Source organism: Ctenopharyngodon idella, chromosome 17 (genome assembly GCF_019924925.1).
Source record: "Ctenopharyngodon idella isolate HZGC_01 chromosome 17, HZGC01, whole genome shotgun sequence".
In the NCBI taxonomy this organism is placed as follows: domain Eukaryota; kingdom Metazoa; phylum Chordata; class Actinopteri; order Cypriniformes; family Xenocyprididae; genus Ctenopharyngodon; species Ctenopharyngodon idella.
The window spans coordinates 12,933,708-13,222,065 of record NC_067236.1 but is presented as its reverse complement, the minus strand read 5'-3'; the positions used below and the strand labels follow the sequence as shown (position 1 = coordinate 13,222,065).

General features: G+C 36.3%; 2 protein-coding genes and 1 long non-coding RNA gene across 4 annotated transcripts; 1 reads left to right on the top strand and 2 right to left on the bottom strand.

Moving 5' to 3' along the window:
- Window positions 1-8,267: 8,267 nt before the first annotated feature.
- Window positions 8,268-14,090, bottom strand: LOC127498126 (uncharacterized). The gene is made up of 6 exons (XM_051867112.1): window positions 14,030-14,090; window positions 11,608-11,928; window positions 11,187-11,504; window positions 10,548-10,661; window positions 9,101-9,181; window positions 8,268-8,994 (listed from the first exon to the last, which is right to left on the bottom strand). The coding sequence occupies exons 1-6, from the start codon at window positions 14,088-14,090 to the stop codon at window positions 8,924-8,926; spliced, it is 966 nt and encodes a 321-aa protein (XP_051723072.1). The 3' UTR covers window positions 8,268-8,923.
- A 48,069-nt stretch (window positions 14,091-62,159) lies between these two features.
- LOC127499141 (leucine-rich repeat and fibronectin type-III domain-containing protein 2) lies at window positions 62,160-183,411 on the bottom strand. Its single transcript, XM_051869300.1, has 5 exons — window positions 182,643-183,411; window positions 135,963-136,100; window positions 95,994-96,095; window positions 69,842-71,237; window positions 62,160-65,773 (listed from the first exon to the last, which is right to left on the bottom strand). The coding sequence occupies exons 4-5, from the start codon at window positions 71,215-71,217 to the stop codon at window positions 64,807-64,809; spliced, it is 2,343 nt and encodes a 780-aa protein (XP_051725260.1). The 5' UTR covers window positions 71,218-71,237; window positions 95,994-96,095; window positions 135,963-136,100; window positions 182,643-183,411; the 3' UTR covers window positions 62,160-64,806.
- Window positions 183,412-198,310: 14,899 nt separating this feature from the next.
- Window positions 198,311-238,725, top strand: LOC127499161 (uncharacterized). Of its 2 annotated transcripts, XR_007926059.1 has the most exons (3): window positions 198,311-198,475; window positions 231,679-232,013; window positions 237,964-238,725. It is a non-coding gene; the product is annotated as an uncharacterized LOC127499161 (long non-coding RNA). The 2 variants fall into 2 exon arrangements; XR_007926058.1 differs by lacking the exon at window positions 237,964-238,725 and having other exon boundaries at window positions 231,679-232,147.
- The last annotated feature ends 49,633 nt before the right edge of the window (window positions 238,726-288,358 follow it).

The following is a 288,358-nucleotide window of genomic DNA, read 5'->3' as shown; positions in this document are numbered from 1 at the left end:
TGCTCAAAGGCACCTCAGTCATTTCCTGCCAGTATTGAGAATCAAGCCCACAACCTTCAGGTTACCAGTCTGACTCTCTAACCATTAGGCCATGACTGCCCCTAAAGGACTAGGGGAATCAAACCCCAGTCTTCCGTGTGACAGGTGGAGATACTGTCCACTATACTACTGAGGGGGCATTGTGAGGGGGGAAAAATAAACGGACATTCTAGGACACTTCCTTTAACTTTAAAATGCATCACAATGCAAACATGCAATGCATAATTCAAAATAGTAAAAGTAGAGAAGTTAGTAAAACACCTATGAAAAATCAATACAGAAAATTCCTTCATTAACATTGGGCCCTATTTTTAGAGACTTTTCTTAGATTGTACTTTGGGATCAAGCTTATAACAATATGAAGCAACTGAGTTTGAGCAATTGAGTACCATTCTACACTCTAAAAAATGCTGGGTTAAAAACAACCCAAGTTGGGTTGAAAATGGACAAACCCAGCGATTGGGTTGTTTTAACCCAGCTGTTGGGTTAAATGTTTGGCCAACGTGCTGGGCAGTTTTATTTAACCCAACTACTGTTCAAAAATTACTATATGGCTGGCTTAAAATGAACCCAAAATAGGTTGGAAATTAAAAAAAAAAAAAAAATCAGACAATTACCAGAGACAATAATAATCAAAAGCTGATTTATTATTATAAATTAAGCAATTTAATAAATGTTTATTTCTTAATTATTATTAATTAAACTTATTAATAAATGTTAATTTATTAACCCAGCATTTTTTAGAGTGTACAGCATCTGTAGTAGGTTACTGAGTACTGTAAGTCCCCTTAAAATATGAAAACCCAACATGTGTGTTTGTGTGTTATTTGGGCTAATTCACAGTGCAAACACAATTCAAATATACTATATCATATGGTTTATATGTAAAATTCATTGATTGTTATGGGCATATATGTAACAGAAAAACAGCAAAAATAAAAATAATAAAAATAATTATTTGCAGGCCAATAAGTAGTCTATAATTGGTTCAGTTGTAAATAAATTATGATGCCATTTTTATGTTTATACTTAGATCCCATAATACATTTTCTGGCATGGGGGATATTGGGCAAACTGTAGTTTACTGCAAAATAACCCTTTAAAAGATCGAAAAATGCTTTCCTACATAGACACATCAAAGAGGCGTATCTGTTTTTTTACTCAACTTATTTATCTCATGGTAATGAAATCATGATGATTTGTTTTGCTTTGAAATAGAATGAATACGCATTAAGAAGGTATGTGAAAACGTGGGAAAGCATTTTAAGAGAAGAGAAAAATCATAACATAGCAGTGGTGATTGCTTTAAGTCTGCACAGAAAGCCTGCATCAAAATTAATTCATAAATACTATAATTATTAAAATTATAAATAATCTATAGGCTATATTACTCTTGGTGTAATTCAATATTTTAGTGAATAAAAAGCACAAATAATGTCACACAGCACTACTTCATTATGTGCTCTAATCTATACTATCTATTCTACCCTACAGAAACCATGCAAGTTTATAGTAAGTACCTGTAATATAAGACTGTAATTTACAAAATAAAGTTGTCTGCTTATTGAACATGTTTGTCTTTTTTTTTTTTTTTTTTTTTACATACTGACCAAATATTGCATTTTGATTTGCATATAGGATGTCAAATCCAGTTAACTGATATATATTAAAAGGTAATCGTATTGTACAGGTGGAATCTCCAGAGACTGACATGTGATTAAATTTTTGGTGACTGTGAAATTAACCTCTATTTGCTGAGTGGATGAGATTAAATTCATTGATCGGCTGCCATTCAAACACCTACATTACATTTTGTCTCATGACAGTTAGAACTCTCAAATGCCACCTCACGCATGGGTTTTGATAAAAGGAAGTTTTAAAGGGATAGTTCACCCAAAAATGAAAATTATCCTTATGATTTACTCACCCTCAAGCCATCCTAGGTGTATATGACTATCTTCTTAAAGACAAACACAATTGGAGATATATTTAAAAATATCCTTAGTCCTCCAATGTTTATAATGGTTGTGAATGGGGCACCACATTTTGAAGACAAAAATAATGCATCCATCCATAAAAAAGTAATCCATACGACTCCAGGGAGTTAATAAAGGTCTTTTGAAGCGAAGCGATGCATTTTTTGTAAGAAAAAATATCCATATTTAAAATGATCATTTTTCAAGAGAAATGTCGAAGGATTTCGATATAAGAGAAGAGGAGCTTAAATTTGTTGCACAGCCCTATTTGTTTGAACCGAGAGAGGCGTCTAAGCTTACAATACTCCCATATCCTGTGTCATACATTGCGTCAGAGGATTACTCATGTGGCGCAAGTCCGCCGAAAGCTAGTTATTTGAATTTATAAAGTTGTAAATATAGATATATGGATGGATGCATTATTTTTGTCTTCAAAACGTGGCCCCCCATTCACAACCATTATAAACCTTGGAGGACTAAGGACATTTTAAATTTTTCTCTGATTGTGTTTCATCTGAAAGAGTCATATACACCTAGGATGGCTTGAGGGTGAGTAAATCATGGGATAATTATCATTTTTAGGTGAACTATCCCTTTAACATTTATTTATGTAAGAGGAAGTGTGTATTCCTGTCAAAATGATTTTTCTGTACACTGGTCCACATTTACTTTTTTCTGTATCTTTTCTTTTTCTGTACTTTTTTCTGTCCAGTTTTTGGAAATTACTCAATCATGTCTGTCTTATCAGTCATTTTTTTAGATTCTAATATAGCACTTTTTGAATAAATTTTACATCAAAATGTTACCTACGAATACAAACTGAATTGATAAATAGTTCAATCTAATTAAACATTACAAGGTATTGCTTATTAGAATATTGTGCCATTAGCTTAGCAACATGCTGGATTAAAGTCTAAAGTCTGTAGGAATCAAGTCTTTCATGCACTTCACATAACGAGCACTATAGTTTTAACTGAATATTTGTTGCATATGCAAAGGTCACATATGAGGTTTCATCTGTGTGTGCATGTTTAGCTGTTCTTGTGGGGTCTATCATATGTCTAAACAAAAATAGCAAAACCTGATGAAATCACCTTGTCAGGGAGAAAAATAGATTTGTACCTGTAGGGACAGAGAAGTAGAGAAAGAGAGAGAAAACAAATTCCTTGATTTCCCCCTGTGGTTTAAAAATGGGTCGTGGAACAGTCCCCAGTTGCTGATACCACTGCTGCGTCCGAAATAACATACTTTCAAAGAATGTACTGATTGCAAAGAAGAATGTCTTTCTCAACTATAAATAAAATGTTTAAGTATGTATGTGAGTAGAATGAATACAATAAGGACATTCTATTTTCACCATGTCAGCATATTCTGTGACCTACAGTACAAAATCAGCCATGATGCTGTTCCCATAGATTAATGTATATGATGACTCCTCTCCCATGACTGTATGGGATGATAAAGTGTCCATTTGATGGGAAATTCAGAATCTGGGCAAAAGCAGTATATGTACGTCATTTGGGTGTTCATCACCTAATGTTTTAAGAAACATTTGTTATCTGACTTGCTGCATATCCGAAGGTAGAAAATATTCAGATAGTGTCGCCTCAAAGTCACACCACTTGTTGGGCCAGCTGGGCCGATAAAACAAACAGAGAAATGTTTCTACGTTTTGCGCCACAGACATCAACCTATGAATGGTTTACTTGTAGTTAATTTTGCATATTAAAAGGGACCTATTATGCCCCATTTTACAAGATATAAAATAAGTCTCTGATGTCCCCAGAGTGTGTATGTGAAGTTTTAGCTCAAAATACCCCACAGATAATTTTTTATAGCATGTTAAAGTTGCCATTTTTGGGGTTGAGCAAAAACACCCCATTTCTTGTTTTTATCCACTATATTAGTACAAGCCTGTTGTACCGGACCCCGTTCGACTTTACAGATGAGTTTATTGTACTTCACACAAAATTTGAAGTGTCCGTTTTCACTCTAGAAAATAGAAAATATTGTAATTCACACAGAGCAAGTGTGCATTAAAATATTATCCATAAACTTTCTCTCTCTCTCCCTTGCATTATCATCAACATACATAGCAAATTACACAGAAACACTCATTACAACTAACAGTAAACAAATATATAAAGACCTTATGCCTTTTCAGGTGGTGCTTAATAAACTGGTAAACTTTATATCCGTAAATCAACTCTGATGAACTGTAATAAAGTGCTCTCACCTTCATTACTGCCGTATCCAGTATCACTCTGGAGACTGTAAGCTGGATCACGAACAGTTTGTACTGATCTATCCTTGAGTAGCAACTTTTTAGCACAACCTCTGTTTTGTATCGTCTCTTTGTATTGACATTCGTTCACAAAGCAGTCTGCTGTGAAATGATTCGCACAGACATAAACGAATTTCGGTGGAGTTGAGGGAGCATTTTCTTCGAAAACAAAATTAATCCACCTCGTCTTCAGCGGCTCAGATTTAGGGAGTAAATGGAGAGAGCTATGTGGATTAATACATCCAGCTACAGAGCACCGAAAACGCTTGGGAGACATTCTCGTCAGTGCAGCAATGGCGGACTGTGTACAACTCGCTGTGAACTCACTCAGGACGGTTCTATGTTAAAACGGCAGTGTCTGTCAACATTCGTGGGCAGGGCCTGTGGCTAATGTGACGTCACATTGCCAGTTATCTGGAAACGGCTTGTTCTGAGACATTGCTTATGATTTATGGGGATTAAAAAAAAAAGGAGTGGCAACTGATGCTGGTTGCTGGTTTGCTGCATGGGAAGAGAGAGTGCTGGTGGACCAGCTCGGTTGAGAACAACGTGACTATCCGACTATTTTAGTCAACCATGACTATGTCGGAATTCATGCTGGTTTATGTTGGATATTTCAGCAGGGTTACTTCTGAAAATATTAATACACATCATCTTCAAGTCCTCTATAACAGGATGTGCAGAAATACATGAGAGGGCTAGGGATTCAATTAGTCACCCAAGTCATGTGAGGCATCGTAATAGGGATTCAATATACAAGTTTTATGAACTCACCCCACCACCGCACACCAAAGCTCATTTGAGTTAGTGAGACCAATTATACTTCCCTCCTACCACCACTTGTGTTATCCTCTTAGCTCAAAAACCCAGGGTTGATGGGAGCGTCTCCAGCCTTTTTGAAAACGGCTCTAAAGATTATTCAAATGAGTGTATTAAATCTATTCTATATTAAGCCTCTATCCCTATGTGTCCTGTTTACTTCAAGATTTTGGACTCCATCAGTAATCTACTATCTGGGCCCAGTCTTGGTCAAGTAGTGTTTATTTATTGATTACAGTTCTCTTTGTGGGACTGGCAGTTGGAGCTTAGATGCAATCAAGTCAGATTTAATGAGTCCATGCATACAAATAGACTTTCCCCATGCCCTGTTTTGACCAGTATCGATTAACTCTCCTGAGATATCAGGCCTATCTGCAAAAGGGATCAGTCATTTTGTTCACATCATGACACTTTTCTGATGCTTGGGATTGTGATTGACTGTCCTTTGCCAGAGGATCTTGCAGAATATAGAGAACTGCTGTTGGACCAGTGAATAATCAAAATACTATTAATAATGCCAATCAATAAAATCTGAAGCAGTCTATGTGGTGATCATTGAAAGTGTGTCACCTGTGTCCACTTAGGAAAGGATGAAGTCCTTCTGCTTGGATCAGCGGTCAGTTGAACAGGTCGGGCTGCTGTTTGAGTGTTTCCCTCCTCATCCGATTCTTTTGCTCTGTCAGTCTGATGGCGTTCAAGAATCTGGTGTCATGGTGTGACAGTGGTTTGACTCTGGATGATGTTGTCTCTCTGCCTCTCCACAGTATGACTTTTGATCAAGCCACGGAAGAGGCAGTTTTTGCATGATGACAGCATGTTTTCTTGGTCATTTCTGCATTGACTCAGTCTTTGTCCATACCAGCCCCTCAGAAGTTTTCAACTTCCTTTTTCAAGGGCGATGAAGGCCCATCAACCAATGCCTCTTCTTCTCTCTGCAGACGTCCTTCACTTTTTGCACAATCCAGTTTCTGTCGTTTATGTTGAGGTAGTTGTCCCAGAAGTCATCTGTTGTCATGTTGAAATTAAACACTCAGAGATCCATATTAATCAAATTGATCCTTTATATACTGAAACCATCTCTTTTAATTGTCCTTTAATTTCAGAAATCTCATCTGGTTGACAACAGCAGTTTTTCCAAGCTATTTTAGTAAAGCAAGTTCTTCTTTGCAGAAAAGAGCAAGCTTCTTTCTTCTTTGCAGAATGCAGAAAATAGCAGCCTTTCAGTCTGTCTGGGTTGCCTGTTTTTAGTCACATATATACCGTGGTGTTTTTATCACTCGTTATATTGAACCCTACTCTCTCAAACTTTTTAGGATTAAATCAGTGAGCCTAGCATGATCACATCTAGCATGTCTCTCTATATATGTTTTTGTTTCTATATATCAGATATTTCTATAATCCTTTTTGTCAATTATTTGGATTTCCTCGGGGAACTGCACAAAACACTTATACTAAGGAGAAACTCCAGTGATTTTGGTGGCCACCAGTTCTGTATGTTTTCGGGAATTTTACAATGGCTTCGAATGCGGCTCAACCAATCAGAATCAAGGGCCGGAACTATCCATTTTATAATGTGTGTTTTTAGTGGAACATTTGTGAAGGCCTTCTAACATCCTGATGTTCGTTGATCCATGGATTTATGATTTAGTTATTGTTTTATATTAATTGTTTTATATTATGTGGATGTGTTATCATTTTATTTCTGTTTTGAGATCTAAGTTTGATCAGTTTGCATCGGGCCGTTTTTGGTAGCTTGTCCTTTTATATACACGATATTTACATTACTGTGTAATCTTGGGTTTAATGCCAGAGTGAGGTAGGACGCTGTACTCCATTATTAACTGATGTTGTCATTTATTGTATATATATATATATATATATAAAGTTTCTTTTGTTACATTGGACAACACGTCTCTGTCTTTTCATTGTACCACCAAACCTGTGTCCCTTTTACTGTGTTTCCTTGGGTGCAAATCCCAGGGTGGTGTAGTCATTATCATCTGAATCTAACCAGAAAATACTGCTCTGGTCACATTAGCAATGCTAAACGTGTGTGGTTGATTCAGATGCTAGTGTGTCTGACTTTAAGTCACTTAAAAGAACCATCAATACAGTTAATACCTAGCGTCATGTTTGTTTATAATCTGGTGACGTCCAAGCATAAGCTGGATTGTTATGCAGTTTTGTCTGTGCAGCAGCAAATGGTCTATTTGTATTTCTGTGAGTATGCTGTCTAAGCATGGATGAGAAGATAAAGTAAATAAGCATTCACATACATGTTTACATGTTCATCTGCATAAAATGACATCAGTTATTCAAGGGTTATGTTTTCTTAGCTATGCTAACATGTTGATGCAGCTCAGTCATTCATTATCGCTCCTAATGGTTTTAATTATCAAAGCAAAGGGTTACGTTATTATCAAATGACTAATTGATGATACTTGCTCAGGTGGTTGCTGGGTTCCCATCTCTATCAGCTTGCAAACGTTATATCTTTGCTCACGAGAACACACAGCATGCATTTCTAGTCTTAAGCTGGTCGGCAAGATAGCCAAGGCACACATAGATAGTAAAACATGCGGTCCCATTAAAAAAAATAAAAATAAATAAAAATTGCAGTACATACAGTATGTCTTGGTGCTAGATCTGCTGTTTTGTGGGGTGTTTGTTCTATCCCTTCCTGTCTGTCATCATTGTGCAGATTTATGCATATCTGTCAATGTAGCAGCTTGTTTCTCACTCAAAAGCACATGTATAGTACTTGTATTGTCTAAATCTCCCATTACCTGGGTAGGGTAAAAGTGCTTTACAATGTATAGCAATAGTCTTCTTCAGCTGTTGCACCACAGCTTTATTGGCATTACTGTACACCTTGTTCAGGTAACGACAGAAATCCTCAGGTAAGAGAGGATCTCAATCTCAATTACCATACCAATATCCCGAGAGTTGTCAGGACAGAACTAAAATAATGAAATAAGTATAGCAGTTGTGGTGTTTTCAGATCTGTGATCTCACTGTTGAGGTTTAGAAACATGTTCCTGTTGAGTGTGAGAACTCAGTTAGTTTAACCACAAAGAGCAGTGATCATCTCTGACCCAGTTAAGTCTGGTGATTTCTGGTGGTGAATTCTGAATCATACTGATGTGACTTCATTTTCTTTAAGTGCTGCTGCATTCGACTCTCTTTTCAGTTAACAAGCCTAAACCTAAACTGTGCTCTTGTAACCCAACTGTGAGAGAAGGTGAAGTGTGTTAAAGTCATTAGTTTATCAAAGTGGATTTCTGAACTAACCAGAATAAAGTTGATATAATGAATAATGAATGTTTCATTTCATTATTAGTTTAATTACAAACTCATGAATCACCATATTTGTAACAAACATCTCAGGAAAGGAGACATATTAAACAATTACAGAGGTTATATTAAGAAAATTAGTAGCAATCATTCAAAATGAAAAAAAAAAAAAAGATGCTAAAAACAGGAATGAAAAGACAAGATATGAGAATCACCAAATCAGCTTCATCACAGAACAGAGAGAGGAATTTACAAACAGTCTGTCCATTGCTATATTTAATATTAGTGTATATTTAAAGCAGTTTATATATGAAGCACAAGAAAATGACATTCAACACTGTAGGCAAATATCCATAAAACCCATAAAATGAAAATAAATCTGGCCTTTTATTTGTCTAAACTTGGTGTCACTATTTCTTCAGGGTGGTCAGAGTTTTTTTCTGTTTTCTGAGAAGAAGAAAATAAAACAATGAACAATCCTCTATAAGTTTTTGCTGTTTTAAATATTGTTTCATATTTGCTCCAAACTCAGCAGTATTGTAGGCATCTCTATTTCCTCTGGGTGCTGCGAGTCCTTCCTCCCTGCAAAATAAAACCATTCACTGACCTCTCGTATGTGTTTTTACCATGATTGCAGATTGTTCCAGATCAGATGTGTATCATCAGATTGTGTGAAGCTCAAACTCACCAGCTCTTCTTGCACAGATGATCTGAAGAAGAATCACAGTAGGAGCAGCAAACACTGCGATCTCAACAATAACCACAATCACTGCAGGAAACGTGTGGAAGAAGAGAAACTTCAAATGACTGAAGTCAAGGGTATTAAACTATGAACAGTTATTGATGAAGCATTTACAGACTGACTGATAGTTTAATGGTGTAAAGCTGTCAGTATAAATGAACGGGTCGTACCTCTGAATAATGTTTCAGCAGTCACACTGACTTCAATTTCTGATGCTGTGTCAGCTGGATCTGTGGATCACGTCTGTTAGTTCAGTTCAACACATAATGACACATAAACAACATCATCACATCATAATATATGAAGGAGTATATTTACTCTAGTATAGGTACTCTTTACATTAGCTTTTAATCTGATTTCCTGTTTGTGTGGGGAAGTGAATGATTGAGGTCTACAAATTTGAAAAAGCTCTTTCTCAGTAAATGGCACACTGTAAACCCAAATAAGTTGGCAAAACGAAAAAATTGAGGAAATCAGTTGCCTCAATTTTTAAGTTAAGAAGTTTAAGTAAGCAGAACTGGCAGATTTTTATTTTGTACTACTCATACATTTTAATTGTTCTAAACCTGAAATGTTTGAGTACACTCACACATTTAACTTAAAATTATCATGTAACCCCAATGTAAACATTTTTATTAGTGTAAAAATAGCTAGCTATAACAAGCTAATTTGTTAACATGTTAACAATAGCATGGTATAGCACTTGCTGAATGAGTATAGCAATATAAGGCATTTAATATGCTTGCTCTCAAACCAAGCCGCATTCACTGCTTGTCACCATGATGGCAACTCTCCAAAAACCAACATTAACAGAAACTCTTCTGAATTAGCATAACAAAACATTAATCATTACTAAATCTCCCACTTAACACTAATCTTGCACAAAAAACATTAACATATAACATGCAATTTTAGCATTTACTCTCCCTTGCGAGTGCCATGGGCAAAGCATGCTGGGAAATAGAAATCCCTGCCCAGTTTCAGTTAAACTTAAGTTCATCTAAATTAAAAGAAATAAGTTCGTAAAACTCAAAACAATGAAACACTTCAGTTTACTTAAAATATATCGGTTCTGTGAACTTGAGAAAAAGAAAGTTCTAAATACTCATAAAAGTTAATTTGACTGAACTAATTTGTTTAATTTAAGTTTGTCTTACTCAAACCAATTAATTATTTTGAGCATTAGTGTTTACATTGCACTGTAAACCACTGAAATAAGAAAGAAAGAAATACCTTGTTGTTCAGTAAATATAGGTGTTTGCGCAGCTGCTGTCCTCTCAGAGTTTGGAGTATTTAATGACTTCTGATTCTCTGTACAAATTAAAGGATGGATTAATTAAAGCCAGTGCAAACCACTGCAGTGAGAGACTGATGTGTGACAGTGATCATGAACCTTGTGTAGGAGCTGCTGCTGTAGTTTGGCTTGATTTCTTCTCAGAGTTTGAGCTTCTGACTGGAATCAGTGTTGTTGAATCGACTGCAGAAGATGAATGTTCAGATGCATCATCTGTAAGACATTAACATTTTACAGTATAAGCTGCGTTTCCACCGCAGGAACTTTCCCCAGGAACTAGGAACTTTGGGGTGGTACTCGGGGTGTTTCGACTGCAGGAACCAGGGTCTAAATGAAGTTTCGATTAAAAAAATTCCCCCTGCTGAACATGCTGAATGGTTGAATTCATGCAGCATTTTGATTGGTTGAATCCACGCAGCATTTTATTTCAACCATCGTTTTTTAAAGTCTGTTGAGGTGCATGCAGTAAGAGTTGTTTACTATTCAAATCAACAATGGAGTTTAAAAAATAAGACAATGGACCGACGATGAGGGTCAGGCTTTATTAAGCTTATATGCGGAGGACAAAATCCAGCGGGAACTGGAAAGTCGCACGCAGTCCTACGTCACCGGACTATCTTCACGGTATTTAAGACCGCTATGGAAACACAGCTAGGAATAGGTCTGGGGGAAAAAAAGTTCCTGGGACAAATTGTTCTGGGTAATTTTGATGGAAACACGGCTATAGTTGTTTCTCACCTGAATACTTGACAGTGTATCTGACCGAGGTCTTGAGTTGATTTCTGTGAGTAAGCTGACATCTCCACTCTCTGTTGTCATCTTCATTCAGGAGTGTTGTAGTCAGAGTGATGATACAGTGATCTGATGAGAATAATATCTGATATCTGGAGTCTGTCATCAGATCAACACCAGCCTGATCCACCCACAACAGCTGAAGTCTCTCAAAACGGATCCAACGATCACAGGATAACCTAGAATACAACTGACAGGAGAGAGTCACAGAGCGGCCTGGATTGATCTCAGTCTGTGAGGATGATGATAATGATGATGGAGACACTGAAACTGAACACAAAACACAAATCACAGACTCATAAATAATCATCTGAGTTTAAAGGGAGAATGTGCGCTTTTTAAATTGACCACATAATCGTAAACTTACCATGAAGATCATGCAGATATACATAAGCATTAGTTCCTTGTTGTTTGTCATTCACATATTGTTGGCAGGTGTATAATCCATTATCTTCTTTTGTGACGTTCTTGATGTTCAGAGAGCAGTCAGACCCCAGACTCAGTCTCTCACGTCTCTCTGTGTCTTTCTTCTTTATCCCTAAACCAATCAGTTCATCTCCTGTTGAATTTCTGAAACTGTAATAGATCCATGTAGTTGATTTGCAGTCAGAAAGAGCATTATTACAGTGCAGACGGACATTTTCACCAGAACCGATGAACACATGAGCATAATCCCCTCCACTGGTACCTGAAACACAGTACATTTGAGTGATCATTATGTTATATATTTATAAATGAAGACAAGAAACATATCAGCATAAACAAATTCAAATCATGCAGTCTTTTTTCCTCAATAATTCAAACATCACACTCTCCAGAATAAACTATTTTTCTTTATCAGTGTAAGGCTTGATTTTCCTGCTAAGACAAAAACTGAGATCAAACACCCTGCAATAAAACAATAAAACTCATCTGGAGAGAAGGTCTCAAAGAAATAGCATAGGACAGAACCTTGCCCAAACTCTCTTCAGTCATCTATGCAACCTTTCCCCCCCGACTCAAGTCACTGAAAGTTCTCTAAGAATGGATATCTTGCGAATCTATTGTTTTTTCACTTTCTTGTTTTTTCACTTTCTTGTCTTTTCACTTTCTTGTCTTTTCACTTTCTAGTATCACTTTAAATGTCTCAGTGCGATTGGTAAAATGGTCTCAATTTCACAGCAGTCACTTGTAATATGAGAAAGATTGAAAACTTATGAGAATTCTGTTCTGCTTTTTGGGTGGTGTCTCTTCAAGATATCTGATAACCCTCTCCTCTCCCCCAAAACCAGGTGTCTGGGTATTTAAGGGAAGGTGGCAGAGCAGCCATTTGGGAACTTCTGTAACCAGAAACCCCCATGCAGTGAAGGGTGCGTGTCTTAAAAACACTCACACACCACTGTGTGTATGCATTTCTTACTCTTAAGGTGGGTGCACACTGTTCGATTTTGGCCACGATTTGGTCGTCTGAGATCAATTTTGAGAATCCTAAAAGATTCCTATAATCCTAGGCTAAAATCTGTAGTCTTTGATCGCTAGTTTGACATGTTCACAGACAGCCGATTAATGACCGTTGCGATCAAATTTTACCTCAGATGGAATTCTGGCAGTGTCAGAAGATTTGGCGCACAGTCCTGCAGTGTGACTTCTCCTACGACAAATGTCAAATTGACTTGTTTTTCAAGACAAGCCATGATCAAAATTAACGCTAGAGATTTCTTTGTTAGCCACCATTTCAGTCCTGCGTGTAATGCAGCTCACAGTCACCGAACGTGTATGGGTTGATGATGTAAAACTCCGTTTTCATGCATGTGTCCTTTTTTAACGCGTCCTGACTGTTGTACAGTCTGACATAAATGACAGCTGAGATCCCACAGTGTGACATGAGGATCATATTCATACAGTCTGACAACCAACAATCGCAAAGGACTATTATAAATCGCATAGTGTGCACCCATCTTTGAGCAATTGATGTTATGTATTTATTATTTCTGAATTGGCTTCTAATTGTCTAACTATGTAATTGGCATGATACATTCTTACCTGACAAATAAAATGTTATATTTGATTTACTCTGGATATTTCTGAGTCTGGTATTTCCGCAAATCTGCGTCAGGATAGGTCAAACTAAAGGCTCAATGAAAGGAGCATGTTACACATCATGTGGGACCTTTTGATTTCTGTCTATCACTGAGTTAGCAAGTTGCAGTATCGTGACTAAGGAAACTGTGTTTTTGTATGAACAAGCATGGAGCGGTTCGACTCAAATGCATTTAGTAAACTCTGCACCCTCTGACTAAGAATCAGAACTGGCGAATTTGTGTCCATGAGATCCGCGCATACCCGGGGCAAGTGACTCTATGCGATATCAGGTCCCTAACGAATGAATAATTGAGTATATGGGATACCCAGAATAACCTAATATCTAATGTAATACATGACCAATGATTAATTCCTAATTAGAAACACAATCTAAGAGTTATAATCATTTGAAATTGGAGTCAGATTAAGCGCACAGCTAAAGTAAAATTGAAACTAAATTCTAAAAACTACACAGGAGTGCTGAAAAGACATACACGCATTATGCCTTCGCCCAGACCGTCGGAATCCACCGTTGGGCCGGCGGGTGGTCCTTACATCAGAGAGCTGTTCAAATCACTCTCTAAATTATTTTTCTTCATCAGATGAGTGTGACTACAGTATGATCTGTATGAGACATGATACGACAAGAATAAACTGACCATGTTCAAATGAACTCTTTCCAGACTAATTCCACTAAATGTCTTTAGAGAAAATACAGATTTCTTTACCTGTGAGAAGTGAAGAGATAATGATCAGTCCCAGCAGACACAGATCACACTTATCAGCCATTTTCTGTGTCTGTCAGTCTTTCTCTTCATTATATAGTTACAGCTCTTCCTTTAATCATCATCATCTCCTCCTGTGGTTGTGAACTTCCTCTGATCTGAACTGAGTGTTTTAATCCAGCTAGAGTTTATATATAGTGACACAGACTCAGAGTTACATTTTACTCTCTGTAGATTGGGCTCATATAGACATATTTTTTTCCACTCATGTTACACAAGCTCTTCCACTTCTCTCTGTCCAGTCCACCTTAATCACTTTCACCTTCCTTATCCAGTCTAAAGAACTTCATTTCAGTATGTTCAACAAAATCACTACCCACTTACAAAATTATGAAACATCATGAAACAGCAATGAGCATAAATACTTCACAGAAGTATTTATGCATACATGTGATTATGTGTGTGTGTATGTAACAGCATGGTTAAAGGAAAATTCTTCACAACTAAATGCATCCAAAACAGTTTGTATGTTTTTTTCTAAGTCAAACAGTATCAGTAATGAGTCAGATGTTTTTGTGTCAGGGGTGAGGCTGCAGGTAGTTTCTCAATATAAATACCTTGGAGTATTGATTGATTCTAAACTTACATTCCAAGCTCAGCTAAGAAGTTTATGCAATCTATGGTAATTTCTCCCATTATCTGTTGTTTAACAACCTGGTTTAAAACCATTAGAGTCTTTATACAAACGTACACTTAAAGTTCTTGATAAGTAACAGGTACATTTTCATCATTGTTCAATATTTAAAAAATATAATCTGCTGAATTGGGAAAATATGATTAAGTATGCAAATGTATGCCTGATGTATAAGGTTATCTATGGTTTAACTTCTCCCCCTCTTAGTCAGTTGGTTACTATCAGAACAACTGCGTATCGCTCCTGGGCAAAACTTAGAAGGCACAGCAAATACACTTCAGCATAATGTCATAGAGTGTAATAAACATTAAGGAAGAGGAAGAACAATCCAAGACCACACCTGAATTCATACGAAGGGTTTCTTCTGTTTCATTATTCAGTCACCACTAAGCAAGTTCCCACCGATATGTATGCTGTAAACGATCATATTACTTTACATCAGTAACTTTTAAGTTAAATTCCTGTTTCCAATTACATTTATTGATCATCTTGTTACTGTGACTGGAAATGTTAATCAGTTTCTTTTTTTTTTTTCATACCTCTTGCATGCAGCTTCTCAGAATTATTTTATGAATGGATCAATATTATGTTATTATCGATCGCTGTTACCAAGAGGAGAGAGAAAATCATAACTCTGACACTAATATCAGTAGAAGAAAGAAGATCACATTGCAGTTAGCTCTAAAAGTTCATTTTGTAATTATAATTTTCAATTAATCTATTGTTCCACACCACAGGTCCTAAGTAGTGAATATAGGTAGGGAAACGCCTTGGACAGATGGCCAGTTCAACAACAGATTAACACACATACACAGTCAGTCATTAATACACCTATGTTGCATGTCTTTGGATTGTGAAGGAAACCGAAGGAAATCCGTGCAAACAAGCAAACTCCACACAGAGAGACCAACTGGTAAAGCCGGGACTTGAACTGAGAACCTTCTTGCTTTAGCCATTAAGGCTACAGTGCTACCCACCAAGCCACAATGCTTAACTAGTAGAGCTTGATATAGTGATATAGTAAAATGTGTGTTCACCTAGTGGAAAAGAAAAAAGGTCAAAAACAATCTAACAGACTTAAACCAGAGGCTGGCAACCTTGCAACCAGGCATGCCATTGCCAAGCATGTCATCACTGGTCAAGAAAAGGGATAATCATGGGCTCATAAGTCATATGAACAATATTGTATAATCCAGTCTCTTAATATTAAATTGCCTTTTTTATGTAGAGGTGTTAACAGGCATTTCTATAGCTCAAACAGCAGAGTGTGGCACAATAATACAAATTAAAAATGCAAATGCCTGTTGGAGGGATCCAAAATGTATCTAGGGAGCAGAATATAAATAAACTTGGTGTTTATTGAACTTGGTGTTTATTGAAAAGATGGATTTTCTTTCACTTGAACCAGTAAACAACCACCTAACAACCACCCAGTACACCCTAGCAACTACATGACAAACACTGAGAACATCTTAGGTACTGTAACATGCCTTGGAAACAACAATGTGTCAACAACATTGCATCCTACTAGAAACTGAAAATAACTAATTCCCGCTAAATGTTTACTCTTTGAATTCTTGCACCCGAGAACAGTACAAGATGACACCATTATGACTAAAAGTTTCCTAAGAAGTATTTCCTACTAAAGCAAGGCAGTATTTGACTCTCAAACGTATCCATGGCAGACTTGTGGGTGTGGCCTTTGACGGCAACATGTCCAGTGCATTATGGGTGTTGAAGTTTTCCTACCTATTTGACAAAAGGGAAGACAACAGATTTTGATTGATTTTGTTTCTTCCAAGTTTATGACTGCCTCAGTTGAGAGACCAACTAACATTAAAAGCAGATACAACCATTATGTGTTGACGCTTTGGAAACCAAACCAAAAGTTCAAAAACCAAAGTATAAAAGTGCGGCGAGCAAAGCTATGAGCAGGGTTTTGCATGAAAAATTGGTCATGTGAAATCTGTCATCTGGACTCGGGAGAGCACCACAGTACCAAACTATAGAGACTATAGGTACAACCAAACTCAGACCACCACTTACAGATTTACCTGTAGATAGTTTGGTTGTAATGGAACTGTGGTGCGATTTTTGTAAATGTGAAAGCACCTCAAACTCGGGTCTGTATTTCTTCATGAAGTAAAGTAACATGTGTATGTATTTTAGCCGAGGACAACGTTTTCTCAAAAACAAACAAACAAACAAAACAAATGAATGGCTCGCAATCATCTCCCTCTAGGACAAATGAAACAGTAATTGACAATTCAAAATATAGTTCCTGTTGAGATTCTGTCATCATTGTGCTTTTAAAGGTGCAACAGGACATTTTCGGAGAGGCTAGCAATAGCGAACTACCTTTCAAATCATAACACCCCACCCTCCCTTCAGAGCATTCTCCAAAGCCTCCAAAACACATGAAGACACACACACACACAGCCGCTCTCACGAGGGTATGTAAAAACATTATTTCTTTTGGACCGAATATATCACTTTTGTTCTGACCAACTGAGAAAACAAAAAAGCATTACAATTGCGCTGCCAATGGTGATTAAACCTAATAATCGCTTACCTTGTATCACGTCAAACCATGCAAATTATTATTATTGTTATACTTTGTTCTCAAATTGTTAATGTTAACAACATCAACATTGCGTGACTAGGTGTATTTAGTGTGTATTAGCGTTACCTGTAGATTTCAATTTCTGTAGCCACTCCGCAGTCCGAAGTCTTTTGTTTTTGACTACAGGTGAATCTCCAGTTGTCACTGATGATTGGACCTTTCTGGATTACAATCCGCCATCAAACTGATAAATTTAATTATTCCAGCTGCTGTGAGAAAAGGCTATAAATGATCCGCCACCAGCTGCATCCTCACATGTAGACTACTAGCTGGGACTCCTTCTTTATGTAAATAGACGTGACGTAATGACGCAAAGACAAACGGCTGCATGCTTGAATTTCTTGCTGAAACTGATTTCATTATAAATCGTTATTACAAGCTTACTGTTGTGAATCGGGCTAAGGTAAGGAGAGAGTTTTGAACACTGGCTGGTTATGTACTTGCTTAAAAATTGATTTTGGATAATTTTTAACCAAAAAAAGTTACGGACTGCAGCTTTAAATATAGGCAGAGTATAATAATGCCTATATGAACATACAGTACCCCTCTCTCTCTCTCCCTCTCCTGATTTTTGAAGAAAAATAAAACAATATAAAAAGAGACAGCAGTCTTGTTTGGTTTTCTCCTCTTTTCTGATTCCATGCTGTTCCAATAGCTCTGGGCAATTCACAGGTCCCTCAGTGAAAAGTAAAAATACTTTAGAACACATTCTTCACTGAGTTTGCAACAATCTTTGATGTCTGATTTTTGAAGAATAATTTAGCTCTGTCAGTTTCACAATAAAACTCTTGGCAAAAACAGCTAAAAGTGTGCTCAAACGTCTGTCAGTAACTGCCCACATTTAAAGGCCAAATGCATGACTCAATACTGGGAAAACTGCATTTAAACCCGGTAATTGTAGTAGAATACAAATAGTAAATAATAGGTTAACCTGTAACTTTCAAATGTAAAATTTTAATCCACATGTCATACTAACAAGACACACTGTGGTTTCTAACCACAGTTCAAGAACTATAGTTCCCCCGAGCAAGTTTGTAACGCTGTTTACGAATGTTTGTTGGAACTATGGTTTAAAAAAATGCAGAATCATTGATTTATGAAGGTCATGACAGAATAGTAATAGTTGGATTACAGTGCTTATAGGAAACTCACTCCTGAGCAGGACACTTTTAGTTTAGAGGGTAACATTTGCAAAAATTATTCTAATTTCTATTTTGAAGCAGGTCTTTGAAACCAGCAGTCAGGTACACAAAACACACTTCTTACTGAGATAAACAGGTGAGCTGTTATGGCATTTATAATGGGATCTGTTTAAACTTGAGATAATTGTACCGTTTTTGTGAAAAATATAAAGTGTATAGTATATTCTTTTAAAAGCTGAATAATATTGAATGCTTGGACAAACTTAGTTAATGTTTTATTAGTCGTCAAATAGTCAATACTCAACATTCATTTTAAAGGGACAATTTAGGAAGTTCTGAGAATGTCTTTCTTATCTTTGATTACATTTTAGGGCTTTATATTCAACCCCTAGGACAGTAACCTACCCACAATCCTCAACAAATCCCCTGATTCCATGTGAAAATGAGAGCTGTGACCAAAATAACGTGCTTTAGGACCTGCCCTAAATGCTTATCCAATGGAAAGTGTGGGAGTGGGATTGTGTGCAATATGCTTGATAACTGAGGATTATGTGTTGTATTTTAAAGATGAAATCAATAGTGAAAACTAGACAGCTGTTGTTTCTGATGATCAAGCACTTGATTCCACTTCAAGCATTTCTAGAGTCAATGAATAGTATTGAGAACATACTAATTATTGAGACTAACTTAATAACTAACTACTGAACTGTAACTCAACAACAGGATTCAATTGCCTATAATATCTCAGCTGTTCAAAACCATGTAGCTTTTCCAACAACAAGCTATTTCTCCAACAAGTAGCAGTGTAGCGTGACAAAATGTTACATCACTCAGTAGTGTTTCCATGTCCCTGTGAGGCAATTCAGGCTTTTGTAGAAAATTTGTTAAATTTGTAATCATTTCTATACAGTTACATATGAATTAAAATGCATTTTAGTTTATGATACAACTATACTGTACTGTAGTAAAGAGAAAACAGAGAGAACATGGCCCCTCTTTATCTCTTTATCTTTACTGCTTATTTGCACAGTCCTTAGAGTCAATTTAAAAGATAATGTTTTTACATTCTGCATTTTATTTTTCCAGCTGTTGCTTGCATTCTCATCGTACAGTCAGAAAAACTCTATCATTCAGAGGGACAAATGGAGACAAAATTGTCCAAAACACAGAACAGCAGGATAAGACAGCATAATGATTTCCCCACAAAGAAATGCTTTTATGTGACCAACAGAAATCAATCATGAACGAAGCACAATTTTATCAAAATTGGCCCAAGTGTTTTCAGGGCCCATCAGTTACCTGCTAGAAAAGAGCTAGAACATACAGAACCAGCTGTTATCTCTGCTGGGGTCGAGAATACGTGTTCACCCGTGATGGAATCAATTACAAGAAGTCGGCCCACTCACTTAGAAGACGTCACAAAGATCCACCAAGTGTCAGGCTCAATTAATTCCCATCAGCCTCTGCCTCATGTAAAATGCATTCCTAACCTGCACAACAATTTCTTTTGGTAATTTAGAGCTGCAAGACAAAGGTGGAAGATAGATGGGGTCGCTTGGATCACATTTACTTATAATAACAAAAGTTATTATAGCACCAGGATCACAAAGGCTACGGAGAACACCCCCCCATTCATTCATGTAACTGGAGTCAATCGATAATGAGGACAATGTATGATAATTATATTAAGAATTAAATTAATTGAGTAGTCAGAAGAGATTTGGTCGTCGGGTAAACCTGCAAAGCTAATTAAGTTCCTGAAGCAAACTTTCCAATCAGCACAATAATCCACAAGCTTTCTGTCTATTATAGGAAAGATTAATTGGTTTGCTGTTATCCCGGAGGCTTTCACTTCAAATAGAAGCCCTGGATCGGGGGAGTGAATAGCAGACTACAGCGGGTGAGTCAGTGAAGCTGGAGAGATATACAAATCCATGTGCTGCTTCACTAACGTTGCTCTGGTTTGCAGCAAAGGTCTTTTCGGGATAATAATAAGCAACTAATGTACAGTACAAATGAGAATAGTGTAAATATGGCTACAATATGCTGACTGACAGAAAAATCAATCCATAAGGAATTTAGAGATTTTTTTCTTTAACAGTGCTATTAATAATTCATTATGGAATAATAGGTTCTTCTTTGCATAACTGGACCTATGAACACAAACATACCAATTTGGATATAATGAAAGTAATCAGTAAAGGCTAGAATATACTACATGACTTTGCCCAGATTTTTGCCCTGCTGAGTTTGGTTTAGATTTTAAATTCAACATGTTTACTTCCATCTTCATTCACGCTTCATTTACTTAAAAGATTTGATTTAGAGAATGATACATTCATGAGTGAAACACCACATTTGTGTTCAGCCTGCTTGAGACGCAGAAACAAGTTATCAATTATCTCACACAGAAGCTGTAAAACATTAACATAGGCATTTCAGTGAAAAACATGTAGCCTATGTGACAACGTGCAATGCAGCTTGTGCGAGTAAAGCAGTTGTTTTCAAGAAATTTTGTTTTATTAGGCTGTCACTAACAATTATTCTACATATGGTATTTTGCCGGTTACTTGACATGGGTAAATTGCAATGGAGGATTTTTAAAATAGAGTACTCGAATGTAATCGAGGAATAATGAGAGCCCTAGACATGACCCATATATACAATCACCACTAGGGCTGTCACGATTCCAAAAAATATTCAATTGACCCTTCGCCGGGAGTTTGATTGACAAGCGATCTAACCAATCATAACGCCGAATCCGCCATTTTGTCCGACAAAGCAGTCAGGAGTTAGAAGATTAACCTCGGTGGACTTGAACTTGAAAAATGGTGTGTACTGACGTCTTTCTGTATTTGAAACAACATTCTTTCTCATGTTCATTCATGTTTAGTTGATGCTATAAATTGACTAGTAAGAAGAGTTGATCGGTTCACGAGCTGCTTGAGCTGAGGCACTACAGCAATCTGTCACGACACATTAAAGAGCCACAAAACGGTTTTTATGGTCTGAATTTCTTAAAAAATTACACAATTTGAAAGCTGGGACTTTGTTTCATATCATAAGTAACCTGCTCTGTCTTGTCTGTTGACGTCTTGTCAGTGTCCTTTGCTCCGCGATGTATTTTTCACTCTGTGCGGCGTGACAGTGCCATGGCTCGTCAAGTCAAGTCAAGTCAAGTCACCTTTATTTATATAGCGCTTTTTACAATGTAGATTGTGTCAAAGCAGCTTTACATTGATAACTGGTACATTATTTGGCTGCACAGCAGCTCTTAAAAGAATAGTGTCAATGCAGGCAGATCAAAGCACTGTTGAATATCAAATGTCAAGTCAAATGTCAAGTGTCCCCAACTAAGCAAGCCAAAGGCGACAGCGGCAAGGAACCCAAACTCCATCAGGTGACATCAGGTGGCAGACAAGTGGCAAATAGGTGTTTAAATGGAGAAAAAAACCTTGGGAGAAACCAGGCTTAGTCGGGGGGGCCAGTTCTCCTCTGGCCAACAGTGCTTTGTTACGATTCAGGTAGCTATCATAAGTCCGACAGGATCGCAACATTCAAAGTATTTATTCCAGTTCCATCCAATTGAGGATCGTATTCATCACGGCTGTTGAGGAACTGTGTCGTGGCTGTCGTGTCGATGAGGCCCTCAGAGTCGATGATCTAGTTGACTCAATCTCTGCTGATACTTCAGGGCTGCGTTGTGGTCGTGTCAAGGCGCAGGTCCTTGGTCTCACCTGGATACGGCCTGGATCCGGTTGACTACGGTGAACCTCGGGATAACCAGAAAGACTAATATTAGCGTAGATGCCATTCTTCTTCTGATGTAACGAGTACATCAGGTGTTATAGGAAGTGTTCCCGGTTCCGGCTGACCTAATTTATGCAGCCTAATAATCCTTTAACAGATTTGAAAATATAAATTGATAATGTGTTATGTGTATGCCAGGTTAAAGAAATGCGTTTTTAGATTTAAACTGACAGAGTGTGTCTGCTTCCCGAACAATGCTAGGAAGATTGTTCCAGAGTTTAGGTGCCAAATAGGAGAAGGATCTACCGCCTGCGGTTGATTTTGATATTCTAGGTATTATCAGCTGGCCTGAATTCTGAGATCGCAATAGACGTGAAGGACTATAATGAATTAGGAGCTCGCTCAGGTACTGGGGAGCTAAACCATTTAGTGCTTTGTAAGTAATTAGCAAGATTTTAAAATCTATACGATGTTTAACAGGAAGCCAATGCAGTGTTGACAGAACTGGGCTAATATGGTCATACTTCCTAGTTCTAGTAAGAACTCTAGCTGCTGCATTTTGTACGAGCTGTAGTTTATTTATCAGGCGAGCAGAACAACCACCCAGTAGAGCGTTACAGTAATCTAGCCTTGAGGTCATGAACACATGAACTAACTGTTCTGCATTTTTCATTGAGAGCATATGTCGTAGTTTAGATATATTTTTAAGATAGAAGAATGCGGTTTTACAGATGCTAGTAACATGGCCTTCAAATGAAAGTTTGGTATCAAAGAGCACACCCAGGTTCCTAAGAGACGACGAAGACTTAACAGAGCAGCCATCAAGTGTTAAACAGTATTCTAGGTTATTACGTGAAGAAGTTTTTGGTCCAAAAATTAGAATCTCTGTTTTTTCTGAATTTAGTAGTAGGAAATTACTGGTCATCCAATTTTTTATATCAGCTATGCGTTCTGTTAATTTTGTGAATTGGTAAGTTTCGTCAGGGCGCGAAGAAATATAGAGCTGAGTATCATCAGCGTAACAGTGAAAACTAACGCCATGCTTCCTAATGATATCTCCCAAGGGTAGCATGTACAGAGTGAACAGCAACGGTCCTAGTACTGAGCCTTGCGGTACTCCATATTGAACTTGTGATCGATATGACATCTCTTCGTTTACTACTACAGACTGATAACGGTCAGATAAGTATGATTTGAACCATGACAATACAATTCCACTAATGCCAACATAATTTTCGAGTCTATTTAAAAGAATATTGTGATCAATAGTGTCAAATGCAGCACTAAGATCCAGTAACACTAATAGAGAGATACAACCACGATCTGATGATAAGAGCAAATCATTAGTAACTCTAATGAGAGCAGTCTCAGTACTATAGTACAGTCTAAATCCTGACTGGAAATCCTCACAGATACTATTTCTTTCTAAAAAGGAACATAGTTGTGATGATACTACCTTTTCTAGTATTTTTGACAGAAAAGTGAGATTTGAGATCGGCCTGTAATTGACCTAATTCTCTAGGATCAAGTTGTGGTTTTTTAATAAGAGGTTTAATAATAGCCAGCTTAAAAGTTTTCGGTACGTATCCTAGTGATAAAGATGAATTGACGATATTAAGAAGAGGATCTATAACCTCTGGAAGCATTTCTTTCAATAGCTTAGTCGATATAGGGTCTAACATACATGTTGTTGATTTTGATGATTTAACAAGTTTAGACAATTCTTCCTCTCCTAAAGCAGTAAATGAACTGAATTTTTCCTCAGAGACACTACAATGCACTATCTGACGCGATACTGTAATAGACGGTTGCATGGTTATAATTTTTTCTCTAATATTATCAATCTTGCAAGTAAAGAAGTTCATAAAGTCATTACTGCTGTGCTCTTTGGAAACATCAGAAGTTGAAGCTTTATTTCTTGTTAATTTTGCCACTGTATCAAATAAATACCTAGGGTTGTGTTTATTTTCTTCTAAAAGTTTTGAAAAATAAGCAGATCTAGCAGATTTTAAGGCCTTTCTTGTACTCAATCATTCTCTCTCTCCACGAAATGCGAAATACTTCTAGTTTTGTTTTCTTCCAGCTGCGCTCCATTTTTCTGGCTGCTAACTTTAGGGCCAGAGTGTGCTCATTGTACCATGGCATTGGATTAATTTCCTTAATCTTTTTTAAGCGCAAAGGAGCAACTGAGTCTAATGTGCTGGAAAAGACAGAGGCAATAGTTTCTGTTACAACATCGAGGTCTTCTAAGCTTTCTGGTATGCTAAGGTGATGAAACTGATCAGGAAGATTATTTATAAAGTGATCTTTAGTCAAACAAAGCAACAGTAACTAAGGGGGGCGGGTCTTTGCGAAGGGTCAATTGCAATTTACCCGTGTTGATTAACTGGAAAAATACCGGAAGTTGCGTATTTCATGGGCAAGAATTCATGAACCGCATTATTAGACTGTTTTCTAAAGCTGCACGATATATTAAAATCATTTAAAAATCAGTACTATTGTGAATTCACAAAAACTGTGATTCAGTTAAATAAATATATGTGCTGTGGATATAAAGCAACACTGTGTAATTTCTCGACCTTAAAATAATGTGTCTAAAATTATTTCAGTGGTAGAACAACTCTTAACCAGACAAATTCTACTGCCGCTGCTACCTGAGCAGCCTCCTAGCGGCTACAACCACACTCTGCAAGTTTCCTGTTCGGGTCTGAACACACAGCCCCTGCCCATCCCCTGCCAGTGGAAGAGTGCGACCTGCTTTACGGCAAAGTCACATTTTTTATTCGTAGCCGGGGTGGAGTTAGCCAACAGCTAAAAATGTTGTCCGCATGGTTTAAAGACGTGCATATTAGATCGATCTAATGAGCAAGTCTTTAAACCATGCGGACAACATTTTATTCTATTATACAAATTACACCCTTTGCAAACAATGCTACATACGAACTATGCGAGCAAAAAAACTAGGCTAAAATACCACCGTTCTTTTTGTCATTGTACTTTTCAATTTTGGAGTAACAAAAAATAAAACTATGTAATGATATTTGTAGAACATAGTGTAACATGGGCTACTTTACCTGGTCGGTGGATATGGTTTCCAAACACGGTTTCTGCATTCGCCGGTTCCGTCAGCTTAGTCAACAAATTCACGTGTATTGCGCTGCCCACGGGGAAGCTTATACAGCGACAGTATTTACGACACTGGCAACAGACAATTGCGCGTATCAACCACATGGGGGAACCGTGAGGAAATGTTCCATGGTGTTACTTTAATATGCGCTTAATTTATTTGCATGCTGAAAGCGTGAAGGTGACTTACGTCAAAGCGGCTCCATTTAGCTACAATAATGCTGCTCCATATGCGTGGAGTGTATCTTAAATTCCATCTTTGTATATTCTATGAGTTTGGTTGGCTTATAACTTTCATCTGGGAATGCAATATGCGCCATTTCATCAGATTTGTAAGGTAAATCGTTTATAAACCTATGCCAACACAGCAGAATACACCAATATGTTTCTAAATATGCTAACTGTTCATCGCAATTTCAAAATAAAAGTTTAAACCCCTGCTCTAAATTTACATGATTTGATGTCCACATATTCTTGTTCAAGAAATTACAGTGGCTGAAGCATCACAAAGAAGTGGCCAAATATTAAAGATTAAGTGGACATTTTAATTAAATGTTTGGCCAATATTAAGCAAGGACTTGAGCAGTAAAATGTGAAAAAAAAAATGCATTTGTTATAATAAATAATGTACATAAATTGATTATTATTTTTTAGTATATTACATATTGTACTTCAACAGTGTTGTTCAATAAAACAATATGATTACTTGCTTTTGATACTTTATTTGAACTAATTATTATTGCCATTTATGTCAACGTGTCGTTCCAGCCCTACTTACAATTATTTTGGTAATCGAGTAATCAGTCGATTATTTTGGCGATTAATTGAGTAATCGGATCATATTTTTTATGGTAATAAAACTGACTTAAAATACATATATGATATGAATGAGGCAATATTTAGATCAAATAAAGTATCAAAAGCAAGTAATCATGGTTTTATTGAACAATGATTAAAATAACAATGTAATATACATAATTAAAAACATAATCATTATGTATGCCTGCAGAGGGCACCAATGGCCTGGTGATTGCTGTTGTTGTCAGGTGTGCCCAATCCTGTTCCCGGAGATCTACCTTCTTGCAAAGATCAGCTTGAACCCTGATCAAACAGAACTGAACCAGCTAATTAAGATCTTCAGGAACACTTGATTGCAATCGAGGATTTTTTTTTTTTAAACCGAGGACTCAAGTTTAATCGAAAAATCATGACAGCCTTTTCATCCTTTAATTTGTACACTCAGCTGACCACCCTACCCTTTGACAGCCATATCACATCTGTATGAAAGAGAAAATGTGTGTCCTCGGCTCCAATTTCAGTACACAGAGCCTCGAAAAGTCAGCTATTAAGAGCACTATACCTTTTAATGTAGTTCACAGCTTTAACAATGTCTCTTATCACCACTTCAAGCTCAAGTGGGACTCCTTTTTGATGTCAAAGCTTCACAAAAAAACAAAAAACAAAAAAATGATTCCAAACAATGTTCTGTTTTGCTGCATTCTTTATTCTTCTGACAGCTCTGCTATTGATGTAGCCACGCTGTCGCTGGTGATGCCTTTGCAATTGACCCAAGTCAGACGACATTTTTGTCATGAAAGCATTCAACTCTATAATATGTGAACCTGATGTTCTAGAAGGCAATGTTAGGCAGCACAGAAGATCTTCAACAAATTCATCTAGCCAAATGTGCCTAGTAGTGCTTGATGCAAAGTCAGTGGTCTCATCCAGCTGAAGAGTAAAATCCTTTGCTGACTTCATTCTTGCTATGAGTTGTTCTTCTGGACAATATCCCCTGAATTCGACCTGACACTCTATTGTCACCAAGATGAATTATTTTTAGCTTTTTATATGACTTTTCATCCAGAATTGTAATAACTATGTCCGGTGAAGCAGGCAATATTAATCTCTCTGCAATTGTGTGGGGCGCTTTTTTGCAACACAATATGAAACTTTATAAAGTGCCAAGTGCAATTTGTGATTGTAGATTATGCTTCTGCTGAGTACCTGAGCTGATGACTGAATTTCCAGAGCCTTCCTTTTGGAAAAAAACAAACAAAGGTAATGGTTAGTCCACCAGATTGGCATGATGTGTACAGTTGAAAAAAACGCGTCTTGACACACTGCACCCTTTTCTGTTTTGTTAAAATTTTTAAAAGCACAACCGCATTCCTTCCTTTAGCTCACATTCCTTCCTAAAGCCCTCATTATCTGTTCCGGCCAGTAGGAGGGACTGTCCATAGACATAACAAATACAGATATGTATGTCCTTATAGGATTGTCAGTCTGCAGGTTTCAATAAATTGTTATTGATTCAAAGCGCTGATAAAGTAATAACAAAGATGTTCAGAGAAATTTATAAGGTGCTTAATAACTGTTCAGTTTATAATGTGACCTTTAAAATGTATAGTTTTAAGGTAAAATGAAAAATAATAATGAAATGCAATACATTGATGCACAAAAAAATTCTTAGCACCCCCTCTGAACTGTTAAGTCAGCGCTCTTTGCACCCCCAAGTAAAAAAATCCTGGAGCCGCCACTTCTAATGAGGTCATTGCAGTGGGAAAAAAGAAAATGGCTGCGTAAAAGAGCTGACTGATTGCATGGGTCAGGTTGTTATTATTATTAAGATTGAATTCATTTTTATTTATTTTTTTTTAATTAATTAATTCATTTTGAATTTATAATTATTTTTAACACTTTCCTTAAATCATCCGGGCATCCCATTTTTTAAATCTTGCAAACCCACCTTAGGGTTTGCAGGGTTGCACCAGTTGCACCACACTAATGGTCCTGGTTATATTGGTTACACAGACACCATTGCCCTGTACTACAAGTATTTTGACGTAGAAGTTAAAACGGTATATAATTAATTTTTCTAAAATGTCCAACAGCAACACTAGCTTTTAAGGTTTCAGTTGGAGGTGCCATCTCACTTGCCTCTCCTGAGCCCAGTTTTAATAGACCCCTAATGTGTGTGGGGTAATCGAGTGCTTCAGGGATGACCAATTTAGAAGTTACCCAGATGGCCCAGTAGTTAGAATCACCCTGGTGCCCTCAACAAAAAGCAAATAGGATTTTTAATTGGCTTTTGGATTACTGCAGAAATGAAGCTGTGACCAAAAAAAAAGTTTATAATTCTTGCACATTTTGTTCATCAAAATAATTCTCACAAATATACACCGCTTTCGTGAATTTTGAAGCCTAAACACAACCCAGACAGCAACATAGTGTGGCATAGATCCGGCCCACATCTGGTACATGTGGATTACACGTGGACCAGATGTTGGCTGAATCCGGGCCGACACTGTGTAGCTGTCAGGGAATTGCCAGAAGTAAAAAGTTAGTTACTAAATTAGTCTCTGAACAAACTACACCATGGTCGCATGAGTTCAAAGTCGCCACCACTAAGCTTCTAACAACTTTAAATCTTTATTTATTTTATATAATAATAATAATAAAAACTTGTTCCCTTATAAGGATCCACTATGCTCTTTTTGTGATATTGTGGGTGAATTTGCCTCCTGCCTTTTTTGGGAATGTGTCCATGTTTCTTTATTTTGGATGAAATTTTGTTTGTGAATACATGGATCCATGCATCTATTGAATAGTTTTATGTTTTATTTGATTCTACAGTTTAAAGAATATGTTTTTATTTGATTGATTGATTGACTGACTGACTGACTGACTGACTGACTGATTGATTGATTGATGGATGGATGGATGGATGGATGGATGGATGGATGGATGGATGGATGGATGGATTGATTGATTGATTGATGTGCTCTTTGGAACTTTCTCAAATCATGCTGAACAACAAATATCATTGGTTTTGCACATGCTTGTGGAGTACATAGCAGTTTGAGCACTTTCAAAAAGCAAAAAGGAGACAAAAATACTAAGACATTCTGAAATTTGTTTACATTTTTCAACTCTTCTTTGAACTTTTTGTGCATGAAATATTTTGTAATTTTGTATTAAATAAAAAAAATCAAAACACACCTAATTGTGTGTTCTCAATATGATGTAATCATGTATTGAATTAATTAACAGAATTGTTTATGTCTAACCTTTTGTGGAATGAATTATGGAGATTTGATAAGCAACCTAATGAAATATTAAATCTGGATCAAAAGAGATTATGACAAATCTTTCCTGCATCATGTGGACACCGATATGTTAAAATGGTAATGATGGATACTGTAATGACAGCCTTAACCAAAGTTAGTCAACCTCAGCGGCCTTTTTATATTGCTCCAGAGCTTTAATCATGAGTGTCTGGGCATTTACTGATGGGGTGTCCAATCAAATTTCCTGATGAATTATTGTCTGCAGTGTCCCCTATAGAGGTCATTCAACAGGTACAAATGAAAAATGAGTATCAGTATTGCACACCTGGCAGCAGGAAGACCTGCCAAGTTCTTCATGGTCCATTGTTGGAAAGGTTACCACATCATTGGAGTGATTCATTTGAGAAAGACACTAAAATAACAAGTCATAAAGATATATGAATCACATTTCCACTAGGATTTATATAAACAAAACGATAAGGAAAGCTTAGGAAAGTACATCTGATTAGTAATAGGCTAAAAGTATTTCACTCGCTACTAAATATAGCATAAATACCAATATGTTGCTCTGCAAATCATTAAGTAAATATGAAACTGACTAATTGGATGCTTGTTTTAATTGTAATTTATGCATTGCTGGGTTGAAGCCAATCTAGAACACATTTGCAGTCAAACACATCTTAGAATATTGTAGTCTTCATGAAAGCAAGGCTCTGTCACATTTCTGCCTCCGCCTCATTGACGTCCCTCAACTCGCTTGGGTTTTCTTACTTCTAGAAGTCATTCCAACACTAAAAAATGCTGGGTTGTTTCAACCTATGTTTGTGTCAAATATGGACAAACCCAACCATGGATTAAATTTTTGAATTCATTTTTTGAACCCAACAATTGGGATAGTCCATATTTGAACTAAACATGGGTTGAAACAACCCAGCATTTTTTAGAGTGAAGACAGCTTTTAAAAGTTACAATGCAATTCAATAAAAGGAAGGCACATACCTCACACAAAACAAGTGAGCAAGAAAACAGTCAAGAATAAAAGTGTCTATTGAAAAAGCTGTCATAAAAAATAACAATGATGGTGTTATAGGCCTCCTGTTGTGTTGCAAGGAGGCATACTGTTGCGCTAAACAAAGAAACCTTGAAAGTCACACTGTATGAAAATATCAAGTTTGAGAATGAACATGCTGGTGGCAATCTTTTCAACGTGAAATTCAATCTCGTCAGATGGTGTCTGCTGAAGCATTTCGGCAAATACAAATTTCACATACAGTAGCACAACAAATATTTACTGATATCTAACCACATGCTAATTCACACTTTCTCATGATAAACCCCCAAAAAACTGCAATTATTTGTGATTAAATGGATTTAAATGTGATTCAAGTCTTGACTATTTCTGTAATTCTGCAAAATTCCTGGAAACTGGAAATTTTCAACACCTGGACTTTCATTGTGACACAATTTCCTGTAGTCCAGGCCTGCTGCCGACATTTAGAAAGCATGCCATCCATTACACACAAATGGGAAACAATTAACACATCTGGACGCTGTAGTGGGATTAGAACAGACAGATCTAAATTAACAGGGCCTTTAACAGATAGGGAATCAATCAGTGTGTCACAACACCACATCACACAGTTTGAATATCAATTAGTGGTGTTTTTAATTGTTTTGAACAAATCTTTTAAGTGAACAAAGTGCACTGCCTCATGTGTAGTAAAGAGTGTACTAAGAACAAAACAGAGACTAAGCAAATAGCCCTATATCGTGGGCTGTGACAGAGCATATCATTGAACAAATACGCACTTGCACAGAACGAAATGGTGTTTTGAGTCTGAATGAATGAGTGGAGTGGCACTGAGCAAGACATGTAATTTGTGAACAAACTGGACGGATGTGGCATGTTGATTCTAAATGAACTGAAGAAACTGGAGCATTTCTTTCATAAACGAACTGAGATTTGGTTCAGCGATGAATGACTCTGATTTGTTGAGTCTAGAGAAAGCTATCCGTTAGCATTTCCATTTATCTCAATGACAGTCGCTTGGCTGACACAGGAAGAATGCAATTTACAATCTGCCATCTTTACTCCTGGCACAGACACAGTTTTCCAGTTACCTGAATCTTTCACAACTAACTATCACAAGTGACATTAAAGTTTATAAGAATTATTAATTTTAGGAGTCCTCCAAAAATTATTTTGATAACACATGTAATATAAAAAAAATAACATACAGTACATGTGATTTATTTTATGTCAGAATTCACACAGATATTTTCAGTGGTGGACAGTTACTTTGTTACTGTAGTAAACATTTTTCAAGTAGGCCTTTTATCAGAGCGTTTTTATTTTAGGGAATTTTTACTTCACTACATTCCAAATCGTAATATCATACTTTTTACTACACTGCATTTAATAAAAAAACATATAGTTCCTTGTTATACTTAAAATCAAAATAAAGCAAATGAATGCCCATGTGTCTTCTATGCTGCTGTTTCAATGTTTCAGATGATATAAAATTAGAGTTCTGTTTATGCATTTTGCCATATATGAGATTTCCTTTTCCGTTCCTCTTTGCTACTGGTCACCACGTTATTGTTTTGTTATATATTCACTTGTTTGCACACTTGGATTAACTGCTATTTTCATATACTGATGTTTAATGTTTTTATAGTGCTTTTTATAGTATTTTTCTTGCTTATTTGCAGATCAATACATATTAAATGTCTCCACTAATCTTCCTTACTGACTAGTGCTGGCTAGAATAAGTAATAAGCATGCTTCATTGATCAGTACGTTTTAATTTTTATACATAAGTACATTAAAAAACCAAGTACTTTTGTACTTTTACTCAAGCAAAATTGTTTTAACGACAAGCTTTTCAGAATGTTTACAAGAGTGGTGTGAGTTGATTTGTTTTAACTTGCTTTTCTAGTCTCAATATACTGATTGAAATATGGAGTTACAGCAACTTTCGCTTTCTGATAAAATGCTAAAGTGACAGAAATGCTACAGGTCTCAAAATAGTTGGGACGGGAACATGTTTACCATGGTGTAGCATCTCATCTTCTTTTTAAAACAGTTTGAAGACGTCTGGGCATCGAGGTTATGAGTTTCGGTGCTGGAATTTGGTCCCATTTTTGCCTGATATAGGTTTCCAGCTGCTGAAGAGTTCGTGGTTGTCTTTGACATATTTTTTATTTAATGTTGCTCTAAAACCTTTATATAGCTTTCAGCATTCATAGTGCCTTCCAAAACATGCAAGCTGCCTATACTGTATGCATTTATGCACCCCCATACCATCAGAGATGCTGGCTTTTGAACTAAACGCTGATGACACAGTGGAAGGTCTCCCTCCTCTTTAGCCCGGAGGGCACGGCATCCGTGATTTCCAACAAGAATGTCAAATTTGGACTCGTCTGACCATAGAACACTTTTCCACTTTGAAACAGTCCATTTTAAATGAGCCTTGGCCCACAGGACACGACGGCGCTTCTGGACCGTGTTTACATATGGCTTCCTTTTTTGCATGATAGAGCTTTAGTTGGCATCTGCAGATGGCACGGCGGATTGTGTTTACCGACAGTGGTTTCTGGAAGTATTCCTGGGCCCATTTAGTGATGTCATTGACACAATCATGCCGATGAGTGATGCAGTGTTGTCTGAGGGCCCAAAGACCACGGGCATCCAATAAAGGTCTTCGGCCTTGTCCCTTACGCACAGAGATTTCTCCAGTTTCTCTGAATCTTTTGATGATGTTATGCACTGTAGATGATGAGATTTGCAAAGCCTTTGAAATTTGACGTTGAGGAACATTGTTTTTAAAGTGTTCCACAATCTTTTTACGCATTCTTTCACAGCTCTGCCCATTTTACCTCTGAGAGACTCTGCCTCTCTAAGACATCCCTTTTATAGCTAATCATGTTACAGACCTGATATCAATTAACTTAATTAGTTGCTAGATGTTCTCCCAGCTAAATCATTTCAAAATGTCTTGCTTTTTCAGCCATTTGTTGCCCCTGTGCCAACTTTTTTGAGACCTGTAGCAGGTATCAAATTTGAAATGAGCTCATTTTGTGCATAAAATTGTAAAATTTCTCTGTTTAAACATTTGTTATCTTATCTATGTTCTATTGTGAATAAAATATTGGCTCATCTGATTTGAAAGTCTTTTAGTTTTCATTTTATTCAAATTTAAAAAAACGTCCCAACTTTTCCGGAATTTGGGTTGTATATACATAGAAGATTTTGGAGAACATACAGTAGTAGAAGTATAAACCAAATTTATACACATCATTACATTATGAATATTTCAATTTGTGACAAATGTGAGTGCTGTTTTAAAGAATAAAAAAAGATATATACCACTACAGTTTAAGCTTGAACAATGTTTTCACAGTATGAACAGTAACATGATGATTTCTGGCATTTTTCTTTGGCCTTTTGCCCAGCAGTTCTTGTTTGGCTTGTTTCCCATCAGCTCAGTATATATGTATGGAAGAGACCTCTATTCATACAAAAGAAAACCTCAGGTGTCAACAAATAAAGAACATGCTTCTGAGTCCATTACTCCCTGCAGGATGTTGTTCTCTTATCAGACTCAAACAGAAGGTTTTCATATTGAAATACTGCTCATTGGTTATTCATTCAAAACCCTACATAAATCATCACATCCAGACACCTTTGGGAGCATCATGTGTTTGATTTTAAGATCAAGTAATGAAATCCAGAGATGCTCATATTAATTAAAAGAAGCTGTCTTTAGGGGATGTAAAGCAAACATGGTGAATTTGATGTGGCTGAGTAGTCACTACAAAATTTTCCTTCAGATGGTCTCTTACCAAAGCAATAAAGGCAATGCATCACATTAGCAAATAACAAGACTGACAGTTACTTGATGATAATACACATAAATCCTGTTGAAACAGTTGGCAGAAAGAGTTGGAACAGGACATATCAAAGTGATTTTCTTTCAATAAATAAATAAATGACTATAACAGACAATGGTGTTTAGTTCACATCACAACTGAAGGATTGTACAATACTTGGAGAGAAGCTTTATTGTAGGAAGATGGGTTTCACCTGTGCATGAAGAATGGAATGGATCAATTATTCATGTAATAATATACTATGTGGCTATGCATTTAAAATATATTACGTTATCCAGTCAAATGGAAGCTTAACAACATTTAGACACTGGCAACAAAACCACTTATGTGATGTGTAGAGAAACATATGTAAATTAATAAGAATGAATATCACAATGACCTGAATTGTGTTAAAATGGGTATACATGTTTATAGTGTCAGTGAACAATAATTCAAGTTTTTTTTTTTTTTTTGCTATTTTTCCCAATAATAGTTATAATAAAAGGATTGTCACTCCAGTCGGAACTGGGGTCCAAAATTGATCACACCTATATACACACACATGTACTCTCCAATCCTGTTGTGTAGCTCCTGAGATAAGACTTGAAATGCAGTGGGTGGAGGTTCAATTTAACAGAGACTGCTGGAATACCTCAGGAGAGAACACAAAGTGACAGAAACTCCCATGTGGCTCTTTATGGAGCCTTCCTGAAAACAAAGTCAATATGAACTGTGTTTCTGAGCCATTGTATTGACTAGCTGTCTAAGACCGTAAGATCTAGAAGGGATGTGGAGATAGAAAGAATTCCCCAGCAGGTAGGTATGGAAGATAGGATTTCGCAAAGGTAACTCTACTACCCATGATACTTCTGCTCCTAGACACAGCTGGCCTGGCAGAGATTTTTCTCTGAATCTGGCAGTGGAAGTCCCTTCCAGCTTACACTTCATTATACAGAAGTCTGTGGAATTTATTTCTATACTATGTGTTCCAAAGACAACTGTGTGGATCATTGTGATCACTTCACTTTCTAGAGCAGTGGAGTTCATATGCATGGAAGTGTCAGACTGCATGAAGACTCACATACAGAGAAGATGCTAGGTGACCATGATTTTACCGTGAGGATGTTCCTGGATCATCATCTATTTTTGCTTATAGGGTAATAATGTCATTTAAGTCTTCACTCTTAGAAATTACTGCAAAATTTACAGTACTTTACTGGCAACTGCCAGACTGTCGACAAACAAAAGAGTACTCTATTTTTTATACAATTGTAGGCCTAAACTGTTAAAAAGTTTCTGTTTATACTGTGAGTTTGGAGGAAAAAACAAAAACAAAAACAAAAAAAAACAAGAATTGCATGTCACATTTGTTGAGTTTTGTAAGTATTGATGTCTATGCATCTCTAAATAAGGGAAAACAATCTTGTGTTGCAAGATGATATCACAGTTTTCAAAGATGTAGCATATTATGCATCTCAGTAGCTCTTTCACTATTGTGAAAGCTCCATCAGCAAACAATTAGAAATTTTATTTATTTATTTTTGTAAAAGAAACATTTTCCCAAAAGGAACACTGATCACCATAATGGAGATCTAATTATTTTACAATTTAATAATAATAATATAAAAAAAAATAAAAAAAAAAACCTGCAATGTGTTACAGTGTAGGCCTTTACCGCTGTCATTTTACATCATGTAAAATGATAATGGTCATACACTGTAGTGTCACATAGTCCTTTAAATTGCAAAAGCTCTGGTCCATATTGCAGCTTAGTCTGGCCAAAAACACTTTAGACAGGAAGAGATTGTATGACTTACATCTAAAGAGATCAATAACCACTTGATTTATGGTGTTTCCGAGATAGATTACACCACAATAATAGACTTACATGGGTGGAAAAATCATTTAAATAATGTGATACAGTCTCTGGGAATGACTGTTCATTCTATCCCTATATATAAAATAGCTATAATGTTAATATTCAACTCCTGTTTTTGCCCTTGTATACTGTAATCTAACCTAGGACAAGTAAAGAAGAACTTCTAAAAATGGACACATGATTACTTGAATTGCATTCAGATTGCATCTGAATTCAACAGTGACTCAGTCATGTTTTTAATGAACACTTCATCTTACATCACCCTCAAATCCAAAACATTATCTCTTTCAGAGCACTAATACAGAGCCGGAGTAGACTGGCAGCTAATCCAGGATCAACGGCAGACACTTGCGTCCCAGCCGGAAGAGTTAACCTGGACTACTTCAGCAGGATAGATCAAAAGACGGGGTGATGGTACGGGCAAGTTCAAATGTAGAGGTGTCAGAGGTCGAGAGTAAAGAGACACAATTACTGAGAGTCTTTCTTTTTCTCTCTCATATAGACATATAGAATGGCAGAGATGTGACTTTAGAGGTGTGAAATGAGTTTTGGCAGAGAGATCAAAGAAGTAAAGCTGACAGTGATGAGGGCGGGAAAGCCTATGAGTTAACGAATCAATCTCTAGAACACTTATCCCACTCACTCCAGCATGACCCCCTTGCATTCCCCCTTCCTCTTACTTTAAATCTCTCTTTATTTCTTTTTTCTTTCTTTCTGGGGTAGCCTAATTTAACTTCACAAATGACAGTTAGGTGACCTTGTGTACGTTCTTCAGGCTGTCGCATGCAATATTGCAAATTCAGGTCCTTGAGTAGGGTAATTTACATGATATTTACAAATAAACCATTGCCTAGTCTTTCCAAGACCACCATCTATTTGTGAGCAAGCATGTCTGTCTGTCTGTCTGTCTGTCTGTCTATCTATCTAAAAAAAAACTTTTAGTGCTTGTTGCTTCACTGTTTTAGGATGCAGTGTCATGGTGTCAAACTAGAGTTGCATCAGAGAACACTGAAAATCTATTGATTTTCAATATTATGGTGCATCACAAGGATGTACTTGAAAAATGTGTTCTCTAACAGTGTACCACTGCTCAGGTATTTCATACTTTTTTCTACCCCTAAGCAAAAAATGAAAAATAACATTAGCATGAGTATATCAGGACTTTAACACTTTAAAACTATTCTGATGAAGGCATCCTTTAATCAATACAAATCAGATAGGTGGGTCCAGATGCTAATTTAAAAAATAAAAATAAAAAAAATAAAAAAAAAATAAAAGTATTTTCATTTGATTTCAAATTTAACTGGACTTAAGGGTGCTCCGATCAGAATTTTTGGGGCCTATCACAGATCACTGAAAGCAGTATCAGCTGATACTGATCACCGAAATAAATAATACTACATGACAAATAGAAGGCTACAAATAGACCTATGGGGTTATTAAAGAAATAAGCCCTGTGAAGTCGTGGTTTACAGTGACTTTAGAACAGCTAAGGGGCACTGTTAGGCACAACGCGGTTCAACCAATCAGAATCTAGGACCGGAACTATCCGTTTAATAGCTATTCTTAACAACAATGTATGTTAAATGTATGTAAAATTAAGAGAAAATTGTAACAGTTCGTATGATGGGGGAAGGAGGAGGCGGGAACCGGCGAACATTCAAACAATAAACTTTAATAAAATAAACAAAGAACAAAACGAAAGTAATGCCGGCAGACCCTCGCGGACGTCTGCCGGCCACACAAACATAATAAAACAAAATAAAGTCCAGGCCTGGTCCTCTCTCGTCCTTCACTGTCGTCGCTCCTCCTTTTATGCTTCCGGAGCTCCTCCGTGAGAGACTCAAGGCCGGTGCGCCTCACAGGTGGAGCTCGTTAACCCTCGCGTCACCGGCCTCGCGCCGTTCCCTCACGGCTCTCGCCCGCCCTGCTCGTCACATACCCCCATCGCCCCTCGCAGGCCGGGGGGTACTCCCGAGACTGCGCTCTACTCCCCCCCGGGGCCTGTCTCGGCGGCCGCAGCACCTGGGGGTATGGACAGACGAGACGAGAGAAAGGAGACGGAAGCAAGGGGAGCGACAGAACGAGAGAGGGAAGAGAGGGAAAAAAAAAAAAAAAAAAAAAATCTTGATCCGGTTCCCTGACACACTGCCGCTCGGTCCTCAGCCCGCCGAGAGGCTCTTCCTCGCGGTGCCATGCGATGGCACTGGACGCTCGGTGGACGGCTCACAGGTGGAGCTCGTTAACCCTCGCGTCACCGGCCTCGCGCCGTTCCCTCACGGCTCTCGCCCGCCCTGCTCGTCACAAAAATAAATTATCATGGATTGACAACAATTTATTTATTGGCAAGCAACAACGTGATCTCATGAGAAAACCACACGTACATTTACTTACGTTTTCATACACACAAAAACGTACAACATTGACGTATTTATAGCACTAAAACGTAAAAATACTTACGTATTAACAGCAAAAAAAAAAAAAAAAACGTAAATCATGTAACGTAAAGTGTGAATGTATATGAATTCCCATGTATTAATATTAAATATCATGGCTTTAATGATTTAACGATGTTTTTAGTCGAATTTATTGAAAGCAGTTTACTCATCTACTTAATATGAAATAACATTTCTGTTCGTGACTTGTGCTGCTCGTTTCGGAGGATTACATAATGTTAAACAAGACTACAATTTGAAACCTTATGAATAAAATTTCTGTAATTCTTTAACCATTTTATAATATTTAGTTTGTTTGCTGTGAGACACGGAAGGCGTTTTCTCCTATGCAGCGACTGACAATACAACCATAAGATACACCAAAGCACAACATAAATTCATAAATCACATCCATTTTATTTGTTTGCTGTACTCCAAATCTTTAGAATCCATATGTTTGTAAGGAACAGATCCAAATTCAGCCCTTTATTCATCGATCTTCATTTTCATTCTCAGCAACAGCGACAATCACCGTCAAAGCTCGCGCTCGTTATGATTCAAATTTGAAAGTAGCGCCACTTTCGAGAAGCGTTACGACATGGTTTACGGCACTGATATCGAACGCTCATTGGTTCTCACCTGCTTCGTCACAGATTGCGACATGCCGTGTTTCAGTAGATTGACATTTGAAATGAGTGCGCGCCTTCACGGAGAGTAGCCGGATTTATCATATTTTCATGGGTTAATAAATTAAATTCTGCTCTGTACCCTACTGCCAGAGAGGACTGTGACTGGAACTCATCATCACACAACTACTTTTGGTACCACTTTTGACATTTTCGCAAAAAATAAATTATTGTGATTACGCTTGTTTGTCTGTCATTCTTTTATTTACAACAGTAGGTAGTTTAAAGAAATGGTTATGAGTAGGTTTAGGGGTAGGTGTAGGATTAGTGGCTCAAAATATCGTTTTAATGTTATATTTTCACTAAGATTGTCATTTTCCTACACATTTCTGTTCTTTATGTTTTATTCTCTTAACATTCTGTATAACATGGGTAGGTTTAAATTTCGGGATGGGGATTGGGGATCTTACATTTATCTACAAAACGATAAAATGGAAATTATACATATATCTTTATGACATGAAAGATTCGTAAATATTTTACGTTTTTTCGCTGTAAAAACGTATTTTTACGTTTTAGTGCCATAATTACGTCAATATTGTACGTTTTAGCACCTTTCTAAACGTACAAAAATGTACGTTTTGTGTCTTTGAAAGTTACGTATTAATACCTACGTATTAACAATGAGACCACGCTGCAAGCAACATGTGCAACATATACCATTCCCTATCATAGAGGTGATTAGGAACAGTTAAAGTCCATGTAAAATCAATTCTGAGAATTGTTTCTAAACACATTATATATGTTACAAATGCATTGCTGAAACATACGGAGCCCTGGACATGACATGCAGAAAAAAAATAGGCTAAATCGTGTGCACGATTTACTAATTAGTTCCCTCGATTTACTAATTAGTTCCCTCGATTTACTAAATAGTGCACACGATTTACTATTTCGTTCCCTTACTATTTTGTTTACTATTTTTTTTTTCTTTTTCTTGCATGTCTTGTGCGGGGCTCCGTAGAAACACATTACAAAGACTGTGAACTATGTAGTACTGAATTGTTTAGTTAGACCATTAAATAGTTTTTCACCAATTCTGTGTTCAGGATTTTTTGTGCGGGGCCATAACCCTGCCCGCCCCTAACACTACAGCAAGCGCATTAGCATCAGCGGCTCGCCCACTCAATCGCGAGTCACTGTCATTACCGTTAGTTACTACAGCCTACATTTTGCTAGCTAGCTATGCCTTCGTCACACAAATGCATATTACTTGGTTGCAAAAATATACAAAACAGCTTGGTCTCCTTATTTAAATTTCCTAAAAACGATGATATGAAGAAGAGGTGGATTAATTTTGTGAAGAGCCATCTTGATGGAGAGCTGACACTGACCATCAACACCCGCCTCTGCAGTGAACATTTTACACCGGATAATTTTACTTTTATCGGAGACAAGTGGGACTCACTGATTATCAGCTGTTACTGGTGAATGGGGCTGAACCGACTATCTCCCACATTGGCCTTCATCCTCCCATCCCGCCGACAACCGATGATATGGGGCCGGACCGACTATCTCCTGTCCCGGCCTTCAACCTCCCGTCTCGCGGCGCCGACATCTGATGCCACAGTCGGCAGTATGTGCCACCAGTGTAAGTTGAGTGTAAGTTGTCCAGGTTCCACTCCATCCCCGAGCACGTGCACAGAAAGCTGCGTGGAGAACAGTATCTCGAGCTTAATGCAGTTTTAATAACTCTTTTTATAATCGAGCACATCCTGCAGTTTAGAAACAGTAGACTGCATTTTCTGATAATCACTGATGGAATATCAAAGGCAGCAAAGGATACATCTATGCTGCCTTCAAAAATCGATCAGATGAAAGTAGGCCTATCTCAGGACAGAGGAAGTGAAGCTAACAATGGATTCACACATGCCTTGATGCCTTCCTACCATCCAATGTATACTCCGAAGGCAGCATTTTTAAGATTTCAGATGCAGCCTACATTTGGGCTTTTAGGGATGAGTGAAAGCCCATCACTATTAAGGAAAGAAATGCACTAAAATCACACAGCCCTAGTTTCTTACTGTAGGGTTGCTGTCTTTGCAATATCTCCGCAAAGACGTTGCAAATTTATTGTCTTTTTCAGACACCTGGTAGAACTGCCAGACAATACCAGTGAATGTAACGAAGCAATTTTATCTGCCCATAGAAAAATTGTCTCATGAGTTTTGCATCATTTGATTGATTTGATTTTTTCTGATTGGCCTTCAGAGACCACTGATCAAATTATATAAAATGATATGAATCTTGAAATGAATCTTACACATTCCTATCCACCAAAAGCTTTCAGTAGTATGCAGGCTCCCTCAAGAATTTCAGAGTAGTCCATTTCCATCACTTTAAAGTTACTGAATCCCCATTGCAGCATAATAGGAAACAAACAAATTTTCACTGCACTGCATGGGTAAGGTAAGTAGGGCTCAAGGTCAGATTCCATTTGCCCAGCACGGAGGAACAGCACATAAATATTGCACGACACATCAAAGTGGGTCCACACCAACAGAGTTCCTGGAGCTCACTCTCATTCTGTCCAATCTATATTGTGTAGATGTAACCTCTATCCTTGGAGGGATGGAAAAGAGTGCATGTCATTCTTTCCTCTCAGGAGGCAAATGATATGGGTGACTATGGAGTCTGCATTGTGTTGTTGGAGCACTCTGTCCGTCATGGCACACGAGCTAGCAGTTATTAGCACATGCAGCATGAGGTCAGAGAAATTTTCACGCTAGCAGGCACCCAGTCACAGGGGGATTTATATTCCACATTCAGCTCTTCAGGCATGCACGCATGTATAATGCTACAGAATCACCCAGAATCATTTCAGAAATACAATGCAGAATTCATGTGGTTTGTGAGGAATGTACTGTATATATATGATGGCGGGATGGGGGAGAGCTCCAAGAAAAGGGAAGGCTAGCTTAACTGTTTTCACTGTTGTCAGGCAGGTTTTAGGCCAGTAATATACTTGTAATATTTTCTTATTTAATATAGACTACGTCAGTACTGTAATGTTTACCTTTTAAAATAATTGCATAAGATTGTCCATTTATGCCTGGTATCACAGACAATTTTTAAGCCTAACATAATAATTTTTTTTTTTTCTGTTGATGTCAACTTTGTTATCATAAACATGTTGCAATCTAAAGTACTAAAAGGATATCACTCATCTCAGTTCATTGAGATCTCTCAAAGTTCCTTTATAATCAATGAAGCTGTCTACATTGCACAACAAATCTCTTATTTACATTGTGTCTACAATTCGTTTTCCATAATGAGATGATTCGTGAACGTGCAGAACCAGTGTTGGGGAAAGTTACTTTTAAAAGTAATGCATTACAATATTGCGTTACTCCCTAAAAAAGTAACTAATTGCGTTACTTTTTATGGAAAGTAATGCGTTACATTACTTTTGCGTTACTTTTTTCTCACCTGGGCTGGGCTTGCTTTTTTTAATAACAACAAAACATTTACACTTTTTACCTTTACATTTGCCAAAAATAGAACTTATTTTTGGCAAATGTAAAGGCCCTTTCACACCAAAAGTGAAATGAATAAGCTTCGGGCTTATCACAAATGTGATGTTTATCTAAAGTCATTTTTGCTTAGTATGGTTGAATTGGATCATCAAAGGTCAGCAGCAAAGACATTGGTTAATAAAGTGAGATTAAATGCATGAAATATATTTGTTTAATTTAATATATTAAATTATTGCAGGTTTGTGCAATATTCTGAGATTGTATTCCAGTGTTTTATTCATTTTGAGGAATACTGACTCTATTTTTGTGCAAGTGACATGAGTAAATGCTCAGATTTAGTCTAGAACTACAATAACCGTCATGTTTACACACAACGCCTCTGCACTTACTCTTAATTTCTCTTAACATGGCGACAGGAGAGCTGTCAGTCAATACATGGAAAAACAGTAACTTGCGTTACTTATTTGAAAAAGTAACTCAGATATATTGTTGTAAATTTAAAAGTAATGCGTTACTTTACTAGTTACTTGAAAAAAGTTATGTGATTACGTAACTCAAGTTACTTGTAATGCTTTACCCCCAACACTGTGCAGAACTGAACAGCACTACAGCTTCCACAAAGGCTGTATCCGAAATCGGATTCTTCTCTACTATATAGTAGGCGAAAAACAGTATGTGGCAAAAAAAGTGTGGCCAAATTCAAAGTACTCATAAAAGACTAGGCAAAAAGTACCTTCTACTTCTGGCGAGATTCTGAAGTGTGCATATGATGGACACTTTACTATCCCATGAGGCCACAGAGAGGATTTATAAATGGCAGTAAAGAGACGCAACTGACGCTGGTAAGTCACATAACAATGACAACAAGGTGAATGTAGTACGTCCGGATTACATTAATACTACATACACACATTCATAATAGATAGAACATATTTTTTTAGCAGTTGTGAAGTAATTACTTATTCAAAATAAGTACCTACTCAAGAGATTATGCGATTTCAGACACTGCCGTTTTGAGCGGTGAGTTGGTTCTAACTTAAACACCTCTGATTGGCCACTGTGTTCAAGAGATCAACAGACATATCTGTGATTTGCTTCATTGCTCAACGCTGCAATTGCTCTGACGCTCTCCAGAGCGCAAACATCAAAACACACTGGAGTGTTTGTCAAATTAGTTTCGTCAATATGATATTACAGTATCAACTGAGGGTGCTCTAGCTTTCGTTTGAGGGTGCTTAGCACCCCTGCAGAATCGGGCCTGCCTCTCGTGCGGCGTCGCCCTATCATTTTGCACCCCGTTTTGTCACCTATGCCGGCCCTGCCAATAACTAAAATTCCTAACAGCACAAAAATATTTCTTGTTTGAAGGCCAGGTTCATCCAAACTCTCTGAATGTCTGTATTCTCTGTGTGCATTTATGAAAGTATATTTATGTGAGGGGAGTGTGATTCTCAGGTCTTATTTTTCCTCTTCCAGCTCCTGCTCATTAGTAGCATGAGATCCCGTTTATTCCCCACCGGCATGGCAAAATCAATTGGCAAGATGTAGAGATGCTGCTGAATGTTAATTTGACATGGATTTTTTTTTTTTTTTTTTTTTCTGGGGCCCTGAAATAGAAACAAACGCATCCTGGAATAATATGAGTGTACTTCAATCTTGACAGGCCTCGCACTTTAGTAGGAATCCAGTGTGGAAGCAATCACTCTTTCAGTTTGATTGCTCTGGTTGAGAGAGGTGAACAGTATTGCTCTTCAAAAGACCCTCCAAAGCTGCAGACTATTCCCATTCATCAAACCAACTGACATATGGAGATAAAGCTAAATTAATATTCAATATTTTCCATTTTACAATGGAATACTGCTCTGGCAATGGTTTCATGTACATTTTTCTAGCAATTTTTTCCTGTGTAACACCAAAACATCTCTCAGATTAAATATACAATTAATGCTCCATATTCATGTCTAAGAATGCTCTATAAATATTTTCCAATGCAACCCCAAAACATCTTTCAGTGGCCATTGCGAAGGATTCTGTAGGCCTCAGTTCCAGCATTTTAAATGATACACATTAAGCGACCTATTAGGCCCAAAAAATTTACCTCCCCTAGTGTTTCATTGAAACCAAAATACTAGAAACTTAAAACTAGATATTATTGCACTGACACAATGCAATATTATTAGTTATTTGTGGCAGTTTTATATATAATACAAATTCATTTTTTATTTTAGATTAAGATTTCACCATTCTTGCGTATGACTAGACGAGTCACTCAAAATAAGGGAATTTTCATAGTACCATAGAGGCACACTTTGTGTCTGAATATAACTGCTATAATAGTGTAGTATGCAAAAAGCAACATGTTAAAAGGAGTAATATTGCTGAATTCTAAGTAATCATTCAACTGTAGGCGAAAGGTATCCAAGTATACAACTTCCGGTCAAATTCTATAAGCTTCCGTGGCAGCAGCAGTGTTTTTTTCTCACTGTGTAATATGTATACATTTTCTGTATATTTTATAATGATCTCTTGATATATAGAGTAGAAGTGAATCATACTGACTCTTTGCTGTAAACATTACGCTTTCATGTGCTCACGCTCTTAAATTTATCATAAACCATAAAGATCAACCCAATCTAAACAGAGTTGAGTTTGTTTCTTCTCAGAACCAACTCTTTAAAGACCCCCCTGTGGTGAAAAGTTTTTAATGTTGTTTATATGTCTATGTGGTGTTTTTAATATGCTTTAAGACAAACCATGTGCAAATTCATCACACCTTTGCTGAGTATTTTCTTCTTAAAACTGCAGTTTACCAAAGCTTTTACACAAGGATGTACTAAAAACGTTAAAGTTTTTTCTTTGTGCAGATGACAACGTTATCAAAACTATGTCCGTTCACACGGATCCACGAAAATGACTAAAGACGCTGTATTACACATGCCAGACAAGCAGTTAGCGATGCCACTTTGTAAAGAAAGACTATGCGCCTACGCATTCTTTTACAGAGCACTCCTGCCCAATGTGCATGCCTATCCACCTTATTTTTACAGTTTTCTGCACTTTGATATTCTTATTATTATTTCCATATAGTGTCTAATAAATTGGAAGTCTCGCACATTCACAGAAAACACCTTACTTCCACATTGAAAAATAAGGTGGATAGACTAAAAACGTAATACACATGCCGTCACCGTTTTCACAGATCCACGGTTATGCAGTTTACACGGAGATGACAATGGTATCGTTTTTAAAAACTTGCACTTTGAAACCCGTTTTCAAATGATAGCGTTTTCAGACCCCCCAAAACGCCGTTGTTGTGTAAATGACTGGGCAAAACACATAAAGGGCCAGTTTCACAGATTAAGCCTTATTTCAATTAGGGTATTTAAGTAGCTTTTATAAATTTACCCTAGAAAAAAACATTACTGGTGTGCATCTTGAGACAAAACAATGACAGTGACATTTTAAGATATGTCAGTGCAAGTTGTTTTCCATTAAAACAGGTCAAACATACATTTTAGTCTAGGACTAGCTTAAGCCTTGTCTGTGAAACTGGGGGAAAAAGTTTTTTGTTTTTAGTTGAAAACAGTGTCGTGTAAACAGCACCTTAAAAACGTGGTTTGAAATCGCCCTTGTTCTCTATGTCACAAACATGTTGTAACCAATCACATCCAACATGCGGGGCGGGCTTTAGTGTATCATTAAAGGGCAGTTCACCCAAAAATGAAAATGATCCCATAATTTACTCACCCTCAAGCCATCATGTGTATATGACTTCCTTCTTTCAGTCAAACACGATCTGAGTTATATTTAAAAATATTTGGGCTCTTCCAAGCTTTATAATGGGAGGTTTTGAAGCCCAAAAAAGCACATCCATCCATCATAAAAGTAATCCATACAGCTCCAGGTGGTTAATAAAAGCCTTCTGAAGCAAAGCGATGCATTTTTTGTAAGAAAAATATCCATATTTATAATTTTATAAACTACTATCAGAGTGGATCAGGGATTCTGAGCTGGTGTGACTGAGTGAAGGCGAGGACTAATATGCATTCATGGACATTTTAAAACAATTTGTTAAGACCGTCAGTGCAACCATTGATTCTAATGTTAAATGTGGGTTTTTTTTTTTTTTTTTTTTTTTTCAAACAGCTTCTATAAAAAAACAACTTAGTTTGCGATGAGTGGTGGTTGCACTGTCCATTCATAATTTATAGAGTAAAACGCTAAAGAAAGTTGAAGGCAGCACCCTAGACTTGTGCACTTTTCAGAAAGAGAGAGAATTTTGTCTTTCATGGATAAAATAGAGTGTTTGGTAACGTGTTGTGGTTTATCATTTATGTTTTAAACACATAAATGCTAAATCTAACGAGTATAATGTTGATCTGCAAGCCATTTACACAAAATACGGTGTAAAAGTGTTTTTTGTTTGTTTGTTTTATGAACAAAAGTTAATTTCTAATTCCTTATGGTATGTTCCTTGTGGATATTTTTACAATTCTGTTTACACACCAGAGCATGAGACTTATTACCGCAAGGTACACTGTACGGGAAGCAGGGTTTAGCTTTCCACATCACATGGGACCTGTCTGCAACTGCAAAGGAAAGAACCTAGATCAACATACCATCAGTCTCAGTAATTAATAATTTAATAACTTCTCATGCTCAGTTTATTTATTTTTTTAATCCAATTAATCATGCAGTGGATATCAGATTTAAAGATTATAACAGCAGAGGATTTTACTGTAGGATCTGTTATTATTTGACAATAGTTTGCATGTTCTGACTTCATATATTGATTTTCTGCAGGTATTTTTTATTTTTTTTTATCCACATATTTGATGTCTAACCCTTGAAACCACCATCTGTTAAACCAGTGTTACTTCCAGCATAACACATGCTCAAAATACCATCTGTTTCCTGTTTTTCCTTAAAATATGAACCTCTCAGAGAAAAGGTTTTTGCTTCCTTCTATCCTCATATGGTATGAATAATTAATCAATATTTTCAAAACCTACTATCGACAGCCCCTTCTTGCACTTTCCAATTAGCAAATATCACACTATTCAGTCGATTCTTGATGGATAAAATCAAGTCCCAGTCTACAATATCCCATTTCACTCAGGATTATGTCATTTTGTGGGAAAAAAATGGGTTGTCATTTGATGTTGACTTAAACTGTGTGAGAAACTAAAAGAGTACGTTTATGTATTTGCATAAATGTCACCCACATATTTTATGGCAAGGATTTTCTCAATCAAGGGTAAAATTATCCTGAATTTCCTCTGCAGACGGACCGCTGTGATTTCCCAGCTCCTGATCCAATCCAATCAAAGCCAATCAGAACTGTAATTTAATACTGAATAGTGTTGGAGAAAATAAATATTTTTCATATTTCCTTTTCCATGAGCTCACCCTTAAAAAAAAAAAAAAGAAAAAAAAAAGAAGGAAATAACCTATAGGGAAGACTAGGATGATTGTTTCCCTTTTTCTTTAACATCTGCACCAATTATTATAATATAATATAATATAATATAATAAAGTTATTTACTCACCTCTGCAAAATATTCATACTGCTACCGAGTATTCTCATTATGATTTTAATTAATTTTACTTTCAAAGCAAATAAAATGAATGAGGTTTTTTTTTTTTTTTTTTTTTTTTTATGTTAGAATATGCTTTTTTTAAAGTATTCAGTCTGCATATTTGTCTTTATATCCATTTGTATATAGTGCCTTGCCACTTTTCATATCAGTGACAACTTGAGGAGACATTTATTCTAGACATACTATGAAAGCCACACACAGACACAGCTGTGTTTCATTAATTCATTTGGCTCACTCAGGCTGCTCATCCGCAGCTGATATAGATGCGTTTGCTGGCAGTCTTTTCCTCAGCCTAGGTTTTTCTCTCCCTCATGAAGGCACTGGAAATTGACGATTCCCAAAGACAACCTCTCACCTGGCAGACAGAGCCAGGAAAAAGTGATTCACCTTAACACAACTGTAGGATGAAACCCATTTCCTCGCCTATTTGCGCATGGAAAATGTGCCATAAAATATTCTTGATTGCTATCAGTGGGGCAACATCGCTCACCTTAGTTACAGGAGCAGTCTTTATTGCGTCGGATTTCACACTAAGTTTGCTAGGGAATGCCACATCGGCTGATAGAAAAATCCGCTCGGTGTCTGAGTCAATTCATCAGGCGAAACAACGAAGGTGAAAGAAAATGCACTGCCAAGAGAGCCAAGAGAGAGCTACAATTATTCAAAACCAAACAAAAAAGATAGAAGCTTTCGCTAATGCATGTTTGGCGCCTCACCAACGGTTCACTCTCCCTGCCTGCTAAAGGATAGCTGCAGTGACATGTACTCTCCCACCAAGCATTTGTCTTTGTGAGTACGAATCACTTTTGGGAATATCGCTGTGTAATTCAAGAGAAATGGCAGGTTTATTAGGGGAGGATAAATTACTGTTGCCAAAGTCGAGGCTCTGAACACCATTACGCGGAGAGATGAGGTAAATCAATAAAAATGGATATGATTGCACCATTATGAATACAAAACATCCATCTATAAGTGATTCCTCAGCACAATCATGTACTGTATGACTGAGAAATTATTTTAGCAGCATCTTTATGAGAAAATCTCCCAGCTATATTTGCAAAAAATGTACTGATATAATGTTTGAGTTAGGATTTCCAGTACAATATTCAAAATCTGTGACGTCAGATGTTGTCCAAATGGGAAAATTACAAATTCACTAAATTTGGTTGTTTAAACCTTGAGCACAAAAGATGTTATTTTATACATAAACAAGTGGTGGACAGTGGTTGACACTGAACTGAACAGTGCTTTATCTTTTATGCCACACATTAATTTGTGTCCTTCCTTAGAAAACTCAATACTAAGGACACAATTTAACTTGTGTCCTTCCTTAGTAAACTCAATACTAATATGTCTTCTTTGTAAGTAAATTACTGAGTTCTGGTCTCTTGGCTATAGGACTGCAGCTGGTGCCCCAAAAATATGTGCATAACACAACTCTTGTTAATATTCATAGGCAGTTGATAATGAAAAAAATAACAATACTAAAACAAATAAACTATAAAAATAACATACTATGTTTGTATAGACACTGGTACTTAGACCATATCAACATAGACAGCTTTTACACATGTGCAACTTTGGAGATCTGAAAATCTTTTTAAATCCTGTCATCATTCTAAAAACTGAACCTGCAATTGTAGGAACTTTTGCAAGAATTTGCCACAGGTAACTCAGACACAGTCCCGTAGTTTAATTCAGTAGTTGTTTATCAGTAAATGGAGAATTTTTAATGAAACCCAGATGGGACTTTTAATAAAAGTAAAGTCTTTGAAGTTTTTTTATATGATGGAGTTTAATTATCATCAAAGCTCAACATGTATAAAATAGTGAAAGTGAAAACAGCATTGATTTGTGTGTGTGCTCTCGCAAAGGTTGATTACTCTAACTGTCTGTAGAAGAATACAAAACAAAACTGAACTGTTGTGTATTTTGTTAACTCTGTTTATTTAACTACATTTCCCATAATGCACGTTGTTACATGTGTTTCCGGAAATGTTCCGGGGTTACCTGTCTGACACATGTGAGTTAAGTGTGTGTGTGTGTGTCATCCTTGCCTGCATGCGCCGTTATAATCTCCTAAAAAGATACAATAAAGTGGCGACGAGGATCTCGTTATTCCGCGTGTGTTGTGAAGATGCGGAAATGAAGCGGCTTGACGGCGAGATCGCTGAAAAACGCGAAATAATACGAGTCTGCTGCTAATCCACGTCTGGGCTGGAAAAAGGGGGAGGAAAGACAACGATTCAGATAAGTGACTGAATTGATTGTTAAACGACAGAGAACGGCAAAAATGGCATCAGTTTTTGGAAATATGGGTCTTTTTGATGAAAGTAGTGAGCAGTGGAGCTCTTACACAGAAAGATTTGAGTACTTTGTAGCAGCGAATGCTATTACTGAAGAGAAAGTTGTACCCACATTTTTAAGTGTGATTGGTCCAAAGACATATACACTACTGCGTAATCTCCTGCAACTAAAAAAACCTGGAGAGAAAAACTTATGATCAAATAGTGAGCACTCTTAAAGCGCATTTCTCCCCAAAAGCCCTTAGTAATTGCAGAGCGATTTTGGTTCCACAGACGAAATCAGCTAGAAGGGGAAACTGTGACAGTGTTTGTAGCAGTGCTAAAAAAATTAGCTGAACACTGTGAATTCGGTGTGTGCTCAACGATACACTTCGGGACAGAATGGTATGCGGACTCCGCTGCGAGGGCATACAAAAAAGGCTGTTAACCGAGAGCAACCTGACACTACAAAGAGCAATTGAGCTGAGTGTGTCTATGGAATTGGCTGCTAAGGAAGCCCAGCAATTGAGCTCAAACAGTAAAGTGTACAAGATGGAGACTGAAAAACAAACTGAAAATAAAGGCCCATGTTTCCGTTGTGGTAAGACTGGACACTCACCTGTTTCATGCTGGTTTAAGGATATTGAGTGCCGCAGCTGTAAGAAAAAGGGACACATTGAGCGTGCATGTAGAAATAAAACAGAAAAGAAAAAAATGCAGCAGAAACCAGTATTCAGAAGGAAACAAAAGAAACGCATATTTGCAGTCGGGCAGGAAAACAAAGAGGGTATGGACACATCTGATGAGGAATTTCTCTTGCATGTGCTCACTGTCGCAGGTGGAACCAAGGCTTATAAGGTCACAGCGCTGCTGGAAGGACAACCAGTGAAAATGGAGATCGACACTGGTGCAGCTGTGCCGCTGGTGTCGGATGCGATATACAGCGAAATACTGAGCCACCTGCCACTCAAACCACCTGATGTGGTCCTTAAAACTTATACTGGGGAATCAGTGACCATGAAAGGGCTTACCCAAGTAACAGTTGAACTGAATGGACAAACAAAAAAACTGCCATTGTATGTGGTCGTGGGTGATTACCCCTCGTTGATGGGATGTTCCTGGCTGGAGCAACTCAAGGTGGAATGGCCGGCCATACATATGATGACACCTAAAACATTGGACCTTGAAGGTGTTCTTCAAAAACACACTGAAGTTTTCAAACAGGAGTTAGGCAGCATGGAAGGAATCAAAGTGAAATTGACTGTGGAGCCGGGAAGCCAGCCAAAGTTCTTAAAGTCCCGGCCCCTGCCATATGCACTCAAACCTAAAGTAGAGGCGAGCTTAGCTGAACTTGTGAAGAATGGTGTGCTGGAACCAGTCAGTGTGAGTAAGTGGACAACACCTATTGTTCCAGTTATAAAGAAGGATGGAGGCATAAGGATCTGCGGCGATTTTAAAGTCACTGTAAATCCAGTGTTGTCAGCAGAACAATACCCCTTGCCTCACATTAATGACCTTTTTGCTGGGCTGACAGGAGGACAAAAATTCAGCAAAATCGATCTCAACCAAGCATACCTACAGATGCATGTGGAGGAACAGTCCAGAGAACTTCTCACCATCAATACTCACAAAGGCCTATTTCGTTACAAACGCTTACCGTTCGGAATTACTTCGGCTCCATCCATTTTTCAGCGAGCGATGGATCAGATTCTTGCAGGGCTTCCAGGAGTCGTGTGTTATCTAGATGACATTCTAGTGACTGGCACGGATGAAGAGTCGCACTTACAGCACCTGGATGCTACCCTCGAGAGACTGAAAGAATACGGATTGAGAGTGCGCAAGGATAAATGTGAATTTTTCCAGTTTTCAGTCGAGTACCTAGGCCATGTTATTGATGCCTCTGGTCTGCATACATCCCCATCCAAAGTTAAGGCCATCGTAGATGCTCCAGTGCCCAAAAATGTCAGCCAGTTGCGGTCTTTCCTCGGCTTACTTAATTATTATGTGCGTTTCATCCCAAATATCGCTACGCTGCTGAAACCTCTGCACAAATTGTTGTGTCATGAGAATAATTGGAAGTGGACCTCTGAATGCCAGGAGTCATTCATAAGAGCAAAGGAGACACTTTTAAGGTCAAATGCCCTCACTCATTTTGACCCTGCTCTTCCTATCCAGCTGGCCTGCGATGCTTCCCCATTTGGTGTGGGAGCTGTCTTGTCCCACATCATGCCTAATGGTCAAGAGAGGCCAATCGCGTTTGCTTCCAGGAGTCTGAGCAAAGCAGAAGCAAACTATGCTCAGATTGAGCGAGAAGCATTGAGCATTGTGTTTGGAGTGCGTAAGTTCTATCAGTATATTTTCGGAAGGAAGTTCACGTTGCTGACCGATCATCGCCCACTCACTTCAATTTTTGGCCCACACCATGGCATTCCATCTCTTGCTGCTAGTAGGATGCAAAGGTGGGCTTTGTTGTTATCTGCTCATACCTATGACATCAAGTACCGGAAGTCGGAATTGCATGGGAATGCGGACGGTCTGTCCAGATTGCCTCTCACAGACAGGGTAAAGGAGACACAGGTGGCTGAAATTTTTTACTTCAGCCAGGTGGAAAGGGCCCCAGTAACAGCTGCGCAAGTACGCAAGGGCACACGAAATGACCCTGTCCTGTCAAAAGTCATGGATATGGTCATGACAGGCAAAGGGAAGAGCGATGACCTGGAGCTACTTCTGGTGGCCAGGAGTGGATGGCCAAATTGAGGAAAAAGCAAGGACGTGTACCTCATGCCAGCGCATACGTAATGTACCACAACTTGCACCGCTGCACCCGTAGGGAGTATCCTGAAAAACCATGGCATCGCATTCATGTTGATTTTGCAGGCCCAGTCGAGGACAAAATGCTGTTGGTGGTCATGGATGCACACAGTAAGTGGCCTGAGGTGGCCATTATGAAATCTACCTCAGCTGAGAAGACAGTTGAGAAACTGGGAGAAATTTTCAGTAGATTTGGATCACCAGTGCAGCTTGTCTCAGATAATGGCCCCCAATTTACATCCCACGAGATGGCCACATTTCTACTAGCAAATGATGTACAACATATCACGTCATCACCCTACCATCCTGCAACAAATGGGTTAGCAGAAAGGTTTGTCCAAACCATGAAACATGCCTTGAAAGCTTCTCTCGGGCAGGGCACATCAACGCCTTCATAGCTTCTTGCTGTGCTATCGCAGTACTCCGCACGCGACTACCAAAGTGTCGCCAGCGTATTTGTTGTTCAACAGAGAGCTCAGAACAAGCTTTGAGCTGCTTAAACCAGCAACACTCAAAGAAACTGTCTTGCGGCAACAAAAGAGTCAGGTACAGCGAAGGAACCTGAGAGCCAAGGACAGAACCTTTTCAATAGGCTCACCAGTGCTGGCCCGGAACTATGGCAGTGGTCTGAAATGGGTTCCGGCTACTGTGGAGGCCCAGACGGGCCCAGTGTCGTATAAGGTCAAGACTGCTGGCAATCTTTCCTGGAGGAGACACACTGATCAGTTGCTGGGTGGAGCCAGCACAGTCACAGATCTTCCTGAATTTACTGATGTCACCGAGCAAATAGATGACAGTTCGCCAACTTCAGTAGTACCCACCACTGAGCCTATCATGACTTCAAATTGTCCATTTGTTAAGGAATCATCGTCACCAGTTGTTCCGACAGAAAATGGAAACTCAATAGGTCGCCGGTATCCAGTAAGGGAGCGGCGTCCACCTCAGCGTTTATTGGATTACACTTAGTTAGGGGCTACCCTTATTGCTTCGGGGCAGAATAATCCCCTAAGGGTAAGCTAGGGTCTGAGGTAGTCTACCCTCATTCCCAGGGAAATAGTTGTTATTTTATTTAAAAAAATTCAACATGAAAGACTCAATGTTCTGAGTTAAAAGAAAAAAAAAAAGAGAGATGTCTATGTTTATAGATATGTTGAAAAGGGAAATTGAATTTTATAAATTCATGACTTCAGTTGGCACAGTTTAATTTGTAATCTTTGTGTTATACCTCAAAGAGTAAGAGGGGAGGAAATGTTGTGTATTTTGTTAACTCTGTTTATTTAACTACATTTCCCATAATGCACGTTGTTACATGTGTTTCCGTAAATGTTCCGGGGTTACCTGTCTGACACATGTGAGTAAACGGAACAGTCACGTTAAGTGTGTGTGTGTGTCATCCTTGCCTGCATGCGCCGTTATAATCTCCTAAAAAGATACAATATGAACCAATAATGTCACAAAGTTCCAATCTCATGAAGGACAAAAAAAGTGACAGAGATGTGAAGGGACCCGGGGCAACTCTGGCTTCAACCCTGAACAAACACAACTGAAAAATCTAACCATAAGGTACGTTCACGCCATGTATTAATTACCATAATTACAAGATTTCAAGCTTGTATTTACAACTTGTAAGCTGGGAATTTTCGAAGAGCTCCTACTTGTACCACCTGACCACTGCAGATTCATTTAGGCGTTGGTAGTGGTGCCACCGAAATGCATAATTCCCAGTCCAAGGACGTAAACAGCGTCGAGTAGAACATCACATGTTGTCATCTTGAAATTACGGTAATTAAGACATGGCGTGAATGCAGCAAAAGTCTTCAGGATTATTTAAAAATTACAGGCAGGTGTGTTTGATTAGGGTTGAAACTAAACTCTCTGGACCTCGAGGGATAGAGTTGCCCACCCCTGGTTTACCATAGAGCAGAGAGATCATAAAGCTTCTGTTTTTCGTTGAATTATTAATGATTTATTAACAATTCTCATTACAAATTTGGGATGTTTGGCGCGCCGGTACGGTTTGTGTTAAGTCATTCTTTAGGTTGTTTGATGAGAAAGAGATCAAATGTAGTTGCAATAAATGCGTTAAGAATCAGTACAACTATAGCAGCGGAGGACTATTATTCTGTTGCGTGGAAACTGAGGAACAACTGATGGCGGCACAGTTTGATCTTTGGTTGATCAATCAGCGGAAAGGGGTGTTTCATTCCTACCAACATGTAGAGATCAAATATTCAAGCTGTTTATTCATTTTCTACCCCTGAACTTAAATTTTTCTAATTTTTCTAATTTCAATATTAGCTAAAAAAAAAGCGTATGATCGGAAGATACCCTGATTAAAGTACTCTGTGTGACATGGAAGCTTTGGAAAAATTAAAAAGTAATTGCGACTTTTTTTCTCACTGTTGCGAGTTTATATCACACTTCTGACTTTGTAACACACAGTTGTGAGTTTATATCACACAATTCTGACTTTATTACAGGCAATTGCAAGTTTATATCACACAATTCTGACTTTATAACACGCAATTGTGAGTTTATATCACACAATTCTGATTTTATTATACACGCAATTGCAAGTTTATATCACAATTCTGACTTTATAACACGCAGTTGTGAGTTTATATCACAATTCTGACTTTATTACACGCAATTGCGAGTTTATATCACAACTTTACTGACTGCAGAAATTATCATGCATTTTATTATTAGGGCCTGAGCACCGATGGTGTGAGGACCCAATTGGAATTGCTCGGTCAATTATTCTTCTTCTCCAAAATGAATTGCATTTTTGAGGGCCTAAACATGCTCGAAAACTCGTGAAACTTTGCACACGCGTCAGAAGTGGTGAAAATTTACATCTGATACGGGTTTCAGAATTAGGTGTGGCAAAATGGCTCGATAGCGCCACCTACAAAATTTCAATTAAGCGCCCTTCGCTCTATGTTTCATGGACAAGTATGAAATTCGGTAGACACGTGTAACAGCTCAATACCTACAAAAAATTCCCTTGGTGCAAAATCTGAAAACCCAACAGGAAGTGAGATAGGCCTATTTAGAATTTTCTCTGTAAATTTTTTGCAGTTTTTGCCATTTCCACACGTTGTACTTTAACCAACTCGTCCTAGAGCTTTAATCAGATCAAGGGCTAATCTAAAGGCCTTTGCGATGTTAAATTGTGAAGATCTAGAGTTTTCACTGCAGGGCGTGTCCATGGTGGCCTGACAAAGTTTGATGTTTCACCATGAAACAGGAAGTTGTAACTCGGGCATGCAGTGTCCGATCTGCCCCGAACTTCACATGTTTTATTAGAGTCCTGGCCTGAAGACATCTACATGGCAATATTCAGTTACAGTCATAGCGCCACCTGCGGGCAACAGGAAATGACTTGTTTTACACCGTGATTAACTCCTCCTAGAGATTTAACCAGATCAACATCATATGTTGTCAGTCTAATCTTAAGACCTTAGCGATGATAAATATCAAAGATCTTGAGTTTTCGTTGAAGGGCGTGTCCGTGGCAACTGAAAAAGTCTGATGTTTCGCCATGAAAGAGGAAGCTGCTGTAACTCAGGCATAAAATGTCTGATCTGCCTCAAACTTCACATGTGTGATAAGAGTCCTGGCTTAAAGACATCTATATGCCAATATTCAGTCAGTCATAGCACCACCTGCTGGCAACAGGAAATGGCATGCTTTGCACTGTAATTCACTCCCAGAAACACATTTCAATATGCCACAAAGTACCAAACATACTACAAACACGTTAAATCATGAAACACTTGGCTAAGTGCTAATGTTTGTGATTAATGCCACAAAACAGGAAGTTGTTGTAACTCTGGCATACAATGTCCGATCTGCTCCAAACTTCACATGTTTGATAACAGTCCTGGCCTGAATACATCTGTATGGCAATATTCAGTTACAGTCAAAGTGCCATCTGTTGGCAGCAGGAAGTGTGGCACTTTGAAATGACTTTGCCATAATTCTCCAGTATTTACTCGCTTACATGCATGTCGCCCACTGTTCACTGTTTTCCTAAGGCCACCTTTCATCGCTGCTTGCAGCTTTAATTGTTGTGTTTTTAAAGATATAACAATAAACATGTTTTTTTCTTAATTGCCTTTATTTATATTAAGTACATTAAATTCATTTAGTTCTTAATCAAAAACACTGTTAATGTTTTTGTCTTTGAGAAAAATAAATATTTTGTACTTATTGTGTTCATGTTGCATTGCGAAAACACTTTTGCTGCTATTGAGGTAGGATACGGGTAAAGTTAGGGTCAGGTTTGGTGGTATGTGTAGGTTTAAGGGATGGGTCAACAGTGTAATTATGCATGTAATTACAGAGATTAATTACAGATGTAATTACATGCAGGTATTTTTTTTTTTTTTTTTTTTTTTTTTAATATAAGTACAATGTAAAAACATGTATCAAATGATTCATTTAAATGTAAGTACATAGTAGTTAAAGACACATAATAAAGTGGGACCAATATTTCTATTAATATTAACTCCAAATTTAGGGTTGAACCAAACCATTCATATAATTTGAGAAAAATTATACATTTGGCTGTAACAAAGTATTGGTGTGTTCACACACACGTGAGTAGCTTCACACACAGCACTAACACATGTTAGTGTAAGCTGAGGTCATGTTGACATTTCTCTTGCAGCCTTTTTAAAGAAGTGCTGACCTCCTAAGATCTGACGTGGGGCTTAATCTGTTACAGCAGTATATGTGTACTGCAGACAATTAGCAATTAGTTAGAACATAACTATACAATTGATGACTAACATACTAGCTTATAAGAAGAAGAAGATAAAGAAGATGTTTTTCACGGGTCATTTAGTTTCCTTTCCCCTCTAACATGACACACTAGTGTTCCGAGCGTAATCCAGTCAGTAGTACAAGCCTCTTCTTGGCTTGCTCCTAAATTACCTCATTCTTACATCTGGAACAATCTCTTGTTTACTGTTTTGACCTTACTCAACCTGTTAGCAGTGCTCGGGAACAACATAACTTTCGAAGGACTCCTAAAACATTGTATCTACAGAGACCCAACAGTCTAGGGTAAATGCCACAATTCTGCTAAATGTGATGCGACTTTGCAAAGGTCAGCACAACAAAACCTTCAAGAACAACAGGAGAACACTGGAGAATATTACAAGTAAACTGAAATTTCTAGGTACCATGTTGATGTCACATCTGATCTGTTTGTGTTTGCTTGAGCTGGTTTTCACTAGATCATTTTCCTTTGTCTGTGTTCATTACTTAGCATGGTTTTTGATTTATCCTCATGTGTTTTATTATTTTTCTTGTTTCGTCCCTAGTGTTTATTCATGTAGCCCCCATTTTCAGTTAGTCTTTGTCTGATCTTGTCTAATATACATGGTTGTTCTGTTCACTGTGTTTATTATCTGTAGTTATTTTGAGTTTGTTTTAATAAAGAAAACTGCTTGCGCTTAGATCCAACTCTTTATTTTCCTCGTTTTGCAACCCCTGACAGTTGCCAAGTACAATAAAGAGACTTTCGCTGCATCTGAAATCACATACCTTCGTTTGAAACTTACTTCGCTACAGTTAAAAAAAGCATGCTCTATATAGTATGAATGTGTGTAGTATTAATATATTTGGATGTACTACATACATCATGTCATTGTCATGTGACCTAGTGTGGAGCTTCACTTCCATTCAGAACTCCTCTCTCGTGGCCTCATGGGATAGTAAGTGTCCATTGAATACACAAAATCTTGCCGGAAGTAGTAGGTCATCTGAGTACTTTTCACCTACCAATGAATTCGGACATACTACTCGGCTCACATACTGTTGTTCGCCTACTATATAGTATGGAAGTAGGCATATTATGAAGCAGCGATGGAATGCTGAGAAACATCCATGTTTGCTACAACTGGAATTTGGACTTGATGTACTGCACAACCCAGATGATCTAACCGAATGCTGTTTGTGAAGATTATAACCGTGTGAAGTAGTGTTAATCTTATTATCCTACAGATTACATGTGTTAAAGTCTTATTCTATGGCCTGGCCTGCAAGAGTCTCCTTCCTCGTAAGAAGGGCAGTGCTGACGTGAGGACCCTGATTAAGCATTGAGAAGAGACCTTGTTCTAATCAGGGGAGAATCTCTGGTGTTCGTGCATATCCAAGACCTCTTTCCTAATCTCTCCAGCTGCCAAACAAATGCTGAAAAAGTATATAGACTTTTTATTTCTACCTTCTTTTGCTCTGTTATAATTACCCTAAAATTTACCATATAAAGCCTACTGTATAACATTTGATACACAAAGTTCTAAGGCCTCGCCTCTAAATTATCAATATGATTAAAAGTTTGCTGTAACACTTGTTGTACACAATCTAATACCTGCCTTCTGTTATCTAATTGATATTTAGACTTTTTTAACAATTAAAAGGCATTTTAGTATATTTCTAAAAAAACATCCTCCTTCAGGTCGAGGTTCACGTGTCTTTTTGCTGTGAAATATTTAATGATTTTTACAAACTAAACATAAGAATAATTTTAATATTGTTGGTAATATTTCAAGATTACTGGATTGAAGCAACTTCGATTTTCTGACTATTATTTAATTTGTCAGGCTTTGCAGGGTTAAAGCTTTCTCTGCCAATATTATTATGTTAAACACCCTCTTTGCATGTGAAATAATGATTTGCTGCTGGTTTGCAAGTTTACTGTCAGGTTCAATTCTTCAATAACAGCTTCTTTTTACACCTTTATTATATAGTATCAGGCTCACAAAACAATCTGCTCTGAAATGTGCCTCAGAAACTGTTAAAATCAGATCGAAATCATCTAGGATCTTCTTAAAAGTAAACTTAACGTACTCTTTTGAAGTGCTGGGTTCACAGCATGGAGTTTGGCAGACTTAAAGGGTTAGTTCACCCAAAAATGAAAATAATGTCATTTATTACTCACCCTCATGCCGTTCCACACCCGTAAGACCTTCGTTAATCTTCGGATATATTATATATTATATAGTGATGGCCGATTTCAAAACACTGCTTCATGAAGCTTCGGAGCGTTATGAATCTTTTGTGTCGAATCAGCGGTTCGGAACGCCAAAGTCGCGTGATTTCAGCAGTTTGGCGGTTTGACATGCGATCCGAATCATGGCTATGCAGGCTTTACTGAGCCATCGGATTTCAACAAAAATATCTTAATTTGTTTTTCCGAAGATGAATGAAGGTCTTACAGGTGTGGAATAGCATGAGGGTGAGTAATAAATGACATTATTTTCATTTTGGGGTGAACTAATCTACTTTTTGTTCTTTTTGTTAATTGTTCTATTGTTTAGGAATAATTGCATCAATCCAATATTCCCTTTATCATCTTACTGCAACGGGTCAGTCTAAGGTTCACTAAATACAGGATGTCTTATGTTAAAGGTAGGGTAGGCAATTGCAGAGAGGCTAGCAATAGCAAGCTAGCTTTGAAAGCATAAGATCCCACCCTCCATTCAGAGCGTCTTCAAAGCCATGCCTCCTCCAAAACACATAAACGCGCACAGCCAGAGCAGAGTCGGCAAAGCGTCATGAGACAGCGTAAAATTACCTCATGACTCAAAGCACATAACATTACAATGATGAAATGTAAACAACTTAAAACATTCTTACTTGTACCACCTTACTGATTAATTTCGCCATTGATAGTGTTGACATAGAAACGCAAAAATCGAACCTCCAGGTATGAACCTGGCATGAACGCAGCATAAGCTTGCTGTTTTGGTTCAGGGTGTTCTGGTTCAGAACCTTTGTTTGTTTACAGCGCTTGGTGACTGTCTGTCTACAACTCTGCATAGCCTTATGGAACGCGCTGATGATGTGTGATGTCTGCGTGAGCAGGGTACGCAGAGATATGGAAATACGTATGTTGACAGGCAGGAAGGACATTTTTTTGTCCCGAGACTTCCACAGAAGATATATGTACATGTTTTAATATTTAGACCACTTTTATTATCGATTGCTATCAGTATGTGACTAGAGTTTCAAACTGTATAACAAAAAGCATTTATAAAAAATTACCTACTCTACCTTTAATGTTTTCATCTCACAGGTATCCAAGAATTTACAGGAACAAAATAAAATTATTTCAAAATAAAAGGGCATTTTAGGAAGGTTCCTATATGAAAGTTACAGTATGCTTTCATAAACAATGAGCTTTTTTATTTTCAAAAGATGGAGAATTTGATTGCTCATGGCTAGATGCCTTTAAATAAACCATGACAACATGCTAAATAAAATGTGTAAAGCATAAATTAAACTCTGTGGGAGGTATCTGAGGCAGCAGGGATAATGCATGACAAGTACGTTTGATATGAGATTACACGTCATGGCAAGTGTGTGCATCTCAGTGGGCAGTGTGTCATATTTTAATGTTTTATGACTACTACAGTCTATTAAGTTTTCTTGTGCACCCCATGAGTGGCTTCATGTAATTTTTGAAGATATCCCCTCAGAGGAAATTCATTAAAAATTGTGTCTGGCTAAAATTATGTGAGAATGAAATCCCCAATTGCAGTGACTTGAATGAATAAGACAACGAATAAGATAAATCATTCTGTCTGAGAACACCTTAAGGCAGAAAAGCAGAGACAATAAGCAAAAACACACTAATAAAAAAATAAAATCTGGGAGTAGACATATAAACTCAGGCAAGTAGACAAAAAACAGACAATTTTAAATCTTATGAATTCTGTGTGTTTATCTTGTTGTAGCAAAATCTTTTGAACACAGAAATGGTTTAGAATGAATAAGTCTTTTTTTTCTACAACTCCAAGTGAAAAACGCGACTATGCTGCTTCACATTTACGCATATGTCATAACGATACGTTAAAGCACCTTCTCATTTTTTTCTGACCAGGAAAATAAGAGGATCACTGTACAGATTACCATCATACATTCTTATATAATTTTTATACAAAAAAGTCATAGAAAGAATCATATACCAAGAGCAGTAACAAATTATAAACAATGGATGTTGCAAATCTATAATGTGGCTTACATTGGTTTGGTTAAAAGAAAAAGAATACTACTAATAATAATGAATAAAATAAAAATGTTTTGTTTACTTATCCATGTCTTTTCTGTATAGATCTGTAACAGTAAAACAATCTAAACCATATACAGTGGCATTGTATCAGACAAAAAAGGCAATAAAACTGTTAGCTTTTCACAAAATAGAAAAATAAAGATTTTTCAAAATAAGAAAAATAGACATTGTATGTTATGATCCTTTGGGTGAAACTTTCTAGGAACATCGGATCTATAGTACACACTTAACTAAATTAAATAGGCATTATGATGTCTGCAATGTAATTTAACAGTGAATTGACTGGAGATTTTTACAGATAATACATCTAGATAATTTATTTTATAAACCATTACAACAAAACAATGCATCATATGTAACGTAATTCAGGGAGAAGATAAAGGTAAGGTCACAGAAACGTGACCCTATACAAAATCCAGTCCCAATTTAATCCTGCGCAAAGACAGTAGCAATATTTTGTCATAAAACCTCACTCTCGTAATAACATTCACAACTACTTTAAAATGTAAGCGTAATGCAGTATAGATGTGTTCATAGGAAGTATCACCACATTTTGAACTGGTAAAATTTGACATAATGACTATACGTGATTTATTGAGGTCTTAAACATCATGTAACCAACACTTTTCATCCGAAGCAACTTACACTATGCTAATAGCAGGATAGTCCCCGTGGAGCAACCTGAGGTTAAGTGCCTTCACTCAAGGGCACAACGACGATAGAGAAGCTCTGTTTCTCTCCAGATCATAATTCACCTCTGTGTGAAATCAAGCTTGCCACCGTCATTTGGCACTAATAAAGGTTTCTACACAAAACTGTGATCCAGATCCTGTCCTAAATATCTCTTTCACAACATATTGTCTGGTGTAACACTCTGACCTACATTTCAGAATTAAGTCTTGAGGGGCTTGTTGTGAAGAATAGGAAATAGGGAATAGATGTATAGTTATAGTGTTATTACCATGTAATTACCATCATTAAATATTAGAGAATGCTAAAACTTTATCTTACCCATAGATTATGCGATACCATGTTACAGTGATTGTGTAAGGTGGTAAATGGTAATACCATGTACTCAATGATTCTCATATTCACATAGTATTTACTCCAAGGTACCTGAAGAATATAGTGGTATTACAACCATCTTGGTATTTACCATTTTCATACGTTTTCATTCTTTATTTAGGGTAGACCAAAGGAACATCGAACAGAGCCTCTCTTTGGTTTGGTATGCAATGCATTAGTTGGGTATGAAATATATTTTGTAAATATCTATTTGCATAAATAATATGTAGCTCTGACTAGTACTGTTCTGTACCAGTACTAAACGAAAATTGCAGCGATTTGATCAAACGACAGCCAGCTTTCAAACTCGACAAACAACAAATGTGATAGATGCACTGAAAGAAAAAAAAGAAGAAGAAAACAGGCACATAATGTCATGAAACATCACTGAAAATAAGCAGATTAAGTTTGCAGATATGATTATGACAAAGAAATCTTCTTGAATTACAGATTTGTGTAAAATACGTTTGAGAGATTGTATTGTGTTCTTCAGTTGTTCAGGAAAAATATTGTTTCTGAATCTGACTTACTGTATAGAAAATGTAATTAAACAAATTAATGGTGTAACACTGGGGTACAACACTAGAATTAACTTAAAAAGTAGAAATGACAAAAAAAGAAAATAAGAACCTACAAAATTTCATTACATTTGCATTTCTTTTTTTCATTTCATCCGCTAAATTATGTAGTCCTGTCTCATGGGAACACTTGGTCCATTGTGATGCACATCCACTTAGCTGAAGAAAATCCTCTTGGCAAACTGCAGTGCACAGTCGGATAAATTCTCTCTTTTATTCCCCCTGCTTTTCTGAGATACCCCACATCCCTTGTTCTTGGGTATTTATTCATATCTGCTTAAATGCTTGAAGGCAACTGGAGATATCCTTCATCCAGGTCTCAATAAACAGGACCAGCCCTGGCCTCGGCTGCTTGCCTAACTCAGACACAAACCTTTGAACTTCTTTGTGATCAAATGAACAGAAGGACAATATTGACATGGAAAATCATGCATTACACAGTCATGGCCACTGCTGAGGTGTCTTTTCATTACAGCCATTTGAGTCCTTCTTGTCGTCATATGATGCAGCAAGTTCATGTCCTTTTCACCTGACGGGTTCCAAGAATACATTATTTTTTTGTTTGTTTGTTTGTTTGTTTTTGGCAGAGAAAATCTGATGTCTCTGTCAGACTGTACTCTCCATAACCCACTCAGAGCTATCAAATGTTGCTTTCTCACCTTCCCCCTCGCTCTCGTCACACTGCAGGAGCATGCCGTTGACCGAGAGACTCCTCTTAGTCCAAATGTTGCTAATGCGTCGTGGGTAGCTAAGGCACTGTGAAGCACCAAAGTCGCCCATGTCGAATGAGTGGCTGCGCTTGGGCTTGTTCTCTGATGGCAACATTACAAGCTTTCCAAGCTTGGAATCTCCTCTGCCTAGAAGAGGCTCCTTGTCAGTGGGGGGTCTCATGGCCATCGCCATGGTTCCTGAGGAAGATGGTCCTCCCGGATCTCTTGCGGGAACCCTCAGGTCCAGCGAGGCAAATGCCCCAAGTAGGTTATCCAGGTTTGGTCGTGCCTTGGTTGACGACTGCTTCCATCGGTTGGGCAAGGTGTTAGAATCCCCATGTCGGTTAAAGGACTCGACTTTCTCGCTTCCAAGAGAGTCAGCCGAGGAGGATGAAGAGGATGAGATGCTACTCTGCAAGGACCCACACTTAAACTCCACCACTTCATCTCGCATCACCACTACAGTCTTTGGAGTCTGTGGTGTAGGAGCGCCGTTGTTAAGCCGCTGTGTGGCCTGCGTTCTCCCATTGGTCTGGGAGTAAGTGTTGCTCACTGTCACTAACTTTGCAACCTGCAAACCACTGTTCACTTTATAGCGGACCATAAGAATGACGATAAAGACCAGCAAAGTGGCCACGATTACTCCGCCAATCACCAAAATCATGGTTCCTCCTAGAAACTGACTGTGCAGCGACTGGCAGCGGGGGTACTCATCACGTGTCTCAAATTGCACACAGCCAACTATGTTAGTCGCGGTGAGTGTGGTGGCGGTGTCTTCCCAGATGGCCAACACGCACAGGTCATACTGCATCCCTGGCATCAGGTTGTTGACCAAGAAGGATTTGCTGATCGCTGGAATCATCCTGTGAACAAAAAGACACTGATGTTAATACCGACTCTCTATATTCGTGAAGCAGGAGATTGGAGCCACAGGTATATGATACTGAAGGTTGTTATTAAAATGCACATACTGATTGCTCATTGCTTTATTGTGGATGCACATGATGCTCTGTGCATTGGCAGAAAACAATAATTAATCCTTGTATTATGGTGAAAACTTAATTACTTGGAAAGCACTGATCATATCAACCTTGGAAGTTCATTTAGATGAAATGATTTTGAAATGAGGTCTATTGTGTAGTCAATAGAGCCAGAAATAAAAAGCAGTTGTTTTTGACTGACAGAAAGCAATGTGGGGATTACGTAAATTTCGCTATTTGAAAATAAACTTAACACTTCAATTTGACGTTCTTGTCAACCCTGAATCATTTCAGGATTAAAAAAAATCATGAATCAGGATATATATGTGTGTGTTCCTTGATTTGTTAGAAGAAAGATCTGGCTTACACTCCACTCAACCTCTAAAAATCACCTTGAGTACAGAGGGCATGTAATCACAAATGATCTTTTTCTGACTGCATTAACTCATCATTATCTAGAACATTCGTTGCAGATACCTGGCAGTGGATGTAGACTGAGAATACTAATTAGAGTGCAATCATTTACCCAACTACCCTGCTCTGTGAAGGTTAAGTAATTGAATAGAAGTGTCCAAGGTTTTTTTTTTTTTTTTTCAGATTCTGGACAAATGCAAAAGAAAGTGTACAATTTCATGTATTTGGAGATTATTGGTAAAACTTTATAATAATTATACAGTATTTACAAATCTTTTGCAAACTAGTAGTTTATAGTTAATGGTAACACTTTATTTTAAGGTGACGTAGTTACGTTACTACATGTACTTACTATAACAATAACAGTAAATGATGCATAATAACAAGTAACCAACCCTAAACCAAACCCTAACCGTAACTCTATAGTAAGTACATGTAGTTAATTTATATTACTCAGTACTTATTTGAGTATGTACAATGTAACTATGTCACCTTAAAATAAAGTGTAACCTAGTTATTAAATAATAATTTATAAACTGTAGTTAAAGGGTTAGTTCACCCCAAAATGAAAATAATGTCATTTATTACTCACCCTCATGCCGTTCCACACCCGTAAGACCTTCGTTAATCTTCGGAACGCAAATTAAGATATTTTTGTTGAAATCCGATGGCTCAGTGAGGCCTGCATAGCCAGCAATGACATTTCCTCTGTCAAGATCCATTAATGTACTAAAAACATATTTAAATCAGTTCATGTGAGTACAGTGGTTCAATATTAATATTATAAAGCGACGAGAATATTTTTGGTGCAGCAAAAAAAAACAAAATAACGACTTATATAGTGATGGCCGATTTCAAAACACTGCTTCATGAAGCTTCGGAGCGTTATGAATCTTTTGTGTCGAATCACAAACTGATTTAAATATTGAGAGAGGAAATGTCATTACTGGCTATGCAGGCCTCACTGAACCATCGGATTTCAACAAAAATATCTTAATTTGTGTTCCGAAGATGAAAAAAGGTCTTACGGGTGTGGAACAGCATGGGGGTGAGTAATAAATGACATTATTTTCCTTTTTGGGTGAACTAACCCTTTAATACACTAACAGATATACAAACAGTGAGTTCTTCATTCATTGTCACTGTAATTAACAAATTATTATTTTTTAATTAGCTCATATATAAAGAGTTAGATGATGTTTTGTAACAACTTAATTACCGTATATAGTTTTGACTTTAAATTAGGTCATGGAATATCAGAACCTTTATTGGACATTAATTACATTAGTATTAAGAGTTTCTTAAAATGTAAAGAGTTCCTTACCATAAGTTTAAATTACAAGCAATAATAAGAATAAGAAAATGTGAAAAGAATAATATGTAGGCCTATTTGTCTTTGTACTAGGGTTCTATGCAGAATGATATATAAAATTAAAAATAGTAATTCTGTCATTATTTACTTACCCTCATAACAATCCAAACCTCTGAATTTCTTTCTGTGGAAGTAGATAGCGACTTTTCCATTTTCTTTTTCATGCAGATAAGTGAACAAATTTTTCAATAAACTGTTTATCCATTTCTCAAGTTCAGCGATCAAGTTGCAGCACTTATCAGCCCACTGGAAGGGGCAATTTTCAGCGTATAACATTTGTTTTGGCCTATTTCACAATTTACACAAAGCTATCGTATAGATTCAGAAGAAATATAGTGCATGGGTCAAAATTTTATCTTGCATCCTTTTTTGAAGCTTGAAAGCTTAAGTCCCTAGTCATTTTAAGCGCATGGGCAAGAAAGACCAACATAGTCTTCAGACTTTCAGCTTTTGCGTTCTACAAAAGAAATAGAGTCATGAAAAATTAAAAGGGTGAGTAAACGAAGAAAGAATTTTTATTTTGGGGTGAATGAAAAAAATAATATTTGGTTTCATAAGCATTTGATATGGTTCTTAATCGAATGCTTTGCCTAGAACTACCATATCATGGGATACTGTATTTTGTGTTAGAGACATCCTTTACAGCAGTAAAACCACATGTAGAGCAGGGCAGCCTGACACATTGTCTACAGTAAGCCTGTATGCCAGCTAGTCCATTACTCATTCATAATTGCTTTCCCATCACAGGAGAAGACACTACATTCAGTAGTGACAGCTTTACGAGAAAGCCCAACTTTTTTCCACTCAAGCCTTAGTGATTGATTTTTTTTTTCTTTGTTGTTGCCAGAATCCAGGTTAACACTGCTCTTCCAAGAAAGAGGGGGGAAAAAAAACAGATCTCTGGATAATGCCACATGTAGTCTTCATCATGAAGTCATTTAGTAATAGAGAGAGGCACCAGGCACCAAAAATGAACAGTTATACTCATACCGTGTAGATTATATACTCTTTCCAAAACATGAAAAGCTCTGTTTTTCACAAGTCAAAGAAACTAGACAGCCTGAAGGTTTAAAATTTAGACAGTTTGATAAGGAAACCCATCACTTTAAATATAAACTGATGTAGATGATGTAGATAAAAAGAAACTAAGTGAGAGATGTGAGCTGAAATTAAAATCAAAAGGATAAAGCATATTCTGTTCTGTTGCCTCAGGCTTGTAATAGTGATGATCATGCTGGTTGTATTATGCTAAGAAAAAAAAGCCTAGAGGTGATAGGGATTTCTACACATTATTTATTTCACAAAGAGAAAATGTTGCATTTGATTAAAAGATGATGAAATCAATCTTTCAACAGCTAATAGAGGCTAATTTAAATAAAAAATGACTGTGGCACCTCTGTGTCTTGTGACTTTAACTTTGTGACAAAAAAAAAAAAAATCTAAACATCCTTATGAATGTATTTATGAATGTCCTTACGAAGATATTAACTAGATGTCAACTATTTATTAACAAAAAGTTCAGATATTAGGAATTCTTTTAAATGTAAACAACCTTTCAGACCTCTATAACAAACATGTTTTTAATTTGGTGTGTATGACTTAAAAACCTTGTTGAGAATAAGTTTAAAGTGTTTCAGGGAAATGAACTGGACGCTGTATATTACATGACTTTAAATGTACATAACAAAACTATACTTTACTTGAAAGTACTCCTGTTGCTGTTGGTGGGTTTTAGACATAATTTGTAGGTAACTGATTCGCTAAAGGGTAAGTGAGTCAATGGTAAGGCACCTTATTGTCTTAGCTATAACAGTCGCAGAACACCATTAACACAATTAGGATGAGCCTATAAGTAGGCATGTGACTGGTCGGTTGAAAAGATGCAAAAACAATGTCTCAGCATAAGTGAGTCACCTTTTAAATGTCACTGCATTAAGTATCTTCAGCATTAACCTATTGAACCTATTAACATTATCTGCTTAAATGAACTGAATTCAATTAATTTACAAGACTGAATTGAGTTATAGAATACATTATGTATCTCTAAATCAATCTAATGATAATCTCCACAGATATTCAAAGAAAAACTAAAGGGCAGGTGAAAGTACATGCCTAATTACTGTGTAGCTGGGTGGTTTAAAGAAAAAGCAGCATGGAATATTTACCTATAAATCAGGACATCATCCTCTGAACAGTTGTATTGGAGCTGGTACATTTTGACTTTGGGTGCCACTTTGCTAACCATCCACTTGATCAGAGCAGAGACTGCGGTGACCTCTGACACTGACACTACCTGTTCTGGTTGGACTTTGGTCTCCCCTTTACCGGTTTTTGTGGAGCTGGTGATGTCAGATAGTCTGGACTTTGGCTGAGATGTGCGGTTAGTTCCATTGCTAAGGTGGGGAAGCTGGATAATGGAAAGCTCAATTGAGGCTGTTGATTCTCCTGCTGCGTTTGCAGCAATGCAAGTAAATGTCCCATAATCCTTAGAGGTGGTGACCATAATGTCTAAAGTACCATTTTCATACACCGTAGCCCTGGATGAGTTACTGATTAGTCGGTCATCTGGAGCAACCCAGTGTATGAGAGGCATAGGGTCACCCACAGCCTTGCAGCGTAAACTGGCCGTCTGTCCCTCCAGGACCAAAAGCTTATGGGTATGCTGGGTAATTAACGGTGGTTCACAGACAAACTCTTCCTCTCGAACATACCAGAAGTAGCGGCCTTTCAGACTTGGAGGGGAGGCGCATGTTTCCATGTCGTCTTCCCGCTCTAGACGCCGCAACCACAGAATCTCACAGTTACAGTGAAGAGGATTCCCACCAAAGCTTAGAGACAGGATAGGGGCAAATGGTGTACTAAGAACGGTGTTGCTCTGTGACCGAGCAAAGATGGGATCTGGCGGAAGCTTCTGGAGACGGTTTGATGTAAGATCCAGCCTTGCCAGCTTTTCAAGATCAGTAAAAGTGCCCTCAGCAATGTGGCTGATGAGGTTGTGGTCCAGGCTTAGTTGGTGTAAGTTGAGCATTTTGCGAATGGCATCCCAGGGAACGCCCCGCAGGTTGTTGTAGGAGAGATCTAGGTCCTCCAAGGTGAGCAGCAGATCATCGAAAGCTTCTTTGGAGATATGAGTCAGCTGGTTGTTGTTTAGGATGAGGTGTTGCAAGTTCACCAAGCCTCGTAGGACATCTGGGCCAAGCTCTGTCAACCGGTTACTGTCCAGGTGCAGCGAACGCAGGGTTTCAAGATCTACAAAGGAGAAGGGCTGGATGAAGCTGATGGTGTTTCGTGACAGTGTGAGGTCCACAAGGCCGGTCATGTTGGTGAAGTCCTGCTGAGTAATTTTGATGATGTAGTTTCCTCCCAGACGTAATTCCACAGTTCTTCTGTCAATGTCAGGGGGCACGAACAGCAGACCTTTGGACGGGCACAATGTGCCCAAGGACTCTGAGAGGTTCTGACAGACACAATATTTAGGGCAGGCGGTGGTCATCATCACTGCGCTTCCCAGGAGGAGGAGGCTGCAGAGCACTTTGGCCATGGTAAATCACAAGCAGGGACCTGGGTAGACAACAAGAAATACAATGGTCAGTCCTTTTTGGTTATGCAATTACCAACTGATTTAATGCCGCTGCAATGGCTATATGAAAAAAAAAAAAAAAAATCCTAAATGAAAGGGTATTGTTTGGATGTGCCTAACCCCAAACTATGGCATTTTAAAGTTTTGTTATTGCTGGTGTCAACTAACAAAAGTCTTTTAACTTTATTAAGATATTTACTGAAGAATAGACACAAAAAGATCTCTCAAAACAATCCTCGTCAGAGCACTAAGAAGACATTAAGGTATAAAATATGTTTTATAGTTGTTGGATGCATAGGTGTTTGACGTTATATCCATATGTGAATTCCGCAGTAGGCTCCATACCTCTGACACAGAGAGAACGGATGACTGCACTCACCCTCAAACGACAGCCCATAATTCTTGAAGACATTTGTATCATCAATTCCAAATATACTCAAAACCTAAATCAATTTTAATCAGTGCTCTGCCAGACTGATTCTCTAATGGAAAGGCAGGGTTGGTGGAGCTGTTTTAGGTGTGTATGAGAAGGTGAAGGGGTGATTTTTATTTCCAAGAATTAAAGGACAAAGCTGGCAGCATTCATACAATAAATCATAATACCTTTATCAATACCTTCACTTATATCTTCTATCTAAGATTCCTATAAACCCCAGATACACAGAGTTCTGGTTGCAAAAACGTATGAGTTTTCAAGTTTACGAAGAGAAAGTATGCAGATCTGAGTATTTTTAAAAACAGAGAGTTATACAGAAGGTGACTAGCATTGGAATCTAGACTGTAGCTAGTCTTAGAACCACAGAAAATCAGCAAGACTTTTGCAAAAAGCAATATTGTGATTACCCTAACCATGTAATCAAAATTGTTTGCAACAAAAATAAATTGTCACATAGAGAGGATAGATATTTTCAATGGCACTTTAACTGATGTGCAATCAGTGTTTGTTAATGCCAGATATTTATGCCACGGCTGTATTTTGCTAGAATGCAAATAGTTGATGTCAAACAATTTGCCCTCCCAGCTACAACAAAAACACTACTAGCACATAACAAAAAAATAAAATAAAATAAAATATTAAAAATAAATAATAACTTCTTGTTTTAAAGTCTGGAGAAATGCAATATTTAAAAATCCACAAAATGATTTATACAGGAACTGAAAATGTGATGCATCTAATTTTCTAGTCTATAATAATTCCACACTTAAAACAGACATCTTGCAGAGAATGAAAAATGTGATGTTGTTTGAGCAAGAATATATTTCCTTCTCTTTCTTGTGAGAATATTTCCCAACTATCAATCACTCATTCTCAGGAAATCAAATTTTTTAAATTTTATGAAAAAGGAACAATGCTGTAGAGCCTAGTGTTGATAACCCATACAATCCGACATGCTCATGTCTCAAACCCCTTTCCTCTCAATATACATTTACTTGTACAATGAAACCAAAAGGGCAATTAATAAACAACAGAAGTAATATGCATAAGAATGCAAAGTACAAAAATCCAAAATACACATTTGCACATTGGTCTAGCATGTGAAAACAAACTTCATCTTAATAAAGCGAAGAGGAAGAATGTTTAACCATAGGCATTTGCAGCATTTCATTAGTGCTAGGTTGGTTGGAATTTATGACCACCCCATATTGGATCAACTGAAATATACCCTATGCTGAATAAAACTTCATTTCAATGTTCATTCAGGACTCACTGCATAGCATTGTGTAACGTTATGAGAAGTGTGCTTGGGACAAGGGGATATTTGTCATTTTTGACAGCTAAAACCTGATTAGGCTGAATACAGCAGAAGCTTGCCCTTTAGCAGGCCCGTATTTCTGAGGTAAGTTTCCTGCATTACCAATTCTCTCATAACTGCTTGTCAAGCCTCATTTTTATTCATTCCTTTTGCAGCCTGCTAATGGTGCAACCATCAAACACATATATAACAATTGCTGAGGAACTCAACCCCTAAGAACATTCCACATATCTGCATTTCATTCAAATCAGAGGGAAAAGGACGGAATGGCGGTGTGCCATATGGGGGAAGGAATTTGCTTCACTTTATCAAATGAGCCAAACATCTCAGCTCGTTTGTTGGAGAAAGTGTTTAAATGAGCTTAGCCTGGTCACTGCTAACTTCAAGGAAATCAACAAAAGGAGATCTAAGGGATGTGAAAAATCATAGAGCTTTCTTTTTTTGTCAGCTCAGCAGACATTAAGGCCAAAGAATCATAGCTTTTATAAATGAAAGAGTGTAAGAGCACATCAAAAAGTCTTTTATCAAGCGAAGGAGAAGGTGACCATGAAACAGCAGGACGTGAAAAACTACAGAGACTGCTAAACATCCAAAAGCAAGGTAAAAGCTTAGGCTTTGCAATCATACAGTGCCGAAGAGCAAGATGAAGGTAGAGCTGCCATGATATGGAGGGCCATTTACTTGAGATCCAGGGGAGAACTCCCTAGTGCAGACACCTGATTGGACATGGGCTAACCATTATGACAGTAGGCAGTCAGTTTGACAGCGCTGCTCTGAAATCCTTGTGACGTCTGACTGCGTGATGGATTCTGCACCTGGCATCTTGATAGGTTTCTTTTTTTCTTTTCTTAACATTACACCATATAGATGGCTCTATTTTCTACTTCTATATTTTTTACTGTATCTTCAACATTACTTTACATTTGATTGAATCACTGACCCACAGTCCAGTAGTACATTGTGTTTTTCAATGTTAAATTCACAGTTGTTCTCAAGTAAATTTCTTTTTTCTTTTAGATTAATTAATGCAGTCTTATTAAAGGCAAATTGTACAGGACATTTAAGGTATAACATCATTGCCACTATATAAAGCCACAACTGGCACCTTACAAAGAGTTGTGTGACAAAGGTGTGAATAGGCTTACTGCTTAAAATATTTCTTTTAGTGAAGTTTGTTTCTTTTTATTAGTCTCTTTCATTTCTTTCTTTGACACTTTGAACTCACAAATTACCAAGCTGCTCTCCAACAACACTCTGAAAACGAAATCCCAAGTGAAGAAACACATACATTTCCTGTGAAACCAACATGTACAAGCTTGCCAAGGTTACTGCATAATCATTCATTTTACACATTGTCTTGAACTACTTAAAGTCCAGACTATGCACTTCATCATTACATCATTACATGTTTATGGAAATCATTTTGTTATACATTAAAATAATAAAAACTTTCAATAAAAGTCGCCTTTAAATCAACAATTCTGTGCTCTCTTAAAAGTCATTACACTTTTTCTTAAAACACCTTTGCAAAGATGACAAATGGAAAACAAATGTAGAGGAGAGTATAATACTGGAGAGAAGGTTACTAGACAATGGTGGCCTTCACTAGAGTGAAGAAGAAAACTTTCTTTTGAGTCACTCAGGGATTGTGAATATAAAGTTTGCTAACCCTTTATTTCGATGGTCCCCTTTAGACATTCAACTAACTCTAAGTAACTTTGCAATTACATGTGAACTAACTCTCTTTAGAGTATTAGTGGACTGCCTGGTTATTATCTGCTAACACTTTATTTGATATATCTAGCTTCCGCCAGACCGCCTTCCGTATTCAAGTTACGAAGAAAGTGTAAACTGGTATTGCGTCAGTTACACTTTTTCTGTAAGTTTAATAGGGAAGGCGTAGAACGTAGCGTAAGCTTTTTGAACTGCAAGAGTTTTACACTTTCTTCGTACATTGAATACGGAAGGCAGTCTTGTGGAAGCTAGATATTTTACTTCATAATTTTTTAAATATGGATATTTTTTTTTACACAAATGCATCACTTCGCTTCAGAAGGCCTTTATTAACCCCCTGGAGCCATGTGGAGTACATGTTTATGATGGATGGATGTGGATGGAAGCACTTTCTTCAGCTCATACTCGTGACCCCTTTTCACTGCAATTATAAAGCTCGGATGCGTCAGGATATTTATTAAAATATCTCAGATTGTGTTCATCAGAAAGAAGAAAGTCATATACACCTAGGATGGCTTGAGGGTGAGTAAAGCTTGGGCTAATTTTCATTTGAAAGTGAACTAATCCTTGACCATCGAAATAGTGTAATCCAAAGTTTGACACAAAGTCAATCCTTTACAGTATAAATCATTAATACACGTGTATCTGGTGGCACTAGCTGTTTGTTTTTTTTTTTGTTTTTTTTCTTTATCAAAATTAAGTAAACTATTACTGACTTCTTAATGATACTCCATTTATTTTAAAAACATGTTCCAGGTCATACTCAATTTTCTCCTTGTTATTGGAATATTTCAAACAAAATTAACTGGTAATTCTTGTAATTTTGTAAAGTTTCTTAATGGCATCATTATCTATGAAATTACATTTTGTAGTGGCACAAATCTCAGTAAGCGTTAGCAATAGATTTCACATTTTGAACTAATTATAATAAACATTGAATCTTGGAATAAAATTACAGATATTGTTTTTTAAAGTAGGTACTGCATAATAGAAATGACCCAGCTGAGTTACATTCATTGTGTAGAGCATACGTTATTCTCGGTGTCAAATTTTAAGGAATTTACATAAAGCCATTTACAGTATAACTCATTTCCATCAAGTTTGACTTCTGAAAATGTATGAGACACAAATCACGCAAATATTAACATTTATGACTAGAAAGGGCTGACAGAAAGGCTAATGGACTGCATTTGGTCTACATGCCCTAGCCTCCATTCCACCAGAGATTATTGTCAGAACAGTTCAATGCACTGTTTCCACCAGAGACACGGAAGCTGGATGAAGCTTGGTGTTACCTGAGGTAATCTATGCTCAGAAGCTCTGGAGATAATGGGTAATCTTTGTGAAGTATGAGCAAACTACTGTAAGTAGCTTTTGGGGTGAACGTCTTAGTGCAGTGAATACCTTTTCATTCTATGCAGCTCAAAAGTCTTTGGCAGAGTTTCACAGTTAGAAATAAGTTTCACATAATTGCATGAATCCATGCGTTCTATGACGACAGCTTTGAACTAGTTGGATTTGCTTGGAAGCTTTTTTTAGCATTTCTACATCTCATTTATTAAAAAGTTACACAAAAACTGTAGGCCATAACTTAGAACTTTACAGCAATGTTTCACCAAAAACTGAAAATCATTATAAGAGAAGATATTTTAAAGAATGTTTCCAATTTTTGTTCATACAATGTCACTTCAGAAGACTTATAATATATAATTTGAGCCATATGGATTAATCTCACGTTATTTTTATGTCCTTTTAAGCTTTGAAGAAGTTTTGGACTCCAGATGACTTTTATCGTATGGACAAAAACAGCTGAAACATTTTTTATTCCACAGAGTAAAGAAAGTAATTCAAATTTGGAAAGACATGAAGGAAAGAGAAAATGAGTTTGCTACAATCTACACAGTCCCTAAAATTACATTTACAACTAAAACTGAAACTGCACTGATCTTACCCTTAACTTTATTGCTTGCTTGTGAGACAAGAGTTAAAGAAAGAATAGTCTCCCTCCACAGCGCTGCCATTCGGTTCTCTCAGGTCATTCAAGCAATAATTCACACACATCGCCTCATATAAATCCATATCCAGAAACTTGACCCATCGTATTTTACTCTCAAACGCCAAATCCTCATCCCCTCAGACATCTCATCTTCAGCATACTGGCATTCTACCTCACCCTTGCCATGCAAATGGTCTCCTTGCCCCTTGCTTTCATTTATTCCTGATGCCAGCATCTTTCATAACAAGCGCACAACAGAAAAGGTCAGATTTATTAAAAGCTCTCTCTCTATATATTTTCAACCTCCCTCTCTTCCTCCATCGGTTTAGTCACATCCATGGCTTCTAATCATTTTCGCCTTTACACACAAACATCCTGTATCTCCCTTTCCTTTGATTAATGTGCAGACGACACACAGCGCCATTTTAGCGGGAAGTGATGAAAGCACTCCGAAGGAAAGCGGAGCGCAGCCAAAGGGGAGGGTGACAATGGGTTTATTTCATACTGTGGCCAAATTAATTTTCACAGCAGGATGCGGAGGTTAAAAAATCAGATTGTTTCTCTGCTCGACGACAGGCTAATTAACCTTAGCAGCTTATGTTGTGTCTACGTTACACTAATCTACAATTTTCTGTTTATTGTTGCTAAAGTGTGCATATGTGTGTGCGACTCATTCACACTCCATAAAAAACATTCTATTTAAGTGTGCCTTCAGTCTATAATTTGCTTGTTGATAATGAGATAATGTAACACGGTAGGCATTCAGAGCTAATAAAGATTGCATTTTTCTATTAGCGTTACCATTGTGTGGTAGAGAATTAATATACATTTTACACAATTGACAGCAAAATGTTATTGTGTAATTGTCATCGAATGTGGCATGTACACAACTGGAACCTGCTTTTTTAAATCCCACTTTCTCTTTCTCTGACTAAATGTAGATCTATTAATGGATGAATTCTGCCTTTAGACATACTCTTTTTACCTACAACAATCATCCAACAAATCATGCAACTTAATTATTTAGTATACAAATAATATTTCATCAGAAGCCTAGGGGGGCATGTACTAATACTACTACTACTACAAAAAAGGAGAAATCATTTTAACATTAAAAAATAAACACTTCACCTTTAAATGCAGCATTTTAATGTGTTATTTGAAGTGTTTGTTATTACACACCTACATATAAAGCAAAGCCTCATAAAACTGTATGTATATGCTGATAACAGGACAAACAGTAATCCATCTGCTCCCTTTAGTCATTTATCAAAATGAATTGCTCACAGGAGACAAATTTATTAAATATATATATTTGTCTGATATTGTCAAGCCCCTGAAAAAGGGAAGAGCTATCTGTCACTTTTTGTACTCCAGTGAAAATTTCCCAGGGTAGGTTTATCTTTGAAAGTCAATTTCTGTACACACATACCTTACAGATATGGCTAAAAAGACTATGAACAAGTCTGTTATTGCATTCCCCGTTCACACGGATCTGCAAAAACGACTAAAAACGCTGTCACTTTGTAAAGAAACACTACATGCTTATACACTGAAAGGTAATAAGCATGTGCATGACGTCACTGTTTTCAAATTTTGTAGTTTACACGGAGATGATAATGGTATCATTTTCAAAAACGTGCATTTTTAAAACTCGTTTTCAATAGTATGCATTTTTAGGCCCCTAAAACAATGTTGTCATGTAATAAACAGCCAAAACGTGTAAAAAGTTTTCCATTTTTAGTTGAAAACAGTGTCGTGTAAATGCCCCAGGCTATATATATATATATATATATATATATATATAAATAAGAGCCTTGTCTGAATATATGCTAGTGTGGAAATATAATGAAAAATTAAACCAACTGTTTTCTATTTAATAGATTTTAAAAATCTAATTTATTCCTGAGATGGCAAAGCTGAATTTTCAGCATCATTACTTTAGTCTTCACTGATCCTTCAAAAATCATAATATTCTGATTTGGTGTTTAAGATTTCTCATTATTAACATTAAACAGTTTATATTAGCAATGTTGAAAACAGTTTTCTGAAACCAGACAGGCGACAGACAGACCACTGCTATAGAAAACACACATTTGGACTTTTGACTTATAGTTCCTGACATATAGCACATGTGACAGCTTCCCTTGGAGACATCTAGCCCCAAGTCTCCCCTATTAACATTCATATTTACTACTCTCATGAATTCTCCATGCAGTCCGTATAGTACTATTCTCCACATCATTTAGTTTTTCACCAGGAAACTCAGAACCCCTGAAGCATAACCGAGTGAAGATCAGAGGGCAACAGACCTCTTAAGCACAGCGGACATACGCACATGCATCTGTGAATACTATCGACAGCATTCTAACTGTGCATATATGGTGCAGAATGAAAAATGGAAATGGAAACACAGCATGCCCATTTTTACTGCATGGCACTTTTTCTGTTGCCTTTCAAGCAGACAGTCAAGCAGAGAGGGCTGTTAGCGGCATTATCAATGGATCCATGCTCTTGTGTGTTGACAGCTGAATAATGGATCCCAAATTTCAATTTGAGGAGCTAACAACTATCTTCATTTTCTCCTGTCCTCTCCCCATCCAATCCGTAAGCTGATCTGCAAGTAAGACATCCGGCGTGACAGATATGGCTCTTTAGGGAAAAATAATCCATCTCCGTATTGCATTTTGGACAATGACTCCATTTGGTTGGTAATGTGAAGTATAATAAGGCCACTAAACATGAATTAAGAAGTTCCACTGCGGGAGGTGAATGACAGGTCGTGTTTAATCACAGAGCCGCCCAACTCACTGCAGGTTGTATCACACAGAACAATCAGTGCACTTCTCCTGTACCTGCCTGTACTGCTTACTGCATATTGTGCAACATACCCAGTAATACCAAAAATTTTGTAAATAGTATGTGAAGCAGTACACAGTATATACAATACACATTTCAAATAATATGCAAATAAAAAATAAAAAATACTACATTTCACATAAGCTAATAATTTTTTTTAAACAACCTCATTAAGTGCATGCTCTGTCAGGACCACTATGGTCAAAGACGATTGATCTTTAGCATACAGTTTGGATTGGCGGTATGGTTCTTTTCTGGGCAAGAACTCCAGCAATAACCCCCCTAGGGTAACAGAACAGAACCAACATGAATGTATTGCATTCATGTTGATTGTCAGCTGATGCGAGCTTGACTGACGTGACCCGCCAGAACTAACTCTACACTTGATTTTAATTCTCCTTTAAAGGAGATCTTTAATATTTGGAGAAAACTATCTGTCAGCATTATGATTTATCTCAGATGATCAGCTGGTGTAAGAGCTCTCATACATATGTACAGGGCTGGATTTATGAGTAATTTAAAATGTAATTTATTCCTGTGATAGCAAACCTGAATTTTCAGCATCATTACTTCAGTCTTCAGTGTCACATGATCTATCAGAAATCAATCTAATATGCTGATTTGGAGCTCAAGAAATATTTATTTTCATCATCAACGTTGAAAACAGTTGTGCTGCTTTATTAGTAATTTTTTCCCTCCATTCAATCAATCAATCAATCAATCAGTCAGTCAGTCAGTCAGTCAATCAATAAGTCAAGCAGCCAATCAATCAATCAATCAATCAATATCAAATCATACTGACCCCAAACCTTTGAATAGTAGTGAACTTGCTGAAAATAAATAATGCTACGATTGTTTGTTGATCTTGGTTTAAGTTTGACCAAGCTGATGTTCAGCTGGTTAAGATGGTGGAAAGCTGATCAGCTAAAAAGAAACAAAATCCCTTCTAAAACCAGCCAACAGACTGAACAATACAGAAGGTCAGCTATGGCCAGAAAACTAGGACCTTTTTTCCCAACAGGGATTCTAGACACGTACCTATGATGGTTCTGTTTTAAATGATTATTTTCTGCTAATCTTTTTTTTTTTTTTTTTTTTTTTTTTTGAATTTTTGAATTGTAATGATGCCATAGAAGAACCTTTTCCCCTAAAAGAACCTCAGTAAACTTTTTTTTTCTTACTGTGAAGAACATTAGTAATCTAAAGGATCTTTTTCCACTGTAAAGAACCCTGTTCAATGGAAAGGTTCCATAAATGTTAAAAGGTTCTTCGTAGAATCATAGATGATTATAAAGAACCTTTATTTTTATGAGTATTGCTGAAACACTGTCTGACAATTACTGAATGACAGTCACAGAGCATTTAACGCACACACGCACATACTACTGTACCGGGGGGCGAACATCAGTCCTGGAGAGCCACAGTCCTGCAGAGATTTGCTCCAACCCTAATCAAACACACCAGAACAAGGTATAATCAAGGTCTTAAGGGTTACTAGAAAGCTACAGGCAGGTGAGATTTTATCAGGGTTGGAGAAAAACTCTGACCTATACAGCAATTTATATGCAACATTTGTGAAAAATAAAATTTCAAAAATACCATGAGCTTGTAATAAAAAATAAAAAAAATGAAAATAACAAACATAACAGTGCCAAAGGCTAATGTCCCGCACAAACAAAGATTAACATCAGCACAAACTGACAGCTTAGTAATCTATCTATCTGACCCTGCAGAACTGCTGCAAATAAAAGCTGCAAATATCAAAGACTTCCTCACATCAGTTCATAAATATAGAACTGTCATCGAGTTTAACGAGGGACCACTTCTACAGACAGAGGAGAAATGGACAGGCTCATCTAAGGGAGTTCTCCCTGTCAAATGGGTCTACGCTACATCTGTAAGCTATTTTTGAAACAAGAGACAATCCTTACTTCAGGATACAGCGTCTAAAACAAAGTCACTCATCAGACTATGAAGAGTCAGCAGAACACAAAAATGCAGATCCATATTGTGCATTACAAATAGTAAGTACTACACATTAGGACTGGAGTTACGAATTTTCACAGTTATGCACATGGAAACTGCAATTTTAACTGCTGTTTGGGAAGAAGTGCTTAAGAGAATTAATGAAACAACAGTTTGCAGACAATGCAGCCTCCTTTGTTTTGTATGATTTCATTGGTGGTGTCAGATACAATTTTGCAGAGTAAAGGGCAAAACAGCGGGTTGTGACAGACCATTCAATTTGAATCTTAAAAAAAGAAAACCAAAAAACAGATGTTTACAACCCAGGCTTATTGGAAAAATGTGCCCGTCAAAACAGATCTGCCAATGCTTCATTATGCTGGTTGTTGTACGTGTCAAGGCAGTTCGTAAATGAAAGGGTTAGTTCACCCAAAAATGAAAATTCTGTCATTAATTACTCACCCTCATGTCGTTCCACACCCGTAAGACCTTCGTTCATCTTTGGAACACAAATTAAGATATTTTTGATCAAATCCAATGGCTCAGTGAGGCCTCCATTGCCAGCAAGATAATTAACACTTTCAGATGCCCAGAAAGCTACTAAAGATGTATTTAAAACAGTTCATGTGACTACAGTGGTTCAACCTTAATGTTATGAAGCAATGAGAATCCTTTTTGTGCGCCAAAACCCCCCCCAAAATAACGACTTTATTCAACAATATCTAGTGATGGGTGATTTCAAAACACTGCTTCATGAAGCTTCGAAGCTTTACGAATCTTTTGTTTCGATTCAGTGGTTCGGAGCGTGTATCAAACTGCTAAAGTCACGCCCCCCAGTGGTGAACCACTGAAATTTCGTAACACTTATGACGTAACGAAGCCTCGTTTACTGAAATCACGTGACTGTGGCAGTTTGATACATGCTCTGAACCACTGATTCAAAACAAAAGATTCTAAATAAAAGTCGTTATTTTGTTTTTTTTGTTTTCTTGTCGCTTCATAACATTAAGGTTGAACCATTGTAGTCACATGAACTGTATTAAATATGTCTTCAGTAGCTTTCTGGGCATCTGAAAGTGTTAATTATCTTGCTGGCAATGGAGGCCTCACTAAGCCAATAGATTTTATCAAGAATATCTTAATTTGTGTTCCGAAGATGAACGAAGGTCTTACGTGTGTTGAATGACATGAGGGTGAGTAATTAATGACAGAATTTTCATTTTTGGGTGAATTAACCCTTGAAACATCCACTGAGTTGTGCTAAAAAGTAAACTCTCAAGTTTAAAAATAACATACCAGCTACACTAAACTCTACCCTAAACCTACCTGATGTGTGTTAACAAAAGAAAATGTGAGATACAAGCGTACAAGCCATTTTAGCTTAGTCTTTGTCTTTGACCTTTCTCATTGTGAATTGTGGTTAACGTGACGTGTACTTGAGCGCTCGGCATTGCAATTGCAATGCTGTATCGGGTGAGCTACTGACCAAGTTTACTAAGCCAGAAAAGCCATAGATATGGAACTGATTATGTGATGAAAACATGTAAATGTATTAGTTTGCAAATCATGGTAAGAGTGTTTTGAGGTCACAAAACAGTATTGTATTAATCCTTCCTATTTCAAACTGTTCAGAAGAATGGTCCTCCTCCATTTTCAAACAAGTAAAGAACTATCTTCTATTCTAAGAACTTCTAAGAGCTACAGGTTTAAAAAAGATTAATTACATGGACATCATTGACAAGTTGGTGTTCACGAAAAAAAAAAAAAAAGGGAAAAGAAAATTTTAAGTGAGATTTTAAGTGAGTCTGAACCTTTTTAAATTGTTGTTTGGTAACAGGCCAACTAATGCATCAGCTCAATTCAAACAATTAGCCAACACTTGAGGAAAAAAAGGCCTCCTGGTCAGTTTAGTTAATTAAAATCAGCTAAATTCTTGAATATGTTTTCCCATTGTCATTTGCACTCAATTTAATCATGTTCAATCCACTTAAATGTGTAAAATATAAGTGAGCAATCTTTTTATTTGTGTTTGAACTACATAAATCATTTCTGTTGCATTAACTGAAACTGAGTAGTTGATTTCTAGTTCCTTTGCTATCTGGTAACCCCAAAAACTTTAACATAACTTCAGAAACTCTTTCAATGTCCAACATTACTAAACATTAAGCACTAACAGGCTCTTTCCCTTTCCTCAAAAACTCACAGAACTCTGTGATAACAATTTGACCAGTGACAGCACTGACTCATAAAAAAAAGTACAAAAGCTGTACTAATATACTAATATACAGGTACTAATATACAAAGTCAAAATAAAACACTAAACAATTAGATTATATATTTGATCTATTTACCTGCATGACATGTGGCCATTAACTGACAGAGAACCGTGAACATGCAAAAGTGTTGTTAAATTATTGAAATATTAACTATTAACTAATATTAAAAAACTGTACAAGTAAATATTTTATGTCCAAGGGGTTCGACTGACAAAACCAGTATGATGACATATCATCAAGCGGCTGCAATGGTAGAATTTCCATGTTCCTTTTTTATTTCGCTCTGATACGTAACTGCCTATTGGCGACCCTCCCCAACCGAGTACGAAACACATTGTACATTGTAAAAGACCAAATCCCGGGGGATTTCCTGTCACAGCCGTGCTGCACAAGCACCGGTCTCTACCGCCCACGTCCTCAATAGATTTTAGCACAGCACCATTGATGCAGTCCATAACTCTCATCCCCCCCCCCCCCCCCCCACCCCCCCTCTAGGTCCTGCGGGTGGGAGAACCTGGTCCTGCTCTTATCTGAGGCTGCCAGACATCAACCTACCACGAGCATCCCACGCACAGCCTCCAGACATGCCTCGGCATGAAGGAATGGCACCCATATCACAACCGCCGAAAGAGAGAGTGAGAGAGAGTAAAAGCCCATTGCATGAGAGGGTTTGAAAATGACAAAAAAAAATCCTACTTTTCCACTCAATGAAAAAACCCGCTTCTGTAGGAGGAGGAGAGGTTGGTCCACCCCCTACCTTTTGGCTAATCTAATGTGGAGAAATGGCATAAAGCCCCCTCACGCTTTGAGAGAGCATGGCACAGCACGTTCTTAAGTGCTGTGATTTATGGCTGCCACTCGAACTCTACAGTTCCTCTATATTGACGGTAAAGATGCAGATTTAGGGCAGACCTAAGAGCTCCATCCATCATTCTCTATACCTCACTAACATACAACACCTCTGGCAAGACACAACTCACAAGAGGCTTTGACTCAAAAAATGAAAGTGAAAAAGCTGTAGGGAAGCCATAAGCCGACACATATTCTGCGTATATTCTATATTTAACTCCTCTAGATATGATGTTTTGTTCTGAAATGTCAGAACGCAATACATAATCCAACACTGGCATTTTTTCCCTCAATTTTTCATAAGTGATGCTATAGTGTTGCATTAGCATAAATCCACAATATTTTTCTGTATTTAATTATATGTATATGCATTTTTTCAGTACAACACAATTCATACATACATTAATGTATACAATTGTTCACAGTTATAATGAGTGTGTTTTTAATTTTTACATGAAAAATAATTTTTATATTTTTGGGTGTGCATAAAGTAAAAAAAAAAAAAAAAAAAAAAAGGCAGGTTCATACAACTGTCTTGATATCATAATAAAGGGAAACAGCTTCATTAAAAAAAAGAGAGAAATTCTCAAAAAGAAAACCTTAACTATATATTATGTTCCCCAAACACATTTTTGAGTTCAGAAATATTGGTTAAAGGGTTAGTTCACCCAAAAATGAAATTTCTGTCATTAATTACTCACCCTCATGTCGTTCCAAACCCGTAAGACCTTCGTTTATCTTTGGAACGCAAATTAAGATATTTTTGATGAAATCCAAGAGGTTTTTTTAATCCCCCATAGTAAGCAACATAATTATGTCATTCAAAGTCCAGAAAACTAGTAAAGACATGGTTAAAATAGTCAACATGACTACAGTGGTTCAACAGTGGCATTTGGATGAGCTCCTCTTTGCAAGTGTTGAATCTCACAGAACTGAATTTTCCAAACTATTTATTTTCCAATCTGCCAAGCCATCCCAAAATCCCTTTCTCCACAGCCAGCCCACTGAGCATTCCTCCTAGTTCCACTACCATTCTACTAGAAAAGCTAATTAACAACTGCCAGAACACCCTTTCAAACATATGAAGCTGAGCTTGTGAGAAAGAAAGAAAGATGAATAAAATTCAGAAAAAAAATGAAATAGAGGAATACGGATGGAGGAAGAAACCAGACTGGGTAAGAAAGAGAGAAGAAAATGTAAGACTGCAGAGATGTTTATTGGTAAAAGATATAGTAGCACGCTAAAAGCTTTGCCTTTTTCGACTTCAGGCAGGAACTACCAGCAGAGGAAAGGAATCGAAGTCCCCTCTATATGGAAGGTTCCCTAGCACCTCGTTGAGACAATCACAAATGAGATGCTTTCAACCAAAGGTCTCAGCCCCCCTGCTCCATAATTGAGGCTGTGTAGCACAAACAAAACACGTTTGGCATCTACAGCAGCTGCACTTGTTGTTCATTTGCGAGCCCCATGTAGTTATGTCGCAGAATCTGTTTGTTTATGCAAAGATAGGCAGACCCATGGGAAGAATGTTATATAATTAACACTGCAGATGCTTGAAGACACAGAATCCAGTAATAAGGGACAAACAATCCATAGATTTGCATGTTGTGCTGTGCGTGGTTTGAATAATCAGCAAGATCGTAAGCAAGACCGTCAACACTGCGGTAAACAATGCTGGTTCGTTCTAAATTCAAGGACTAACTCCTCACATGCTACAGTAGCAAATACTCAAAAATGCAGATGATCTCAACATAATTACTGGGTAGAATAGGGCCCTTTTTATTTATGGATAATTGTCTATGGCCATTAGTGTCTATGGCCATTAGAGGAGAAAGATGCTAACAGGGCCATGCTAACCTGCCAAACCTTAATCCCTTGACTGAATCAAAGAGATAATTCACTTCCTCGTTGAAATGCCTCAGACTATTTTCTCATTCACTGAATCACAGGTTATTATGTCTCTCTCAAACTGAGAATTTCTAATTTATTTACTTTTACATTTTGAAATCAAATGTTAAAACTGCATATTAGTAAGGTTATTGAAATTTTGTCTAACCACTGACTGTTTTCAACAGTCATATCAACAGAGTTGTAATAGGTTTTCTTAAAGGATTAGCTGACTTCAGAATTAAAATTTCCTGATAATTTACTCACCCCCATGTCATCCAATATGTTTATGTTTTTCTTTCTTTAGTCAAAAAGAAATTTTGAAAAAAAGAAAGGTTTTTGAGGAAAACATTTCAGGATTTTTCTCCATATAGTGGACTTCACTGGGCTACAATGGGTTGAAGGTCCAAATTGCAGTTTCAATGCAGCTTCAAAGGGGTCTACATGATCCCAGCCGAGAAATAAGGGTCTTGTCTAGCGAAACGATCTGACAATACCCCTATTCCTCGGCTGGGATCATATAGAGCCATTTGAAGCTGCATTGAAACTGCAATTTGGACCTTCAACCTGTTGTACCTCAGTGAAATCCACTATATGGAGAAAAATCCTGGAATGTTTTCCTCAAAGACCTTAATTTCTTTTCGACTGAAGAAAAAAAAAGACATAAACATCTTGGATGACATGGGGGTGAGTAAATTATCAGGAAATTTTTATTCTGAAGTGAACTTATCCTTTAAGCGTAATGAATTTTATTGAAATACGTGATGATGATAATAATAAAAATAGTAATAATAATTTTAATAGTAAAATAGTAAAAATAGTATTATTCTGCTAAACAAATCAAGAGATTTACTGATTAATTATCATCGACATCATTGCATGTACATTTTATTCCATGACAGCCACAATTCAGTAAAAAACTGTAGGGAGACTAGCTGAGATAAAACAAAATGTAACCTAAGTATATAGGTCATACTTTGACCACCCCTATGTAATGTCATTTGTACAAAGCCCTTATACTCTGGTAGTTAAGTAACAAAAATAGTAGGCTAAAGTAGGCCTATGTTCTGGGAAGATGTTGCATGAATATATTCATAGAGAGCATTGTGCATATAAGAAGACTATAAAAGGCTGACACACCAAGTGCACACTCAGAAAGCCGGCGTGCCCTGTTTTCAGCAGAAAGGGAAACTTTAGTCTCTAACTAGTGCATGTAGCCAGAAGTAACCCCTGTTTTATTGGAGTTTAGTTTAAGCAAACAAAGGTTCTCGCAAAGACACTGGGCGGCAACCGTGGCATTTCTGGTGCATTAGTTTCACACTGATGCTTTTGTCACACTGATTCCCTGGGATAGAAAACTTATGCAGCTTTCAGTAGATCAATGCTGCTGCTACTCCTGGGGAATTTTTGCATTGTGTGCACTGCTGTGAAGAGAGAGAAAAAAAAAACAAAAAAACATCAGTGGTGGCCTACTTTTGTGATTGTTCTTTCCCGAGTTGTTTAACTGATGAGCACTCTATTGGAGAGGAATTAAAATGGAGGGAATTGTTTTCTCTGTGAGTGATTAATTACCACTGAAATAATTATCCCACAAAAAAAACAGAGCAATCTCAAAGTAATAAGAGACAATACCCTGTTGAGGTATGACTAAGGACTTTTGGTTAGATTAGTCATTTTGCAGAGTCAGAGTCTTGTTTGTAAGTGGCAGCAAAAAAAAAAAAAAAATAAAAAATAATAATCTAATAATAATCAATAAAAGTATAATAATAATCTCTTTGCATTTCTCACTGCCATTGAAAACTATTAAAATAAAATAAAACTGATGAAAATGATTTAAAATAAAATTATATTACATAAGAAAGATGAAAATGATCTGTGATTAACATCCAATTACAACAGTGTCTCTTTTGTAATGGTAGATAAAGTCTGGTGTACTTCTAATCTTCTAATCCTCTTGTTTGCTATAAGAATAATGTAATAGCGTATAGTAAGTACCAAGCAGAGGATACTTATAGACAAATGGGTACACTAGTTATTGTACACTATGTCCCAGTCTTGAGTACAGGCATATTGAGTTGTAATTCTGCTCTCTTCCTGTTTTATTTACGAGGATGACTTCTCTACATCCTTCTCCATTCCTCTAGTGAATGAGGATGAGCCTTCTATATAAAATATAAATGCAAATGTTGAAATGGTCACCACTGGGGCCATAACACAACAACAGGAGCAAAGCAAACTCCAAATTAACAACACAACATCAAAATAGCGTTAAAAAAATAAATCTTTGTGTCATGCAACTGATGTAATTTGCCATGACTTTAATGTCAGAACAGAACCATGAACTCTTGACAGGGACAGTCCCCCCTTGAGCAACCTGGGGTTAAGTGTCTTGTTCAAGGCTACAGTTGTGATGGTCCCTGCCTCACTTCCACAGGGATTCGCGAGGGGTCAGTTTAAGAAAAGGAGCAGTAGCTGGATTCATGAAAGTGATTTGCCTGCTGTAAAATTACTTTAATCAGAGAAGTACAGATTGCTAGTCAAGGAATACATTCAGTAAACTTGTAAAAAGTTTTGTAAACCCATTAAAAACAAAAAGGAACTGAACTGGTTAAATGGTTGGAGCATTTCCTGCTGTTCATGAGACGTTAACTGCACTCCACAATGCTAAGTGATGTGTATTGGTATTTATATAGATTTTTCTCTGTGTTTACTGACAAACACCATTCAAATCATTCAGGTTGACTGGTTCTGGAGTCTTGTGTGTCTACTACTAGCTGGTGTTTTGAGCTTTTCTGATGTACAGTATTTGCATGCGCATTCATTATTCACCATGTTTGACAGGAGTCTCCATGTTAGTTTTAAACACACTTTGGGTGCGTTTCACAAAAGCATAGTTAGCCAATTGTTGTCGCAAGTTCCGGAATTCCCAACATGGTTCAATTATTCTGCATTTCCGGCAACCACAGATCCAACTAACACAAACTAACGTGGTTGAACTGATGAAGGTGCAACCATGTTACTACAGATTTGAGAAACAGTTGCGACTAGCTGGTTAATTTCTCCAACAATGTATCATACTACAGTGGTTAAGCAGTGAGTTACATTGTTGTATATGAAACGCACACCTGGTTAGGAGCCTGCTACATGTTCAGCCCAGGCTCATTAGAAAAACGTACCTTAGGCAACATTATATGCAAAATACATTGCGTTGTGTACGTTTCACGCCAGTTTCAATGTGAAATGTCCAATGACTAGCACTAAAAGCGTGTTCAGTTTTGAACATGAATGTGAATATGGCAACATTTGTTATGTTGGTTTTGTACATATCACCACAGTTCTGATTTTCAATGTCCAGTGAGTGGCGCTAAAAGCTTAATGCGCCATCATGTTTTAAAATAACGTACCACCTACACTAAACCTAAACCTACCCGATAGTGTTAACGAACACAAATGTGACATAAGAACATAATCGTAACCATCCCATTTTAGCTTTTTTTTGAGCTCTTGTCTTTGAGCTGTTTTGTCATGACTCGTGTTTCATGGGACTTGTACCAGCCCAGGCTCATTAGAAAAATGTACCTGTGTCAACATTTTTGCAAAATGCTAAATATGTTGTGTCATGCTGAAAACCGAAATCAAAAACACATGTAAGTAGTCACTTAAAGTAAAGACTTTTTTTTTTCTCCAGAGAAATTATAGTGATCTGTGCCCAGTCATTTAGCTAATATGCATTAGAAAGTTGTGTGTTAAGGTTGAATGTGTACATGTATTTTTCAAGTATTGTTTAGTTTAAGCTGTTGTTGGCTCTGCTGATAGTTTCTCATGGTACTGCTACTCTGAATCGTTCTTTAGAGAGCAATCCATTTATTCTTTTGGCCTCTGATTCTTTAGCGCATTTCCAAATCCCTAATGCAGTCTTAGGTTAGGGAGTGTCGGCTATAAATATGCCATTGAGTTTTTTAGAAGCCAGGTGCTATCCGCAGACAATAACCTTATGTTTTTCCACAGCTCCCACATGTATGTATCTTAGCTTCTTTTAGTGGATTTACTGAACTGATAAATATGTATACCATAAGTTTCTGTGGATAAAAGTGTCTGCCAAATGTACAATTGCATTCACAGTCAGTGGTAAATATAGCCTATATGCAGTTGTTTTCACTGCACTGTGAATTGAAGGTTAGATAAGTGCAAAATGCACGCATATTAAATCTCAAGCCTTAAAATGTGCTGGTTCTTTGCTTAAATATTGCCATTCATTCTCAAAGGTTTCCACGTAGGTGTATGTGCTCATAGTCCATGAAAGTTTAACCAGTCAAGGACAGGAAAGGACCAAATGCAGGCGCAGGTGAAGAAACAATACATTGTTGAGCGGTGGAGGGATGCTGAAAACTGTCGAGGAACATAGATGAGTCGACTGTGTACATATAGGCCTCCACTCATGCTGATTGGGTAGATGTGTTGATTGCTGATTGCTGATTGGAATGCCATGTTGATTGGATAGATTATTTGAATGTGTTCCTCCCGAACTTTGTTAATAAAACATAATTTTTTTCATTTCAATCTGTTATTTTGTGTTTTTTTGTGCTATTGCTTATAGTTTGATTATTTGTTCTTGTTTTATTACAGACTGTTTACTTGTGTTTAATAATGTTTGAAATTTATATTTTATATTATATTTATATAGAATAGCATTTCGCGTAAAAAGTCTGTCGAGTAAAATAAAAATTTACTAGACAATGGCGACTCGAGCTTCAATGTGTCTGTAGAGGGTTGCAAATGCAAAACCAATGGAGCAGAAACAACGCAACCTCTGGTCCGTTTTCAGGTCTTCCCACTTAGGTCTCTCCAGCGCTGGAAAGCTTTTCTAATATTAATGTGGGTCCTAAAGCTCTTGCCTGATCATAACCCTTCTTTTTCCATTGATATTTTTCTCTTTTGTAATGTCTCTCAGCCGTCTCTCTTTCTACAGTCTTGCTTCAATTCAAATCTCCCTCTTGTTCACTCTCTCTCCTTCCCCATCATGAGTGGACACATTCCCTACTGCTGACTGGCTAAACATGTGTTGTGGTGCTCAGTCAAATCCACTTTCAACAGCATTTCTCAGAAATACACTATATTGCCAAAAGTATTGGGACACACTCCAAACCATTGAATTCAGGTGTTCCAATCACTTCCATGGCCACAGGTGTATAAAATCAAGCACCTTGGCATGCAGACTGCTTCTACAAACATTTGTGAAAGAATGGGTCGCTCTCAGCAGCTCAGTGAATTCAAGCGTGGTACTGTGATAGGTTGCCACCTGTGCAATAAGTCCATTCGTGAAATTTCCTCACTACTAAATATTACATGGTCAACTGTTAGTGGTATCATAACAAAGTGGAAGCAATTGGGAACAACAGCAACTCAGCCACGAAAAATTCACAGAGCGGGGTCAGCGCATGCTGAGGCGCACAGTGCGCAGAAATCGCTAACTTTCTGCAGAGTCAATAGCTACAGACCTCCAAACTTCGTGTGACCCTCAGATTAGCTCAAGAACAGTTAATGCTTCAGCATACTAAGACATTTTGGACAATTTCATGCTCCCAACTTTGTCGGAACAGTTTGGAGACGGCCCCTTCCTGTTCCAACATGACTGCGCACCAATGCACAAAGCAAGGTCCATAAAGACATTGATAAGCGAGTTTAGTGTGGTGGAACTTGACGGGCCTGCACAGAGTTCTGACCTCAACCCGATAGAACACCTTTGGTATGAATTAGAGCGAAGACTGCGAGCCAGGCCGTCTCATCCAACATCAGTACCTGACCTCACAAATGCGCTTTTAGAAGAATGGTCAAAAATTCCTATAAACACACTCCTAAACCTTGTGGAAAGCCTTCCCAGAAGACTAGAGGCTGTCATAGCTGCAAAGGGTGGGCCAACTCCATATTAAACCCTACGGATTAAGAATGGGATGTCATTAAAGTTCATGTGCACATAAAGGCAGGCGTCCCAAAACTTTTGGCAATATAGTGTAGCTTACTACTATTTAAGGGAAAAGGTGCAATTTGTGGCTTTTAGTTCATGTCTGTTAACTTTGCAGCTATGATAGTGTACTGGACCACATGAACTTTTATCATATATATGAAGTTACAGATAAATTTCTCCAGCTATTACATACACATCCTTAAAGAAAATTGTGCCCACCCAGGTCATTTCTATGTTCTTCAAAACATAAGAAAAAAATCAAGAACTTTCTGCTCTGCTTATAAGCTGAATGCAACACATTTGTTTTGACACTGTTTGTGCCTGCACAAGCTAATTTGCCACAGAGAAGCGGAAGAATGTATTCTTGGAAAAATAAACATTAAAAGTTTAGCTGTTAAGGACTACTGATGAAAGTAGTTTATATATACATACTATATATATATATATATATATAGCTCTAAAAGCTTCTTTGTAGGTATGTTGATACTTTTGAGAAACTCTGTGTTGTTTTCCCTGATGGTGCATCTGTTGACGTGAAGATAGATCTGTCATAGCATAAAACTTTTGTAGTTTGGAGCGACGATGCAAACCGAGAACAGCAAACAGCAAAACAATTTAATTTGATAGGTATACTCAAAACATAGACACAATGCTCTAGGGGTAAAAATGTATGTGGCATTGAATATCCCATCTTGTCATTAAAATGTATTAAAAAGAACTGAAATAATATAAAATGATTGATCACATCTCTGATTATGAAATAAAAATCCCCTGAACTGAAAGAACAGAGTGAAAAATCCACTGCAGTTATTTCAGTCGCAATGAATATTCAACAGGCTTTTTTCTGACAGTTGACGGGCACAAAAAAAGTGAAGAAGCCAAGTGTCACATTTTCTCATGCTATGTGCACTTCAGTAATGTGTCATGTTACATTATTACCAAAAAACTACCATGACAGGACACATGAACTGATGGAGAATACAAAAGTTTAGCTTTTGTTCCTGCTATACAATAAATAGCAGGGAGACCAGTGACAATTGTAGCATTCTTACATTTTCTTTTATAACTACAAATATCATCTTTTAAGAACAACAGACGCGCGTCTCCACGCAGCAGATCGTTTGTGTGTGTGACGGAGGGATTCCCGCCTCTGTTTTGACTCCTTTACACATTTTATAAGCTCTTCATGAGTTCCCAGCTGGCCAAAATACCATCATATGCAGGCTACACACACACAAGCGCATTTATCTCAGCATACAGAATTGTTTTGGATCTTCGGTAAGTTCTGTCTCAAAATAGGCAATACGTCATAAAATCCGAGTCTGACCAATCAGGTTGCGAACGTATCACTATGCCTTTAGGTTCGGTATCTTTTGGTTCGGTGATAAAATTGCCAATCTGAACGCTAATCGGACCAGGACTAAATATTTTTTGTTTGTTTGTTTTTTGGTCCAGACCAAACGAGCCAAACAAACTGAACTACAAGTGTGAACGCACCCTAAGAAGATTAGAATACAATTTCGAATTTAATAGAAGACCTAGTATGATAATAAACCCTGCAATATGGACACAGTTAGGAGCAAATATATATATATATGAGATGACTTAACTGAGCATGTGTACTCAACTTATTTGTAATTGAATATATGTAGTTTGCTACATTATAGTTTCCCTCAGTATCCCAAACATTTTTATCACAACAATCACACTGATAAAGAAAAAGAAAAGAAAAACAAATATATGGCTTAACATCTGTGTATACCTCTTTTGAAAAATTAATGCAGTGAGACAAAGCTACATGCAGACAGATATTCTTTCTGAAAATGTCTATTGCATTTGATGGTAAACTCTGCCATTGCTCCCAGTGACTTTTATCTTTGATTAGTTTTCTTTCATCTTTAGTAAGTTGAAGGGACCAATGCTAAATTGCCATATGGCTCGATATTTTACTGTACATAGCATTCCATCTCTGGGTGAATATGAAAAATAAATTGTCCTGTCACAAATTTTTCTATGTGGAAAATTATGTGGATCAAAATATCATTATACTATGTGGATCAAAATATACATTATATTATAAATTCATAGATAACTTTACAGTGATGTGAGAAGAGGGATACTACGTCATTGACTTTTTGTTGTAGAAATGCTTTCAGATGCAGATAAAAAAAAATGTGTGAAACAGATTACTGTATATTCTGAATTGCTTTCATAAATTGAGTTTTCCCAGGCACATGTATAGTATAGGTATAAACTAATAATATTTCCGAAATATTATTACTAGTAAAGGTACTTTTGAACAGTTTATAGATATATGATAACATATTTCCTACAGCTACTACAAGGGGAGAACAATTCTTCAATCTTGATCCTACCTAAAGCAACCAGACATGGACCATTACATATCCCATTTCATATTTCATTACATATACATATTCCAGTCACATTCCATGTCTAGAAGAGCAGTAAAAATAAATTCCCAGTCCCAGAAGAAGGGGGGGTTGGGGGAATATTGTTGTAATTTGCTCTCTAGTGCTAATCACAGATGTAATAATCCTGGTCTACCCGTTGGATAATAAATGGAAAGAAAGAAAGAAAGAAAGAAAGAAAGAAAGAAAGAAAGAAAGAAAGAAAGAAAGAAAGAAAGAAAGAAAGAAAGAAAGAAAGAAAGAAAGAAAGAAAGAAAGAAAGAAAGAAAGAAAGAAAGAAAGAAAGAAAGAAAGAAAGAAAGAAGAAAGAAAGAAAGAAAGAAAGAAAGAAAGAAAGAAAGAAAGAAAGAAAGAAAGAAAGAAAGAAAGAAAGAAAGAAAGAAAGAAAGAAAGAAAGAAAGAAAGAAAGAAAGAAAGAAAGAAAGAAAGAAAGAAAGAAAGAAAGAAAGAAAGAAAAGAAAGAAAGAAAGAAAGAAAGAAAGAAAGAAAGAAAGAAAGAAAGAAAGAAAGAAAGAAAGAAAGAAAGAAAGAAAGAAAGAAAGAAAGAAAGAAAGAAAGAAAGAAAGAAAGAAAGAAAGAAAGAAAGAAAGAAAGAAAGAAAGAAAGAAAGAAAGAAAGAAAAGAAAGAAAGAAAGAAAGAAAGAAAGAAAGAAAGAAAGAAAGAAAGAAAGAAAGAAAGAAAGAAAGAAAGAAAGAAAGAAAGAAAGAAAGAAAGAAAGAAAGAAAGAAAGAAAGAAAGAAAGAAAGAAAGAAAGAAAGAAAGAAAGAAAGAAAGAAAGAAACCCTACCTTAAACACTAATTCTAGTTAGTCATTAGTGTATGTATGTAGTAGTATGACAAACAACAAAAAACTACTGAACAATGTATTAACCAGCTAATATCTCTCCACCTTTCTTCATCAGTATCATAAAATAAAAAGGTCAGGTAAAGCATGTAAAATTGGCAGATACAGATGTAAATTGGCTGAATCAAAGAGTGTGAATACATGCACACTTCCACATCAACAAGTACATCATTCTTACCTATATTGTGTTTTGTGCCATATGGTTCCTTCTCGCAGCCTTGATTTCAAATGCTCTCAGACAGCAGGCTTACACCTTAGTATTCAACAAAAAGCTCTCAGTCTACAACAAAAAAGCAGAAAAAAAATATCACAATTATTGTCTTTCAACAAGGCATACATGTAAAAACTACTGCCTAAATGTTCTTGCTTTCTACACTTAAATGCCAGGGTGTTTATATTTAAGGGTGTTTTATCTTTAAAACGGTGATTTATTTTGCTTTGACATCCATTTTGCTTCTACAGCAGTGTGATACCATTTGAATCCCCAGTAAGTTCAGATAAAGTTTATTTATGAAATTACATAATAATTTTTTACAGCAGGGGTTTTTACAGCAAAATGCAGCTTTGTGGTCACAATAAGATTTATGTTCATTCATTATAGAGTATATAGCATACTCCACAATGTCAGATGGCCTGTCTATCAACACGCTCCCACTATAATGGAACATGACATGTTGTACATCTGAGGTGGAGGGAATGTGTTTGAAAGCTCACGGCTTGTTTATATTACTATTCTTATTTTTTTTTTTTTTTTTCTGTTCTTTTGTATAGTTGGACGCAGTGTAATGTGCCATAATTTTTCTACCTCACTGGAGAGAGTCTCTTCACTTCTGATGGCTGGACAAACAAAAACACCCTCATTTCCAAGAAATGTTTATTTGAAAGAGGGAGGATGTCATTCCAGATGATGAGACCAATAATAAGAGAGAGCTCCAGTAATATCCTGTTTCTATGTATGAATTCTTATCTTTCTACCGCTTGTGTAATAATGCTCAGCCTCTCATTTTCTTTCTTTCTTTCTCTCTCTTTCTTTCTCTTTTTCTTTCTCTTTCTTTCTTTCTTTTTCTTTCTTTCTTTTTCTTTCTTTCTTTCTTACATAGAACATAATTTCTAGGGCAAGTATCCTCATGTTAAAACTTAATGATTTTTTGAGAAAATACTGTCTATTTTTTTTTTTTTTTCAATATGATACAAGGTGGGTCAGGACTGGGGCTGTCAACCTTCAAAACCTCCATATTCTACACTTAAAAAAAGTGAAATGACTGTGTGATTTATTTAAAAAAGGTTTTTTTTTTTGGTCTAAACCTGTTTTGTTCAGTTTGTATAAAAGAAAATAACACATCTCAAATAAAAAAGTAAAAGAAACAATTTTGTTTAATTAATATTTTTTCATCACACCAGAGTGTTGATGTGCAGAACACATGCTGGCTATATACATATATATTATGGTATGATGTAATAAATAATCTTCTTACTTTGTATGAATGTTTTTGCCTTTGGGAAAATAAATATTCTTTGAAATAAAGGGCCCCCGATTATGTTAATTTATAGGTTCATAATTTTGTTTAGGGAGGCTACTAGAATATATTTACATGATTTAATAATAATAAAAAAATCTTATAAATTTATATTGTTGCAGCATCTGTTTTTAAAATCTGTCTGAATGCTCTGTTTTATCAGTTTCTTTAAAGCTGCAGTGTGTAAATTATAGCGGCATAAGTGAATTGCAATATAGAGAAGCTACGGTGGCCAACACAGGACAAATATGTCGTCGTCTAAGACAGCAGAGAGTAGCTAGTCAAGCAAACGCGCTCTGTAGAACAGTTTGTCCATTTAGGGCTACTGTAGAAACATGCCGGCGCAAAATGGTAACTGTAAGGGGATCTGCGGTGTATGTAGATAGAAATGGCTCATTCTAAGGTAATAAAAACATAACGGTTCATTATGTAAGGTCTTTATACACCACTGAAAACATAGTTATGTAAATTATATTGCATTTCTGTCAATTAATCCTCCTAAAATGTACACATTGCACCTTTAAAACATACCTTCTGAACAGCGCAGTCTACTCTGATTGGTCAGCCAGCCCCTTTCTGTTGTGATTGGTCTACCACTTATACTGCGTGTCGGAAATGTAACATTCTAATTACACTATGGCGTCACTTTTACTATATCAGTTTGAGCCGTTAATAACAGTCAAGAAGAATCGACCCAAACCACCTTTGCAAGCTCTCCATAGACGTAATGGTTTTTATACTGTACAAACTGCACATTCTATCCCCCTACACTACTCCTACCCCTAAACTTACCCATCACAGAAAACTGTCTGAATTTTTTGAATTTAAAAAAAACAACACAGTTTTTTTTAAGCAGGAAGTGTCCTCATAAACCATGTATACAAGAACACATACACACACACACACACAAAGTGATATAAAGTCTTCCTGGCCTTATATCTTTTTTGAGGGCTGAATACATACAATAGCTTTGAGTAAAGAAAAGAAATTTGAGAAATTATTCACTGAAAATCTTCCAAGGACATCCATCCAAGGTCTCCTTGGCATATTCATGAGAGAAACATCTGGTTTATGAACAGATTATTTTATTAACTTTATTGAGTCAGATCTTTTCAATGCCTTGATTGATCCAGTTCATAAAACTAGCCTGAATTATTTATTTATTTTTCCCCCCACCATGAACTGAACTGATAAGAGTCTTGAGACTAAATGTTCCACTTGCAGCGGTTATAAACCAACTGAAGTACATTTTGGCCTGTTCCTCACACAATCACTATTGTATACAGTAGCTTCAGAAAAACATATCACATGAATCATATGTACAAAAATTTATTATAGTATTATTATGCATTTTTTGTCAGTCCTCATTTACTTCCTGGAAAAGAATGGTCATGATTTTGTGTATTCATGTATTGTGTTCCAAAGAATGCATTGTGTGTCATCCAAAAACAACATGGGGGTGAGTAAATAATGACAAAAATTTCATGCTATCCAAACATCAGGGTTAGAACGTTTGTTTGTGATCCTAGTTTATCAAATAATTCCAGCGAGGATGCCGATAAGAGCAAAACATGACAATTTGGAAAGCAATTTCCATACTAATCCATTTGCATTTCTTTTTGCTCTGAGGCATCAACAATTTCCATATGTTCCGATTTGGATTAGCAGCACGCTTGCTCAAGTCTAGCTAGTGTTATTTTTTTATTTCCTTCACACCAGTTTACCGCATCACATGTGAAGCGTATTCCCTATTCGGCTTCAAGTCAGTGCAGTCATGCAAGCGACATCAGATGGCTTGGGTATTGACAGCTCTTTAAATAGAACTTATGTGTGTGTGTATTTGCATGTATATATGATGCAATCTTTTTTTGCAGGGAATAATCAAAAATCAGCCATTGTTCATTCTAGGAAACATATGTTTGAATCCTTAACTCAAGCTTAGTGATATGTGAACTGAAGTGACATAAAAGGGTTGACCTGCACTTAAATGCATTTATGAAACACCAAAACAAAAAATTAAAAATGACTTTAAAAGAAAACATTTATTTTTTGAGGTAGATGAATACCCACAATTAAATCAAACAGTACAAATTGCTTGAAATATCTAAAAGCACCAGCATCTAATGAAGGGATTTGACCTTTTTAAAGAGACTTTAGAGATAAATGAGGAAAGACGCTGTAAAGCGCTTAGTGACAGACTCTGACATTTGAATTCAGAATAAACAAACACCTCTGTTTGGCTAAAAGAGGCTCTTGAGTTGAGTACTCTGTTGCTGAGTCTCAAGAGAACAAATGTTGAAATATCATCCATTAACACTAGATTAAACTTAAAAAAAGACAGATTTTCCATAACAGTGTGTTCCATATCATTACACATCGTCTGTTTTGCATGCATCTTTGTTTTACAGTCACAGTGAGAAAATTCTAAGATGCATCTTCCTTTGATGGATGACTGGTTCCATTCCAATGATACCAATTTTTGATAATATGAGGGGAAAAAATATTCCACATTTACATATTTAGTGAGTTTCCCCTTATGCATTGTAAAAAAAAAAATTTTTTTTTTTTTAGTCAGCTGAACTGGATTTATCATGAAATAAAAAAGAAAAAAACTTTCTCAATATTTGGGAGTAAGTAAAACTCATGCAAAAAGAAACAAAATATATTTGAGATTTATTACAGTGTGTCTGCCACCATACCGATCGAGTCATAGAATATGATTATCAGCCGATAACAATCGTTCAGAGCATCCATAAAAATAATGTTGAAAACGATTTAAAATGAGTAGTTTCTAAAAAAAAAAAAAGAAAAGAAAAAAATGACTAGAAAGGCACCCAATGAGCAAGAATACTGAGAATGGCACATCTGAAAGAACAGTCTGTTCCACATGGTCTGTAGACAGCCTCAATTTGCCTGCGTCAATACAGAGGCTTTATGAGGGTCAGTGCTTTCAGAGCAGGCTGCCGCACAAATCCAAACACAAAATGGGAGTTGCTCAGCCACCTGACAAAAAAACAAGCCCACTCTTATTATAGAAGTAACCTGGGCTAACCTTCACGCCTCTGTTCAATAAGTTACACTGGCTGAGCTAAGAAACATAGATGTTATTTTCCTCAACTCTGGAGGCATACAAAAGTTTCATAGCATGAAGCTATTATGAAGTTATCATGTGGCATAGTGTAAGCAGCACTGTTGCACTGGTTAACAGTACCTCACATCAAAATTACATGTACAGAATTGCATGAAAATCATCAGGAAAATCCTTCACACTCGCACAAAATGTCACACTTTCCATTACGCTTTTTTTTTTTTTTTTTTTTTGCATGCAAAAAACAAACAAACAAACAAAAAAACAAAAAACACTGTAAGCTTTTCCAACTTACTGGTCCAAAAGGAGTTTCTGGAAATTCTGTTTGATTTGATTTCAGGATGAGGTATAGTACAAAATCCTTCATTAGATTAATGTTCAAAAAATCTATAGTTTTCAATATGGCCAACAACAGAATTAATGTTTTTAACCTAATTATGTTAAGTCCTTTTTAATGTGAAACCCCCTTAAATTAAATATACCGTATTGTGCTGCAAAGGCATCACTTTTTGGTGAATTTCGCCAGTGTGATTCATGCAGAACCAAGATTTTTTTTTTTTTTTTGCATGCAGGTGGTAGAGAGTATCTGAGTTTTAGTGTTTAATGAGATATATATTATATAGCCATTTAAATGCCAGCCTTTTGTAAAAATGACTTGCCGAATGGCCAAACTCAGTGTGCTATAGGAAATCTGCGCTGCAGCTGCGGTGCTTCTTTCAAGGACTACACAGAAAAGCCTCTGATTCACGAAATGTGTCTGCACAAAAACGTGTGTACTCAGTGCGCGACGGTCGGCCCATGCGAATTGAATTCAGACAGGAGAGTTCATCTGTCAATGGACATGCATGTGCGACAACCTTTACACCCTTGAATTCAAACTGTGCTGCACTATATCCAGTTGGCCACTATGTCATATTCATGTCATTTTCACTGTTGCTGTATGTGAAATTATTTTTACCTTGTCTTTATTTTTATTTTATTTTTTTGCTATGAGCTGCATGTCAGAAAGACATATATATATATATATTAAATACTGAAAAAGTGGTATAAGTGCATCAGACACTCTGCTCTCTAAAACACTGCTAAAGGGTTATAATGACATAACAATTTTAAAAAGTGATTATTCTCTATTATTTACAACAGGGTCTGCATTTTATGGGTTCAAATAAAATATTTTTGTTATAAGCGACAATAAAAACAACTTGCATCAAAACCACTCCTTTCCAGATTTTGATTCATGTCAGCATCAGCCATCAAAAAATCAATATCGTTTGACCACTACATGTAAAGGTAAAGATAAGGTTAAAGCACATGCATGGTTTATGTGCACCAGATTATGTGAATTTGATACTACTGTAGCTCTAATATTATGAAGTCAGACAATAAATAAAAATTGCTGTTGTCATGACATCTAAAGAGATCCCTTTGAACAGAATCAATAACATGAAGTGTATTGGTTCACACTATTACATTTTATGAAGGTTCATTCTGCTCACGATGGTCCCAAGAATACTGATGTAAAGCTAGTTCCACAGCAAGGCAGCTTATATAAGGGAACATCCTCAGGGAAATAGATACTGAACATGTACAGACATGCTATCTCCCTTGGACATGCATTTATAATATTATTTTAAACCCAATCATTGTTTTTTTTTTTTTTTTTTTTTATCTATGCTATGTAGTAACTGTGTAATAAAATATTTATTACATAGTTATTACATAGATAAACAGCTAACTTTTGCTCTTAGCTCTCAGAAATAGATCATACACCATTATTATTTACAGATTCTAATACAACTGCAAAGTTGACTTCGCATTCCAAGAACTCAGTGCAAGACCTAACATGAGACATAGCCTTAGCAAGATAGATCTGTGTTCAAGAGGCAAGTATACTTTTTTTATGACTACCTTACACTCTTGATTCTCCTGCTAGAGAGGTGTAATCACATTTTCCACTAGGTTTGGGACAAGTGCCCCTCAGATAAGAGCTTATCATATTCCTCCATGTTGTTATTATGTACCTCTTGCTTGAGGCCCATGGGCATGTCCACTTATCTAGGTTCTGCAATTTGAGGGGGACCGCTGGGTTCAATGCACTGTCTCTCTTCTTGCTATGAGCTGCATGTCGGAAAGAGATGTTACTTGGGATCAGTAATGTTCCCTGGATAATAAAATAACCTAGAAATATAATGTACTTCCTTTTGAAGGAAGGCCACAAAAGTAATAAAAATCAGCCTCACATATTGCATTTTATTTATTTAAATACCACATATTCTTTTGTAATGCCACAGTTCTTGCAGACAACCATGCTGGGCTGCAAACATTCACTGTATTATGGGAATGTGTATATTATGTCAAACAATGAACAGTTGCGACCTTAATGTTGTCAATTCAATCAAATTTTAATGCATAATAAGGATTTATTCTACAGTACCATATCCATAGAGTCTGAATATAATATATAATAATATATACAGAATACAATAAATAAATAGTCTTAATGTAGTTCAGTATTGGTGACCCCTACCTGAAATGCTGAATATAAATCTCAGTGGTAGGATAACACAGTTCTAGATAACACAGTAAATCCTTATCATGACAAAATAAGCGAAACTGAATTCTCATTTGACTTGACACATTGCATCTTTCTGGTTTATTTGTATCGATTGGATTGCGGTAATACTTAGGATGTAATAAGTATATTGTGTGTTTGTTCAATACACTGCAAGAGATTAAATAACCAGATTTACATTTCCAGAAGGAAATACTACTGCTTGCAAGGCAGCAATATAATAGTCTGGCTAGCTTAAGTTTAAGGTTCTGTGTAAACAAATAACGCTTATGACTTACTGCATGTATCTTGTTTTCTGTTGGTTGCCTTGGAAAAATTGTAATGTGACTAACATATATGCACGACAAGGTAATGGATACAACCAGGATGTTAAGGTTTTTTGCAGTTAGCCCCCACTGGTATCCAACTACGTGGGTGAAACATTAGTGTATGTAGACCAGAATGACGAAATCTGGGGCATCTCACAAAGACAAGCTGTTATAAAGTCAGCAGTAACCCATAATAAATTAAACCAAATTGAGGGTGAACAGAGAGTGTAAATCATAACCATACCCTGACCCAGGAAATGATCCTGAAAGTTGCCTCGTCCTTGGTCTCCTCTGTTTAAACCATGAAATGTCCTGAGGCTCATTTTATTCAAGACCACAATAAAGGTATTGATTTCTTTTTTTCTGCATTAAAACTGGCATTAAACAACTTTTTAAAGTTTCTGTTGGGAGATCTCAAAATGATGCAGGTATTGCAGGATTAGGTCTGTTTCACACATCTTCTAAATAGTGCATTTTCGGTTTGGTGCCTTATTGTGTTTATATGAGCATCAGCTCATTTCTCAAAGAGTCTGAAAATGGTTTGTTCTAAGATTTAGTCTCTCTAAACCCCTCCTTTCCACGAGACTACTCTACTCTGAAGGGTCGAACGGCCCAGTCTGTTGTGACTGGTCAACCGCTTACAGCGCATGTTGGAAACTATCTAAATTTCAGATCGGAGGCTTTTTCAGTGTTTGATACACAGTGATACAAACAGGAACGACGGTGTTCTACTTAGTTTTGTAACAGGAAGCAAGACTGGAATTTCTTTCTCTTTTCAGCAGTTCAGAATCAATTCTTTTTTTTTTTTTTTTTTTCTTTTTTTTTAGGAGAATAAAGAATAAAGTTCTTTATTTAACTTTATTTGTCATGCACTTTGTATTTACAAACTTTGGAGACCTTTTACATTCACAAACAGCTATATTACTGCATCAAACAAAATATTTAAAAAAGCATAATGGGGCACTTTAAAAAGTTGCGCCTATTTTTGTTTTAAGAGCCCTAAAAAAAGAGAGAAATGAAAGCCAATCAAAAACATTTGCCAATAAATAAATTCATACCATTAAACACTTTATGGAGAATGGGCACTGGATTTGTCCTTGAAAATCTTCAGGTTGTAAAATGTTAAATATGTTAACATGTTGTTGTCCTACTACCCACCATTAGGGGGCGTAACTCTTCTTGTGTGTTAGGTTTAAATACAGGTATGTCGTAGAAGAAGATAAACTGCGTCTCATTTCGGGGCTGCGTCCACCAGAGGTCGCATTTGTTGGCCGCATACGTCATCGAGGCGGTCTTATTTAAGAAAAGTAACCGTTAGATTGCAAAGTAAGAAGAAATTACAGTATTTTACACCTCGCAGGGAATAACAGTCAATTTTATTACGGTTACTTTTCTTAAATAAGACATCCCTGATGACGTATGCAGACATCAAATGCGACCCCCGGAGGACGCAGTCTCCGAAAGAAGACACAGCTATTGATCTTTTTGGGAAGATGAAAGCATGGCTTCCTCCTTGCAACGTCACATTTCTCGGCAATTGAAAAGACTGCTTTGCCTGCTTTTTATCTCACAGTTGTGTGTGCTCTAAATTGGATACTACTCATGAGGATAAGGACTAATTTCTGCCAGTTTGTTTGAATTGCTGTGTGGATTATTTGATTTTGTTTGGGCCTCAATCTACAAGGCTTCATCATTCATCTATTTCAGATAAGCTCAATCACATTCACTATATGTACAATTCATGCTCATATCAAATCTATTTTGTATTTATAACTCTTTTGTATATATTTTGGGTCATTTGTATGATTGGTTTATTGAAAATGTTACTTTATGGTTGAAGTTGGTATAAAGATCCATCCCAAAAGAATTTCAGATGTACTGTATAGCGAGCTCTTACTCATAGAAGTGTTAGTTTGTTATAAGGTGCTGTATGTATACCTTTGCTTGAGGTCTTAGCAATGGGAAATCTTGCATTAAAGAACATGAAATTATATTTCATGTTTGTATGCCGAAATAAGTCAACTAGTGAATTAAGTGTGTGCCCCCTGGCAACCAACACAAAAACAACCGTTAAAGAAAAGCCAGTAAGGTGGGCTTTCACAGCATGCAACATTAAGTTGACATTTAAGAAGGGAGATTTTTTCCAGCATATCCACACAATACCTTTCAATTTATTTCCACTCGCAACCCGTCCCCCTTTCCCTCCCCCAGTTCTGTGTAAACTATTTAAAGCCTGAAAAATGACATGCAGTGTGAATAAGCTCAATCCAGCGTGTTGACGGGAAGATGTTTAGTGGGGTTTTTTTCTAAGCTCCTCATATTCAGCACTTCAATGCCTTTTCTCAGTCTTCTACCGAACCCCAACTTACCCACCCTTCAGACTGGGATGCATTACACATGGATTTTAAAGCCCAATACTTCATCCCTTTTTCCTGTGGAGGTTTGAGAAAAGCTCCTCTCCAAGACTTATAAGTAGCTCATCTCATCACTCTAAGCATATTTGTAATACATCGTATAATCTCGCTTAACTTTCTGATAGCTCGTCTCGGTGGATTACTAGCAGCCAGCTGCCACTTCTTCCTGCCTGACGCGGTCTACCCATTACAGCAATATGTAACTTTGATTTTTCAGGACTCCATGGTCTAAAGGCTAAGCATACTGAAAAAATTGTGGTTAGTTTCTTGTTCCTAGAGTTTCCCTTGAGCAAGTGACTGGCTGTTGAGATGCTTTCACTAAAAGCTTGAGATGGTTGCACTTACTTCTTGTGCACTTATAGTGTACTTACCCAAGAAAGTAATATAAGTGAACTACATGAGTTAAGATTAGGTTTAGGTGTAGACTCAGGGTTACTACCATGTTATTACCCAGTAATTAGTACAATAAGTACATAGTATGCACAGGACAGTAAAATAAAGACCTTGTGATTAAAGACAGAAAGACCTATCAGATGTACATGGTGAACAAATATTGATTACATTGCTTTATTTCAGACACTCTCTTGAAGAATTGCAATCAATGTACCATTTTATATAAGGTTTCTTTATCTACTATGTACTCACATGTTAGGTACAATGTAGTTATTGTGTACTACATGTACTATTGTAGGAGTGTCCACTGCTGGCCCTGCTCCTGGAGGGCCACTGTCCTGCAAAGTTTAGTTACAGCTTGCCTCAACACCCCTGCCTGGAAGTTTATAGCATGCCAAGGCAGACATTGATTAGCTGGTTAAAGTTTGTTTAATTGGGGTTGGAGCTAAGCTCTGTGGGACAGTGGCCCTTCCTGGAGCAGGAAATTCTGTTTTTTTTTTTTTCTTTGCACTTTGTGGCCAAGCAAATTTTCGCTCTTATATCCTAATAATTATTGCCCAAGTATTTATAAAGGTTGCTATACCCCCCAGATTAGTATTCTTCTATAAGAGCAGGTCAAAATTGTTAACTTCACACTACAGTCAGTATCGTGGAAATAGTGATTGCTCTATCATCTTGATTGATTGAATTGGTATAAGACTGTGTAATGTGTATGCACTTTCTATTTACCCTAGGCAGAGGTAACAAATATAAATCCAATCTACAATTCCCTTGCTATATGTAAATATTTTGGCGTTTATTTAAATGACAATGCTAATGTTGGTAACACTTTAGAATAGGGAACATGTATTCACTATTAACTACAACTTTTCACTCAATAAACTCCTAATTTACTGCTTATTAATAGTTAGTAAGTTAGTTGTTAAGTTTAGGTATTGGGTAGGATTAAGACTGTAGAATAAGGTCTTACAGAATAAGGCATTAATATGTGCTTAATAATTACTAATAAACAGCCAATATTCTAGTAATATGCATGCTAATAAGCAACTAGTTAAAAGACCCTAAAATAAAGTGTTACCCTAATGTTGAACAACAAATTTTTCTGTTGAGTTATTTGTTTGGCCCATATGGGAATTACTATTTGAGTTTTGTGGTTGTGTCACATTCAAGAATGCTTGCTCATGTGTGGATTGCGGGACTTCCAAACATCCGTATCAGTTTGGAAGGAGTTTATGCATGTGGCCTGAGCAATCAGATACATTTACATTTGGCCGAGTTGCATTTTATATACATCTCAAACCACATGCTGACTGCAGTCCATCTCAGTTTTGGCCCAAACGGGCATTTACGCTAGGTTTTTTCATGCCTGGATAGCTGTATAAATGTGTACAAAAGTGACCAAGTGTAAATATCCCCAAAAATATCCAAGATTTGGTTCAACCAATTACTGCACACCCAGAGGCCTAAACAAACTCCACTAGAGTGCCTGTATAAAATCATCTTGTTTTATACAGACGCTTGATGTTGTCATGTTGATGTTGCCCTGCACAAATGGATTCTGCTCTCCAAGTGACACTTGAAAATACGGGTGTCCTGAAGATATGAAATGTTTCAGATTGAGTATGTTTGTGTGGGAGTTTGTGTGCAAGTGTGCTCGCCCGTTTGTGCGTATAAAGTCAAAGAGCGAGGCGGAGAAAGAGCGAGAGAGACTTACTGTGCAGTCTTAACAGTGGCATGTTTGTTCTTCTTTCAGTATGTGTGATGCCTTGAGACATCAGTGAGCTCACAGCTGCAATGCTTTGGACACCAGCGAATGAAATGTCAGACACCCGGGGACAAGACACAGATCTCAGCCTCAGCGTATCGGAATATCAACACAGCCCTCCAGCTAGATAAAGAAATGAACTGCTAAGAAAGGCGTGTTTTCCCAAGATTGAGATGGTTTCCCTTTTCATGCATAGCAATGTCCTCTGTGTTGAGAGAGATGGATGACTTTAGTTTGTAGTCGCTCTCCCAGTTACGGTCCCATTGCGTGACTCTGATAAACCTTGTCCAGCTCAATTTCATACCGGTTGTCTCAGGTCACATGTCAACCGGATCATGCACAATTTATGTCTCTGTCTCAGTTTATACAGTATGTGATCCAAACAAATCATTTCAAATTAAAGTTGACTATTAACAAATGCATGTCAATTACAATTCTCTCAGCACAAGTCAACAGAAGACAAAAAGGTAATATATTTTCAAGGTTACACAGAATTATTTTCTGCTCAGTTTATAATAGCACACTGCAAAATAGGGTAATTAATGTTTTTTATTAATTTAAGATTCTTTACGTTTTTGAAAGAAGTCTCGTATGCTCACCAAGGCTACATTTATTTGCATTTTCAAGTGTAATTAATTCCTGTGATGGCAAAGCTGAATTTTCACAAATTTTCGCATGATCCTTCAGAAATCATTCTAATATGCTGATTTTGTGCTCAATTATTATTGTTGACGTGATTTATCCTAATGTTCTATCGATTTGAGACCCAACTCTCTCTATCTCTTTCAATAATATAGCAAACCAGTAGAGAGAAGCCATATATCAGCCCTGCTCGGTGGGAACTGTGACCAGAATACCAGATTTAACCGTTTAATTAATAAATTCAATGCACCAAATCAAATTCTGCCACAGCGCTGCTGCCCGCCATTGAGTAACCTATTCACACCTCAGTCTGTGTGACGGTACTAACACTATTACCCTGTGCCATGGGGGATATTTAATTATCAGTGTGAATTTTTATGAGGAAGACTATTTTCTATGCTTGAAAGAGGCAAGAGAGTCATGCTTGAGGGGGAGAATAAGAGCTTGTCTGGTCTCCAAACAAATCTGGCCTCAAATCAGAAAATCTCTGTTCCAAACAAGTTATAACAATTGTTATTTACACCAGCCTCTGCCTTGTGTTGTCCAAATAAAAGCTGCAATTTAGAGGAAGCTTGAAATTTTTGAGAGGAGATATACAGTTCAAACACTGGTTTAACCAACCCTCTTTTTTGAAACTACACTGCTGCCTTTTAAAAGCTTGTGCTTTTTATATGAAGCCTGGGGCTATATTTGAAATCAAGCAGCATAGCGAATAATCCTATGAGTCCGGTACATCACATCTTTATCTAAGATGACTAAGACATCAGAGTTCTGACAGGAAATTACTGTGACAATGTGCATTTGTATATTCATAAGTGCAACTCAATATGTGGGGTATGAAGCAGAATTAGACAAAGACATATTTGTAAACCTGAGGCAGATCTTGTGCCTAAAGTTGATGGGAAGTCAGGAAACCTGCTGGAGACATCTTATAGCTCACTGGAGGCCATGAAAAGAGGCACTGGCATAAAACTGATGGATGTCCCTGCCTACATCAGGGAGTTCAGAAAATTGATAGAGGAACAGACGAAAGAAGCTCTAGATTTCTATCATGACTGTAGTAATAAACTATGTGTGAATGAAATATTAGCATGTTATGAAGACAGTCTGCCAAATATATGCCACTTAGCATAATGTAATATTGAATAATTTTCTCTCCATTTGTAAGATAGACCAGAGGAAAAAAGGCAAACCGTATATTTAAAAATGAGCTAGATTTAAACCTGTGCCCTAGAGCTGCACAATTCTGGATAAATTGAGAATGATTTATTTATTTATTTTATTTTTTTCCCAATAGAGATCACATTTCTCCCACGATTCTGAACAGACAACTAAACAAATTAACATGAAATTTATTAGAGGTTCTGACAAAATATTAATTGCTGCAGTCTGTTTAAAAATATGTAATATTTTTGAATGAATTACTTAAAAAAAAAAAAAAAAACGGTCTAAATGAATGATTTAATGACTCACCCATAAATTACTGGATGAATCAGCATTTTTGAACAATCTCTTGAATGAATGATGTCACTTGTTGCCATCTAGAGGCCAAACAATGTAACCAATACAATCGTTATTTGAAGCATCAAGTTACTTTCAATAGGTCATTTGCTCTATTTTGATTGCTACCATAGACATCAGTGTTTATATCCGAACTATAACTTTTATCTCAGTACTTGTGATAATTTGAATATTTGTAACACAGAAATAACAATACTGTGTGGCTGAAAAGACTGTTTGTGATTGTTTCCATAGTCAATGGGGTCCATCAACTGTTTGGTTACCGACATTCTTCAAAATATTTTCTTTTGGGTTCGGCAGAAGAAAGAAATTCATACAGATTTGGAAGAAGTTGAGAGTGAGTAAATGACAGAATTTTCATTTATGGGCTTCTTTTAAGCATGGGTGTTAACTGCTAGGCCATGGCTCCAGTGCTTTATTTAGGACAGCATGGCCATTAAACTTGAATTACAAGCACAAAATAACCATTTTTATTTATATGATGATACCTGGACATCACTCATATACAATGTGATGAGTAATGTGACAACAATAGGTATGTTCACATGCTCTAATGTTCGTCGATTGGAATGTATCCAATCAGATTTCAGATGCTGAAAATTCTGTTTATATTAACCCTAAACATTGAAATATGTTTCACATATTCATTTACATGTGCATTACATGTATTCCAAACAAAACTTCAGTGCATGCATAGCTTTGCTGTTTTTTTATGTCTATGTGGGAAATTATTTTGTTAATACTGCACAGTATTCTGCAGGCAATAACCAAGTATTCCATTCCGAACATGGTCCATATCTTTGAGTGAAAACCATTCAGCTCTACCTTAAAATGTGCTGTCCATACCAGTTAACAGCATTAGTCAACATGACTTTGACTTATATCAACGAGACTACTCTGCCATTAAAAGTTTAAGGCTCATTCCTCCATGCCAGCAAACCCTGAGCAAAATAAGCCTATCAGTTCCCCTGCCAGCACTATTTAGTCTGACATCTCAATCTAGTTGATATGCCATGCTTCAAATTCTGCCATTATCTTTGCTCAGAACATCTCGCAATCCCAGCATCCCACAATCAATTTCCTCTGGGGGTGCTATGGTCCCCTCTATCCATCACCTGCAATACCTTATCAGTAATACAAGCAAAATAAATAAGCTAACAGACTAACTCAATGCCATGCTGGTTTTGTTTCCTCTGCCTCAGGGAAACACTGTGCCCGTGGGTAAGTTATTTAATAGGTAATTCAACCTGGTTTTCAAACAAGAGGAGCTTGTGGGACAAGGCCTAGTGCAGCTACCAAATTTGGTAAGAAAGAACCCGGTCAGATCTGCTGACACAAGCCCTTATACTGATTTAAGATAATTCATATTGTCCACTGACAGCACAGCCAGTGGTGTAACTTCTAGCAACAATCCAATCAGTGAAAGGCTTTTTTCAAAAGGGGATGAGAAATGGTGAGACTGCCTTAGCTGGCATGATCTTATGTTTAACTGAAAAATGACTTTGGCAGAAAATTTTCCTTGCCCAAGAATTGTGCTGTGCAAAGCTGTTTCAGAGTCCAGGGACTGTACTATGCTGGGCAGATTTTGATGGGACAGATCTCTGATACTTTATCATCTGCTCAATAATTGCATTCATAATTACATTTAAGGCAATTATTATCCTGCAAGAGTTGATCCTGAGAGAATGGGCTAAAGCAGTGGTTTTTGAAAGTGTGAGGTGTTGGTGTGTGAAACCAAAACGAAATAAAATTAAAAGTTTTATTGAGCTGAAAATTACAAGTAGACTGATATGATCAGCTTATAAATCCCAGTTAACCAGGGCTGTACAGTGCAATGAAAAAAAATGGTCTGTGCAATTAATACATTTACCACAGAAACACACGTGCGATACAGTTTTGCCAACATGTCCTCCAACCAATACGCCCATATAGGTCGTTTGTCACTTCCCTGAAATACGACCCATAGGAACGTTTACTAAAGTTGCATCCCTATCGACAACAGGACACTTTCATTTTAATACATTGTACCCTTTTATCTATGTCATATTTCGGGTTTCGCGTAGCTCAAATGGTAGAGCATTGCAATATGCAACAATATGCGATCGTGGGTTTGTGTATATGGGATCGTGTAAATGCACTATAAATCACTAAGGGTAGGTTTAGGGTTGGGGTAGGTGTAGTCATTAATAAAAAAATTAATTTTGCTAAATGGAAATAAGACAAATGGTGGGTAAGGGACCGTGTAAAAATTCCACACATTGTATTTAAATGATCACGCATTTGAATGGCAACGACGGTCATACGTAACACGACACTGTCATTATTTTTACACCAGCTAGAGGGCGCATGACTTTAAAACGTAAATATAGGTCGTAATAAGGTGCTTGAAAAAACGACCTATCGGGTTTTTTTTTTTTTTTTTTTTGGAGGACAGTCTGAGTTTTGCATGTGTGTGAAACAGAGCCACTTGTTTGTGTGAAGTTTGTGATCTGACGTGGCTTCACATTACAGAATGAAGCAGAAATTATATTATTTTATAGTATTCTATAGTGATAAAGGCTATGTCGATTAGCATTGCATTATAAATATACTCTATTCTTATGAAGATATCCGAGATGTCTAGAAGAACAAGGATAAACCAGATATTGTCGTAATCGTGTGTTTATTGTCTTCATGTTTCATCAGTCAAAATGGATCTATCTTTTTTTATTTTTCCGCAGCGATAGCTTAGCTGGATTTTTTTTTTTTTTTTTTCCCCAAATAAGAATACATTTTATGACTTCTTGATCCCGGTGCCAGGACACAAGACTTGTTTTTTTTTTTTATTTTTTTTTTAACTTGTGGTTGTTTTCAGAGATGGTAACAGATCTTTTATACTTGTGCTAAAATTGTGTGGCCTGTGCTACAAAAATTTCAGCTTTTATAGCATCAGTGTTATGTGCAAAGCCAAAAAAAAAAAAAAAAAAGAAATTCCAGCTGTTTCTTTTTTTTTTTTTTTTTTTTTCCACTAAAAAATGAAGAATCATTCCCAGAACTAAACAATAGACAACAGTTAGTTGAATAAAACATTCTAAAAGTTCTAAAAGTTCTAAAAGCAACAAAATTATGAGATGCTGGTGGAATCACATCTAAATGTGTGTATGCCCTCTTTCATCAATATTATTTAAAGGTAAAATGATTAGAAAACATAATCATAATCAAAATCATGTGGCCATCGTTTTTATGATAGATTTTCAGAGTAGTTGTGCCCATCAATAACAGAAAGCCAACAAAAACACTAAAGTAAAGAGCAGTTGCTATGGAAACAATAGACTGTCTCGGCTAGTCACATTGGTCTAAACTGGTTATACACCTAGACCGTTAGAATTATGCAGACCATATTCTTTTCGCAAGTACCTATAGCTTGTCAGAGATTTATCAGAGAATAAGCCCACTATCTGAGACTTTGAAAACCCCATGAATGTTAAAACATACTAAAGGGCTTTTATACCCTCCATAATTTCAGAGGAATCAATAATACTAGCAATATTGGGTGTTCAAAACAGTCTTAGAACTGCTGTTCTGTGTTATACCTTTGAAGTGTAGATGTGGGTTGTTAATGCAAGATCAGGTGTGCTGACCTGCTACGGAGTCCAGGGTCTCTGCTTTCACACTTTGCCAAACACTATTACCATATTCCTTTTTCAAGTGGTGACCACTAAGTAGGCGAGAAGGCAGCACACATTGAAAGGAAGAAAGTAGACTATTCACTAACACCTACTTGAAAGAAGCTGTCTCTAACTTACAGTGCACTGAATAAATACAAGCATTGTATCATGCTGTAAAGTGACTTACTTTTACTCAGTTTGTGCTGCAAATCTCTGTGCCTTAAGCCCTCTCTATGTCCAAAGCCTCATATAACGAGGCTCTAAGTAAGGATAAGCTAATGAACATCTGTTACCTTAATTCAAGAGTGGAAGACAAGGACCACAATGAATCTGTAAAATGAGGTCTGTTATACCTGTACTATGGTGCCGTACATGCTCATGGGCTCTCATTTCCAGAGACATTTCTTTGAACCAATCACAACAGGAATGATGTACCAACTGGCTAAAGTTTGATTGGTTGACGGCTCCACACGAATATGCACAGCCCTTCACTACTGACTATTCTGAAATGTTATGTCAAAGGCAGCAGAGAGGGAAGTCTATTTCACGGTTTTAAGAGTCCTCCAGGAAAACCTTTCACTGGCAAAACATAATAAAGTGAAATATAGATGATTTTTATATTGCTCACAAAAATGTTGATAACTACTTTTGAATGGCTGTGAATGGAGACAAATCAGAACATCAGAAATCTGCCTGCTGCCATATAAATCCATTTAGACTTTTCTCATTACAATTTAACATGCTGGTAAACATAGTAACACTGAAAACATACTGAAATATAACAGCTCTGTTCCAAGTAAACTGCCTTTAGAAGCCGCAAGGCATAACAGGAAAGCTTCCGACATGAAGTCTCTTCTAAAATGTAGGCAACCTAATTAAGCTGCCCCAAAGATACCTCAACTTTATTTGTACAATCTATTCTGTATTAAATACTGTTAATAAAATATTATATTTGTGGATGCTATGTATTATGCATGTTAGGGCTTCACAATAATTATAGAAAGCTGCCCAACTTGTGCATGATCATTAGCTGTGTGGATCATTAGATTAGCAACACTATATTGCACTATATTGCACCCTATACAGTATATAGCAAACTATATAGGAATCAGTTGTAAGTGAGTTTCCTATGTGGAGTATTATTTGTGTGCTGCCCAATATAGTTTGTTCCAAATTAGTTATGAGGTTTCATCTCACACATATTGTTATAAAGGCATCTTAGAAAGCAACTGCCAGTTCGCTAGGTTTTGGAACAGAAAAAATTCTTCAAGTATTACTTTATATAACATGAGTGCTTTACAAGCATGGCAAGGATATTTTATATACTGAGGATATGTGTGTAAAGTAGGTATATGTCTTAACTATAGAGCTTGACACAAACAGTCGAGGCTATATGTAAGCAGTAAGGTACAAGAGGCTGTGCTGTATCATGAAATAGCCTCAAGTACCTTATTGCTTTTATAAAACGGTTACCACACTATACAAATATTAAAGCCAAATATGTATCAATGCAACTTTCATGAAGTAAACTTTCACTAAAGCATTCCTTCCGCCGGAAAAAAATAGTCCCTGACTGTGAACAGCAACAGAAGTTACATTATTGTGCCATTAGATGGTGGCAAAGACTGTCTTTATGAGTGTGTCAGTCAGTAGCGAAGACTTTTACATTGAAAAGGCTGAATTGAACAAGACACAACTGACAAATGCTTTGACTAGTGCTGTCAGTCACAGGAAAACCCCTTAACTGTTAAAAAGACAGGATAATACATGAGATTTTTTTATTAGGACTGACCTGAAGGAAAATGCTAAATCTGAATGCAGGTAATAAACTCGCTCACTTGATCTTTTTCTCACAATACTCTTCTACATAATACAGTAACCTTCAATGAACAATATAATTTGAGAACATACAGTTTACGTTGCTAAGAGTGGTTGCTAAGGGTGTTGTGTAGTGATACACAGAACCGTTGGGTGAAGCGGTCATAGCTGTGTTTTATTGTGAATAAAACAGAGCTATTGACCAATCAGAATCAAGGACAGGAACTAACCATTTTATAAAAGGCTATATAAACATATCTCTTTTTTTACCTTAACAAAAAGACTGAGATCCTATGAGCACACAAGGACTATAACAAACCTAAAACTAAAACCCAGCGTTTGAGTAACTTTAATGCATTTTATACTTTTGATTCCTTAAATTCATTAAAGCTCAACTTCAGTATTCAAGACATCTCTGCTCTGCCAAAGCCTTTTAACTTTTGTTATTCTAAACAAATCTTGGCATATCCATCTGTCTGAGCAGCTTACCAACAATGGCAGTGTAGAACGTCCCGCCACCAACGTCATGAGTGAGTGACCGCTTTGCAAATCAAAGTGACGTTCTCATACAACATAATAAAGCTAGCAGCGGTTACCAGAGATGCCAAGCATAAACAAGTCTGAGGTGCTTCTTGGTATCACTGTGATTACATTTGACTTTGAGATTCCAGCATTTTTTGATTTGCCAATCCATTGAGAATGGCATGGCACTTGCATTGTTATGCTCTCTCATCACTCCAAACTATGAGATGGAATCGATCATAGATTGGTTTCTGCCATGTGGGTGCTAAGTGAAATAGAGCCCACTTCAATATGTAAAACAGTGCATTGCCATCACAGACATGGAAGAACACATCTTACTGTCTAATGAAGAAGTTATTTTGACTTGCAATACAATTTTTCATATTGCTAGCCAAGAAATAAGAACGAAAAATGTAATGTCTGGTTTATAAATAGATCAACACAATATCCATACAGGGTTTTCATCTACATGCTAAAAAGAAACTAGTAATATCATAGCTAGCAGATGGGGTGTGTTGTAACAAAGATTTCACAAGATGTGTGGACAATGTATAAGCCTACATTTACCACAAATGTGAAAGCTTGTGTTAGTACACACTCACACACACCTTGTATATTATGTTTTAATTAAGCAATAGGCTTAATATGCTTAAGTCAGCACAGCTGTGATTACCTGCGGCACTCAGTCTGCATCCTTGTGTCTACAGCCAAATAGAGATTGCAGTGATTTTCAGGGTTACAGCACAATTGTAAGTGTTATAATTCTTTTATACAACAGTTCTATGAACAAGTATAAACGTAAGTTGTAACTGAATAACTTATGTTTTAGATAAACATTGGCCAGTTAGTTCCTATATTTCTTCTGTCAATAAAAACAATTCCAAAAGAAGACAAAGAAACAAGCTTTGTGTGTCACCAAGCAACACACAGATCTAGAACAGCATATATGAGATTAGTATGACATATATATATATCTTCTCCCCCAACTTAAAGCGTTCTATAATTGCCTCAAACTCAAATTCCCATGTCCTAACTCAACTTTGGCCTTTGCCATGATGAAGTGAACAAAATCACAAAAGCTCTTATTTTCAAAAGCCCAGTCCTTACTGAAGTTAAAACATTACATCTGCATCTGTTTGTAAAAGAAAATGCCAATGCTCTGAATTTCAAAAAAAAAAAAAAGGTCCACTACCCTTTACACTTTCACTCAGAACCGTTCGATCTGATAAAAGCTTAGTGGTTGTGAACAGACACATCCCAGTGCTGTTATACTCTATATCAGCACTCTTAGAATGCTACTCAAACAATCAAATGGGAGAATTACAACTAAAGGCCGATTCATACCATCACACCATTTCACACGTTTCTTGGGTTTTGTCGGATCAGTGTGTTACCCCTGTTGGCGTCTGTTGCCATTGGTCGGGATTTGCTTTCATGTGACTGAACATGTTCAATCAGTGTTTGTCGGTTTCTGCTGGGTCAGTGTGAACATGACAGTTATTTTTCATAAAATTCTAAATCCAACGGCCAACTGGTTTGTTTATTGTTTGTTGCTGTTTGTCTGTGTGGTGTGAATTGGCCTTAATAGTGGTTTAAGAATTGTTAGTCTCTGTTTTTATTATTTCTTCTATATTTTATTTGCTGTTTTGTATTAACACTGGAGTGGGTAGGTCATAGGTGTTGGCATAACCAACAAACACTCATTTGAAAGGTGCTCAAATTTACACACGTGGCAGTAAAATACTATAACCTCAAAACACTTTTACCATAGTGCATGATGTTACATGTTGACATTTGCACATGGCATTTCTAATGTAGTAAACTTGCTCTGTAGCTCACCTAGTAGAGCTCAGTATGAGTCCCAAGAAACCAGTGTTACAATGAACATCTCAATCTCAAAGCTTTAAAGAGCTCTTCTAGAAGCAAGCTAAAATGACATGGTTGCTTCGGCAAATGTGTTTTTATCTCACAATTGCTTTTGTTAACCCTGTTGGTTAGATTTAGCGTGAAGTTTAGTGTAGGCGGTACACTACTTTCAAACTTGATCAAGGATTAACCTTTTAGCGCCACTTACTGGACATTTCATTTCCAAACTGCCACGTACGGCAATACGTACAACAACCAATGTAATAAAATAAATACAATTTTGGATAAAACTGAGCTTTTAACACCACTTACTTAGCACCTACATTTACGCAGTTTAGAAATAAGCAGTAGATTTCTAAACTATTATAAATTGTAGCAGATTAAAATAGGAATACTAAAGTTTGAGACACACACACATAAAAAAAAAAACCCTCAAATACAGACATTGAAACAAACTATTACAAATTAAAGGTTATTACCATGAATGTAATTAATAAATCATAATTTTATTATTTAACTGGATTCATATTAGTTTGTAATATTGCATTTTTTTTTACCCTTTCTAAGTCTTTGAGCGTCCATTCAACTTTGACAAAGACCAAAGTAAAGATACAGAATCAGAAATCCAATCTGATAATGTAAACACACTCTTCACACTCACAGAGGAGCTTACAGGGGATCCTACTGTTTGCTATTAAATCAAATGGACTGTGCATATGATATTGTTGGTGCAAAGGAACTGATAGAGGACATGAGGACACAACTCACAGCTAGCCTGCATGTGAACAGGAGAGATTTGATGGCAAGCTTTCAGGGTAAGGCACAATGAACCCCTTTGAATTGAAATAGCTGATGTCTTCAAAGAAGCTGCTTTCCAGCAGTCACCTTATGGTGTGGCGTCTGATCTCAAAGACAACGCTTGGTTGCTGTGTTTCCATATGGAAGACATATGTTTAGTTTTCCATATTAAATTATCATTCTGATAGAGGGGTAAATATTGTGAGAGAAATTACTGAGAATATCAAATTCAGGTTAATTGAGAGGCACCGTCCAGCTATTAATTTGCTAAGAAGTGTGGCATTTGCTGCCCAGTACACCAAGAAATGCGTTTCCTTGCAGAGTACTATGTTATAACCTCAAAACACTTTTACCAGTGCATGATTTGTAAATTAATACATTGACATTTGCACATAACCAACTTCATATGTATGGCTTTTCCAATGTAGTAAACTTGCTCAGTAGCTCACCTGGTACAGAGTTGCACATATATATTTCCCCCATGGAATAATGCAAAATTGGATAATAATGTAATAGCCAATAGGACATATTTATTTCTTTATTTGCAGAGTGGGTGGTAAAAACTTTTGGAAAATGCCTACCTTGTAAGTCTTGGAGGCTATGTGGGGTGTCTCAATCAACATTCACCATAGGAATCTACAACATACATATACAGTTGAGACTGCCATGTATACATGTACAGATAGTGATGAATGTTATCTTCAGTCTTTAAACAGCAGAAAGCTTAGCCTGTTCCTCACTGCTGTTTCAGTCTGACTTAATGAGTGTAGGGTGGGTTGGGGCGTACTTGCCTCCCACTATGTTTGGAATTACACTCAACACTGTTACATTAGTTGAGTGCTGTCTGATGCATTATTCATTTGCCAATGATGGAAACATGTAGTCCAGAATTACAGAGTTTCAAACCCTCTAACACTTTACATCTAATAATGATAATGGTGTTTTTGAGATTGGGACTATTACTGTAAACAGCAATGGCCGTCTCCTAGTATTAAAACACTTTTCAGTGCAGAGAGGTAGAGGTGAAGTGAGAGAGACTGGTAACAGATATAAATCTGCTATTACTGTTGTTCATTTATTATTTTGTTCAAGCTTTCCCACTGCATTACATACTTATGTGAATATGTCATTGTTTAGAATGTGATGAATCTTTTCTGTCAGTAAGGTCAGAGAGCAAGCTGTATAAAGGTTGACATTTTTAAAGGCCAGCTCATTCGGTTTTGCCATGACCCATGTCACCTTGAGTTCCATTTGATTTCCAAAGGTAAAACAAAAATAAACCACCTCTGCACAGACTAAAGTTTAATGACCTTCTGTGTTACTAAGAGTATGAAACTATTAATGGTCACTGCAAAGGGGTTATGAAGACAGGGCTATAAAGTTATAACATGTTTAGTAAATGTTTTGTATATAACTGGTTTAACATAGAAAATTCAAGCCAATGTTTATGCAGTGTGCTGAGATAGTGCAGGGTGTCTGCCAATTATTGATCTCAAATTTTAATTTGAAAAAAGGAAACAATGCAAAAATTTATCAGCAAATAACCCAGCACTACTTAGGAGTTAATCGAATTGGCTACATGTGTGGTAAAGTTCAGACTCTAAGCTTTCAAATGACACATATTTTGACGCCTATTCAAGGGAGTAGTTTTGAAAAATATGATTATTAATGTTTTTGTTGCTAGGTGGCGCCGTCGGGCAGTACACTCCGGTTTATAGGGACTACTCAGCACTCATTAAGAGTTTATCAAAATAGTTAGATGCATTAAAAAGCAGAGTTTCTAAGCTTTAAAATGATACCTATTTTGTGTTATTCCACATTGGAAAATAAGCATGGACGGTTCCGGGATCACTGGATAACATATTTGCATCCCGAAAAGACGAGAGACATATTTTTAGCCAAATATGTTACATCATTCTGTGAGTAATATCTCATGATTGACAGAATGGATTATGTTGTTTTTGGGCTCATCTTAATCGTAAGAATCTGCTGTAAATTGTGATGTACCATGATCTATGATCTGTGCAATTTCATTAAGTTATGAGCAAAAACGACAACTAAAATCTACATATTTGTTTTCAGTTATTGCCTGTGCGCTGTTTTTGTTGTAAACTCAATTCATGCAGACATTAGAGGGTCACACATACTACTTACAAAAATATATTTTTGATATATTTATGGTAAAAACATTTTTTACAAAATATCTTCATGGAACATGATTCTTTACTTAATATCCTAATGATTTTTGGCATAAAAGAAAAATTGATAATTTTGACCCATACAATGTATTGTTGGCTATTGCTACAAATATACCCGTGCGACTTACGACTGGTTTTGTGGTCCAGGGAGGGTCACATATTAAATTCGTTGTTGTACAGCAGTTTGGGAAGCAAATGTCCGGTGAGTGACACTAGATCAAGTTAGAAAATAGCATACCACCTACACTAAACCCTACACTACACCTAACTGATAGTGTTAACAAAAGCAAACGTAATAAAAACACATTTGCTGAATCAACCATGCCACTTTAGCTTGCTTCTACAAGTCTTTTTTTAGCTTGCTTCTGTAAAGCTCTGTTTCGAGTGTCGTGATTCATGTTTCACAGGACTCTTAGCCGAATGCTCTGCATCCCAAGTGCAATGCTGTATCAGGTGAGCTGTCGAGCAAGTTTACTATGTCAGAAAAGTGATAGAAATAAAGCTGGTTATGTGCTGTAACTGTGGTAAAAGTGTTACGAGGACATAACAGTACTAAGCAAGGAAACAGGTGAAAATAAGTTTTTATTAATCAATAAATCTGTCCCTGCAATAATAATTTGTGTGAAGAGGAAAAAAATGTTGTTAGTGTTTACTGTCACTAGTGTTGATTTGAGCTAGAAACTGTAGTGAATTTAATGTATAAGTGGGTTTTTAGAGTATGGCAAAAAATGTAGGTAGAGACACATTGTTTTAATGAGCCTATGTTGCATTTACCATACACATTATATGATACTATATCCATGTTATAATAGGCCAGGCACTGTTTTCTATCTATCAAAGGTGACCTGCTCTAAATTGTATTAATGACTTACCTTAACTAGAATTTATCTGCCAAATGTAGTATTGTATGGTAGCTTAAAAAAATGCTCATATATTCTGCATTAAGTATCTTGACAATGCTACATTACCCTTGTATTCATGTATACATATCCAAAAACCACCAACCCAAAAAGGCAAAATCAGTCAAAGTAAACATTTCAAATTTGCAGTAACACGCATGGGAAATTAGTGTAGTGCTGGTATTCGCCTTGTTCGTGTGATGCTTAGCTAACAGAGGATACAGCCTTGAGGGACACCTGGCCTCCAACAAAACTGGCAAAATTGTAAACACAGCACTTCTGAGGGTGATCACGTAATGCAAAACCTGTTTCTGACTTCACTGGTCTGGCTAGAGCTAAAAAGTGCCAAGCAGTTGGCAGATGTCCAAGTGGTTGCTAACAAGGTGGGCCAATTCTAGGGATCTTTGAATCACCTGCCCTAGGGACAACAAGCATTCTGTAATGCCATCAGAGAAGCACTTTTCACGTCCTACAGTATCCCTTTCCAGTTTTAGATGGGACATCCCCCAGCCTGCAACTGGAAGATTCTTTTGGGTTTCTGATTCTTTCTGGGTGTAGCCTCAATACAACAGATACGATTGTTGATGTAACAAACTTAGAACAACAATGAAGAGGGATCCAGCAGCATTGTTGTTCAGTTGAATTATTCCATGGGAATATTACCTAAAGTAAATACTTACCTAAAGTGCAGGGGTGTAGCAATCATTTCAAATGAAACCACTAAACATTGACCAAGTTGTCTTAGGCAAGGGTGTCCTATTCATTCTAGGATGAGGGATGGATTGGATAAAACATCATCTTAGGGAGGCAGAATTTCTAAATTGTTAAACCTATGTGGACAAGGATTTTACTCATTTCATTTACCAGAAGCAAATTACATTAATGCAGTACATTGTTATTACATTATCATAGGCTTCTCAAGATAGAATTGCTAAATGGCATCTTCTAAGCATGAGATAATCAAGTATGAATACCCAAATATGTGATTTTGAATGGAATGAAGCAAAGGTTCCTATCCAAATTCTGCTAGTTATACTGGTTTATTTTCCAACATGTCCTCCATGTCGTTTGTCACTTCCCTGAAATACGACCCATAGGAGCGTTTACTAAAGTTGCGCCCCTATCGACAACAGGACACTTTCATTTTAATGCATTGTACCCTTTTATCTTGTCATATTTTGACTTTCGCATAGCTCAATTGGTAGAGCATTGCAATATACAACAATATGCAATCATGCGATCGTCTGAGGGCATCTGAACCACACATAGGCAGCAACATGATTGCACCTTTTGAGGTCTAGAAAGGTATTAAAGGCATTGTTAAAATAGTCAACGTGACTACAGCAGTTTAACCTTAATGTTATGAAGTGATACTTTTTGTGCATAAAAACAAAACAAAAATAACAACTTTTTTTAAGGTTGAACCACTGTAGTCACATTGAGTCACTTCCGAAGATAAATGAAGGTCTTACGGGTGTGGAACGACGTGAGGGTGAGTACTTAATGACAGAAATTTATTTTTGGGTGAACTAACCCTTTAAGACACATATATAGTTAAAAATATCCTTGGCAAACACTGAATTGTGAGTCATTCTTTGTTTTAGCAAAATCATTCAATGGAACGTGTGCTACATTGATAGGTGATGAGACAGGAAAGATCCCATAGTGAGCCATTTCTTGTTATGACTGTGACCTCCTACTATACCATAGCTGCCAAGAAAAGAACATCTTGCATTTGAAGTTGCAATGACTTCAGTGGGCTGAGAGAAATACCGCCAGTGTGCAAATGTCTTTTCAGGCATTTAGACAATAGATAGACATGCAAATGTTCCTCTGATATTCTTTTGTAGATGTTGGAGCCAGCAGTTTGACACCAGGGAACCTAATTGAAATGAAAGGAGCAGAGCTCTGAGGCAGTAGACTCAACTGCCTGCCACCCTTGTTTCTAATTATACCACCTTTTAAGACTATCAGGCAAAGGCCTTGACATAAATATGAGAACATTCTGCCACGTAATGTTTAACGCAACCAGTCTTCTTCCTCCACCTTTGGCTCACTTATTTGTTCTACTGAATGATTCATCAACCCACTTTTTCCTCTTTTGTTTGTGTGACAAGGAGATTTGATTTTGTTTTAATTTGTTTGCTCCTATCATCTTTTTTGAGCAGTGGTTCTGCTTAAATTCTGTGACCTAATTTGCTGCCAAGTTGATTGTGATTCTCTCTTTACCTCACTTTCTCATCTGCACTTTCTATGCTAATTCACACAAGCATGCTTTCAGTTTTTATCCTGGCTGCACTACTCTCCAGGAAGAGTGCTACCATCCAAGATAAGCATGTTTGAAGTGGCAAAACTAACAGCCTGGGGTTAGATAACCCTCGACCTATACTGACAGACAGGAACAAACAACATGTAAGGCCTCCACGAAGCATTTTATAAGACACTCTACAGTGGAGAAGTGTTAATCCATAGCAATAAGTATACAAACCTTAGAGGCCATCTAACACTGCAAGGAATCATCAATTTCAGTAAGACAAGTCAGATCATTAGGGCGACAGCAGTTTGTAGTGCTGTCGCCCCATAGCAAGAAGGTCCCTGATTCGAATCCTGGTGTGGAGTTTGTTCTCCCGGTGTGTGTTAGCCCGGTGATGTTCTGGCCCTCCATCCAGGATGTTTCCTTAACTACAGCCCGAGATGTATGGATAGGCTTCATCCAAACTGGATGGACAGATGCAAGTTAGGTCATTAATAAATAATGAATGAGAGTCATCTGCACTTGCAACACAATTATCATCTACATTTAATGTGGACGTAACAAATTGGTTTTGCTGTTAAAGGGTTAGCTGATTCACTAATTCGAAACAAAATATTTGTAAAGCTTTGAAGCTTCATGAAGCAGTGTTGTAACGCTGTGTGAGTGTGAAACGCCCATCACTAGATATTGTGGAATAAAATCGCTATTTTGTTATTTTTGGCACACAAAAAGTATTCTCGTCGCTTTATAATATTAAAGTTGAACCACTGTAGTCACATGAAATGTTTTAAATATGTTTTTAGTAGCTTTCTAGGCATTGAAAAAGAGAGTGTTATTGCTGGCGATGCAGGCCTCACTGAGCCATCGGATTTGATCAAAAATATCTTCATTTGTGTTCCGAAGATGAACGAAGGTCTTACGGGTGTGGAACGACATAAGGGTGAGTAATTAATGACATCATTTTCATTTTTGGGTGAACTAACCCTTTAAGTAACGGACCCTTTAAGGTTAACGGACGGACTTCCTGCCCTACCTTTATGCACAGACATGTTTGTCAGCTCTAGGGTACTCAGCCTCCCTGTTTTGTCAGAAACACTACTAAAAATGTCTATATTCTCATGTTTCTGACCATCAATAAAGTACTTGACCTCTAAGTATGAACTATTTGAAGGCTTCATCTGTTCAGGATAAACCTTTGCATGAGCATAACATGTCATTCATCTACAGCAGTAACACATGCATTCTTTTTTTCAAAGTGTGTATATGCATGTAAAGTGAAATGAAAAACCCAGTACTCCACATATTAAAAAGTGATTATGGTCATTTTAATTATGAACATAATTACATTATGATAATCACAGCATAGGCGCTGATTTATGTTTCTGCCGGTGGGTGCCTATCCTCCATATAATGCTGTGTTTTTCAGTGGGTGCTTGAGCCTATTCTGTGCAGCATCTGCACCTATGAATCACAGTATACATTATCATAATCACATACATTAAATGGAGCAGATGTGTGACCACCTCAAAATTTGACTAACCACCTCCCAATCAGAGACAGGACTTTCAATAGAACTCGAAATTAAATGAACTATATAGCAGAAAGCAGAGTCAATTTTTGCACACTGACAACAAAAATACATGCTTCCGTTGCTATTAGCAATTTTACTTTGTTCACCATTGGACTGCTCCAATTACCATGGCAACTTATCTCTCAGGAAAGCACAAAAATATCCACACTGAACAGGATCACCACAAATTGTATGTCATCACGGGCTACAAAGTTTCAAAAGGTGTCCTTGTGTGTGTGTTTTTTCCCCCCTGAAACTATCATGCAATTAGCGTGTGGCTTTTTTCTTCAAATAATACAGTAAAAAAAAGAAAAAGAAAAGAGGTGCCCCAAATAGACTTAAATTATCTTCCAGGATATATTAGAAACATGTGTATACAGGTGCATGAAATCACGGGTTAACGTAGTACAATACCACAGTACATAATTAGCTATGGTGAGCTGGGTTACAATTAGCAAAACAAAATAACAAAGTCACTTTCTCATTTCAGATGGACATAGACATCATGTAGGTTTTTAAATCCATCCATCCATTCTCTAAACCACCTTTTCCTATATAGAAATGCTAGAGCCTATACCAGTATCTTGGGCCGAAGGCAGGGGAACACCAATCCATTACAGGGCTAACATACACAGACATTCACACACTTTTTCACACCTATGGTCAATTTAGTGTTACTAATTCACCTGCCCTGCATGTCTTTGGATTTTGGGGGAAACCGGAAACCCAAAGAAAACTCACACCAACATGAGTAAAACATGTAAACTCCACACAGAAAGGCCTTCTGACTCAAGGTTCTTACATTAGTCTTAAAAAATAACATCACAACAGCCAACTTTAAAAAAAAAAGTTAAAAAAAAAATGAAAAGGTTTACATTTCGGAAAAAGTGAAAAAATGTAAGGTTTTAGGTAAAAGCAGTGTACTCAGTGTCATGGATCTGAACATGATCACAATGTAATGCCTGGTTCAGACTACACGATATTTTTGTCGGTCACGATAGTCACTGTGTCAGATTATCTGATTTTGAAATATGTCAGACTACACGTTGCTACCCCACCATTCATTGCGTGCCGTCTTCAGCCACGTGCGTGCTGTCATCGAGAAGGTGGGACTATCGAATGACAGAAGGTGCCGTGAGCGTAAACCAACAATGGCTAGCAGCGTGTTTTGTGCTGTTTTGACATCAGAAAAGCCCAAATGTGGAAACATATCTGGATTGCATGGATATTTGGATTTCCTCCAAAGAGAACTGAGGTAACATGTTTTATTTACCTTTTTTCACTCTGTTGCGATAACTTAATCCCTCGAAGAAACATTATAAACCCAGGAGTATTGTTGCCATAGCTCGACAAACATTTCCTCCATTGTAAATTCCGCCTAGCAGGAACGATCCCATTGTCTCTCTTTCGTTTAGGCATATTTGAAAGCATGTAGTAAGGTGCTTCTGTGCTTCTATTGGCCAGTCTCACACATGTGACGGAACTTGTCGTGGACGACCGAGAAAAAAATTAAACATGCTAGTCTTTCTGTCTCTACGTCGTGAAGCATCGCAGACGCGGTATCGATTGTCTTCCACTATGACACACTACATGAACTGAAACAATCGAATCTTGCGTCTCGACACCCATTGTCGTTTACGAATCCCCATGACAACCTACGTCAAGCAAATCGTGGCAAAACTGGGCTAAAATCGTGTAGTCTGAACCGGGCATAAAGACAAAGGGGACTACACAGTGTGGACTACACACAAACAACACCAGATAAAGAACGAATGGAATTGAGAGCATTATATACACTGATAATCAATGAAACAATGACTAACCATAGCAAGAAGCATAAACAGAAAGGAAACACAGGAAATGATGATAAACAAACTAAAAGTCCTTGAAAATGAAACCGAAAAAAACGACAGGTTGTGACAATCAGGAACTGAACTCCAAGACATGAACTTAACAAGCAAAGAAACTCTATGTTCAGATTTTCCACATATTCCTTCCTAATAATCTCATTAAAGCCAGCACTCAAAGGGAGCCAGCAATACTACATTATGATTTTCACAGAAATAGGAATTATTCTTCCGTTCCGGCAGCTTGTACTCTCTCTGTCCCTGCTCACCAAGAGAGTCTGGCCTGTCACTCTCACTAGACCAAGACTGTTAGTCTGCAAGTTACAAAGTTTTTCATCATTACATCTGGTGTATATTATACCTCATTCTGGCTAAGAACCATCCATTATAGATAAGAAGGGGCTGTCTGATGTGTTAAAAAGCAAATCACACCTCACTTGGTTTTATATGACTTTATATGACAGTAATAGTCCGGTATGGCAGTATACCTTCTGCCTCAAACTAAATTCTGGAATATCTTTAAAAGATCTGATGACAGTAACCAGTAATCATATTATCAATGATTTACTAAAATTATTAATGATTATTATTCATTATTAATGATCACTAAAATAATTTGTACATCCAGTTATCACTGCCCACAGAGGTGCTATCGTTTATTATACAGTTCAGCTCCTTTCATGAACCAAGCTTTTTTAAGAGTGCTGATATTTTGTATATTAACACAGTGATTGAATCACATAATTAGTACAACAGCACTAAAAAAAAAAAAAAAAAAATGCACTGACAATACAACACCCTCTTTCTCTCTGTCTAGATTTGCCTCCTTATTAATCAATTATACTTAACAGAGTTAGAAGCTATTTTATTAATCAATTATACATATAGCAGTTAAAAGCTATTTTACAAATAAAAGGCAGTAAGGCTATTTTATTACAGTTTACTTCAATGGGAATTACACAACTGCTGCTTTTAATTTACATACCTAAATTGCTTATTTGATCAATTAAATGTTTGAAGAACACTCTGATTGAAAAATAACATTCCTAAAATTCCAAAATCTGTACTGTGAGTCATGGAAACATTTATTTTTGGGACCTGCACACATTTGAGATAATCGTTTCAGGCTAAAGCAATCTAAGAACAAAGGAAAACTATTGAAGGCATTGTTCCACTCCACAAATTCCTAGATAAGAATGTTTTTTTTTTTTTTTTTTTTTAGAAAATAAACACACCAGAAAACAGGATGCTGCTACTTTTTTCCTTTTTCCTAAATGTTACTTTCATTTTCCAGATTCTGAGAATGTCTTCTTAATTATTTAAGGATATATTATTTCATAGTAGATTTAAACAGCGAAGTTAAGGTGGCTCTGAACAGCTCCAAATTCAAATTTTAGCTGTATTAACACAGTAAACTTGTATTGAGGTGACTGATGAGCCATTGGTTCTGTGTAAATGAGGCAGACATTGTCATTTTTATAACAATTAAGCCCTGTTCAAAAACATTCAAGCTTCCTCATAAGTGACTGGTTTAACATTGTATGCTGGCAAGGCTTCTGATGGATGACTTAAATCGCACTTGATTTCAATAAGGTCTGACGTTAACATTTTCTAAGCTAATGCCACAATACTCTAATAAGCTTTAGTGCGTATCTTATTTTTTGCTGGCTGTCATCATCAATAATCCAGTGCATTACAGTTTTATCCTGTGATTCTGATTCAGGTGAACACATTTGTGTCACCACCATGTCATGTTAAAAAGTCATGGTTTTCATGGTATGCCGCTTCAGATTCTGTGCTGCCCTTTGTAAAGATGGCTTTAGACTCAGTTACTGAATACTGGATAGTTTCTCTTGTATCTGTGAAGCTTTACAAATTCTGCAGATTTATCTAAATAGATCCGTTTGTATGTCTGTGGATGTGTGATTTAAAGGGAAGGTCCTTTTAAAGGTCCTCTTTTCATATGTGGAAATGTATGCCATTATACTGTAGTGTATTAGCAGTTACATTCACTTAAGTAGCTCAGAGAAGACAGAGAAGAAAAAGTTTATTATTATTATTTTAACATTCATTAAACATTGTATAACCTGCAGCTCATTTTCTGAATTTAAAGAAATGTACTGTACTTGATCCTTCCAATAATGATTTTTTTTTTTTTGCATTCTTTTTAAGTTCCAATTTTTTCAAGCTTTTCAAGATTTTTGGAAGCTTTGCACATTTTCAAAGTAATCGTTTCAGGGTAAAATAATCAAATAAAGCATTCCAGGAAAAATATGAAGACTATTGACTGTAAGCACATTGTTCCATTTCATGCATTCTTAGATAAAAGGGTTTTTTATTTTGTCTTGCAAATTTGATGTTTTTAAAATCAAACTTGGCACAGCTGGCAGGAAAAAAGGGTCAAGATCTAGAGAATGTTTTCTCTCGTTATCACACCATATTTTTATATGACGCACATAGAAAATTTTCTGTTATCCAAATGAGAGTTTAATATATTATTCTTTATGAACATGTTATGGACAATTTATTTTTCAATTTATTTATTTTTTCACAGTAAAGGATCATGTTAAAGGATTTGTTCATAACGTAAAGATTATGAGTTGAGCCAGCTCAATTATATGACGTCACAACCAGGGGAAAAAAATGAGGAAGCAAACTTAATCAATGTTGGTAATCATCTTTGAATTTTAGAAGTGATGACTTCTTTATTTTTAATCAGAGTTTCATATAATTCAGTCTTGCACACTCTTTTGTGATGTTTTCTTTTTGAGAAACTAAGAAATGAAACAAAAATATATGGCAAATTTTATGTCAAAATTTTATAAAGAAAAGCGCAAGAGATTTTTACACCCATAAAAAATTGCATTTGCAAGTTGTCTCAGGGAACTGCATCATCATAGCATATTAATATATCATATCATTGCAACACAGTTGCAATAAGGTGTAATATCATCTGTCCAACTAAAATTTATTAATATGTATGTTTAACTTAACTAAAACATGCTGATACAAACACAATGTGAAAAACTTACACATGAGGCAAAGGATAGAAATGGCAAAACCAATGATACTCAAGGGAGCTTGCTACTTGTGTGAAAAGCTGAAGAACTCAGTACTGTATGTGGGGGGGAAAGCATCACTCTTAGCACTCTAACTAAGCAGTTTTTCACACTCATTTCTTGGAGTTGCAGTGGAACTGTTGTCATTTGTGTGACAGGCGAGTGCACTTAATCCCGTCTCAAGAGAGCGAGCAGTGCCAGATGGTTGAGTAGAGCAGCAGAGACAGTGGTCAGGTGGTGGACAGACATCCACCCTCGGAGTACACTGACATACTGGCTGACTGTCAACAGACAGCATGTGGCACGTAGGCAGTTTACTGGCAGGTCACCAGCTAATGGTTTACCTGAAGTGCTAAACATTTATACAGTGTGGAAACAGCCAGACTCCTGAGGGGCTTTGGCTAAGCTGACGGCTGACAATCAGCCATCATTTCAGTGTACTTTACGGCAGTCATATTTTAACATGCATAGTTCTTGGAAAGGCATTATATTGTTAATTTTACAACATTTTTAATAATTTTACACTTTCGAAGCAAGTGATTGTGTGGTGCAAAAACCCACCACCCCAACATTAATTGTTGCTATCATTGGGTTGTAGTGGCAAGTACTAAGCAGTTATTCAAGTGCTCTTGTTAGTTGCATAAAAACATGAACAGAACACAGATGATTATCAAAAATAGCACATTAAAAATTACCAAATTACATAATTATGTGTTACGATCTGCTTTTGCTTAAACCTTTTAAGACTTTTATTTGATAATTTAATTTATGAATGTGTTATTTTGTCTTAAAATGTGTTATAATTTGATGAGGTGTCTTGACTTTTCCTTCTATTAGGTTAAGCAAGTGTCAAGATTGTGCATCTTAATATTCAGTGTTAATCTATGACATTTGTTTCACTCATTTTATCATCTGGTAGGTTAAAATCTAACCCAGGCTCATTGGAAATGTGATTCTAGTTACATTTCTGGAAATATGGTGCTCTGGGTACATTTTTTGGGTGAAAAGTCCACAAGGGGCGCTTTAAGCAATATAATTTTTTCTCAGTTTTTCTTTATCTTGTGATTAAAAAAAAAAAAAAAAAAAAAAAAAACAGCCTGTGGGTACATTTTGGCAAAATGATACTGGGTTGCTTGTATCACTTTTCACGTTAGTTTCAAAGTGAATTGTCCAGAGACTGGCACTAAATAGCATGTTTAATTTCAACCAAAACAGTTAAATATGACTGTATCAACATTTTATTATGTTGGTTAATGCATGTATCATGGCAATTTGGAAATTAAATTTATGGTGAAAGTGGTAAAATGTTAATGCTCAATTGTGTTTGAAATTAACATACCCCAATACTAAACCCTACCCTAAACCTAACTGTTAGAGTGAGCAAAAGGAAACGAGAGAGAAAAACACATTTGCTGAAGCAACCATGCCATTTTAGCCCTTCTATGAGGCTTTAAACTCTTTTGTGGCATGTCATGACTCGTGTTGCATTGCAAGTGTAATTCTGAACCTTGTGATCATAATTTAAGTGAAAAAGAACAAATGTTGTTGGTGTTTTATTGCCACTAGTAGGCAAGTTTTTGCAGTTCTGCAGAAATGTATCAAATTATTTAGAAAAGTAATTGCACAATCTGAGGTGTCTGTAGCAAAAATAGTGTGGGATGACTTGTGTGCTAATGTTTGTGCAATGACCAGTAGTAATAGTAATATTTGAGTAAGCAAGCCCAACTAACTGTATTTTTTGGCTGCTGCTGTGTAATAAATATTAAACCTCACCGTACAGTATATGGATATACACCATTTTTATAATGTCCTGTGTGACACTTTGTGTACGAATGAATGTTATCTAGAAGGATTGGCCTTTTTATTTTGGAAGCTAGCCAACTCATTTCATGCGCAATAGGAGGCAAACCTGTAAACATTAAAGCTTCAGAAATGTTGTGTTTGTTAATGCTTGATAAAGGTCATGAAATGGCTTTCCCAGCCCACACAATTAACCCGCTTTCTCTGTGAGGCAGCAATCTGTTGGGAGGCAATTAAAGCCCACTGCTTCCTGTTGGAAGTCATCTTTATACTACAAGAACCCAATTGCAATAACCACTGCAATAGTAAAATGTTATATAAACACCATTGCTGGAGTTTTCAGGGAAGTAATACCTAATACCATCAAAATAAAAACCTGGAACTAGCATGAAATAATTAAACAACAAAAATATCATCTAAACCAGTGAAAATACTGGTCACTGATCTGCATGTTTCTCATATATGACACACTAAGGGTGCGTCTCAATCAGCTCCCTAGTTCAGTTGTCAGGGCATTGATCAGGGAGTCAGCCATTTTAAGGGCTGTCTCAAACAAAAAATCCAGTGCACTGAACATTGGCTCCCTGAAAAATCTATCTGTCCCCTACAGTTCTAAGTCAAGATCATTTATGCAAGGCATTTACATTTACAACAGCAAGAATATTTTCTGGATTTTAAGGCTGAACCTCTGCTTTCATCCCCCTTTTCTCTAAATTACAGCAGCTCGTTATATTGTATATTGCAGTTTATAGTCGGCAAAGCAGTGCTATTAAAATCTAGTTAAATTGTTTATTTTCTTTCCCATTAGAACTGGGCAATTTGTAATAATAATAATAATTTAATAATTGTAATTAATTTGACAAATATTGTGATTGTGAGTTTACAATTTTGAACATAAAACATCTTATATTCCTGCTGCTTAGATATCAAGGGTAAAAGAATATAAAATCACACTGAAACAGCAACTCTTGTGTTGAAAAGGGTGTGCAAAAACTACAAACTTGCAAGCGATGTGTTTTGTCACCAAATTGCATCATGTTTTGCCTAAAAGAAAGAGAGTAAAGGGTAAAGTCGACGTGACTGCAGTGATTCAACCTTAATATTATGACGTGACAAGGATACATTTTGTGCACAAAAACAAAACAAAAATAACTTTATTCAACAATCTCTTCTCTTCTGTGTCATTCTCATACATTGTTTACGTCCAGCGCATCCAGGTTTTACGTCAGAACACCGAATCATTATTGGCCGGTTCCTGCGTCAGTATCACACGCATGCGTTGTGCTGCTCACGTGATCAGCTTTGGCCAATACTGAGCCGGCATTCGGACGTAAACCCAGAAGCCTTCGCTGTGCTTACTGTGGCAACTACATAAGGATAATGACAGGGAAGAGAAAACACTGTTGAATAAAGTTGTTTTTTTTTTTTTTTGTCGCTTCATAAAATTAAGGTTGAACTACTGCAGTCATGTTGACTGTTTTAACGATATAAAGCGACGAGAATATTTTGGTGCGCCAAAAAAAAATAGTGATTATATAGTGATGGCCGATTTCAAAACACTGCTTTATGAAGCTTCGGAGCGTTATGAATCAGCGTGTCGAATCATGATTCGGATCGCGTGTGAAACAGCCAAACTGCTGAAATCACGTGACTTTGGTGCTCCGAACCGCTGATTCGACACGCTGATTCATAACGCTCCGAAGCTTCATGAAGCAGTGTTTTGAAATCGGCCATCACTATATAAGTCGTTATTTTGTTTTTTTGTCGCACCAAAAATATTCTTGTCACTTTATAATATTAATATTGAACCACTGTACTCACATGAACTGATTTAAATATGTTTTTAGTACATTAATGGATCTTGAGAGAGGAAATGTTCCTGGCTATGCAGGCCTCACTGAGCCATCGGATTTCAACAAAAATATCTTAATTTGCGTTCTGAAGACGAACGATGGTCTTATGGGTGTGGAACAACATGAGGGTGAGTAATAAATGACATTATTTTCATTTTTGGGTGAACTAACCCTTTAAGGGTAAAAGGACAAAGCTCAAACCTCTTTCAGCTGACCCCAAAGTAAAGTGAAGAAAAAAATCATTCCATTCTCACTGCATTCACATTGTACCAGAACCAGAAATTGGATTCAGACCTTTTTAGTTGTGACATTGATATGATACTTTTTTTTTTTTTTTTGTAACTGAGGCAACTTAAATATATTTTGTTAATACAATAACTAAATAATAATAAATAATAACAAAAAATGTATAAAATAATATAACATGAAAATAGAGTTAATCTTTGACAATGCATGTTATAACCGCACCACATAAATCAAACTAAACTTAGAGCAATGCCAGATGGCGTTTGTGTCAAGCAAGCACCTATAGCAGGTTGCTTAAAAACATGATATCAGGATGGCAGAACAGACTGTTGCCTCTTTATTCACAAGCAGTATAGATATGTAGAAGATAAATTAATTTAATTAAATTGCCTTGTATGGTTTAATAATCACACTATTCCATATTGCAAATTAAATTTAAAGTGGCTATATGAAGAATTCAGAAACCCTTGTTATTTGTGAGACTGGTGGCCATTAAGTGAACTGCAGTCAGCAACTTATTGAATGTGCTGCGCTCGTGCACACGTAACGTACAAGAGCCTGAACGTGATTCAAGGCCCCAATATACTCATGGCTTAGAAGTAAAAAGAAGTTATACTTTTGTAGCAATATACTTTTAACAAACATCACCACGCCATCCACACTACTGAAAGCGACTTATGAATATGTAAATAAGTGCTTTGCGCTTTCCTCTCAGTAATAAAATAAACACAACAAAAATGACAGCAGTGAGAAAACAGCAGTTAAGAAAGCATCTGGTCTGGATATGTTTGACCAGCTCTGCAATTCACCGGCATCATGTCAACAGATGAGGTAATTAAAATTACACTGTTATGATAGTTTGATTATAAAGTATATTTGAGACTATAGACTATGAATATCTGGCTATGCAAGAATATAGTTTGAATTAATCCCTTTTCTTTGCATGACACATTGACATTACAGTACAGAATGGCTCTTATCCTGAACATTGTAAGAATTCATTTCATGTGTCATTGAACGGAAGAGATGTTCTCGGGCGTGCACATAACCATCACATCCTTTTTTTTTTTTTTTTGTCTGCAAAAATGTCCCAAGTCCTTAAAAAAAAAAACAGTCTACAGGCTTTCATAGATAACCTAGGAAGCCGGGGAAGGTCTTGTTTAAGTTTAGTTACAAGCTGTTCACACAATAAAACAATCGATTAATACATGAGAATTCTTAAAAATAGCCCCTTTAAGCAGCCGATTATGCCATATTCAGAAGAATTTGTCAGTCAAATTATCATTCCTCAATAGTGTTCTTCTGACTAGCAGAAAAGTAGATTTCAACCCTGCATCAGATCTGCTCAAAGATCCAAAAAATTCAAATCTTAATCTGTATTCATTGACATTTCATTCCTGGCATTTCGAATGAGTGTTTACAATGACAGCAGTCACTCGCTGATATATCAAGCAGGGATCCAAACATCTCTTCCTGTGCTGACATGAGTTGAACATCAGGCAGAATGACACACTGCAGCAGGAGAAATGCAGTCTAGTTTGTTTACTGACCTTCCCGTCTCCCTACTGGCAACAAACAATCAGAGATGCCTGTCTCTCTCCCTGTGCTCTCGGAGAACTGGGGCAAGGTGACTTCTCTTCCAGCACTCCGATAAAGTAGTATTCCACTTCATTGGGTCACTCGTCCACCTGCAAGACAGAGAAAACACATCTAACTGAACATGTGTTTCAAAAGCTGTGGTAGCTCCAAGTATGTCACATCTTAAAAACTAGATTTATACATTTTCAGGACAAAATTTTAGTTGAGTTTGTACATGAAAAACCACTATGCTACTGACCCAAGTTGACAGCCTCTATGCTTATCTGGCCATCTGCACCACTGCAAAGAAACACTGGAACACACTGGCTGCGTTTACACTGCAAGTCTTAATGCACAGATCCGATCTTTTGACCATATTCGATTTTTTTTGCCCGCCTGTTTACATTTACTTTATACACGACTGGTATCCGATATCTATGTTTACATTAGTTCCCGCCCAAAATGATTGTCAGTGATCGCTTTACTACGCACATGGTAGACCCTGGGGTTTTGAATGGCTGTGCTATTAAAATTATTTATATATTGCATGTCGGGTGGCCATGATTGTTTGCCAACTAAATAATTTAATAGCTATCATGGATGTTTTGCAGCGTGAAATCTGACTGAATGGATATAGACTGAAAAAGAGGTAATTTTCGTTTGTTATTTTGTCATTAAACAATTCTGAAGTGAAATAAAGTAGCATGGTAAGATTACATTTATTTGAATGATTTTGAATATGAATGATAACGACAGAAAGAGCAAGAGAGAGAGAGCATGAGAGTATGAAGCTAGAAAGTCATCACCTCACTGCTGAGATAAATAATGTTTTCAATTCAGTAGTGAAGCTTTTTTATAAAATTCACTAGGCATAGGTTGAAAAAAAGCTGCTGAATGTGTGTGTGTAAGCCCTCCTGTTCGAACCACCCACTCCAATTGGGACTCGAACCCGGGTCCATCCACATGGGAGTTGGGCACTCTAACAAGGAGGCTAAAGACCGCAGTCTCTAGTGTCAGTCACTCGATCACCTCTTGAGTTCAGGGGAGTGAGGTTTACATGCACAGCTCTTACCGGCCTACGTCCGTTACACTCACCCTCCTAAACCTCACTCCCATCCGGGTCACAGCACCAATGTAACCTCTCCTGTTCGAACCACCCACTTCAAGCAGGACTCGAACCCTGGTCCATCCACATGGGAGTCGGGCTCTCTAACAAGAAGGCTAAAGACCACAGTCTCTAGCGTCAGTCGCTAGACCACCTCTTGAGTTCAGGGGAGTGAGGTTTACATGCACAGCTCGTACCGGCCTACATCCATTACATGTGCATGCAATTTCTTTCTTATAGGAAAAGATATCTAAATATATAGACATATAAAGTTCCCACCCACCTCAAAAAAAAAAAAGTTTGCAAGTTTTAGTGCAAGCGCATACATCATGTCTGCTTCATAATACAACATTAAAATTATATCTTTTTATAGGCAAACGTCACCCTCGCCTTGGAATTCCAAGGGAAATCGGATATGCGTGTTTAGATGTAGGCTAGGTTGGATGTCCAGATATCAGATATATATCTGATTTAAAACCACATTTGGAAGTGGCTCAGATCGGATGCGAAAAAATTGGATCTCGTGCGGATTTTTGTGTTACACGTGTGCAACAAATTCCGATCCGTGTCAGATGTGAGCAAAAAATCAGATTTTTTGTGCCAGTGTAAAAGCAGCCTCCGATAGTAGCAGTGGCCTCATGGCATCCATAATCAAGTAAGATTCTTTATTGTGTACCAATGGTAGATGGCTATACTAACAAATAAAAAACATGAAGTATCATAGCATGGTTAATGACACTAATTTTGCAACATTGACACCTTTATTGAAATGACCGAATCAACACTGAACTGACTGGAGCTGAATCATGATACTATTGTATTCTGCAGAGCAGCTCATAGCTGAAACTGAACTCGTTTCATCAACGATTAACTTTGCAACTGTGTCAATGAACTAAATTAAGCTAAATAATGACACTCTCATTTTCTGTAGAGCTGCTTTAACAGCTGAAAATGAATTTGTTTCATAATTGATGAATTTTACAAAAATAAATAGCTGCTTTAAAACAATCTATAACACGCTATATAAATGTGACGACTTGGCAGTGCCATGATTTTCCTTGGAGTCCAATGTAAATGCAAAGGTACATAAATATGGTAATTATTCAATGCCATGGCATAGGAATATGATAATTGTTCAGTGCCTTGGAATGTATCATATTACTCTCTAACACCTTCACCTTTTTTTAATGGCAAGATCATGATTTAGAAAATTCTAGACAGATTTAATGGTCGATCCTGAGTATAAAATTTATTTATTTCCATTAGACATTTATCACACAACTCTATGTTTTATTTATTTAGTAGGCTATTCTTTCTTACCTTATTTTTTATTTTTATTTTGTTCATGGAAAGTCAGTTTTCTGCCAGTCTTTCTTTTCAGGGACTATTATCCAGCTAGAGATTCACACTTTTATGATAATGCTGCTGTTATCAGTGTCACATAGACCTATCTGAAGCTGTAGTCTGTTCTGTGTTGTCATGCGTTTTATTGATGCGGCTGCTCTTGCTCACTGTATCTCATGACAAAATGTCATAAACAACATATTCTATTTTGGTATTAGCCATGACATGTTGATGTTCTGATCACATGCCGCTGCGCTGATAAGCCAAGAAAACAACAAAATGTATTCCTGCTCCCTTTAAACACTGCTCATAGTTGCACTTATAAAACATGCATTATAAAGATATATTATAAAGCATTAAACAAAGGGAACATTTCGTATGGATGTGACAAATGTACGCAACATACTGTACATTGATTTTATCATATAAAATATTACAAGGCAACACTGAAATGCCTCATCAAAATATGATACAGCATCAAGGACACACCTGCAGGCCAACATGATTTATGCTTTAAGACGGTGTGCAATCTATCATTGGGGTGAAAGTCAACCACAATTACAGTGCACTGCTGTGAGGTGAAGATTTGCCTCAGATATTCTAATCAATTCTATCAGTACACTAATCAAAACTACATATTGATATTATCTGAAGAAAATGTGAGTGGCGCTTGCAAGTGTAAAACTTGCCGCCACATTGCTAGGGTGTTGAAGGTGGTTGCCAGAGCATTGTCATTCAGTTGCCAAGATGTTTGGAGTAGCTTGGATTTTAGCATGTTGCTTTATGGCTGTTAAAGCTTTGCTGGGTAATCGCTAGGTGACTCATGTCAAAAGAGCCCACCCTAAATTTCTATGACCTTCTGGTCTCTAGATATAATTTATTCAGTCTAAAGGATTGTTTTTACCTGTTTACTTTATCCATGCAGAAATCATAATTTGGTAACACTTTACAATAGAGTTTGGGGTTACACTTCATTTTAAGGTATTACAGTGTGATTATACATTTAAGTACTGAGTAATAATAATTAACTGCGTGTACTTCCTCTAGGTTTAGGGCGAGGGCTTGGTTTAGTGTTAATTGCATGTAAATGCATAATTTCTAGTTATTACTACATGTAACATGTGTAACAATGACACTGTAAAATAAAGTGTTACCGAGTTTGGTTTAAGGTTAGTTTCATATAATTATGCATTTATAGTTATAGAGTACAGCAGTCAGGTTCCAGAAGTAAAAACTCCATAGGGAAATTGATTTTTAACGATAACTTGTAAAACTTTAAAGACCTACTATGAGCTACGAGGTGATTAATCCATGGTATTTGCTTTTGTTGAAGCCGTCAGCCTGTTATTCCAACTCATTTTTAAAATAATCGTGTTTAAGAGCTGAATTCATGGTGGAAAAACTACATTTCCCATGATGCTGTAAAGAAAACTCAACCAATCAGAGAGTCAACACATGCAAAACTCGCCAAAAGAGCTCTTTAGCTCCTATAATGATGCAATCGAGTCGGACTCCTTATGCTCTAAAAATACTTAAATAGTTGCGTAAAGAGAGATTTACTTCATTCTTGAATGAATCAGTTGTTTGAATGAATTGAATGGATAAATGACTCAATGACTTACTCATTTAGACATTTACCGCCACTTACTGGCAGTTTTAGTTTCTTATTTAGAGTATCGTTTCATAAAAAAAAAAAAAAAAAAAATCATATTTCCAAATTAATTAAAAAACCCATTAAAGGTATAGTTCACCCAACTACTATTCACTTTTGTACTTCTAACTGAACTGTTTGCTTGTGTTTATTTCCTATTGTACAAACTTCTTATACTTTTATAATAACTATTATTATTTATTAGATATTATTTTCCAATAAATAATATTTTATGTAATATTTTGTATTTTGTATTGAGGAAGGCCAAAGACTGTCTTTATCAGTGAGTCAGTAGCAAAGACTTGTATTGAAAGGGACTGAAACAAAGACGTTGTTTTTATTTTAAACAACACCTTATAAGAAGCAACTTAGGGTGTGTTCACACTTGTCATATTTGGTTCGATTAAAACGAACCCTGGTGCAATTGCTCTGTTAGTGCGGTTCATTTGAACATGTGTGAACGCTTCCATCCGAACCCTGGTGCGCACCAAACAATCCATCATTTCACCGGTCTCGGCCCGCTTCCAAATGAACTCTGGTGAGGTTCGAATGATATATGAACGCAACACGGACCAAAGACATGTAAACGAACCAAAAACAGGAAGATGAGACCTTAAATAGGACAGAATACTCACGCATATCGTTTTTTCTCATCATAGTCGCGAGTTTGCCCATCACAGGCATCAGACGCACGTCTCCACGCAGCAGATCGTTTGTGTGTGATGGAGGGATTCCCGACGCTGTTTTGACTCCTTTTCAGCACACAGCATTGTTTTGGATGTTTGGTAAGTTCCGTATAAAAATAGGCAATATGTCATAAAATTCCGACCAATCAGGTTGTGAACGTATCCCTATGCCTTTAGGTCCGGTATCTTTTGGTTCTGTGATAAAATTGCCAATCTGAACGCTAAGCTAAATGTTTTTTTGGTTTTTTGGTCTGGACCAAACAAACCAAATGAACCCGAACTACAAGTGTGAATGCAATGCATTAACTAGCACTGTTATGTTAAAAGGACAATGACATATCGCATTCCTCAGCAGACATTCAAACTGATTTTGTAATTATGAATATAACATTGACCCTGAAAAATATCAGCTAGATGCACTTGCTTAGTCAATCTCTCTCTCAGTACTCTACATAATACAATAAGCTTCAATGAAGCAACTCAGCATTTCTAAAGTGGTGTTCACGATTTAGTACCAGAGGAAACTGTCAACTTGAGATTTGAATCTGTGGCGGAAGGAAGTATTTCCGCACAAAAGAGGGTTTTTAAAGTCACTCTGTTGTTGATTCTTATTTATTTAGACACTTGTGCTGTCGAACTGTTGTATAAATGCAATACCACACGAGTAGCCATGTGATACGACTCTATATCAGCACGACTGTGATTTGGCAGTAGGCACAAGGGCAATCACAGCCGTGCTATTATTTACTAAACGTCTAGTAACCATGGATATGCACATTAGCAATTACTTAAAAAAAAAAAAAAAAGACTTAACTCTACACACAGTGCAGACTCAACATGACTTTATTAATTGCCAATTAAATATAGTGCATTGAACTTTAACTGAATTTGAAGTTGATCTCTTGCTCTCTCATGCAGATCCAGCAATTATAGTGATTCTTCATAATAACAGTCCCTTCCCTTCATTGTTTCTCCATCACACATCTGTCTGAAGTCAAGAACAAGAGATAAATGAGGGAATGAAACTCTCATCACAGCATTGACAGAAGTTATCAAAATAAGACTGAATATTTCATAAGTCATTCCAACGTATATGTTCACAAAATACATCCTGTCTTCACCTTCACAACTTTCAGATGAAAGCTGGATAGTGTGATAAAAAAATGAACCATTCTTTGAAAATATGTTGTTGTTGCCTTTCAAGGATGAGAGGGTCAAAAGAGCCTTATTGCACAGCTAATTTACCCTTTCTTTCACAAGGCAAACCATTGAAATATGAGTGAATAGAACCACATCTGCTAATTAGGTGACATACACAGATGCCAAACATAGAGAATTAATTATAGTAATTAGTAATGTTGCTGGCAAAGCTTTGCCCAGAGATGTGATACTACACAGCATCCACACCCGGGAATCATTTTAGATAACTGAGGCGGAGAAACCGAATAAATATTTATGATTTCTGAGGCATATCTTTACACAGTTGTAAAATAAAATTTTCAAACAGCCAAGTTATGTTGAGGGTCTGAAATATTCATGAGTGATGATGGAGTAGTTTTTGGTCAGAGATCTAATTTTATGATATGATGCTTCACACACAGTGATGACCTTCACGATAAGCCAATTGCTGTACATTTTTTATCACAGTGAACTACTGACTCATTCATTTTTAACAAAATGCAATATTTAGGTAGACATTTGAGCTTGATACATTGGATTTTGAAGAAAATAACTCAGTTATTTTTGTCAAAATAATTGTCTTTCATCCTGCTTTTATTTTTCAATGAAAACATCTGTACCGGAAGCCATATTGCATTCGCAGTGAGGCAAAGAGTAAGCTGATTACTTATATTGTTGGATTAGTTCTAACAGATTTCATTTCTCGAATCGTGTCTGGATAATCTGTAATCTGATTGAAATTGCACCTCAACTGTGGCATTTTATCTTAGAGCCAGATCAAACTACAAAAGCGTAGGTACGACTTAGAAATTAAGCTCTTGTGTGTTGTTTGGAAAATGACTGATCACAATAATTAATTCAGAAACCTAATCACTCTAATAATAAAGTCACTTGTCAATGCTTACACAAATGGCGTAGTAGTTGTGAAATGCACTGAGGGAAATTCTGCTTACATTACATGCTTCAGCAACACACCTTGTACATCTGCCACAACATGCACCCTTCAGGGAATGTTTAATAAGCACCATTAAAATCTCACAGGATAAGGTAGACTGGCTGCTTTTCATTTTTTTATTGACTTTGCGTTCAAAAACCCTACAAAGCAAGTGTCAAGGCCCAATTTGTCAGCTGTCTCAGGGATGAGGAATTCCTTGAGAATCCATAATTCAAACAATTCCCCAATGAATCTGTCGTTCAACATGATTGGCAAAACAGCTTTTTCTGGCCTCATTTGCTATAGCCACCAGCTGAGATGTTTCCCCCTTGTCTTTAGTATTGTGCTATGTGCTATTCTTGCTTGAAGAAACCCAGATGCTCTATTATATGGAAATGTGTATTAGAAAAGTGATCTCATTACTATTCATTCACCTTAAAAAAATAAATAAATAAATCCCCGTAAAATTTATGGTAAAAAACAGCAGCTGTGGTTGCGAGAACTTTGCCGTAAAAAAATACGGTAGTACCTTTTTAATTTTTATGGGACAGCACTTAGTTTACTGTCTATTTTATAGTTCAAAACCGTATAATTTAAAGGTTTATACTGTAATATTTACGGTTCATAACTGTTTATTTTACACACTGTAAAAAAAAAAAAAAATTAAATTTACGGTAAAAATACCCGGTAGCTGTGGTTGGCATAAATGTCATTTTTTCTGTGGTTGGCGGAAAAAATAAGGTAGCAACATTTTAGGTTTTACAGATTTAACTTAAATTTACAGTAAAAGAAAAACATATTTCATTAACTGATATAATGTTAATGTACCAACCTATTGAAGTACTAATATTTTGAATATTTGTAATACACTGACAACCAACACAGTGATGATGAGAGTCACATGACGAATCAAAGCTCATCACAAGCAGCATTTCCACAAGCTGAGAAGAACAATACTAATATATATAAGGTGCACAGTGTCATTATTGTACAGTGTAATGTTAACATATCGACAGGCAAATTCTAAAATGCAAAACCTTTTATGTTCAATTGCTTACAAATGCTAAGAGGTCCACAGAATACTGAATGCAGTAGACATTGTTGTGTTTATACATGATTATATAAGAGATGGCAGATCACGCATCATGCTAGTTTTCTTTATTTTGCAAAAACCACAACATTTTGTTTTTACTGTGAGTGCACACAAGTAGCAATTTCTGTATTACTTTTGTCTGTATGAATTTTGCTGCTATATAAAGAAAACACCTCAGGTTACGCATGTAACCATGGTTCCCTGAGAAGGGGAACAACACACTGCGTCCGAAGACACATTGGGGAATGTGGGGCAGTGCACATTCCCATTCGAAAGGTTACGCATGTAAAGTCAGGAACACACCAAGCTGACGCAGACAAACTACTGGCGACGAAAGCAAACTGCGGGGTTGGCTCACGTCAGCAGTGTCCGGGTCCAAAGTTGCCCTGACACCAAACCGATGCTCAACACCCGACAGCCAAGTAGCACGTTCGTTCTGTGCCTGCGTAAGAAGAAATGCCTTTCCGTACCAGCAGGTGGCAGTAGCTGAACAGCCAATCAGAATGATCAGATGGCCTGACTGACCGACGAGCTCGACGCCAATTCAATGTCGAACTGGCCAAAAAAAAAAGGCGACGATGGCAAACTTCAGCCGACAGTGCGGAACACACTGAGAAAATTTAGTCGGCTGACGAACAAAAACTGCCCGACGGCTGACCGTCGGCTTGGTGTGTTCCGGGCTTAACCATGGTTCCCTGAGAAGGGGAACGAGACACTGCGTCCGAAGACACATTGGCATTCCCCAATGTGTCTTCAGACGCAGTGCGAGTTCCCATTCGAAAGGGAATCCAGCAAAATGCGCCAGAGCGTTTGCCAACCCCTGAGAGTTAATTTAACCTCAAATTCATTTAATATAGTGTATGATTTCTAAAGAACAGCACACACAAATACGCACACATTTTTTTATAATATTTACAAATGATATATTTCTTTCAGAGAGAACACAGAAGCTCTGCACACAAAATCAGGCAACTTTCCCTACACTACTCACATATTCTGATGTGTACAACATCTCACTCTGACCCAGTCTGTCTTGCCTCACCTCACTACTTAACTGTGTGACCTTTTCACCTGATCAGTAAGTTGGAACAGCCAGTCAGCCCACAAACTAAGGCTCAGAAAAATAACATGATCCTCCAATCTTACATGAAGTAAATACTACAAAGAATACTAACAAAGAATCAAAGATGCAACATTTTAGCTGTAAATAAATTATAAATGTTGGCTAGATTATGTTCATTACCTGGCTAGCTATGTGTTTATGCTGGAATATAATAATAAAAAATGTTTTTGTATTTAAAAAAAAAAAAAAAAAACATCTATCGCATGTCATTATGTGTGGTGAGTTGGCTCATGTGATTTACGTTTCGTGCTTTAGAATTTCTGTTAAGGGAACAAAGTGAGCATCGATGCTCTCTGGTTTTCATGGTGCATTGTGGGACTTTTTAGGGAGCGAACGTTTCAGTGCACTGGAAGGATTTTGTGATTGAAACAGCCCTTAAAATGGCTGACTCCCAGATCAGTGCCCTGAATACTGAACTAGGAGCTGACATATGGTGTTCTTTTGATCTGTTTCTGACGCATATTTTCAGATGTGACTGTTAGTTTTTGTTGTAGATCTGTGGGAACTGAAGAGCAAAAACAGGCACCACTGGAAATAAATATCACTCTCCTGTTGAGTCTGCAATTTATGTCTGTTTTCCAGCCTGTTCTCATTTCTTAGTTGTGATTTTGAGTATGAAATAATGAGTGAACACCAACAGATAGAAAAAAGTTAACTTGTGGAGGGAGAAGCCAAAGTGTATCATTTCTTGAAATCAAGCACAGCAATCTTTTCAGATGTGAGATGAACAAAATGCTCAATACAACAGAAAAACCTCTAAACTTTAAACAAGTCTTCTCTTATATTCCTGTCTCACTCTCTTAATTGAATTTGTAGCGTATTGTCTTAAGCAAGAGATGACAAATTCATGTTTTGTTGAGGGTGGATGGGACAAAATATCACTTGGTGTGTCCATGGACAGTACAGGGACAACACATGATCTTTTGGAGATGTCATTAACAAAATCCTGAATTAAAAGTATGGTTTTTTTTTTTGTTTGTTTGTTTTTTTAATACTGGAGTAAAATACATATAAATAACAGTCTATTGACAACAACAAAAGAGAAACACTGACTCTGGGTGGCTGTAGATTTTATTTGCCATCTGAAACCAAACATATCACAATGTGAGGCCTAAAAGAAAGAAACTTTTGGCTAATTTTAATTTACAAACCTCTTCTCAATCAAACAAATCAGCATCAAATCAGTATTAAAGCATTATCTCTAGAAGACTTTACCTTCATTATTGCTGTGAATGACTCTCACAAACAGCTGCGCATTGGCATTGGCATACCTTAAACCTAACCAATATTGTTAAAAGAAAATGTGAAATAAAAATGCATTTCCTGAAGCAACCGTGCCATTTTAGCTCACTTCTACTAGACTGAGCTTTTTTTAGCATGACTCATATTTCACAGCACCCGTGTGCTCCACAATGCAAGTGCAATGCTGTATCAGATGAGCTACCAATTAAGTTTACAATGTTATAAAAACCATTCATATGGAGCTGATTATGTGATTAGTTTACAAATCATATGCTATGGTAAAAAAAAAAAAAAAAAAAAAAAAAAAGGTCATAACATGGAATTTGGCAAGTAACTGCGCAAAATAAGACTATTAATTGATAATCTGCCCTTGTAATCATCATTCACTGTAAACCTTAACACTCAAAATAATTAATTGGTTTGAGTAGGATGAACTTAAATTAAACAAATTAGTTCAGTCAAATTAACTTTTATGAGTATTTAGCACTTTCATTTTCTTTTAAGTTCACAGAACTGATATATTTTTGCGTTTTATGTACTTATTATTTTTTTGTTTGTTTGTTTGTTTTTAATTTAAATAAACTTAAGTTTAACTGAAACTGGGCTGGGATTTCTATTTCCAAGCATGCTTTGACCATGGCACTCGATAGGGAGAGTAAATGCTAAAATTAAGTGTTATATAATGTTTTTTGTGCAAGATTAATGTTAAGTGGGAGATTTAGTAGTGATTAATGTTTTGTTATGCTAATTTAGAAGAGTTTCTGTTAATGTGGGTTTTTGGAGAGTTGCCATCTATTAGTAACATGTTAGCAAATGAGCAATTTAGCAATTTCTTAACTTAAGATTTTTGAGGCAACTGATTGCCTCAATTTTTTTGAGTTTTGCCAACTTATTCGGGTTTACAGTGTTGGTGTAGAATAAAAGCTGGCGGAATTTTACAGCCTTTTGTGTATTTTAGTGGGAAACTGCCGTGAATTGTGTGTATAGGTACGTTTTAGAAGTTTTGCAGAAATGTAGGTAGAGGAACATATTTCTAATGAGTCTAGGTTAGTGAGTACACTCAAATTCACATAGATACAACATAGTTTGTGAGAATATGTAGCTAGCTCTTATTATGCATTCTGAATAATGAAATCTGCATTATGAGAACCATTTATAATTGATATGAGTTTAACAAGATGTAACAGGATGTTTGAATTAGTAAAACAGAACAGTGAATGCAGTGCCTGCAGTTTTATTTAAAACACTTGAAGTGATCTCATCTCAAGTGAGACATTGCACTGTGAAGTGTGGAAAGTTAAATGATAATTACTTTTAGGTTCTTAAGTACAACTTGGGGAAAAAAATCAGAAACCCATTTAACCATGTTAAAATTATTGTAATACACATTCTAATCCGCAAGATGATAGAAGATTGTTTAATATGTTCAATAAATATTTAAATGTATTATTTATAATCATAAGAATCAACAATTTGCATTTATTAATTTAGCAGATGCTTTCATCCAAAGCGACTTACAAAAGATAAATACAACAAGCACACATCAACTGCGCAGCAATTTATGTAATAGTTCATTAGTTCATAACTGCAAAATTGTTTACAGTCAAACCATTCTCACTATTAAGATGCTAAATGTACTCCTAGGTGTTGATATTATGTTGAAATTATTTATTATGTACATTTATACTTTCATAGATTTTTTTTTTTTTTTTTTTTTGTGAGCCAAATCCCCAAATGAGTAGTACTACATTAACAAATGACAAATGAGTAGTACTACATTAACACTTCAGCTACTAACTAATATGGAAACAAGATGAACTAATCAGTAAGGAACATATTTAGGACTGAGATAGTTCCTTATTAGGTAACCAATATTTACTGAATGAGATTGTCCTCATTAATAACTAATAACTAACTATGACAAATTATAAAGAATTACTAATCACAACATTAACATGTCTAAAAAAGATGTTTTTAACTTTAAAATAACGGTCCAGATCACAAGTAGTTCCTGCAGAGTAACTAGGTAACACCTGAGTAATTGGTGATGCATTTTATGACTATATTCAGAGTAAAAAAGATGATTGATAATGTCTCAGACACTCGATTACCTAATAAGGAACTATATTAGTCCTAAATTTGATATTACTTAATGATTAGTTAAGCTTTTTCTGTATTAGTTAATAGTAATGGTTGAAGTGTTAATGTAGTACTACTCATTTGTCCTGCATTACTTCCTGCAAAGTTATGTATTGATGACAGACCATTATTCTAAAGTGAATCTCATTCAAAATATAAATCTGAACTTTGGCATTAAGCAATTGGCCATGAGACACACATGAGCCAAAGGCATCTCACATCAAAGCTGACATAACGCTTCTTCAGGCATACATTTTTGAACATCTTGTGATTTAAGCACTACGGCATCAAAAAACATAGCCAAAAAAAAAAAAAAAAAAAAAATCAACACCCATGGCTCCTGACAATACATTATGAAGCGTAACGATTGGATTGCAAGAAACTTAACATTATTTACAACATTATCACCTGTAATCAACAGTCTTGGCATACGGTGGCCAAGAGAGCTCAACACGCTGCAACTAAAGAAAACACATGCAAATAGAAAAATCACCAGCAAATTAAGAGAAAATCTTTATCAGTTTGACAACACGTGCTGCGAAAAATCACAATGGAAACAAATACAGAAACGCGCTGCAAATAGCACAGACCACAACAGAAATGTTTCAAGGGGTCCCCAACAAGTGACAAACCTGGTTGGAACATGCTTATTGTTCAATGTCTACTCATCAGTGGTGTTTTTTTATTTTATTTTATTTTTTTCAGCCATTGACTTGCATTATATGAATCACCAAGGACCACGGTTTCAGCTAAAAATCTTCTTTACTGTTCTACTGAAGAAAAAAAAGTCACCTCCGTCTTGGATGGCCTGATGGTGAGTAATTTAACAGGAAATTTTTATTTTTTATATTAAGGCTCTTGACTCTGCTTAAGTTTTTAATGCCTTGGTAGTAAGAATGGGTTGTTACAGTTGACAAGCACCTTGGTCTGTTAATACAGAATTCTACTGTCAAGTGAATGCATATATTGTCTAATTTATGATGGCTTCAAATGGTCAATCAAAATTTAAATAAATAAATCTATGATTCTCTCCATACACTTCATGAGCAGATCTGTATATTGCTACCATATTATGTGGGGCCCTATATGAGATCCTAAAAATGAGCTAAAGCAATATAAATGTTGTCATAAGATCTTGGTGTCAGAAATAATGATCTGCTTATTTATTATGGACCATCTTGTGGTGGTTCGAGGCCCTAGGTGGTCTCCGGCACGGTAGGCTGGGCTTGTCTCTGCATTTCTAAACAGTCTCATATTAGTCAAAGAACCCTGGAGCATTCGTAAGCATGGAGAGAAAGATCTAAGCCCTGCTTGGACACAGTCTGGCTTAAGCTTTGATGTTCACTTCATCCCTTACTGGCAGCAAGTCAAGACGAGCTTTACTTATAATCAGACAGCCATCCAGTCATCCAGACAGCAGAGGAACAGATGGCAGACATTGCACACAGGTGAGAACACACCAACACACTAACACGTCACCTATGTGCACTCAAATTAGACCCCGTTAGCCTCACTTTAACACACTCTCACAAGAAAACGACAATCTATCTTTAACTACACACCACCAAAATATTGCTATGGAATAATTTTCACTTTGATTCTGAGAATTGTATTAAAATTCATCAGTTGATTATCTTTAATGTCATTAGCCCTATTTGAACATACCGTAATAATTTCCAAAGCTTCTCTGCATTTTAATCTCATACAAATCGGCCATGACAAGATATTTCTGGTAAAGATGACTACATCTCTTTTTTACTTTTTTTTTTTTTTTTTTTTACCTTCTATAAAATGTCATGAACAAAAGGGTAAGAGAAGTCTTCTGAAAATGAACATGCTCATAAAAATTCTGTTGAGAAGACAGCAGAAAATGAAAAAACTTCACAACTTCTTCTGTCCCCTCTTAAATATTAGCATATTATTCTCAAGTGTTTTGTGCTGTAGTTAAGAGCACATTTTATGTTTAAAAACACGGCATGTAAGTGCTATGACCTTGTCTAATACAGTTTAAGAATCACTGAACTAGACAAAGGACTTTAAATTCAAACTCTCTATGGTACAACATTTGTTAACTGTGAAATAAAAAGAAAGACAGGACTGTTTTCCTTAATTTATGGGATGGGAACACTGTCTGTCTTTACATTGTGGAATGAAGGATTATGAGCTCGCTGATATCAAGAGGACTGACGTGTTTTGTCCGAAATCAGTTTCTTCTAATAATCCCATATGCTAATGTTTGATATTATAAATATTACAGCCATCGCAGCAACCACCTTTACAGACATGCCGGGAAAAGTAAACACATTTGAATGCTTTTCACAGGTTTGTGTTGCTGTATGTTATGGAGTTCAGAACTATAGGCTTCAAACTGTAACCAGACAAATTTCATGGACTGAATGAATTCCATGACATAAAATGCTGTATTTCATGACAAAAATGAACTTTAATGTGTCTCATACACAGAAAGCTCAAATAATCGCAAAGTCAGCACTTTGCAAAACCAAAAACTGATTTCATGCACATTATGCAAATTCCCTGGTGTGTTGTTATGTTTCAGTGGCACAGTATTATTTGTAAGTGCAAAAAGTATCTGTACAGTTACATACTCTCCCAAATTATATTGATTCTCAAATTGGAACTGTTTGAATTAATCTAATTGACTACATCTTTCACTGCATTGCCAAAAAGTTGCAATGAACCCTTTTCTTTTTCTTTTTTCCTTTTTTTTTTTTTTTACAAGCTGTCTGCTCTTTTCAACCTTGCCATCAATGTGACATTTTCATCAAATTAAAAAATAACCCAATGGCTGACGAGAAAGTGGGATGACAGAACTTGTACAAAAAGTCACTTACAAGAGGTGACACACTGTCAAAACAAAGAAAATATCAGAATTCTCTGTCTCTTGGGCGACACTTGGAGGTGAGAGGAAGCAAGAAAGTAGTGTGACATGAGCCAAATGGAACAAAAACAAGAACGGTTACATTTTACAGTGTTGCCGGTATATCAGTGTATTTATTATATGAAAAGTAAAAGCTATTATATGTTTCCATTTAATGTGCTAAAACTTGTATGGGGCACAGATTTTATTGAGGGGCTTTTATATACACTGTACTTATTTCAAACATTGATATCAAAAGTACTGTTACTTTGGTGCCAGTTTGAAAACTAAAAAGAAAAGTCTAGGATTTCAGACCATATTGGAAGTATTACTGAAAAAAAAAAAAAAAAAAAAAAAAAAAAAAAAAATATATATATATATATATATATATATAACTATATTACTGACAGTTTTGAACAGCCAAATTTATGTGCGCACAAAAAAGCATATTTGTATCTTTGTATCTTTAAAGCACTCTGAAGTAACATGAATAACAATGAACAACACTATTTTTATTAAATATCCAAAAAGATTGATAAATAATGTAAAAAATGTATTACTTATTGTTAATTCATGTTAACTTAATGCATAATACTTAATGTTAGCTTAATACAGAGTCTGGTACTGCTCTTAATTCATTTCTCTTTTGTTTTCTTCTTGAAACCAATAAAACCTGATATTAACTTGTTATTAACCTTTTATTAACTTGAATTAAAACTGTAAATGTTATTACATGAATCACTTTTCCTAGGTTACTAAAATAAATTGTTAAAACATGATTACTGCATAAATCGGCACAGTATTTTATTACATTTTTGCAGTTTGTATTCTGTTGTTGTTGCTGTTTTCCTTCCCAAATGACAAGCCGTAAAAAAAAAAAAATAAATTGAAAATGTTTTCAGAATTGTTACTCCTGGACATAGAAGATAATCATTTGTTTTGTTCAGTGTTTCTCAGATTATCACAGCGATCAGCAATGCCTCACTGCACTCTCCAAACAAATGCAGGTAATGTAGAGGATCCTTCTATACAGAGTTAACAATACGGCCTCATTATGCTCAGTTTAGCATGCTTTCCTCACCAGTATGGGGCATAAAAATTCTCACCGCACATCTATTTGCAATGCCTTTCATTAAGGAACAAACAGGAATCCATGTAGAATCGACAAATCATTGCAAACAAGCTCTGGCATGGAGAGTGCTTTGAACATTAATCTTAATGCTTTATATTGTGCATACTATGGCCAGACAGTACTGTAATAAGCTGATTTGAGCTGATTCATCATATGGATCTCTGAAAGAAAGGAAGGAAAGAAGAAAGGAAGGAAGAAAGGAATGAAAGAAAGTCGACCCTGTTGAGGGTCACATTTTAGTTTATGTGCAGCATAGTTTGTATTTCAGTGTATATTAGTATTAGTCTATCTATCTATCTATCTATCTATCTATCTATCTATCTATCTATCTATCTATTTATCTATCTATCTGTCTATCTGTCTATCATTACTAGCAAAGCATAGCTTAGGACATGATAGCAATGTGCTAAAACATGTTAGAAAGATGCCAGTGACGTGTTAAAACATGCTAGCAACATGCTAATACAAGCTAGCAACACATTACAATGGGTTAGAAAGAAGCTAGCACCATGCTAACATCTATCAATGTTAAAAAATACAAGAATCATGCCAAAACATTCTAGAAATGTACCAGCATTGTGTTAAAAACAAGTTAGCAATGTTCTCAAACATGCAAACATGCTAATAGTGTTCTTAGTCGTGTTATCAACATAATACATGCCAGGTGAAAAAAATATTATAGTAAATACTATAGTGTTTTTGAACCATACTGTAGTAAAGTGTAGTATATTTTATACTATTTACAACACTTTGTTAATGAATGCTTCAGCATACAGTAGTATTAACTATAGTGTACTGATAAACTGTAATAAATACTGTAGTATACTTTAGTTTTTACTACAGTAAACTGTAGTGTATATTGTATAATATACCCTATAATTGTAGAAAACTTAGTACAGTATTGGGTAAAGTAATTTGTTTATATTACTATAGTTGTTATGTTACCACAGAAACTATAGAATTACTACAACAAATTAATTCAAGTACTTTACTATAGTATGGTTCAAAAACACTATAGTATTTACTATAAATTACTATAGTATTTTTTCCTCTTGGATGTTATAAACATACTAGCAAAGTGCTAAATCATGACAGAAACCTAATAGCAACATGACAAAACATGCTAGTGACATGTTAGCAACATACTAAAACATGCTATAACAAGATTAAAACAATAAAACATTAAAACATGATTCCCAAATGACTCATTATACACTATGCAAGTATACACTATGTACTTATGAACTTTTGTACTTAACCATGTATGTGTATGAACTTTTATAAGGTTATTTTGTCATTCAGCATCAGAATCTGTTAGAATTTCTGTTATGTAATTAAAGCTGAGACAGTCGTGTGCATGACAGGCATCCCACCCTGCAAAAACTAATTTCACAAAAAAACCCCAGGCAGGGAGCCGCTATCAATATGCGGGAGACTCCTGGACCTTGGAATGTCTGGCACGAAGTGTCAACATTTTTTTTTTTTTTTTTTGGTTAAGTTCATTAAGTGCATCATCTGGGTATTTAAAGTGCACTTTTTCTACTTGGAATTTTCAGTGGCACTACTCGCACTATTTATACTAGAAAACAGAATGGTGCATAAGTACACGAACTGAGATGCGCCTGATTGAAACATGCTAACTTATGCTTGTCATCAAACTTTACCCGTTTGCTAAGCATTAGCCTACTTGTTACTACCTGTCATCTTTAAGGTTAAGGATTTGAACAAACCTCTAGTCCTAATCCTACTTTGGCACACAACTTGTCCTGCACCATTTGTTCTACTGATATGCATGAATTGTGAGGCTTATTAAGACTTGAGGTTTCTTATAACTGGAAATAAATTAATTAATTAATTACCATAGACTTCATTTAAAGGAGAAACCCACCGCATATGACCACACTATCATACACAGCAACATGGAAATGCCCTGGGAACGATCTGGAACCCCTTGACATCATAGTATCCACTTAAAGGGATAGTTCACCCAAAAATGATAACTCTGTCATCATGTTTTCACCCTCAAGTTGTTCCAAACCTGTATGAATTTCTTTCTTGTGCTGAACACAAAAGAAGATATTTTGAACAATACGGGTAACCAAACAGTTGATGGACCCCATTGACTTCCATAGTATGGAGAAAAAAAAAATACTATGGAAGTCAATGGGGCCCCTCAACTTTTCTGGTTTCTGACATTCTTCAAAATTTCTTCTTTTGTATTCAGCAGAAGAAAAAAAATCATACAGGTTTACAACAACATGAGGGTGAGTATGAAGACAGAATTTTCATTTTTTGGGTGAACTATCCCTTTAATTTCTGCTTATGTGTCCTTAAAAATGATCAGAGATGTGCAAAAGAACCACACATCTAAACCACTGAATTTGAATACAGCAGTTTTGTATTTGTAAGCAAGCGAAAGTGGGTTTTACAACGCCACAACAGCTTCCTATCCTTCCCATCATCCTAACATGTGAGCCGCTAGTCATGTGTCTCAGTCTAATTAATCTGATTCTGAGCTTTGCCCCACTTTTCCCATCACAGCCTGGGCCATTATTAAATGACACTAGCACATCTAACAAATCTACATCATGTCACAAAAATCTTCAGTCCTACAAAACCATCTCAGTAGGGGTCTCGTACAGGAATGCCACAGCGCTAACTGAGTCATCATCCTAACACTGACATAGCGGCTAATGCCTATGTGGCAGGAAATCTTTAATCCAGTCCTTCAACCCCACAGGTCGGCCGGCCCCTCCTTACACACAAGATAAAGTCTTCCCTCTTAATGCCCAAACATTCTATTCCCTCTGTGGAATTTTTTTCATTTTTTTTCTGCTAGAAGGCTTTCCAGTTTTTCCAAATTGAAGGCTGCATTGTCACTGCAGGGGAAGAGGCAATCTTTTTATGGAGTATGGAGTGGGCTCATAATGTTTCATTGAATTATCCCCTTTTGCCAATAGAAGTCAGTCAGCAAAGCCTCTTACACTGACTGCGGGACTCGCAATGAAGCCTGATGCAATCTGATATCTCCTCACACCAATTCCAAAGCGGAAAACAGTATGAGAAGAGGATTTCCAGCCTGTGCAATTTTTGCCACAGCCTTGGTCCTGTAAAACTGTAAACTGTGCATTCTCCCTATAGTTTGTATGGGCTCACAATAAACATTTGTGATAAGCTTTTAAAAGCCTTCAAGATAGTTTATTTTTATTACTATTATTATTGAAATTTAGTAACTTTAGTAAAAAAAAAAAAAAAAAAACTGTGAAAAAATACTTTATTTAATGCTCTAATTCACTCAAACATTGTGCCAAACATCAATGTACTGTGTAAAAAATATGTCTTCATTTTCAAGTGATCAAAGGTTTCCTATAAGTGGTTGCAGCAAACAGTTTTGCACAAAGCAAATTTGTTGCAATGTTCAGTTACACTTCCTTTTGATACTCCACTGTAGATATTATACTAACTATAAGTAACTTTGCAACTAGTCATCTAACTCCCATTAATTTGCAACTATATGTCAACTAAAGGCACCCACACAAGATAATCAGGGCAATTTTGGGCCCAATTCTCCCCTTCTGACAACCCTAGGTAAAGTTCTGATTTATCTGGATAGTTCTACAGATTATCTTATCAGAGTTTCCTGTGGTGTGAGGTGTGTTAAGAGTGACTGAATCTGTTTGGATGTCGGGGCAGCACCAATCTCAAAATGTAAATATCTAACATGTTGAATATTTGCAATCAGAAACCCTGTTGTGTGGGGGAAACCCTGAGAACAAAACACACTGTAGATTGTCACATGGAACAAAACAAACCAAATCAGAATGCAAGCTGACGGAAAACGGAAGCATACGGAAGCAAGACGGAAGCAAGACGGAAGCAAGACTTCATCCAAACCTTTTTTCTTTTTTTCCCCCAGCGAATTGTCTGTAAAAAGCAGTCCAAACACTATTATTGCCATTTTTCTTTCCCGTCGTTCGTTCCATTCTACCCATGGATTGTGTTAGTCTTGCATGGGTTCACAATAATGATATGTTTTCAAGGAACTGAAGCTTTTAAGAGCCTTTAAGAGAAGCTTTAGTGTTAGTCTGAAAACTCACTGCCATAGCCTTTAATGTCAATGACAAAATGCTTTTTCTGACCACCAGAACATATTTTGAAACATTAATACAGCTTTTTCTTCATGTCTTTCCTAGTGCAGTTTTATGCACACTTTATAATAGCACAAGACATGAATAATAGTGTGCTGCAGTGCCTCAAGGAAAACCTCAAAACTTTTCAGTTAAATTTCCAATTTACACAACAATCATGGCTGCATTCATCATCCAGAGAAAGAAAACAGCATTGCTCCCTTTTAAAGAGCGATGCCTTTAACGTTTGAGCAGTACATTTATCTCCACCAAATATGCCATTGTATGCTTTGTAAATGTCATGGAAGTCACTGAGTGAGAAAATAAGGCTTTTGGTCTCTATTGTATTTATTTATGATTGTCTTGTGAATTGGCGCTTTAGAAGCCAAATATGTGGAGTTTGTTTGATATGGCAAAACAGAGAACAAATCTAACTCCATTATGTTTAAAGTTTTTGTCTCCCCGGATATTTGTGACTTTTTTTGAAATGCACAATCTTACATTAGTATGAAACACTTGACTGAGTAAACAGAGTTTATTGCGTTTAAATAATGATGACTGCCCTGTTCATTTCAGACATTGTGCACTTTTTTCTGAGGTACAAAGAAAAAGTTTTCTTTTTTTAAATGGTGTTTATGGGTGTTTCTTCCACTACTTTTCTCTGCAGACCTTTTAAAATAAACTCTCCAAAAACACACTTCTCACATTTTATTTTTTACTGACAGAGGATATATATATGCAACACAGTAGTATTCTGTTATTTTGTCTCTTTTTCTGACACCATGAACATTTTCATCAGTGTAATGTGCTTCATATTCTCTACTGGAAATATTTTAAACTTTTTTTTTTTTTTTTTTTTTGTAAATTGACCCCAAATTCCCTAGTTATCATTTTAAGTACTCTAAATAAACACAATTAAATCATATTTTCACACTTACTGTAGCTTGACTAAATTACCACGTCATTGGAAAAGATGCACAATAAAATTATTCTGTTCATATTACATCTAAAGAATGCTCTTTGCTGATACTGTTATCTTTTTTGTAAATATTACATATAGAAATGGGTCATGGTTATAGAAGGGTTCATGTGATTGGCTTTTAATGGAACTTAAAGAGTTTTTTTTTTTTTTTTTTTTTTTTTCCTCAGCCGGATATACCTAGGATTCAAGTGTCCAGCTTTCATGTTTTTTTTTTTTTCTTTTTAAACTGATATAAACATTATTTCAGGATCATTTTGCTATCCTCACTGAAAATACAGAAACGCTGTGCTTCTTCCCTCTAGATAGACTTTATTAATCAATAATTAATTGAACCTTAATTAAACATTTGCTTACAATGTGGAAGCTCTTAAATTCTCACCAATTAATTTGCAAGTTAAAATTATTTCCGAAACAGTAAGGCAACAAATTAATATTAGTCCCTGCGGTGCCAGGTTCAAAGTTTATATAACTCTATACTTAAAGGGATAGTTCACCCCAAAATTAAAATGATCCCATGATTTACTCACCCTCAAGCCATCTTAGGTGTATATGACTATCTAATACAATTGAAGATAAGATCGCTGTATTTGTTATGAGTTTTGCACAATGATATCGTTTGATTTTTTTTTTTTTTTTTTTAAAGAGCTAGGGAATAAACATCCCTTTGTAGGACTTTAAGATGTTCCCCTATGCTACAAAACCATTTTTAGTTCTAATTGGATTTTTATTTTTAAGAGTGGCAAGGCTAGGACTCAATTTACCCTCAGTATAACATTACAGCATAGTTACCACTGCCATCAAAACCATTCCTCCTGAAGTAATAGGCTATATGAAGCCAAGCTTTTAAAAAATAATCACAGGTTCAGAGCTTGAGTCTCATTAATATATACTGATCTGAACCTGGCAGAGAGCAGTCTCGGCACTCATTGTTTCAGATACATGTATTCCCAGGGCCACTGGTTGCTTTATTATTTATAGCTGTGATATCAATGCTGGAGGCAGCAGTGGGTCAGTTCTCTGTGAGCCCAGCCAATGAAAGAGATACATGTCAAAATCCAGCTGGGTCTCTGCAATTTCCTGCAGCGCATTAACAAAGCTCTAATTCCGCAAAGGATCATGGGTCACACCGAACTTGCAAAAGAACTGTTTATTATTCCATTTAGTCAATCAATCATAATCTGTGTAGCCATCTACCATCACACGTGCAGATGTGAGCTTGCCTAATTTGTTAAAAAGCTAGTCACTAGTGCTTTTTTAAAGAAAGTATTTGTAATCAATCATCCTTCTTTCATAAAAATCATTTGCAAATGTTTTGCATTATTAACTAAAATAACAATGTAATCAAAATGCTAATTAATTTAGCACTCAACATTGACTCAGCAGAAAGATTCTCAGCAAGAAACAGATTTGTACTTTTAAAATTTCTTTTACATCTTTTATGGAGACAGCTTTTCTGAAATAAAAACTACAGAACAATTAAAAGAATAGAAATTATCACAATTATCCTTTTTGAAGCATGAGTCCATAATCATTGTAACTGCACTGAATTGTGTTGGCAATTATTGCTAACACATGAATACATTGAAGATAAGAATAAAGATATAAATATAGCTTTGTAATGACACAAGGGCGAGTCAATTTCCATTACAGTATATAATGTACATAATATAATGTAATAATGTTTTTCAATGAAAAAGGAAGGTAGATTTCACTGCCTATGTGGTTATTCATGGTGGAATTAAATTAAACATTACACACACATGGTGTTGGAGCTGTAACTATACAAATTAGTAAACCTGATGCCTCTTTGAAGATAGTTTCAGTGTGTATATTTTGTCTATACACCAACAGATGCTTCCAGTGAGAGTCTCCTCAAAGGATTTATTTGAATGTCAATAGACACACCAGTCAAGGATGGACTAGGACTCAAAAACAGCCCGGAACTTATGCTGGACCATCACAACTCACTGTGACTTATCCCCACAGACACACTTGTTTGCACACAGACAGTGAAAAATAAGTTATGCTACTGCCAAAGTAATTTATGAATTAATATGTCATTCCTAGGCTATATAATCCATGGCAACAAGTCATCCCAAATTCCAGCTTGAACCTAAATGTAAAACTTTGTACTGTCAGTTAAACTTGAATTGGCTTTGCTACATAGAAGATTCAAAGCTCCCAAAAACTGCTGGGGATGAACCACATCTGATATCCATCCATTCTGCATTAGCTCGGTGCTCATATACATGAGATTAGAGAGGAGCTGTAATTTATAGAGTAGTGTCATTCTTTATGCAGATGTGCAATAATAATGAGAAAAGTCAGTCTGAACAACCTGACTGCTAAATGTAGGAAGCTGTTTTTTCTTCTAGCCAAAGCTCAATGGCCTTATTAAGGTGCTAAGAGCATCAAATGGGCATGAGAACAACTCCACAGGTAAGGCCTGGCAAAATAAATAAACTCTAAAAAAAAAAAATGCTGGGTTGTTTTTTTAACCCAAATGTTGGGTTTAGCCTGTTGGGTTAATGTATTGGATTATTTTTAATATTTTTACCCAAGTGATTGGTAGTTTTATTGTAACTCAGCTGCTGGGTCATTTTTACTGTCAATACAAACGCTGAAAGGGTTAGTTCACCCAAAAATGAAAATTATGTCATTTATTACTCACCCTCATGTCGTTCTACACCCGTAAGACCTTCGTTTGTCTTTGGAACACAAATTAAGATGTTTTTGATCAAATCCAATGGCTCAGTGAGGCCTCTATTGCGAGCAATGTCACCGAACCTCTCAAGATCCAGAAAGGTACTCAAAACATATTTAAAACAGTTCATGTGAGTACAGTGGTTCTACCTTAATATTATAAAGCGACAAGAATACTTTTTGTGTGCCAAAAAAACTAAATAACGACTTTTCAACAATATCTAGTGATGGCCGATTTCAAAACACTGCTTCGAAGCTTTACAATTTTTTTGTTTCGAATCAGTTGTTTGGATAGAGGCCTCACTGAGCCATCGGATTTCATCAAAAAATATCTTAATTTGTGTTCCGAGGATGAACAAAGGTCTTACGGGTGTAGAACATCATGAGGGTGAGTAATTAATGACATTATTTTCATTTTTGGGTGAATTAACCCTTGAACTCCTCACATACCTACCCAGCGCTGGGCCAGCGTAACCCAATGTTAGGTAGTCTGTGCCAAACCGATTAAAACTGGATACATTTGTCAACGGTCATGTTTTGTTCTGTTCTGAGAAAAAAAAAATCCTGAGGGGAAACATCCTGAAAGAAATTAAGGTTTGTTTTACACTGTATTCCTATCAAATTATTACTGTACAAAATAAGAAAACGTCTGTAGTCTCACATTTTACCTTTTTGTTTACATATATGTCATAGCTAACATCTGCTTGGAACACTAGCCTTCTAAACACAGCAAACTCCCAATCTATATTAAAAGCAAACGAGTGGCACGACCAGGGCTGAAACATGATGCGACATCGCTGTTAAATGTAACAGTTGCTGTGTGCTCCACTGACTACAATTGGAGCACTGTTGATCTAGTTCACTAGCGTCGCAGCTGTGTTTGACGGCTTGAAACTTAAATGTCTGACAGACAAAATGGCACAAGGTAAAGCTGTTTTTGATGTAACTTCTCAAACATGAATATATAAAATTGTCATTTAATGAACTGGAACAGCCTACTTGTCATGAATATGGCTCCCACGGTTCATCCTCCGGACCGCCGGAGGGAGCCATCACCGGAATATTGACTCTCTGCCATTCGGACTCCATTTCCCATAGGCCCTCATTCCTGGGACTGATTGCACTCTCACCTGCACTACATCACGCACACACTATTTAAGACACACACTCACATCACATAAAAATATTGTATATGACTGTTCCTTCACTCTAAAAATTGCTGGGTTAAAAACAACCCAAGTTGGGTTGAAAATGGGTTGTTTTAACCAATGGGTTGTTGGGTTGGGTTAATTGTTTGCCAAGCCTGCTGGGTAGTTTTATTTAACTCATCTATTGTTTAATAATTACTGTATTGCTTGCTTGTTATTGTTATTAAGTGTACATAAACCACTTTTTGTCTGCCCAAATGTGTCCATAGAGCCTATGGGCTCATACCGGCACATTTTCCTAAATGGTTAAAAAAATTCTAACATTAAAATCATTAAGACATGACATTCCAGTCAAAGATTTCAGTCTGCATAGAACAATAATTACAAAACAGCACAGACAGACTACATGAATGTGTCCTGTGTTAAGTCTACTTAAAACTGACTGACAAATTGATTGTAAAATGTGAACCACCGCTGTGAACTGTAGTTCATTGATATGGAAAATTAACCAGCCAGCAATATATTGACTTCTTTTTTTTTTTTTTCAATGCTTTATTTATTTGTCATATTTTTTAATTGTCTTTACTTGAGTGCTTTCTTCAGCAAATAGTGACAGATTAATATGATTGATAAATCAGAATATTATGCAGTTGAGTTAACATTTGTAAGAGATTGACCACCCTGGTAAATATGTATAAATATCATGGAAAACACTGTGGATATGACCAAATGTTTCCATGAAACTTGCTAAAGCAGATTGGTTATAAAATAAAAATATGTTCTTAATGCTGTTGCTATTGGAACTGTATTGCCTTGTTCCAATAGTGGTTGCGTTATATTTGCTTAAACAGTAAATAAAAACTATGAACCTCTCAAAACAGCTGCAGCTTGAAAGGTGTCAAGGAGCTGTGGTGCAGGCACCATATGTTCCTGGAAGTCTTCTGGCAACCTCTCTGCTCCCTACCCATATCCCCTCTGTTGTGCCCCTGAGAAGCAGACTGCACCCACGCACCTCATATTTATTAGATACAATATGTGGCCCCCTGAGGAATCGCTTACAACTGCACATATTCTAAAGCAGCAAGAACTGCTACTGCATCATTAGCTGGATTTCTTTTGCTTTCAAATTGCTGTCAGCTGGTATAGCCTAAACCTCACCATTGCCACAAGGTTTAGCTGTTAGATTTTTTTTTTTTTTTTTTAAGTAAGTAAGTATAGACTATTTTTGAGCTAGTTAGTTTTTTTTTTTGTTTTTTTTGTTTTTTAGTAAGATAATGAGGACAGGAAATACCAGGGAACAGGAAGGGGAAATATTTCTTGCATCCAAATATGCATAATACTATAAAGTAGTGTTGTAGTCAAGACCACCTAAATGGAGACCAGGTCGAGACCAAGACAAGACCAAGACTTTAAGAGGTTGAGACCAAGACAAGACCAAGACCAAGGCAATTCGAGACAGAGTCAAGACCAGACAAGCACTCCTCAAATTCATACTGCCTAAAAAATGTCTTATTTTTAATCAATAATTACAATTAGAATAATAAGACACTATATAGAGCTGCTACCAATCAATTGAAATCACTAACAACAAAATTCATCTGCAGAGGTGGAACAGAAGTTGCATCTGAATTCGTACAATTACAAATGCATAAATAATGTTGAGATTAATGTTTTAAAAATAAAATGTAGTTTATTGAACATTTGTAAAAAAAAAAAATAATAATAAATAATAATAATAAAAAAAAAATCAGCCCTCTTTCTTGTGATATTGCTTAATTATATCATATGTTATAATATAAATATAAAGATCATATACAAGTACTTTTTTGCCATTATATCGTGAATTTTGTGCGCATTTGTATTAATTTTAGTGACATTTCTGACACAATCCCTTGTTGATTTCTCACCCGGCAGAACAGTAACAAAATAAATGAAATTAGAAATAAGTTATTGATTGCATTTGAAGCAAGAAGTTTTACATCCAATCAAATTAATGATGTTAACAAATAAATCAGACAATGTAGCGCCAATTTAGCGATATCCCTGCAGTTGTGGTCTTGACTGGTCTTGAAATAAATCCTGAGTCTTTTTAGTCTGAGACCAAGACAAGACCGAGACCAAATGCGGCCGAGACCAAGACAAGACCAAGACCTTCAAAAAATGGTCTTAAGACCGGTCTCAAGACCAAGACCGGATAAAATTGGTAGGAACAATCACACGGGATGAATTTATTTAAACTCAAATCTCATGGTAATTGTGTTGATACTGTTTAAAATGTGTTGTATTAATTTAGAGGTTTTTACTAGACCATTTCAGGTCAAAAGCAGTGTTGCAATTAGGAATTAAATCCGAAAAAGATGTGCATTTTCTCTGATAAGATAGCTATCCGATTGTGAAAACACCAGGTGTAAATGCCCTCTGAAACACGCTCTGAAATGCCCTCGAGACGGATTTCAATCTGATCACTCAAACCACTTCAGAAGGTGGTCTGAGATTCTCGCATTCTAAACAAAACTGGACAAGTTTAAATGCATTTGGTTGTTGAAACCACATATGCAAATTTTACTCCTCCCAAAATGTTAAAAAAAATAAACGTGTGAGAGCGTTATAGGCTATATGACATTACATCCAGATATCACAACGCTATTGCAACACGCATTGTCGCAGATGAGTAGCTGAGTATCTCTTCAGCAAGCCAACATGCAAACTGCCGCAAATGAAACTGAAAGCAAGTCGCAGGCGCTCAAAACACAATCATCTTCATTAAAAGTAATGAGACTAAGGAGCCATTTACACAACACCATTTTCAACTAAAAACTGAAAACTTTTTATTCATTTTGGCTATTTACACAACAACGTCTCTGTGTAAACTACAAGAACATGAATTTGTGAAAATGATGACAGCATGTGCATGCATATTACATGTTCAGTCTATAGGCGCAAAGTGTTACTTTACAAAGTGACCTTGCCAACTACTGGCCTGGCAGCATAACAGCATTTTTCATACATCATGAATGACTTGCATCTCAGAGTTCACAGACAAAACACAATAAATGCTGTCATCTTATCTTGCGTTCGGATGCTTGTGTTTGTGAGCGCAATCGTGTGAAACTCTTCTGGGAGGTCATTATCTCAAATCATTCTGATGACAGACTTTGGCTCAGGCATTTCAGAATGATCACACCAACATTCGAGATGCTGTGCGATGCAATTGGTCCACTGGTTAGTCCAGTAATCCAATCACATCCACTGTTGAGGCAAAGTTATGTGAGTTTTTTTGTTGCACATAAAGGGATTTATTCGGTAAATGTGTCTCCATTGTAGTTTATGCACGTCTTCTTATCAGATAAAAAATGTATCTGCCTCAATTGAGCACATACGTTTTTTATGTGCATTTTTAGAATTCATGCTCATCTTGCAGTTTCCATCTAGGTTTATATTTATATATATATATATATATATATATATATATATATATAATATAATATAATATAATTTTTTTTTATATGATATCCCAAAATGTGCATAAAAATAGGTGGTTGTAACCATAGCTAATGAAAACCCATTAAAGAAAAAATATCCAGAACATGAAAATGAAACTAAACAGAACACAACTATGAAATTAAACAAACATGATTGTGACAACAACATCACATGGCAATGCCTTTTTTTACAGAAATGTAAATCTCTTTCCACATTGATTTTCTGAACATTTTTTCTTTTCAATCAATTAAATAATTCAATTGAACATGACATTTATTATGAATGCCCTTGTAAAAATATCCTGATAAAGTTACTGTAAAAAAAAAAAAAAAAAAAAAAAAACAACTAGCAAATGTGGTTGACAGGAATTCACCATAAAACATATTACGACATTGTTTTTAGGTATTAAGGGATGGCATATTGGTGCCTATCACATAACTGTATATTTCACTAAGTGATGTTAATATACCGAATTACTTGAATGACCAAAAACGGCGTTTTACCTTAAAATGTACTGATATTCACAAAAATAATGCAGGTGGTACAATAGAAAGCCACATGATGGATCAGAGTTCACGCAAAGTGTCCTGTCCTTAACTCTTTCCCTGCCATTGATGGAATTTTCTGGCAATCCATGTTTTCATTATAATGAAGTAGGGGGTGCATCTTCTGAAAGAGTACAGAATCTCCTGATCAAAACACAGGCGAAGAAGAAGCAGAAACAAGCAAAAGAGCACTGCTAATGCACATGTGAAATAACTCAATCATCAAACATTCAACAGAATATAAATTAAAACTACCTAACATTATGAAATGAAATGCCAACCCAGGAAGGGGTACAGGGGGTATTCCAGAAAGCAGGTTATGTGACATACCTGGGTATGTTTAAGAGCAAGCGGATAACCTCAGCTTTCGGTTCCAGGTAACTTTCAGGGTATGTAAGTAGCAATAGCAACTTACTCTCCGAACATGAACCTATGTTCCAGGGTTAGTTTGCTTAAGAGGTATTCAGATGTGTGTTATATAATTAATATAGTTATATTAATGTAACTAAATTTGTTATATAGTTACAGTTATATATACAATATTATATTATACAATATATATATATATATATATATATATATATATATATATATATATACATACAGTGGGTACGGAAAGTATTCAGACCCCCTTAAATTTTTCCTCATTAATGTACACACAGCACCCCATATTGACAGAAAAACACAGAATTGTTGACATTTTTGCAGATTTATTAAAAAAGAAAAACTGAAATATCACATGGTCCTAAGTATTCAGACCCTTTGCTGTGACACTCATATATTTAACTCAGGTGCTGTCCATTTACCCACTGTATATATATATCTCGATTCGTCGCTCTGTTGAGAATGTCTTGTGTGTTAACTGGGAACATACAGTACACCGGGTTGGCCGAACTTACTCCCGGATGCGTTTTTGGAAAAAGCATACCTCAAGTAAGCAAGGTTTGGGTTAATCAACCAAGAGTTCAGGGTATATGTGATGGTAAGTTAACCTTGCTTTCTGGAATACCCCCCAGGGCTGTGAAGCTTTGGGATGTTAATGGACTCGATCTACTCCATCTATGTTTTGATCATCATTCTGAATCCGATCCAGACATAGAGGCTCTGTTCTGTTCTTGATATTCATGCAGCAAAATATTCTGGCGGCCATGAAAATCTTGTAAAAATCATCAAAAATGCTGGTGCTGGCAATTTCTTTTAAAAAACACTGGTGGGGAAAGTAGTGGGGAAAATAACTCATATATGGACGTGCATTTGTTATTTTATGATATACAACAGTTATCTCTACTTGCTGTGCTACCAAACTGTTGTACAAAAGACTTTAATATTGAATCTTATCACTACTCATTTACATAGCAGTTAACGACAATTAGCTATTGCCATGGTATGCTAACCTGAGAAAGGCACGTGATGAGAAAGTTGGATGTTTTCATTGTAGACTACTCAAAACTACATGCTAGTCACGATAGTGTGAAGATGATTATTAGTTAGCTTTGTAGCAGGAAGGTCTAGAGAGCTGTTTTTGCAACTAATTGGTTTTGCCGTAGGGGTGTGGCACCAAGCCAGAAGAATCACACTACTGAATATGGAGCATCCTTTTGAAAGAGACGCTAATGAGAAATAAATCACTTGACATCACACGAGAAGAGAACGCATCTCGCTCAAAGGAGAGCGTGAAAATTGTCACTCTGTATTTTCATTCCTTTGAAACTGATAACACAATTATTTCATAATTGATAATGCCAGTTGTGAAAGATGTTAAAAGATGCATTAGCTTGAAATAAAATCTCTTTGAATGTCAAAGACGATGAGAACAACGGCACGACTTCATTTCATGTTATAGTCGACACCTCTGCTGTTGGTGACAAAGACTGACAACAAGGCACACTACTGGGACAAGTAATCCTTATAAATATTCCCATAAAAGCCTGCGAGGAAAAAGCTGTAAATTTGGGCGACGGCAGCTTGAGTTCTTTAGTGTTTCGCAGACACACCAGACAGCAACAACAGGCTGACACAACCTGGTATTTACTGTATGTGTCTGGAGAAGTTTTGGCAACTCGACAAACCTCAAAACTCAAGATCAAACCTCAGTGAACATCATACTATAACAAAATTGAAAATCTCTCTCTTGGGTATTCTTCCGTTTTTGTGGGGAAGCCGTGTAACAGCTTTGTCCAGCTGAATCGATCATTCGCATAGGGTCTGGTGTGGTAGCAGTGATGGACTGTCAGCCATCAGCGATCGCTGGAGTGGCACTCAAATCCTCGAGCTTGTTTGCCATCACTGTAGCATGACTGACATCTCAACAGGGCACATGCTACATTCAGATGGGCGGCTATGAAGCAAGCAGGCGAAAAATTGCAATTTTAAGATGAGACACATGCTAGATGGCAGTAGAATACAGAGGAGTCGATGTCTCTGCCGTACGTGTGCGTTTATGTGAAAGGCCGCTCAAGACTTTGTTGCTATGCCTGCCATGTTTGTGACTGACAGTGTCAATAATTGTTGTGAGAGGTTGTTGAGCTACATTGATTGTGTGTGTGAGTTTGTTTACAGACACCAGCAGCACTTTGTCAATGTTATTTGCTCTAAATCATTGCTTTTTTAACAGTCCTTATGATGATCAGCATGGCCATGTGAACAGCGTATGAAAAAAACAAAGCATGACATGGAGACTAACACACGTGTGCTTTGGTGCTTGACAGAAATGTACTTACTTGCCTGTAGCATACAGCTTTAATGAATAAGACACTACAAACTACACTTTGACAAGTAATCCTCGTTAAGCTTTTATTTAAATCATTAACACTAATTTATTAATCAGTGCTGTCTGCTTAAATTGTACCATTTAACCATGATGCTAAAGCTACTTTTGGAAAGCAGTACACTCCTATTGAATAATATTTTCTGTCAGGGGTGAAAATGTAACATTTTATTTCTCAAGATAAGTCTATCTACTCTATCTGTTAGGATTCCCCTTTATGTCAACGGCAGATGCTCGGCTGGTGCAGAACAGGTATTTGATAAATGTTCTATATTGCTGTACTCTTTTAGCAATTGCTATGCTATGTTAATGTTATCAAATCATTATTTTACCAATTAACAGTTATAGCTAGCTAAATTTCCACTTCTAAAAATATTTATGCTGAGATTACAAGTTAAATGTATGAATTAACTTAATAAAAAAATTCAAGTTAAGAGCTATTAAAATGTATGAGTACAAAATTGAAATCTCCCAGTTCTGCTTACTTAGACTGAATTTCTTAACTTAAAAAAAATTTGATGTAACTGATTACCTCAATTTTTTGAGTTTTGCCAACTTATTCGGGTTTACAGTGTACATACAAACATATATACACACACGTACACACATATATTATATAAATAAACTTTTATGTTTTATGCGATTAATCGAGATTAATCGATTTGACAGCACTAATATGTAGAGAGATAGAGAGACTGTAAAATGTTTTTCCATTACATAACCAATCTCAACATCATTTTTCATGTTATACAAGATTAAACTAGACTTTAAAACAAGTTTATAATGAGCCTCTCATTTGAGTTAAAATGACTTATGCAGCCAATGATTAATTACACTTTCAAAATGTAAGACAGCAGCTGAACGCGACTTTAAAATGTCTATTTAAGGCCTATTAACATATCACAGATATATGAGTATATCTGTCCAAACAATTGCAGACAATTATATATTTAGATTTTGGATAATTTATAATTTTAGCTAAGAACATAGTAGAAAGGAAAGAAAACTAACTAGGCCTACATTATCATCACTGCCACTCCCAACAATGCCATTATATGATATATATTGTTGAAATTCATTATCTTTGTTTTCACACTAGGAGTCAAGAAACCAAGGCACTGATATTGCTTAGTTGACAAGCGCACAGTTGTGACTACGGCATCTGATGGAGACAAATGAGCATCATAAGTGTTGCTGAAAAGTTGCCGCAACATGCACGGCAGGAGACACTGGTAAGAAATGCTTCAGGCAGAAGGGAATGACCTGAACCTGTCAAGGTTTTGTAGTAAAGACAGTGAAACTGGCATTCACAGAACTGATTTACAGAATATCTGACATACTTGTAAAGACCATGAAAATGTTAATGTTAAAAGTGTGTAATTTGTGCAACACAAGTGGCATAAAATGTAATTTGATAGTTTCCAAGCAAGTTGTTTTAAGCATTATTACCACCAATTCTACAGTATTTAAGCATTATTACCACCAATACCGCAGTATTTAGACTTTTCATGAAGCTATCCTACGAATTACTGACTTAAAGATCGTTTAAATTGATAAAATCACTTCCTACTTTCTAAATACATGTTCCCAGTCTTAAGCTGTTTTGGAGATTAATAAAAGCTGCATTAGGCTTGTTGTCTAAAGTTCTAGGAGATTGTTTCTCTAGTCATGTCATTAATAAGTTGTTAATACTATGTGGGACTGGATTTTATCCATCAGTTGTGGATTAGATTACGAAAACTGAGTTATGTGTACTGAAATTGAGAGAGATCTTAAATTAAAATAATTTAAAAAAATAAATCATTAAACGCTGTGTTGAAAAAGTTGATAATGGGGCTTTATAGACACCTGTGTGTCTCTTAAATTATTAACATTTGACCAAAATCAAGCTTAAACAGAGTTATGAGGTATATGACCAGCGTATTTCGGAGAATATCGGACAAATGTGTTTTGTCTGTCATTAGAATGGCCACATCTGAGGCAGTAAGTGCATTGCGTTATGTTTTCATCAACTTACAAGTTATTAAGTTTACTGTGGCTATGTGGGCACACAGTTTTTCTGTCATTTGGCCAAAATCTCATGTTATTATAGAAGAAGTGCTACACACAAACTATTTAAGTATTGGCTATGACTTGGCGACAAATGCTAGACTAAGACACTCTTCTCCGCTCCTCAAATACATACAGCATTACATTAGCCCATATATATGATGAAAAGAAAAGAATGCTGTGTTTATTCAAAGAACCAGTTCTTTATTTGCCATCGCATTTCAAACAAGCAGAGACAGTCCAAACTCTGTGAGGCACTTCATTCATGATAGAGGTGGGTGGAGTTTTGGGGATCCAATGCAGTGGAGTTAGTCAGAAGCTCTTTTTAATACTTTTCATTGGTTAAATATTTGCAAAACCCAAAGACAGATGAAAAGGGTGAACAATAGTAATGATTTATGGGGAAAAAAATTACGAAATATGGAGATATGGGGTTATAGCGATGATATGTCAGCAGTTATGACATTTTTAAGAGCACAAGGTCAAGAAGAGTATTAAAAAATACACAGTATATGCATGGATGAAATAAGTTTAGTAACATGCATTAGAAAAATAGGGTCATTTTTGACTTTATGCCAACTTTAAACTTAAGTACATAACTCATCCCACACTGTTTGTACTTCAGACATGGATGACACAGTAATTGTGTGATTTACTGTGGAGAGTGTACAACTTTAATAAGCAAGTGAACTTATTTTTACTTGGCATATGATAAAACAAGCAATGTTTTGAAAGCACCACTTTTCAGAACTCGACCTACTGTACATATAGCTTATTTATGGCTTATTTTGAACATGAAAGTGAAATTGAATGACTGCTTTCCATCTTATAAATAAATGTCCCAGTCTTATTCATCAGTGTTTCTAAAGGAAAAAAAAAAAACATTCATAATCTCTCAACAAAATGTGATAACGTTCACCACCTCTGAATTACTTTTACAGACATTACACAGGAAAAATTATACTTTGCAATAATATAATAGCCTAACATGTCTCACCCCCTCCAAATCCAATCAAATTCAAAAGGATAAAATCAACTAAATGCATTATTCCCCAATGAATAGTCTGTTTCAATCTAAAACGCATCACATTATGCCAGTTAAATGTGTATTTGTTCTCTTTAATAGTCCTTCACAAATAGCCTAGTAGACTCAACAGAAGCAATAACAACTGCAAATTACACTCTTGTCAGATCAATATATTTGTATGAATGTAATTGGATTAGTTTCAGTGTTGCTTTCCTTTTCTTTTTTGATTAACAGTGCTGCTCTCCAACACACAAGACACACCCTGTGACTGAAATGTGGGTCACTATGACAGTAAACCGAAAACCTCAGCAAAGTTTTTTAGACATATTGATCTTCTGGATTGTCTGTTCAGCTTCAGACAGGGAAAATCGATAATCTCTTTCAGCCCCACAATATAGAAATAGTATTAAATTACTGTAGAGCCTCAATAGTATTATACTGCAGAATCTTGAAGAAGAAAAAAAACAATTCATGGTGTTCATGCATTTGGAATATTTATATGCCACAGGGGGTTTTTGGCGCTTTGTTGGAAAGAGTCAAGTTACTGGTTCTGTTCCCAGGCAGGGTGTCTGGAGATTTCTGATGCTGTGCACGCCAGTATTTCTGCCCTCCTCCGCCTGCCAGCAATGTATCCTTGAATGGTGCACATAACCCAAATTGTTCTACCAAAATACATTCAGATCAGGTTGTTCTTAAGGGGCTCTGGGCCCACTCTGGAGACTTTTAGACAGCTGTTTTACTAGCAGTGTTCCGGATTCCTCAAAAGTTACACCCACCTGATCATACGGTATAAAGAGTTAATCAGTGCGCCCACTTACTCAACTGAGCTCTTCTCAAACTTGGAGGACGATGACAGACCCTGCTCTCCAGAGAGCTGGTTTGCTTTGCAGAAGCTCAGCATGCAGAATAGAGCATCTCTGTGTTTTTCAGAGCAGACAACACCCAGAGGCTCTTGACATGAAAATAAATGGAGATGTTTCTGTCTGTGTCCTTGAGCAGAGAATCATCTTACTGCTCCCTATACGCAACCCTCAAGCCACTCCATTGACCCTTCACCACATCCACACCAGCAGGATGTTAACACCACAGCTAAAATTATATCTAAGGCCCACAGGGAAAATAAGTGTGATTTATTGAGGAGGGTGTAATACTTTAATAAGCGATTAGAATCAATTTTAAGTTGCAGATGATTAAAACGGCAATGTTTTGAAAGCACCACTAGTCATGAAGTTAACCAATGAATGGCTACTTAACTTTTAAAGCCATGAAAACAACATGAATGTGAAATTGTGTCCTAATAGGTGTTGCCAGTCATCAGTGCACGTTATTTTTAAAGTGTAATGATTTTCAACCAGCTTTGTATTGTTGCAATGTCGGTGGTATATGTAAATGAACAATGTTCACTCGCTCTCCGTGTTACCTGGACAGAGGATTTCACATTTATTTGTCAAACAAAACGGATCATTCAACAGACTTTTGAAAGCTACAGGGATTTTGTTAAAACTACAGATTATACTTCAGCATTTTTGTATCCCGTTCATGGACAGTCGGATTGATAGAGTGTTAGCACTAACAGAACAGTTATTTTAAGGGTAAATTATCACTGAAAAATGTACCGTATATGTCTACTCTTTAAGCAGCATTATGGTAAAAGAAAAAAAAAAAAAAATTAAACACAAATTTCTTACCTGTACGCAACGGCGTTTTGCTTCAGGAGGTTGGACGAAACTGACAGAACTGTAATTAATTTTTCCCCTCCGTTAAAACACTGCGTTCATGGTCATGCAGTTTGAAATGTTAACTACAAACACTGAGGTTTTTCAGTTTTTCCGTTGCGGTGTTCTCTCCGTGTTTATGACTCTTTGTAGCCTTTAGCCACGGCCTACAACATGCTGGATCCTTCACTGGAAACCAAAAGTAACTCACTCCCTCTAAACGTTCACTCTTTGAATTCTTGCAGCCGGGAACAATACAAGTCGATATCATTATGACTTTAAGTTTGCTAAGAAGTATTTCCTACTAAAGCAAGGCAGTATTTGACTCAGGTAAGCGTGTCCATAGCAGACTGGTGGGAGTGGCCTTTGACGGCAACATGCCCAGTGCATTATGGGTGTTGACCTTTTCCTATTTAGCAAAAGTCTTTTTTCTGTGTTCTCTGGACTGGAGGAGTTCTTCATGGACAAGGCAATCCAGAATGCATTGCAGCAATTCGAACCAAATGCGGACAAAGTTAAATGGAAATTTATGGTATCATAAACATTTATGAAACCTTCGTAAAATCTAGGTGGCTCTACTGGGACACCTGCCAACTTAAGAAAAAGCATTGGCCACCTCAGCATTTAGAATCCTAGTATATAAAATATAAATGTAAGCAGTTTTTCCTGGTCGCTTTTCAGCTTCAGTACTTCAATGTGATGACTTGAGACTGCATGCCACAAATTAATGATAATAAAACAGTTCTATCTATAGGTTGCCCTCATGGGACACACGCAGCATGCACAGTTTAGTCCACTTCACATACAAAATACTCTTATGAATTGATTATTTTCAAAATACACAGTGCAACCAGTGTAGCCTGAATTCAACACATGAATCTCAACTCAGAGAGCCTCTGAAAAAAAAAAAAAAATCCTGTCTGAATAGGATGTCTGTGATTGCAGTAAATTATTAATTTCCATAATGCTTTTCCTCATTTATTTTGACCTTTGTTGAGTACCATAAGTAGCGTTTTCTTGTGAATGCAGATTGTCAGACTGTCACTTTCGTTATTGACCATTTTGCCATCTGACGCTGAAAAAATGCTAATCACTGAAATCCATTAATATATAATATATATTAATATGTAATAGCCATATATTAGCCATATTGATATTATTATGTGGTTTATATACCATCCCAGTATGTAGCCTAAATATTAATAAAACAGCTTGTATTCAGATACAGATACATTTAGAATTTGTTTAATAGATATTATCTTGGTACCCTGGATATCGATATTTTGTTATTTAATTACATTTTTAACAATAGGATAATAACATTGTGGTCCCTCTGAGGATGTACAACTGTATTCATATACATAATATGTATGTCAGGCCAATGAGGCCATAAATCCACAAGAACACCTCAAAGTGCCACCCCCTTGTTAAAATACTTTTAGATATTAGATTTAATGAAGATAAAAAATAGTTCTGATTAAAATCTAGGTTATTTATTTTATTTTATCTTTTATATTAAATATATTTTACAATATTTGTGTGCACTAAGTATTTATATTCTTAAAGCCCATTCATACCAAGAACGATAACTATGACAATAACTATTATCATCCACAAACCGTTCTGTTTATTATAAACGTGCACTGCAGTTTCTTTCAGCTGCCATTTTAAATGCTTAAGCTTTTTAATGTCAGGAGGTTTCTAATTGGCTATCAATGTTTTTATTATTCATCAACTGGAAAACTACTGTGAAAGTCATGCCAACTATATTGTTCCTCTTTGTCATTATTGATATTGCTTAATTGCTGCGGTGTGGACTTTACTATTGTCATAGAATTAAGATTATATAGCAGTTACAGTGATTATATAATACTTCATTGTTATGTTTATCATCCTTGGAGTGAACAGCCCTTTATTATAATCACATTTTGTTAGCTTAACAACATGCTAACGTTAAACTACTGGAAACAATCAAAAGCTCAGTTTCCCATGCACTTCTTTTAAGTGCATAGCCTATCCTGAGTGTTGCAATTCAGTCACTAAATTAGGTTCCATTCCAGTTACGATGCTGCCTTAAAATGACAGCAATGCAGCTCACTAGGTTTTAGAATGGAGCTTATGTGTGTGTGTATGTAGTTAGCTATGTTTCCCTCTCAGAGTGACTCATCCCTGGAGTTTTTTTTTTTTTTTTTTTCCCCTCACCAACACCAGGATGCCGACTGATAAGCCTTGGATCCTTTCTAAATTACAGCCTCACAGAGCAAACGTCCCCAGCTGAGCCTGAATGTTATCGGCCCGCCGCTCTACAAGTAGCTCTCCATTTTTGGTCCGTAGAGTGAAACTGTTTTAACAATTTCCTAAGGGGCTGCAGCCCTCCCTCCTATAATCCTTCAGAACATGAGGCCGGAGAAAGGCAGTGACCAAAAACATCTGATGTCTTTACAACGCATAGTTCTGCTCTGATACGGATCTAAATATGGATGTTAAATGTAACTGGATCCAACTGCCCAAGGCTTGATAATAAAACCACATATGAAACTCTGGCCTTCTGTCCAAACATTCAGTTTCTTTTTAGTTTGAGCGTTTATGTGCTGTAAAATCCTGGTGGTAATGCAGTACATTGGTTTTTCTGGACATTATGAACTTAAGCATGAGTACACAAGGATCCCTCGGGGAATATAACGAGGGAATAGGGCTTCCTATAACCACACGCAAAGGTCGGCAGCGATACAGTTTGTAAGTATGTAAAAGCCTGTCTTTTTGACATTTACTCCAGAACACATATTAAAGGGATCGTTCACCCAAAAATGAAAATTTACTCACCCTCAATTTGTTCCAAACCTGTATAAATTTCTTTGTTCAGCTGTACACAAATGAAGATTTTTGGAAGAATGTTTGTAACTAAGCAGCTCTCACCCCGCATTGACTACCATAATATTTTTTTTCCTACTATGGTAGTCAAAGGGGGGCAAGGTTACAAACATTCTTCCAAATATCTTCCTTTGTGTACAGCAGAACAAAGAAATTTACACAACTTAAGGGTGAGTAAATGACGACAGAATCTTCATTTTTGGGTGCACATTTTATTATCAGATGAAGTTGTTGGATGATATTGCTAATTTTACGTGTTATTGAAACGTAATCTAGACAAACTGTTTTAGAGTTTGAGAATTTTCAGTCTGCACTTTTTTTTTTAAAACCTCAAGTCCTTATTATTGTTGACTAAAACTGAAAAAATAAATTTTAAAACTTCAAAAATCATTACTTGAAATAAAAAAAAAAAAAAAAAACTGAAATAAAATATATTAAATATTCTAATTTCTGTTTAAAAGTACTAAACTAAGTGTACCTTTACATGACAATGATGTACTAAAACGGAAACGGTTCTCTTTGCGTTTTCGCCTACAGGCGACAACGTTGTCAAAATGATCCCCGTTCATACGGATACGCGAAACAACTAAAAACGCTGTATTATTCATGCCAGGCCAGTAGTTGGCGATGTCACTTTGTAAAGAAACACTATGTGCTTATAGACTGAACACGTAATGCGCATTCGCATGACGTCACCATTTTCACTAACTCATGTTTTTGTAGTTTACATGGAGACGACAATGGTTTCAAAAACTTGCACTTTGAAATCCGTTTTCAAAAGTTGTCGTGTAAATGAATGGCCAAAGCGCATAAAAAGGTTTCCATTTTTAGTTGAAAACAATGTTGTGTAAACGGCCCCTAAAACGAAATAAACTAAAACTAATAAAAATGACAAAAACACACAACGAATTTACTAAAAGTTTAACTAAAATCAAAATTAAAAAATAAAAATGTAATCTAATACAAAATATACATCAAGGATAACACAGAAGATACAGTAACTATGAAACGTGAACATACTTAGTCCCACATCATGATACGTGTTTCAAGTTGTGCAGTTTTTCAAGGAGTTGTGTGATATAATAAAAAGTGTGCTATCAGACTTTAGCAGCCAAATCACAATGAGCTAAAAGTATACAATAACAACAGCATATCTACTCATTGGCAGCCCCTCAGAATATGCCACTTTTTTCTGAAAATGTAAAAATCTAGTGCATGCAGCATTGCATATTGTTTGCATACAGTTGACACTATTTTCCCAACACCAATTTTACCACTCGGAAACTATTAATAATATTTTCACTAAACAACTGCAATATAGTACAATCTTAGCATTAGTTATGCAAATAGCATGTGCCTGAGGGCCCTTTTATACAGTGGGGAAATATAGAAATGAAGTTATAAACCTGACTCCATGCCATTTCTGAACGTGAGCACAAAGGCCTCATCTCTTTAGTAGCCTCTGATCGTGGGTGGGAGTAATGATGTTCTTATATTTCACGGTGAGATGAGAACTGCTCCCCCGAGTCCCTAGAGGGGTCTCTAATTCAGTGTGTGGCTTCAGGGCACGGCCTAGCTCCTTTCCATTCACTGTCCCTGAGGTGCCATTGCTCCAGTTACTTTCTGCCTTTGTCAGAAATCAGCTCTTAAAAGCCGTTCCTTCATCATCGCTTTTATCATCACATCTGACCCGAGATCAGTTCATTTCCCCAAAAGGAAAGTGATCACAATCTTTTTAATGGACAGGAAAAAAAAAAAAAAAACGTATATGGCTTATGCTGAGGGCCACCACACTGGATCCAATATAGCATCAGGATCTAGATCAAAGGTATGCATATGCAATTTACTTACTCATGTCAGAACACAATATATTAGAATTCTCATTAGCTATGCTTTCATCCAAAGTTGCGAATTTAACTTATGCACAAAATTGGAATATCACATAAAACATTTGCGAATAAAGCAGCTTTTTCATCCCATGTGTTCAAGAGAACAAAATCATCACTTCCTGGGAAATTGGTGCAAAATATCTGTAATAAAAATGGAAGTTGCTGCAATCAGGGAAGCCACTGTGGCTCTTATTTCCTACATCATAAATGACTTGCGTCTCAGAGCACGCAGATGAAACACAATAAACACTGTCATGTTATCCTGCGTTCGGATGCTGGTGTTTGGTAACGTAATCGTGTGAGACTCTTCTGGGAGGTCATTATACCAAATCATTCTAATGACAGACTTTGGTTCAGGCATTTCAGAGTGATCAAACCAACATTTGAGATGCCGTGCGATGCTATTGGTCCGCTGGTTAGTCCGGTTATCCAATCACATCCACTGTTGAGGCAAAGTCACAGTGAGGTTTTTGTTGCTCATCAAGGGATTTATTTTGGTAAATGTGTTTCCATTGTAGTTTATGTGCATGTCTTCTTATCGGATCAAAAATGTATCCGCCTCAATTGAGCACATATATTTTTTTTATGTGCGGTTTTAGAGTTTATGTGCATCCTGGCATTTCCGTCCAGCATTTTTACTGCGATATCTCAAAATGTGCATAAAAATAGCTGGAAACATAGATATTGTCATTCTCCACACTTAATAATGTTTAGCAAGACAGTTGTGGATGATTTAAAATAAGTTATGTTGGGCATAAGAATAATAGGCTGGATTTCTGCTTGCATTTATTATGCAATGAAAGCAGTGTAAGCGGATGTTTTTGTTCTGTGTAATTAAGGAATGTCTGGGACATTTTCAAATACCAATCAATGAGTCCATTAAGTTGTTTATTGCTGATCTTCAAGAAAACAAGTACACTCTTGCATATGCTTGCAAAACACGCATATGTCCATCTAAATATGGTGTTTTCTATTTCTACATTACTTGTTTCCCCACAATAGCCATGCACACATAAATATACCTAGACTCGCACAAAAACACTGCTACACGTTTACACACACTGCCTTTTCTTCTGTCACAATGGCTATAAAAATGATTGTATCTCCCTCACTATCTGACCCTGTACACTGTAGAACACAGGAAATATTATCAGCTCTGATGGTCATGATCTCTTGCCACCAAAGACAGAATTACTGGTCATGATGCATTAGTTTTGTAATAATAGCATGCTAGAAGATGACAGATACTTACAGAATGTGACAAAGCAGTTTTGGATTGCCCCCTAAACAACAGGTTTGTTCTCCATTCAGAATTTAATTGAGGTATAGGAAAATTCAGAAATTCTTAAGAATTATAATTTTAAGAATAAACAATGTTTATTTTTTATAACTTTATTTGACAGTCTGTTGGACATAACTGCTGTGTTGCAAAATTAAAAATCTGTTTTAATTGCTGTATTATTGCTGTAAGTTATCAGTTGAGAAAAAAATTGTATTTTATATATATATAATATATATATATATATATATATATATATATATATATATATATGGGTCAATGACGTGGCCGGTCATTTTTCTGTCCAAAGGCCTTAATAATAATAAAAAACAAAGATATGACATCCAAAGTATGTAAGGTAGTACAAAAAGATCACTTTTATTGAATCCAAAAGATTTTAATTATATTTTGCTACATATAAAGGTATTTTAAAGATTTTGAAGTGTCAACAGGTCATTCGGTTTAACCGTCCAAAGGCCAATATAGCCATTTCATTAGTGATTAAAATATCTTAAAATGTAATAAATGTATATATTTTTTATTCTGGCATGATTTTATAACATCATATATCAACAAAGTACAAAATGGTATTAAAATTATGTGTAGAAGTCGTTGCTTTGTTATGAGAAGGAATGTCTGGAAAAAATAATTTAATTGATGCCATTTGGAGTAACCAATATTGGATCAAGTCATGCGTTCAATATCATGTGACAGGATGTGACATCATTCAGACACCTGCAAAGGACCACATGGTTGTGAAGCAAAGTAACTCTCTCTTAACTATTTGAAAAATTCATGTTTTCACTTGCTCATACGCATGCCCCGAAACATCAGGTCATTCAGTACAACTGCTATATAACATGAAATTTTTTTTAATATTTTAAAAACTTGTACTAAATATAAAATGTTTGATTGTCCTTTTGCTAGCTATCTAGATATCAGCCTGTTAGGATTGTTTGAAAATATTGTCATTCGGTATAACCAAAAGTGTCATTCGGTAAAACCAAAATTTTGGTTAAACCGAATGACTTTTTTGGTGACAAATTTTGTCCATCTTGTAAAAAAAAATGACAAAAACAGTGTTAATTGATTATGAATACCACATAATCACATTGTTAACACATAATAAAACTTCAAAATTAATTATATCTCCATTAGTTTTTTTTACACTTTTAAAAACGTATTTGTCAATGACCATACACATAATAATACAAATTTATATATATATATATATATATTATACACATAATAATACAAATTGAAACATTGTGTTGGGTGTGGCCAATCTGTAAATTCTTAAGAATTATAATTTGTATAATTATAATCTGTACACAATGTGCACAGGCTTATAAACTCAAGTCTTCAGATAACCTACACATAGACGCTTGCCAACTCAACAGCAATAAACAATTAGCAAATAAGAATCCGGCAAAGATATCTTCGATGACTTGCGTAATGCTCACTCCAGACCGATGCATTTATATGCAGAGTCCAGGGTGCTTCAAAGAGGGCTCTGTAAATTGGGTCCAGTGGGTGAGAGGCTTTAACTGTAAGTTCATTAGGGAAATTTCCCTAATCCCCTGTGGGCTAAGGCAGTGTAAGTATTTTACTGCCAGTCACAGAGATTAGGCTGGCAACACTTCTAGCCTGCCGTTCCTCTGACTGAGTGGACGTCAGTTAAGAACCCAGAGGTCTCTGCAGCATTTTTATAGTAGACTTTACTTGAATCTTAGTCTGGAGGGCCCCTTCAGAGTTTGCATAATCTCTGTCTTATGAGAATTCAAATTATAATTGCCCGACAGACAGAGATTACACCATCTTAGTTTCATTAATGTCATCTCCTTAAGATGAGCAGTACACCAAGGAGCAGATGAACTGAAATTTTCAATCAGACATAGTGACCCCATACTCATGTCCTCACATATTATTTAACTGCTGAAATGGAAACCATCATTCAATACAGCATTTGCATCCCTTTCTATAAAACAACTCCTGCGTTATAAATTGCATAGTGAAGACAAATGAGGCTGGGCAGTTTAGAACACACTGGCATACAAATGATGGTGGCATCATGGGAAATTTGTGTCAACAGTCTTACGCTGACATCAGCTAAGGGGGGACAACACGTACACGAGCCCTGCTATGCTCGGGCAGCCCGCGAAAAGATGGCAAACCATCTGTCCAGTCCACTGGAATGGTACAAGAGCCTTTTAAGTGGCTAAGTCTAAGCTAAGAAGGTGGATGTAAGGTTAATCAGAGGCCAATTGGAAGTAATTATCTGAAAGGTGGAGTGGCTTTAAAAGTTGACCATTGGTTTGAACTATTATCACTTTCCTGACCCTATGGTTTACATTTGATTGTGGCATTTCTCTTTAGGTTTTGTGTATCGATGTATTTATATTATGGGCCAATTAACAATTTTAATAATTTATTAATGAATTATAGAATTATATTTACAGCACATTAACTGACGACTTGGTTTGCTGTTATAATTCACTAATGCTGACAATTGCAGCCTTTTGTCCTCAGTTATATTTGGAAAGGTTGGGAGAAGGTACACAAAGGGAGGGGACTTATTAGAGCTGCAGTGCACGTGAGCCCTAATCAAATTGCCTTTGTGCTTGAAGCTTGTTCATCTAATGAATCTGTTCCTCAGGCATCGACACGGTGCATGAGCTGGCCCTCAAGGTGAATGCTCTTTGTGCCCTTTCAATCATCATTGACGTCTGCCAGAGAGTCTCATTAAGGTCCCATAAAACAATTCTCTCATTCAACTGGCATCTTTGCAATCTTGTGCAATGCAAATGGAAGTAAAACTATAGACTCAGGTGCTGTCCGTGGTGCTGAAATTCCCAGCTCTCTCCGTTCCCATGTGCACTTGTGTGGTGTTTTGCAAAGACTATAATTATCTGTGCCAGTGTGAACTCGGGTGGTATTATGCCACTTGATGGCCACCCTGTGCATGTGAATTATATGTTTTGCAAGGTTATATTAGCATTGTTCAAATGAATATGTAGCCATTAGAAACTAATCCACCACTCCCATCAACACAGGTAAGTATATACGATTACATATGTACCCTATATGCAGAGCTTGCATAAGCTTACTATGTATACAACACGATATGAATCAGATATTAAAATAGAGTAACACAAAGAATAACAGAAATTATTGATAAGCCTTCAGAATGAAGCAGATTTACCTCTTGAACAACATTAATCAGATCAAACATTTGGAATTACAGAGGAACATCTATTGAAACATACTAGGTGGTAATGGAATTGTGAGTAATTTCAGCTGGGAAGCAAATTGGAACATTCAACTTTCCTTATCTCAATTATCTTCAAATCTCTGAAAGTACACGAATCTCTTCTTCAGGATTGATGGTGATATATAGTTAAAGCGGGCACGTCGAAGGCAGAGTTTCAACTGTAATTAATTGAACGCGTTAACCGATATAAAAACACTAAAAGCCGTGTCCATGTCTTATTAATAGTGTTTTTGAAATCATTTTACAAAAGACAGGTGCTCAATAATCAGCGTGACAAGCCCTTCACTTACCTTAATCATTGGGAACGTATCCATTCGTTTTGATTGCACTTAATTCTAAGCCTTTGCTCTTTCAACACATCTTCTTTTCTTGTTTCATGTAAAAGAAAAGCAGAGAAACGAAGGAAGGTGCATTCTTTTGCACACCGACCTGCGCTGATATCCGAGTCCTATCGCACCATTCATGTGTAGTTTCCACCAAGTTGAGCTGAAAACGGCCACACGCACTTCTAGATCAGACAATTATCCCCAGATCTCTCGTTAAATTGTTATTCCTCTCCGAACGCCACCCGTTTATTCCCGTGTTTCAGTTGCTGTCTGTTTCTTCATTGTTTTGTAGTGAATCCAGTAAAGCGCCGGCAATTCCGTTCGCAAACTAAAGAGATATCCAGATAAACCCCGAGGAAAGCGGACAGATTGCCTAGTTTGGAAAAAGAAAAGGTTGCAAAAAGCGCAGGTCAGTTGAAGCATGTATAGCCTATACCGAACGTGTGTAAACGGCGATCATGAGCTCTCCAGAGCCGTGCAAATCTGTAGATGGCACAAACGAGTCAGAACGGACACGGTGCGTTGCAGGGACAACTCCGAGAAGCTTATCAGGATCACAGTAATGCACAGACGGACGTATGGCGCGCATACCAAGGCGTCCGGATTTACGCATTATCTGTACGTTCACTGAACCTACATAATTAGTCTTTGCGGGGAATGGTCTATCTGGGTTGACTGCGCTTAGACGCAGGATGTCCGATTGTGTCAGATCAACTTCAACTGCGAGTATAGGCTACGGATTATCTATACCCTTACTTAACCTAGATAATTAGTCTTTGAGATTTTGAGAAGATTTGTTTCAATTAACTTACTGACAAAACATAGAACGTCATGTCTTTTAAGACCTGGAAAAATATTATGCTAGTATGTTAAATTGTCATCTATTATTATTATTATTATTATTATTATTATTATTATTATTGACTGCGAAAAAGTCTGTAGGCTATTTAAAATTTCATAATTGTCAATATTACAATTCCAATTATACAAGAGTCAGTTCCAGCCCTCGAATTTGATTGGTCAAATGTTCCATGAGTACATTTAAAACAGAGCTGTGACATTTCACTGTATGCTATGATTTGTGTCTGTTCAAATCATTCCAGACCACAGTGGAAGATGACTGGTGGTTTGGTATGTCATTTTATTTTAGACACTGTTACCTGGTGAGATTTGCTCTTAAATATGTTCAGTATTTTCACAATGTCAAGAACATAGAGAGGTGAATTAATGTAGTTATTAATACTTTGCTTTAATTAACAACAGGGCTGCACATGAATCCAATTTGGCACTACTGTATAAGGCAAGTTCAAGTACATGAACAGCTCAGAATTTCATCTCATACAGTAATTAGGACATGGCGCGAACGCAACATATGTTACAGCCATGAACTATGATTTGCTTCTTGCTGTTGCTTGTCCGTGACAGGTGGTATTGAGGGGACATAGTCAATCTAGAGCACATTTGATTGGACAAGAATATGCATCTCAGTGCAAGATGATCTCAGTGCATCAATATCTTTGGACTGTATTCCCGCAAGTAAAAGACTGTGCATTTTAAATGCTTCTGATGACAAAAGTTTATTTTGAAACACTTTACAATAAGGTCTCATTTGTTAACATTAGTGTATACATTTACTAGGATTAACTACGAGCAACAGCCTACAATATTTACTGCATTTATTCATCTTTGTTCATGTTCGTTAATAAAAGTACAGTTGTTCATTGTTTGTTCAGATAGTTCAAAGCACATAACTAACATTAACAAATACAACTTTTGATTTCAAAGATGTATTAGTAAATGTTGAAATTATTTTATCAACTTTTAGGAGAACACCGACACAGATATCAACCTCAAAGCTAATAAAAAAGTTCCTCACTTTGTAAAATATACAGAAATTGTGTTCAATTTACAATGAAAGTTATGGGGTATAGAAATAAAAGTAGAAATTTGCAGTTTCAATCTTGTCACTTGAGCTGCAACATTCTTAATCATGGTAGTATGAACTTTGGTTGTAGTATAGCCAATATTATCACATTAGTCTCATGGTAACCCTTATAATTTTTTTGCCTCATAGACTTCCATTGGAAGTGCATTAACGGAAACACTTGACTGAATCCGGATATTCACACTATATTATATAGTAAGTGAAAAACAGTGAGTGAAAAGAGTATGTCCAAATTCACAATATAGTCATGAACAGCATATAAATATACACTTATTCAAAACATGCTAAAAACACTACTTAGCCGTGGTAAAATCAGTGTAACACACAGCTTCATATGGCTTACTGCTCCTTCTTATATTTCAGCTGCTGTCAGACCTGTTTCTTTTCCAGGAAGATGATGAGATGGTGTATTCCGTTCCCATGGAGTTACGTTATGCATTTGATAAGTCCATCATGAGTGACACAATTGCAACGTGAGATTTACCGTACTTTATTTCTTTTCTGCCACTGATATGGAAAAAATACCCCTGCCACTCGTATGGTGAAATGTCTGTGAACGATGAGATGTCTGTGAATGATGAGATGTCTGTGAACGATGGTAAAATGTCTGTGAACAATGGTGAAGATATCTTCTGCTGACAGCAAAACACAAAACAGTTTTCCTATTCATTTTTAGCTCATTATTCCCAAGAGGTTTCTTTTCCAGTAAATTCATGAATGGCCAATTTTCAGTAATGAAAAGTGGAAAATACAGAGGAAAAAATGAACTACTTGTGAATAGAAATATAGCTGCCATAAGAACTGGCTCAGTTGTTTTTGTTAAAGATATTGCTGCTGAAGGCAGAGTAATTTTGAAGTATGCAGAAACATCGGCTCAGAATCAAACAAATGCCCTAAAGATCATTCACTGGCAATTCACCATGCAGTCGGACAGTGACCTCTAACAAACTGCTCAAGTGGCCAAGGAGTTTTCAAGGCTAAAGAGCAGAATTATCACCACCGGGCAATATAATCACTCTACTTCAGTTCAGTTGAGACTGAAAGCAAAAAGGTCCCAAAACAAATAGGTGTGGTGAATGACTGCAGTACAGTCTTGACAGAGCATTACTCTTTAAGATAGTGGTCTTCAGCAGGTTCTACTGCTGCAGGATTCCACAATTCTTTTGTTATCAATAGATATGCTTTAAATATAAATACTGTATATAAAGAATAGGCACAGGGATTAAAGTTCTCCGTCACTATGACGTATTTCCATTAATTAGATTGTAAAGAGGCCATGTGAGATCAGTTTTGATGGTACACCTTAGACATTCTACTAACTATAAGTAACTTTGCAACTACATTTCAACTAACTCTCATTAGAGAATTAGTAGAGTGTCTGCTTAATATCTGCTAACACTTTATTTTGATGATCCCCCAACAAACATTCTACTGACAATAAGTAACTTTGAAACTATGTTAACTTATTCTACAAACCTAACAATAACCTAACAGTCTACTAATACTCTAAGGAGAGTTAGTTGACATGTAGCTAGTTGCAAAATTACTTAGTAAAATGTCAAAAGATAACCATCGAAATAAAGTGCAACCCAGTTGAGGGTCGGAAATTAACGGGGCGTGGGGCAAATATGCCCCCCAAATTTAAGAGTCTTACAATATATATCATTATTTGTACAACTGAAAAGTCTCAAGCATTGAAAAAAGTATCAGTTTTATTTCATAGATTTGAAACAGCTTTGAAATTATACAAACTGGCAATAGAAAAGCTGTTCTAAAACATATTATTCCCATAAAACTCTGTGTTATTAGGATATACCAGACTCAAACAAGAAGGTTAGTGAAATCAAACACAAGCTTTATTGGCAGCAATGATGGATTGAGCACAACAGGTCAGTAAAAAGTCTATTGGCAGGTCGAGCATAATGGCAGAAAAATTAAGATAGTATTTACTGTTTTGCAGATGGTGACGGAGATCATGGTTGCTGAGAAGAGGATCGTGGAAAGCACATACCTCGTTGGTAAGAGGAGGAAGAATCCCGGTGAGTATGACTGACTATCTCTTCACTTACAGGTGATGCTGAGAGGAATGTTGGAGCATGGAGATACAGGAAGAATACAAGGGAGATTGCTAGGAGTTTGCAGGAGAATTTGCTGGAGGTAAGTATTGAGGTAAGGGAGTGACGGTGGAGCCTGGTAACTCCATGACATATTGGTGTTGAGTATTTAAAAGTGATTGTTAAAAGAATATGAAGATTTAAGAAGAATATAAGATTTTTAGGACAGGTCTTTAATCCCTAGCGTTTTACATTATCTGTTACCATATCATTGGGTTCAACCTTCTGACATATTCTTTGTCAAAAGGCATAGTTCTGACATTTTAAAGGCCGTAATTTCTCTTTTTGATATAATATTCGCATTATTTATGCACACCTACCAAGAAAAAAAAAAAAAAAGATATATCAGTGCTGCTTAGATAACTTTAAGTGATGAAGAATGGTAAGTTTCTGTTTGTGCTTGCTGGAGGTTAACCCAGGCATGAATGTGTTTTTTGGCAGACACTCTCGATGAACACCCCCTTTGATTGGGTTCACAGAGAGGGCTCCACAGCCTCCCCTTGGAGAATGATCGATGTAGACCGCAGGAGACAGAATGAGGAGCCCCCTCTCTCCCCTCCTCTCAGCTGCACTGACAGCTGTGTCCGAGCTACAGAAAGTATCAGAGCAAAAGCTAAAAAAAAAGCAGCTTCAGGAGAATCTCCATTCAAGATCTCATTACTGAAGTTAGTTGAAGCAGAAGATGGGAACGATAATAGTGAGGAGACTGGGGGTATTTTAAGGTCTTTGCTGTAGCCATGTGTTTCTTAAGTGTTCCTTTTATATATTTTCACTTTAGATTTTATTTATGGGGTACACTTTTTTTTATTTATCGGGGACACTTTAAGGTGTCCTTGTTACAGTGTAATTACAATTAAGTACTGACTAATAATAATTAACAATGTGTACTTACGGTTAGGACTAGCAAGGAACATGTTTAATATTCAGAACATCTGTAGCGAAACAATTTAAAACTTTTTTGCAAAGTTTTTTATATATGTATAATAGTAATATTATATTTAATTGTACTTTTAGGGTACAATGTTTTCCCTTTAAGGGCACTGCCCTAGTGACAAGCTGATTCACTTTTTTACACATTGTCAATTCCCCAAAAAATCACTATTTTTTTATTTTTATTTTTATAGACTTGTATTCCTTGGTAGCAATTTATAAGGGTACATGAATAATCATGTATTAAAACCTGAGATAATACTTACTTCAGCATGAATCAATGATTAGAAAATACATGAACTTATCAAGAAAGAATCAAGCGCCTGTCCAGAGTCATATGGATTCATGCATGAATAATGGCAACCTTAACTACATGTTAGTACATGTTTGATTGTTGAATATATTATTATTTAGGGGAAAACTAAACCAAACAGGCTCTATAAGAATAAACGAGTATTCTGACTTTGAAATAAATGTGAATAATATTGTCATAAGGTAAGATTTTGCCATCTGCAGCTTCATCAATAAACATCAGTTGATGGTACATTAGTTTGTGGCTATTTACATGGATCCTTGTTTTCAAATGTAGAAAATACTAAATGCACTAATAACAATAATTATCACCAATAAGTTGACAGTCGGTTTTGCATGATTCTTTCCCTTCAAACTCACCCTACTGTGGCTTTTACCCAGTTATACAAAAGCTAAATCTTTGATGCCCCACTTTAGACATTCTACTAACTATAAGTAACTTTGTAACAACATGTCAACTAACTCTCATTAGAGTATTATTAGACTGTCTACTAAAAAATCTGCTAACACTTTATTTTGATGATCCCCAACAGACATTCTACCGACTATAAGTAGCTTTGCAACTGCATGTCCTCTTAACCCGAACCCTAACAACTAACCCTAACCTAACAGTCTACTAATACTCTAATGAGAATCAGTTGACATGTACTTGCAAAGTTACTTACAGTTAGTAGAATGTCTAAAGTGGACCAATGAAATAAAGTGTTACAAAAAAAAAAAAAAAAAAAAGGTTCCCAAAAGAGATAACCAAACGGGAACCATATACACTACAGTTTGGGGAACGCAGACGCATCCAGACGCAGACCATGACCATACTGTACCTCCGCCCTGTGACTTCTTGAAAAGCTACTAAATGACACTATATGACATTACTTTATCTGCGCTGAATACTATGTGGTACATATGTATTTTATAGAAAGTATATAAGTCATGACCTGATGTTAGTGAGTTAACTATGATGTCCCCTTTCAAGTAAAGTCATGTCACAATAATGCATTAACAAGGCATGTGTAACCCCTCCGGTTCTGCTCTTTTTAAAAAAAAAAAAAAAAAACATAAAAAAGTGTTTATTACCTTTCTCATGCAAATCTCTTAAGTACAAGCAGCTGAATATGGAAATGTTCTAAAAACATAGTCACATAAAAATGTGCAACGTTTGCTAGATTAAGGAGGTGACACATTTTACCCACTAATACATCTTCCTATCTTATCTAACTTATGGCATAGTTTTGATGTTACAGCATTCTGTCCAGAGACAAAACTCTTAAAAGTTTTTGTGCAAAAAACAGCCCCGGTTCCAGAATCAAATCACTGGAGGTGCTTCTGAAATTACTAAGGGCGCTCTAGTAAAGTGCAGATGTAGGCTAAGCAATGGCTCCACCATAGCAGTGTACATTTAAGATTATTTACAAGTCACTTTTACCAATAACTGGAATAGAATTTTGCTACAAATATTTTTCTTTTAATCTATTAGTCTACCTTTACATTGCTTTAATGTGTTATTTATTTAACATGTCATATTTCTGTCCCGTGCAGAGTGAATCCAGTCAGCATTTAGGCTATACACATCACTTCCGAAACTTTGCAGCATGCAATTGGCCATCGGTCCTCTTAACAATAGTTTTATTCAGTGGATTATATAGGCTGTAGCCTGAAAGCAAGCCAAGACGGCTTCCTTTTACAATCACTAAAACACTGTCGCTTTGTCAGTTCATCGTGATCTCACAAAGTCCCGTTATGATTAATGAAGCTGCCAACAATGCACGATAAATCTCTTACTTACATCATGTCTACACTTTGTTTGTTAATGAGAGGTTTCGCGAGCCTGCATAACTCAACACTTAATTAAAATCTTAAACACCTCTGATTGGCCATTGCATTCAAGAGATCAACAACTATGTCTGTGATTGGCTACTTTGCTTGCCGCTGCAAAAACACATTGTAAATAGATACATTTGATGTTCTCCTGAGCGCAAAATCAAATATGCACTGGAGTGTTTGCCAAATCTGTTATTATTATATATATTATTGCAGTATCAACTGAGGGTGCTCTTGCTTGTGTTTGAGGGTGCTTAGTACCCTCTAGCACCCCCCGTAGAACTGGACCTGGGACAAACAGTCATCAAGAGGAAATGCTTGTTTAACTTTTATCTTGAAACTACAGTTGAAATGATGAAGGACACTGGGGGATCAGGACAACATTACTCGTGTGTCTTCATTAATTCTAGGTAAGCCTGCTGGCATTGATCCGTAAAGACAGATACTCATGAAAAAACTCACCCAAAAATGAAAAGTCTGTTATTAGTTACTTACCATGTCGTTCCAAACCCATTAGACTTTCATATATCTTCTTAACACAGATATTTTGACCATTCACAGTAGATCAATGAACTCTGTTTGAGAGAGCTACATCTCCAAAAAGCCAAGCTTCTTGTTTTATTATGAGCTCTGTCGCATTCTCTTTTTGCCAGCAGACTCTCTTCTGGATATGACGAGACACGTAGTGACGCACGTATGCAATTTTCTGAGAAAACCATCCCGACAGCTCTAAAATATAAACACTTATAACCGACTTACCATAGTGAATCAGAGTAAGACAAAACATGGATTTATTTTACAATCTCTTTATTCACTTTTTTAGGTTGAATATTCTTCTAATGGAGAGATATTTTCATTTAAAATATCTTCATTTGTGTTCAGAAGATGAACTAAATTATTATGGGTTTGGAACGACATGAAGGTGATAATTGATGACAGAAATTTCATTTCTCTTTAAGACATGCTATCACATAGTGTGTAATGTCACGTTACAATATGTGACTCTTGATGTATTGTGACTTTTAGCAGTTTCAAAGTTAAAGGTGTTTTGATTAATTAACATGCAAGTATAGATCCTATAATAGCTCTGGCAGAATCACACCTCGAGGAATAAAAAGAATAAAAGCAAGTATGCTTACAAGGTAATCAGATAACGACATTCCAAGGTTTAATATAATATTAGACACAGCTCTGGTAATGTATTAGTGTTGACATATTATGATTATTATTTCTCTCTAATTGTAGTCATTTCTATTTAATTACTGATATGTATCACTGATTGCATTACTCAGTTCAGCAAAGTATTTAATGGGTTTTTAAATAGCAGGATTATTGTTAAAATCTATTTTAACTACAATAATGCAATAATGCATTAAGCATTAATTCAACAACATAAGATTTAACATAAAACCCTATAACTGATAAGGAAAAAAAAAAAAAAAAAAATGAAGAAACCATTGTTCCGTAATTTCTCATTTTTTCACTTAAATTCACTTTTTTACTTCCAAAAACTACACATTTAACAGTATTTTACTGTAATATTTAATGAAATGTTCCATAACATCTATTACAGCTCTTCACCATAAAGTAACATTTAAAAATGTATTTATTTATTTATTTATTTTTACAGTTTTTCAGATTAAGTGTTTTTAACATAACTAAGTAGTACACTTAAATGTGCACTAAGTATGTTTTCTTACACTGGCTCCTCATCCTGGTTTTGGATATATATAAAATGTATGTAATTTGTGACATTGCAGCTGCAAATCACAATTTTTATAATTATTTTATTTGTTCCTTTTTTGTACAACTTTTTATAATTTGCAAAATATCACCTAAGGGTCATATAAATCTATTCTAGGCCTACTTAAGTCAGGTTTAATTTTATTTAAATTGGTTCTTATTCTCACAATGGAAAATTATTTTTGCTGGATCTAAGTATAACCTGTTTTTTAAATGCAGTATTCTGTTAGCTTTTAGGCGCTACACAACGAGCCGTTGCTAAGTTGCCTTTTTCCTCCCATTCTAAAAGACATACGTCAACACAGAGGACATTGTGTCAGATGCACACTTGCTCATTATTTGTGTGCTGTGCATGACACATACATGAAGGGCATGACAAGTTCTTTCATTCAGGGTCGTACATCAGCCCAACTGTAGTGTGATCCTTTACAAGACATTTAAGGCTCATAAAATTTGACCTGAGATGTTAAAGACAAAATAGAGAGACAGATTCTATGTAGAGAAATAAAAAATAACAAACTTGACACATTGAGGTACTGCATTGTTTACATTCACAGGCTGTGAACACACCGGCAATGAGCTCCAATGATGTCTTAAAGAGGCTCTTTTACACTACAATTAGCAGTGCAGTAAACAGCTTGTTCATGGACTCCATTTCGCTGTGCCGCCAAGTGTTACTAGAGAAGCTATTTAGCCTCCGTTCAACACTGCTCAAAGCATTTTTGACCTTGGCTAAGTGCTTCATAGCTCTGAATGATTTATTAAAAATAACTGCATCTGCCTGAAGACTCGGTGTGATATGCTGAAAGAGGATGACTGCAGTGCTGAAGAATAAAAATCTCTGCAGATAACTGAGGATCTTGCACACACGGATTTCAACAAAATAAGATTGTAGCTTTTTCCTTTTTGTAGTACTCTATAGTAAAATCTTGAAAACCTTTTTCCATCATTTATTTTTTGTGACTTTTCAAATGCCTTGGTAACCACACGTGAACAAACAAGAACCAACTATGAGTAACACAGGGATTTAAATACATAAGGCAAACAAAGGAAACTAAACAAGACAAAACTAATCAGTAACTAAGGCATCCAACAAGGGGTACTCAAGAACTTATCAGAAAGGGAATACAAGAAACAGAAATACAAGAACAAAATGACAACTAATCTGAGCATAACTTTTAGGGTACCTGTATTTACATGCAGGTATTTTTTAAAAATAAAATACAATGTAAAACATGTATGTACACAATAAGTGCGTTGTATCAAATGATTAATTTAAATGTTACGTAAGCAATAAGGTATGAGAGGCTTGCTGTATCGTGTATCTGTAGCGGAGTGCCTACAACCCCTTCAGCCTTGACTTATTCACGATACAGCACTAGCCTTGAGTACCTTATTGCTTTTATAAAACGGTTACCACACAATACAAATATTAAAGCCAAGAATATGTAACAATGCAACTTTCATGAAGTAAACTCTTAGTAAAGGCCTTCCTTCCTCCGGAAAAAAATAGTCCCTGACCGTGAACAGCAACAGAAGTTACATTATTACGCCATTTGATGGTGGCAAAGACTGTGTGTCAGTCAGTAGTGAAGACTTTTACATTTAAAAGACTGAATTGTTGTGAACACAGAACAAGACGCAACTGACAAATGCTTTGACTAGCGCTGTCAGTCATAGGAAAACCCCTTAACTGTTAAAAGGACAAGATAATACATCGGAGATTTGAACAGATTTTTTATTATGAACATAGGACTGACCTGAAGGAAAATGCTAAATCTGAATACAGGTAATAAACTCGCTCACTCGATCTTTTTCTCACAATACTCTTCTACATAATACAGTAAGCTTCAATGAAAAACAATATCAATTGAGAACATACAGTTTACGTTGCTAAGTGTGGTTGCTAAGGGTGTTTTGTAGTGATACACAGAACTGTTGGGTGATGCGGTCATAGCCGTGTTTTATCGTGAATAAAACACAGCTATTGACCAATCAGAATCAAGGATAGGAACTAACCGTTTTATAAATAGTAGTTAAATACACTTAATATAAAGTGGGTCCACAGATACAAAAGTGCCCACAGTTGAAGAAACATTCAAGTGCAAAAAATGCTTTGACACCATTCTAAAATTTCCAATGCGTGAACTTTTATGCATTCACCACTATTCACTCAAATGCCTCTTTCATCAGTGCTTCCTCGTAAATAATCACACCTCTGAAGTTATTGATTGTGCAGTCAACACACTGATTAAATCTGTTTGACATAGTTACATCGACTGTCTAAAATTGGCTGTGTGTTCTGAGATATTTGGATTTGACAGCATTCTCAATCAATTTTTTTTTATTTTTTTGCCAAGGACTGAAGATGAGACAGAAAATTGTTAGATAGTAAAAGAGATATGGGAATAGAACCAGGACGAATCATAGGCCAGACTCAAACTTAGAAAACTGCAGAAGGTTAAAGAAGCAGAACCAGGTTTACTGTGCCAGAACAATTCACATGAGCAGGAGTGCTGTTGCTCTGAACAGTATGGCTGTGGTTTGGCAGCAGATAATTCAAGTTCAAAAACCACAACTGCACGAGTTATAGCCTACTGTTTTTATGTAATAGCAATAAACTACCACTGAGTAGTTTATGTTTTACACAAAAATCGGGTCTCCTTTGTAACAATTGCCCCCCGTTTTCCCAACATAAAACATCACTTACTGTATCTGGGTGAGCAGTTATACATCTGTTTCAAGAGGATGGATTTTTTTTTTTTTTTTTTTTTTAACTTAAGAGGCAGGTAGTACATCAGAGATGAGGTCGATAAGCCAATTAGTATCCCAGAGGGAGTTGAAGATCATGTTGTCCCCGTTTGTGAGTAGGTGAGTGATTGTGCCTTTGCCTGAAGCTGACCATTCCCGTTCTCCTGGGACATGTTGTGTTGGCTGGTAGCCTAAGGCCGCATTCAATACTGTGGCCTGCTTATGCCAGTAAACGAGAGCAGTAAAAGCTTCTTCTGTGTTTTACACATGGTATTAGCTCAGAGTAAGGTGAGCTAATTCAATTCATTTCTGATTTATTTGTATAGCACTTTTAGCAATTGGAACTGTCACAAAACAGATTACTAAAATTGGGGCCTAGAGCCAGACAGAACAAGCTCAAGGTGACAGTGCAAGTTCAACCAAAAACTGGGGGGAACCAGGGCTCAATATGGAAAAAACAAGAATGATATCTTTGTTGTATAGTTTATTTGGTGTGGTAAGATAGCACTACTTGTTTTTTTCTTCCTTGAATTAATCACTTATGCTTGCATTATTCTCATTTGTACATTCAGGTAAAATGAACAAATGCACGTAATTATTACACATTTCTCTTGGATACTTGATTTTGATTGGTCAGTTGCAACCATGAGCAGTCAAGTAATTTTTAATATTGACCACTAAATAGGATATTTTTTGCCCATGACAATGAAATCTGCCATGTCTTAAAATATAGACATGCTACATTGTAGAAAAATATGTAAACTAGTTTAGCTAGTTTAGAGATAGGCCTAGTATAAATAAAGCTGGGACTGCACCATATTACTTTTTTAATTAATACTGCAATATTATTGTAGAAAGTTTTTCTAGACCGAATGTTTTACTACAAGTAATTTCTCTCAAATCAATATTTCAAGTCCATGTATTTGTTAATTTTAAAGAAGCTGTGTTTTAAGCGGAATAATGTATAGAATACATAATTAAAATTACATACTAATAAAGCATACACGGTACTAGATAGTAACTGATTATTTGCATGTAATACCAAGATTATATACATTTAGTACCAAAAATTAACAACCTGGTCTCATGGAAAGACGTACCTGTGGAAACGTTTTCGCGAGTCGAAAAAATACGTACCAATACGTACATATCACTGCATTTTCCAACAGAAATGAACACTAGAGGCAGTAAAACAGCAAGCGCTTTGAATCGTTTTCATATACAGTTACGATTACAGGGTCAGATTATGGATTAATAAAGACTTGTTTTCACGTCTCCTTGCACAATATTATGTTATGACTTCAAAATGCTTTTTACCAAAGAGCACGATTTGTAAACAAATATGTTTTGGAATTGCTCGGTAGCTCAGCTGATACGGAGTTGGACTTAAAATGAGGAAGCCTTGGGTACGAATCCGGGGAAAAATGAGTCACAGTAAAAGAGCTCAAATATGAGAGATCAAAACAAGCTAAAACGGCATGATTGCGGATGCTTTTTATGTCACATTTGCTTTTGTTAACACTATCGGGTAGGTTTAGGTGTAGTGTTGGTGGTATGTTATTTTAAAAAATAATAGAGCACTACACTTTTAGCGCCACTCACCGGACAAAATTTCAAATCAGAACTGCGGTGATTCATTAAAACGTACGATATTCACGTTTATCTGTTCTGGCAAAAAAAAATAACATGCTTTTAGCGCCACTCAGTGGACATTTCACATTGAAACTGCAATGATATGTACATATTGGTATGTATTTTGCGACTCGCGAAAACGTTTTCACAGGTACGTTTTTATAATGAGACCAGGCTTAAAATTAAATACTTGTAATTAGATTACATTATGTAATTAGATTACATTATGTATTAAAATACATAACGTATTCAATCAACAGTTAGTTGTTTATTAACTACATGATTACATAATATTCACAAAATGGCAGTAAATTATTGATAATTTATTGAGTCTCTGTAACATGTTTGCTTTGTTCTGCTTTGGTATCAGTGTGTTTTAGTTCTGTTTTCCCTGTTCCTGTTTGCTTGTGTAACCTAGTTTTATAGTGTGTGCCTGTTTGTTCCTTTGGCTAATCATTCCATTTACCTGTTGTTTAATTAATCAACTCATTTAGTTTGTGTGTATATACTGAAGACTCCCTGTTTTGTTCAGTTCTCTGTCAGGCCTCGTCTTTGTGAAGTGGATATGTTCCCCCATGATTCTGCCCTGTATTCTGTAGATTATTGAATTAAAGACTGTTTCTTTGAGTTCTTCGTCTTCGTGAGATGTTTATAGCAGCCACACATGACGGTCTCACTAATTCTTTTTTATCTTTTGAATTTTCCTTTCTAAAAAACAAAAGCCTGTTATAAGTTCAAAAGTCTTGCAGATTTGATTAATTATTAGCTTTTCATCAATTTACAAACACCCTGCAGTTCCATCACAAACCCCAGTTTGGGAAACCCTGACGTAATATAATATTTAATGCACTTCATGTTGTTGATAACAAAGAAAGGAATAGCTTTTCTCTCTCTTTATATTTTTATATCAATATAGTACAAGATTATCCTATTCAAATCAATGTGATAAACGAGTTAGGTCAAACGTAATCTAAAAGTAATCAAATAGTGCAATCTACCCAGCACAGTGCGCACATCATAATAATGTAATAATGACCAGCTAGTTGTACATTATCCCATAAAATATACAGGATAATGTACAAGTGTGGTGTAGTTTGGTGGTTAATTGTAACTGGAAAGGTTTTAGCTCTGCAAAGAAACAAGGCACTTAACCCCAGTTTGGTCCAGAATGATTGTCCTGTAACATGGTGCTATGTTGTATATGTATGTGAGTATGTACTGGGAGCTGCGGAATCAAATTCCCCATAGTCCTGGATGGGTAGTAAAAAAAAAACAAAAAAAGATTCCATTAGGCAGCAGCCTCTTTTCATAAGTCTTTTTGCTCCACCAGTAGCTGATTAGAGGATCGAAATCAGAGCAGACGCTGAAGGAATGTCATTTACAATTGCATGTGCAATCCACTAAAGAGCTGGTACTTCTCGCCAAGAGGTAAGTGGCTGCATGGGGGAACTGGGAAAGTGACAACTGACCACAAGGACAATTGACTCCTGGCTACTTTCCAAGCAGTAAATGCTATGATGCATTAAAAACACAAGGGGGCAGCCACATGCGATACCTCCCCCTACTGAGTGGAACCACTTTAATGTGTTTAATCCACTAAGAGGCATCTGCTTCTGGCTAGTTGGCTGGTCTCTTGCCAAACGGGTAGTGTCTACTGCTGGGCAAATGTCACCAGAGTGTCAGGTCATTGCTGGTGACAGTAGGGTGGCTTCAACCATTCGCTGTAGCTGACAGCCGGCAAATTCCTCTTGTTATTTTCATTTTATTTTTGGACTTTTGCCATTGTTATTGGACAGAGATGATGAAGATGCTGTTCTGTTTTGGACTTTTGCCACTTTTGAGAAGATGATGATGCTCATTCTTTTATTGCTAGAATTGTGTTAAGCTGTTCTACCCCGTTCTCTTCCACCACACATTTTGGCAGGGGGTGCATAAATGACATACCCAAAATAAAAAGATTGCTCCTCATGAGTGATTCTGTCTATACAAATGAGCATATTTTTAGAAAGCCGACACTTGAGAGTTTACTTTTAAAGATCATGCCGAGTGTTATTAATATCGAGATATATACTGTATAAGCTTAAACAAATCATTTTAAGCTTTTTAAGATAGCTTACAATGATTAACTTGGCTTATGCTTTTTAATGGCATGTTGAGTTATTTAATGTTCTGTTTTAGTATTTTGTATTTGTATTGGATTTGTATTCTTGTAGCATTTAACATAAATAAAATGTAGGGCAGACTGGGTATGTGTCATGGATTGGCTCCACAGTCACTCCCTCACTACAATCCCAGTCACCAGAATACTAATCACCAGCACCTGTCACTCATCAGCATGCCAATCACCACAGTATATAAGCACACACCACAGTCACACTTGTCTCTCAATGCATACTATGGACTTTCTACCTTACCTCCAACATCTTTGTCTCCATTGCTCCTCATGATCTTCTCATCTGGGCTCCTCAGAAGATCCCTTCCTCATCGTCACCTGTCTCCATCACGTTTCACTTCCTCACTCACCTGGAACCCACTTATCGTCAGCAACTGAGGTGTGTGCTTTCCATTATTCACACACATTACAGTCACAACCTGCAAAGATAAAGGATATTATTTCCCTCAGTCAACCTATCAAACTTGCATTATCATTATTTCTGCTCACCTGTGGTGCTACTGCTCCTCTACTGCAAAATAAAAACTGTTAACCATTATATGTGCTTCCCTTCCTTGATTGGACCAACTCGTAAAAGTATGGTTGTGACACTTTTTGCTTCAGCATCTGTAACTCACTGAATTTAAGCTAGAATGCTCAAACTTTTATACAAATTACCCACATTCATTTACTACAAAAGTCATCCATTCAAACCTCTGCAAGAATATCACAAAATATATTTTTGGTCCAAAAAATAAAAAAATTACTTTCTTACCTCAAATCTTTTTTTTTTTCTTTTTTTTTTTTTTTTTTTTAATAAAATGTGCATATTTTCAGCCTTGACAACCACTCATATAGGAATTGGGAGGATGTGAGTCAAAACTGAAATGATCATAGGACTCATAGCTTATCCCTGATTGGTGGTGTTACAACTCTCCCCAGGTGACCACTAGAATATGGCTCTGAAAGTACTTCTCATCAGAGTTTCCGAATAAAATATATCATTCATTTGAACACTACAGCAGTTCTAACATCTCCAAGCATGATACATATCCACTAACTTTTGCACACAAACTAACGTGGACTAAAGTAAACTAACTGATGAAATTATTATTATTATTATTATTATTATTATTATTATTATTTATTATTATTATTATTAACAGGAAACATCCATTATTTATTGCCTAAGTAGGATGTATAAACACTAACTTAATTTTACACTTGTTGGAAAATTCTGGATAATTCCTTAGAAATATTTAGGTCATTTCATGATAATCATTATGATAAACAGTACAGATTGATACTACAAAAGGATACTTCTGAAAAAGATGGATTTGGAATAATTGTGATTGTGAATAATTAGTATTCACAAAATCAGCTTATGGACTGATCCCCAAATGCATTTCATGTTTTTATAAGAATGCATAACTTTAGATAAAAGACAGTGAAAAGTAAGAACCGGCAGATTTGCAGAAAGAGACATAAATAAAACTGTGTGCATTTAGGCCTCTCTCAGTTTCCATTGCAGATTTATTGATCTCCAAAGCACAGTCTCCTAAAAATAATGCAGGTACTATTATACATGAATCTCCATATCAGCTCCATGTTTTTGTTTCTTGAACAGACACACAGTCCCTTTCAGAGCTCCCAGGAGCAGATCTGATTGTCATTGATGTCATGCGCTGGAAGAGATATGTCAATACAGATTTGAATTATGGGGTCTGATTCTCTCATTTTTCACAGGCCATTTTGTGCCACATAAAGAAAATACTGTTGCAGACATTTAATGTCCACTGGCAAATTAGATGTTGTAGATTTTTTGGTAACACTTTATTTTAGGGTCTTTTAACTAGTTATTAGTAATTAGCATGCATATTACTAGAATATTGACCATTTATTAGTACTTATTAAACGCGTATTAATGCCTTATTTTGCATGACCTTATTCTACATTCTTAATCCTACCCAATACCTAAACTTAACAACTACCTTACTAACTATTAATAAGCAGTAAAATAGGAGTTTATTGAGGGAGAAGTCGTAGTCAATAGTTTGTGTTCCCTATACTAAAGTGTTAGATTTTTTTTTTTTTTTTTTTTTTTTTTTTTTTAATTAAAAAAAAAAATATCAAAACCATTGCAGCAACAACTGCTATTTGTTTTTGAATTAAAGAAATATAAATGTTGCATGTGTAAGACAGTCATATACCATAAAAAAGCAGTGGCTTATTGCAGCCAGCTGACAGTTTGTCTGTTCATGCATTAGGAATGTTTTCTATATTTTCTTGCATACCTCTGCTAGAACCATTGATCTACTCACAGTGTAGATTCTAAATCGCCTACCTAATTGTCTTTTCTAAAAGCAGACTTTTAGAAAAACATGTTCCAGTTCAACTGACACTAAGAATGTCAATATCATGGATTTAATTCTCAAGGAGCAAACATAATTTACTAGCAAAGATTAACCCTGAACGCACTTACTCGTTTTAGATAAGTCTCTATGAAATGTGTACAGTAAATGTAACATCCAGCCACATTTCAACTACAGGTTTTTCACTTACTATAGGATGCTCCCAGGGATTTATTGATATGCGGTAAAATACAATCTTCTTTGCACAGAATTTTATGTACAACTGGCTGCCAAATAGCCTTCAGGCATAAGAGATCCCCATTCACACAGAATCCTTCATTACAACTAAAATGCTGTATTATGCATGCCAGGCCAGTAGTTGGCGATATCACTTTGTAAAGAAACACTACGTGGCTATAGACTGCATGCGCACAATGTCACCATTTTCACGAATTCTCGATTTTGTAGTTTACACAGAGACAATAACGGTATTTTCAAAAATATGCACTTTGAGACCCATTTTCAAACGTTTGCATTTTTAGGTACTGCTATGCTATTTCCGCTTCAGTGTTTATGTCTGAACACAGGCTCAGTATCGGCCGGCTCCGCATGCGTCGTGCTGCTCACTTGACTAGAGCCAGCCAATACTAAGCAGCCATTCTGACGTAAACACTGAAGATCTGCAACGAAAATAGCATAGCAGTACCTAAAAATGCAAGTGTTTGAACATGGGTCTCAAAGTGCAAGTTTTTGAAAATACCATTATCGTGACAGGGGACAGACGAATTTGTTGAATAAAGTCGTTATTTTTGTTTTGTTTTTGCGCACAAAAAGTATTCTCGTCACTTCATAATATTAAGGTTGAACCACTGTAGTCACGTCGCCTGTTTTAACAATGTCTTTAGTAACTTTCTGGATCTCAAAAGGTGCAATGTTGTTGCTGCCTACGTGTGGATCAGATACCCTTGGATTTCATCAAAAATATCTTAATTTGTGTTCCGAAGACAAACAAAGGTCTTACGGGTTTGGGGCAACATAAGGGTGAGTACTGACAGAAATTTCATTATTGGGTGAACTAACCCTTTAATGTGGCTGACGGTATCCAGACATATGCTTAAATCCATAAACAAATATGTGTAGTTGCAGCTGAAGACATGTTCAACAATTTTCTTGAAAATTTCACAGTGGGCATAGAAGGTATTGAAACCAATGAGCGCACCGACCACCACCAAACTGCAAAAACACAAGAATTACACACATAAACAACCAAGGCAATGTTTTTAGAGGTAAAGTACAAAATTAAAATAGCTTATGCTACAAAGAAACATCATATTCCTATCACAATGCGTATTTTATGGGCTATAATCTAAATTTAACTACTTGTAATAAAAGGAAATAAATTAAAGGTTTAGTCACTAAAAAATTAGTCGCTAGAAAAATGGCAGTAAAATGCATGCTGGAGGCAAATGGAAAGGTTTGTGTATTGTTACATCTAATGCTTTATTTTATGTAGACTGAAATTGATGCAGGTGTTAATGCATGGCAAAAATATGCATAGAACTCTGCTAAACCTTTTCAGATTAAACACAGTGAACAAGAGAGATGAAAAAAAGAAAAGGAAAAAAACATTCTGAGGACATTTATATGCACCTGTGCCAACCTGGCCGGAAGCTAAATGGCAAGTTTAATGCCATAATTTTTATCAATGTGAAACAACTAAACATAGTTAAAAGGTAGTTATTGTTCTGCCATTGGCATTCAAATTAAGCTAATCATTAAATCAATCATTATAATCTCTATAGGCCAAACAGAACAATGCTGTCTTCAACAACACCCAAGAAGCTCATACGTCTGAAGTGTAATCACTATATAGACAAACAGTGATCAATGGAAAAATCTTGTTGTACCAGTGTATACACAATGCATAACATTACTTTTATACAGCATATATGATTTATTTATGCATGATATTTGGCCAATATGGATTTGCATAAAGCCAGCCATGAAGGGTGATTCATTAACTTGATGCTGGTCAAGTTCTTTCATATAGAGCACCTCAATATTATTGAAATACAGCACTGAAATTAAATGAACTAGCAAAGTCAGTCGATACCGTCTGCTCTCGAGTTTCCTTTTTAATTATAAAAATGCAGAAAGTTTTCTGTGAGGTTAGGGTGTGCACGCTTTTAACTCATAATTACAATATTTACGGCTCCACTTGGAGGCCGTATTAAACATTATCTGTGCTCTTTTGATGCAAAAGGGAAATAAAATGGAACAAAAATAGACAAAAGCCAACAGAATATGAAGACTGAACAATTAGCACTATACAACACTTAGTAACTGCATTGTCTTTATTCTGAGATGAGCCTCCTGTACCAATCACCTTGCAGTCTAGCCACACAAAGACAAATTAACAAGTCAATTAGTATAGCACTTTTCACAATACACATTGTTTTACAGAAATTCATGATGTTAATTGTTATAATTAACACATAGAAGTCAATGTCTCCTTTTATGGTTCATGCAGTCTTCTCTGGACAGTATCAGCAGATGTTTAACTGTTTATTTCTCTCTCTGATATGAAAAAAAAAAAAGCGATAGAAACAGCCACTGAGACAGACACATACTATATCCACTAAATTGACCCACTAAATACTGTATACACTAAATTGATTTAAACTTTTTAAAGCGATTAAAAACAGGTGTTTGGAAAAAAACTTTTGTTAATAAAAGAAGAAAATTAATTCATTTAAAGCAATTTAGGCATACAGTATGTGCATGCCATTGAGCTCTTTGGCATTTTAACATAACAAAATGTTACATAACACACAAAAAATGAATAATAAAACCAAATGATATTATGTTTCCCTTTGTAAGGTTGAGAGCATATAGGGCAACGTCCTACACTGCTGTTGGCAGGGTGTGAGGTGAGTAATGCAGTCTTATCAGCCGTCCCAGCAGAGGCTGCATCTGTAATAGCCAATCCTATTAGTATCACTGTGAAACTTAAAAGGCCACATACTGGCAAACACATTTAACACTATGTGACTACTTCATTACTTTACAGCATTCACAGGAAAAAAGTATCTAAGCCTTATAAGGATTTTAAGCTCCATTTCGATGTATATATGGAATTATGAGATTTTCAGATGGTGAGCAAGGGCGGGAGCGTGGAATAAAACGTTGAGACACCATTTGTGTTCTTGCATGATTGGTATTCGAATAAACCCCTATCATACACTGTAAACCAGAATAAGTTGGCAAAACTCAAAAAAATGTGAGAAAATCAGTTGCCTCAAACTTTTTAAGTTAAGAAATTCAAAGTTTAAGTAAGCAGAACTGGCCGTTTTTTTTTTTTTTTTTTTTTTTTTTGTTCTCATACATTTTAATTGTTCTTAACTTGAAATGTTTGAGTACAATAATTCATACATTTAACTTAAAATTTCATGTAACCTCAATGCGAGCATTTTTATTAGTGTAAACTTAGCTAGCTAACAAGTTAATTCAGAAAATGCTAACTTGCTAATTTGCTAACATGTTAACAATAGCATGGTATAGCACTTGCTGAATGAGTACAGCAATATAATTAACCCACTTTAACAGAAACTCTTCTAAATTAGCATAACAAAACATTAATCACTAGTAAATCTCGCACTTAACATTAATCTTGCACAAAAAAAACATTATATAACACTTAATTTTAACATTTACTCTCCCTTTCGAGTGCCATGGGCAAAGCTTGCTGGGAAATAGTAATCCCAGCACAGTTTCGGTAAAATTAAGTTTGTCTAAATTAAAATAAGTTCATAAAACTCAAAACAACAAAACCATTCAGTTTACTTAAAATTAGTGCTGTCAACGTTAACGCGTTAATGTATGCGATTAATTTTTTTCCAGTTTAACGCATTAAAAATATTAACGCAATTAACGCAGCATCCGTTTTTTTTCTGTCATCCTTTGGCTAGCGTTACAATATATGATCATGCTCTTATTCATACAAATGCTTTTAAACCATTTAAACGCGCCAAAAGAGAAAAAGAGAACGCGCTGTCTGTGAATGTCCTGTCACACACGACGCAGACGTGCGCCATCGTGCGCATGGACGGCGCACCAGAATCAAGTTCTCGGTCACGCTTGAACGAACAATAACATGCACAATAATACCAAAAATATCCATTTTGTCATAAGAGCAGCCTTGAATGAGTTAAATAAAGTCTTAAAACGAAAGTAAAGAGCTGTGAGAAAGTGGGGCACGTGTGAGATCTGCGTCATATGCAGCAGCGGCAGCTCTTAAAGTGACAGCAACCACTAATGCCGTCTGTCATTGAAGATAAGAACAAAGGTAACAGAGAAAATTAATCAATGCTGTTGACTAAAGAACTGTTGTAGCTTTAATAATTATCTATATTTAATTTAGGCTATAAATTATGCAGTGCAGACTGTTTGGTAACTTTATTCAATTTCTGTACTTTTATTTTTTCTTTATCTGTTAGACAGGTAGGCAGGGCACAGGTAAATGACATTTATTATGGGTTTATGTAAGGATTGTTCTAAGTTCACTTAAATTAAAAGTTGTTATATTTTTGAAGCCTAATAAATGTAAAAAAAAAAATATATATGTATAGCTTTCAATTACACTAATATTGAATGGCTATAATTCATGTTTAAAATTGGGGAAAAAATCAATTTCATCGAGACATCAGTAGCTGTAGGCTATTAGTATCAGTGATACTGGCCTTCATTCATAAAAAGATGCCATTAAACAAGTATTTAAAATATACTGTCTTCATGTTGTTTCATGTTGTTTTATTTTGGAGATTAACTGTGAAATTATTACATTATAAAATATTGAAACCGTGTTTTTAATTGCGATTAATCACAGAAAAATTTGTGATTAATCAAGTTAATTTTTTTAATCGATTGACAGAACTACTTAAAATATCAGTTCTGTGAACTTGAAAGAAAAGTAAAGTGCTAAATTCTCTTAAAAGTTCATTTGACTGAACTAATTTGTTTAATTTAAGTTTAAAACATCTTTTAGTTTGTTTTCCAGGCTTACATCACTATTGCAAACCTGTTCCCTTTCTTTTCTGTCCTCCTTCATAAAAAGAAAATCTTTGCTGCTAATTAACTGACCAGTGAGGTTTGATCCCAACACACTCCGGTATCTGGCTGCAAGATGCTGATTAATCAATACCTCCACCCAAGAGGTGCCATTACCGAGCCTGCACAAATCCTGCTGTCTTCAGTTCTGCTGGCTCACCATCTTAAAGGTAGAGGAAAGAGGTGCCTCCTTACTCCAATTATCCAAAGCTTGTAATCAGACCTCTGAGAGTCTCAGAGGAACTAGGTGATGAAAACAAAATCAGAAAGGTCATCACTAGGTTTCATCATGGTTTAGAGGAAATCCCAAAGCTGGAGGCATAGGCTGGAGGGGGGCTGCCTAGCTGAGACAACCACTTCCTGCTCACCCCCTTGACCTCCCTCCTTACCTAACTCCACATCGGCATGGATTACACACCCGGCCTTTGACAAATGCCGCAGCTCTCAATCAATATATAATTACCAGCCATTTAATTGCCCATTTTAACTGCAGATCGGCTTCCCGTTAAGTAGTAATCGATAAGCTGCCTTTACGTGCGTGTCAGCTTGAAAGGGCAATTTCAAAGCAAATTATAAGTGCATTAAATGTCATCAAGGATCTTATTCATGGTGGGGGGAAATGAGTCTTTTGAAGCTAAATCATATGTCTCTAATTGCCAGGGATTACGACGTTACCCACCAATCAGCAATAGCTTTAGTTACCGCTTGTACACTCCAGTAAAAACAAAAAAGAAGTGGAGACAGAAATAAGTCCTCGGTTGGGTTTTTAAGAATTACATAACAGGAACTCAAAGTGGATGAATGGTCACAGCGGAGCTGATGGTCTGGTTTGGAGAGGAAAAGAGCTGTCAAACGAAACGACTATGACTGCAAATGTTCGGCTGAGCCACTTGTTGTGAATGCATGACAGTCTTTTCTCATTTTTTTTCAGTCTCTATCTGCTACTGTCTCCCTGTTTTGTGTGAGCAACTTGTGTGCTTTGTATTCTTTCATTCTGCATAAACTGGAAGAAGCGATTTACCAGAAATCTTCCAAGAATTACATTCCTCAATATGTTTGACAAAGAGCCTGAGCAGCTCAAAGCAACAGTGTGCTGGCATGATTATGATGACTTTTTTTGTAGATCGAGACGTCAGTGACATTTATTTTCCCTCCTGTCTTTCTATATCCAAAGGCCAGGGACTTCCATTTGAATGATTTCAGGCTGCAGGTATATTGTTGGATGTTTTCCACAATGAGGTAAAATACACCAACTAAAAACAATGAAAATGGTGTTGTAGCAATTTTTTCCTTTCAAAAGACAAAAAAAAAAGCCAAATGTCAGCAGAGGAAAACAACAATCTGCAAATAGAGCACAAAACTTTCTGATTTAGGGAGTCGCAGCAGTTCTTGCCTTAATACAGAGAGAGATTGAGCCAGAGAGAAGGAGAGTTCATATAGGGGAGACAATTATGTGGATGTGGACAAGTATTGTGAAGTATTGTGACAGACTGCTTAACTGGTTTTGATGTAATACTCAGCTTTCAGGAAAAACATGACTGTAAGACAATGTTGTAGGAAGTAAATTGTCAGAAAGAAAGTAATGTCTTTGTTACATACCCCAATTTCCTATCAAAATCAGTGAAGTGGGGGCTACATTTGGTCTGACAGGTCATTTTTTTTTTTTTTTTTTTTTTTTTTTTTTAAGGAGAAAATTACCCTGTCTGTATCCAATCCGATCCAGCCAATCCGTATATTTTGTGAAATGATGTTATCACCCTATGTCTCGACCCTAGTCAGACACCGCTACGTAACGTAACGGCAACAACAATGGCGGACTACATGCTTGTGTTCATGCTGCAGAAGCTACTGAGCCTATTAGCTTTACAAAAGTAAAGCTTTATTACTAAGCTTTACTAAAGTTTGTATACCGTGCGCAAGGTTTATGCGCATGCTCCAAGTCTTCTCCGTTTTTAGTGTATCTCTGTGGCAGAATTACAGCGCCACATACTGGTCTGGCATGAATACTACATCGTTTTGAGTCGGTTTCAGTGGTTTCGTGTGTATGAAGATATTTCTTGAGATGACGCCGTGTTTACGGATTTTTTTTTTTTTTTTTTTTTTTAGGATGAGGGGGAAAAAAAAGATTGGATAGGGAAAGCTCTGGCTTTGTGTGGATGTGGCCTTAGTCAATCTAATTAAAGATATAATTAAGCTGATTTATCTGAACTTTTAAGATTTATTCAAGTGGGACTATCAATCAGCTGTTAAGTCAAAGATATCACAAAAAAAAAAAAAAGATTTTAAATTATCTGAAACAGGGGATAACCAGTCCCAGTTAAAATCACCAACTAATTTGTACTTTTGGAAAGTTGCTGTTGTAATAGAACAAGAGATTCAGAGTTTGCTGAGGAAGGCCTATAACAACCAACCATTGTCAGATAAACATCTTTAGAAATCTCAATTTTTAAAACTAAAAACGCAAACATTGTGTGGTTATCACCCTGGTATGGAATTTATTCCTTACATAAATTGCAATTCCACCTCCCCGGACGGTCACATCTAAACAGAATGTAACCACTTATGTTTAATTTGTTATCTGGAATTGCTTTACTTAACCAAGTTTCAGAGAGAATAATCAGCATCTGTCGAATGAGCCCAGATTCTGAGTCCATTTTTGGAAGCAAACTATGAATATTTAAACCAATTCCAATTCTAGATTTTAAATCAAAAAACTCAAAAGTACTCAAAAAACCGGGTTCTGGATTTGGATGAAAATTACCAGATAAAAGAAGTAATTATACAAAAACATGATGCATAAATGAATTTGCTGAATTTGAACTAAGTAATTTTGCTTGAAAACATGTATTATGAATTCTCTCAACAATATGGACATAAAAGCAATGGTCTCCGAATTCTGATTACAAATGTGCTTGCTTCCCTTACTGAATCATGTACAGCACATTTTCAATGCTGAAATATCATGAAAACATTACTTTTCAAGTTTATTTGGTTACTTCAGCACTTCACAGACTCTATGTAGTGAAAGCACCCTACAGTGTATGTACCTCACACTTCAACATTTGCTACTCATCACTAATGTTGACCAATGGAACACTGACAAAGCTCCCACGGTTTTTCTAATAAAATATTAGCACAGGAAAGGAAGAACATGTGCCATGTGGCCACCTGCAGTTGAGCATCAGAGATTCCCCACAGACAACTGTGTCGTTTACCTACATACTGCCAAAGTAGTGTACTGTGAAAACAGTTAACACGTTGTTACAGCCCTCATTCATCCTCTTTTGTTGTATGTTTGCAGACCATTTAAATGGAGCTCCCCAATTTCTTTCTTGTGTTCTGACTATACAATGCAAGACATGTCCTGATCCAACCTCACCTCGTTTATTGTGGCATGTCTGTCACCAAAATATTTGTGAGCTTCATGCATAAAATGCAGTGGCCTAACAAGCTGTTGCCAGTAATAGTAGCAACATGTTTGTGATTCTTCATCTGAATACCAAAGCTTACTTGCTCTGTTTCTCTGTGCATTCCAAACTGGCAACGGCATCATGACTGCCTTTATCTATTTTTAACCTCTTGTATTCATGGTAAAGACTGCACATTTTAAAAGAAATTCTGCTAGCAGGAGGACTACAAAACACAAATCCTACAAGAGTTTTTTTTTTTTTTTTTTTTAATACAAACCACCCAGTGCTTGACAAGACCATTAGCATTGTCACATTAATGGTTTTTTTTTTTTTTTTTTTTTTTTTTTTTTTTTTTTTTTTTAACTTTGCTACACAAGTCTTTGGTAGACAGTAGGAAAGATGCAAGTGCAAACAAGCTAAATGGCTCATTTAAAGGGTAGCGGTAGTTTAGTGTTTTAGCTGCACCAGAATACAGTAGTGTTTTGCATTAATAAACATTCCCCTGGGGTAAGATCTCTACGTTTAGACTTGGATGACTTGGAAAAGTTCCTAATCAAAATGGTATAAGATAATGACTCTTAGTTCATCACATGACGCATTCTATAAACTTTTAAAGCAGATGAAGATGGAATTTGTAGATGACCTCAAGTGGAAGGCTATTGTCCGTATTTGTAACCATTCTTTGAGATATTTGATACACCAATATAAAATATAAAGCATTGTTGTTATTTCATCAAAATATAAAAAAAATACCGAAGGAACATGACTCTGGGAAATAGACTCCCAAAATAACCCTACAACATCCCAGCAGGCTCTATAACAAGATGAGTTTCGACACTGCCTGTCTTTGAATGTTCTGAGATGTTCTGCACCATCGTTTCCTAATGTTGAGTTTAAAGGGAAGGGAAACATCTGTTTCTTTAATGTTTGTGTGTGAACAGCTTGCAAACTCTTCAAAGTAGCAACGTAACATGCAGTGTCTTCTGTCAGATTAATCTAATGCACACTTGTTTGCTTTCTCTCTGCCCTTGACAGCAACATCAAGCCAGTGCATATTTTCTGACTGCAGTATAACCAGGATAAAATGGCAGCTCAATTTTTCACCCCTGCATGTTACTTGTGACAAGTGCCACAGTTTGTATTTAAACTGCCTTGTGACACTCTAAATTCCAAGAGGCCTACACTACATTAAAAGCAGGTCTTTAGGTGTCATTACAGACATTCAGTTTTTAAAGTAGTCTAGATTGTGCTGATTTCTAACTGTAAAATCACATGAATCTAGACCGTGAAATGTAAGGTTTGCCCAATGCTATGACATTGCCAAGCAACAGTTCTGTTGCAGCTTTGTTTAAATCAAAAATAGACAATACTGAAAACATTTTTTCTAAAATGTAACTCATAATATTAACGTCTTGTACTGTGGTATAAAATCAATATCACATTTGTAATTGTGCTGATATTTGGGGAAAAACAGCACACTTGATTGTGTGATATTGTTTAATAATATATAGAAATATAAGACAAAAACTCATACAGGGATATTTCTGCCACCATATATTGAATTTTGGCAGGATTCTACTAGGCTATATCACACAGTAAAAGTGCGCACTATAAAGGCTTACTTAAAAAAAATTACTCCATAATGTCTGCCTCCACATCGTTAAAACAACTATTATAATATTATTGTAGACAATACATATCACACACCCTTAAGCTGGACCTTAGAGATCCCTCAGGCTCCTTCTTCATTGTAAGTTTATAGGATTTGTTAATGCATTTTATTGTCCACCTGGTAACAATCAAAAAGTCTGATCATTTAAGCTCTGTTTACACCTGGTATTAAGATGCGTTTCGGTCTATCAGATAAGTAGACGAGGGAGACAAATTCCCATTTATACCTGGTGTTTTAATCCATATCTTATGTCCACTTTTAACCACTTTTGTCCGTATTTCTTCAAGGGGAGGCAAAAAACATGGAAAGCAGCAGCTTTTGTTTCTGCTCTGATATCTGCAAGACCATGCTGAACAAAGTGAGCGTGTGTAAGAAATCAGGAATGGTGAGAGAACATTGTGCTTGGTACATTTTTCATCTTCAAAGCAAACTTGTTTAAATCCCATCTTGCTAGTGCGTTTCCCATAATGTTTACGTGTAGTACTCCTGAAAAGCAGTATAATAAAGATGATTAAAGAAAAATTTTAAAACCGAGCGCTGCAGTGATGGCTTCTTTGATGGCGTATTTACTCTGAATGAATGATAAAGCATATGCATATAACAAACGCTCAGCATATTACAGTATCAACACATGTATCACTTCTATCACAGTAATGACTGAATATAAACAAGTGACTTCAAACACTTTCCATCACAATAGAAAAATTAAGAAAATATTATCAACAGGCTATTTAACAAAATCTCTATATACAGTTCACATGCTCTAGTCCCAAAAAGACACGTGTGGCATTTACAACTGACACAGTGACACTGAAATCTCATACTCTTTGCAAAAAGAATAGTATATTACGAATGTACACATAAGCACCAAACAATATATAACACATTAATTAATATTCACTCTTAACGATGAAATAAAATAACTAAATTAACGATACAACAATACAGCTGGAATATTAACCACGTGCTCATTTCTAAACGCTGTTCAATCCCCAGTATCTGATGTATTTCATACAATAAAGACACATAAAAGATTAATTAAGATAAACATAATGCATAACTCGGGCACAAAGGGGTTAAATTACCTAAATGTGCAAGTTTAAGATAACTCATAAATCTGAAACATCATGAAATTTTATACACTCAAATAACATCGACATACTGACCACTTAAATCATCAGTATTGCATTATAGTGTTTATATTTAAACGGAAGTGTGTATTGTGCATCTTATTTTGCAGTTACCTGAAAAGAAGTATTATAAAAATGAATAAAGAAGAGCACTGCAGTGATGGCTTCACTGATGGCGTATTTACTCTGAATGAAGCGCATCACGGGCGCGCCACCTACTGAAGCGTGTGATGACGTCATGACGCAGTTATGCCAAATGAAAATAATTAATTCAATAAATGTACAACACTTTTGTTTTTAACGTAAAGCACAAATCGGAAATTAAACACTATTTAGGAATATTAGAAAAATAACATTTAACAATTTTATAATGAATTCAAAGAAAATGTACCACATAAACATAACTTGTATTCAATAGATCAGAACTTGTATTCAGTATATCATAACTTGTATTCAATATTCAATATATCACATACGCATTAAGTCAGTGGGCCCTATTTTAACGATCTAAGCGCATGGTCTAAAGCGCACAGCGCAAGTGCACTTAGGGTGTGTCCGAATCCACTTTTGCTAGTTTAAGGACAAATGGGAAAAATGATCAGCGCGTCTGGCACATGGTCTAAAAGGGTTGTCCCTATTCTCTTAATGAGTGATGGGTGTGTTTTGGGCTAATATGCAATAAACCATTCAGAGTCTCATCTCCCATTAAAGGCCAGGTGCACTCGCGCCATGGCGGATTCGCTATTTACATGGTGGAATTTGCAAGCAGAAAAACTGAACGCTCCTCTAGTGAGGAAACAGATCTGCTCGTGCATGAGGTTAAATCACGTGAGCAGACCATCTACGGGACAAGCCGGATTCCACCAAAGCATTTTTATCTTTATGCACACAATAATAATCTTTTACATTGTAATCTTTTTATGTTTAATATTTGGCATGTTTGTGCGCTGTGAGTGTAATAAGCAAAGTGTACGCGCGTTGTGCACCCGCATATAGCCGCGTATTACTAACGTGCTCTTTAAATAACAAAACTAATATTGCGCAGCCTATTTCAGTTGCGTCAAAATAGTAATGCGCCAACAATGCACCTGAACACACCTCGTTTTCAGACCAGCACGCCCATGGGCGCACAAATGGGCGCAAATGCATTTTCTATTTAAACAACATGGCGCAGGACATGAAAATGATAACTGCATCGGGCTGAAATTACTATATTGCGCCAGGTGTATGATAGGGCCCAGTAGGTGGAGAGTAGACAGACTTTTTTTCTGGCTAGTGAATGCATTCAACCACATGAGCATCTACTATGAAAGCAATCCAGTCAAATGCGTTTTCGACTACCTCTGGAAGTTTTCCAAAAATGCTCAAATTGTTTTAGACCCCGTTTACACCTGTATATAGCGTCCTCCACTTGTGATCCGATCGACCAAAATGCATCTTAATACCAGGTCTAAACAGGGCCTTAGAGAAGTATAGTACATCTCTATTCGTTAAACCAGACAATTTAAGGTATTATTAATGTCTATAGGATGGTATGTGACAAGTTTGCTTTAGCAAGCACCACTGATCATTTACTTGCTAATGAAACTTGGTGATCTCTGTGCAGTACATAGTAAGGCTTAGAATTATGACATTTACTGCCCTTGCACTCCTCTGTAGAAGTGGAGGAATGTGTCTTAACTCTGGCAGGAAGAATGAATCACCCAGACTGAATGCACAAGGTGTGACATGAACCGGGGAAGCTGAATGTATTTGCATGCAGAATCACATCCATCAAGGGGGCCACATTGGTGCGCTCCCTTTCATTCAGTCCCGGTCGCCTGGGTAATGGACAATAATTGTGTTGTGCCTTTTGTCACAATGCCATAAAGCTGTGTGGCTAGTCAGGCAAAGCAGCCTTACTGAGGTCCTGTCGGCACAGGAAACCTGACAGCTGGGGAAGCAATGTTGTAGTCAAACTCAGTGGTAGAAAATGCTAATGTAACCTGAGCCTTCTGTTTCTTTGTCTTCCACATTTCATTTCTATTGTTTTACATTAAAACTACTGCAAGCCCTTGGGCAATTTGAACATCAGTCATGTTCATTTAACCTTCTCTGATGAGGCAGTTCGCATTAATTAGAATACATTGTATGTGGATCCACATACTGTTAAAGCATTATTTCCCTAATTGCCCTTCTCATGCTTAGCTCACCTGTGGGTATTCATTCAGAATGCCATCCTGACCTTTTTTCTCAGACACCCAATAACGTTCAGATGTGGTAGTACTTCTAAGTTTTCTGACGATAAAGTTGTGTGCTGTGCCGTTCAGGAGAGCTGTCATTGTACCCAGCCACTGTAGCATGAAATAGAACTTGTAGACCAAAGAGAGCAGTGAAATTCAAGTGCAGTCAGAATGGCCCTGCGGAGGTTCAAAATAGTTGGGTAGTAGATCAGTCTAACTTTACAGAATGAGTGGGATAACAACTTTGAAAGCTATCATTATTCCCCGAAGTATATCATGAGCCAGAAAACACACTCAGAATGAGGAATAAAACAACTCGTGGGATGCTAGGTTTCAAATTGTACTTCATACCATTTTTTTCAATAGGCTAACTAGCAATAGCTGACAGCTGCACTTTCCGAAAAAAAAAAAAAAAAAAAAAAAAAATCACGCACGAGAATCTGTCATGGGATAAGAAGCCTATGTGAGCATTACTGGTGATTCAATCATTAGTGAAATACTGTATGAGTTGTAAATGAATCATTTTGAATCGGTTTAATCTGTTTACAAAATCCTGCAAATCTTAAAATTATATTTAGGTTCTAAATTACTCAAAGGGGACCTATTATGCAAAATTCACTTTTATAAGGATTTTGAACACAGATGTGTGTCCACAGTGTAAACAACCAGCGTATAATGGTAAAAATCCACCCCATACTTTTTTTATAATCCCCCATAAATCATTATCAATCTCTCCGAACGTGCTGTTTCATATTTCCCCACTACTCATATGTAAGAGTAGGGAAACCCTGCCCATGACTGGTGACGATCTGCCCTGAGTGAGAAGCATAGAGTCCGTCATTTCTGTTTAATCGCTGTATTAGCTAGAAATCTTACCAGTTTATTAAGCACCCCCAAAAAGGCATAAGGTCTGTATATGTTTACTGTAAGTTGTAACGAGTGTTTTTGTGTAACTCGCTGTGTATGTAGATGATAATACAAAGGAGGGAGAGTTTATAGATAAAAGACTTTAATGCACACTTCTTGTACTGTGTTTTATTCAGCTCTTATGGTGATTTTCTGGAGCAAAAAAAACGCTTCATGTTTTGTGTGATGTACAATAAACTTCATAAAACTCATCAGTAAAGATTTAGCCATCATTCAGACGGGGTCTGCTACAACAGGTTTGTACTAATAGTGGATAAAAGCAAGATGACAACATGAGTTATAACCGCAATTAAACTGAACTATGAAATCTCCTTGCTGCATATATTCTCTGGCTCTGTAGGCAGCATTTTCAGACTCCAGTTCAAACTGAACACCACTACAGAGAGTTTCTGATATTATTAGTGCATAAGATTGTTCTGTCCGGAGCTCGGAGCATCAGCTCTTGAAGCTCCGCCCTCTTAGGCCCGGAACAGCAGCTCATTTGCATTTAAAGGGACACACACAAAAACAGCATGTTTTTGCTCAACCTCAAAAAGTGGCATATTTAACATGTTATAAAAAATGATCTGTGGGGTATTTCGAGCTAAAACTTCACATACATACAGTACACTCTGGGGACATCATTTTTTTTTACATCTCTTAAGAGGGGGCATAATAGGTCCCCTTTAATGTTGCTATGGACTTGTAGCAGCTGTGAAGAAAATAAATAAATAAATAACTGCACTGTTTAAAAAAAACATACAAACAAACAACAAACAAACTTGTATAAAGCAGTAAATTCAACAGCTTTTTCTGCTGAATTAGCATGATCATGCTGCAACTAAAATCGTTTTCTATCCTTTAACATACAACCCGAATTCTGCAAATGTTGGGATGTTTTTTAAATTTGAATAAAATGAAAACTAAAAGACTTTCAAATCACATGAGCCAACATTTTATTCACAATAGAACATAGATAACATAACAAATGTTTAAACTGAGAAATTTTACACTTTTATCCACTAAATGAGCTCATTTCAAATTTGATGCCTGCTATAGGGCAACAAATGGCTGAAAAAGCAAGAAATTTCTAAAAGATTCAGCTGGGAGAACATCTAGCAACTAATTAAGTTAATTGATATCAGGTCTGTAACATGATTAGCTAAAAAAGGGATGTCTGAGAGAGGCAGAGTCTCTCAGAAGTAAAGATGGGCAGAGCTGTGAAAGAGTGCGGAGTGCGGAAAAAGAGTGTGGAATACTTTAAAAACAATGTTCCTCAACGTGAAATTGCAAAGGCTTTGCAAATCTCATCATCTACAGTGCATAACAACATTAAAAGATTCAGAGAAACTGGAGAAATCTCTGTGCGTAAGGGACAAGGCCGAAGACCTTTATTGGATGCCTGTGGTCTTCGGGCCCTCAGATGACACTGCATCACTCATCGGCATGATTGTGTCAATGACATCACTAAATGGGCCCAGGAATACTTCCAGAAACCACTGTCGGTAAAGCAATCCGCCGTGCCATCTGCAGATGCCAACTAAAGCTCTATCATGCAAAAAGGAAGCCATATGTGAACATGGTCCAGAAGCGCCATCGTGTCCTGTGAACCAAGGCTCATTAAAATGGACTGTTTCAAAGTGGGAAAGTGTTCTATGGTCAGACGAGTCCAAATTTGACATTCTTGTTGGAAATCACGGATGTTGTGTCCTCCGGGCTAAAGAGGAGGGAGACCTTCTAGTGTGTTATCAGCGTTCAGTTCAAAAGCCAGCACCTCTAATGAAATGGGGGTGCATAAGTGCATACGGTATGGGCAGTTTGCATGTTTTGGAAGGAACTATGAATGCTGAAAAATATATAAAGGTTTTAGAGCAACATATGCTCCCCTCTAGATGACGTCTATTTCAGGGAAGGCCTTGTGTATTTCAGCAGGACAATGCAAAACCACATACTGCAGCTATTACAACAGCATGGCTTCATCGTAGAAGAGTCCGGGTGCTGAATTGGCCTGCCTGCAGTCCAGATCTTTCACCTATAGAGAACATTTGGCGCATCATTAAACGAAAGACAACCACAAACTCTTCAGCAGCTGGAAACCCATATCAGGCAAGATTAGGACCAAATTCCAACACCAAAACTCCAGAAACTCATAACCTTGATGCCCAGACGTCTTCAAACTCTTTTGAAAAGAAGAGGAGGTGCTACACCATGGTAAACATACCCCTGTCCCAACTATTTTGAGACCTGTAGCATGCATCAAATTTGAAATGAGCTCTTTTTGTGCTTAAATTGTAAAGTTTCTCAGTTTAAACATTTGTTATGTTATCTATGTTCTATTGTGAATAAAATATTGGCTCATGTGATTTGAAAATCTTTTAGTTTTCATTTTATTCAAATTTAAAAAAACGTCCCAACATTTCCGGAATTCGGATTGTATACTGACAACCATAATAACACGAGTAGTAAAGAGAAAGCCAAATGAAGAATCAAAGTTCATCACAATTCACCAGGTTTTTACCAGGTCTGTAGCATTTACAGTATTTTACTGTTACAGTTACAATCATTTTATTTTATAGTGTGGGACACATTAAATAAATACAATAAATAAATAATACATACGAGCAATATCACGCATATCACTGTAGGAGTGCAATATGGCTCTATATCAGTATGGCTATGATGATACAGAGCCATATAGAACGACTACAATTCAGTGCAATAAAAGTAGCACCTGAAAATTTATAGTGGGTTTGCTCCTCCGCCATTGACACTTGCTGGAAGAAATGCTGCCGGTACATATATCGGGCAGAAACATCTTTTTGAAACACTTTAGACTAGAGCAAGTAATATTTGCAAACATGAGTTGGATCACTTTCAAAGGCCTTTTGGAGCTTAACGAATAATTACTGAATTAGCAACTTCCTGCAACTCCATCTTCTCAAGACAATCTATTAACGAAATAACTGCATTGCAACAGACTTATCATAATGGCTTTCGTGACCACTCTATGTCTGGAAGATTGGAATTGAATGCACTGAATGGTCGTTAACATTCCTGAGCCGCATCTGCATATAGTTGTTCAATTTCAATTTTTGTATAATTCCTTCAAACCTCAAGTCTTACACATGAGGAAAATTGAAAATGAATAATCCATTAAATGTATGAGTCTGCAGTAATTGGCTACGGTAGAGGTGGGTGAGGGGTGGGAGTTAGGGTTGGATTGCGGGACATGCGCAGCTAATTTGCTGACATTGGACGCAAGCACTTATCTTGCTTCTCTTTGTAAGACGATGAGACCAGAAAAAAGAGTTTGAAATAGGCTTGCTATGCAGAGCAGATCCTCTCCTCTTTTTTTCTGTGATGCAGACACATGCTTATGGACATTAATTCTCTAGCTCATAATAATAAGCAGTATGTGCATTGCCCTACCATACCTTTAATATATGGACAACAATACAATACAAGCATAAAGGATGCAATTCAACACAGAAGCTTTTTTTTTTTTTTTTTTTAGGGGGGTGGACTCGACCTACTCCATCTATGTTTTGATCATCATTCTGAATCTGATCCAGACAAAGTCTTTGAAAAAAACGTGGTTTTAATAAAAAAAAAAAAAAAAAAAAAAAAAATATATATATATATATACCACTGACAGGTGAAGTGAATAACACTGATTGTCTCCATCACGGCACCTGTTGAACATTTTGTCCTCAAAGTTGATGTGTTCGGAAGCAGGAAAAATGGGCAAGCGTAAGGATTTGAGCGAGTTTGACGACTGGGTCAGAGCATCTCCAAAACTGCAGCTCTTGTGGGGTGTTCCCGGTCTGCAGTGGTCAGTATCTATCAAAAGTGGTTCAAGGAAGGAAAAGTGGTGAACCGGCAACAGGGTCACGGGTCAGCCAAGGCTCATTGATGCACGTGGGGAGCGAAGGCTGGTCCGTGTGGTCCAATCCAAGAGATGAGCTACTGTAGCTCAGATTGCTCAAGAAGTTAATGCTGGTTCTGATAGAAAGGTGTCAGAATACACAGTGCATCGCATATGGGGTTGCATAGCTGCAGACTAGTCAGGGTGCCCATGCTGACCCCTGTCCACCGCCGAAAGCGCCAACAATGGGCACGTGAGCATCAGAACTGGACCACGGAGCAATGGAAGAAGGTGGCCTGGTCTGATGAATCACGTGGATGGCCGGGTGTGTGTGCGTCACTTACCTGGGGAACTCATGGCACCAGGATGCACTATGGTAAGAAGGCAAGCCGGTGGAGGCAGTATGATGTTTTGGGCAATGTTCTGCTGGGAAATCTCGGGTCCTGCAATCCATGTGGATGTTACTTTGACACGTACCACCTACCTAAGCATTTTTTCAGACCATGTACACCCTTTCATGGAAACTGTATTCCCTGGTGGCTGTGAAATTCTACCAGATCTCAATCCAATCGAGCATCTTTGGGATGTGTTGAAAAAGTCAGATCCACGGAGGCCCTACCTTGCAACTTACAGGACTTTAAAGGATCTGCTGCTAACATTTTGGTGCCAGATACCACAGCACACCTTCAGGGGTCTAGTGCAGTCCATGCCTCGACGGGTCAGGGCTGTTTTTTGTCAGCAAAAGAGGGACCAACACAATATTAGGAAGGTGGTCATAATGTTATGCCTGATCGGTGAGTGTGTGTGTGTGTGTGTGTGTGTGTGTGTGTGTGTATATACATATATTCCTACAACAAAATATTCTGGGGGCCATGAAAGTTTTCTGAAAATTATAAAAAAGGCTGGCGCTGGCTGTGGTAGAAATCCTAACATTACTATTGTGACAAAAAGCCTGATTCTCTGCTGATGACCAAAAATATCTAGTCTGATAAAATAAAACATGGGCAAGAAACATACAAACCACATTTATGCCTATTATAATACAATGATTCTGTCAGAGCCATGTAGGCAGCATTCCAACACGTAGTGCAGTTGCACATTGTTCAAAACCTGGCTTGTATTTCCACGATCTAATACAAGCGAGGAATATGGTTAAGAGATATAGGTTCAAGATAGTTTATAAAAAAGATCTTGATTTTTCAGTGGCAAAATTAGTCACATGGCATTTGACTCAAAACAAACAAAAAAATGCTTTTGGAAATGAGTGCTCAACGGCAAAGATGGCAGGATGCAGGCTGTGCACTTGCAGGTTGTGCTTGTATCAACCGGGCAACTAACAGTTTTCTCCAAGTATTATAGACCTCCTTGTTGCTGACCAGTCTAAGAAAAGAGAGTAGAGAAGATGTGATTTAACCAGACACAAGAAGCTGCTGACTTTGTCTTTGATCCCACTGCAGTCTTTACTCCTCTGTGGGCTTGCTTGACTTCTTATTCTGAAGTCAATCTCAAATGAAAGCAAAAATCGCTGCCCCAATCTTGCCTGCTCCATCACCCTGTCCAACTAAATTGGCTGACTTTTTGGTTAAATGGAAAATCCAAGGCAAATATCCAAAATGATTTTCAATCCAGGAAATTGATTGTATTTTATGTGTGTCCAGAAAATCAGATTTAAAGATAATTATAATGATACTGTGATTTTAAGGAAGCAAAGTTAAAATTAAATTCAGTGAACTTCCTGCTAAATATTCTGTTATTAATAAAACCAGAATTTTGCCCAACCCTGCCTAATACACACCTCACTTTATGAATATAATGTATTTAATATATGAAACTACGGATACAGAGACTATACTACTAGACATACACAAACAATACACATATATAGAAAACGAAAGTAAAGTCAAGAAAACAGAGGTGATCAAAGGAATGGCAACTTACTAACAGTTAAAACCTTTGAGAGCCAGCAAGGAAACTCAGCTTACACATCGAGCTTAAAACGCTTTGGAAAGAATGGTTCTATACTTGCATAGGTTCAGGTGCTGTGGTCGTTTCGTGTTTCTGCAGGAGTTTCGGTGCGTGCGGCTGAAGCGATTGGTCCTTTTCCGAGAAGGTGTTCTTCGGCGGGATTTTCAAACAAGGGTTTAACTTAAGAGTAAGATAACCGGAAAGGAAAGAAAAAGAGTCCGTCTCCTAGGCGATGAAGAGTGAAGACTTAGGGCGACGGATGAAGAGGGTTTGACAAAGAAACTTGTTGCCAAAAGATGGTCGTCCCGAAGAGAGGGGGCGCGTGATGGAAGCGCGGTCGCCGAGACGTCCGGGAGAGACGTGTGTTAAATGGCGAGAGACAATCGAGAGACAATTGAGAGATGCGTGTCATTGTGTTTTAAGGACAACAGGCCAGAACGCCTCCTGGGATACATCAGCCAATGATGAGGGTGCGATTTTGGCGGGCAAACTCTTTCTTTGTCTCCATTTATGACCTAATTTGCATGGTTTGCGAAGTGTCCGATCTGAGTACATTTTCTTCAAAGTACCATTAAAAATAGAAGAATGCATTTTACAGTCATGTGACATACATTTTCAATTAGAGCATAACGAAAGCTTTACAATGAGACCAAACTTGTCAGATGGCAAAGACATAAAAGGTGAGATACAGTTTATACTTGAGTTTTATCGTTTAGAAGAAAACTAATACAACTACAGTCATAGCTAAGCTTATATACTAGGGATAAATACATGCACCTTTAAATACAGCGACGGGTACATATTGGCACAGTCATATTTGGAGGATAAATGTACATTCAATAGTTATACTGTGAATCTCCCCATGACATCTTGAACTAAATCAGAAATGATCTTCACCTCCTAATCTAATTGGAGTAGTTTTCCAATAAACCCACAACAGTGAGGAAACGGGGAAAAGAAATCCTGGAAAGAAATGAAAGAACATCATCTTTTGTTTCCCTGCCAATTGCATTTGTAGATTAGAAATAATGGTATATCACCTGCTGCAGTATTTCAGTTAACTTTCTTATGACAACCTCCATCTATCTTGACATTATCTCCCTCTCTGTGTGTGTGCTTATATATATTTCATCATTTCAGCATATATGTTGTTATCTTACTGATGCCTCTGGCAGGTCAGACAGCGTTGTGTGAATCTACAATGAACATTATGCAATTCATATTTACAGCAATATTTGCTAAATTTTCACTGGCTGTCATCAGGCTGTGTGACGTCGGTCTGTGCGACACTCCTTGTGTCATTTTCATTTACAATTACATTTCGGTATGAAAACATGATATGTTGGATAACCCCAACAAGCTTCAGTTCATCAGATCCTGTATGTGGTATTAGTACTGATATTTGAAAGAAAAAAAGGTTTATGACCTCATATGTCTTGTAATCAGTTTGTTTAGAGGAAAGCAAACTTCTGCTGCTCTCACAACATGATATAAGACAACAGAAAAATAGTATAATTTTCTTTGAGAAATGGCTCTGCTGGAACCTTAGGAAAATTACTGATTAGAATTTATTTGTGCCAGTTCATTGACAATTAATCATTGGAAAATGATTTGAACAGTCGCTTTGGAGCACATGGCTTTGTTTTACCATGGCAGCTTACAGCAAGAATGTCAAAGACTAAGACATTGAGATTTATAGTCCAAGCAGAATGCAAGCAAGCAGAGGGCAAACAAGGGTCTACACACCCAGAGACTGCATTAATGAAGAAAATATAAGAACCAAAAACAAGTAACTGGGCAAAGGTTATTAAAGGTGACTAAAGGTTACTGATACATATACTTTGTGACAGCACCAATCCCTCTTAATTTTCAAACCCTGCCCTCCAGACACCTGTCATAATCAGTTCTAATCAAGGAATTCTCATTAAAAATTATGCTTTACTTGGAAATATGTCACATTACAGGCATAAAATGAGATGCAAACAGTTTGATGTTGAGTTTAAAATCTTAACTATGTAGAAAATTTAGAAACCCTTGATTTTAGCAACACCGGTGGCCGTTAATTGAACTGCAGCCAGCAACTTACTGCTCATGCTTGCACTCGTGCTCACGTAACGTACAAGAGACTAAACATGATTCAATGCCCCGATATACTTAAAGCAAATTTCTTTCTCATTCTTCATTTAGAAGTAAAAAAGAAGTTTAAAATAACTTTGCAGCAATATACTTTTAATGAACATCCCGACACCGTCCACATTACTGCTGAGAGCAACGTTTAGATGAATATGTTAATACGTGCTGTCTGCTTTCCTCTCAATAACAAAATAAATACAACAAAAATGACAGCGGTGAGAAAACAACAGTTAAGAAAGCATCTGATCATAGTGATGTGGTTATGTTTGCACCAGCTCTGCAATTCACCAGCATCATGTCGACAGATGAGGTAGTTGAAATTACACTGTTATGATAGTTTGATTATAAAAGTATATTTTTGTGTGTGTGTGTGTGTGTGTGTGTGTGTGAATTAATCCCTTTTCTTTGCATGACACATTAACATTACAGTACAGAATGTCTCTTTCGGCATTAGCCTGAACATATAAGCATTTGTTTCATTTTCTAAATGTTAAATGTTACATTTTTTAAATTTTTGTTATTAAATGGAAGAGAGGCTCTTGGGAGAGTGTAACCATCACATCCTTTGGATTCCCCTGGTGAAACCGACATACATACATAAAAATCAGTCTGGGAAGGTCTCGTTTTTTTAAAGGGTTAGTTCACCAAAAATGAAAATTCTGTCATTAATTACTCACTCTCATGTCGTTCCACAACCCTAATGGTGCGTTCACAACAGACGCGACTTGCGCGAATAAATCGCGCTATTCGCACGTAGTTGGATGCTTGAGCAATTTGAGTTTACTCGCTTCATTTCGCGCGTGAAATTCACTTCACAACAGACACAAATTCGCGTCATGAGAGGGGCTTCTGCCAGGTGGCTCGTCTCGTTTCTGCACACTTCCTCTGAATAAACACATCAACTCGTCAGCTCAATTTGCCGGCTTTAGCTAACTTGTAGTCTCAATATATATATTTTATATATATATATATATATATATATACCTTCGTCCAAGCAAGATCCTTTTTATTTCTGTTTCTATGAAGATGTATCGTACAGCGATGATGATTTTTGTCCTCCATTGTTGTTTCGGTTTTCTGCCACCTCTCGCTACGTCGTAATCACGTCACTACTAGAGCAAGCTCCTGATTGGTTAACGCGGCGCAAATTTTCGCCAAAGTTCAGATATTTTAACTCGAGCGAATCACGCGTTACGCACGTCAAACGCCCGAAACGCTCTATTCATTCGCTCCGCCTCATTCACGCGTCGCGCCGCAGGATGTCTATTCACGTCTTTGCATTGACTTAACATGTAAATCACTCACACTTAACACTTCATTTGCGTCTGGTGTGAACGCACCATAAGACCTTCGTTCATCTTCAGAACACAAATTAAAATATTTTTCATAAAATCCGATGGCTCAGTGAGGCCTGCATCGCCAACAAGACAATTAACACTCACATTGCCCAGAAATCTACTAAAGACGTATTTAAAACAGTTCATGTGACTACAGTGTTTCAACCTTAATATTATAAAGTGCTGAGAATATTTTTTGTGCATCAAAAACAAACAAAATAACGACTTTATTCAACAATATCTAGTGATGGGCGTTCTCAAAACACTGCTTCATGAAGCTTCAAAGCTTCACAAATCTTTTGTTTCGAATCAGTGGTTCGGATCCTGTATCAAACTGCCAAAGTCACGTGAACCATTGAAATTTTGAAATACTTGTGACGTAATGAAGCCTCGTTTACTGAAATCACATGACTTTCACACTCCGAACCTCTGATTCGAAACAAAAGATTCGTAAAGCTTCGAAGCTTCATGAAGCAGTGTTTTGAAATCACTAGATAATGTTGAATAAAGTCGTTATTTTGTTTTTTAATCTTATAATTAATGACAGAATTTTCGTTTTTGGGTGAACTAACCCTTTAAGATTTGTTACAATCGGTTCACACATTGGCAATACAAAAAGCGATTAATACATGAAAAAATCTTGCATTAAACAAATTTTTGTTTACCACTTTTTTCACCTGTTTTTTATTTTTTATTATTATTCTCATTCTGAAAATCACTGTATGTCTGCTTTTATTGTTGGCCAAAGTAATGCTTTTTTTTTTCTTCTTTTTTATTTTATTTCTTTTTTTAATTATTTATTTAATCATTTTTATTTATTTTTATGTCATGACAGCATCTTCGGAAACCCATTGTGTGAGATTGTTATAATGTCTGAAGTAAAATCAATACTAAAGTATATGATATATGAGGAGCTCGCACAACTCCAGACAAGCCGAGAAATAATAGACAAGTTCATTTATCACAGTAGTGAGCTAATTGATTTTGTTGCGATTTAGAATGACAATCCCGTTTCCCAGGGGCCTAAATATTTGAACAATGTACTTCATTCAGCTCCTATTGTCACCTCTGCAGCTGAATATACAATACATGCAGACATGTAAGGCCATAGACCATACATTGCATGTATATTTAAATGAATCTTCATAGAAACAGTAAAAGTAATGCAATCAATCCCCAAGTGATGGCATTTATGATCATAAACTGTTAAAAATATATTATAAATGTCAGCTTGATTCTCTTTTTGCAAAATGATTTATCCCAGGAAAATTGCCATCTATTTGAAATGAATTACTTTGTTGATATTACCCTCTGAAACTGAGGGAGATGATCATGGTATAACAATTTAGATCTCTGCTGACATTTACTCTATTCAAAAGGGCTATGACAACATTTTTTATATATACAATTATATGTACATAATGGATTACCATATTCAACCAAACTTATTCAGTGAAGGAAAACACATTGAATCTCATTACACAACAAACAGAGATTCAATGTCATTCAGTGTTTTCATTCAACAGAAAATGGCTTGTGTTTAACCACTAGTTTTCATTGCTGCATATCTTTCAGACTTCCTTCATTTTATCTGGGTTTGAAGAAATCTTGCCAAGGGCATTCTCTACACCAGGAGATCTAGAATCAGAAAACAAGCACTGGCATCAAAAGACTCCTTTGAATTTTCATTTGATGACATTCTGCCAGTAAGGCTAGAGCAGTTTCCCTCCACTCATTACATACTTGCTTTATTGCTCATTAATACACTGTGCCGATAAGCAGACTAAATGCTGTGCCAAAAGCATAATTAATAAATGAGTATAATTCATGCGGGTGAGTGAGTTTAACCTTCATCCTGCAGAGCTGAAGTATGTGTAAAAACAGGATGAGGAATTAGAAATGTACTCTTCGTATGGTGACTAACTGCTACATGACTTTGTCAGGATCATCACTGCAGAAACAGGAAGCAGCAGAGTGACCCAACAGTATGGGTCAGTGCCGTGTCTCTTTTCTTTCACTCAGACACATGGGTGACCCACATTTCTGCTCTGTTATCTGTGAATGCTTCTCAGTGGTCCTGAGGCTGATACATGGCTTTTTTTTCTTTTTTTTTGGCGTTGCTGCTGAGCTTGAGCTGATAAAGATAGTTTGGCCATTTGACTTGCAAATGGGATTGAGAAAACTTTGCTCTGGTTTAGAAGCCGTGTGCATTGAGATTGGGAGGTTGTGACCTAATGGTTATAGAGTCTGACTTGTAACCCAAAGGTTGCAGGTTCAATTCTCAATACCGGCAGGAAATGACTGAGGTGCCCTTGAGCAAGGCACAAAACCCCCAATTGCTGCCCATTTAATGGGTTAAATGCGGAGGACAAATTCTGAGTATACCTTTCAAGTATACCTTACGTTATATAGACAAAATCTCTCCACAAAGATGGCAATATCCAAAATCCTTGTCCTTGTGGGGACAAGTTTTGGTTCCCATGAAGAAAATAGCTTATAAATCATACTAATGTGGTATGCAGGCACAGAGAGAGCACAGGCATGGATCAGCAATCTTAATTTATTAACTAAACTACTGTATAACTAAACATTAACTAAACATTTTTTGGTCCCCATGTGCAAACTAGCATATAAATCATACAGAGTGATCTTTTTTGAAAATCTACTATATATATATATATTAGTTTTAAACCTTTTTTTTTTTTTTTTTTTTTTGGCTGCTTGTACAATTTACTTAAAATATTTATACCAAAACCATAAAAGTGAAATATTTCTTCAATAATGCTGTTTGTTTTGACTTCATAATGGCTGTAAAGCTCAAAACATATTCACATGCAAATCTTATGATACTTCTAAAATGTTCCAAATACTTCATTAAGCTCCTGCTGTTCTCATGCTATGTTATTTTAGTTAATTAGCTAGCACTGTGTCATTTTAGTTAATTAGTGAGCACTATGTTATTTTGGTTAATTAGCACTTGTATTAGGACCCAGTGCATGTTTTGGATAAAGTAATGCATAAGCTGATGAACCAATAACAAATCACTAAAAGGGAATCATAAGGCATGATTTGTTACTGTAATTTAACACATTTGAGACATGTATTAATTGCTTTATCTGCATTCATTATGTAGACTAAAGTTTAGGATGATGATGTAAAGAGGCTCTATACACATTTTGTAGCTGTGATATTTTAACTTAAAACTGTGCTTCTTTTTCCTCCCACAATCCTATTTAACAAGGAACTATGTAGACTTTTATGTGCAAAAAAATGATCAGAAACCATTTCTGCCATACCTAAATACATAAATATTAATTAAGACCAAGCAATTTAAGTTTATTGATTTATCACCCACTTGGTGTCATGGGGTGGTTTGCAGTACACATGAACGAGATGTCAGAGTAACCAAACAAACAGTCTTTATTTATAATCCGTAACACTCAATGGAACTTATAGGAAAAGTGTAAGAGAAAAAGCAAAACCACTATTTCCATAAACAAGAAGCAACAAAGGACTGAACTGAATAGGGAGTATATATATTTCTATCACGACAGCTCTCGCAGTCTTTGGCATGGTAATAAGTATGAAAATATTGATATATTTGTCTTGACATAATAGATATGCTAAGCTGCTGCTGCTGTTGGTTATTGCTGCTGCTGCAAGTATGGGACTTGCTACTGCCAATACCTACACAACACGCTGCCGTGAACAAGTAAGACATGCTGCTGCTGTACAATATAGCGTACATGAATTACCCTTACTGTGCGTTCGCACCGCCGCCGGCAAGAGCGTCAAAATTCGCCTTGGCTGCCCTGCCAACAACGCTGTACTGTGCGTTCAAACCGCCATCGGCGGGAGGGTCAAAGTAAATGACAAGTTGTGGCAACCAATCGGAATCCTCTCAAGCGAGGACCTCTACTGAACCGCGTCATAGCTCATTACCATAAAGTTGATTTGACTTCAACTTTCCTCGATGTTCTCACCGTCCGAGACAAGCCGCTCCGCTCTCGCCGGAGCTTGCCGCCGGCTCACATTTAAAATGAATGACTTCCTGTCACTTTGACGCTCTCGCCGGCGGCGGTGTGAACGCACGGTTAGTAGATCTATACAGGTGGAGCTGGGGAAGGTGGAGTGTTTCTGAAAGCGTGCTGCACTGCTAAGACAAATGCTAACCGACTATTTGAAGGCTGAGTACGCAAGCTCATTGGCTACTGAAACAGCAGGAACCAGTCTGCTGTGCCCTCTAGAGAATGATGTGATTGCAAGCAGGTTAAGAGTTAAGAACCTATTAGCCTGCACCATCTAGAGTTTCATGACAGAACTTTGTATATAGCAAACAAAAAGAGACACAGGTGATAATAATAAGTAACCATAGAAACAAATGTGGACATAATCGGTAACCAAGGAAACCAAAACTAAACGGAGCAGGGAAACAGGAAATAAAGGAAACAAAACAGAATATCAAAATAAAAGTCCATAGGACAGAACATAAACCTGACACTTGGTGGGTTATATGGAGATTAATAGATATCACTGGAGATGATTTTTAAAACCGCAAAAATGTTTTTAATAATTTTTTTTTTTTTTTTTTTGCTGTTTTTTTTTCCCCCACACATAGAATGAAATTGTATATGCATGTTTTGCATGTGCATTTTTAAATAAGTTTTTTTTAATCTGAATGTGACTCTACATTCAGTCCTCAGCTTCATCAGCAAGTTTAGCTCAGGAACAAACTGACTGTGCTTTAGGAAAAAGGCTGTTGGTTGGCAATATAGCTGTCGATTGATCACTTACAATGAAACAAAGTACAACAACATAAAGTAATCAGTCTAAACAACCAGTTCAGACTCAGCAGAATCCTCAAACCGTGGGCAAATGTCTTCCCATCAGTAACTAATGCATTTGCCCATTTTCCACTGATACTGTAATAATTCACATTTTAAAATCCTTTGTCCTTTCTAATAAGGTCTTTACTTTTGTATGACTGAATTAAAAAATATTGACTTAACCCAACCTGTAATCATTGCATTATCAAAGCAAATCCCAATAGGATTCATAATGAGTTTTTTACTGGCGCAAAACCTTCCATATGTGGCCCTTTAATGGGCATGAAAATGGGTTCGAGTTAAGCTGAGCCAGGCTGTATTCCTGTGGCATGCAAACCTCCTTTTAAAGCTGAACAGCACTGAGAGGTCACATGTCAAGACTGAACAGAAAAACTAGCACTTACTCTAAACATGCAAATGTTTTAGAGCAGAGGCTGTCAACCTTAGACACACATGCAAAACATACAAGTGTTAGATTTATTTAACTGTTAAACTGTTTATAAATCCCTTGATATGCAAACTACCAGTAATCTTTTTTCCTTTCTCATAATCAGCCTGTTTTAATCAGTTATGAGCAGTATGTGAAGCTAAATGCTCCACCTGAACTATGGCTGTATTTTGCATGATTTATTCATGAAATGGTGCATGCTGGGAAATTGAGTCTAGCTTCCAGCACCAAGTGGGCTGAGTAGATGTGCACAGTGATTAAAAAGAAAAATTAAAATGGCAATTCATGTCAAAAAGGTTTCCGACCCCTGTTCTAGAGTGTGTAAACATGGTCAAAGGTCCTCTCTTGGAGTTTAATTGTTATGCATTTCCCACAAGTACTTTGCATTTATTGCTTTCAAAATTACAAGTGGAAAAAAGGGGGAAAATACAGACTGCCTGACTATTAATTTCAACCTGCATGGATGTAACTCTACAATAATCCAGTCTCAAGTGATTTTGTATGCATACAAAATGTACATTGCATTTTTTAAATAATTCTTCTAAAATTATTAACTTTTAGGTATTTCAGAACTTTCTGTTCTTTCATATAAGACGAGCTAACAGAAAGGTTGATGGCCTGTATCCTTTAAGAGTAGAAACAGAACACAATCTGTGCCAGAAGATCACTCCATGTTTACAACACCATCTGCACCACTAACCAGAGAGTCATTTAATGTTTCTTTAGAAAACAAAATGCTCAAGGCCTGAGCTTAACTGCCTGACAAAGATGCCATAGAGTCCATAGTAGTCCAACAAAGGCAGTGAAGTAGATTGAAAATGAAGTGCTAGCCTGGTAATCTGCTAATAATTAATTTTACAGTAACTGTAAAGCCTCTGTATGTTATAGGTACAGTACCGCGATCCCATTCTTCAGTGTTTTTCTTTCTTTTTTATCAAATTTTTGCTATATGCAAAATGTAAGTACTTGTAGATTAAATGGTATGAGTTTTTGAATGTGGTGAGCAAATGTGAAGTGGGATGTGCTCAAAGCTGAATGCTTTCTTTGTTGAGGCACAACTTAAAAATGAATAACAAATTCTACTGAATAATAGGAAAAAATGTTTGTTAGACTGATTAGGATATGAGGTAACACTTTACAATAAGGCTCATTAGTTAACATTAGTTAACTATATTAGTTAACATGAACTAATAATGAACTGCACTTATACAGCATTTATTAATCTTTGTTAATGGTGATTTCAACAATTACTAACACATTATTAAAATCTTGTTAACATTAGTTAATGCACTGTGAACTAACATGAACAAACAATGAACAACTGTATTTTCATTAACTAATGTTAACGAAGATTAGTAAATACAGTAGATAATGCATTAACTAACATGAACTAACCAATACATTTGTTAATGTTTAACTAATGAACCTTATTGTAAAGTGTTACTGGATATGAAGCAATATTTTAATGAACATATTTAAAATTACAAGCAAAGGTCTGCATAGCCAATATGACTAAACTCATTTACAAAAATGTGCAAAGTGTGATCTGAAGTTTAAATGCAACGGCTGTGTTGCTTTTTTTTTTTTTTTTTCTTCATTTTTTTTTTTTTTTTTTTTTTTCCCCAATTTTTTTTAAATGTCTGTTAATGTTTTAAATCTTCACAAGACATAAAATGACGTTTCTGTGTCTTAAGCAGGCCACAAGCAGTGTTTTGTAACAATATTTTTTAAGTGAATGAATCATGAAAGTAAATGTTAGATCTGATTTGTTGTCATTTACCAAAGGCTTAAAATCAATCTTTTAGCTCAACCAGTAGAGCATGAAGCTAGTAATTCCGAGGTCATGGGTCTGATTTCCAGGAAATGCGTGAACTAATGAAATGTATAACTTGAAGTCAATCTAAGTAGCAGGGGATAAAAGCATCTGCCAAAGCATTAATGTAAAATGCACTTTCTGGAGTATTAGTATAGACACACTTTGTATTCTTAATAAATTAATAAATGTGTGCGCTTTGCTTATGTTTTGCATGTTTGATGTTAATTGCATTATATAAGTTGCATTTATTTATATTCTAGAAAATGATACTCTAGAGATGCAGAAAATTTAATCTGGAGATGCTTAAAATTCTGATTGAGTGCTGGTACCAAGGTCACACAAACCAAGACCTTGGCTTTTCTAAGCTGAATCAATTTCATCAAAACATCTACTACTTTTATTTTCATGTTACATAGCTACGTTTTATGCTGTAGTGGACAACAGATAGAGATGGAGCTGATGGAGGCGAAGACCCAGGTGGAGCCGAAGAGTTGATGAGACGGAGCGACACTGATGGAGACAGTGTGCCAGAGGAGCAGGTGGGACTGAGGACCAAGGCGCAGCCAGAGGGAAGGCGGAGCCTGATAGAGCGAATGGGTGGAGGGGAGGGGACGAAGCGCAGCCGAAGGCCAGGAAGTCTGTGGTGCAGGCAAAACGATGTCGAACCAAGGCAGAGCCGGAGGGACGATGGAGCCAGGTGGAGTCGTAAGGACAATGGTCCCAGGTGGAGTTGAGGGAGGGAGGAGCCAAGGTAGAGCCGACTGGTCGATGTATAATGCAATGCATTATAATTGAGAGATGTACAAATAACTGTTCCTATATGTATCTTATTTGATACGCACATTTTAAAACAAATAAAAAATGATGTATAGCTAATCATGTAAACCTAAGTTTCTTCACTCCAGTAAGTGTTCATCTTTAAGTATTACTAAAAATATAGAAATTAATTTTGTTTAATGTATAAAAATCTGCAAACATTTCACAGCAAAAAGACGTGCACCATGTGAAATTTTAGAAATATACTAAAAGTCCTTTTGCTTGCTAAAAACGGTAAATATTGATATCAGATGACATAAGGCATAAAGTAGATTGTGTACAACAGATTTTGCAGCAGACTTTTGATCATGTTGATAATTTAGAGGCTTAAGAAATTTGCGTATCAAATATGGTACAGTAGGCTATAGGGTTAAACTAGGCTGTTTTAAATTCAAAAAGATTGCACTCTTCAGCTTTAAATATATTATGTTCTGCAGAACAAACTTAATGAACAGTATGCAACAAAAGAATTCTAATTTGCAGCACACTATATATTTGACCACAAATTGCCACATGCCCAGATGGCCACATTTTTTTCAAGAGTTGCAGCAAGCATTTGAATATGGCTCTGTCAATGAGCAGGTGTCTCCATATTTTTAGCCATATAATTAATTTATTCTTCAGCATGATGGTAAACAGCACAGTGTAAAAACTTTATTCTATATGTGATTTATTCCACATTTTCCTTTCATAGAGGAGGCATTCGTTTGATATTTCCTATCATCTGTCTGTTTTCTTCTGATGTACGGTGGTCAACCAGTCACACATCATGCTTCAGCTGAGGCTGGTGCTAAAGCTCCACATGAGTGATGTCTGCTGTTTTCATCCTCTTCCCTGCCTTAAGCGACTTGGAAGAAACCTTTAAATGAGGCCTGCTTTCAAGACGTCCCAGGGTGCACACCACTAATATCAGCATTTTCTAACAGCCTGACAGCCGTTTCGCTCAATACATTGCTCAGGCTGGGAGTCCTGCTTCGGAGCAGAGCACCTGTCTGGATGTCTGGCACTCTGTGCCCTGAGCTAACCACCTGGCATACGAGTATTTACTTTGGGGCAATTCAGAAGTGCTCAAGGCCTGATCTTTCCTTCAGCTTCATCTCGGGAGAAATCGCTGGCAAGGATGAATAGGAATCCAGGTGCTGTAAAATAATTAACAACAAAGGTGCTAACAACAATAGCAGCACTTATGTGCTCTTCAAGGCTTCTCCAATAAATGCTAATCATCTATCACCTAGTTTCTCAGGCTAGCCTTGAAGAAAGCAATATCAAATAAATCAAAAAGATCATAAGCTGTAACGGAGTAGAAGTTATCGGAGAAGCGGTTATTATAGCCAATAGACACGCACTGAAATTATGGGCCACATGATAATTTGATATCATGAATAAATCAAATAATCATCAGCACACAGTAATTCAACTTTTCTGATCCTTTGAACAGGGCTGGAAATCTCATGAGCAATAGCTTAGATAAGACTTCAGAGAGTCATGCATTTCTTCAGAGGAGCTGGTGCATGACATGGTAAAACCTCTCATTTGAACCAAAATCCTTATTAAACACAATTTGAGATTTATTAATTTCCATTTATTAAGGAAATAACTATTTATTAAGGTTTTTTTTTAAGGTGAATGATTTCCTTTGCACTCAGATGGCTGCATATTAACTATTATTTATGGTTTCACTTTATTTTGATGGTCCCTTTAACACATTCTGTTTGACTATAAGTAACGTTGCACCTACATGTCTACTAACTCTCATTAGAGTGTTAGTAGAGTATTAGTAGACTGGTACGGTTAGGGTTAGAATAATTTGGCATGTACTTATAGTCAGTAGAATGTCTGTTGGGGGACCATCACAATAAAGGGGCTGTTTACACGACACCGTTTTCAACTAAAAATGGAAAACATTTTATGCATTTTGGCCATTCATTTACCTGATCTTAGATTAAAATCTTAATCTTAGGTAGAATATTTGGTAACACTTTAGTATAGGGAACACATATAAACTATTAACTACGACTTTTCCCTCAATAAACTCCTAATTTACTGCTTATTAATAGTTAGTAAGGTAATTGTTAAGTTTAGGTATTGGGTAGGATTAAGAATGTAGAATAAGGTCATGCAGAATAAGTCATTAATATGTGCTTAATAAGTACTAATAAATAGCCAATATTCTATTACTATATGCATGCTAATAAGCAACTAGTTAAAAGACCCTAAAATAAAGTGTTACCGAATATTTGTAGTCTCAGTCATCAGTTTAGAAACCGGCGCCTTAACCCCTGTGATGTGTGGCAGCAGCAGCGCGAGATCTCGGGAGAATGACCAAGCAGACACAGAGCAAGTGTGGTACAAAGCATTCTCAGATTTATTCAGGAAGAAGGGTCATATTTATAGACATAGGTCAAACAACAATATCCAGGATGGCTTGAGCATCCAATTATATGACTTAAGAATCAAACCTTAACATGTATGGCATTTCAAGAAGTATAATAACAAGTAAGAAATGTATGTGCGTAAATGTGTGCGTGTGTCTTCAATTTCTGGTTGCGAGTGAGAGTGTCAGTGTGTCCAAGGACTACTACTTGTTTTGTCTAGGTAGGTACATGATGTGCACAATGGAAAAACACAAGAAAAAAAGCCCAAGACACAAAGAAATTATTTAACACATGACAACAGCGTTTTGGTGGCCTGAAAACGTAAACTTTTGAAAACGAGTTTCAAAGTGCAAGTTTTTGAAAATGATCTACGTGTAAACAACAAAAACGAGAATCTGTGAAAACGATGACGTCATGCACATGCATATTACATGTTCAGTCTATAGTGTTTCATCGCCATCTAATGGCCTGCCAGCAGAATACAGCGTTTTTAGTCGTTTTCATGGATTCTAGGGCTGGGACTATACATCGATTCTCGATCAATACAATGATTCTGGATCGATCCTGATATTTCTCTCTTGAATCGATTCTGAGCTTAGTTTTAACAGCAGATGGCGCTCTAGGCTAGTTTTTAACTGCACGCTCAAATGCTGACGAAGAAGACTGCTGGACAGCGCTCGTGCGTTCGGCTGAGTCATGTGAGTGGTTAAATACAGTACCGTCGCAAGGGCTTTGCCAAGTGTGCGACTGTACAGGGCCTCGCGCCTAAGTAAGGTGACAGCTTACTTGATGATGTAAAGCCAATAGTTAAAGATGTTTTTGTCCTTCGAAATACTATAATACTATAAAAGTCATAGGTAAAAGTGGGAATATGTGTATCGTGACTGTATTATTCTGCTTGTTAAAAAGTGTATTATACTTACAATATTGCTCTGTGCGTGTGACCGTGATTCACGCGCATACATGTCAGTCAGCGCAGCATCGCACGTCAAGTTCGAGATCATGTGAGCGGAGTGGAGCGCGAGCGGAGCGGCTAATATTGAGCTGAGAGCGCCTTTCTGAAGATTCCGCTCCACTCGCTCAGGGCCGCTCGCTCAACCCAGAATTCCCTGAACATCAAAGTTAACAACGCAGAAGGAGACCTAGGCCCAATTGAAAGGGGGTGTGGAGAAACTCAGTTTCTGTTTTAGGCCCATTGCTTTTTAGCTTGTTTATAAATGATTTGCTATGTTGTTGCCCAGATGTTGAATGTCAGCTTTATTGCTGACGATATAGTAATTTATACATCTGCTAAGTCAACTGCCAAGGTTGCTGCAATTTTAAATGAACAAATGGAAAGGATATCTATATGGCTCCAGGAAAATCATCTCACTTTAAATGTTGAGAAAACAGTTTTTATGTGCTTTTCAAATAGAAAGCAAAAAGTAAAAGTAAAAATTAGGGTTCATAATGAAGAAATAGAAGAGTTAGATGAGTTTAATTTCTTAGGTGTTGTTTTAGACTCACAACTTAAATTTGATAAACATATAAAAAAATAAAAATTAAAAAAAAAACTTTTCAAAATGGTAAGGATTAATCTCAGTTGTTTTAAACTTATTAGACAGAATATCACAGTGGAGGCAGCTCAGCTTTTTATGCATGCAATGATCTTGTCCCGTATTTCATACTGTATTACAGCTTGGACTCAAACAAGTGATCATTTAATCAAAAAACTTGAGATGTTGTATAATCGGGCTCTAAAAATAATGGCTAAAAAGCCAAACCGATAGCATCATTGTCATATTTTTTAAAAAAATGGAATATGCTTAGTTTTATACATTTAAAAAAATTGTCATATATAAAATTAATTTTTAAATGTTTGCTCAATAAGGCACCATCTGTTCCATGTAAACTGATAAAAAGACAAGATGTCACAGGTAGAATCACTAGGAGTACAGGGGGTGGAAATTGTAGGATTGATTTTCACAGAACCACACAAGGGCAAAGAGCCTTTTCTGTAAATGGCTCCCAACTCTGGAACGTTGCCAAATGAGTTTAAAATAGTACATGTTTATAAGTCTTTTATATTGATGGTAAAGCGCTGTACACATATTTAAATTGAATTTTGTTATAGTTATTCATGTTACAGGGTTGGAAGTATCCCTAATATAGGTATAGGTTATTTTGATGATGTGTTAGACTTATTTTATGATTAGCAGATTAAAAAAAAAAAAAAAAAAAAAGCCTTTCTAGGGACCAGAGATGCAAATTAGCCTATGCTATACTCTCGATGTACAATACATATTTTCCAGTGTTGACTGGAATCATGTTTCTTTGTACTGTCCCTATTTAAATGAACTCATAAATAAAATAAATAAAATATATTAAGCAGACAGTCTACTAATACTCTAATGAGAGTTAGTTGACATGTAGATGCAATGTTACTAATAGACAACAGAATGTTCAAAAGGGACCATCAAAATAGTGTTACCTCATTTTCCTTTGAAACTGCTCTCAACTAAAACAAATCATGGATTTATAATTAGAGTACAATGGGTCTAAACATCCATTTTATGTACTATCATTGCAAAGGTATCATTGTAAAAGTATATTACTACCATTGAAAAATGATCATTGAAAAACTTTTAATTCAAATACACTAATAATGAGCTGCATGTAAAGGTATTAAAATAGTTTTAATGAGTCATAATAAGTAAAGTCATAATGTGTAATAATTAGCCATTAGTAATGAACTATATGGATAACTGACCTTGATGAAATGTAGGCAATAAGGTTGTGGTAATAAAAGCTTTCCCCCTGTCTAGCCTATTCCTGCCCCATGATAGCCCATTTCCAGGTGCAAGGTTTGGAAAGAAGCCAACGCATCTATTCTCAGCTCTCTAACGACTGGCAGCGCAGCACGCAATAGCATTTCTCTGCCAGGAACATGTGCTCCAGTGATGTGCTGTTTGGCAGCCAGAGCACATCCCTTATCGGCTGTGAAATTTCTACTATTGCATCTCTGAGCATATTTGCCCAGCATTAATTCTTTTAAGTATTGTGTAGTAATTAATTGTATTTTTACACGTGGCATTAGACTATTAGGGAAATCATCTAATTTAAAATTATCTGTTTAATTAATATGTTCATAATGCAATATAATGCATGAAATTAAAAGGATAGTAAACCCAAAATTGAAAATTCTCATGTTGTTCCAAATGATAGTTGAATAGTGTCTATGTCTTTGATGAACAGGTGGCACTAATCATCAAACCTGACACCAGTTTTGAATGTGAACACAAATGTGATTTTTACCATCAGTGAATAACAGAAATCAAACCGACTATATTTATGATGATTTTAATGTGTTTTTGGTTTCAGCATAGACCAAGGTTTGGAATGATAAGGGGGGTATGGAAAAAATTCTTATTTTTTGTGTAAACAATTCTTTTATATGAATCTGGGTATGGGGTTGATGAAGGTGTTTTCCATTATAATGTAGAAAATGTTTATACCATTTTCTCTTCAAAGGTCAGCAAAGCCCCTGCCGTAGATGTGCAGAGAAGTTCATTTGTTATTGAAGCCATCCAATTACCTTGATGACTGTGCCAGGAACCAGGCAGTGAGAAAGCCAGAGGTGCCAATAGTCATAGCAGTATGTGATGAATACTGCAGGGGCACCAACTGGGTTGGTGCGTTCTTGCACCACCTCGGCATGACCCAGAGTTCCCAACTCTTAATCGAGTAGGTGATAAGTTTTCTCTCATTTTCCCATTGAGGGCCAGCTGGGACAGAGTCAATTAAACCTACTGTGGTGTGGGAGTTACAGACTCCACAAGCCCATGATTATCTCCCACAACTCCAAAAGGATCATCACATTTACAGATAAGGAAGAAGGAGATCTGTCTGCACTCTTTATTTGGAAATGGTATAAGATTAAGTCACATTTTCATATGTAGCTACACTGAATAATCCAGCTTCATTGCCATATGCAGGTAGATGCCATCTGCAAATCTGGTCATTTCTGATATCATAAAACAAAATATCATATCATTAAGGTCTTATCTTATAACTTCACCAATGAGCTGTAGCATAGTCATGTTGTTGTAGGACACTGTGGTAATCATGGAAAAATATGCAGCCGCAGGAACAAAAATCTCTTCTAATGGAAGCACAGATTTAATTAAAAAGAACATGACTCATGAAAACAAACTTTTACATTGTCAAAGTGTATAGAATTAAACAAGCAACTGAATGGCAACATTTTTATAACAATTAAAGAGGTCATTATTATCATTTTGTTTTCTTCCCTAAGGTCCACTTATAATGATTAAAGCTTTTGTGCCAAAAACAGTCAAAACTTTTCATGACCATTTCCACCCACTCTCTGACCCTTAGAATTAAAGCATTAAAAAGACCATTCTTTTAAACTGCTGTCTGCTGTACCAGAAGTAAAAAGCTAAACATAGGCTACAAACGAACTACACCACGGTCGCACGACTTCAACGACATCAGGGGCTTTCGCACCAAATAGTTTAGGAACTCAGTTATAGGAACTAGCCACTAGGATAGTTCCCCGGAAACTACTTTCTCCCCCGGGCCATATTCATGGTTGCATTCGCACCGGGAATAGTAACTCTGAAGCTGCCGACAGCGGCATCTTCAAGCGTGGCATTTACAAACGCTAAAAACTGGTGGATGGAGGATGCCGTGATTGGAGCTGTGATTGTTGTGTGTCGTGGGTTTCGTGATAACGGAGATGGAATGTAAACGCATAATTTACGCAACCGAAAGAGCAAAAAGTGGGGCTAAGAGACAAAATCTCCTATGACAACTTTTAGTATTACATATCATCGAGGCGGAGAAAAGAACACAACCCTGCAGACAACAGGTAAATGCTGTTATTGCTGTTTTCCATTTTTGTGAAGTAAAGATGTTGACATTGCTTTTTAAAAATACCATGTGTCTGTGTTTGACATGCGTTTGACCAATCAACATATACTTGCATCACTGATAGTTCCTATAGTGCTTGTTTAGACCCTACTCTGAAGTAGGAGCTAATTTAGTTCCCCCCAAAGGAGTTCCTGCAGTGCGAACACGGCAAAATCCGGGTACTTCAGCCAATAGTTCTAGAAACTATGAAAAGGTTCCTACGGTGCGAAAGCCCCTATCATCACTAAGCTCAGACAGCTCTTTCAGCCTTTATTTAGAAGCATTTTCCTGAAAGTTTGAGTTAGAATAGTTATCAAAAGCACGATTATAAACATAAGAAGGCTGTAAAAGCGGACTGGAAAGAAGATGAGTTTACCTGTTCGGCTGACAACCTCTGTAGACTCATTTAGCCACTTGTTATCAACCGCCTAGTTATAAGAGAAAGAGTCTGGGGAAAAAAAGTCTGATTACTGATGTATTTTATGTCATAGACTAAAATATATTTCAAATCTTGGGTTTTTAGTTAATTTTCTTTAACAAAAAAAAAAAAAAAAAAAACACAAAAAAAAGCAACTTTAGGACAATGGAACCAGAAGTGCTAAAATGCTAACTAATTTTCAAGGTTTAGGCCTGCAGTAAAACAATCTCTGCAGCACTCTCTAATGCAAATATGGCATAAGTTTTAGACAGTAAATCCATTGTATCAGTTCCTTAAGTTTATAATGTAAATGCATAGTTAAGAACACCTAATATAAAGTGGGATTTTAAAATGACACAAGGTGATAAGATTCAGTTATTACTAGTACTCCATTGGTGTAGGGATTTGAAACATGAAAATGAGAATCATGATTCCTACTGAGTTTTTCGGCCTAGATCACCGATAAGGTCTCACACCTTTTCCAGCCAATCCTGACAATCCCATTTTAATAGGCTTTATCCTCCTGTCTTCGTTTCCTTTACGTCAGTGGCAACATTATTCACTGTCTCTATATGCTTCTCCTTGACTCTGCCACTTGGAAAACAGCTCCTGTGTATCTGCGGCTCTGGATGTTCTGAAGAATTGACCTTTCCTTTTGAGGAAGACTGCCACTGGCCGCACTCCTCTGGAGAAGGCCCATCAGGAATGAAAGGCTCTTGGAAATCACATTTGAAAAGGTCAGGGCACACCCAGAATGAACTGGACCTGCTAGTCTGACAAACAACATGCTATTTTTTTTATACCTCTGTCTAGTCTGACAGGGAAAAAAAAAGCGGCAAGCGCTGCTTGTAAAAATACTTCAATGCACAGAGTCTCTGCATCTTTTTCCTTTAGCTTATCAAGGCTTGCATGCTTTAGCTTGCACGGTGACGTATTTAAAGCCTCATCCTGGGATAGTTTGGACGATATTTCTGACTATTTTCATCAGTTAAGGCTCTTTGAATCTAGCATTCTGCCAGCTTTAAATCAGACACAGAGATAAAGTAGTGTGTAAGATTACATTTATTTTAATGAATAAATTATAGCATTTATTTGAATTAAAGCTGCAGTCTGTAAGTTTTGCCTCTTTGTCGCCATCTCTGTTTGAAACCTGCAATTGCAGTTATTTGCGGAATTATCATCTTTACGTGGGTTGTGCTCCTCAGCGTGAATCTAAATGTTTTGAGGAGAATGTGTGGCTGTCAGTCACCGGTGGATATGTACTTCGGAATCACAGACTGTAGTGTTGGAAGTATGACCAAAATAAGAATTTTCACCTGAAAGTGTCATCTAAACAAGTACTGTAAGTAACAAATCTGCCACTTTTGTTCTGACCAACTGAAGGAAAAAAGCATTACAATAAATTGCGCTGATTAAATGGTGGTGGTGGTGATTAAATCTAATGATCGCTGAGCTCATATCACATCGAACTGTGCTAATTATTATTATTATTATTGTTATACTTTGTTCTCAAACTGTTAATGTTAACAACATCAGCATTGTATGACTGTGTTTTTAATGTGTATTAACGTTACCTGTAGATTTCAATTTCTGTACAGTCTAATCTACAGTACGTATAACATTAATTTGTCATACCATACAATCCACCATCGAAATGATACGTTTAATTATTCCACCTTTAAAAACAGCAGTGTTAAAAACAGTGCATTAATATAGAACGGTGATTAAACTGACTTAGAACTATCTGCACATTTAAAAGGTTTTATTCCACAGCTTCCTGACACACCAATCAGAATCAAGTATTCAGACGTACCATGGTATAAAAAATGTTTATATATTCAGATATAGATCTTGATTGAAATGTAATATTGCATTGCATTTCTGAAACTAAACTAGCTACAGCTTGGAAATCTGAATAGACCTAATGTTTGATTGTGTATCTAAGTGTATTTTTTTTTTTTTTGGAGGTTCAGGGTCATTCCAAAAGTTCAAATCAAAGATCTCTTTACACGTGCATAAATATTATTCAAAATGGACCACACGGATACAGGATATAACTAGAAAACCACCCTCTCATATTGACAATTCTCTCACACAATACCTCCTTAATTAGAAGAGGCTTAAAATTAACAGAGCTATTATTAATTGATGTTCTTTGATAAATCTTTCTTGATACCTAATTCAGTTGCAGACTCTCTTTTGGTGGTACACCAAAAGAAATATAACATGTCTACAATAAGACACATTCATCATGAATTTGTAAGACTATAAATAGTGTATGACCAAAAGATAACCTTCAATGTCTATAGATGTTATTGGTTTTGTTTATTCACTTATTTCCAGCCATAGACTCTATATTATGGACCTAAACCATGATGATGATGTTACTGTGTTTGTTTTTAAGCTGAGCTTTAAGTTAGAACATTGTGTGTCTGTGTTTTTTCAAAAAAATATTCTGCAAACATGGGTGAAGCAGTCATTCATTGAATTTTGTTTTTAAAGATGGTAACACTTTAGTATAGGGAACACATATAAACTATTAACTATGACTTTTCCCTCAATAAACTCCTAATTTATTGCTTATTAATAGTTAGTAAGGTAGTTGTTAAATTTAGGTATTGGGTAGGATTAAGAATGTAGAATAAGGTCATGCAGAATAAGGCATTAATAAGTGCTTAATAAGTACTAATAAATAGCCAATATTCTAGTAATATGCATGCTAATAAGCAACTAGTTAAAAGACCCTAAAATAAAGTGTTACCATATGTTTCTACCTTATTTTCCCCCTGTTCATTATTATTTTGTAATGTGTTCATTTTGTCATCTTGTCATATTTCAATGTATATTTTTAAGTTTCAGTATATTATTTCTAGAACATGTTGTAAACACAATGTTATTATCAGGTTCACTGTACAGTGCTAAAGTATAAGTGATCAATGCTTATTTCCCATAATGCTATTTGTAAGGTATTTGATACTTTTTACAGAACCTAATATTTGGTGTTTTGAGCAAGCATTGTATTGCTGTCTTTCAATAATACAATCAAATATTCTTTTGGGAGGAACTTCAAACTGGAGAACAATCTTATGCTTGAAAGTACATTCTGCACAGAGACCGAAATCTGTTTACCCTTTTCCTCACTTCTCTTATAGATTTAATGAAGATGTGAACTTGTGAAATGAACTTGTGAAACTTCTGCAGTGTAAGTGAGACCATGACTGACACATAAAGTAAAAAAAAAAAAAAAACTCTTATTTTGATGTTTATTTAATTCCATTGTCCCTGGTTTACACTTCTCTTTTATAATTTGGTTCAGAAGAGTATCTTTGAGATGGAGTTGAGTGTAACACTCAGTAACCTCAGTTGAAGACAGCAAGCCAAAACTGTTTAGCCTTTTCCACATCCCTCTTATATAGGCCTGTTATGAACATGTGAACTGAAACAGCCCCAGGTTATGGCATGTATTGTAAACCACAAAGCCCTGGTGGAGCAGGACGTTGATCTTGACACAGTGCTAGCACCACTTCAGTGACAAATTTTTAGGTGCCTCATTATGTGCCTTGAGTGGACAAAAACACATGTACTCACTCTCTGTTCCATTACGGGAGTCAATACAAGGCTCTGCAGTCAGGTTGTATAATCACAATTTCATGTAAACAGGCTTTGCAGTCATTTAAACACTATTTGCAAATGACAACTGTTTTCTACCTTGACTTTCAACCTTACTTGACATCTGAAAAACGTATGTATATTTTAGAGGGATCATATGATGCTTTTAATTGTTTTCCGTTTCATTTATTCTAGGGATTTATTCTATGTAACAGAGAACACTGATCCAGACCTGCCTCAATGCCTTGAACAAAGTCCAGATATTACTTCCTTAAATTGATTTTTGTATTGTTCTTGGGCAGTACAACCCAAAATTTTGTTTGTGCATTTTATAAAGGACAACTTGCTGAACCTGGAACACAACGCCTGCTATATACAAAGACTACTTACCTAAAGGCGAGTAGGGTGCTCTGGACGGTTACTAGGGTGTTGCTATGTGGTTGCTAGGGTACTCAGGGTGGTTGCTAGGGTGTTGCTATGTGAAGCCAACATAATGATGATAACTAAGGGGGGCTATGACTGGAACAGGGGTCTCCATAATTAAAACATTGGTTATGGCTCTATACTCATACCCCATGTGACACATACATGGCTGTTCAAATGGCTCAGTTTCCCAAGAGACCATTGGGTGTTGGAATTAAACTAATGCTGAGAGTTTCCCTAGTGGAATTTAATTGTTGGTTCTGATATGCTTTCCGAACACGTGTGTGCAAGATTGTTGTTCTAGCTCAAACAAAGCAGAACAAGGGGAGTAATGAGACAAATGGCAAAGAAGAGAGAAAAATCTAAATGAGGTTTGAGACCTGAACAAAGGTAATGTTTGCTTTATATTCTTATAGAAAACTCCTATAGATTTCTACTCTTATAGATTTTTTTCTTTCTTGTTTTAAAGAGATTTGATTGTTTGTGGAGGCTCTGTTTGGTGTGCTCTTCGTAAGGTTATTACCATTTACTTATTTCATCTACTGTACCATAAGTCACATGACAGCATAAGGCCAAGTAATATTAATAACTTTTGACAAGACCATGACAAGGTATTAAACAGGTGTATAAAAACAGGGATTTCCCTAGATAGAAACACAGAAATAAATGACAGAAATAAAAACTGACTTAGCCATATATTTTAATGTCAAAAGAACACCATTACAATGATATTTTTGTCTTTCTAATGCATATAATTAAAATAAAAAATATATAGGTCATTGTCAATTTGTATAATAAATCAAATTAGCTAAAAATGTGTGGCTATTTGTTAGTATTTTTAATACACATCATAATTGGTATAATGCTTTTACAGGAAAGTGGCAAAAGCTTTCATAAATTTTATTCATACAGACTCTTTTGTTTATATTATGTGCATAGTACAGACTGTAGACTGCAAAATGTTCCTTTAATTTCCAACAAATCTCTGCAAGGGAAGAAATTTCATGCAGATGGCCAGTTTAATTGTTGGAAACAAGATGTGAATCCATTTGCATAGCTGGTCTATTTACACAGAGCAATGCAAACCCTCTCTCATCGAAAATATAAAACCAGATCTGCACCACAAAGCATGGGATGAATATCCTGGTGGTCATTTTGCCTGAGTGACAGATGGACAATAGCTATTGTGTCACTGAAGGCTGAAAGACTCGTTGCACTTTGAAGATTTAAAGGGGTCATGACATGGATTTTTTATTTTTTTATTTTAACGTTCCTTGAGAGTCACTTATAATGTTAATATATATATATATATATATATATATATATATATATATATTTTTTCACAAAAACAAATATATATGCAGAAAAACAATTATTCTCAACCCTCATTCTGATCCTCAGTCTGAAACGATCCATTTTTAGGGGGCGGCTTCTTTAAGGCTTGTCAGTAAATGGCCACTGTTAGGATTGGCTAACGTCATTGCATAGGAAACGGTAACAATGCCCACTCACTATTACATGTGAGTAAGTGTTTTGAAAACATTATCCATATAAAACCATCATTAACAGACAAAGCATTAGGAAATCTAAAGTTCTTTGCAAACTCTTCATTACAGTGTGGCAAAACAAAATGCTCTGAACAAACATTCAATCCTCCGATACAATTAATTAAAAATAAACCATCCACTTGTTTCCATCTCTGGGATCCTTCTGAATTCTCCAAAGAGATAAACAAGCTGTTTAAACTGGATACGTTAAAGTGAATGTTTTTTTACTCTTCCATTTGTCCTGTTGTCAGCAGACTCAAGCATGTGGAGTATGTCAGAACTGAACGCGCATCTGTATATTCAGTGTAGACAGCGTCAGTGATTATAATGGGTTCTATTTGCTTTTGACAAGGCAAATGTCAGTCGTTAATTGACTGAATTCCAGTGGGCGGGGCCTATGGTGTGATGATGTATTTGTCGATGTCATGCTCAGGAGGCAGTCATATGCAAATGTGATGTCACAGATCCTACAATATTAAAACCAATATTAAAACCAAAAATTAAAATTTTTTGGGACTTTGATTAAATAAATGTTTTGTTTTGTTTTTCTTTAATGAGGAGGACGTTTTAAACTATAAAACTTGTAGGATGTTTTAATGGCACAAAGACTTCTTATTTGTCAAAAGATAAAAGTCAAATTTGATTTCTCATGTCATGACCCCTTTAACATGGTTATAAAACAATTTTGTTTTACACTCTCTGAGACATGCACTGGACATTGGTATTTCTCCAACACTCTTAAGTTACTTTATTTATTTGCTTGTTTCAGACAAACTTAGCAAGCAGTTAAATTGATTGGAGATGATGATGATGATAATAATAATAATTATATACTGTAACTGTTTTAATACTTTTCAGAAAAGAGTCAAATGTGAAAATCTGTATTTTACATTATAGAAATTAAGTCTTATACTTTCTGTTTTACCTTTCTGTATTCTGTTTTATCTTTCTGTTTCTCTTTCTTTCTCTGGTGTTCAATGTATTATCCTTGTAGCTAAGTGTAGCTTTATGCATGCTGTACCTACATTAATTAATTAAATGACACAGACTTCCTTTCTAGCTACTGTAACAGCATAGGTAACATGCTCTAACAGGCAAGCTTGCTAAATAATAAGTGTGCTGAGTTGAGTGTCATATATTCATAAGTGTCATATAAACCAGTGTTACTCCCTAAAAAAGTAGCTATTGCATTACTTAGTTACTTTAATGGAAATTAATTTTACATTACTTTTGCATTACTTTTTCTCACTTAGACTTGTTTTTTGTTTTTTAATAACAAAAAAAGGTTCTATTTCAGCAAATGTAAAAGCCCTTTCACACCAAAAGTGAAATGAATTACCCTCAGGCTGAAGGAAATGCAAATTCACACCTGTACAGTAGAGGGCGCAGCTTAAACAAACCTTTCAGCTGTGCTGCCACTCTGGATGGAAGAAGAATAAGACGCAGGAGAATAAAGTTCAACACTCTTACTTCAGCAATGAAAACAAAAAAAATTAAACACAAATGTGGACACATGGGGACACAACATGGGGACAGGTGGAGCAGTGACTTTTGAAGTTGCGCGAATTGCTGTTGTTTCTTTAAAATTTGTTAGATAAGAACAAAATGTGAAAGATTGTTTCTTACAGGAAAGAAAAGTCATATTTATCTTCCCGCCTGCCTCGCTCTCTTTGGTGCTCCATGTATTACCCTTTATTCAAGTCTTGCATTACAGTATATTCATTCATTAAACTCCATAGATCATACATCAATCACCATTTAAGAAACACATTAATTCTGCAGTATTATTATCTGTCTTATGTAACATAATTGGTAACGCTCTCTACCAAGCAAATTTGCCAAATGATAAGTGTGAAATTGTCAAATTTAAAAGATCTTGGCATGTTTGGAAGATCTGAGGTCTTGTCTCTTTCATATGACTTCATATCTAGACACTGAGAAGTATTCTTCCTTGCCTTATTTAATGTTCACACCAATTAGTATGCATATTAAATGTAATTTGCATAACTCCACGCCATTATTATTATGATTAAGGATGGAAATTACATGTAAGATTATTATGTAGTAATCAGAGAAGAAAAATATGGTGGGTTTATTATAATTGGTGACATTTTGGGGGGCTTTCAAACTGCCTTATACTGCATTAAAACGTGTGAACAGTGAGAAGAGGTTTTGAAAAAGGTCACACCTATGGGATCTTTGTGTCCTTTTTCTTTGCTTTCCATAGAGTGTGTGATAGAATACCAAGCATGTCTGCAGCCTTGGTCCAAAGTCTCAGTGTGTGTGTACACCTGCTCAGATATACAGAGGTATGCCACTGAGAATTTTATCTGTAGAATTCTAATAGATGTGACAAAAGAAGCTGAGTTAAAAACGTTGAGTGTCCATTCTTATGATGCTGAACATGATTTCTTATTATTAACCATTACATGAAGGAATTGTCATTTCAACTTAAATCAGATCAACTTAAATTCGGTTCACACAGAACACGTTTTTATTGTTATAAACGTAAGACGCAGGTCAGTAGAACGAAAAAAGTGCAAGGTTTAGAGATGCGTTTTTTAAAAGTTGAACTTATTTTAACTTGAGTGCCACGTTTTTAGAATGCCGTGTCATGCACGAGACGTGAGCGCAATGGTTAAAGACGTCCGTCTAGCATGTGTTTACATTGATAAACAATGGGAAAGGAGCATATTGGAATGGAAAAACGTGTTCTGTGTGAATGAACATCTCACAATCACATTTAATTTCATATACAAATTAATAGAATAGAAATTAAACACAGATTAGATATGCATTAGCTGTACTAAATTCACAAATTTAATTGTCAACAAATGATTACACTCCATCTGGAGATCTATCTGTCTGATTCCACACTATTTTGTACAGACATAATCTCCTGCTAATTTAAAATACATTGAGCCATTTAAAATAATGGCTCATAAAGTCATTTTTGGTACTTCCTATGCCAAATTTACAAATGGGGATAATGTATCTACCTTACTCAACTGAGAGTTGCGAAATAGAACTGTGTATCCTGGGATTTCTTAGATGCATATTAATGTGTTTCTAGCCCCATAAATGTATTATTCAGTTAGGATTATGGGTAGAGTAATGAAAATTCTCTGCCTAATATAAATCTAGATAAAACATTCCCTCGAGACGTTTCACTGCATAATGAATTAATAACAGTAACACTTGGTGAACTTGAGTTTCTTAATTACCTTGAAATATGCTAGATGTACAATCCCTTTTAGTTGGTTTTCTCTTAATCACTTTCACATGTATATTTTATTGTGTTTTTTATGTCACTGCCATTGATGGAAAACATTTGTATCACACTGTGCATTGCTGTCATTTCTAATTGAAGATTTAGCAGCTTATTCATTTCATATGTTATTTAGGGGAGACCGGGGAGTGTTGTAACACGGGGTCAGTTGTAACACTGTCAGTTTGACGAGTCAGAAAATATCTGTGGTGTTGTCATCAATATCATACACTTCCATCACCTTTTTGAGCTCACAGGAGAAGTGGCATGTGACTGTGAGCAACACTGTAGATTTTATGACCAAAAATATGATTTGCATAGCAATCATTGTATTGTAGATACAGTTATTTAACTTACATAATCTAAAGTAGCTATTTATCTAGTTTAATTTGATGCTTTGCATTCATGCTAACTTCAAATCCACATGCTATAACAGTTAGCTATGTTATGGCTGTTTGGTGTAGGGATAGTTGTAACAGTTCATTAAAAATGTTACAACCAACCCCTTATAATGATTCCAATAGCGGTACGGTCCCACATATGGGATTTAGAATGTTCAGTGACGTCACATACTGCCAGATTCAAGCAGATTGGAAGCAGCAATAACAATCCATTCAAATAATTTGCCGACATTTATTCATATCAGACACACATAGTGAGCCTAAGTAACTATAAAGTTTACTCTATTATTCTTCCAGTTCACCAGCCAATTACTAGCATGTATTTCGGGAGAAACAGATGAATTCACGTGCTGTAAATCTGACTGACAGGACTCTGCAAACAGCGGCGCAAACTAAGCGTTATAGATCAAGATAAAGATCATTTATAAAGGTTTTTAAACGACAAAACAGACTCACTTACACATATTTGAGAATCAGAATATAAGATAGTTGATGACATGGTAAGCAAGTTTGTGAATATTTTAAATAAAAAAGGAAAAACAAAATAATAGCGATACATCTGTCATTGTTATTGTGGCTGCGGTGTGTTAAGTGACAAGCATGACGCGACGCCAGGGCAAACGTTATAAAATAATGGTCGCCTTAAAAAAACTCACTCCGGGGGTCAGCTAGAATATTTAAACTCATGCGTGAAAGGGTTAAAGCAAAGTCACATGAGGGATTTATGTGGTAAATGTGTTTTCATCATAGTTTATCCAATAAAAACAATATCCACCTCAATTAAACACATACATCTTTTTGTGCACATTTTTAGAATTTATGCGCATCTTAGCATTTCTATTCAGCTTTTTTTATGTGATATCCCGACATTCTCATAAAAATAGGTGGATGGCAACATAGCTAGTGACTGAACCCATATGTGACAGGAATACAGTACAGACACACAAACACTCAATTGTTTTGTGCTAAATTTAAAGTAATAAAAGTAATAAAAACTGCTATTTCTGATTAAAACTGATGATTCATTGTTTTTCAATAATGTTCTTGCAAAAATTTAGATTGTGTGGATCTTATTTCAGCAAATTAGCTCTCATTGTTACATCTATCCCCATAGTGTTACAACTCATAGGTTGTAACAACAGAACTCTTTGTGTTTGACATTAACTCACATAATCTGTGATTGTGTAGTACACATCCAAGTAAGTTATATTTGTAGTAGACAAATGTAGCTACCATGTATCAAATTTTGAGAGATCTAGCACAAACAACCACTAAGTTATTGATGCTCAAATGAAAGGTGTTACTTTCATCCCCGGTCTCCCTACCAAATACCTAAAATGAGTAGTGTTACATGTGGCTGCACTGGTTTTCATGGCATGACAGAGCAGGAAAAAGCTAATAAAAAATCTTCAGTAAGCTTTTCATTTCTTTGAACTCATTATATTGGCTGTTCCTGTCAGTCCATATAGTCCTTGGGTTGAAATCAAAGAGATTTCAGAAAATGTCATCAAATGGAATGTCTAAGAAGCAAAGGAAGATCATAATGCTCAAGAGGCTATAATGACGGAGAGGTTCGGTGTTTTTTTAAAGGGCTTTGCGGTTTCTCAAACATTGCATCACTCATCAGTCTAAATCATCATCACAGAGTTGCATGAGGTGATTACGTAAGGGAGGTTCTGGGAAAAGGCAAAAGTCATCTCACATCCCACACCACTCAACACACATCTCTGTCTTTTTCTTTTCAGCGAGAAAAAAACGAGCCTTTCCTTGCCCTGCAAACATTGTGATTTACATAGTGGAGCATTGACTCTGAATGTTTGTCTGCAGATAAGTGATTTGCATAAATACATTTGATTGGATGAGACACGATTGAAAATGTGTGCCTAAATGATGCTGTTTCATGCTTGGAAAACTAGTGTAGCTGCATGGATAGAAAAAGCTTAAACATGCCTACTCTGATTCAGATTGACTGTGTTCTGCAAATATAGATCATAGTCATAAAAATCAGTAGGAGAGATGAATAAAAATGATTGACGGCAGGATCTGGCCTGCAGGCCGCTATAGTGGAGTAAGTCTAAGATGTTATTGCCATATCCCTTACCTGTAAATTAGCAATAGGAGTGTCTTGTAATCAATGCAAGCTAATATACTGTTTAAAGCCACACTTTATTCGATGCATTGATGAATGCAGAAATCAAGAAAAAAGTTTTAAAACAAAATGAGCCTTTGTTTCTCACATTTTCTCTTTTTCACTGCTTTTCTGAAGTTCTTAAAGTTAGAAATCTTCTTGTTATATAGTGCATTGGCACAAGCCACATCTTCACAAATTCACAGGAAAGAGGCAAGGTGCTGATAGGAATGCGGTAGATTAGCCTGACTTCTCCCATTTTGCTCAAGATTAGTTTTGCACTTCCATTTATCTTGTGGATAATATAAATTATAAATGAGCAACCTTCAGCCCTCACTAAGTCAGATTAACTATATTTCAATGAAGCACGTTTCACCTTCAGCTCTGTCCATGACCTGTGGCACAATGCAGATCATTTGTATGTAAATATTGATCTAAGCATCACAATTCCAACTGTGGTTGTTGATTAAAGTTATTGAGTGATTTTAGCTTCAGATCATTTGTAGTTGCTGTCTGAGCTCACTGGAGTTATATTAAACACCTATTTGTAATTATCTGTAATAAGAAAGATTAATGATACTTTCCCATATAGCGGCATTTTTCTGAGTAGTCAGTTCATTTTCTGAAGAGTTATCTATTTGTTACTGTCATTATTATTCATGTTTTATGACTTCTGCTGAAAGATCCTTGGATTGGGATTACAAATGAATGTTGTTTAATAACAAAATCATTAAACATGATGCATTAAAAATAACAAACAACACAGCCCTGCATCTAAAAGGCCAAAGTATTACCTAATGAAGCTGAGTTAAAAAGTCAAAATCATTAAAAACTTTTCACAAAATAAGAAGTAAGATTTTTCAAATATATAACAATCAAATTGTTATATATATTATATAACAAAAGCAGTCAAGGGTCAAAAGTTTTAAGGGATAGTTCACCCAAAATTTGAAAATGATCCTATGATTTACTCACCCTCAAGCCGTCCAAGGTGTACATGACTATCTTCTTTCAGACGAACACAATCAGAGTTATATTAAAAAAATATCCTTGCTCTTCCAAGCTTTATAATGGTAGTGAATGGCACTCCTGACTTTGAAGTCCAAAAAAAGTGTATCCATCCATCATAAAAGTGTCTGCCTGCTGGAAGCTAGACATTTTAGTTTATAAAGATTTAAATATGGATATTTTTCCTACAAAAACCCATTGCTTCACGTCAGAAGGCCTTTATTAACTCCCTGTGGATATCTTTTATGATGGATGGATGCACTTTTTTGGACTTCAAAAAGCTTGGAAGAACCAGGATATTTTTTTAATATTTCTCCGATTGTGTTCTTCTGAAAGAAGACAGTCATATGCTCCTATATGGCTTGAGGGTGAGTAAATCATGGGATAATTTTCAGTTTTGGGTGAACTATCTCTTTAATAACAAGTATTCAAATGTATCATTAAAATAAAAATGAAGCAGTCAGTGAAGTTAACATTATTTAGTCAAAGTATTTCCACTCTAAGCAAAATTAATGTAACAAACACAATAAATGTAGCCATTTAAAAGTAGGCCTACATATATGTTTTTATAGCATTTGTAGCAAGGGCGCCGACATCTTGCAATAACCTGTGACATCACGGGAGTTGGTTGGCTCCGCTGAATTAATTAAGATTATTGTTGTAAGATGTGCCAATTTTGTAGAAAGGATGTAGGCTATTGTTTTATTTTGTGTTTGTGTGTATTTGTATATATTCCCTTGGCAATGTTCTTATGTTATTGTTATTAAAAATTAATGATTATTATAGTTTCGATTTTGGTCTTTAAGTTTTCTGCTTAGTTGCTATAATCATTACTAGTAATAGATAAACTCATAATATCTGTCACTAAGTAGTTGACCAATAGAGGGCTCCAGTGCTATTTGCACCTTGCAAGGCAATTCCAGCCTGATAAAATAGCCTACGCGAATAAAAATAATTCAGGACTCCAGCAGTGAGGATAAATTGGTTAAAAACTTTATTGCAAGGAATGGAAAAGAATAAAAAAAGAAAGGAAGATGACGGGATTAGGGATAATGTTTGGAGATTATCCAACCTATGGGGTCCTGACTGGTACGTGGAGTCACGGTAAGAAATATTTATTTTGCCTCAGCGTTTATCTCTGTATGTTGAATGAATGACAAATGTGCTCGTAATGGTTGTGGTTCATTTTAATTTATGATAGTCATTTTGGCAATATATTGTTTAAGTATAACTATGGAAATCTTGAGGCAGTGAACTTGTGTTTGAACGTGTATCGGGAAGCAAAGCAGTAGGCTACTGTTTCCGTTTCAGCGGCAGTTTATGAAAAGTGTCTCTTTTGTCCTTTGCTTTAAGACTCATTTTTACATCCAATGCAATAGTGCCTCCTTTTTGTCTTCTGATGCCCTGTGGCTTTCCAGTTTCCATCTTTCACTATCTGTCCTCAACTGTCTTTCTACCGTTGTATCTGGAGAATTTTTTTGTATTTGTGTTGAACTACTTGTCCAAGACAACCAACCCCGTGACGTCACAGGTTGTAGTACTGCAAGATGGTGGTGCCCTTGCTGCAAAAGTTATAACAAAAAAAAGTTACATTTATCGTATTTTTTTTATATAATTTTTGATTAGATTGGAAATCCATTTACTAAATAGGCTAATATTAACTTGACTGACTTCTTCATTTCCACTTTAACTTATAGTCTGCAAAGAAGTGGAAAAATATGTTCAAATGCTTTATTTAATGTCAAAGAACCTCACATAAATAAGCTATTTTTTCACAAATTCTGTAATTTTCTGTCTCTGTTTGGATGTGGTACAACATCTGGGTCACTGGACAAAATTCTAACCTTGAAAACATGATTAATGTCATACACATGAAAACTGGCTGAGAACTGAACAAATCTAACCTGGCTCAGAGGAAGAAAGGAATCATGTCTTACAAGACTTCTTCACCTTACAATGGTTGTCGAAAGTAGGAAAAAAACTACGAAATGCACATCATATTTTGTGACAATGTGTGCCATGCTAGAGCAAAACAGACACTATTTTTGGAATCAGCACACTAAAATTAGTAAAAAACAAGTATTGGATTTCATTTAGCAAATAGGTGCAGGGTGGTAAAAATATCATCATATATTAAATGCTATGTATTCTTCAGTACAGTCTTGAAAAGCATCATGTTGTCTCTCTAAATATAGATTTATTTTAAACTCCAGATATTTTGTTTACAGTATATTTGGCTGTGAAAGTTACACTGATTGCCCTTTTTTGTTACACTGCATTTAAACGGCCCGGATGCTGGGTTGAAAATCTGGCATGAAATGTGAATGAATTGGCGGTCACTGTCAGTCCCAGTGAAGGATGTGGAGGAAGAATTCTCAGCCTGACTACACAGCGTGGCCTTTGCAGTTGTCTGAAGCCAGGGCAACCTACCGTTGCCAAGCAAAACACGATTAGTTGTGCTCGATGGTGCCTGTAAACTAGGCCTTCATTACGCCTCCTCATTATGCAGGGGGTAAACCCTACAGAATACTCTGGCTTGGGCTCTCAGTCAGTTTCAAGGTAAACTTCGGCTCAGGCGTCCAACTGGGTTCTGCTGGTTTTAGTAGGACTCTATTAGAAGGTCCATCACACAGTGTCTAACAGGTGTTAGATGTAAATCACCTTGCACTGTGGGAAAGAGGGTGGTTTCTGAACTTTGAATGACAGAGACATAAGAGTGAAGGAGAGGCTGCTGAGTGAGGTAGAAACAGATTAAAGAGAGCAAGAAGGAGATAAAAACAGGAAAGGAACAGAGTGCAATATCAGAAGAGAGAAGTGAGGGCTAAACCAGGGACAAGACCATTTTTCTCTGTCTCTCTGCCTTTCTTTGCACACTGGAGCAGAATGCTTTATGAGGTCCACAGTTGTGTAAAATTACATTTTCTGAGCTGTGTAAGTGAAATTTCTACAGCTCTATAGGCCCACAGAACCAACAGTTATGAAGGGACATACTTAAGTCTAGTAATAGGGCAATAAATCAACATTTGCCATTAATTTACTACAGAGTAGCATTTTTAATAAGCTATCACAATATGAACTAGTTTATTGTGTCAAGTCCACTAGTCTTTCCTTAATCCCATTGTTCATTGGAGTTCAGTGTATTATTCCTTGTATACACACTTGTACAATGGCATTGAAATTGTTAGTCTACGAGCTCCCATGAATTTTAAATTATGTAAAAAAAAAAAAAAAAATACAAAAGAAAATATGCTACCAATGTATAAATAAGATTTAGAAAAAAAAAGTATATGTCCAGTACATGTATGTATTCACTTAAACTTTTCCTCTAACTCAATTAACATAATTTCATTAGAAGTTGTCATAACTTAAAAATATTATTTCAAACTGTTTTTTTGTTTGTTTGTTTGTTTGTTTTTTTTAGAATAATTTCATTTTAAGCATTTTAATTGAAAAAAAGTAAACTTGTTTTTTTTTAGTCCCGGACCCAATGGCACAAGGGGGTTTTCAGTCCTAATGTCTTAAGCTTAGTTACGACTGATATGTAAGCGAATTAATGTAAACGCTGAATTGTATAAAAAAAATTTACTTAATTTTTCTTTTGCTAGTTTTTGCACTTATTTTTTAAAGTAAATTTCACATGTATGGAATTAAGTAAAATCAACTGAACTAAGTTATGTAAAATTAACATAGAGAATAAGTAAATTTAACTTGGCCAGTTACAGTTTATACTTATTCATTTTAAGTTTACTTTCAATATTCTGTTTCAAGTACATTTTACTCAATCTTTGTTTGTAAATTTTACTCAAACAATGTAGCACTGATTTAAAGGAACACTCTACTTTTTTTTTTTGAAAATAAGCTCATTTTTTAACTCCCCTAGGGTTAAACAGTTGAGTTTTACCGTTTTCGAATCCATTCAGCAGATCTCTGGGTCTGGCGGTACCACTTTTAGCATAGCTTAGCATAGTTCATTGAATCTGAGGAGACCGCTAGCATCTCGCTCAAAAATGACCAAAGAGTTTCAATATTTTTCCTATTTAAAACTTGACTCTTCTGTAGTTACATCGTGTACTAAGACTGACGGAAAATTAAAAGTTGCGGTTTTCTAGGCCGATATGGCTAGGAACTATATTCTCATTCCAGCGTAATAATCAAGGAACTTTGCTGTCGTACCATGGGTGCAGCAGGCGCAATGATATTACGCAGTGCCTGTGACCCCCTGCTTGCACAGGGAGCGTGCCTTGCAACCATGGAGACATTTGTGAGAGGCGCTGTGCAATATCATTGCGCCTGCTGCACGGGGAGTTGGAAAATGAGCTTATTTTTTAAAAAAGTGGAGTGTTCCTTTAAGCCATGCTTTTAAAGTGTATGCTTTACTTAAGCATACAACACAGTAGATTTCTTGTTACACTTAAATGGATAGTTCACCCAAAATGGAAAATTCTGGCATCATTTACTCACCATCAAGTTGTTCCAAACCTGTATGAATTTCTTTCTTCTGCTGAACACAAAATAAGATTGTCAGGAAAGTAACGTGTTTAGTTACTTTTGCATTACTTTATCTCACCTGGGCTGAGCTTGGTTGTTTTTTTTTTTTTTTTAATAACACAAAAAAAAGGTTCTATTTTTGGCAAATTTAAAGGCCCTTTCAGGCTGAAGGAAATGCAAATTCAAGCCTGTAAAGTAGAGGGCGCAGCTTAAAAAAACTTTCAGCTGTGCTGCCATTCTGGATTACAGAAGAATAAGACACAATTGAAGAAAGTTCAGCACTCTTACTAAAGCAATGAAAACAAAAAAATGTGATGTTTATCTAGATAAATAAATGAAACAGTATAGTGTAACTGCAACAGCAGGCGCACGTTGTGTTTTCACATTGACACTGTTTCTCCTGTGTAGCAGAATGTAAGGCTATTTACGTAACCCTGGTTCTCTGATAACAGGAGTGAGATGCCTCAGGAGACCGATCACGGAAGCGCTAATAATATGCCGTCACTTGACAGGGAGCACTGCCTCCCTGATATATAATTTGTTGCAACCTGTTGCTACCAAATTCTCAGCAAATTTTATTTCTGTGCTGACTGCATCGAGAAAACTGCATTAAAGTACCTTTTTCCTTTTAGAGAACGCGGTTGTGTTATTAAACTAATGTTCTCTTTCAAACATTTGTCTGGTATCTCACTGTGGGATCTGGGATGTAGTCAACTCATGTATAGCAGATATTCTGTCCGAAGCAGTGGTGTAGCAAGGCACCAGAGTAACATTTGAGAGCAGTAGTTCTACAGATGGTGGCACCAGCACCTGATTTGGTAGCGATTGGGGTGGATATTTTCTGACTACAAAAATGAATCTACCTGTTTTTTTTTTTGTTTTTTTTTTGTTTTTTTTTTAGGTTCTTGAGCAATGAAAGGAAATGATGGAGCTAACAGCTCTGCTTGACACTACATGGGCAAATTATTGTATTGGAAAACATTTAATGATATCGGCTGGCAGGCTATCTGTTATCTCAGACTCTCATAAAGGTAATTTAATTGTAAAATTACTATTATTTTGCATTGTGCAGTAACAAATAATATTACATGTTTATTTCTTGGAAATGCACATTTGACAGTAAAGCACAGCTTGATTTGAGATGCAGATTTTGGTCATCACATTAAAAATAACATTTAAATGGGATATTTAGTGCTGGGAAAAGTGTGAAGCACTTGAAAGTCCTTAAAAAAAGTACTTGAATTTCACTTTCAAAAGGTTGTATGAACCCTGAAATGAATTATGTAAAAACATTTCACTATTTCTGCCACAATATCATGGTCATAGTCAGCGTTACTACATTAAATCCATGGTGAATGTTGGTGATTTGTGGATTGAAAAGCCTTCTATAACTTGTTTGTTAATGGCAAAATGTTTCTCCTGGTTCCCATGTCAGCGCTGATCTGATATCTATGGTTTTTAACAGAGAAGTCTGTGCAAATATGAATGCTTCTCACTAGATCTCACAGCAATGTTATTAATAATGCGGCGAATTCAAACCCTTTCTCACTGGATCTCCCAGTGCTGTGTAGTATCGGTGTCACATAGGAAAGTGCATATAAACTACATACAGTACGTAGGAAGCAATGCAGTGCAAGAGTGGTTCTGCCGTAGACTCCAGGAACAGAGCCTGCATATGCAAAAAGATAAGTTTTTAGCTTAGATTTAAATTCAGGTTCTGTTGAAATGACTCTGAGGGAAACTGGAAGACCATTCCACAGTTTTAGCCCAGCAATGGACAAAAACACAGTCACCCATCGACTTAAGCCTAGATCTCTGCACCATCAATGATCCCTGCTCAGATGACCGCAGACATCTAACCAATGTATCCGCACTTAGAAAGCCAGAGCCTTAAAAACAAAGAAAATCAATTCTGTAACAGAATGGCAAACAGTGTAAATTGCAAAGAAAATAATACAGGGGAAATGTGATCGCATTTCAATTATGAACCAACATATCAGTTTCCCCCTGTGTTAAATGCTACAAAAATTCAGAGATGACTATAATTGAGTCATTATGCCTGCTGGAAGGAAAGTAATATCTGTTTATTATTATTATCAAAGATATTATCAACTCAGTCTACCCACTGTCAGAATATAAAAACTCGCTCTACAATGTCATCTATCCAAGGTTCCTGGCTTGGATATTTTCTGACTACAAAAATGAATCTACCTGGGTTTTTTTTTTTGTTTGTTTGTTTGTTTTTTTTGATGTTCTTGAGCAATGAAAGGAAATGATGGAGCTAACAGCTCTGCTTGAAGCTACATAGGCACATTAATGTATTGGAAAACATTTAATGATATCGGCTGGCAGGCTATCTGTTATCTCAGACTCTCATTTCAGGAGTATTCTGCACAGTCTGTACTGTTGCTTTCTTTTGTGTTGACTAATTCACTAGCCTATATAGTTTTGTATTATGCAAGGATTTGTGATTTACCCATAGATGCTCTGATGTAAACCATCTATATTAACAACCCACTCAAATACAACTGCTTTCACCCTTCAAGGATGCCATTACACTTTGACTGATACAACTGACTCTTCTTTTGACATTTGTTTCTGTTTATAGTACCTGTGTTTAGTTTCCTTAGTCACCGATTTGTTACCATAGTTACTGATTATGTTGAGCACATGTTTCTTGTTATGTGCCTTGTTATCTTTTATATATGGGTCAATGACGTGGCCGGTCATTTTTCTGTCCAAAGGCCTTAATAAAAAACAAAGATATGACATCCAAAGTATGTAAGGTAGTACATCTAGATCTAGAATCCAGAAGATCCAAAAGATTTTAATGATATTTTGCTACATATAAAGGTATTTTAAAGATTTTGAAGTGTCAAAAGGTCATTCGGTTTAACCGTCCAAAGGCCAATACAGCCATTTCATTTGTGATTAAAATATCTTAAAATAAAATAAATATATATATTTTTTTTTTTTTTATTCTGGCATGAGTTTATAACAACATATATCAACATAGTGCAAAATAGTATTAAAATTATGTGTAGAAGTCATTGCTTTGTTATGAGAAAGAATGTCCGGAAAAAATAATTATTTCATTGATGTAATTCGGAGTAACCAATATAAAGGGACCATTTTGGATCAAGTCATGCGGTCAATATCATGTGACAGGATGTGACATCATTCAGACACCTGCACAGGACCACATGGTCATGAAGCAAAGTAACTAACTCTCTCTTTGAACTATATGAAAAATTCATGTTTTCACTTGCTCATACGCATGTCCCGAAACATCAGGTCATTCGGTACAACTGCTATAAAACATGGAAAATGTTGTAATATTTTAAAAACTTGTACTAAATATAAAATGTTTCATTGTCCTTTTGCTAGCTAGCTAGATATCAGCCTGTTAGCACTGTTTGAAAATATCGTCATTCAGTATAACCAAAAGTGTCATTCGGTAAAACCAAAATTTTGGTTAAACCGAATTACTTTTTTGGTGACAAATTTTGTCCATCTTGTAAAAAATGACAAAAGCAGTGTTAATTGATAATAAAAACCACATAATCTCATTGTTAGCACTTAATAAAACTTCAAAATTAATTATGTCTCCATTAGAGCTGGACGATTAATCGTAAAAAGATCGCGATCTCGATTCAAGCACCCACTCGATCCTACTTTATTAATGGCAACGATTCTCCCGCGTCCATTAAACCTTTGACAAAATCATACCGGAACATTCAAATCTGTGTTCGTGCTGCCAGAGCCAGAGAGAGCAGTTTTGAACCACACATTAGTAATTTCTGTGTTACAAATATTCACATTATCACAGAAGTACTGAGATATAAGTTTTAAGTTAGTATTTAAACACCGACCTCTACGATAGCGATCAAAATAGAGCAAACCTTTTAAAACGAACTTGGCACGTCAAATAACGGTTAATATCAATTAAATCTAATTCCACTAGGTGGCGACAACTGACTGTTAAAAAATGTATTTGTCATTGAATCATTCATTCAAAAGATTCGTTCAAAAACACTGATTCATTAATTATAATTCATTATTTATTAATGAGTCATTGAATTCATTCAAAACCATTTTTTAAATAATTCATTCAAACATTTTCCAGCAGTTAGAGTCAGCAATTTATATTTTGTAAGAACCTCTAGTAAACAAGATGTTATTTTGTTTGGTTGTATATTCAGAATCGTGGAAGAATCGTGATCTCTATTTGAAACCAAAAAATTGTGATTCTCATTTTATCCAGAATCGTGCTGCTCTAGTCTCCTTTATGTGTTTTTACACTTTTATAAACCTTATTCCTCAATGACCCATATATGCCTTCAGTTTGTTCAGTCCTGTGTTTGGTATTGTCTTTACTTTCTATTGTAAAGCCGTTGCATTTTATTTCTCCTGTGTTACGTGTTTCTGTTTATGTGATTAAGTTTTTAAATAAATCTTTTTGGTTGCAAAGAGATCCACTACTCCTCTTGCCTTACCAGCTGTGAATAATTACCAGCTTCCTTAACTTACCAGCTGTGTTTATGGTGAAATTAAGTTGTAAAAAGACATATACCTGCATTAAGTAACAGTTTGACTTACGTCTAAAGAAAATACAATGATTGATATAATAAATTATCTTTTTACTTTATATGAATGTCGTTGTCTTTGGAAAAACAAATATTTTTGATTAATATTAAATTAAAATTTATGGTGTGAATCACCATAAATTAATGTAACTTTGCACCAATGTTTTTTTTTTTTATTGTTTTTTTTTATTCCAGTGCAATGTCTTGTCCCATAGACTTTCATTGTAAGTGCATACGCATGGTTACCTGTTTAATCATCATTTAAAAAGTGTTTTTTACTGTACTTTCCAAATATAATACTCATTGAGAGCAAATTTCAATGAAAATGTGGAATAGTTCATGGCAGAAGTTAACTATTATGTTACTAGAAGTAACTAATCCTGTGAACAGCATCCACAGTTGCGGCAAGCATTGATTCATCCATTAATTTTCCTATGCTATCTGATGAATATATAACAATCTGAGCCCTTAATCCTTTTATAAAGGACAAACTAATTAGACTGAAAGGTCTCCTTTGCTTTGATGTACGTAAGAAGAGCCTCACTTCCTTTCATACTAACATGCACATTTACGTCTTGCGATTTTAATGTCATCTTATGACAATACTTCGGATCTCGATATGAGATCATTGATCCTGAAATTTTGGTCATGAAGTCCTATTTTGACATTTTATTATCTGATAAATCCATCCTCCATTATAGCTGTTAGCCTGACAAAGAATGTCCCGTATTACTGACACTGAGTCCTTGTAATGAAGGCTTTCATCAGAGATTAATGAATGGAGGTTACAAAGACCTTGTGAGAAAAAGATGCTGAACAGCACTGCTGCAAGTGAGGGTTATTTGATTGTGTGTGGAAGTAAAATGCATGAGCGAGATGGTGCGCGGCCCTCTAAGTTATGATTAATCTGTTTAGGGGTCAAAAAGATACTGATCTGTGTCACAGAGACAAGTGACCCTGTCCTGACCTTGTCCATCTCTGGTCAAAATCGTCAGCGCTTTCTCACAAGCTTGCATCTCTCTGCTTAAAAGAGACTTATAAAGTAGGTTTTATTAATGAACACCCCTTAAATTATTTATGTAATTCTGCACCTATTTACCATATCAGACACTTCTCTTAGACAACTCTCTGTGGGCCTGCTGAGAAATAGGATCAAAATTTCTCCCTGCAGAAATCCCTGCAGTGCGCCAGTGCAAACACAGCTACTGTAAAGACTGACATATTCATCAGGTTCTGTAACAAAATGTACCGCTACATCAAAAATGAATGGCAAAAAAGGAATAAATTGTTATCTGAATTATTTTTATTTCTGTAAAGTTGTTAATATTTAATGAAAACACCTGGATGGTTCATTTTAACCAACAAGCCTGTATCTCATGAATAGCAGCATGCTGTCAATGAGCTCTATTTTGCACAATTATGTTAGCAATGATTCATGCCTTTTCATTCAAGAATGGCCTTCAGGCATGTTTAACTCTAAACCTGTTTTCTGATGTGCTATCACTTGTTCAGCCAACATTAGTTAGACTTTTCTTGCAGTTTTTGTGCAAATTGGTCATTTGTTAAACACTTTTGAAGCATGCACTCAGGAAGGCATAAGAGAAACATTCATAGCCCTTATTTAGCCAAGTAATTATCACATTTCTTCTACTCTAGCCGAGGTAATTTTAGTTCAGTGTAAAACACTTAGCTTTTGGGTGAATCCAGCCCAGCTATCATTGGTAAATGTAACTATTTTATGAGGTGGTGATTTTGTATGAATTTGTACGATGTGAGTTGTAGGAAAACATACAATTTTTAGAAAAAAATCAAATAAAAAAAGCATTAAGGTCCACCCCTAAACATAGAAGAAATCTGCAAATGGGATTTTATGAATTCATATGAATTTGTCACCAAGCATATGTTCATTTTGTGTGAAACAATCAGCATTATTTGGATGGTATTCTTTTTCTAAATGATGTTTAAGGTGACTTTCAGCAAACTGTATGCATTTTTCTTATATAATCAGGTTGCAAGCTTTAGCTTTGCCAGTTAGTCCCTGCCCGTAGATGGTTTAACTACACCATTGTACATGCAATAAGCATGGTTCTTCATTGACAAAAGTAGCTAAAAAAGGTAATGTAATCTGACAAAGTATATACACTGCTCAAAAAAAATTAAAGGAACACTTTTTAATCAGAGAATAGTATCAAGTCAGTTAAACTATTGGGATATTGATCTGGTCAGTTAAGTAGCAGAGGGGGTTGTTAATCAGTTTCAGCTGCTTTATTGTTAAGGAAATTAACAACAGGTGCACTAGATGGGCAACAATGAGACAACCCCCAAAAAAGGTATGGTTTTACAGGTGGAGGCCACCTGACATTTTTTCCCTACTCATCTTTTCTGACTGTTTTTCACTAGTTTTGCATTTGGCTAGGGTCACTGTCACTACTGGTAGCATGAGGCGGTACCTGGACCCTACAGAGGTTGCAGAGGCAGTCCAACTCCTCCAGGATATCACATCAATACATGCCATTGCCAGAAGGTTTGCTGTGTCTCCCAGCACAGTTTCAAGAGCATGGAGGAGACTCCAGGAGACAGGCAGTTACTCTAGGAGAGCTGGACAGGTCTGTAGAAGTTCCTTAACCCATCAGCAGGACCGGTATCTGCTCCGTTGTGCAAGGAGGAACAGGATGAGCACTGCCAGAGCCCTACAAAATGACCTCCAGCAGGCCACTGGTGTGAATGTCTCTGACCAAACAATCAGAAACAGACTTCATGAGGGTGACCTGAGGGCCTGATGTCCTCTAGTGGGCCCTGTGCTCACTGCCCGGCACCGTGGAGCTCGACTGGCATTTGCCATTGAACACCAGAATTGGCAGGTCCGCCACTGGCGCCCTGTGCTTTTCAGATGAGAGCAGGTTTACCCTGAGCACATGTGACAGACGTGAAAGGGTATGAAGAAACTGTGGAGAACGTTATGCTGCCTGTACCATCGTTCAGCATGACCGGTTTGGTGGTGGGTCAGTGATGGAGGGACGCACAGACCTCTACAGGCTAGACAACGGCACACTGACTGCCATTAGGTATCGAGATAAAATCCTTGGACCCATTGTCAGACCCTACGCTGGTGCAGTAGGTCCTGGGTTCCTCCTGATGCATGACAATGCCGGGCCTCATGTGGCGAGAGTATGCAGGCAGTTCCTGGAGGATGAAGGAATTGAGACCATTGAATGGCCCCCACGCTCGCCTGACCTAAATCCAATAGAACACCTCTGGGACATTATGTTTCGGTCCATCCGACGCCGCCAGGTTGCATCTCAGACTGTCCAGGAACTCGTTGATGCCCAGGTCCAGATCTGGGAGGAAATACCCCAGGACACCATCCGTCGTCTCATTAGGAGCATGCCCCGATGTTGTCAGGCATGCATACATGCACGTGGGGGCCATACAAACTACTGAGTACCATTTTGAGTTGCTGCAATGAAATTTCAGCAAAATGGACTAGCTTGCTGCATAATTTTTTCACTTTGATTTTTGGGGTGTCTTTGAATTCAGTCATCTAATTTTAATTTCCATCAAACGATGTGGCATCCTTTCGTTCCTAACACATTACCCCTGTTCATATCAGTATAGATATCCAGCATGATATTTTTCTCCATTGAGATCTGATGTGTTTTCAAAGTGTTCCTTTAATTTTTATGAGCAGTGTATAATACAACCTACTTTATCTGTGTACATACTCACATAAAGTGATATATACCATATAGCAAATCTTGGCTGCTTGATTGTTTGTATTGTCGCAAAAACTGTAAACTGTATGATCGCACAGCTCTATATAAAGTTAGAAATATATCCAACTTTATTTGCATATAAACGTTACACTCACATAAAGCAATATATACTATGTAGCAAATCTCACCTGTCTGATTTTTTTTCATTGCAAAATGTAACTACAGTAAATTATCGCCCAGCTCTTTATATAAAATTGGATATAAATGTATTTCCAACCTCATCCACATACATACAGTACACACACGTAAAGCGATATATACTATATAGCATATATCAACAGCTTGATCACAAAATGTAAACTATATTATATCACCCAGCTCTAATCTGCTAAATGCAACTATAAAGATATAATCATGATTTTCCTAATCGCATTTTTTAAAAGTTGAATTGATTTAAATTGAACGCCTCGTCATGTGCGAGACGCTGCAAAAGATGTGAGCACAACGGTCACACACGTCCGTCTAGCATGTGTTTACATAGAAAAACAATGGAAAAGTAGCTCATTAGAATGGAAAAACATGTTCTGTGTGAAAGGCCCCTTAAACTGTTAGTACTTTACGCAGAACGTTGGCAGCTGAGTTATGATAGATTTCTCATAGGATGCTTTGTGTTTAATTGTGATTAGAGAATTAAAAATAAAGTATGTTTTCCAAAACACAAATTTACCTAACCTCCTCAGGGAAAACTAGTCGTGCCAGAATGCAGATTTAGACAAGAAACTTTTTTGATGACTCAAATTTTGTATAATTAATCAGAGGTTAAAGAAAAAGTTATTTTAGTTAAATAAAAGCTTGCCCTCATACATCTACTAGTGCACTGATTACTAAATGCCTGATTTGATACTTCTCAGCACATTCTGATGAGGAAGACTTATGATCCGAAAAATACTGCAAAACATTCAGAATAAACAGACAACTAGGCTACATGAGAAAAATAAAAATAATTTCTTCAGATGACTGTCACTTGGTCTTTGAGGTCTGCAAGATTTTTAGATGGCTTTGCATTTAAATTCTCCTTTCTGGTCTATTTAAAACAAGACCGAAAATGTCACCTTACAAAAACAGTAGCTAGCTCCGGGAAGGCAGTCAAGGTTTTGGTAGTGTTATTTGAATATCTGACAACCAGTGAAATCCTGAAATAGCCTGGAAGATTAGCAGTATCATATCACTGTGGAGTCATCTGAGGTTTAGTAAGGTTTGGTTTCTGTAAACCTGTAGTTGAGCGTGAAGCTAGGAATGCCAAGGTTCAGTTCCCATGGGTTCAATTCCAAGGAGACATACAAACGGATAAAATATGCGACGTACATGTAAACGGTAAAATGTGAGACTACAGACATACAATAATAATTTAATAGGAATACAATGTAGACTAATGTAAACCGTAATTTCATTCAGGATGTTTCCCCTCGGGAAGTTTTCTCTCCAAACAGAACACAAAATGACCAATGTATGACAATGAAAAATGAAAAAACAATGAAAAAATCTATCCAGTTTTAACCAGTTTGGCACAGACCACCCAGCATTGGGTTACATTAACCCAGCGATCGGTGGGTATGTGAGGGGGTTCATCATTTGTACTGTATTGACAGTAAAAATGACACAGCAGCTGAGTTGTACACATGTAAACTTTAATGCTGCAACAATATTATTGTCACGCCTCCAACTGGTTCTCTCACCCCTCATTCGCCAGAATCCTTATCACCTTCACATATACATATAGACAAAAAGTTAAGTAGTGCTCCACGGGGAACATTGCTTTTTTGGGTAACACTTTATTTCGAGTCGACTTTAATTAAGCAACTTTGCAATTACAGGTCAACTAGGAGTCATTAGAGTATTAGTAGCCTGTCTGATTAATATCTGCTAACACTTTATTTTGATGCTTCCCTCAAAAGACATTCTACTGACTATAAGTAGCTTTGCAACTACATGTCAACTCATTCTACTAACCCTAATCTAACAGTCTGCTAATACTGTAATGAGAGTTAGTTGACATGTAGTTGCAAAGTTAATTTGAATGTCTAATGTGGTCTATCGAAATAAAGTGTAACCCATTTTTGTTTTATTTCTCCCATGGTCTGCCAATCACAACAGATCATGCTTGTAGATTTGGGTTTGAAATTGGTCTACATTTGTAATTGGTTCCATGTAATAACTGTAAAAAGTGAACAGCTGGGTTTCATAGTGCTTTTACTTATTTTTTCAGATGTCACATTAACATGCAAACCTCTCTATTTCATTCAAATAAGACAATTATAAAATAAAATAAATAGAAGGGATAACTTCTTCCACAATGATCAATAGTGCTGACTGCACCAGTTATTTTAGTAGCATTGATGCTGTATTGTAGGAGGCACAGCAGGACAGCACAGATAATTGAAAAAGAAAATAATTCATCATGTAATATTTGTGCACATAAAATCATCAACATAAAAAACAGCAGCCCTGTCAAGAACGTGTTGAACATCAACAGGGTTTGCAATCGTTTTAGCATTTTGTATTTGTAAACTGCAGTCAGTTCACAGCAAATTGAAATGTCTTTTTTCACATGCTTCTTAGTGCATTTTCACCCAGCAAGGCACATTATAGTTTCTTCTCAGCATTTTGATTTTATAATCAAAACAATAACCAGTAAACAACCATTACATTATAAGGCCTTAAAAGGAATGTGTGTATTTTCTGTATACATTTCACTAAATGAAATTGGATTTTTTTTTTTACATTTAGTTGTCTCTGCATATTGAGATAAAATAAAATATTTTAACTTAAAAAAGCTTTAAATAAGCTTAAAAAAAAAAACGGTTTAATACAAATATTAATATTAAACAAGCTGCATTTAAGTACAAGTTAAAGTTTAAGTTTGGAAATATCTGGATAAACTGTAGACCTGAAACTTGATGCAATTTATTTATAAGCCATCTAATGTATAATTCTCACCAGTCTCAGTAGGTTGGACCAATGGTGTTAAATAAGAACCATATTATCTGGCTCTGCTTGAAGAGTTAGTTCACTCAAAAATGAAAATTCTGTCATTAATTACTCACCCTCATGTCGTTCCACACCCGTAAGACCTTCGTTTAGCTTTGGAACATACATTAATATATTTTTGATGAAATCCAAGAGCTCTCTGACCCCTCCATAGACAGCATTTTAATTACCACTTTCAAGGCCCAGAAAGGTAGTAAAGGCATCGTTAAAATAGTCCAGTGACTACAGTGGTTCAACCTTAATTTTATGAAGCAACAAGAATACTTTTTGTGCGCAAAAACAAAACAAAAATAACGACTTTATTCAACAATTTCTTTTCTTCCCTGTCATTCTCCTACGCTGTTCACATTGTAAACACAATGCAGCGCTTCCAGGTTCAATGTCATTACGCAAACTCATTAATTACTCAATCACTCAATCTGAGGAAATGCTCTGGGCTGCATTTCCCAAAAGCATCGTAGGCCTAAGTAGATCATAGAACCATTGCCACCAATGGTCTCTACGATCAACTTAGTTCACTATGCTTTTGAGAAACACAGCCCTGGTCTCTTCTTAACCAGGTCAGGAACTGTATAATTGGTAATGATATAAGAACTGAATGCAGAGAGAAGAAATGGCCATGGACTGCAGGCACCGTTTGTCCCCCTGAGGTTCTTTATCATCTTTTAGATCCCTGGCAACAGGAGCAACAGAGGAATAAATACATTTGACCAAAGCTGAGCTGAGCAAAATACATACCAAATGTCAGACCACACTGCTCTTTATCCACAGAAAAATGGTGTGTCCACCTAATGGCTTCATTCAACTCTCAAACTCCGTTCACACCGTCAGCATGTAGCCAGTCGCTGAAACTATTAGGTGCACTTCTGGTTGCCCTAGTAACGGTTATGAACGTCAATGGGCTATATGCACGGTTACTTCCTGGTTGTTGTTAAGCCAGCTCGGGCATTTCCGGTGAACTGTTAGCTGTTCATTTTGTAGTCGCTGTACATCGACACAAAACCATCAATGGTTGACTTTTTATTGTTGTATTCATATTTTAATGCAGTTATCACATTTACCTAATTTGCCAATAAACCAGTTTTATTGATTGCAATAAAGACAAAGCTATTGGGACCGTTTAAAAACACAGTGTCTGTAATTAGACACGCACACGCATTTTTTTCCCCCAGCACTTCAAATGTTATTTTTAATGTAATGACCACAAACATTATTTGTTCATCCTTCTGAGATTGTCCCCATTGTAAAACCGAATGTTTAAAAATGTAGGAAATTCAACATTTGATAGAAAACGCGTATTTAAAAATAAAAAAAGACAATAATTACCACTTTATCCAGCAGGTGGCGGTAAAGTAGCATTTATTTGCGCATATATCAGCCATTTCCTCTAATCGTTTTTCACTTCGTTTTTGACTAAATATTAAACATTATAAAATAACTAGGTTTAAAAATACATTTTGTCAATGTGAAGTATAAAATACTCAAAAAATCTTAAGAAAAACAATAACTTTTCTTGTAAATGAATGACAAAGCGAGCATTGCGCTTTCCCTTTGTAATCACAGTCAGTGCAGCGCAAGATCAATGATTTCAGCACACTTGTAAAAACACACATTTTATTCAATTAATCTAACTAAAGTGCACAATAAATATTTAATTTTTGAAGCTTTTTTTCACATAAAAGTGTGAAAACCGATGGTCGAATTGAATTTAGCCGAGGAGGCCTCACTGAGCCATCAGATGTCATCAAAAATACCTTAATTTGTGTTCTGAAGATAAACAAAGGTCTTACGGGTGTGGAACGACATGCGGGTGAGTAATAAATAACATAATTTTCATTTTTGGGTGAACTAACGATTTAACTAATCAGTCTAAAAAATATGCACATCTAGTGACATTATTGCTACATCTAACGTGCTGGAATGGTTATTTGATTTATATAAAGTGCACAGTAACTGTATAAAATATTCTAAACATAAAAAGACATATTAAAAGAACTGTAAAAATGGGCCACAATACCCAACAAAAGGCATGGAGATGTGGAATTTAAGACTTTTTTTTCCCCTGCCTTCTCTGCTGTCAAAGAACTTTGTTGTGCTTTTGGAAGAACGAGTCCTATGAATCGGTATAAACAGGCCATAAAATTGAAGGGGACATCTCAGTAAAAGACAGCCTCTCATCAGAATATTCATTAAAAAACAGGGGCCGGGAAAAGGATCTCTTCTGCATGATGAATGCGACCACATCTCCTGAAATACAAATTACAAATCATCCACTCCTCAACAATATGACTGTCTTTGAACTAAAATTGCATGACGGAGATGGTGGACTTTGAGATAAAATTCAGAGATGTTATCCAGAATATGAGAGGAAGAGGCAGCAAATTATTTTCTGCCTGCTCACTCTGAAGACATCTATCATATTTTTCATAAACACGGAACAAAGGGTTTCGAAAAAAAATCCACAGGCATGCCTTCAAACAGCACACAATTTGCATGCCGGCGTATGGTAATTTAAAGTACTTTCTTTTAAAGTATTTAAACATTTCTCATTGATTTCTGTCTTCAGAATATGTGATGTCTTTGAAACGGTCACATTAGCATATTTTAAAACACTATGTGTCACTTTATGGTCTATTCAAAATTGTTATACTGTACTTAAGCAGCAATTCTCTATTTATCTTATGAAATACACTTTAACTATTAGCAAACATTATGCAATACTACAGATCATTAGTTTCTATTCAGTCATTTTTAATTGCATGTACTTTAACTAAGATATGGTAAGCATAAGCATTTTATAATGCAGTGGAGGACCTTTCAAGAAAACTGTTGGACTGAAATGCCCCTGCACATGCCAGTCAATGACATTTTTGCTAAGATGGTTTAGTGTAATGGTGTTCAAAACCCTGTATGGACTGCATGTGAACTTATTAACCTTAACGATTTCTGTGACTGCATGTATTGTACAAGAGAACATCCTTGCAGCTCACTCAATGGAGGGCACCTTTAATTTGCTCCTTTTGACATGTCTTTGCATTCAGTCAAACACAGTCATGGATAACCCAGCTGTTCAGCAGTGCTTGACTGTAGTCAATGCAGAGCATATTTTTTCACAGATTTGTCATCGTTTTATTCTAGTCCTTCATTGACGTCAAAGCCCAATGCTTTTCCTGTTCGATAGACGTTATGTGAGCAATCAAACCAGCTATACCACTCAAGATGAAGATGTACTTGATTTAATCATGTCATTTGCATGCTGTCATTTAGTTCAGCTTCTAGAAGAAAGATATATTTTATAAATACATTCCCTTTTTCATACACAGTGACACTAAAAACTGTTTAGTACTGTAACGTTCGGTGTGGAATGAGCAGACAGAGGAGCGGATCTACGTGCAGGAACATTTAATAACAAAACTTGGAAAACAAGAAACACAAAGAACCACATACATACAAACGTTAACGACTGATAAACACGAGTGGAACACAAGGACTATAAATACACAGGGAAGACTAGCTAAACAAAGTAACAAGGGGGCGTGGCAGATGGGAAACACCTGGAGAACTTAAATCAACATGAAAAACTACAATGCAAAACACATGACAGAAAATAACTTAAGAGTCCAGACACAGGGAATTTGTGACAAGTACATTTAAAGGTAGGGTAGGCAATTTCGGAGAGGCTAGCAATAGCAAGCTAGCTTTGAAAGCATGAGATCCCACCGTCCCTTCAGAGCGCTCTCCAAAATAATGCATCCTCCAAAAGACATGAACACTTTTCATATTTTACAAATATTCAGTGATTTCAACCACATAATGTTTATTTCAGGTTTCAGACATTTAAATAGGCATTTGAATAAAGTGCTAGGCTATAAAACAAAAGACATTTATAGTTTGTTAAATTCAAATTCCATACACTGGTATGAAAGCTGCAATAATCCTTTCAGTTCTAATTTGACAGTGTTTTATTCATATAAGATACATTGTGTATGAAACAATAAAATTTACTCTCTTCTTCTCCCAGTTCACTGGCCACTTAATTGTATGTATTTCGGGAAAAAATTGATGAATTTACATGATGTAAATCCAACAGATCCTCTGAATTGTGGTACAAACTCATCACGCATTATATCAACTAACATGATCATTATAAAGGTGTTTAAATCACAAAACACATTCACTTTCACATATTTGACAATCGGAATATATCATAAAATTCATGATATAGTTAACAAGTTTGTGAATTTTTTGAATATAAGAGGAAAAACAAAATAAGCACGATACACACCTGTCATAGTGTGGCTGCAAAATGCGTCAAGGAATTAATAGACATACTAAAATAATGTTTTAAATATCGATCGCTGTAAAAAAACTCACGCTGGGGGCTCAGCTACAATATAGAGCCCATAGAATATAGATAACAAGGACTCTTATTTTGATTTTCATTTCACTCTTTGTTTCCCATGTTCTTGGTTCCTGTGTTTAGTTCCTGATTTTTTGGTTCCTTGATTTCATTTGTTACCATAGTTACTGATTATGTTGAGCACCTGTTTCTTGTTATGTTAATCATTACCTGTGTGTATGTGTAGCCCTCTGTTCTTTGAGTTCCCATTTGCCGTTATTGCGTGTATTGCAATTGTTAGTGGTTACACTCTTACTCTCTTACTTCTCAAAATTAATACAAAAAATATTTTAACACTTTCTGGTTGTCAGACATAGCAATGTAGTCAAAGTGATGAACCACACAACCACTACATTCTCTTTCTCACACACACACACACACACACACACAGAGTAGGCTTTTGGCCTAGAAACTGCCATTAGAAGAAAGTAAATGCAAGCAAAAAAAAAAAAAAAGAGATGATGATGGTTCACCATGTTCTCCAGCCAATCCATTAACTGCTTCTTGGCTGCTCAAAGGTCCAAACGTCGCCTGTGGAGGACCACGGGGGTAACGTGGTCATGTCTTTCCTGTCTAAAAAGATGTACAGTAGCTATGCAGTTGAAAAGTCAGTGTAGGTTTATGTAACAATTTTCCACCCACATACTGTATAACCGGATTACTAGGACATATTGTGCCACCTGGACAAAGAACACAGAGCATTGAATGTTTACAAAATTAAATGCATTTTTCTGCCTCCATTGCATAAAATTTAATGTAAACTGTTATTCTACTGAGACTGTAGTGCAAACTGGATACACTCAACAGCAATTAGCTATAGACAGCAGTAAGGTGCCAGCTACACAAGCATCTTGCATTGAACATTAGTGCATGTTTTTGTGAAATGAGATACATTCCTCTCTTAAAAGGAAATGAGGTTTGTAACAATGCAGATCCTTGTCAGCACTTTCTTGCATCAAATAAGCTTCCTTCAAGGAGCACTTTGGATGTAATCAGGGCAAGATATTTGAGGGGATAAGCACTTTTATGATCAGTTATTCACAAGAAAAGACTTGTGATCTTTGTGATCTAACACTACTGCATCTGGGGGCTCATATGCATTATACCTTTATGTATATGCATAATAACAGAGATACAGAATCTAAGAAATCATGGTTTATTCTTAAACTAGGTTAGCAAAAGAATGATTGGATTGGATTGAATTGAATTGAAATGATACATTGAATTGAAATGTTCTGTCCGTATCATGCCCATTCAAATCGATGACACATGCCCACTCAGAGCAGAGCTCTGTATATTTTAAATGCATGATGCTCTTGTGTACAATTAAATGATTTCTGACACCAGCTTTTTCCTCATTAACTTGCATTTTCAACAAGCTATTTCAGCTTTAACTTGCCTAATCAGATCTCATATATCAACAAACCAGTTGGCCTTTGCCTTGTGAAATGTCAAATTCTTATCTTCAGCAATTCAGTTGTGCATTACCTATTTAGGATCATCATGCTGCATGAATTCAATATTTCCTTAATGACTGCAAGGCTTTTGAGCTCAAATGCTGCAAAACAGCCAAAACTAGTAAACAAAATAGTTTCGTTTAAAATATGGATTACTATTTTGTTAAAATGCAGTCCTTTTTTTTTTTTTTTTTTTAATTTCTTATTTGATCAATTAAATTGTTTCAGATGTTTTCAGTACTTTCTTTCAAAAGCTATCTGGCTCATTTAGATGAACATTACATTTGAAATGGATGTTTTTCACTGTTTGCTTGCCAAAAGACAAAGTACTGTATGTGTTTAATTTACAGTAACGGGCTGGTCCTGCTTTATATTAAGTGTCTTTAACTACTATGTAACATTCAAAAAATGCCCATAATTTCACATCTGACTGTATTCTTATTGATTATAGAATCTGATTCATGTTATTCTCTCACTGTAAAATCTAATTCGCTGACCTTACCTACATAAACTTCTGAAACCAATAGCCTTGAAAACAAACTTATTTGGCTCTAAAGTATGGCTGAATTGCTTGTCTTTCTCAATGAATGTTCGTAGACCTAATGTTCACCTAATATGATCTTCTCAAAAAGTTGCATGTAACTTTATTTTAAAGCTGCTGTCCGTAACTTTTTTTTGGTTAAAAATGATCTAAAATCAATTATTGAGCAAGTACATCCAGTCAGTGTTAAAAAAATATCTCCTTACCTTAGCTTGATTCACAATGGTAAGCTTGTAATAATGTTTTATAATCTGACTGGTACTGGTAGGAATTTGTGGGAAATTTGCTGACGTTTGTCTTTGCATCATTACGTCGCGTATGTAAACAGAAAGAAGGAGACCTGGCTAGTAGGCTATATCGCATGTGTGGATGCTGCTGGTGGCGCATCATTTGTAACATCTTTGTACAGCAGCTGGAATGTATTTAAACTTGAGATGGTGGCTTGTAATCCAAAAAAGTTCAAAACGACAATCATCATCGACAACTGTGGTAAAAAAGTAAAATACTTCAGACTGCGGAGAGCCTACAGTAAAAAAATAAGGCTCATGCGAAAACAAGAATAAATGTCGGCAGGGCTTTTGAAAGGTGGCGTGACCTGAAAAGGGATGGCTATTTTTCTGCTGGACTTGTAAGACATTTCAATGGTTTATTGGGTAATAAAGTTATAGTAGCACACATTTTCGCTTAATCCATACAGTTATGGATAATGATAATACACACTACATACATATAGTCACGCAATGTTGATGTTTTTAACATTAACAATTCGAGAACAAAGTATAACAATGATTATTTGCACCATTGGTTGCACAATTTATTGTAAAACTTTTTTTTAGTTGGTTGTGGATGACGTTACTTACTTCTTTAGATGACATTTTCTGGTGAAACTTCTTATTTTGGACATACATACAAGACATAGCATCTGTAATTACGATGTACAGTGAAGAACCACACTAGTGCATTGACTGACAGCCCCCACACATTGCTGCACCTCAAAACATTAGATTCATCCGCGTTGAGGAGCCGTGCTGATGCACAACCCATGTAAATATAATTATGCAAATCACTGCAATTGCAGGTTTCAAACAGAGATGGCGACAAAGAAGCAAAACTTACGGACTGCAGCTTTAAGGTGTACTTTTTACAGTGTATTTATACACTTAAGTACTGAGTAACAATAATTAACTACATATACTTACTAGGGTTAGGGTAGGATTAGGGTTTGGTTTAGGGTTAGTTGCATGTAATTATGCATAATTTCTAGTTATTACTATAGTAACTACATGTAACATGTGTAACAAGGACCCTGTAAAATAAAGTTGCATTTAACTAGTTGCAATTAAATGTAATTCAGATTCCAGTGTAACTTTAGGGCTATACGTATACTGTACAAGAAGTAAAAAGATAACATTTTAACCTTATACAAAGCCAGTACTTTCCTTTCTTCTATATGGCATCTACCTTTATACAATTTGTTTTTGTTTTGTTTTAATCTAACATTTTAAGTTCATGCATTACCTGGGCAGTGAACACATGGCCTTGGCTTTGTGTTTGCACCATGCCTTACTGTTTGGCGAAGATGTGTGAAAATTGAAAATTATGACACAGTATAATCTATGCTGCGGAAATGGGCGTTTCTTATAATCACAATTCGTGTGTTGGCTCTCAGAAGACTAGCACTGGGCCTTGCAATTCAGCAAATCTTAATCCTTGCATTTGCAATTTTATATTTATGAGGTTAGTCAATCATTGACTGCGGCTTTTTGGAATTAACATATTAAGTTATCAGTTTACAGAAGTCTATGAGGTATGATGTAAATTCTATGAAACATACACAATTGTAATCCCTTGGTGTCTTTTCCATGGGAGGAACAGAACACCAAAAAAGACAGTCAAAGCAGACAGTCAAAGCAGCTTATACATCAACCAGCTAAGCCAAAGACAGCAGGACCAAATGTGTTCTAGCTCTCTTCTAGCTTTATCTATTAAAAAACACAGGTTTAAGTTCCAACAGAATGGAAATCCACTTTCTATGGAATATAGGTAAAGGGGAATGTTGTGTGCAATTTTAAATTATATTGTGCAGTATGTTATGTTTTGAGGCTTGTTATCATATTCATACATTCAAATCAAACAAAGGTTATTATTGCCACTGCTAAATATTTTATAAAATATATGTGGGAAATCAATGCAGGTCATTGTGTCTTAGTATGCATGTGCAAGCATGTGGATTTATGGGTAAAATTTTGAATGGTGTGTTTATGTACCTCAGCTGGTAGAGCATGTTGCTAACAATGCAATGGTCATGAGTTCAATTCACAGGGAACTGATAAAATGGCTTGAATATGGTGTAAGCTGTTACTGGATACATAAATGATAATTAAGGTTTATCTCTATTTAATACTGTTGAATAATTCAGTTTGAAGTCCCCATTACTTTGATTAGAGTCTCTTTTGGTTATTAACTTGGGCCTTGCATAATTATAAATAGGCCTCTTCCAGCTACTGTGTCTCAAGCGAACACTTTCACTGACAATATGCCAAAATGACAGAATAAAATAAATGTATTGACTGACCCCAAGTCAGTCAGTTACAATGGTGTTTTAGCGGCACATTAAAATAAGAATTCCCCCTTTTATGTTTCTTTCCTTATTTCATTCTCATAATATCAAGATTTAATATAATACTGTTTGTTTAACTGCTGTTCTTTATAGTACTGGAAATCTCCTAGCGTGTTTGTCAAACTGGGGATGTACATGCATAATCTTGTTCATTTCACGTATTCCACTAAATTTTATTTATTAAGCCAGGAAGCCAGGCTTGCTTTGCCTGCACCGTTGGAATTTTGTGCCTTTTTTATTTTGGTATTGTATTCAGTGTAATGGCATCTTGTCAAGGTCATTCTCATTTTTTATATTATACAGCCTTTCAGCATTCCATTATACTTTGTGACTATGATATGCTTCATTTGTGTTGGTGTAAGCTCAGCTCAGTTTAAGGTCAGCACCAGCTCATACAATAGGTCATAGGAATATAATAGAAAGGATTATGATGGGATAATGCTGTCTTGAGTCAAACATGGACAAGACCACCTGATGCAAAACCTCAGTTATAATTAGCTGACAGTAAAATGTGCTTCTGTGAAGGAAAAAGTACATCGATGCATGTTACTCCCATCAGTCTCAGCCTTCATGCCTGGAGATCACTTTGGATGTGTAAAGAGGCTTCAAACATCATCCTGCTCACTGAACTTTGTCAGTAGGTGATGGGTCTGTCTTGCATGCAATAACTGGGCTCCAAGAAGAGGATTAATAGACTCTGAATCTTTGATAGACAATTCCAATTTGCTTCTTTGTCTTGGTTTAGAATTTAGTGGACATTCTACTCTCTAAATGGATTGGTCATATGTTTTGAGTTTAAAGGGCTAATCCTTTTTTTGATACTTTTTTTTTTTTTTTTTTTTTTTTTTACTGTTAGAGCTTAAATAGGTTACGTTACTAAAGGCCTACTATTAACACTTTCCCCGCTATGTTGCCAGCCAGCACTAGCATTTTAGGTCATTTTCACAAAACTTTCATGGCCCCCATAATATTTTGTTGTATGAATATCTGAACATGCAATATATCAAAAGAAAGAACGGAGCCTCTGCTTTTAATCAGATGTTTTGATCTTAAGATTCTGTACTCATTCAGAAGATGCACAATAGCGCCCCCTACCGTATAACAGTGAAAACATGGTAAAATACCTAGCTTCCGCCAGACCGCCTTCTGTATTCAAATTACGGAAAAAAAAATGGAATGGCGTAGGACGTAGCGTAAGCTTTTTGAACCATTAGAGTTTTACACTTTCTTCGTAAGTAGAATACGGAAAGCGGTCTGGCAGAAGCTAGATATTTTACTTCATAACTTGTTAAATATGGATAAATTTTTTACACAAATGCATCGATTCGCTTCAGAAGGCCTTTATTAACCCCCTGGAGCCGTGTGGAATATGTTTATTATGGAGAGATGTTGATGGAGACACTTACTTCAGCTCATACTCGTTTAGTAATGCTTACTGCCATTATAAAGCTTTGATGCATCAGAATATTTATTAATATTTCTCCAATTGTGTTCATCAGAAAGAAAAAAAAGTCATATACTGTACACCTAGGATGGCTTGAGGGTAAGTAAAGCTTGGACTAATTTTCATTTGAAAGTGAGCTAATCCTTTAATACTGAAGTCTATATGCCCTATAACTAGGCATAACCAGTCGGAATCAAGCATTTCAGAGAGCTTGGAATGCCCTTATATGGAACAAAACTATATGGGAATATACTGCAAAATATAATGCTATAATACATTTCCATATGTGGGAAACCAGAGCTTATATTTTTCAATATACTGCAATATATGCATTGACCATGTGTGGCTATATATTGTTTCATATAAATATATTTAGAAATGAAGACAAAAATAGCATTACATGTAATATTCATAAAGTTTTATCCTTTGTTGTGTACATGTATTGCACATACATGTTCCCATATAAATGTGAATGTAAGTACACACATAATGAGTTACAGCGGATTTCTAGTTCCCAGCATGCTTTGCTTCTGACTGTTACAGGAGAGTAAATGATAAAATTAAGTGTTATTTCATTTATCGTTTTGCTCAATATTAATATAGGGGGAGATCTGTTAGTGTTTAATGTTCTATTTTGGAATACAACGCAAACAGCATAAGATACTGACAGGGAAGAGAAAAAATTGTTGAATAAAGTCGTTATTTTTGCTTTGTTTTTGCGTACAAAACGTATTCCCGTCGCTTTATAATATTAAGGTTGAACCACTGTAGTCACGTGGACTATTTTAATGATGTCTTCTGGACCTTGAAATTGGTTATGACGTTACTGATTTATAGTGAGGTCAGAAAGCTCTCAGATTTCATCAAAAATATCTTAATTTGTGTTCCGAAGATGAATGAAGGTCTTACGGGGTTGGAACAACATGAGGGTGAGTAATTAATGACAGAAATTTCATTTTTGGATGAGCTAACCCTTTAAGATAAGTAAATGCTTAGGAAGTATTTTAATTGTTAGTTCATGTTAACTGATGTAGTTATCTAACTCATGTTAAAAAATAAGAACCTTATTGTTATCAGTATATCACTAGCATTGTCAGATGAGAGAAACAAAGCACAAGCCAGTGAACCATCAGTGTCCAGCTGGTTAATTTGAAAGAAACTTATAGGAGATCTATGACCTTTTGTTTGGATGGGTTTCCATAGGAAAAGTTTGGAAATATCTATGGCCAGCATGGGAAGGATCAGCAATAAACTTGAGAGCCCCATTTACAGCTCTATAAGTTTTCAATGTGCAGTGAGGGATGGAAGATGACATCTAAACACTTTTTTTTTGGCACGTGTTTTTAATGCGCAGTAAAAAATTTCATGCACTGTGGCAGCGGTGCATAAACTTATTGAAGGTGTTATTATACTTTCAATAATGACTCTGCAGAAGTAAATGGATCATGCAATGCCAAGCTTCTTTAGATGTCTCATTTAAATCACATTTTTGTTCTTATAGCAGGTGCTCTTACCATAGCGACATTTTAAAGTACCTGCTGCATTCTAAGCTATGCCTTAATAGCCAAGGCAAGAGTATGTAGTGCTATGAATATAACTAGCAAACTAGATAAAAAGCATACGTAGCTTTGAATTAATTAAAAAGGCATCAAGTTTTGAATGGAGTATAACACAGCATATGTCCAAGGTTTTTATGTGTATTATTTGCAGTAAGAATCCCCATTCATATATGTGGGACAGGAAGGTCTATTGTCATTATTGCATGAAGGGAATCAAAAGGGAAAAGCAAGTGATGTGATGGCATCTTTACATGCACAGAATTCACTTATAGTCACACTGAGGTTATTGGATCAATAGATTCATCCAGTTCCATTAACGCTTTTAGACACTTCTTTGTAAGTCAGCAGAGAGCTCCAGATATGTCTATAAGGTGGATCACTATCATGGTTCAGGCTGCAGCACCGATGAATGACTACAGTAACATTGATGGCATGATGGTGTAAAACTGTACATTTCTTGTCTATTACCACCCACTGCTTCTTATACCATTAACGGAAATAAGCACAGTTAGAATAGCAAAATATGTGGGAGACCTTTGCTATTGTATGACTATATTGTATTGCAATACGACTTCAATGTTAATACTGAATCAAGACTAGTTGGCACATAGTTTGTAAATTAAAAAGGTTTAATAGAAGTAATGGCTTAAGGTTACACTTGAAATAGTTGCAAAGTAGATGTATGAGATGATAAAAACAATCCCAGCATGTATGTGAAATGTTACCTGAGAGATAGAAAAAGAGGGAGTGAGCAAGAGAGAGAGAAAGTGATGGCAGAGCTCAGGTAGAGAAAAAGAGCAAAACCCCAAAGAAAAGAAAAGTCAAAGAGACAGAGCAACAGTTACAATCGTCTTTTATCCCTTCCTTGACCATGTGACGAAAAACCAGTTGTGAGGCATTCAAACTGACCAATCATCAGATTACAGCTTTCTCTACTGTACTAAAGGTGTGACAATTAGCAGATACCCGATGTACACATATCTTGGCCGACAGCCCTTGATCACTATCAGCACCTCTTGTTCCTTTAGAAAGGTAAGAAAGATCGGGTTGGAACAGGAAAGCAAATATCTTTGTTCATTTTCAACTCTACAGGTCCAAAGAATTACAAACTACAAACAAAAGAGTGACTGTCTGAGGAAAGTTGCACATGGATGTTAAATTTTACTATACACTATAATGTTGCTGGCAGAAAATGATCATTGTGTAATTTGCATTAAATCCTTGATGTCATGTTTCTTAGACAAAACATGTTTATGCTACTGATATTCACTTTTTCTTTGTTATTCTAATTAGGTAGCATTTAATTGCCCAACAGGATTGGAAAACTTAGGATTGGTACGTTGGAATTGCTTAGTACGTTTATATTAGACATAAGTTACCATAACAGCTATGAGATGAAATATGTTTAACCTCATAGAGCCTGTATGATATGTGATACATAAATTTCTAAAGCCTCTAATGTAAACAAAACTTGTCTTCTGTCGTCTGACTGAAAGTTTATACTTTTTTTTAGCAAGTGAAAGGCCTTTTAGTATAATTCCAAAAACAGCCCTCTTCATGTCTTTTTGCTCTGAAATTGCTCTAGAAACATCATGTTGAAATATATCAAATATGATACATCAGGCTTTTGCAAAACATTTATTTGTACTTCTCTCAATCATCTTTGTATTTCATTGCATTATATGTGCGATAAAAACAATAAAACAAAAAACTACAGAGCTTTGGTCATAAAACTAAGCATTTAAAGTGTTAGCTCACCCCAAAATGAAATTTCTGTCATTAATTACTCGCCATCATGTCGTTCCACACCCTTAAGACCTTCGTTAATCTTCGGAACACAAATTAAGATATTTTGATGAAATCCAAGAGGTTTTTTGATCCTCCATTGAAAGCAACAAAATTACCACATTCAGTGTCCAGAAAAGTACTGTGGAATAGAGAATAGTTAGAGTTAGAGAATAGTTAGCACAATATTTCAAAACACATGGTAGCTGGAATTGTTGTGCATCAGCAAATTGGAGAAAAGGGGCTTTTTTTTTTGTCAAATTTATACATGTATGATAATGTTAATGACTACTACTGCAGCTGGATAAATCAAATATCTTTGTTGCATATATAATGTGTTTTCCTTCCTTATAAGATCAACCAAATACAAACTGCAACAACAAAGTAGGGAAGAATAAGCCTGGGAGTTTCAGAACTTTTAAGCATAAAACATTTACCAATTATTCAAACGAAATACACAATATGGGCAACATGTTCCAATTAAGGGTTTGCTATACATGTAATTCCAGAGAAACCATTCTAAAGAATTGGGTGCTTCTTGTTACAGCATTTTAAGGTCCTTCTCTGTTCCAGCATGATAGAGCCCTTGGGCACAAAGCAAGGTCCACAAAGAAATAGTTTCCTGAGCCTGGTTTGGAAGGACTTGACTGGTCCGCACAATTCCTAGTGCCAAACCCCAGCAGACACCTTTGATATGAATTGGAACAGTGAGCCAGACCCCATCCCAGCATGCCTGACCTCAATGATGCACTGTTGTCTTGCTGAACATTTAATTTCTAAAGCATGGTAAAAAGCATGAAACTCTCAATTTGCTGTAACAGGTTACACTCTTCTGCAAAGTTTTTCACTACATTTCAGAACATGGATGCAGGGATTTGCTCCCATTTAGGCACAGAGTGAGGTCAAACATTGACTGGCGCTCAGTTGGCGTTCCCAAATTCCAAAGGTGTTTGATGGGGTTCATGTATGGTCTTTGTGCAGGCCCGTCAAGTTCTTCCCACCTAGACTCAGAAACAGTAAACCCTTTTATATGGACCTTGCTTTGTGCACAGGGACAATGTCATGCTGGAATAGAAAAGGGTCCTTGTTAGACTTATGAAACAAAATTGGATGCCCAGAATTCTCTAGAATGTCATTGTATGGGGTAAAGATTTGTCCTCACATAATTTATTTGAATAACCGAACCTATTAATTATAAGGGAGTGTTTACACATGTTTTGCTATAATGTATGTTACTATAATAAGAATTATTATTACAATTATGTAAGATCATGTTTTATTGCATTGTGACATTACATAAGTAATGTACAAAATGTACTGCTTATAAAATGCATTAATTCAAACTAAGAGTAAATCAGACTCTATGCCATCCTGATCAAGCATTAAGTGACTTGAAAAGCTAGCATGGTTATGAGCAGAGTGTTAATATTCTTTAAACTCAAATTACCTGGAGGCCACAAGTCAGGTGTTCTTAGTTGAGGGCCAGTTCAACAGTTACAGCAAATACAAGTGTTTTTACAACCATGAATTATACAGTTATTGGTCATGTTATACAGTTACTGAAGCATGGACAGAACTTTTCAGAGTTGAGCGACTCATCTTACCCTCCTACCTTGCATGCTGCTCTGCATGTTCTGCACGGACGGGCAAAATAAAGTGGCTGGAGTAGCTGCAGTGAGTCAAAAATAGAAACGGGGTGTCCGTCAACTGAAAGCTCCTTGCAGCAATAGAAGCTCCCAATATAAACAGCTCTGATGATTATAATGGGAGAGATCTTCACATGTTCAGGATGGAAGTAAGCTTTTTTGAAGGATGTAAATGCACAGGCTAATATAGACTACTGTTTAACAATCCTTAAGAGAATTGTAGGCTAACAAATTGAAATGCAGAAAGTGGAAACCAGATTTAAGTAAATACTTGAAGGGCTGGGTGTTTGAGACATGTACTTACAGGGAGGCCATGCACAGTCAGAAATTGCTTATAAGACATTACATTACCAAGTTCATCAAATATTAAAAGGATGCCATTTATATTCCTTTCAAACTACAATGGAGAAAAAGGGGACTTGGTCCTTGAATGAACAACCTGGTGCAATTGAAAACATTCTCATTATACAATAGAATCAAGCAAATTCAATATTCATGCATTAAATAAGGATTTGTAAACATTTGTACCTCTGTAAAGGTGATGTTATTATGTCTGTATTGTATGTTTTAGTTTCTATGCAAATGTAAGTAAATTTGACTTTAATAGAGCGACACTTTAGGTCAGATACACACAAATTCTCATGAGAGGCCATTGTAGTAAACTGATGATTTTTTTAAACATTTTTATAATATCATGAAAATCAAACATTTTAAGAGCGCATTCTTTTCATTTTATGTTTTTTTTTTTTTTTTTTCCTCTTTTCTTTTCTCAAATAATGTCTAAAAATATGCTCTTATTTCCCTGGCAGTATGGTCCTTAACAAAACGAGAATGTGAAGGACAAAACAAGATGGTCTTTCAGCTTTTCAAAGCCCTGCTATAAGTTTCTTTGAAGCCATAGATTTTGCAAGAGATTATTTTGACTCTGCCAGAATAATTTAATTGATGTCTAGCTGCTTTATGTAAATACCCAAGAACTTTACAGGATCCTTCACAGGAATGCCTCCTATTACAGAAACATCAGACAAAGAGACATTATCCCACAGGTTGAACTTTTTATTAACTTTTTTATTATTATTATTATTTGAGTGTACCTGCAACATAAATGTGTCTAGATTAAAAAAAAAAAAAAAAAAAAAAAGACAGAATTTTAAAACAGTGTGGATAAATATTAAATCATATTTACTTCACCACTGGCAAAATGGGCTTTCAATAAAACTTGACTGGCTATGCAGTAGATTTTTTTATTTTTTTTAATCTGTGCTACCTGACTAGAGAAAAAGCCTTCCCTTTCACCAAATAGGTAGGAAAACGTCAACACCCATAATGCACTGGGCATGTTGCCGTCAAAGGCCACTCCCGTCTACTATGTATACGCTTGACCAGAGTCAAATACCGCCTTGCTTTAGTAGGAAATACTTTACCGCAAACTTTTAGTTATAATGGTGTCGACTTGTATTGATCCCCAATAATTCAAAGAGTAAGCATTTAGCGGGAGTGAGTTACTTTCAGTTTAGTGAAGGATTCAGCGTGATGTAGGCAGCAACTAAAGGCTAAAAGAGTTATAAATATGGAGAGAACGCCGCAACGGACAATCTGAAAAAACGTCTGTGGCCAAACTGAGGGGAAAAACTAAAAGAAACTGCCCGTCCATCTGCAAAATGCTGTTGTGTGGAGATAAGAAAGCTGTTGCCATATTTACCATAAGGCTGTTTAAAGAGTAGACAAAATACAATACACATTCAGTGAAAAAAAATTTACACTACTCTTACAATAGCTGTTTTGTTAAAGGGTTAGTTCACCCAAAAATGAACTTTCTGTCATTAATTACCCAACCTCATGTCGTCTCAAACCCGTAAGACCTTTGTTCATCTTCTGGAACACAAATTAAGATATTTTTGATGAAATCCGAGAGGTATATGACTCGTCCATAGACAGCAATATAATCAACACTTTCAAAGTCCAGAAAAGTACTAAAGACATAGTTAAAACCATCAACATGACTGCAGAGGTTCTACCTTAACGATATCTTTAGTACCTTTCTGGACCTTGAAAGCGTTGATTATATTGCTGTCTATGGACGAGTCATATATCTCTCGGATTTCATCAAAAATGTCTTAACTTGTGTTCCGAAGATGAACGAAGGTCTTACGGGTGTGTAACGTCATGAGGGTGAGTACTTAATGACACAGTTTTCATTTTTGGGTGAACTAACACTTTAATAACCCTATGTCTGTCAAACTGTCTGTGAGTAGGGATACAAAAATGCTGAAGAACGGAGAAAGAGTTAACATTGTTTATTTACATATAACATATATAATTATACATATAATACAACCGATAAGTTCAGAGTACTCAAAATTATTGTAGACACAGATTACCTCAAAAAATTTAAGTAAAGCAGCTCAAATCTTTTAAGTAAAGACAAAGTCAAACTGATTTTTTTTTATTTTAGTTTTATTTAGTTTTATCCACTGTACTTAAAACTATTGTTTACCATACGTAATGTCTCTTATTTTTCAATTGTGTGTGTTTGTGAAACCCAATAAGTTCAGAATACTCAAAACATTTAAATAAACCACTCAAAGATTATTTTAATAGAACTTAAAAAAATATATTTTATATTACAAAAAATCAGTAATTATAATTTAATTGAAATACTGAAAAAAAATTAACACCTAATCTTTACAGTTAAGTGTTAGTTAGCAACAGCACACCAGCATGAGCTACTGTAACCATCAAAGAGACTATCACTATTTACTTGCATGAACTGTTAATCAACATGCATTATTTATAGCCTTGATGGTTCACATCGCCCATTCTCGACCTAACCACAGGCACTACTCTTCACCACGATGGTAACCCTACAAAACTTCAACATCACAGAAACACCTTTAAATACCAAAATAAAAGAACATTAAACAATAAGACATCTTCCACCTGTATTAATCATGTGAAAAAACACACAAAATTACACTCAATTTCAACATTTATTCTCCCTTACAGAGTGTGACGCAAAGCATGCTGGGAACTTGAAATCTGCTGCAACTCAGTTTAATGTTGAATGGATTCTTCTGATAACGTCGGTTACGTCGGTAACATCGGCAACGAAGTGACATGGATGACGTCACTTTATATCACTCAGTAAAATTAAAAATAATAATTTAAGTATAAGGGTTTACTCAAAAATGTTGAGCTACACAAAAATAAAACTAAGCTTCTTGTTCAGAAAATGTAATTGTTTTAAGTTGCATCAATGATTTAACAGACTTTAATTGCAGCGTACTCAATCTTTATAAGTTAGTAGTACTGTTCGGGTTTACAGTGTAGGAAAGCCATGCTGGAATGTTTCAAGAATGTAGGCATGTTAAAAATGTAAACATTTTTCAATTTGTAACGTTTCACACACCATTTTTTTAAAAACAATAGTAAGCAGTAAACATCCTGTGTGAGAACGTGTAACTCTATGTATTATTGTACCAGCCGAATAACCTTTTAGAGGAAAAGAAGCTGCTAGAAAAAAAGAAAATAGAACTTTTGCCAGGCAGAAAATGAAAGTTGAATGAGGTCTAACCATTTTAGTTTAATGTCAATTCTCAGGTTTTCCTTGTGGCAATAACCATGGTAGTCCTTTAGGAAATGAAGAATCGGGCCCTTTCACTAAAAGAACTAAGAGGCCCAGAATCACTTTAATGATCTTTTCCGTGGAATACCTCATTAATTCTGTGTCAGTAACAGAGCATTACTTGAATTCATTGAACAGCTGATTCACAAAAAGAATTATGCAAATCAAGTGATCTTGCAATTAGGCTAAATATGGCAGTAAAATTAGCATTAATTCTAGCATGTAATTCATTCCACCCAACAGCAAAGCAAGCTTAAACATGTCATGAATGTTTACAACAGAAGTAGTCCATATTCAGAAAATAGTATATTCAATGGGAAAATGTTAAATGCTACAAAATCAACTGTAAGCAAACTAGTGCCTTTGAGAACAAAGTTCAGGGCTGGGGGTAATATGCGAAATGATAGCTTTCTCCAATTGTATACCTGTTAAGAAAAAATTAAGTACAGTAGTCAGGCTCATTGGAATTATGTGACTCTGCCTACATTTCTGTGAGCCTGAAATAGAGTACATTTTGATGTCATAACATAGTATTGTGCAAGGAACTGCACGAAAATATTTTTTATTTATCAATAATCTGCCCCTGTAATCATAATTTGTGTGAAAAGGAACAACATTTTTGGTGTTTTTTTGGTGTTAGGTATGTATGTAAATGTAGACAAGAGTCATGTAATTCCAATGAGCCTGGGTTGACAATATCATGTATATATTGTCTGACAGCTAAAATATGTATGAAGTAAAAGCCACAAAACTCCAGTTCCATGGGCTCTTTAACTAAATGCATGCTAAATCTGATACACTTGTGTTACCACTATTGCATACAATACCCGGATCCTAGATGATACTTTGCTTAGCTCACCCCTAAGTAGTGCTTCAGAGAATGGAGAGGATCATACGTCCTCTAAAAGTGATTTAAGATGTTGATGAAAGTTGAAAAGGGTACGTACTTCAAGCCATTACATTCCATTTAGGTCTTCAAACCGAACAATCAGGATATTGCTCCAAATGACGATGGCCTACTTAAACACGCTCTAGAGAAATGAACAATAAGAAGGCTCTTCAAGGGAACAGCTGAAGGTGAAAGCGTGCATGAGGTTTAAAGCATGTGTGAGATTTTAAGCCTCCTCCAAAGTAATCGAAAATGAATTTATGATTTGAAGTATGAAATTGTAACATAATGGTGGGAACAATGGATATTCTGTTAGGATACCTCTCACTTTATTTCTAACTGAGAAACTCTTGCCACAGAATATGGATGTGAACAAGAAATAGCAGGATTCT

Bases quoted from the DNA above. Each gene is read 5' to 3' on its own strand.
- LOC127498126 (XM_051867112.1), bottom strand. From the start codon at position 14,090: ATGGCTGATAAGTGTGATCTGTGTCTGCTGGGACTGATCATTATCTCT. The intron at 9,182-10,547 runs GTTCATGATCAC...CGTTTCCTGCAG, and splicing joins AGCAGCAGCTCCTACACAAG to TGATTGTGGTTATTGTTGAG. The intron at 8,995-9,100 runs GTGAGTTTGAGC...TTTATTTTGCAG, and splicing joins CATCTGTGCAAGAAGAGCTG to GGAGGAAGGACTCGCAGCAC.
- LOC127499141 (XM_051869300.1), bottom strand. From the start codon at position 71,217: ATGGCCAAAGTGCTCTGCAGCCTCCTCCTCCTGGGAAGCGCAGTGATG. The intron at 65,774-69,841 runs GTAAATATTCCA...TTTTGTTCACAG, and splicing joins GATGATGTCCTGATTTATAG to GATGATTCCAGCGATCAGCA.